The 265082-nt window shown below is 41.3% G+C and overlaps 9 protein-coding genes and 1 long non-coding RNA gene across 17 annotated transcripts; 4 read left to right on the top strand and 6 right to left on the bottom strand.

Annotated features, from left to right (window-relative positions):
• Positions 1-34561: 34561 nt before the first annotated feature.
• LOC119899724 lies at positions 34562-56152 on the bottom strand. The gene is made up of 4 exons (XR_005443898.1): positions 55991-56152; positions 51575-51745; positions 41495-41597; positions 34562-35783 (listed from the first exon to the last, which is right to left on the bottom strand). It is a non-coding gene; the product is annotated as an uncharacterized LOC119899724 (long non-coding RNA).
• A 1436-nt stretch (positions 56153-57588) lies between these two features.
• Positions 57589-71919, bottom strand: card14 (caspase recruitment domain family, member 14). The gene is made up of 20 exons (XM_038714404.1): positions 71125-71919; positions 70029-70166; positions 69612-69937; positions 68653-68811; positions 68376-68495; positions 67923-68048; positions 66574-66723; positions 66357-66479; positions 65769-65869; positions 65351-65406; positions 65109-65157; positions 63417-63633; positions 63206-63332; positions 61777-62017; positions 61555-61618; positions 61342-61462; positions 61045-61206; positions 60420-60538; positions 59067-59182; positions 57589-58223 (listed from the first exon to the last, which is right to left on the bottom strand). Exons 1-20 carry the CDS (start codon positions 71336-71338, stop codon positions 58016-58018), a joined length of 2937 nt encoding a protein of 978 aa, XP_038570332.1. The 5' UTR covers positions 71339-71919; the 3' UTR covers positions 57589-58015.
• A 7594-nt stretch (positions 71920-79513) lies between these two features.
• On the bottom strand, positions 79514-89418 carry ccdc40 (coiled-coil domain containing 40). Of its 2 annotated transcripts, none has more exons than XM_038714401.1 (19): positions 88813-89418; positions 88325-88422; positions 87896-88001; positions 87255-87388; positions 86883-86966; positions 86238-86457; positions 85356-85513; positions 85124-85246; positions 84643-84764; positions 84106-84349; positions 83803-83985; positions 83111-83356; positions 82796-83009; positions 82408-82577; positions 82224-82315; positions 81899-82019; positions 80717-80905; positions 80469-80642; positions 79514-79928 (listed from the first exon to the last, which is right to left on the bottom strand). In XM_038714401.1, exons 1-19 carry the CDS (start codon positions 88898-88900, stop codon positions 79677-79679), a joined length of 3018 nt encoding a protein of 1005 aa, XP_038570329.1. In that variant the 5' UTR covers positions 88901-89418; the 3' UTR covers positions 79514-79676. The 2 variants fall into 2 exon arrangements, with proteins under 2 accessions (XP_038570329.1, XP_038570330.1); XM_038714402.1 differs by having other exon boundaries at positions 80469-80627; positions 88813-89417.
• Positions 89419-89686: 268 nt separating this feature from the next.
• LOC119899719 (testis-expressed protein 2-like) lies at positions 89687-121842 on the bottom strand. 3 transcript variants are annotated; one of them, XM_038714400.1, is made up of 13 exons: positions 121645-121842; positions 121029-121120; positions 102539-104105; positions 101843-102043; positions 101151-101475; positions 100758-100975; positions 100332-100496; positions 99584-99683; positions 94709-94835; positions 93839-93946; positions 93315-93524; positions 92312-92432; positions 89687-91823 (listed from the first exon to the last, which is right to left on the bottom strand). In XM_038714400.1, the coding sequence occupies exons 3-13, from the start codon at positions 104090-104092 to the stop codon at positions 91674-91676; spliced, it is 3279 nt and encodes a 1092-aa protein (XP_038570328.1). In that variant the 5' UTR covers positions 104093-104105; positions 121029-121120; positions 121645-121842; the 3' UTR covers positions 89687-91673. The 3 variants fall into 3 exon arrangements, with proteins under 3 accessions (XP_038570328.1, XP_038570326.1, XP_038570327.1); XM_038714398.1 differs by having other exon boundaries at positions 93839-93952; positions 121645-121840; XM_038714399.1 differs by having other exon boundaries at positions 91674-91823; positions 93839-93952; positions 121029-121117; positions 121645-121841.
• Positions 121843-122501: 659 nt separating this feature from the next.
• LOC119899722 (myeloid-associated differentiation marker homolog) lies at positions 122502-124274 on the bottom strand. Its single transcript, XM_038714403.1, has one exon. It carries the CDS (start codon positions 123973-123975, stop codon positions 123070-123072), a length of 906 nt encoding a protein of 301 aa, XP_038570331.1. The 5' UTR covers positions 123976-124274; the 3' UTR covers positions 122502-123069.
• A 9198-nt stretch (positions 124275-133472) lies between these two features.
• On the top strand, positions 133473-135587 carry LOC119899718 (perforin-1-like). Its single transcript, XM_038714397.1, has 2 exons — positions 133473-134009; positions 134197-135587. Exons 1-2 carry the CDS (start codon positions 133474-133476, stop codon positions 135389-135391), a joined length of 1731 nt encoding a protein of 576 aa, XP_038570325.1. The 5' UTR covers position 133473; the 3' UTR covers positions 135392-135587.
• An 11871-nt stretch (positions 135588-147458) lies between these two features.
• LOC119899717 (perforin-1-like) lies at positions 147459-157172 on the top strand. 2 transcript variants are annotated; one of them, XM_038714396.1, is made up of 3 exons: positions 147459-147614; positions 155046-155581; positions 155770-157172. In XM_038714396.1, the coding sequence occupies exons 2-3, from the start codon at positions 155046-155048 to the stop codon at positions 156962-156964; spliced, it is 1731 nt and encodes a 576-aa protein (XP_038570324.1). In that variant the 5' UTR covers positions 147459-147614; the 3' UTR covers positions 156965-157172. The 2 variants fall into 2 exon arrangements, with proteins under 2 accessions (XP_038570324.1, XP_038570323.1); XM_038714395.1 differs by lacking the exon at positions 147459-147614 and adding an exon at positions 154693-154899.
• An 11055-nt stretch (positions 157173-168227) lies between these two features.
• LOC119899716 (perforin-1-like) lies at positions 168228-170615 on the top strand. Its single transcript, XM_038714394.1, has 3 exons — positions 168228-168325; positions 168468-169003; positions 169205-170615. Exons 1-3 carry the CDS (start codon positions 168323-168325, stop codon positions 170397-170399), a joined length of 1734 nt encoding a protein of 577 aa, XP_038570322.1. The 5' UTR covers positions 168228-168322; the 3' UTR covers positions 170400-170615.
• Positions 170616-182204: 11589 nt separating this feature from the next.
• Positions 182205-184542, top strand: LOC119899714 (perforin-1-like). The gene is made up of 3 exons (XM_038714393.1): positions 182205-182217; positions 182403-182938; positions 183140-184542. Exons 2-3 carry the CDS (start codon positions 182403-182405, stop codon positions 184296-184298), a joined length of 1695 nt encoding a protein of 564 aa, XP_038570321.1. The 5' UTR covers positions 182205-182217; the 3' UTR covers positions 184299-184542.
• Positions 184543-245239: 60697 nt separating this feature from the next.
• On the bottom strand, positions 245240-262886 carry LOC119899713 (axin-2-like). 4 transcript variants are annotated; one of them, XM_038714391.1, is made up of 11 exons: positions 262772-262886; positions 260212-261149; positions 257584-257724; positions 254712-254814; positions 251812-251952; positions 250817-251238; positions 250535-250684; positions 250204-250437; positions 249938-250042; positions 249205-249330; positions 245240-246645 (listed from the first exon to the last, which is right to left on the bottom strand). In XM_038714391.1, the coding sequence occupies exons 2-11, from the start codon at positions 261036-261038 to the stop codon at positions 246519-246521; spliced, it is 2376 nt and encodes a 791-aa protein (XP_038570319.1). In that variant the 5' UTR covers positions 261039-261149; positions 262772-262886; the 3' UTR covers positions 245240-246518. The 4 variants fall into 4 exon arrangements, with proteins under 4 accessions (XP_038570319.1, XP_038570317.1, XP_038570318.1 ...); XM_038714389.1 differs by having other exon boundaries at positions 262605-262852; XM_038714390.1 differs by lacking the exon at positions 262772-262886 and adding an exon at positions 262046-262267.
• Positions 262887-265082: the final 2196 nt, after the last annotated feature.

The following is a 265082-nucleotide window of genomic DNA, read 5'->3' as shown; positions in this document are numbered from 1 at the left end:
GACAGCTGGAAGCCAGAGCTACTGTGCAGGCTGATGAGACCCCGGCCTGGAGATAACGGCAGAGTGAGGAGGTGGTGGAAGAGAAGGAGGAGGACTAGCTCCCTCCGCCCTCAGGACATAGCCGCATCCCACTGAATCCATCCAAGGTGACAGCGAGAGAAGTGGTGGTGTTTGGTGGGCCTTGGGCATGGAAGAGGGCTGGGGCTGGGGCTGGGGCTGGGGCTGGGGGTGGGGGGGGTGTTTGAGGAAGCTGGAAGCTGCAGGATGAAAAAAGAGAGAAAGAGAAGAGTGAGAGTAGATTTTCTCACTTATTGGCTTGTGTTTATTGTGTGTGCGTGTGTGATCATGTGGTGTAAATGTTAAGAGCGGCCTGCAGCCATGCTGACAGTGCACTGCAGGGGGTGATTAGGGCTGTGCCATCCATCTCGCAGGGGGGACTACAGCAGCAGTGGTGGTGGAGGGAGAGAAAGGGGCCTGTTTGGAAGACATGATGGAAAGAGGGGGGATTACTAGCCAACGCTGATTAGCTGGCAGCTTAACGACATGCTGTGTTTTCCATCTCATCGTCAGCACATGACCTGGGGCTGATTGGGGGAAATGAAATGGTATTTTTGATTATTTGTGGAGAGGAAGGGAAAGTGGAGTAGGGCTGGTAGCTGGGACATGAATATTCAATTCAGGCAATTACAAGATGTCCTACTTGGAGTACGATAAGTGATGTGACATTTTACTGCCATAAAAGCAGTCACTTTTGGGTCATTTTACATACAACATATTTAATGATTGGTTTTTGGAGTATAACTAATATACTTGTCCTCATAATGTATTTATTTTTGTATGTCTATATTTTTTTTTACTATGTAAGGCAACCTCAGGAGTCCAATATTTAAACAATTACAATAAAAGAATCCTGATTTCTTTTGGGTCTATTCATTGAGTTGACGTTTTAATAAAAATGCATGGGAAGACCACCTTGTATTCTTCGTGTAAGTTGAATATTTTGAAATGTCTACTTTTTAATGTTTAATCTTATTATTCATGATTTAGTGTATGACTGTTTTTTGTTGTCTAGTGTCTTGTAAGCGTGTCTTGCAGGGTGGGCACCATGTGGTGATCAATCAATCAGATACTCACAATATGTTATTTATTATGTTTTTCTTATTATCATTATTTTTTTTTAAATCAACGTCAGTATTAATGGAGTAGGAGAGAGCCGCACTGCATGAACTTATTGCACAATCCCAATCCACTTTTCTATTATTCTTTATGAATATGAGTCAGAGCATTCAAATGGGCTGTTTTTATAATATGAGCGTTCTGTAATACATTTTTTTTGTAAGCCAGTGCTTTTCTCGTGGAGATGAATGTGATTGTGGCGTGGCGGTGACTGAGTGTCGTGCTTAGGAGGATGAATGGCAGCGGCGGCTCTGCGTTTTCTGGCTCATTGCTTCGAAATGACTCTCCCAGTGTCATTGTCAACGAGTGCTGGGAGAGGGAGGATCTTTATCTTTTTTTTTTCTCTCCTGCTCTCTCTCTCTGTAGAGCGGCAGCTCTGTCTTTTCTCTCTCACCTCACCCTCGCTCTCTGCTTTCTTTCCATGCCTCTTTCTCTCTGTGTTCTCAGAGCAGGGAGCTCCCACGTCACCGCTTCCCTGGAGCTGCTGGAGTGGGGGATGGGAGAGAGGGAGGAGGGAGGAAGGGAGGTAGGGAAGGAAGGAGGAGGGAAGGGAGGGTGAACAGATAGTCAGCCGGGCTTGTGGGGAGGCGAAGGAATTCTGCAGGTTGCCAGAATGAGCCAGTCGATAGTGTATTGAGCTACTTAGATGCCGTATGAACAACCCCTTTCTCTGCCCTTCACCTGCAAGACAGAGGAGGAGGACAGGAGAGTGTGGGTGTGTGTGTTGTGTATTTGTAATGTTTACTAGGCCTCACCTCCCTTAGTTACTGTTGCTATGGCTGTCAAGCTTTTCTTTCTTTCTTCAACATAAGCAGCTTACTATGATAAAAGTGGAAGATTTACCACTTGAAATTCATAGTAACTTTTGAAACAACGTGCTCTTGATTTCAGACAGAGGTAGAAAAAAGGCAAACTTATGATTTGTTCATTTTGACAGCTGAAATGACAACTTTCCCTGGAAGATTTGGTCAGCTGTAACCAGCTAGCTAATTATGGTTAACTCCATGACTTGGTAGCAAGCTGAATTTCTTTCTGATATATTACCCTGTTTTGATGCTGTTGAAAAAAACGTTGTGGAAGCAAATCTATGCTTCATTGTTAGTATTTTCATACAATATGGTTTACTTTTTCAAAAGAAAAGGGCAATACACACCTGTGGCGTACGATGCACGTCAAAACCCCAGCACACATTGTTATTTATGTAAGCCCACACACTGACTGCATCTTGATGTGTGTCATCCTGGGTTGACGCATGTCAATGAATCAGGATATACCACTGTCCTGTTTCCCATCGGCAGACACGCATCAACACCTGGCACACATGAAATGATGCGCCATTACACCAGAAGTGTGTGTTGCACTTAACCCCACAAAATAATGACATTGTGTCCCTTGGTATTGGAAGCAACAATAGGTTGCTTCTGTCATTAGTAAGCTAGTTAGCAATGCATGCTAACAAAAAGCGGTTTGTGCACAGATAAACACATAGCTGACTGCATTTCCTTACACTTTTGCTCTGTCTTTTTGTTTCTGGAAAGGCTCCCAAATACGCCAAACTTAAATCGCTATAGCTCCATACTCCACTTTATCGTGTTGAAAGGCCCAAAGCTTGACAGACCCCTGTGCCACTAAGCTATGATTGGACAATTGCTGTTAGGGAGGGGTTTAACACACAGTAGCTCTCAGACAATCTGATGATTTGGTCAAAAGTCACACACACACACACACACATTAAAACACACAAACACCAATCTAAGTGTATTACCCGCCCAGCAGCAGCAGACAGGAACCAGAGCACATGAGGGCTGCAGTAAGTTGGATTAATGTTCAGTGGAAACTTCACATCTATGCGTCATAAGGACAGCCCACTTCTGTTTTTATTGTATAGTCTCTCTTTTTATGTGTGTGTGAGCCCATGTGTTCCTGCATTGTTCCTGTGGGAATATCCTTGTCTTTGGTGTGTTATGGAGTGCAATCATAGACTGTATTAAAGAAGTGGACTTTGTCACGTCATCCACTGGCTTGTGGACTGTTGTTTTGAAGCCTCCAGTCATTTTGGCAGTCACCATCATGGGTTTTTTTGGAACCAGAAGTGACCATATTTGGCTGAGAGAGTGGAGCTAGCTAGGGCCCTCGGTAATTTATATTAACGGTGACATTAATTGCAATACTAATTTATGCTAGCGAAAAACAGGCTCAAAATTAAATGTACTTACCAGAAAAAATAAACCGCAGACTCCTTAGAGATTCTTTTAGTACAGCCAAACGCTGAACAAGACATTTTTAAGTGAAGTTTTTAGGTCGCCTGGTAGCCACGCCCTAAACCATACCCTGCTATATCGTCTATTTTCATCTAAATGGGATCATCATGCTATGTTAAAGAAGACTTGAAGCAACTGAGACCATGAGGTCATTAGCACCGTGTTTACTGAGGTAATTCATAGTTTTCAAGTGACATCACATTCCAATTTCTTGAGTTGAGAGGTGATCCAAATTAAATTTAATGGCTTTTGCGGCGTCTTTACGAGGGAGTCAAGCGTGAGCCGCTATCTTGGTCTGTTGTTTTGCCCTCCAGGTCAACGTGCATGTCACGTGATTGAAAACTATGAATAATTTAGGTGAGAAGTAGGGCCATTTTGTAATTTTGACTTTTTTTTTGCAACTAGTGGAGTCCCCCCCTGCTGGCTATGACAAAGATTGCGGGCTTAAGGTACATCAGCACTTCACTTTTTAGACTGAGGTTTCTGCCTGAGTGCAATGAGTGCATGATCGTAATATGCATGCAGTTGTGTCTGTGGCTGTGTATGAGAGAGAGAGAGAGAGAGAGAGAGAGAGAGAGAGAGAGAGAGACTATATGCTAACTTGTCCAATGTCATGCAAATTACGAGCTCCAGGCCTGTGTTGAGGGAACAAGGCCATTGATTGGAGTGCCATGCACTGTTGCTGCGCGCCACTCAATGATGTCCTGTGGGGGAGCAAATTTGCTTATTGTGATTGAATTTAAATTTTTTTTTTAGGGTGCTACGTGGTGTGGGGAAACAAGACTGAAGATAGAGAACAAAGTCTGAAATGACACAAGGAATCTGAATGAAAGACTAAAAATGGCTGCCACGCTGAGAGGGATTTTGAGAGCCATTTTACGGAGAAGGGTTATTGTTTTCAGGAAATGGAGAAAAGAGAACATACTTATTACGATCTACTCAAATTGATTGGTTAGATTTTTACCCCCATAAATAGCAAATTTGAAGGCTAATTCTGGAGATGTTATTTTATTTCTTACTGCAAATAAATTCCATTGAAAGAGAAAAAAAATGAATACATTATCTTTTTCCTCTGTGCCCTAGAGCTCCACTGTTATCCAAAAATGATTAAAACATCAGTGAGCTACACCGTTGCACTGCATGACATGTTCCTTGATTAGAATGAGCATGGTCACAGTAGTTTGATTTGAGTTTATCCAACACAAAGCGTCCTTCTGTAAATACTCAGTAATATTGTAATATTCCCCATCAAATGCACTATTTACTCCAGTTTGAGTATTGTTTGCTGAAAACTTCAGTGCCCAGCTGTTAAAGGAAATTACAGAGCCTTTTTAGAAAATGAATATCTGTGAACCATTTATTAAAATCTTCACTATGAAAGAATAGTCCGGGTTGGGAAATCCTAATACACTTGGTTTTGGTCTTTTCTATAGACTTTGTAGACAATATAAATAAAATAATACCAGTTAAATACTTTAACATATAGTTGTTGAGTTTGCTAATCAGTAAAAATATCTAGCAATGTTTTAATAGTATGTCATGATCCTGATCAAAAACAAATACAAAGCACTTGCACCCAATGCATTGATCAAAATGCAACATTACAACCTGTTTAAATTTCTGTGATGGTTATCTGAGCTACAGCAACATAAAATATCACAGACCTAACAAATATCAAATTGATTCTAAAACACCGATAGACAGAGAAGTGCAATGAATGGATATTTCAAAGAGGAAATAAAGGACAAAGCCGCGCAGTATTAGTTCCCGCTCTCAGTGCCCTTTCAGCGCTGCTGCCTTTCTGCTGCTGGTATTAATCACCGTTCTTCACAGCTCTGCTCTCATCCCACTATTCTCACCCACTGTATTCAACTTGACCTTTTCCTTCTCTTGGCTGCTTCCACTCAGAACCCAGGAGCCTTTTGATATGTGGGAACATTTTCTCTGACCAGACATCTTGCACCCTGGTTACACACTGGTGGAGAGGATGGGGGGTGGGTGAGAGTTAAAGTGTAACAGAGACAAAAAGAGAGGGAGTGAGAAGGTACACAAGGGAGAAGAAGAAAGAGATGGACTGAGAGTAAAAGTAAATTCATTTGTTTAAAGATAAATCATTGCCAGAGATGTTGGCTTGAAAACTGGTCTTTATATAAACACCTATTGTTTATGCATGTATGTACTGTATATGTTTCAGTCTCAAAATAAAAGATAAAGATAATTAAATAATAAATTAAACTCATATTCATCTAGTACAATGTTTATGCAAACATCTACAAATTCCCTTTACTCAAGGGTTTCTGTCTTTCATCATATAATATTGAAAGTATTGCTCTCATGATTAGCCTGGAGAAACAGAGATACACAGATAAGAGAAGGATGGATACCCAGAAAGAGAGAGAGAGATCACCAGAGAGAATATAAAGCATTAGATCTTTTTAAATACACATTAGTGTGAGAGATGGTTAGAAAAATTAGATTTGATTCAGTGGGAGATTTTCAAAATACGCTTGAATTTCATTCCGAGCAAAAGAGCTGCAGAGAGATAACCTGAGAGGAAGAGAGGTGGAGGAGAAGGAAACAGGATTGAAGCATTAACGGCAAATTAGCAGGAGTGGACCTGAGAGAAATTAGATTTTATTCAGACGCTGAGGGGGGAAAAATTGGAATCATCCTTCAGATCTGTGGAAAGTATTGTTTATGGAAGAGCGAGAGATGGAAAAAAAAAGGAGGGGGGGGGGGGTCGTAAAAATGAGAAGGAATTTTGTAAAGGGAGACGGAGTAAAGCTGTTCTGCTTTGGCACTGACTGTTGACTGAGCATTCCTCTCCATCCAACACTCTGCTCACCTCTCCAGCCCTCCTCCCTGTCCCCTCAGTGTGTTAAAGACCCCATAAATAACTCACAGTCTCATCCAGGCACACAAAAGACAACAGGACACTCTCCTGCTGCTGTTTCATTTCAATGCTCTCCAGTCCGTGCTGCTGTATGGAGTTCGTTAGAGGCTGAAAAACATCATTAAAAACCAATAGCTTCCTTTTGACGTGCACTCCATCCTCCGCCCCCTATATTGTTGTATGTTAATCACGTTAAACAACACAGTGTTTGGCTACAGCACGTTCCCCATAGGCTCAGAACAGGTGGCCATTAACGAGGGTCAGGCTCATTGGGGGATCAAAAGCTTGTTAAGTGCAAGTTTAGTGTGTATATGTCATTGAGGGACATAAAACGGCACGGGGTGGAGAAAATGAGTAATAAACATCTGAGTAAAGACACAAGTGCACAAAAGACTAATATGGAAATACACAAACAGATGCATGCATGCGTACGCAATGACACACACACACACACACACACACACATATGACTGAAAGCTCTGCCTGTACAAAAGCCATGGCAGAGCGGAGAGTTGCTGAGGGGCCAGAGAGGGAGGGCTGTCTGCAGATTCATAACTTAGAGGCCTTGTGCAAGTCCACACAGCCCAGAAAGAGAGAGAGAGACAAGACGCCAATCTGGCAGCACATATTCACTGGACACACACGCACACACACACATATATAGGTTATACGCAACGGACACAGATAAACGTGCACATTCTTGTGAGAGCACACACGGAAATGAGCTTTCAGAGGCAGCCATAAATATGGACAGACACATTTGCGTCCGCGCACATACACACACACACACACATAGGGAGAGAGAATGGTCTGGGACCAGGAGGTCTTGGCTGTGTCTGCTCCACGTGTCTGAGCTGTCCTTGGGTTTCCGGCCCTCTCAGAGAGCCTGCTGATTTATGACACAGATCACTGTGCGTGTGTGAATGTGTGTGTTTCAGGTTGTTTGAGGGAGAGAAAGTGAGAATATACTGTATGATGCAAAAGGAGTGATACAGTATATACTTATATATATATATATATATATATATATATGGAGAGACAAAGTGTTGATTATCTCCATCTTTGACGTTTAGACCAACCAGTCTTATTAAAGGAGAATTCCACTTTTTTTGACTGTATCACATGATCTTCCTCATCAGATGGATCAACTTTTAAGCCAACATGCATTAGAAGTCATTAAAGTGCTCAGGGAAAAAACGGAAATTTGAACATCTACCATTTCATACTCAACCTGCTGATGACGATCATGTGATGTCGTTTTTGTCTGCTGCTGCTGTTTACAAGGTCAGAACAAACTTTCAGTCTTAACTTACATCTTATTTAAACAGTTTTGGCCATGATTTCTATCAGTTATGATTACACTGTACACAACAAAGTAATTGCTGAAATTTAGGAACACAGCGACACAGATCGATAGTCTTTATTGTCCACAGGGGAAATTTGTCTTCACAGTCTGTACAGGGCCTCACAAGCGTAAATACATACACCTACTTCATAGAGCATACACAACACACATAACAGTCACCGCTGGGGAGCTTCATTTAAGGATCCTACGGCAAAAGGCACAAAACAGCTGCTGTTGCGGACCCGTTTCCAGGCCAATGACCTGCATCCTGATGGAAGTGTTGTTAAGACGGGGTTGAGGCATCGCTACAATAAAGACTGACAGGTCAAGAAATCTAAAAAGGATCTATCTAAAAAAAACTTTATAAGGAGGTAAAACCAAAAGGAAGCACAACCAAAATGTCTGTAATTCGGGTAAATCATTTAACCATTTGTCTTTAACCTTCTCTGGACTTCTTTCAAGCGATTCCCAGATCTCAGAAATTAACTTGATTAGAACAATGTTTTTATTCCAAGTTGGAATAAATAAGACAAAGATAAGATCTCATTGTAATAAAACGGTATAATCCTAAAAGAGACTGTGTCACAGAACACCTTTCATGTGCTGAGAAACAGCTGACATTTATCATCTCCCAGGCCTGTGCTTTCCTATTATGACGAGTCAAAATGTCTGTTGTGGAAAAGGCCTATCTTTAATATGTTACAAAGAAACGGTTTAAGGCAGCTTGTAACCTAAATTCAGCAGTGAGAATTATTATCATACAAGTGAATTATTCTGCCAGAAAGTGCCCTATTTTAAAATAACACTCTTTCTGTTTCTGCTGTCAGCTGGGAATTCATGTTTCATACATTAAATAAAAACAATTCATACAAAATAGCCCTATACTCTGCATTACAGAAAAACACATTCTGGCAAATATTCTACTTTGAACCAGCTTTGGTGTGATTTTTTTAGTGCACTGACTCTATCCCAAATGACCTGCACGCCTAGCAGGTTTGGTCGTACTTTACATGCATTTTTAATTTGTGAGCCTTCTCTTTGATATCCTGCTATTTCTCATGTGCAGCATGTGTCAGTGGAAATCTTTCTCCAATTTGCATACAGTATCATTAAAATATTTTTTTCTGCTTTGCATACAGAATCATTAAAATGAACAACTATTTGCATAAGAGTGTAATGTGTGCTGTGTACATGAAAATAAGATGTGTGTTTGTAAATTTGCACGAAATTATGTGTGTGTGTGTGTGTGTGTGTGTGCGCAGAACCATATGTTTGTTAGTATTTTTCCACAAGGGGTTTGCGTCTACATTCATATGTCTCTCTCTCTCTCTCTCTCTCTCTCACACACACACACACAAACACACACACACACAAACACAGAGGCCCGCAGAGGGAGAAATGGTGGGAGACGAGAGAGCAGTGAAGCGTGAATTATGGATTTTGAAGGATTTCCCATTGCTGCTGGAGTGTGGATATACTGAGAGAGAGAGAGAGAGAGAGAGAGAGAGAGAGAGAGAGACAGAAAAAGAGAGAGAGACAGAAAGAGCGGTTAAGCCAGATAATGAGGGAAGAAAATGAGAAAAGAAAGAGAAAGACAGAGAGACAGTGGGAAAGTGGAAAGAAAGCAAATGTCCAGAGAGGTTGAAAAAACCTGGAAGGGAAAAAAAGCGATCCTGTATATTTAGGGAGCTCTGGGGGTAGGTAAGAGCGAGTGGAGAGGTGAGGGGAGGCATGCCTGACCAGTTCCAACACCTCTTTTTCCACAACTTGGACCTTCTCTAGCGCCGCCTCTCTCTGTATGTTTCCCTCAGGCCGCTGTGTGAAACGAAGCAGAGTCAGGTGGTGAATGCTTAACCATGTGTGGCAGCGGATCAAAACATTTTTTCTGGTGAAAGTGCTTTAACACAGGCAGTAAAACTCTGGATAGTTGATAACCTCCACGCATGTCTGCTACACACACACACACACACACACACACACACATCTGAGGTGTTACAGGTTACAGATAAGATTTAGTGCTCTGTGTGAACTGCCAATCTAAACACATTCCACTATTCTCTGTTGTTCTCATCTCCGTCATTTATTATTTTCAACTTTTCTGCAACAGCACCTCCCAACCCTTGGCAACACTTGCACCCCCCACCCCACCCACACACACAAGCGCAGGTCTCTCCTTACGCTCAAGGCCTGGCAATACATCAGGGTGTGACTGCTGCGCGATCCCAGCAGGTTATCCCCTCGACACACACAGAGCCGATGAGGATTCTTTATGTCCTTAACAGCTGTCTGCGGGGCTTCTGCATATTTTAGTAATGGTCCCTGCTGCAGGCCACAGCCAGGTAAATTCAATATTTAGGTTTTTTTTCTTTGTATGAGTTTCCAGCAAAAAGTGAAATGACAGATTAGGACAAAAGGCGGATGAGGGCTAACCCATCGATCATATTTTCATACGTGAAGCAACAAAAAACTGCACAAAATCCTCATCGTTCATCAGCACCTGTGCTATAAGCATTTCTTGTAAAACCATGTGAACAGGAACTGGAATGCAGTTTACTGGCACAACTTTGCCCATAGTTTATTTTTTATTTTATTTGTTTTACAATTACTAAGTCACATTTCTTCAAAACTCTTCACGCAGTCGGCACAGCAGCAGTCACTGTGGACTAAACTGTGGAACACCTTATATTGCTTTTACACAAAATGCATTCAGGGAGTGCATTTTTCAAAATTCATGAACTGTTTTCTCCTTCAGACTCAACCACCACCAAAACACTATGTATTTACACACACCATTTTGCACATGTGCACATACTAGTGTCGCCTAACATCACTAAAAACAAATAAAAAAATAAAAATACACTAACTTCTAACTGGGACACTGAGTCCCTTTTGTCATTCCTTGATGACTCTCTGAAAGACTTGTGCCAGGTGGGGAAATTTGAAGCTTCACCATCCCTTTCCAGTCACAGAGTGGTTTACAGCCCATCCCAAGATGGTATCACTTTTCCTTCCACCTTACTCTGCATTCCTCAACCTGATATGAGGAAATCTTTTCCTCATGGAGGTTCATAACCAGCAGCCACATGATCAGATGTCGCTCTATGACATAACGAATGCTGGATGTCTGGACATATCTGCAGGTCACTGCCAGCAATAGATCAGACAGGCAAAAAAATTCTTTCCCAGGTGTATTACAAGAGAGGACATGATCTGGATGAGAACCCCTGTCTGTCCCTGTCTGTAGCGATCCGTTACAAGCACGTATAGTGAATATGCTCACAGTTTTATTCAATTTCTAACAAGCGTTTACCTGAACTTAAGATTCTTTATCAAAACTCTTAGCACACCTACCTCACACAATTAGCCAAATTGTACATTTTCTCCTCAAAACCACATTTTGTTCTTTAACACCAACATTTCAAAATGCAAAAAACAAATTCTCTACATATACAAACCCTGTCAAAACACAGCAAACCTGACTCAAAATCAAATCATTCTAACAAAACAGAAGCACGTTTTCTTTCCAAGAGGAACAGATCAATCAATCATAGCTCAACGACTTTCTAAACACAAACAGTTGATGGCATTACAAAAACTGCATTACTTTTCATGTTTCAGCTCTACTTGCTGCATACAGTAGACAGCATGAAATCTATTGTTTTTTGTCATTCAGTTTCCTTTTACTGTAAACCACCCTACAGTTTTGGCTTGAGGGGTCGGATGTGTGCAGTTTTGGCCACAAGTGTCATCTTTACTTTATAGAATGTAGTTCAGGCAAAAAATGTAAGTGACAGAATTACAGAAGTAAAATCTTTATTAGCAACATGAAATTGCCGCCAGTGACCAACAAATAATCCAGCCTATATGGCTTTTGGTTAAAAATGTGTAAAAATACTGTCAAATACGTTTATGTTCCTTTTGGGCCACTTCGCTCCTCCAACGAACGCCGCCTGGCTCTGCCATCCCTACACACAAAGCAAGCTCAGTCCTGGCTGTTCTCATCAGTGACACCACGGTGGCGGAACAAGCTACCACCTATCATCAGAGCACGGGCGTCCCTCTCTAACTTCAAGAAGCTCTTGAAAACTCATTTCCTCCGAGAACACTTCATCTTATAAAATTACTAACCCCTTACCTTTGCATTTCCTGTGCTCTTCTTCTTATATCTCTTTACAATTCTCTTGTATTGATTACACTATTTGTTAACTCTTACTTCTTTCTCTATGTATTTACCCTATTGATGCTGTACGTTCTAAAAGCTCTTACTAGTATTTATTGTCACTTGTAGATCTCTAACTGTATTGATGCTTTACTATATGTTGTTCCTCAAATTTAAGATTGCTTTGGATACAAGCGTCTGCTAAATGAGTAAATGTACAGTAAATGTAAATACACAATTAGATTCAAAACAAAAAAAAATGCACAGAAGGGAAAGAATCAAAAATGATCTTCAGCATTTGGCCACATGTTCTCATCCACATCACATCTGATGTCATCTCTCGCTATGCACCTAGATAGGAACACTTACCCCGGTTCAGCTACTCCTACATGGCCCGCTTCCTCTCCTTGGCCCAACTATTCTTAATGTATTTTGTGAGATTAACTAGCTGCATCTTGCGTGTGACTGGTGACTAATGGTTTTTGTGAACATTTTGGGCAATAAGCTTATTTGCAGTACAGAGCTGGAAAACAAAATGGCGCACAAACGTTATAGGCAAGTAATCCTTACGCAATGTTTCTCAGCAGTGTAGTATTATTGTTGGAATGTGGCTCGACTCTCTCCACACAGTTTGCCATTGCCTAGAAACCTGTAAGTAGACAGGAAATTGTAAGAGAGAGCTTGTAAAAATATATTCCTACAGCCTCCAGTGAGTGGCACAGCATATATGTCACCATCAGAGCAAGTGTTGTGTCATTTTGGCCAATAGCACTTTATTACACGCTGAGGCAGACAGAAACACATAATGTTTGTTCTGTTAACAAAGCTGAACGGACAAAATGTGTCACCGTCTTCCACTACTTATCCAATGTCACTAAGTACACAGTCACATGCAGACACACACCCACTGAACATTTATACTGTTTGTCCCATTTAATGACCACTTAAGGGAAGATGTGACTAAGCTGTCCCTGATCTTGGGACACCTTGTCCTTGTCCTCTCAAAGCCTTTTACCTCCAAAGAGAAAACTAATATTGACTTTGATCGGCGTTCATTAATAAACAAAAACAACAAACTAAAAATCAGACACAGAGAACATTCACACAAACACCTCCAGTTATGAAACTGATGCTAATAAGTTTTTTAATCATTTTCACTGCTGCTTGCTGCATCATCATTGATTGAATATATTATATTTATTAATATAATATATATATATATATATATATATATTTGTAATTCTTATATTTTGATTTTGGGAAGATAATGTGTGTACAGTATGTTTAAAAAGTAACATACTACAATGAATGCCATTTTTTTCTTGATATTATAGCTGATGAAATAGCTATGGTCATTTTCTCTTTGAATGGAGCGAGTACCAGTCCCTGAGTTACAGAGTGAACATGTTACATCAAGAGAATGTTCTTCATTAGCGTTTACAGTGAACACTTTTGAATTAGTAAGCAAGTAAGTAAGCAATCCACTTTAACTCACAGGAGTTTCTGTCGTGTGGGACGTGTTTCTGCCATGGAACTTAGTTAAAAGTGTCTCTTGACTTTGATGCAGAAACTGTCAAAGTCAAGAAGACAAAATCACTCTAAAACCCAAAAGAACTAATTGGCAATGTATATTTCTCTTACAATACAGTGATTTTTTACCTCAAATATATGAGACAAAAATATTTGGCAAGCAACTTCATCTAAAAAACATGAATCCTAGCTTTGACAGGGAGCTTAGATGACAAAATATGTTTGGAAAAATATAAATATTATAACATGTACAGAAAAAAGGAATAATTAGACCAGAACGTCTAACCAGATGTCAATTAGATCCTGACTGACAGATCATGTGGTAGAATCAAAGATGTGTAAAAGCACAGTGTTGGACATTTACATTTTTTTCCCCCAGTTGCTAACAAGCATTGGTCAAAATTGAAGTCACTTTTTCAAAAATCTTCATGCATTTCCCACATGAATCTTGGCCAAACAGTTCATCTCACCTCAAAAACTCACTCAAACCGCCAAAGCACTTCATACATGTCTCAAAATAAAAACATTCATTCAATCAAACACTGGCAACAATTCTGACTCAGAAAGCATCCACTGTTTAAATGATTTTTCACATAAATCAGTATTTCATTATAGAATAAGAATAACATATTTTCACTTTATTGACTTTACTCAATTATATGTAACAAGAATAAATCAGAAATGCAGGACATTTGCTTTAATATACTTTTCTATATCAATGTACAGAGACGTAAACATAGATTTCAGACTGGTTGCTTTAGAAATGCTGGACATTTGCCATCATCCTGATTTGAATGTATTTTTAGTTTTAGTTTTGGACAGTGTGTTAGCATTTGAAAAATGTGCTGAAGATATATAGTATTTTGTAGGTGGTGGAGTAGTTCATGATTTTGGAGAAAGTGGTCATTGAATGCATTTTGTGTGAAAGCAATGAAAAAACGATTCACAGTTTGGTCCAAATACACGTCTGTTTTGCTGACTGTGTGAACAGTTCTGCCAATTTGACTTCAGTTTTGACCGATGCCTTTAATGAAAAAAACACTGCAAGTTAAAAAGTGAGATGTGACAGAGAAAATCTAAGTCATACTATGGGTTAAAAACTACATTAAAAACCTTTAACAGAAAAATACATGGAAACAGTTGTGGAAAGGCGTACAGACGGTGTACACTCCACCACCTGTGCTGCTTTTTGTCACACACCAAACATCAAAGAGAGAGTATTCCTAGTCTCATGAGTCCTTGAAGTGAACAGAGATTGTATCTGTGTGTATGTGCTTGTGTGTGTGTGTGCGCGCGCATTGTGAGTAGCAGGTAGAACGATCAGTAGAGCGAGCAGAGAGTAAGCACAGGTCTGGATCAAACTGGCCTGAGGCAACGCTAAACCACATTGAGCAGCGTCATCGACTGCAGCCTTCATGCTGGATGAGTCCGCAGCTCGACTGAGGCTCTCCAGAGAAGAGTGTGTGGTTTGTGTTTGTGCCTGTGTGTCTGTAGTGGAGAATAATAATTATAGCCCCTTAGATACACTTCAAACTCAGCCAGACGTGACATCTCTAAACCGCAGAGAAAAGTGTGTACACGTGTGCGTCTGTGTGTGTGTGTGTGTATGTATATGATGGGGGAAGTGGAAAGAAGGGTGAGTGGCGTTCAATGTCTCTCTGTCAGAGTCCCTGGGAGAAACAGACTGTACTCACAGCTGGGGAAAACATCGGACAGGTGTGTGTGTTTGTGCGTGTGCGTGCGTGTGTGTGATTCACATGCGTCCTCCCTCCTTCCTCCCACCTTTGTTTACTTCTCTCCCTGGACCAACACATCATCTGACGAGCTGGAGCAACATGACTCTGCTGGTTGGAGTCCACAGCGTGTCAACGCTGACTGTTATATAAACCTTATGTGCAGCAGGGTCCTTATCTCAGTCTGCTGTGATAAAGGTTTTATCACAAAGCACGCCTCATTCTGATGTTGTGAACAAATCAGCTGATGGTATGTTGTTGGTTGGAGATGAAGGTGAACAATATGGCGGGGATCTGGAGACATGAAGAAGGGGCCAGTGGTGGGAAGTAACTAAGTACATTTACTCCAGTAATGTACAATTTAGAGGAACTTGTATTTTACTTGTATTTCCGTTTTATGCTAAGTTGTAGATACAAATTACTTTTCAGATTCATGTTATAAAATACAATGCATTGCTAAAGATTAAACCAGGGTTTACATATTCACAATCACAATATAATAATATATCAGTCACAGGGCACTTTTTACTACATAGCTTTAACTCTTGATATTTTAATTACATTTTGCTGATAATACTTACGTACTTTTATTTAAGTACATATTTAAATGCGGGACTTTTACCTGTAGTGAAGTACACTGCTCAAAAAAATAAAGGGAACACTGAAATAACACATCCTAGATCTGAATGAATGAAATAATCTCATTAAATACTCCTTTCTTTACATAATTTTGTGTGATTTTGTTGTCAGCACATTCAACTATCAATGGAAATCAAATTTATCAACCCATGGAGGTCTGGATTTGGAGTCACACTCAAAATCAGTGGAAAACTACACTACAGGCCGATCCAACTTTGATGTAATGTCCTTAAAACAAGTCAAAATGAGGCTCAGTAGTGTGTGTGGCCTCCACGTGCCTGTATGACCTCCCTACAACGCCTGGGCATGCTCCTGATGAGGTGGCGGATGGTCTCCTGAGGGATCTCCTCCCAGACCTGGACTAAAGCATCCGCCAACTCCTTGACAGTCTGTGGTGCAACGTGGCGTTGGTGGATGGAGCGAGACATGATGTCCCAGATGTGCTCAATTGGATTCAGGTCTGGGGAACGGGCGGGCCGGTCCATAGCATCAATGCCTTCCTCTTGCAGGAACAGCTGACACACTCCAGCCACATGAGGTCTAGCATTGTCTTGCATTAGGAGGAACCCAGGGCCAACCGCACCAGCATATGGTCTCACAAGGGGTCTGAGGATCTCATCTCGGTACCTAATGGCCCCAAAGAAATGCCAGCCCACACCATTACTGACCCACAGCCAAACTGGTCATGCTGGAGGATGTTGCAGGCAGCAGAACGTTCTCCACGGCGTCTCCAGACTCTGTCACGTCTGTCACATGTGCTCAGTGTGAACCTGCTTTCATCTGTGAAGAGCACAGGGCGCCAGTGGCGAATTTGCCAATCTGGGTGTTCTCTGGCAAATGCCAAACGTCCTGCACAGTGTTGGGCTGTAAGCACAACCCCCATCTGTGGACGTCGGGCCCTCATACCACCCTCATGGAGTCTGTTTCTGACTGTTTGAGCAGACACATGCACATTTGTGGCCTGCTGGAGGTCATTTTGCAGGGCTCTGGCAGTGCTCCTCCTGCTCCTCCTTGCACAAAGGCGGAGGTAGCGGTCCTGCTGCTGGGTTGTTGCCCTCCTACGGCCTCCTCCACGTCACCTGATGTACTGGCCTGTCTCCTGGTAGCGCCTCCATGCTCTGGACACTACGCTGACAGACACAGCAAACCTTCTTGCCACAGCTCGCATTGATGTGCCATCCTGGATGAGCTGCACTACCTGAGCCACTTGTGTGGGTTGTAGACTCCGTCTCATGCTACCACTAGAGTGAAAGCACCGCCAGCATTCAAAAGTGACCAAAACATCAGCCAGGAAGCATAGGAACTGAGAAGTGGTCTGTGGTCACCACCTGCAGAACCACTCCTTTATCGGGGGTATCTTGCTATTTGCCTATAATTTCCACCTGTTGTCTATTCCATTTGCACAACAGCATGTGAAATTGATTGTCAATCAGTGTTGCTTCCTAAGTGGACAGTTTGATTTCACAGGAGTGTGATTGACTTGGAGTTACATTGTGTTGTTTAAGTGTTCCCTTTATTTTTTTGAGCAGTGTATTTTTGTGTGTGTTGTCTTGTTATTTTTACTTAAAAAAAGGAACTGAATACTTCTACCAACACGGCATAGCGTTTTTGATTGAACATGTCAAAATAAACCCTAACCTGATACGTCGGTGATCATGGTAGGGAAGTTTTCTTTAATTGTGTTTTTCACATGGCTACCTTAATGTCAACCTGCATTCACCCTTACCATAAATAAATATTCATCATTTTTATTTCATGCACAAGTGAATTCATGTATTACATTTAGAAAGTAATTTCACATAAAAAATATTCCCATTTATGAGTGTTGGGTTTAGGAAATTTCACATGTGATAAATTCCCATGATTTAGCCACATGTGATTTTTTTAGATATTTCATGTGTGAAATGTATGACATTCCTTGTAAAAAAAACCCCCACAAACATACACACACACATGCGAAAAAATTATTTTACATTTGGTAAATGTGTTTTCTCATATTTCACAAGTAAAATGTAATTTTTCACACCAAAACATGAATGTCATATGTACTTTTTTGTAAAAGGTGAATTCTGATATTGTAAAACTTACAACAACATAACTAGAAAGGAGCACAGGAGGATGTAAACTCACATGTGTGTTCCTAAGTTCTTAGTAGCCTAACTATTAGCTAGTTTCAAAAAAGTGATTTACTGAATACAGTTGCACCAATAAAATACTAACTAAAAGACTTTAGTAATGTTTAAATTGGTTGCTAGGAAATATCTGTAGCACTGTCAAATCATAAGTTATAACTGGAAGTTACTGTAGCATCATGAACTGTAATATATCCTTCTTTTTTTTTCAGAGGACCAATGATATATTAAACTTAACAGCCCATCCTTTGTAAATATGGGCATGGCTTTGTTTGCATTCATGTTGGAATACGTGTGTTAAAAGAGAGGGAGTATCCATTACGTCACCAGCTGTATTTGATCGTTTAATCTTTAATTATTAGCATAGTGGTTTGTAATTTGATATATATATATACTGTATGTTGTGTTCTGGTCAAGTGTAATGTTAAGTCTTAACTGTTTATATCATTATTAGAATTTAAGTGCCAGGTGCAATACTCTTTAAAATATTACCTCTTTTATTCCTCAGTCTAAAGGGATCATATGTTAGCATGCTAACATTAGCTAATTCAGTCAACCGACAGTATTTTACAGTTACACCTGGCAGATATGTGTAAATATGTAGTAACAACTACTCTCAGTTTTTGGTGCAACCAGTTTTAATGTAGTAATCAGTAAACACTTACATGGTATAACTAAGCTAGTCTTTGAACTTGAACTGATATTACGCATGCTAGCTCACAGTCACAATGTGATCAGTTAATACTATCAGCAACACCTCTGTTTTTTCTTTGACAAATCAAAATCTCTGCTGCGACAAAGGCCAATCAGACCGTGAGCAACATTAGCATTTATTTGCCTCCGCTTCGCTCTCCACTGCCTCCTGAGAAAAGTCTGGCTCTATAGTAGCTAAATGCTCCATTGTGTTAACCAGCTAGTTGCTAACATCTGCCTGCCGTTTGGTGCTGTGCAGGCAGCGTCCGTTTATCAAAGCTTTTTTTGCTGAAAACAAAAACTGTCAGCTGTGGCTGGAAATCAGGCTGATTAGAGTGGAGACTGAGGGTTACCAAAACCAGCCAAAAGAGGCCAATAAGGTCTTCAGAGATGCACAATAGGGCAATAATTATCTGTTTGTTCATCGCTTTGAACAACTTCCATTGTAAATAAGAAAATACAGATTAGTGCAGCTTTAATTTTAGTTAGTTAATCACCAGGATGACCTTTCTTTCTTTCACATGAATGCAACCGACTTTTGGACTTTACGTAAACACACAACTGTGCTCCGTGACAGTGAGACATCTGGTTGAAGGACAGTCCTCCTACTCACTGTTGCACTGCACAAACAACACACTGTGCATGATCAGTGGTAAATCAGACACAAACGCAGGAACACACCCTCCATATTGCGGTCGGCGCTCTCTCTCACACACTGTTTTCTGAAACAACACTGATGTGTGAGGGGAGTCGATTCCGCTTTCCTTTCATTCCCTAAATCACCTTTCTTTCTCTTCTCCTTCTATCCCTCCATCGTTGACAGTGATGACTCAGAGGAGCGGTGAGTCACTGCATCCTCCAGGTCTCACAAACACGCTCACACACACACACACACAACCTTTAACACCCTTCTTTCCTTTTACTGGAAGCAGGTTCTCCTTTTCAGTCAGAGAAATATTTTTGTTTTCCTTCCTGGTTCCTTTCACTCTCCTGGACCCCTCTCTGGGGTGCTATGTCTGTTTGTGTATGTCTGTGTGTGCGTGGATGTCTGTGTGTGTGTGTATGTGTTAATTAAAGTTGGGAGGAGAGCTTTGGTGGAGCCTGCCAAAGGCTGCTACATAAAGTAAACAGGCAGACGCACAGTCACATGCAGACAGCGCACGCGCAAACACACACACACACACACACACACACACCTTCTTCCATTTTTGAACCCACTCTAAGTACTGCAGGAGTTTGATTTATTGCGGTGGGACAGTTCAGATGAGTCATGTAAATGTAAAATACTTACAGTTTCTTTTATTTATGAAAACCTTACAGCTCTAGTTACATCCTTCTAACCGTAAAACACACTTCTTTAGCCTTTGTAGGATTAAAGTATAACAACACAACTCTTCCACGTCCTGGTCTGTCCCTTCTTTGTCCTCTCTATCTCATTTTTAAGAGTCAAATTTGATAGAAAAAAGTGTAATAAACTCTTAACATTTTCTGTCTGAGCTTGCGGGCTAAAGGTGTAAACCCCAATTCTGTTATTCCATCACAGTTGAGTGACTGTCTTGCAAACGACACGGTAAACCACTGCAGCAGCTGTTCCGCTGCAATTATCTTCCCTTTTTTGAGAGATGACTTTTCAGAAATCTGAACTTTAGCCTTAAGATTTTCCACCATGGTTTCTCCATCCTGAAACTATCTGCTGAATCTGGCTTCATGAAGCAAGAGAAAAAAAACATGAAATAGCTAAAACGGTCCAGTTGTCAGAGTTAAATCACTTCAACCATGAACACCAGACAATGAGCCAACACTCCCTGGAGAAGTCATCGGTTTGACCACAAACCACAAAAATGTTGGGGTGATCATAATGTGTAAACCATTTTAATCAAATATACCACACCAAACACCCATATATCACAGACCTTCTAAGGCCTCCTAACCTCAAAATAAATCCTACAGAAAGCAGTTCTGCGGTGTGATCACAATTTTGAACACAACACAAAAACCTCTTACTGCAAGTCTTGGTAATTTGCATATTTTTACTCTGGGGCTCACATGCTCGCTGAGTAAAAGCAAGCTTCAAGGTCTTGGCAGAAACCTCAGTGAAAGTAATGATACAATTTCAAGAATGCGTTGCCATAAATCAGTAATTAAATCTGTTTTTTTCCTAATTCCTAAAAGGATATTGAAGATAGATGGTTCTCATCCTACACTAGAAATCCCCCCTCTCAAGTATCTCCCCTCTGCTCTCACTCTCTTCTTTCCATCTCGCCCTGCAGGCTATCAAATGTTTGTTTCAAACTGGCGCTTCGTGTACTTGGACTACAGGTCCAAAAGAGCGTGATTATGCATTCAACCCCTGTAAAGAGTGGGATACGGTGTGTGTGTGTGGGTTTGTGTGTGCACGGCGAGCCACTCTGGTTTCAGTGAGAAAAAGAAGGAGAGGGCGAGAGAAGAGGGCTTTAAAATGCAAATCCCTCCTCCTGCTTTATCTGCCTGCTCTCATATCGTCCATAGCAACACGGATATGGGCCGTAATGAGGAGGACACCCAGGTTAACAGCACTGAGCTGTCTCACTGGGTGTAGTTGACACGTCCTTCATGTGCACGCGCGCACGCACACACACACACACACACACACACACACACACACACACACACACACAGCGTCTTATCAGAGAGAAATCAAGGAGGTGTATGTGTAAGCTTTAAAGCCATAAACAGACGGCAGCAGGAGAGGGTGATTCAGTTGATAAGCCTTGTTGGACTGTTGGCAGGCGGAGACTTTACACTCACTTACACACACACAAAAACACACACACACACACACACAAACACAAACACACAACCTCTCTCTTTTATTTGACACTGCTGGGCTGATTTCGATTTATGAGCGTATTAGCGCCATTACCCGAACACGTGTCAAGGCACTGCTTTAGTAAGGAGGAGGAGGAGGCTCATGTTTGACTGCACTCTCTCACACACACACACAGACGCACACACACCAAAGCAGTTGGGGAGAGTGAATGAGAAAGAGGGTGAATTGTGTTTTTATTGGGATCGGCTGAGGGTCAACTGTAACAAGGCCAATAATAAGCTAGACGAGAGGTTTATTTTCATATTTTAAACAGATATTTGTGTGTGTGCTGAGCACAAACACAGTTGGACCTACAGGGTCTAAAGAGGAATGTACTGTATATGTCTCAATTACTGTAAGAGAGAAACAGGCCCAGGATTAAATTTCACTAGTGTTTTGTTGTATTTTCAGTCAACATCATTTAAAGTGCCCAAAATATAAAGAAGGACCATCTTTGTTTAAGAGAGGACTTATTTACATACTGTTTGTTTTTGCAACATCTTTGCTGTGAAGTGGGTTTTTGCAGTACTGTTTTCGCTCTGCGTATCGTCGCTGTCAGCGAAGTGCATCAGTTTATTTAGCACACACACTGCACAGTGAAATATAGCTGCTGTTGTGCAGTCACAAGCAAAGATCAGTCATGCCTTTAAAACATCAGCCAAGACTAAACATCAGAAAAAATGACATAAATAAACATAAATATAACAAAGATGACAAGGCATAAAATAGGCCCATATCACAAATACATCAGTAGACAATGATGAACTGAGCAAAATTTTATTATTTTTAAATATTGTGTGGGTGCTATTGTTTTGGCAGTAACCTTAAACTTTCTAGATACGACAGTGTATTTCATATGTTGCTTTGAATGACAAGCCTGATCAGCTAAATTATCTTAATGGTATCAACAGCTCCAGTGTTGCTGCTTGTAGTTGTATATTTGTTAAAGATCCTCTCATCTTTTAAGACACATGAAATACTCTGCTTTGAAATAATCATTTGTCTGATATAGTTATTCCACAACAACAGCTTAAATTGCCTTGTTAAAAAAAAAAACAACCTTCAACAGAATCTTGAAATCTATGAAAATATTTCTCATGTCAAAAGTGTGGGACGCACGATGTTGCCTATTTCAATGAAAGATCCATTCTCAGTGCTTGTGTGCTGGAAGTTTAGGGTTTCCTGTGTAAATTGCATATTGAACAACAAAAGGCTTTGCGGTGTGATGTCACAAAATCCTGTTCCCATGTACACTTGTTAAAGGGAGATTTAAGGTGAGCATGGAGCAGATAAATGTGAAAACATTTTTCTTGTATAAAACATTCAACTGAATTAACAATAAGCTAAATATAACTTTGAGTGGGGGCCTTCACATTTTTTAAAAGCTGGTATGTTTTCTCTTTACTGTATTTTTTGATGCTAATGTTGTCTTTTTTTGGCTGTCCAGGTTGTATTTATCTACTAAAACTGCTGCTGGTGAAAAGAAAGTGTGTTATTTCCTGTGTGCCAGAGAAGTTTTCCTGGAAACCCCAAATATATATGCAAATATTTAGCTTTCATTCTGCATATATTCATGGATATTTGAATTTACTACTAAATAAATCCATTATTTGGATTATTTATAAATTTCAACGTGGCAGATGAAAACAAATATACTTAACACTTCAATACCATGATTACTTTTTGCAGCTTTCAGCACAAACAAGCCTCTCTGATGTTGCTGCCTCCACTCAGACATTGACACATCAAACTTCCAGAGGATGACAGGCGCACACTAGATACACACCGCACACTCGGACGCGTACATGCTAAAACAACACTGTGGCAGCGACCACCATGCTGGTAATAATGAGGGTGCAGAGTGGCGCCTCGGGCCGTCCCTCCAGCCTTGAGGGGGGACGAGGTCTGGCTGTGGCTCCCTTGGTGCGTGGGGATGCATCACTGGAATCATTTAATTCATACCGTAAACGTGACAGGGTTAATGAGTGGCAAAGAGTGCCTGGGGACCGAGGGGGGCTTGGTGGGGGGTAGGATGTGTGGGCGTATATGTTTGGATGGATGGGTTGGTAGTGTGTTTGTGTGTGTGTGGGTTAGTGGTTATAATGTTTGCATGTGTGTTTGCAGCAGGAATGGTGCGAGCATGATAGGCTGAGGCCAGGGTGCTGTACCCTGCAGTTACAACTAATGCTCTTTAATTCTGGATGCACTGGCTTAGAGAGAAACTTCTGGAAAATGGCCGAATGGCAGCATCAGTGGTATGTTTGGGAGTGTGTGTGAGTGTGTGTGTGTGTGTGTGTGTGTGTGTGTGTGTGTGTGGAGAGAGGCAGACAGGGAGAAAGAAAGAGACAGAGGTGGTTCAGGAGTATCAGGTTTAGGGGGAGACAGATGGCGAAGGCTGGGTGTAGGTTTTGTTTTGTTTTTTTGGTCATCATTGGTTTAAATTACCAGTCCAGACACACGCAGACACACACACACACACACAGACACACACACATTCACTTTTTACATTTATTCAAAACACCCAAACAGACTGCAGGCACAGACAAAATATAAAAAACAGCACAAGACACAGAGAGCGGTCGTTCAGAAATCTCTGAACACAGACCGCTTGAATTTTGCGATCAGACACCGGCAGAGAGGAGAGAGTGGGAAAGAGAAAGGAGTGAAAGAGAGGTTAGGACAGAGGACAAAAGCGTGGCGCTCTGCGGAGGAGAGAAAAATGAGTGGGGACTAAATTGGCTGGGTGGAGTGATGGAAGACGGAGCGGAGAGGAGAGCAGAGCAGAGCGAGAGGCAATGGTGATGGATGAGTAAATGGTGGGCGCCTGATGGGGGGGGGGGAGGGGGGTGATGGGGCAGAGGAAGGGAGGAGGTGATAGGATTCGTGGGTCGGAAGCACCAGAAAAAAAACCACCTCCCCGCCCCACTTCTCCATTAACACACTGTGCAGCCTGGTAACACCAGCACTTATTGTCTATGAGGCGTGCAGTTTACACTCGCCTTTGCCCCAGACAATTAAATCTGGGATCAACACACAGGACTGCTTTCACCGTGTAGGTGCACATGATGCTCTTCCTCACCTAAAGGAGGTGTCTGTCTCTGTCAAAATGGCAGAAAAATGTGGCTTTGTTTAGTGTTTGCAGCTTCCACTATAAGTACAATTCTTCAATAAAAGAACAAAAGACATGATATTTAAGAGTCAAAATAACATTTTGTGGCACAAATATAAAACATAAACTGGACGCATCTCATTAATCTGTATCCTGATTCAGTTTTATCTCCAGGCACCAAAAAGGAACTCCGTCATGTGTACGTTTTCAAGCTGGGGTCACAAAAACAGCTTGTTGGCTCCATGAAAGCTGTGGTGACACTGAGGCCTCCAGTAGAAAAACAAAGGCCTCCCCCCCCTCACCCTGTCTCTCTCCATCCCTCTCTCCCCAGGGACGCTATCAGGACATGGAAAGGTCAGGGGTCTGGTAGCACCGCTGTAACCACAGACACACACACACTAACACACACACTAACACACACACACACACACACACACCAACACTGAATGTCACACACACACCTACCTGCTCACACAAAACACCTGCAGACAAAAACAATCTTCTCTGCCATTTCACGTCTTGACTGATCAATTAAAAAGCCCTCCTCTTCATTTTTGCAGTGTGTGGTAATTGAGGAGGTTCATTAATAAGGCAGTCTGACCCTTTAAGGTATCTCCAGTGATTGGTTTGTTTCCCTCTCTTTCAGTAATGGAAAAACGTAATAATTAAATAATTAAAAATAAATTATTATTGACCTCTCCCTTGCTTATTAGAAATAGAACAGAAATGTGTTTTATTTTGTCAGAAAATTGGATAAAGGTATATTGCATTTCAAATTACCATTTTCCTTTGGAACAGAGTCAGGATTAAAAAGCTTTTTATTTGGGCAGCAGGATGAATATTTTCTATGAATAACTTCTCAATAAAAGCCCGTCTCTTGCACGCCCCTGTCAAACACAGCTTTAAAAGTGGACAAATTGCGATGGACTGGAACAGTGTGTAAAACCTGCATCTCACATCTCAGCAGCTGCAGTTCCTCTGCCTGTTTTCTAAAAACAGTGTGTGAAGTGGAGCTCAGATGATGCAGTCTAAGAAGTGCTGTTTGGTTTTTACTGTTGTCAATTTATGACTTCCATAAAATACAATTCATTAACATGTCGGCCTTTTGCATTCATCTAATATTTGTATAGTTCTGTTGTGTAAACAGCATTACTTTGGTTGTTTCAGCGTAGTCTCACATTGGAGCTTTTTGTCGCATGTATATGGAAAATAATAATAAAATCTATTTATGCAGTTTGTGTGTGTGAGATAAATGTGGATAAAAAATCTCCTGTTGGCTCAAGAGAAACAGCCCCCACCCCCTCCGTCCCCCTGTGTGATACAGTATCTACTTAAATAACACATCTCATTAAGCCTGCTGACTAATGAGGTGATTAGCCCCAGCTACCAATAACTAGCGTTAGCCTAGCGTAGCGTTAGCGGCTCTCTCCGAGGGTTTAAACGCAGTGATTCAGATGGAACGGCTAATATGGCTGGTGGTTCGGGCTTTTAATTGCCTGAAAGCTATTAGAACTAATGTGCAGATATGTGAGGGACAAATTACTTTAATTAGCCTCTGTTAATGTGTTTGCTCGCAGAAATATTAGCACATAACGTCAGCAGGAGGAAACGCAGAGTAGCTAAGAAAGGCTGGGTGCCCTGCTTTGGATTAGGGTTGGAGAGCCTCAGTGTGTGTGTGAGTGTGTGTGTGTGTTGGCGGCTCTTCGGGAAGGGCAGGGGGGCCTCAGCAGCAGTGAAGTGTGCCACAGCTATTTATAGGCCCAGTTGATTGCAGATTTATTCTCCTGGGAGGGTGTAACTCGCAATAGTGTGTGTGTGCGTGCGCTTGTGTGTGTGTAGTGGGGAGGTGCAGGTTATGAAGAAGACCCACGGTGGGAGGAACAGCTGTCTGTCAGGAGGAATCCGTCGGTTAATTTCCTTTGGGGAAGAGGCAGAATTGAAGGCTGAGACGAGACGTCTCCGGCTAAGAAAGCTGATCGTTTGTCTTCTTTTGGTCGAATAAAATCAAAACTCTTTTGGGTTTCAAAAGAGTTTAATTTTCATTTGCTTCTCGACAAGAATGTCAAACAAATGACCTTCTTTTTAGATTGATTGAGGCAATTTTAAGCCATTATCAGGTGTTTTGAATCAGTTTCAAAGATCCAAGATATGTTAAACACCTCCTATAAACCACTTTGGGAACCTTGCATTTAATTAAAGCTCTTTCTTCAACTGAAATAGTGTCTTTATAAAAAATAAAAAGGCATGTGCATGAAAAGGAGAGGAGAGGGTTAAATAGGCTCATTTGTACTGAGCTCTTGCAAGCATTAATTTAGGTTCAGTTCAGTATTTACAAGGTGTGCTACCATTTTGTACATTGTGTTCCTACACAGATTTGTGCTCGTCTTTGCTGTGGTCAGGGTACGTGTGTACGTCGAGGAGGAAGAATAAAGCAGCAGAGTAAACAAGGAGGTGCACGAGGCTGGATATGGCTTTTGACAGGGGGATGGGAAATACTGCGGCTGGTGCTGTGAATTAGATGAATTCCTGACTGCTGGCATTTTTGGCGTAGACAGCGATGGCTAGGGCAGGAGGGGAGGGGAGAAGTAAAGCTGATGTTGACACGGTAAATAAAAGCAGCATATACACAGACGTGCACGGGCTTCCTTGTTGGTGACACGTTCATGGTGGCGTGAATTTACTCTATGATTGTGTGTTTTTGTGAGTCTCTGTCCTCTCACTTGTCTTGACAGCTGTATGTCGCTCTGCTTCTTATTTATCCCTCTGAGGATTTCAGAAGGTGAAAGCCGATCTAAAAGAGACAAAGAGCCAATAACAGCCTCAAAATTGTTTGGCTGCTTTCAGAGCGGCTCAATGAAAATAAAAAGAAAGAAGTGTTTCAGGCTTAACCCCGTCTCTTCCTGTGCGGACCGAGTGGCAGACAGACGGTGCCAACAAATGTGAACAATGCCAGTGAGCTCAGCGCCAGTTTAAATGAGCCATTCAGAGGACGGAGGCAGTTAAAATTAAAGGTCTGTGCCTTATTCACAATGCGCATTTTGTTGTGTTTTACCAGATTGATTAAGATTTTCTTTCTTTTCATCTATAAAATGTATCGGTTTAGCTTTTGATGCATGACTGCTTATGAAATGTAAACAAACGCTGTAAGTATATTTTGACGCTGATAAAGGTTTGTTTAAATATCTGCTAAAAATTTTACTTTAGACTGGGAAAGCTCTAAAAACTTAACTTTTGGGCTACTAAACAAACAGAGAGATGAGATGAGATCTTGAATGAAGTTTTAAGTTGCAACAGTAATGACCACTTACTGGTCTGTAAAAACACACATCATTGTGGCTTGTGGGAGGACAAAAAGAGCACTGTTTACAGTGACAATGGAATGACTAACAAACAGGGTTACACACACACACACACACACACACACACACACTCTCTACACCCCTGAGGCTGTCCCAGAGGACAAGACCTGTGCCTGGGTGCAGGATCATGTGTGGTGAGGCCCGCCTGGCATGGATGCTGGTGATGGATAGCGTGACGCTGGCGAGGCTGGCAGAGGCTCCTCAGAGTGGAGCGATATGCCAGCCGACCCGCTGCCAACAAAGGCAGCGTTACAAATACCTCACATTAGGGGAATTATGTCTTTATGCGCCATCCAAACGGGCACAGGGGCGAGACAATGGTGTGAGGGAGATGATGTTTCCGTTACAATTAGCTGCACGTTAATCTGTTTTTCCTCATCTTTTTCTTCTCTCTTTCTTTCTTTGTGCCTCACAGGCCTCAGCGCACAAAAACAACAGTACGGGACAGCGTAACTGCAAAAAACAAGACCAAGGCAATAATCTCAAGAACAAAAAAAGGCTCTGTAAAATTACACAAATCGGTTTTACAGAATGACTTAAGGGGAGAGATGAGCAGATACTGAACTGTTTGTCTGTACTCAGAGTATCTGTAATGTCCCCTCAGTATTACAAATGTCTGGAGATGTTATCTTTTCAAATGTCTGAAAATCGCTCTTTAAAAAAAATACAAGGATGTACTGTAATTACACAGAATGTACACATGCACACAGGATATTCCCAAACAGACTAGTGTAGGTGAAGGTTTCTCACCCCTCACTTGAGTGCAAAAAAGACCTGCTGCCCTTTAAAATGCAATTTCCTGAAACAAGACACATGGATCAAAATGGGCCGAGTTTTTTCCCTCCTCTGCCTGCCTATTACTGCTCGTAGAGCTCTGTGAAAGCCCTGGCCAGGCTTTCCGCAGGCACTTTGGCAAGCTTGAGCATCCAGTCTATTTTTCTCGGATAAGGGGGGGGGACTGGAGGAGAAGGTGGTGGTGTTTTTGTCTGCCCATGTAGGAGGGAAGGAGGAGGGGGAGAGAAAGGAAAGGAGGGGTGGATACAGAGAAAGAAGGAAGTATGTTAGAGGCAAAAGAAGAAGACGATGCAGCGGGGGGGTGGGGGGGTGGGTGACAGTAAGAGAAAGAGGCGTAAACAGCTAATCAATCAATCAGCAAAGAAAAGAGACAGGGATAAAGACAGCAGAGCAGAGATGGAGATGCACAGATACTGACAGATGGGGACAGGGAGGGCGGGCCTCTTCTTCCTCTCTCTGCACAGCTGGCTGTGGTTGGCAGGACGCCGGCTTTCTGTAAGCACCGTAGTCCTCTCCCCTCTCCCTCTGGATATCCTATCTGTCTGGAACTTGGTGGGGGATCTAGGTGGTGATGGGACATGAGCTCAAACATCCTCTGTTTGGTCAGACTACTGCCCCCCCCCTTTTCCCTGCAATTTGAACTCCCACTAGAGTCTAAGTGTGGTTATGTTTTTTGTTTTTTGAGTCTGGGGGTCTCAGTGGAGGGAAGGCAAGGGCCACTGATAAGAAATGAAGTCCCACTGCAGCTCAGGTGCTCCCCACTGCCAGACAAACACACCTCAGGCACATGCGCTTTTTTTTTTATTACCAGAGTCACTTCTTCTATATAAATCATAATTTATATGATCTCTTCAAAATAATGTGATTTACTCTTTGTTCCATGGGGTTTGAAAGGTCTCTTTTCAGTCAAGAACACATGACCTTTAACATGGCTGCATCCTCTCTTGCTGCTCTCAGAGAACACAGTGACTGAAAGCCCAGTGGACTTTTGTAGCCTGAAGAGTTTCTATTTTTGCAAGCTAAATTAGAAGGCCAAAAATGACATGAGGGGCTACATAACTGTCCCATTTTTTCAAATGATAATGTTTCTTCTTTGTCCTTAACAATTTCATAATGATCTTACAGTTCTCTGACACAAAACACAATTTAGCCGCCTTGAGTCAGAACGTACCTGACATTTCACAACAAGACGATCTTCTCCACATTTACTGCACACGATGAGTGAAACAATTCTGTTCCTGAGGAGGCCAAACGCTTCTCTTTGATAAAGCCTGTGAGACAATTCTGTCCAGACAGGCTCTAAGTATAAAGTGCAACTGACACCTCACATGGTGCCACGTCTCAGTGACTCAGCAGGAGATGCATTGTGCTCCAAGTTTGATTTATTTAAATGAAAGTGTTGAGATAAACTTGTGAGAGAACATGCCTATAAAGGTTTGCCAAAAGGTGCTGCAGACAAATTCATAAAATAATTTAAAAATGTTGATGTCGGATTGGATGATTCTGCCAACACCTTAACACACAGCCCACCTCCTTACAGCCTACACTTTATTCTCAGACAAATATTTTACCTGTGATAGGATTTGTTTTGGTAAAATGAGATCATAATAGGATTTCCCTAAAATACTATATATATTTAAATATTTATTTCAAGGAAGATGTTGCAATTCAATAAAAATTATGTCTGTTATTGACAAAAGGTCCTGAACATTGACTCAAGTATTTTAAGAATAGATATCTGTAATTTAAGAGAAGTGTGCAGAAGGACAGCATTTGATAATGTCTGTCCAATACTCCAATTCAATCATAATCATTTGATAGAAGCCATTCAATGTGAATGTTTCACATGATTTATAATTGCGTTACATCTGCAATAAAAATGGTTTAAAATAGGCAAATAATGTGGGCATGTTCACATCTACTTAGACCAAACAAAAGAAATGCCTCAAAAAATCCTTAGGTCCTCTTTAAATATTAAGTCAGAAAAATTGTAAGGCTTAGATGAAAATTGCAATATCAATACAAAGGCCACTTGGGGAAAAGCAATTTATTAAGCTTTTGAGCCTTGAGTGGAGTTCAATGTAAAGTCAACCTGAGCTCTAAAGCACGGTGCACTAATCCCTACTGGAAATGTCCAGTGAAGTCGTGAACCTGTGTCAGGTTGTGGAAAAATGAATGGCCCAAAGTTGCAAGCGCCTGACTCTGTCAGGAGGAGCTATTCTCCTGAATATCAAACTGACAAAGATACTGGAAATTAATTCAGTTAATACATACTGAAGGGTAGAACCACCTTAACCCACTTTGCCCAAAGAGCTCATTTAGTCTCAGTCTGGGGTTGGAGATTGTCATTTAGTGCTTCATAATGTGGGAGCTGTGAAGCCTTTTGAGACTCAAACTGTGAATACAGGCTACTGAAATAAAACATGACTTTATCCCAAGTCCCAAGGACTTATACAGAAGCACTAATCTAATTGTAACTCACTTTTCTGTCTTTAGGCAGTGTTTTAGTCTGACGAGGCTTCCAGACTGGAGGTCAGGGTTTACCCGGCTCTTTATGTGCCACTGTATCACTGCACCAGAGCAGATTTACAACAGGTGGAGCAGCTTGTCTGGGCTTGGCACTGCGCCTGGTGAGGTTGACGGGCACATGTGACAAAGCAGAGTGCGGCTGCCTCTTGGTCACGTTTCCTACACCATGTTTCAGTTTGAGTGAGTTAAAACAAACATTTAGCAGAGCTTCTTCATGTCTGCTCATTACTTCTTGGATGGTGTCACCCTGATAATATGCCTCTACATGAAAATGTGCCATCATATTGCCCTGTGGCTGTTATAACCTTTTTCTAATTCAGTCATTTACATGTATGCGGGTGCAGAGGCCACGCTTATTTCTGTTTATTTTTCACATTTCCCCTCCAGGAGACATTTAATGTGTCTCATCTCCTAAAAGGGAAAAATAGGACGTGATTGCTGGCTGCATTTTAGGAGCAGCTCTCATCTGTCATGCAGTGAAAGGACAAAGGGAAGCCGCTCGCTATCTGTCCCGTTGTGCTTCACACTGCTGCTATGATGGCATTTACATGTCAGCCAAATAAAACAGGCTATTTACATTTGAGCGCTGCTGACATAATGTCATGTGCCGTCTCTTTATAGGCACAGTTGGCAGGCACAGTGATTTATTGACTGAGCGGCAGCGCTTCTTTATTTCATGTTGTATTATCCAAACAATTATTTTTAACAGCCGAAGTTATTTATTTTTGCATATGAATCTCCAAATGCAGCTGAATGTTTTCATCACCAAAAATGTATATTTTATACAGGTATGCAGCTTTTTATGAGGACTGGAAACCTCCCACCACTGCTATTCTTTCAGGTAAGTTTAGCACTGTCACTCTAGTTATTAACAGGACATTAAAAAGCTGCAGTTTCCTGGCATAAGTTGGCTACTTTATAATCATTAACAGCCACCTTCAAGTTTGTCAGAAATCAACAGGACGCCCACCTACTGCACCGGGAATGACCAACAGACAAGCACGCAGAGCCAGTATGGATGCCTGCTAACACGTTACATTCAGATAAATGGTTTTTTTCACATCTCAACGCAATTTAGATTTCAACTTTCAAACATAAATTTTAATATATGCACCAATTGTATTAACACATCACACTGATACATGGCCATGACAGGAACAGCAACAGCAAAAGAAAAAAAAAAGATATGAAATATTCAGAGTAATGATATGCTGCGAAAGAACGGGCACACTTTCAAAAGGATTAGCTGCCGGCTTCAAAGATGACCCACTCAGTAAATACAGGCCTTGTATGGCAGTCCCTCGTGAGTGTGTTTGAATATGTGTGTACGTTATATCTATAGGGGAGACGTGCACGTCTTAGGCGTGGGATGCAAAGTGAGCAAGAAAAATACATGAGAGAGATAAAGAAAGATGATGAGGGGTCCAAGATGGGATGGAGAGAAGGGAAGAGAGAAAAGGAGAGGGAGGGATGGTGGCTTTTCTTTTGTCTTGAGCTGCAGCCTGTTTCATTAGCGCACCAGCCAGTTCCCCTCCTCCTCCTCGCTGGCTCCCCAGCCCCAGACGGAGAGCCCGGTTACTGTCCTAATGGCAGCTCTGTATTCATTATCACCTCCGCATACGCCTCCACCCCCCCACTCTGCCCGGGATGGGGGGCTGCCGTAATTGATAATTAAAGAGCAATAACACAGCGGTCAATCCAATCTCACCACAGGAGCGCCTGAGACCCCCACCTCACAGACACACACACAACACAAGGAAAAGGTTGCACTGATCATTGCGGTTAACACACAGATGACCTGTATACACTCATTCAAAGACACACACACAAAGCACAACAAGATGTGTCATCTCTTGGCACAACCACTATCAAACACAAGAAAATGCGTGTGCACAAGTTTCCGTGTAAATGCAAATAAACACACGCCCACACACACCCCTGGAAGCCATATCCATAGCCACGATCACACACCCAGACACAAACACACACGCACACACACATAAGAGGAGAAACAAGCAGGGGGGAGCACTGAAGAGCAGAGCCTTAGGAGAAAAAACAAAACAAAGAGACACACATGGCCCAGGCAGATCAATACACAGACATGGAAGCAAGGCCACAGCACTATTGATTATGAATGGGGACTATTCTTTTCCATGGGCAGTGCCAGCGCCTGTGTAGAGCTTATTAACATCTCGTTAGTCAGCATATTTCATGAGCCACAAATACCTAATAACAATTGCAGCTAATTAAAGCGTGGCTCACATTCATTCAGGACAAAACAAAACCATAAAACTGGATTTTTGCCAAAGGTAATGATAGCACACACGCAACACCGCTGTGATCAAACACAGTGTATGTGTACATGTGGTTTTGGGTGTGAGCGCGTGTGTCAGTGTGTGTGTGTGTGTTTGTTTGATCAAGCCGTCATATAAGAACCCCATTCTGTCACACACACACACACACACACACACTGACAGAGAGACAACAGGGATGAGAGACAGACAGAATTCATTAAACATGGTGAGATCTCGGTCTCTCTCTCAGTCTCTCCTCTTGAAACTCGCTTAGTGCGGCGATGAAGATTCAATCTGCCGCTTGATGTGGTACGTGGGATGTAATTACAGAAGGAAAGAACGAGGCAGAGCTTCAACTGATTAGAGAGAGAGAGAGAGAGAGAGAGAACTAATGATTATGCATGTACTGTATGTGTCTGTGTGGGAGAGACACAGGTGACATTTCCTCTGCACTATGAACACAATGCAGTTTCTGTCTAATGAAAAATACACACACATAAAAACATCTTTTAGATCAGCTTGTATGTTTTGGTTTTGTGCTTTTTTATAAGATTGAATGTAAATCCATCCTTTACAGCAGGTCAGCTAAAGGTTCTTTGTGTTCCTGCTTAAATTATAGAGTTGTTCTCCTTTAGTTCTAGTTAATGGGAATGCACAACTTCCACAACATATTTGCAAAAATTAAGACTCAAAATGTATTTTTTCTTTCTTATTGTGATTTAGTATTTTGGATATTTCTTCTAAGAACCAGTACCCTATTAATCTCCGCACATCCAATGCCACAACAGAGGAGGAGATGAGATATGGAGGGATGAGCTTCTGAGCACATGGTCATCAGAGTAAGAGGAAAAATTATAAACACACAATAAAAGGCCACTCGAAAATGTGCAGTTTCACTGTATTGGAGGGGTCCAGGAACCAGTCAGTATCTGTTGTGACCACCATTTGTCTCACGCAGTGCAACACATCTCCTTGGCATTGAGTTGATCAGCTTGTTGATTGTGGCCTGTGGAACGTTTCTTTTTTTTTTTCTGTTTCTGTATCTTGTGAAGCACTTTGTAACTTTGTTTTACAAGGTGCTATATGAACAAAATCTTACACACAATACAGTTTCAAAAACATTACAGTAGTTACTGCACCTTATTAAACTCTTTATGTATAACCATGAGCTCCAGATGTCATCCCTCAACGTCTCACCATATTAATCCTCCTTTTCTGGATTGAAACATTAATAATCCTCTTATGTTGAGGAAAAAGGCCACAATTACCTTTTGCTACTCTTTAAACCTTAATCAAATCAGTAATGATTGAGGCCTAAAACATGTAGCCGACATGGGTCGTGTGCAGGCACGTCCATGTGGTTCACATTTTGGAAATGTGCACATGTGCACACAGCTGCATGGTGAGACAACATGTCAGAAAACCCCTCTGCGCAAGATGTTACAAAGCACGTTTTAGCCATGCCACAATGGTTACACGCGTTCACACCTGCCCAGTACGACCAGTGTTTCATCAAACACCTCTGCTGGAACACCTGCAGGTCGGAGGACCAAACTGTACCAGGGCCTGCAGCTGAATCTTCCATATGTTTGAGGCAGAAATGGGCAGAGGAAGTGAAAGAGGTCGACAAATCAAATCATGTGTGGAGACATGAGATTTCACGGTGACTGACAGGTGAGAGTTTGAATGCCTGACTGACAGCCATTTCAGCCAATCAAACGGTCAGTGGAAACATCGGCAGACAGAGATGAATATTTCAGACAGATTCAAAATCATCTTTCCAATCATATCCCCCCTTCGCCATCTTGTTTCTTTTTCAAAATTAGCTCATTTAAATGCGAATGACTGGGCTAGGTGCTATTTTAATAAAGACACAGAGAAGGAAGAAGAGCAAATAAACAGGAGAAGAGAGGGAAAGACTGTGCAAGTGAGGGTGTATGAGCAAACGCATATGGCAGTGCATGTGTGAGTACTCGTGTGGGAGACCCATATGCTGCAAAATGGCAGCCCAGAGGGGGTGAGAGACTGATAAAGATGGCTGGACTGGAAAGAGAGGGGAAGACAGAAGAGTGTGTGCATGAGAGAGATAGTTTTGAGACTAGATCGTGTGTAGCAGAGCTGTCAGAGTGCTGTGTGTCACACAGGGCAGATGAAACCTGACATACTCTGGCTATCGCCCACTCCTCCCTCCATCAGTCTTGCTCTGCGGCGGAGAGCGTCCCTCTCAGCTCTTTTCTGGAGAGTGGTATTGACTGCGTCGGTTCGATGTTGGCTATTTCCATTTTCTCCTGCGGGGAAAGAGGAGACAAAGCAATAGAAACGGGATTTCACTCTCACCACGGCCGAGGTTGAAACCAGAAACTCATCAGTCACCGTGACACTCTCTATCTTTTCACTTTCCGCACTTGTCCCTCGCTCTTCCACTCTGCGTGCGGGAGACAGAGCTTTTTTTATACACACTTGAAACAGCCTTCAACACACACACACACAGACACACACACTTTAGTTCATTCCCAAGAGGATCCCAGATTGGAAGAGGGCATTAACAAAGACAGGTACAGCAGTCCATCTTTACCTCACACACTCGCACATACACAACATACAAAACACACCCAGATAAGGACATGAACAGTACAGACTCACACATGTACTGGATGCACACATTTAAACACATTTACATATATACTTTTACACACAGACATGTATACTGAAGGACAAGCACATAGAGGTTTACATAGGAAGAACACACACACACACACACACACACACACACACACACACACGCGCGCGCGCAGAGACGCACACACACTCTGAGCTCAGCTGTGTGGAATGAGGCCACTTTTAAGTGCTTAAAAAACGTCCTCCCTCCACCTCCACCCCTATCCGCTCCCTGCGGGACATCTGCTATGCCAACAAACACCACACACACACACGTACACATACTCCTCACTTTCAGTCCTCATACACATGCATGCATGAATCTAAACACGCATCAGCAAGAACCACATCACTTTGCGTGACCACGGCGCTGAAATGACTTTGTTCTGATACTATAGCATTGGACAGTAAAACACACACACACACACACAAACAAAAATCCAACTTCATTTTCAGCCTTCACTACATGATAGCCAACAAGGAACAAATGAAGGGAATAAGGTGTTTATCAGGATGTTTAGGATGCTAGGAGGTCTTCAGTAAGCAGTTGAAGATGTGGACTACAGCCAAACGAGGTGAGAAAAATGAGACCCAGGATGCTGTTTTTCCACTTATGTTGCCCAACAAGAAGTTATGTTGTCATTTCCCTCTAGTTGTATCTTTCCATTTATATTTTGATTAAAGTTGTCCAGGTTTTTATGAATCTGAGATTTCTGCCTCCATCCTCCATGTCATGTTTCCTAAAATCCTAAGACCACGCTATCAACACTGTTCATATGGGAGCATTTATTCAGTAAAGAGTAGTTCCAGAAACAACTGCTGACAATGCACGAGTGTTTTGAATTATTCAAAGGAGTGAACAAAACAAACAAAATTCCATTCACCTCAGATATACCAGACTGATAAAACCAAAACTATTGACATGGCCAGATACTACTAGAGGCAAATGAAAATATATATTTTTTGTAATTTGGGTGGGAAGGCAGAAGGGCTTATTGTGGACTGATTTTGTATTATTATTTAAATACTCTCAGCTTTGAGCTGAGCGTAGCAATTATTTCTAGTTTTTTATACATGATGCATAATGGGTATAAATCAGTATATAAGTTCAGAAGCTCAGCTGTCATGTCTTAAACTCTTTTACTGTACGTGTCAACTGATTCAGTTTAAAAACAATGTTGTGCTCAATGCCTTTCTTTTCAAAGCAAAATTACAAAATTACACTTATTTTTGTCCAACAACTGGGTTCCATCAGGACACGTGGCCGCTGATGCAAACACTGACTGTTGCTGGACTCCAACATGTGACCTTCAGAGTACAGGATGTCACTGACCACCTGACCACTCTTCAGTACTGCAGCTTTCAGGACCTTACTTGGTTTTAAATCACACAACACTGCCCTGGTTTTGATCTCTGCTATTTGCACGGTGATCAACCCTCACGCCCCCGTACACACATTCCTTCCTAACAAGCAACGGAGGTCGGTACGACATCCTCTAATTCTGGCCCGCAGGCACCCGCCGTGCTCGGCCCCAAATCTAATTTTGCCCCTGGCTTTTTTGGGGGCCACGTCTGTCAGAGAGCAGGCAGCTAGTCGCCTCTATTTCTCAGGTAATCTCTCCTGTATTGACTTAATGGGTTCAGGCTCTGTAATAGAGGTCATTTAGTGCGATGGTTTAGTGCTGTGGAAGATTATGGGCGAGAGTGGGGCTTACCGATCCTAATGTTACATTTTAGCTGCAATTTGGGGATATTTACGCTTTTCCTTCAATCCCCGATCCCCCATGGTCATCCCCTCCCAAAACCCTCTGGAGTAGCACTCAAACAGTCCCTGGAGACCACAGATTTACAGGATCATCTTCCTGTGTGTGTGTGTGTATGTGTGAGAGAAGAGAGGTTTGTGAATGGCTGAGGGGTATAGATTGATTTGGTTTTGTTAGGCAGAGAGGATTTGCACCGCAGTGAAGCTTTAGCTCTTTTAAAGGCTCTCTCTCTCTTGATTTCTCTCCCACTCTCTCTTTTCAATAGGGATGGGGAAGTAATTAACAGCTACTTAAATTCTCCTGATGGATTTTGTGGACAGAGGAGAGAGGAGAAGGGGCAGTGTGGTGAAAGATGTGCACTGTCCTGAAGTTAATGCCATTTGCGGAGAGTAATTTTGTGCTACAGAATCTTTTTTTATAGATTGGTTAAGAAAAAAAATCTATTTCCTGATGAAGCATTATTCAGTAATGAAGCATAATAATACAAGAAGCTGATAATGCATTATGAAAACCTCTTTGCATTTATGCCAGCTGCCATTGATTGCATCAAAATTTCAACTCCCCCTCCTGTCCAAGAGTGGTTCAGCATAGAGCCTTGTCTCAAACACATGCTTTTAATACTAATCAATCCCCTCCTAGCATATTCTATAAGTCAAACTCTATTTCCTATTGTTTATTCTCTAACCTGCTACTCAATACAGGCCTAACTGCTGACTCTCTTCCTGCTGTTACAAAGTACAATCAATTCCCAACACATTTTAATGATTCACACCACCAGCGTGAATCAATTTCCTGTTGACATGACCCCACTTGTCTTCATTACTGTCGGCCACTTTTTTTTTAACAAGTAAGGTCAATCACAAGTGTATTTAACTCCTCCGATCAAACAGAAATCTTCAGATGGAAATGGCAGCACTTCCTGTCAACGTGGTTGAGCTTCCTCTCTGGTCCCCCTGTGCTAACGGCTGTGTCATGTGTGTCAGGGCTGCCGGATCAGATGTCCCTTGTCTTGCGCGGATATCAAACCAGACAATACCTCCTGCTGTAGGCAGAGACAACGCCACCTACCCAGAAAGCATTCATTTCCCTTCTCGTGCTAATCCTTCATCCCAGGAGAGATGAGAGGGAGGCTAATGAATATAGAGGAGGAAATGTGAGTCTGCAAGGAGCTGTGTGCACCACACCATCAAACGCACGCCATCTTTATATACACATACACATTGTTTGGATAGATGCATGGATGCATCAACACATCCATACGTATACACTCTCTAAAACACACACACACACACACACACATACACACACATCATTTCATTCCATTCAACTGTTATTCAGCAGGGTAAATATTCAGTTCAATGTAATGAGAAACGTTGAATGCTCAGATCCGCACACACAGTTTATTTACTGTGCAAAACTTATCCAAGATAGGATCAGCAGTTAGATAAGTCTCATTATGAAAGACTGTGATTATGGAACTAACACGGCCTACTTTCCACACAGGTGTGTGTGTGTCTGTGTGTGTGTGTGTAAGTTGCATAACTGTGCCAATGAAATATTCACTGTCCATCAACCTTAGCTAACCTCGTGCTGTTATGCAGGCAGTAGCTCAAACACCAAGATACTTGATTTTGAGTTTGCTACAAAACGTTGCACATTACAAAATTTCAGAAGTACCGCAAACTCCCTCATAACATTATGATTACAAACTTTACCTTTTTTTTTGGTAAAACAAGAGCTTACTGAATTTACTAAATACACTTAAAACAAGCTTGACAGGCTTGCATGTCTTTGCAATGCAAGGATGAATCCAAAATCAGTAATGCCTTTTTTAGATACAAAAGCTAAATAACAAAATGCCGACATATGCAGCTAACATCACATATGTACATTTATTATATATTTATCTTGAGAAAATAAGTGCAGATATGTATAAATCTATGAGTGAGCCAGGCCTATTTTAACCATTAATGAAAATGAATTACTTTACATTATAATGGTATTTTTCTTTCTGTGAATCAAATTAAATTAACTATAGATATTATTAACATTAACTGTTGATTCACTGATCTTCAGCTCTATTCTGTGTTGCTGCTGTGACCCAGTTCCAAATATTACCCCAGAGTGAGACACAAATTGTTTCCTTCTCTCTGAGTCTATCTTTAAAACAGCACACTGTATTTATTTATTTTTTACCCCTTACCAGAAAAAAGCTTGTCTCTGTGATATCATGGTATTAGCTGTAATGTGAGGTGGCAGAAAAAGAAAAGCGTCTTGATTCTGTAAAAGTGAGGGCTGACACCTCTATAGCTACCTGTCCAGCCACAAGCCTGTAATTTACCTCCATCAGGTGTCTGATAGCTCCATGCATATAACCCTCCATTACTGGAGCTTGGAAGGGGACCGATCGAACACATGCCGGAGCTGTGGCCCTCCTTATCACGCACACACACATATAAATATCACTTCTTCAACTGGTAATCACAAAAATGCTCTCAAAATAGAAGTGATAACTTCTACTCAAAGCCAATATATTGATCCAGTGAAGTGTAAAAGGCCTTGGTAATGCTTTTAGGCGCTAACAGAAGAGGTGTGTGTGTGTGTGTGTGTGTGCGTGCGTGCGTGGGATGGTGGTGGATAGGGGGGTTCTACCAGGGCCATCTCAAGCTGAGGGACAGATGCCTCCCGACTGCCCTTCCCCTGGGTCGATAGCCCTCGCTCTAGGTTTTAATTAGCTAATCAGTGGAACATGGGCTTTTAAGCGTGGTGGGAGAACACGGCTAAAACCTGGTGTCAATACCTATTAAAATGGCTGCCTCAGCTGTGCCTGCGCAGGCAAGGCCACTGACTCACAGCCATTGTCTTTTCTGGCATCAAACCAGCTTAATGCTGTCACAAAACTTACCAAACAGGTGGAAGGGCTTTGTGAGTTAAACAGCAGAGAATGGACACAAAACGTGCATGTCACAAACTTGTGTTAGAACAGTTATTATTATTATTATTATTAACACGCATAAGAAAAACATTATTTTATAGTATTTTTTATGTTTTTAAGATTCTGTAGCTGTTGATATTCATTTGCATCAGGTTGACACAGTTTTGTTGACATTCATGAAGTTAACAACCTGATTGGCTTACAACAACGTTACACGCTAAAATTAGCAACACAACTACACGCGGCTGTTTGTTGGCTTAGAAAACAACAGAAAATAAGCCCACGCCCTGTGAATCCTGGTTGAGTCACCCCATGACTGGCCACTTGCTGTAAATAATGTACCAGAGGGATTAAGAAGGAGTGACACGCCGCCAAGAGACGAGTCGAGTATTCAGCAGTCACTATAAACTGCTTTGCTTCTGTGAGTGTGTGTTTGTCAGAGGTATGGGTGGGGATGAGTGTGTGTGTTAATGAGTTGGGATGACATGTTTGCTTTGTGTCCATACACCTACGCGTGTGTGTTGTCAGTGCATGTGAAGGCCCACGTCAGAAACTTTAATTTATGAGGTATGTCAGCAGACCCACTGTGCATGTATTTGTATATGCAAGTGTGTGCACGTGTGCTGGCGACATTCATGTTTACCTTGAGCTCGAGCCTGGAGGCGGTGACAACATACCGCTGGTTTTCCACCTGTGGTCACCAGTCAACTTCCAGGACAGCAGAGCGGCCTCCGGATGAAAACACGCTTGACAGGAGGGGGGAGAAAGAGACAGAGAAGTTATTAGTAGAGCCTGTGAAGCAGGAACTGTTCATTGCAGTTGATGCAACTACAATATAAAATTGAAAGGAAAGGGTCAACAAGATCCAGAGCTGAACAGCCAGGCTTTGTTACCTGTTTGACACTTCCTGTTTCCTCTATGTTTCCACATAACCGCTGACTATCTCTGGGACAACTCCCACGTAGCCACCAGTGGCCTGTAATTAGGACTTAAGTTGGATTTAGCTCTGCTGTGATGATATGGCGCAGAGTTAGAAAAACACAACTGATGCAACCCAGGGCAACTGTTTAGTCTGTCCGTGTTCAGACACCATCTGCATCCTGAGCTACGGCTGAAACCAACTGCACTTCTAGACACTTATTGTATGCACTCCTGCATATGTGTGTACACACACACGCACACACACAAGCACTTAACTGCTGCGTCTACTGGAGAAAGTGACAAATAGCATATGATAACGTCCTATTGGCAGCCATCAGGATATCACTGTGAATGGTCAGTGAAATAACATTCACACTGAGTCTTTTCATTAAGTGCACTGATGAGCTGAGGTGAGCCCATTTTATTCCTCATTGATTTCCATTTTACCCTTTTATAGCCACCACAAAAGAAGAGATGTAGATAAAAAAAGAGGCAACCAAGGTAAGAGTTTTTTCAAGGAGTTGAGACAATGGAGATGTGAATCATTAACATTGTTGTACACTTTTTATCGCCAGGTTTTGACATTTGATAGTAAGCTTATTCTCACACATACTGTATAATTATGTAAACAAGCTGACTTGCTGTTTGCAGTCAAACGTTTCCTCATAACAGGGTGTTACTACATGATGAAGGCCATCAGTCCTTCAGCTGCTGAAGAGTGTACCCTGTATCTCATCGTTGCTGTCCAAAACACAAAGTACAGACGCAGCTACTATGGTAATCCAAGTTTTATTACAAGCTTTCAAACACACAAGGTGCTCTCACTGTGAGACTTGACTAAAAAACGTAAACCTTTGGATCTTGTCAGCTGTCACAAAACACTATGGTGTGCTGTTCTGGACTGACTGGCTTGAGCTTTGTTTCAGATATTGCAATCTGGCTCCACTGAAATAGAAGAAAGGCTGTCTGTAGTAATCTGGGATAAGAGGGACTTCATCTACCAAGGTGTAAACCAGCACTAGGCATATTTCAAGGTTGGCTGGTTAGCAGAAATATTTTAAGGCGTATTTTGAAGGTCTTGTCTTTGCAGGCTAATTACAATGTTCTTGTTGGATTAAATCCTTTTCCCCAAAGCAGCAACAGCTTAAGCAGGAGGTTTTGCTAAAAGGCTCACACTGCCTTTGTGGCCTGAGAAGAAATGTTTCTCATTTGACTAATCCACTTTCTTGTCATGAAGACGACCGACCTTCAAATGTTATCATTTTAGTCACTTTCGGTGACTTAAAAACTTCAGAGTCTACATGGACATTTTGCCAAAACTTCCTGCAGCTCTCACTTATCAATAATAGCATCAAATGTTTACAGTAATGCCGCGAATGATGTGAATGTAAAAGACAAAGACCCTTTAACTGAAGTTTTTTTAAATAGCTGCACACACACATCCAGATCCAAGCATGCACACAAAACCACACTAGATAAAAAATAAATGACTTATAATCAATAATCTGAACTCATTCTGTATTCTATGTGTGAAAAACTACTACAGTCACTGTACAACATTTTACACATGAAGTAAAATATTGAAAACAAATACCACCTTAAAAACTGAATTCAATTCAGCTTCTGTCACTATAGTAACACTATATTCTGCAGGCGTGCACACTGTTTGCTGTGCCACATCATCCACCTGCCACAGTGCATGAGATCACCAGCACATTACCACTTTACAAATCCACAGCTGCTTTTATGAGGTGCGACTGCTTGGCCCTGAGAACTCGGGGGAATTCAATATTTTTTCAAAGGTATAATACACACTGGTATCGAGCAATAAAAGAGAGAACAACAAAAGTGTCCATTTTCAATAGAAAGGCAGGAAGAATATGAGGGAATTGGTCAGAGAGGGAGGCGAGAGAATGAGTGTGTGTGTGTGTGTGTGTGTGTGTGTGTGGAATCGTTCAGTTCTTTAATATGATGACACCAGGCTGGCTGAGGCCATTATCAGCCTTGTAGACCGCTCTGAACACAGACAGAAAGACAGAAAGAGAGAGCACCCCCACTTTAATAAAAGGGGCCCTTTGCAGTTGTCTGATTAGAAATATCATTTCCTGATGCCCGTCGTTTTCCCTCCATTAAATTGGTCGGCGCTGAGCAGGGATAGACTGTTTATAATAAGCTGCGGGAAAGGAGGACTGTAAAATAACTGAGGTGATGGACAAGGGTGCCTGCTGCCTCGCGCAGGCTAACATACACACACATGCACACACATCTACACACCGCTGTGCACTTGCTAAACCTGGTGAGATGCGGGCTGTTTAATCTAAGTCGTCTGCCTCTGCTTTGATTTGCTTCCATGAGTTTAATCTCCTTCCACTTCAGCATGTCCCTCAGTGAAAACACAGGCATAAATAAACCAGCACTTTTCAGCGGGACGACATATACACACAGTTGGCCACACACACACACACACACACACACACACACACCAGGTGACCTACATAACAAACCTGATCACCATCATTAATATGAATTCCAGTGTCACATAAAGCAGTTTATTTTTATTTCTGTATGATGATACTGATTGTTACTATCAATTATTTTCATCATAATTATTCTTGAGGCTTATTATCATGTCATTTTTCACACGTGTATGTTAGCATCACCGCTACAGGAAATAGATAATGATTATTATTATTAAATGGTTGATCTGTATGCGTGTGTGCCCGTGTTTCTTTGCCTGATTACATTATCATCACGAGGAGAAATGGTCTTTTTGGAATGAAACAGAATCTCCTTCCCAGCTGAGTGAGGGAGATGGCCTGATAAGTGGGGAGGTAATAAATAGCCTGATCCTGCCGAGAACAGCATGCGGACAGCCGCGCACACACACACACACACACACACACAGTCTCTCTCTGTTCAGCCCCGGTGGCCAAAAAGGCATCTGCTGCTCATGCTGATGTCATCTGGAGATAATAACCAGGCCCAGCGTGGCATCGGGCCACAGCCAGCGTCTCGGACCCCCTCCACACTGCATGGGCTTACTAAGATCTGGCAACCCGCATCTGGGGAAACTGAGGACCTGGCAACCCATAGTAATCGGGTGTGGGTAGGGATGCTGGAGACATGCAAAGCATAGCCGCTGGGCTGGGGGGCACCAGCAGTGAACAGTTAACAAGTTACTCTGGGTGTGTTCAGAGTCTGGCAGCCTACAACTGGAGCAGATACAGTTTTCTCCCCTGCTACGAGCCAGACAGCCTCAGTAACTGTACAGCTGAGGGATCAGCACCGCCTGCAGCTGAGGGGAATATTTACAAACAACAGCGACTCTAAACCAATGACAAAGCCAACATGTAACCTAAGTGTTCCAACAAACACAACATGGATTGTTGCTTTTGGGTGCAGAATGTCATTGTTGTGTGAGGCGACTGTGTATGTAGTGTGCTTTGCTATTCTCAGTTTTCACATTTTTATTTTAAATTACCAAATGCTTTATAGGCATGCTGCAGTAATTTCATACACTGCCAAAGATGACAAGATCAATCGCTGTGGAATATAAAAACATTAACAGGTCACAACACAAACAGAATATTCCACCTTATAAAGCCTAAAAGGCTGTCTAAAAATATATTTGGCCACTTAAAATGAATTTAGGCCTACCTCTCATGGTGATACTATGGTTACAATGTGTAGATGTGTGTATATATTTCTGTCTGTGAATGTGTCTGTGTGTGTCTTCCCATGAAGAAGACAGCATCAGCCATTTCAGCAAATGGCCATAAACAACATGTGTTTAAGTTCAAGTGACAAAGCCCTCTAGCGGCCATACTAATTATGACTCTTGTCCGCCAGGAGGAAGTCAAGTGTTGTTATTGGGCTGAAATTACAGTCAAACATCCAACAAAGCCCTGGATGAGCCTGCTGTTCATTTTCCCTTTACCAGCAGTCAATGTTGGTTTCTGTTGTGACTGCTGTCCCTAACCTAAATCAAGATAACACAAAAGTAATGACGAAGGTCCCCTAACAAAAAATGTATTTTAATCCAAACCATGATCTTTCTCTGAATCTAACAGATCAATAAATATTTTGGAGAGGATCAATGAAGACACAACCTCTCTGGTCTTGGTCTGAGGTTGGCTGATGTGTTAGCTCTTCATTAACATGGCACCATGAAGAAAAGCACCACACAGAAAACTGGGTCAGGATGACATCTCTTTTGACAAACAGAGAATCTGTATAACAAAGTCTGGCGCTGGGAGATCTTAGAAGGTAACTCTCAGTTCTTCAGTTCTTAACAGTAAGGTAATGCTCACATATGTAATGCTCTCACACTAAGCAAGTCTTTTTCTGGGCCTAAACCAACACACAGCGTCAGAAACTGTGTTGTTCCAGAGGACGTGGACAAACAACTTAGTTTGTCCTTTAATTTGGAGGACTTGCTGGGGTTTCTGTATATGTAGGGGCATGAACACGTATGACCAATAGTTTAATTTATGTATTGCATGTTTTTTCCACGTGACACAAATGTGCAGGCTTAGCAAATAACAAAAGAAAGAAAGAGAATAACAAAAGAAAGAATATATATCTTTTTTTCAAATGGAAATGTCTTGTACATCATTTGGGAACTGTTGGGCTTCTGTAAATAACATCACAGAGTACGGTCTAGACCTGCTCTTTTATGAAAAGCGCTGTGAGATAACTGTTGTTGTGATTTGGCGCTATATAAATAAAAATTGAATACCAATTTCCCTAAAATCCCGCTTTGGATCTCCACTAGAACTTAAAATTCTTGGATGGGTCTAGCATGGGTTTGTAATGCCTGAGGTTTAAGGCTTTGTGCAATACAACAATATAAATCAGACTTTAATATTATAGCTCAACCAGAATTTCTCTCCACACTTTGACTTTCATATTCCCACTGCACACAAAAACACGTGGACCTTCACAGAGAGATGTGCATATAGGCACACACACAACAGACACAGAGTGTGTGTGTTATGTTCATAATGCACATAATGTACAGGATCTACAGTCAAGTCAAACTGACATTACGTTACCACAAGGTCGGCCACTCTCGCCATAATTCACCTTGCCAGAGTCCTCTGTGGGTTAGTAAATCTATCTGTGTACATGATCACATCGAGGTAAGAGCACAGTATCTGTTCACCACCCTGGTGTGCTGAAAGGGGCTGAAACAAGAGAACAGAACCGAGGAATTGAGTTACTTTGGACAGGATGGCTCTCTTTCCTGCCGCCCACCTAAACTGCGGTCCATTATAGGAGCTCTTAAAGGAGCTAACAGGCGTCAATCTGCCCATTTGGACAGCAGCGAGTGGGTGGACTATTAAAAGGCTGCCTGGATGGCCTCTCCTATTGTCTTTCTCTGTTTCTCTTCTAGTGACACACTCAACCTTTCCCCTGCGCCTTTGTTTACCTCTCTGGTTTCTTCTTTTCATTGTTACTTCTCATTTGCGTCAATCTTAATTACCTGCCTCTTTATTTCTTATATGTTTCAAGCTGCACTCTTTAATTCTACCTCCATCTTGCACCGCCCATCCCTTTCTGTCTTTACCGCTCTTTGCCTTCATCTGCTTCTCTCTCTGTCTGCTTCAATCTGTGTCTCATCTCCTCTCAGACCTGCTTGTCTGCTGTCTGTGAGCATCAAACCCTCTGTGCTGCCTGTGTCTGTGGAGGAGTAGGAAGCCTCGAAGAAGAAGAAATCAAATTGTCTGCTAGCAACTAATTCCCCCCGACATCCACTTCAGCCTGCCTGTCTTCACCCACATCCTGGAGGGAGGAGAGGTGAGGAGGAGGAGGGGATGGATGGAAGCTGTGGAGGCAGTAAATGAAGGAGCGCTGGTGAATGTGTGTATGTGTGGGGGGCAGTTGGCTGGAGGCAGATTCTGACTCCCTGTGCTTCTTGTCAGATCGACCGTGGATCAACCTGAGGCTCAGACCTCACCTCAGCATGAATTTCCAACACATGTGTACACATGCACACACCTGCGCACACACACATAGCCTCTATACATCACCCTTGCAAACACTGCTACACTTCTTCATGACTACGTCTGGACAGGCTTACAAACAAGCACTCAAAGTAAAACCTACTGGATCCTTCTTTTATAACTGCAGAAGGAAACATCTGCTTAAAAAAGTAACTTGATGTTTTTTGGGGAGAACTGTTGCAAGGATTTGCAACATCATAGGAGGTTCCTAGTTAAAGGAGCTGTATGTGACATTGGCTTCTGCTAAATGTCTCAGTAGAGCAACAAGACTCCAATGAGAAAACATTTTACCTCTCAGATCACTGTAAAACACACTTCATTCAAACTAGACAGAAACAAAATAATCCATCATTGTAAGTCTGACTTTGTCAAAATAAACCCATAATTCCCTGAAATATTTTCTTTACACCTCAGCCAGCAGCCATAAAATGAGCAGCAATGTTCACTAAGTGTCTGACAACATCATATAGAGAAACAAAATACAACTCCCCAAAAACGTCTTTGTTAGTCTGTCCACTGTTCCAACAATCGGCAACTCTGGTTGAAATAAATCGTTAATTCAGGAATTCAGGAACCGCATTAGGTGAGAAAAGCTCGAGAGAGATTGAGATGAGAATTGAGAAGGAGATTGACGTCATTCTCTGCTCAGGATGCCATTACTCCACTATATCTCAACACAGCTCAATAGTTGTTTGCTACTACATTAATATTCAGAATGTCATACACAGAACATTTAATGATACACTATGTGTACTTCTGATACTGTAAATTACTGTACTGTAAAATACTGTAAATTTCAACATCAGCATTAGGATGAAGTATACAGCCTCCCTTTGTCTATGGATCTCAATAACCCTCTACCCTCTGCTGTTTTAGTCAATGCTAAGTCTTCGTCTGAAGGGTTCAGTTCAGGTTAATTCTGTATCAGACTCCTCTATACGTTCATGAGAGGGTTCACGTGACAGCTGATCCCTGCATTGAGACAAAACCCATGGAATGAAGTAATAACAGGAGTCCTCCGGTCTCGTCATTATCTGTGGTTTACTGGGAGTAAATGGCATCATTATCAGAGGGTATTGATTGTCTTCTGGCTGGGTGACAGCAGGTCAGCTAATAGATGGTGGTTATTCCAGCCGAGGCTACGTTTATAGACTGGGGAGAGCTTAAGACCAACACATTAGTGCTTCAGTGGAGATGAGCAGTAAACTACAAGATGTGATAATTGAATACAACATTGACATAATGTCTCATATTTATATAAATACTTTGTGAAGAAATGGAAAGATCTCTGCCCGCATTACAGTGCTCAGTACAATTCAGCTATTTCTGTACCAGCCACTGCCTGCATGTGCACACAAAGACACACCTGTCCTCATGCAGAGGTCTACACACACACACACACACACACACACACACACTACATTTAAACATGGGCCTTCTTTACCATGTAACATGCTGCTCTAACACAACTCACTTTCCTGTGGTTGCTGCTGCGTGTTGCTGAAGTGGTAAACAGCATGAAGACAAAAGATCTTCCGTCTAAATAAATTACATAAAAGACCAAAAACTTAATGTCCAGAATGTCCTTAATGTCTCCTTGAGACCTGTGTAAACATGACACGTTTTGATTTTATTCCATCAAAAGCAGCCTTGAAAACATATTCTAAACCGTGCACACATTAATTTTCAGATTTCATGATTTTGCAGCAGTTTTTCACTGTGACAGCGTTTGTTAGCTACCCTCATCACATTTTTTCGTAAACCTTCTTCCCTCTCTCTTTACCTGAATCCCTCTTTTCCCCATGGCGGTCTATCTCACTGAGTAGGACTGTCCTGCCAAGTGGTCGGACCATCCCCACAGTGACTCTGACCCTGGCATTGTGTATCTCTGACACTCTGTGACCTCTGGGCACAATGGCTCCACTCACAGCCTTCCAGCCTTCCCTCAACCCTCACTGTCAGCCAGAGAAAAGATGGGGAGCACAGATCGAGTGATGGAGGAGGGAGGGTGAGAGGAGGGGAAAGAGGGAGTGAAAGTATGTGTGCGTGAGTGAACATGATGATAAATGAACGAGGTGTGGAGACTGCAGTTCTATTGCTTCTATTTTAAAATGCACATCACATGAACACAAACATCCACAAAGTTAAATAAAAATACTTATTTATATCACATACCAAACATCATGGATGCACCTTTATATCAGATGGAAAGTTCTAGCTATCTTTGTGCACAATTTTATGAACATTTCCCTTTATCCATCTTGATATGTCTATGGCTATTTTTAGAACGGATCACGACTGAGATTTAAAATAAATCTCAGTTCATCTGAACGAGAATGTGTGCAGACAGGTTTGTAGATAATGATCTGTGGTGTTGCCGATGCCAAACATGCTGTACCTGCCTGTTCTAATTCTCTGTAATTTTCTCTTTTATTTTATTGACCTTTCATTTTAAAACCCACATCTGATTTATGAGATTTGTGTTGCGGGGGTTCTAAAGCTGCAATTCTCAGTGTTTTTCAATTAATAGCCATTATTCATATGTGTGTCAGAGTATTATACAGCAAGCAAACCAATACATTTACTACTTTTCTGTTACGAAGGAAAACCAATGGGCTTGTCGTGGCAGGTCCAAGGTGAAGATGCCAATGAAATCCATTCAAACCAGACACACCGGTAACCAGTACACCAGAAGAATGCATTTCTCTGCCTTTGTTGTATTTTACAAGATTTATAGGATGGCTCATTCCTGACTGTTGGATGAATATTATGGCCATGGATGCTTTAACACTGGACCACAGCAGTTTGTTATACCAGTAAACTCAAACACTTCTATCACTGTATCAACTCCGTGTTTCAACTTAAGTATCTAAGTCATAATCGATTGTGTATATTTCCCGTTGAGGATTCACACACAACGATGAGGTTACGGGCAAAATGTCCTTAAGTCCCTAGATAAACTATTTTACATGTGACACAATTCAACTGACAGGTAATGACTGGAAATAAACAGTCACACACATCTAAATTACAGTGGTCCCTAAGAATAAGACACATCCAAAAAGCACAAGAATTTAGAGAATTGAGGATGAGGAGATACTTAAAGTATCCAAACAAGCATCTTATAAACTACAGGCAATGGCGGTATTGTAGTAGCTAATGTGGTAATAAGGAGTGGTAATAGCTAAATCATGTTTAATAATGCTGCCTTGCAATTGTACGCTAGCCAAATAGCATCAACTCAAACAGCAATTAAAAGCAGCCATTACTTTACGCACGGCTGGACGAGTTGTCTTTAAAGTTTCAAGTTTCTGAGAGCAGTTTTTGTGCTTTCACTCGTGCATATGTTCATGCTTTCGCTATTAGTTTAGTCCTTAGAGGCCACCATACTAAAGACATATACATGTTATACATACACGTGACTGGTTTTAATACACTAACTGTAGACTTATACACAGTGGCGATGACACTTCCACCTGGCTCCTGTATTTTCACACCTGCAGTCATGTTGTTGGTGTTCATTATTTGTCACTGTAAAATTATATTTGACATTTACCTTTCCGTGACCCTGTAGCGGTTGACGATGGATGGATGGATGGAAGGAAGGACATTTACCTTTCTAATCATACACAAGGGTGAACATGCAACAAAATGAGAACTTGTGCAAAACACTGACCTGTGTTGTTCAGTTACGTGCATACTATCAGGGTTCAAAAAGAAACTCCTGATGACAGACACTGGATTAGCTGTTGGTAATGCAGTCGTGTACTAAGAAACTGTTGACTGAGCGGAGTTACCATGAGGGTTTAATCCATGCTGGTACACAGAGGCAGGGCTGCCCTCAAGGTGCGCTCTGAGTGTGAGTGAGAGACGGACAGATGATTGCCTGGAGAGACTCACACATGGGTTTGCAGCCACTCCTATGTGACGTGTTTCACACCATGCCAGGTCATCAGAGGGTCAGCAGCCTGCAAAGGGAGAGAGAGAGAGAGAGAGAGAGAGAGAGAGAGAGAGAGAGAGAGAGAGAGAGAGAGAGAGAGAGTGAGTGAGTGTGTGTGTGTGTGTGAAAACCACACATTTCAATTGTTTCAGTGTGTGTGTGTGTCCATATATAAATGTTTTCACCCAAAACAGCCTCTAATAATAACTTATAAAATGACCATAACTATCAGTTGCAGTCTGGCCTTTTTTCAGTGACAGGTGTCAATAAAATGTCCTTTTAACCCGTTTTATCTTGTGTTGAGTGAACACCACACATACACACACACATATATAAATACACACACACACTTACAACTTAAACACACACTTCCTCAGTGCTATTGTCTTGATTTTATTCAATTCAATTCAATTTTATTTATATAGCGCTAAATCACAACAACTGTTATCTCACAGCGCTTTTCATAAAAGAGCAGGTCTAGACTGTACTCTATGAGGCTTTTATGAATTGTAACTTTTTCTTTTTCATCTCATTATAACTTGAAGCGTAGGCAATATTGTCTTTGTTACACTTTTGCACTGATTCATAATGTTTTACAGTGACAATAGATCATATTAATTTGTGTCACTCGTAGTGACAAAACCGAGGGTTATTACCAACTCTGCAGGCCCCCTCAGTTCTAGTTTTTAAAATTTCTTTTAAATACTTGTTTTTTCGGTTTTGTTTTTCCAGCTCATGACTCATCAGTCTTCAACAATGTTGTAAAAATCAATGTGCACTAAATTATTATAAATTATTGTAAAATCCAAAGCATCTTTGTTTAAATAAAGCTCGTCACTACTGTGAAAATGTTGCAAATCTTGATCTCAGGGCCTTCAGAGTGTGCAGCTTCGTCCTGACATACACGTACTTGCAGGTTATGGAAGTTACAATGTTCTGATTTTATTAAAAATGTTTTAGAGAATTGTTTGAGAGATTGCAACTGATGTTACTGCCAGTAAAAACGCTTCCCCCCTCCCAAAAATATAACATATAACTCATATTTATAAGCAATGTTTTGCAGAGCAGAGCCCTATTCTTTTCAATTAATGTGACAGTTTTACTCTCACATCAAGGAGAGAGGAGTTTGGCAGTGAAAGGTGTTTCTGACCGTAGTATGAAATCATTCACAACACGGCTCCTGGCCATAAATCTCACACAGACAGACACGCACATAAAAAAACACACACACACACACACACACACACACACACACACACACACATATGTGGAAAAAGACAAGACAGATAGGTGCACACAAATAATAAGCCTTCTGCTCTGATATCCAACCTCCATCAATTAAACATCAAATTTCTCCCCACTTTTGCAGCCAAACACATTCTTCATTCTTTTAATCCCAAAAGCTGAAACTCAACCCAGTTAAAATGCCAGCGGAAGAAGACAGTGAGAGGCAGGGGAATCAAAGCATGTTATCCGGCCCCACATACTGTGCAGTGTGCGTGTGTGTGTGTGTGTGTGTGTGTGTGTTTGAAAGAGTCAGAAACACAGTAGATATAGAAAGTACAATAAAGAGAATGGGAGCTAGAGTAGATGTGCATGTAATTATTTTTATTCTTTAACCCCCCCTCCTCTCTCTCTCTTCTCTCACTCTCTCTCTCTCTCTCGCTGTCTCTCCATGTCACTGTCCATAATGCACTCTGACAACACACAAATCACTGGAGTGGTTTCCCAGCAACAGAAGGGAGGGTTTGGGGCTTTGGACCCTGATGGAGCCAAAAACGTCTTCCAGGAGAGGAAATTGATTGCCAGTGGAAGTCTTAAAAAACATCCCTCAGATCCAGTCAATAATCACCACCAGATAAAAAAAGGGGGACAAGGGCTGAAGGGGGTGGGAGCATTGATTTTCCCTGTTTTCTGCTGCCCGGTACACGCATGCAGTAAAATCAAGAGCTGGGGAAAAGCCAACCGAAACAGCATGACAGTCTGATGAGAGACAGTGGCGCTCCGGGCTAGTGGTCAGAAATCAAAGTGTCTCCACTCTTCCCTCCAACCATGTTTCCTTCTTCCAACCACTCCCTCCAACCCACATTCATTTCTCTCTGCCTCCCCCGTGCGGCCGCTAATGCTCATGGCAGCTGTTTAAATTATAAATGATTTCTCAATCATTAAATGTGAACTGTAGCTGATTAGAAGGATTCTATGTTTTTTTAAGATCCAAGGACTCATTACCACTTCATCTGCAGATTAGTAATGATCCCTTATGATGTAAAACAAAAGAAACCTTTAGGTTGCCAGGTTGCGAAGACAATGTTTCATTAAAGAAAATAATAAAGGAAGAATATAAACAATTAAAAACAATTATATGCCTCATAATCTGGCAACCTAACCTCTTTGAATGTATGCACTGTAACAGGTTTTTACTGAAATGCATCTGCACAGTATTAGTGATTTTTAACATTTAATAGGTTATTCATGACAATTTGTCAACTTTCAAGTGGTGCTCCATCAATCAATCAATCAATCAACTTTTATTTCAGACACATAGGTCGATATCAGTAAAATAAATGTGCAAGATCATAACTTCTTCATAGCAACACATTCCACCATAATTAAAAGACATTTATTCCACTGTTTCCAAAAACGCGAGGAATACCTTGTATCTTTTTTTGTAGATTCAGCTAAAGCTAAAATTATAAAAAATTTTGAATTAATCAGCCAACACATAAAATTTCGCAATACAGCATGAAGCCTGGGAAAATCACTTGTCACAAACACATGACTTGCACTTGTCCATCTTGGGAACATAAGCAGGATTCTAAATGCATCATTAAATGCCCCCTGCAGCTTTTTCATTTTCACTTTAGTATAACTGCACCACAGGGCTGTATAGAGTGGAGTACAATAAGCTTTAAAAAGAGCTATTTTAAAAACATCAGAACACATCTGAAATTGCCGTGCCAGCATATTGGCTTGTGCAAACAGTTTGCAACACTGCATATCATCATCATCACATAAATCATCCCTGATTATATCACCCAAATATCTTACTTTATTCACCACATTTAACAATTAGTCTGCCAAATAAAAAGTAGGAAAAGTTTGTTACTGATCCTCCTTAGTTTTGGAAATAATATTAACACTTTCTTAGGGTTAAATTTGATGTCATGCTGCACACCATGATTTGAGCAGCCTCTGAGCAGTTGCTGCATGCCAGCACTATAAGGAGACAGGATGACCAGATCATCAGCACACATCAAATGGTTAATAAGACTATTCCCCACAATACAACCAGTCTTACATTCTTTTAACTTGTTAGAAAGGTCATCCATCTACAAATGAAATAGAACGGGTGACAACATTCCACCTTGCCCTAAGTGTTAAAGGGTTAGAGTCCCCTTAGGGTTAGTCCCTAAGTAACTAAAGGGGGGATAGAGTGGGAGATGGGGAATCAAAGGAGTAAAATAAGCAAAGAGACCTGCCTGTTTTTATTTTCTATTTAAATTTTAAACTTTTTTATATTTCCCTGTTGCTTTTATGTTTTATGTAAAGCATTTGAATTACGTTGTTGTTGAAATGTGCTATACAAATAAACTTGCCTTGTCGATGTTTTACCTGCCACTCTCCCAGTTTGGGGGTCACAGCCCCCAGTGCTCTGATTACCACTGGCACCACTGTTGCTCTTACTTTCCACATCTTTTCTAGCATATATATATATATATATGCACACACATATTATATATATAATATGTATATATAATATTGTATTTATATTTAAATAGTATAGTAAATAGTAAGTTTAGGCATACCTATAATGAATAAAAATAGAAATGCCCAATAGGACTTGAAATTTCTTCCCTTGCTGTAAATCCAACGACTTAGGCCGAATAGATGTTTAGCCTTAGCTTTGAGGTATTGTGAACATTTTTCAGCGCGTATAAAGAGCGCAAGGATCGAATAACTTGTGAAAATCTGTAAAATCTATGAAAAAGTGCTGTTAATATTCAAACTTTCCAGCACTACAAGAATGTGAATACATAAAATTGACTGGACATTCAACCAAAGTCCTTATTCAACACTGATCTTATAAGCTACATGTTAAGTTTGTTAAGTGATGTTGGCTGAAACTCAGTGTGAGCCTGTAGCAGCTCGCAGCGCAGAGGAGGAGGAGGAGGAACCATCCCTACCACAAATTTATTCTAAAGTTATACTAAAAACTTTAGGCCAGTTTAAAGAACAAACACAGTCCAATTTAGCAAGCAGCTACCTAACTTACCTGTTATCTCCAACGCTTTCTCTGTCCATGACGCTCGAGCTGCAGCTCCAGCCAGGTGACCCCCACCAACTCCCAGCATTTAAAGTTCATAATATTGTTACCAAATAAACCAACCTTAAGGTTTAGACATATTGCTAGCTAATACGTACATTAACTGAATTCCTAATATTCAGTTTCTATCTTGCTCTCCCTTGTGGTGACGCAGCTGATAACACGAGGCCTGTCACCTCCATTGCGCACGCGCCGGCGCCGACTCTCCTCTTTTACGCCTGAACTCGCATTGTGTACTGCCAACAGTTGAGGCTTTGATGAGAAGAGTCGAGACGAATCACATTAGCACATTAATACATAAAAGAAAATTATAAAATAAAGGGTAAATTTTTCTGAAGTGTTGATGCCTAAATTGTCCTCCAATTCTGGAATCTCCCATTAGGGCCAACAATTAACTTTTTTCAAATCTCAGTTTGGCACAACAGGTGAACATCACACACATTTTCTCATGCTCAGATAAGAATCTTGTCTTATAGCTACTGTATCTTAAATTAAAAGCAACAATTCCAAAAGGCTCTAAGCACTCTAAATGTGCTGACTTTATGTAAAGAGAAATGTGCACGTTGCCCAACATCTATGCGCTTTTATATCACTGTTGAGTTGAGAGCCTCATTTGGCTCCGACAGCACGTCCTGTTCTTCTCTTGACCTCAGATTAAGCTGTCTCTCTGTCTGTCCTCCCTCTGGATCTCTTGGACTGGACTGTGGAGTCTCTGCAGGTGAGGCAGTTTGGATCCTCTGGACCTAGGCAGTGATTACAAAGGTTGCGTTTTCTGCTGAACCTCTTGTGTTTTTGGCATGACCTCATCTTGGAGTGTTTGAGCTCTGAGTGCTGCAGTTCTGCTCCAGTCTTTTCTTCTTTTCTCTGTGTGGAGAGGGCAGTGCTGGCCTCCTCCTGCTCTGCCTCCTACATATCCAGCAACAGGTAGATGCCGAGTTGTTTCCATCAAACAGCACGATTACCCGCCTAATATGCACCTGGTCCATAAGCTTTTACAGTGACAGTCAGAATAATGTGCCAGTTCTGTCACAGAATTTCATGATACAGTATTTTTACAAGAATATTTCATTAGTCAGATGCTCAGCAGTGCAGGCATGGTTTCATTTATTCTTTGGGAGAAGGCACTGTGTCATCCACAGCAGTTTGTGCTGTGAATCCTCAGATTGCTATCAGCCGGTTCTTTGACTTTGAACAGATCCAGATGGGCGGCATAATTTTAAAAGAAAAGCATATGTGTAGCTTTTTTAAACTTACAGATACGCATTTGCCAAATTTGTCCTAAAAGTATGATATATGGAAATTGAAAGGCATATTAAGTCTTTCTTTTGATTATGCATCTGAAACTCTCACTTTGCACATTAAGTGTTGTCTCTCCTTATTAAAAACTTCACCTGAGATATTTTAACAATACTTTGACAGCTTCAGCCAGAGTGAAACACTTCTGAAAGCACACAAACATGGATAAAAGAAGCTTTAAAATCATAACGCAACACCAAAATGATGCTTCAGGAGAATTATGAGCTTCAAACTTGAATGAGCATAAACCATTAAATACTGCTACATTTTTATTAATGTGGACAGTGAGATACATTGGAACCAGAAATTATTAAGCAAATTAAAGAATCTGCCTACGAACTCCGCTGCAACTCGGAGGGATGTCATGAATAGTTGTTGAAAAGACAACAGATAAATCATAAAATAAAGATTGTTTAACGATGCACCATAAAAAAGAAGAGGACAACCAGAGAGGGAAGCCTCAATGTAGAACACGTTTCTGGTTACAGTAAATAGTGATACAGCTTCGTATGCTAATAAAGTATATAGCACAATATGTGAGTGCTTCGGTCACCCAGTTACTCAAAAGTATCATAGATACGTACTCATGTTTACAAAAGTATTTCTTGTAAAGCTTGTTTATACTCCTTTAATATGTAACATTTTATCATATTAACAAAAAGCCCTTCATCCTCTTCTTCAAAACAGGTCAGGCTCCACCCAGACGATCTTCTTCTGCTCCCCCCAGATGATGGTGCGCAGGTTGGTCATCAGGGAGGTGGGGTCACACCAGGAGTCTGCAGCCACGCTGTGATACAGACACGGCAGCTTGTCCAGCAGGGGCTCCTCGCTCCTCGAACACGCCAGCAGCTGCTCCTCCCACCGGCTGGGGAGCTGCAGCTTTGACCTGGAAGTGCGGGAGGAAGGGCGGATATAAACTACAAGATCCTTTTTTTGTTCATTTGTTGGTTGTGGATTTTTGCCCAAATGTAGCCAACGTGACATCCTGTCAGTGTATTTGTTTACAGCTACAGTTGAGTTTGACGTAACAAAATTATTCAGTTCTCTAAATCATCAACACAGAAGGTTTATAGGTCAGTCCCTCAGAATCAGAAGGAACAGGTTTGGCTCTGGACACAGTTTGAACTGTCGGCAATAGTACAAGGAAATACCGTCTCAGAAGAGACTAAGATACCATTTATTTCTAGTGACAGCAGCATCAACAGACTAGAACACGGTGCAGCCATAGGAAGATATCCTTTTTCTTTTCAATGGTAAAACACAACCCCATGGTTCTCATGCTTTTGTTTATTCAACCTGTGACAAAAGGCTGCTCACAAGAGGTTCAAGCCTGTTTGTTGAGGGCGTTGAACGTCATTCAGGGAACCGTGGATTACATTACTCAACTTATCACTAGCTGATGATATGTAATAAGTGCATTCAAATGTGGATTATTCCTTTAAAGTGGAGCATTTAAAGTAAATCATTTTGATGATGTGACACTGAAGAGAAAAGCGACTACTGTATGGTCTTCTAGCTTCTATAATTTTAAATACTATTTTTTTTTTTATTTCACTTGTATTAGTATTTAGTCACAGTGGAATATTCTCCCTGGGTTACAGCAACAGTCAAACAACACATAAATTGTGGAAGGACTGCATTGTTCTCCCGTAAATGTGATGTCAGCGTGATGAGCAACGAGGTGAGCTCTGTCAGCATTTGCATGACGGACGGAAGGAGGAGAGTTTACCTCAGTTTGCGTGCACTCCGTGCAGACTGGCTGATGAAGATGATAATTGGGAAGATCTCGGCTCGGTGCAGCCGACGCACGCAGTCCAGCCCCAGCGGCAGCACGCAGTGGATCCCCTGTCGGACAAAAAGGAGAACACATGGAATATGGGTGGAAAAAAGAGGGGTTTTAAATGAGCAAGTTTAAAAATGTAACACACTTCAATAATAAAACATAAACTACTGAATTTCTTTTAAAGTCTCTTTTAAAGCAAAGGAGGTCATGATACACAGGATTAATGAGCTCCAGCAATCAGATGTCTCTAGCATAAACAGCAGAATACGAACATAACGAACCCGTCAGATGTGTGTAGAGGTTTGTGTGGTTATTTTGTAGCAGCTTGGTGTCATTTGCATGTGATTTAATGAAGGTAAACGTGGAGGACGGTCATGTGTAATGGAACTGCGCTCTGGGCGGCATTTCCAAAATTGGAGGCTGCAGATTTATCAGCCCACGTGTCCTGCTGCCTTCAGATGGCTGCAGGGATTTAATGAAATGAAGGAGGAAACGTTTCTTCAGTATAAAGCAACAGATACTGTAAAAATTTATAAATAAATGCAGACTGATTTATAGGTGTTCCTGCACAAACTACATTAAATATTATTTTTTTGATGCTGATTTAAACACATCCTCTGGCTGGAGAGTGCTTAATTAAATTAGTTTATTTACATTTGAAGTATTATTGTGCTATTGCTGCACATTTGGTCCAGGCTCCAGCTGACAAAATCATTAGGTTGGTAGCAGACTGATGCTGCACCAGAAACAAACGTGGTTCCTCTGAGTTCACCAAATTTCCACCAAAATAACAACAACTTGTTTTGCCCCCCCCCCCACTGCCCCCCTAGCGCTCTGCACTGAGCACCAAAACATAACCCAGGCAGGCAACTTTCAAAGCGCTGGTTGCGCTGGTTGTTGCATTGCCCCAAGTCATTGGATTACCAAAGTCTGAATGCCTGCCACACAAACCATGGAGCATGAGGTAAAGTCTGTGTCATCAAAGCCTTTAGAACGCATTCACTGGGGAGCATGAATGTCTGTGCAAACCTTCATGGCAAACCATCTAGTGGTTGTCGAGTCTGGACAAAAGTGGTAAACCAACCAACCATCCACCACTGCCATCCCTCCAGCTCCACTACTAGTGCGGCTAAAAATATATACATAAACATTTTGTTTAAAAAGATTTCATTAAGCTAACCTAACTGTATTTCCTTTCCACCCTATTTTAATGAGCCCCATTCTCTGCTTTTTTTAATCAACCGTCCTCCACTCAAAGTTTCCAAATACAAGATCTGTATTCGCGTTGAAAGTTCTGACCTTCGTCATGACCTTCTCGACACTCTGCAGGGTGTAGTAACAGTCTCGTCCCTGCTCACAGTCCTCCAGGATCTCAGACTTCTGCAGCCGGGCCGCATACTCAGTGGAGCTCAGCACCTCTGTAGGGCAGAAGGGTGGGAAGGGAGAATAAGAGAGAGAAGACCTGAGATCATGAAAGCATCATCATCAATCTATTTCAAACTCTACATGAAGAAATGGCATCTTTATCTTTAGCAGTGGCATTTTCTTTGATTCATCTGGTATATTATCTGAAACATTCATTATTTATTTTTCTCCTGCATGTCACGTCTTTGTGTTCTGTTGAATAGTGTAATGATCCAATTTTCCCACAAAGATCATTAAACTTTTATTTTACCTTTTCATTGCAGGGAACACTGGCAAACATTTGTTGTCTTTATAGCCTCTATCATTTTTATTACTATTTATTCACAACGCTTATTTCCTTCCTGGTTTTCAGCAGCATACAAACGTTATTTGTCAAGTCAAACAGACTTATCTGTCAGCACAGGAAAGTGTGTCCCTTCTCTGTATCTAAAAACGAGTGTTTATGAAATATAAACGCAGTGTCTTTCATTACAGCATATAACGACACAGTATTCCATACCAGGCTCACAGAGCTGGAAACCCCGCCAGCCTGCCAGCTTGTTGTCCAGGACGCGTCCCAGAATGGTGGGCAGCAGCAGGACAGGCCTGCAGGTGGGCGGGTAGTGGGGTGTGACCAGGGTGTACGGCATGAGGGATAGACAACATTTGGGTGCAGATGTATCTACAACGGAGACAATATATACCAGGAGAAAGATAAATGTCTTCATTGAAAAAAATATTGAAAATGTTCATCAAACAGTAAAGTCAATAAGCAATAAAGCCGGAGACTGTTCTGCTGCAGACTGATGAACAGTACCTGAGTCTGTGCTCTTGTTCTGTTCATCCTCCACGCTGACCCACAGTGGGTTCCTGCCCTGGCGTCCGGTGCTGACAATCCTCACTGCCTTCTCCTCATTCTGGGCCATCACACGCCAAGCCTGGTGAGGGAGAGGAATATTCCCAGGAGTGAGTTGGCAGAGTAAAATTTTGCATGGGGTCACTGGGTGGTTTTACTTAAGATAGTTCTCACCTTTAGCGACTTCTTTGTTTGAAAGCTCATGTCTTCAATTGCTTGAATCAGAAGTCGCTGTGCCCTGCGCCATCAGAAAACCATTAAAATTCTACAGTTTCAAGCACTGTGAGAGGTGATTTCAGGGTTTTCTGACGATTCTGACTCCCCCGTTATGTTGACTGACAAGAAACTGAATTGAAGTGCAGACCACATTTCTATATTCCTCATCTGTGTACCAACCTGTAATAGTTGGGTAGGGTTCCGCTCTGGAGGTCCAGTAGCTGACAGGGGTGAACTTGGCTGGCGTGCCATGAGTCGTCAGTGCCAGTGGGTCGTGTGTTAGTCACATGAAGGATGTCGTTGCAGAACACGGCCAGGGTTCCGTTGGGGCCAGCAGGGAGGGACATGTTGACGCGTACGTAGAAGGAGTCTCCGGATGATGTCTCACTGCTCTGCAGCTGCTGCAGCAGCATCTCATAGTCTGAAGGCAGAGGAGGACACTTTAATTAAAGCCACTGTATTATTGTATCCTATACATTATTAACATATAATGTAACCTCTAAAGTCTCCACTTGCTGTACATATTAGCTCCACTGTCAATTTCAGATTTATAAATGTACCATGCTGTAATTTACTGCCAAAGAGTTAAAGCAAAGCACCTCTTATGTTCCTACAGTAGACTGGTAAATGTCATTAAACACAACAAAACGGGGCAAGAAAGTCTTTGGCAAATACAAAGGTAATTGTCCTTGCTCATAGTGTAAAAATGTCTTGGGGATCCTTCTTTTTATACCTTGCAATCAGTCATCAAATAAAATAAATCACATGATGTCATGTTGTTCTAGCATGATCTCTCATTCACTTACAGTTCACACACAATGCCCAATACCTAGCCCCAGCACACTCAACAACAGAATAATCCATACCTACATGTACAATGTGACACGAGCGTTTAATGGACTATAAAGGAGCTGCTGCACTAGATTGTCTATTCTATAACATTATGTTCTCGCTATGTTTATTAACTGCAGTCCATATGCAAAATAACTTATTTTCAAACGTGCAGAGGCGCTTTTTGCCTTTCTGCACCAGGCTGTGTCTTTATGGGATGCCATTCGATACATAAAAACTGTTCTTGTTTGTTTCATGAAGCAACTGTACTTTGCCTCCATCTGACTGGTCTTGTGTACTTTGAAGAATGTTGCAGCTCAGCTGAATTCTTTGAATGACTGACCCTCATGAAGACAGCAGGTTGATCAACAGTCAAGTCACGGTTAGATGAGTTATCTCATGTGGCAGCTGGCCATCCCTTTAATCTCAAGGGAAACAATCTGCTTCCTAAAGGCCTCATATCAGCTGAAACCATAAACTTCCCATTTAATGCCATAATACAGTCACTGCGATTCGGCATAACACAGTTCTGCCTTATGACTTTGCTCTTAAATGTGTTTTTGTTTGTCAGTGTGTGTGCAAATTAAAATTTTCTTTCTGAAAATTAAAATGGAAAAGTGTTATTTGCTTTGTTTCCCCAATTACAGCATGAAGCATTTTGGTTTCATCAAGTTGGAGGTACCGTCTTTACTAAAACGTTTAGAAAAGATTCATGATGAGACGTGCCATCTTGGTTACATGGAGAAAAAGTGTAAAATGTACATGCTCTGGGACATACCAGCTTGTCTGGGCCGAAGGGAGAGGTGACAGAGGCCTGTGACCTGGCCAAGAGCCCACATAGCTTCCTCTAAAGTCGAATCCTCCAGCACCATCCTCAGAGCCTTCTGGTTCTGCTCATACTTCACCTGCAGAACAATAGTATTATGAAAAACAACTTCACAGTAGGCAGAATGATTAAAATTAGTGTTCAGAAACACACTTTAACCCACCTCCACTATCTGTGCCCCAGGGCTGATGCCAACAGTGTGGGCAGCGCTCCCTTCGGTCACCTGGTGCACAAACACTCCAGTCTTATTGCCTCCTATCACTGCCAGCTGGCTGAGCAGCGCGTCCCCCTGGAGGGAGATGCTGAGAACACGGCCGTTGACACGAATTGCTCTCGGACGAGAACGCATCAGGAAGGGAGGAGCCGAAGTTCTTGACAGGCTGGTGAGAGAGTAATGAGGAAAGGAGGAGAAGATAGAAAGCTTCATTGAACATTTTGCTTATTATAAGTATCATAGTTGTCTTTTATGTAAAGAATTTTTTTTGCTGAGGACAGAAAATCCTTTATAGATAGATAGATAGAACAGTCTAGGAATTGTAGCCTCTTTGGTCATTAGCAAGGTTAGTTTGTGTTTAGTGCTAATAAACATGTCAGCATGCCAACATGGTAAACTAAGACGGTGACAATATTGTAGATGCTAAACACCCGCATGTTAACATAGCATTTAGCTCAAATCACTACTATACAGCCTCACAGAGATACTAAACATAAAGGACAATTACAAGTAAACTTATATAAATTTATATTTAATATTTAGCTGTAAATACTTTATAGTCAAGGATTTTCTGAAGTCTATGACCAACAGACATCTGTGGGCACTTGGCATCTTGGCATTTTATCCAGGATAAAACTGCAGCCATGTTTCCGTTTGCCTTGATTTAGTGAAAACATGTTCAGTTCTTCAGAGTGACTGACGTCAGGCGGCTGACTTGGTTTGGTAATAAGACTCTGCCCTTTCTGTCTTTTCTACATAATCTGTAGGCTAACTATACAAAGATCTATATGAAATTGTACACCCTCTATAAAGCCTTCTGTGGCTTCAGAAGGAGCTGCAACAAATCTGATAAATTGCCTTAAGTGCCGTCACACAGCCATTAACATAACACACCTGAATCTCCCACTGAACTGTGGGCGGTCGAGTCGCATTGTGGGTTAAAAAGTACAATATCTCTGATTCTGCTGCATCAATTTTGGTACTCTTTTTGTTATAGGAGTGCAAAGCTGAATTGGTGGAGCAATCTTTTAAACGTGAGAGTCAGCACTTTAACCTCTGTCATTGTTTCATTTCAAATCCCGTGTGCTGAATTAGACTCAAAGAAGGTCACTATACCTCCCGTTTTTATTATTACATTTAGAAGTTAGTACATGGGCACCCACCAGTGCTCAAGGTTCCTATACATTTTTCATTTCCAAAATCCTGACTTTTCCAGACCGTATTTGACATCAGAGTACAATTATTTACTCTTTACTTTAGTTTATTATGTAAATATTTTTAAAATCCAACTGTTTTTTTTTTGACTATGTGTGCTAATATGTTGTCAAATAAATAGATCATACAAATCAATTTTAATAATACACATAATATTTTCCCTTTGAATAAATTATGTTATATGATTGTTCCCCCCTATATTTTTAAAGTAAATAATTAATAAAATAATTTTCATAGTGTCTGTGCAGAACGCAGCCATAAACGTATGGTTTTCTTACACTAAAAAGATAGTCGGTTTACTTTTCTGATAACTACATCGCTGCACAACTCATTTATGTTTATTCAGGTAGATTGCCATCTGTTTTACACAATGCTTAGTAATATGAAACTCCTAATTTAAAAATGTTAGTCCAGTGGACGCCTCACCCATCACTGCTGGAGGAAGGTTTTGGTGTCAGCTTGTCTTCACTTCCCACTAAACAAAAGAGAGGCTGTTTAATGACTTGGCATCCAGGTTAATGTGTCACTCTTCTGCCCTGGCAGGAGTTCGACATTGAACAATGGCTAATTTATGTCCTGCAAAACAACAACAAACCACCACCCCATCCACACAGAAACACAAACAAAGAGGCACTCACTTAAAAGTTTCATATGTTTACTATACATACCACTGGGGAGAAACACAAAGTCATCCAATAGAGAATCAGCCAGTGCTGTTTCCAGGCTACAAAAGAAAAAAAGACAAGATTTAACACGTTGAACATGGGAATACAAACTTTCCCTTGAGCAGTCAGTCTGAATGTCAGTCTGAACATAACTCATAAAGTCTCTTCACAGTGTGCTCTCACTAGGTTTCGTCTTGCTCCTCAACATTCATGTGTTCTATAATTTGCTCTTGATCACACTTCTACAAATCAATAACCCACCTGAAACAGGATGCCATCGTGTTATCAGAAAGGAATGCAGAAGTCAATATCCACTTCAAGTCATCCATTCCGGTCAGTGCCTTGTCAGTTGGAACTAATGTATTGTACTTGATAAGAAGAATGCAACACACCTCCCACACACACACACACACAAACACACCTGATGTCTGCATATAGAGATTCCTTCCTCTTACGGAGAGACTCTGCACTGGGGGGCTCTGCGGTTCGGGATCGGACACTACTTGCCGCAGCATCTTCACACTGTACACATACATACAGATAGATACAAGTGGTATACAAGTACACACAAATGTAAATTCATTACTGCATAAAGAATACTGTATCTACTGTAGGACTGGGAATTATTTGACATTTACTAGTGCCAATACACTGTCTGAGCTTCAGTACTGATACCAAAATGAACTTTATCAGTACTTAGTATACAAACTCTCTTTTTCATTTTACAACTTCTTTATATAGTACTGTTTAATGTTGTTTTAAAGGATAAGGCTGGCCATGTTCTATATTTTTCTTAACGTCAACAAATACCACAGACAGACCAAAATGTGTTTGACTGTCATTTAATAGTTTGCGACTTCCCTACTCTTGTCTGTGGCACTCAGACCCAGGTCTATTAGTTCCTGCTGCAAATGTGAATCTTTAAAAAAAATTAAAAAGTTACATGTTTGAACAAGCCTAATTAATTTCACACACACACACACACACACACACACACACACACAAATACCTCTGAACTGCTGGGACTCAGTGACATGGGATTGACTGCATCCATGCGGCAAAGTCTACGTCTAGTTGGGATTGAACATTGTTCATAACTGGATGTTGGACTCTCCCAGTCCACCTCTCTCTCCTTTGGCAAAAACACAGAGCACTGAATTAACATTATTATTTCTGTATGTGTTGTTCTTACGTGTGCGCTGAAATGTGCCTGTGTGAGACATTACATCACAACTCTGCCGTTGTTCTCTGGGGCTACGTTTGGCCTGCAGGCTGAAGACTTTCTCCTGGAGCTCCACCAGCTGACACCTCAGGGTGTCCTTCTCGGCCAGGATGCGGGCGATCATGGCCTGGGCCTCGTCTCTCGAGAGGTATGCCTAGAAGCACGGGAACGCATTTTCTCAGCACAATACTTAATTTACGCAGAAGCGACTGCGCGCGGCCACGCCTCGTTTCTCATTCATGCAGGCAGACACTGTCAGGCCGAGTTCATGCTGTATGCAGAAACCCCCACGCCATGACAACTGAAATGGCGTCACTCAAAACGTGCGCATGTCTCAATCAGGGATCGCTTGAATGAAAAAGTATGCCGCTACACTGCCACCAAGCCGTGTGGTATGCAAGATGTTGTCAATGTGGTGTGTGTGGCAGACAGCTTTCTATCTTTTGACATATTATTGTAAGCACAAAAAGTCAGGAACAACACATAGCAACAATGTCTGAGTCATATGCCCCTCGTTATTTATAATGATAGAAATCCTCACGTGTACCAGCACACATGTAATGATAGATTTAAATTTTGAAGTAAAACTGCTGCACATATCTTGAAAGAAAAAGTAGTGGTGTTGTGTTTGAAGCTACAATCTTGAGCTTGATTCTTTAATCCATATCTATCTTAATTCTTTAATCCGACTTGATGAATAAAGCTGACCATCTGGAAATTCAAGTGCTGGTTGATGTGTCACACATCATACAGCAAGCATGATCCACTAATTACAACCGGGAACTGTCAAGTATTATCACATGTATTGTGCTGTTGGTTGCTGCACAGCTCCAGTGGAGCAGCTGGCGGCTCCGCACCCCTGCTTGTGGCCACCTGACAGTTGTTTAGGGTGTGGGTGGGTTGTTCATTTTATTTGTGTTGGAGGAAAAGCCGCAGAGTCATTCCTGCGTGGCGTCAACAGGTGAAATGTAACAACACACGATGTTTACGGAAGTGTAAAAGCTATGTAATATACTTTAATACTGCTCAATGCCAATAAACAGAGAGCTTCCAGTAGAGGAGAGTTCAACAAATGTACCTTACCAAAGAGAGATAAATAACTACACCCCCAAAACACACACAACAGGGAGTGACAGACAGGAAGAGCCAGGTTGATATTTAATACTCTCCTCAACAGCACTGCTGACTGCTCGACATTTCAACAGGAAAAACAAACAACATGATGTGGTGGAAGATCGGTTCCACACAAGCAATAAAAACAGAATCTAAAACAGAAAATGCTGCCTGGAAAACTGAATTAATGTTTACCCAAGATGGGAAAGTTTGCGTGACAGTATCCCCCTCCCCCCTTACTTGGTCTCTCTCCGCCTGCAGCTCTCTCGACTGGTTCTGGATCACAGTGTTCTTCTGCTGGTGCATGTTACAGTCCAGGGTGAGCTGCTGCACCTGGAGGCTCAGGAGCTCCTTCTGATCCAAAAGCTGAATGCAAATACACACCGATTACACCAATGCTTTACGGACACACAGCACATGTACAGGATTTGATGAACAAGTCAATGAGCAGCTAAGCCACACAGAGACTGCGTTCTCTAATACACTCATGTTGTAAGGTGTCTTTATATTATTCACACTTCACTAAGTACTGAACAGACTGCCCAGAAAGTAGCTTTAATTTGAATTTCTCTGGCCAAAGGCTTTTGCAAATGGAACTCTGAAGCAGTGGGATAATCAAAATGCCACTTTCCATCATAGTGCAGCAAAACATCTGCATCTGCATGCCATTTCCTGATCCATACAAACACATACCCCTTGTTTCTCTGTGAGCAGTTTTTCATTCTCCTCTCTGTAACACCTGAGCTGTTCCGCAAGCTCCACCTGGCTGTCTATGGCCTCGGCCAGATCCTGAGCCAGGATGTCTTGACGAGCCTGACAGAGACACAACAGTGACAGCAGATGAGATCCAAACATAAAGAGACACAAGCGGCTTCTGACTCTTTCACTGTCTAAAGATTGTGAGCGAGGGCTCTCACTATTCCACATAAATCAGCTAATAACAAAGAATGATTAAGTGTTTTTTTCTCACTGGGTCCAGCTTTTCCGCCTTCACCAGCTGGCAGCGCAGACTCCTGACTTCCTCCTGCAGTTGTGGAGTCTCAGCAGAGGAAGCACACCTGAGCGAGTGCTGCTTCTGGATCTTATTCTCCGTTTGCACCTTCTGCAGCTCAGTCTGCAGTTGATACACCTGCCACCACACAAGAACAACAACACTTATAATCAGTTATTTGATTGATAAATACATTTTTGTTTCACCAAAAGTCCCACAGTCCCCAAAGGTATTCCATTTACAATCATATAAAAAAGGAAAGCAGCATATCCTGACATTTGAAAATCTGGAGCTTGTTAATATTTGGCATTTTTAATTGATAGTTACTGTTGATTCACTTCCTGTCAGTCAAATAATTGATTAATGAAATCATTGTTTCAGCAGTACATTTTAATACAGTGTTAAAATGTTAAAAATGCATCTGTGAATAAAACCAAAATGACTCAAAGCAAAACATCAGCTACCAAGTTTGGGATCGCCTTCATGGCACTCATCACATCATTAGCAGGGTACTACAGTGATTTAATATTGCACTTCCAAAAAGATGATGCAGCTCAGGAGCATCTTTGTTAGATGACGGATAAAAATCTTTCAAACTCCACACCCACGGTTTGTACTGTAACACTGGGATTTCTGATGAAGACGCGTAGTTTCCAAGGTCAGGCAAAGATCACTCTAGTATCACTTTTTCAGGCAAGGCTCATTCAGAGCAGTGCAGAGGCACAAAAGACCTTGAACAACTGATTTCACAGGCTGTATTCACAGTAGCATAATCTTCTAAAGTTACATCAAGCTACAATGGCCAGATTTCAGTTCTTTAAGCCTGACCTTCTGAGGACTTTCCCCTGAGATCACAGCTTTGTTTATCAGTGAAGAGGAAATCACTGTATTACTGAGTTTGCTAAGGTAAAAAACACACTTTAGTCAGCATCACTGACCTGCAGGTTGAGGTCATGGAGGCGCATGTTCACAGCTGATTTCTCCTCCATGGCTGCAGTGTAGCGCATATACAAGTCACACTTCTCATCCTTCAGCTTGGTGACTTCATGTTGCAAAGAGCACAACTGTCTCCTTATGCGTTCATTTTCAGACTGAAGGCATCTGGACTTCTCCTCCTGCTCCATTATCTGCCCAATCTCCGACTCCAGGGAGGCACAGCGTGCACTCATTCTGCCAGCCTCACAGCGCGCCTCCTGGAGCTCCTTCTGCATACCCGTTACTGCTCTGACCAGATACTCTGTCAGCTCCGAGTACTTTATCAGGCCTGCAAGGAGAGCAATGCAAGGCAGAAATACAGCAACTGAAAAACAAAACAAATATTCCCTTGAAGTGCTGGAAGACCTAAAACCACTGACCGCTGAATCTTGAAGGCTCAGTGCTGGGTTTGCGTCCAGTGACTTGGGTGTACAAGGTCGGGTAGTGGATCATTAGGCTCTCCAGCAAGGCCACAGCGCCATTCCTCCCCTGGGTCCTCAGCAGATCCAGCATATAGCCTGGGAACGTAAGAGAACACTGTAAACCCTAACCCTACGACCCTAACTCCGAACCATGATATTTTGACAGTAACTGCATTAGTGATCTAACCAACAACTCCCAGTGTTTTCTTTAAAACTAAAAGCTCTTTGGAGAGAAAGCAAACTGCAAATAACTATCAACAATTAGAAGTACTGGTTAATAAGGAGGCCAATACCAGTGGTGGACAGTAATTAAGTACATTTACTCAAGTACTGTACTAAAGTACAAATTTGAGGTACTTGTACTTTACTTGAGTATTTTCTTTTCATGCCACTTTCTACTTTTACTCCACTATATCTCAGAGGGAGATATTGTACTTTTTACTTCACAATATTTATCTGACAGTTTTAGTTTCTACTTTACAAATTAAGATATATTTTTTTTGCACACAAAACATATAAAGACTTAAATTGTGACTAAAATATGTTTCATTATAAATTAACAAGTACAGCTGACACTATTTTTAGATTGATACTAAAATGAACGGTCAACAACTTCCTTCCTTTAAGACATATAATAACATATTTATATAAAAACATTTCATGGTTCCAACTTCACAAGTGTGAAGATTTGCTGCTTTTCCTTTGAATCATTAAAAAAAATGTTTGAAATATTTTTGAGCTTGGTACTTTTTTATTTTTATTTTCAATTTGAAGACTTCCAGTGGAATAATATTTAGCAAGGGTATCTGCACTTCTACTCAAGTAGCCTACAGCATTGCTGCAGAACGCGCCGCTCAGCCTGAGCGGTCTGATTGGTTAACATGGGTACATGACTCGCGGTACAGTCTGTGTAAACAAATCTGGCGCAGTAAAAGAGCACACTGAATCCACCGGTCGTCTACAAACTGAGAAAGACCACGGCAGGAACTCCATAACCCCCACAATGGACAGGCTTTAAAATCCAAGAAGCACCAAGTGAAGTCAGAAATCTCACTGGTTCTCATGCTGCGGTTGGTCAGGTTATGGCAGGAGAGGATCTCATCCTCGTCCATCTCAGAGAGCACCCTGGCCTGCCTTAGGTACGGGATCAAGATGCACGGCCGCACTCCCAGGGAGATTCTGTGTCGGTTGTCATTAATCAGTTCCCACAGTTCCTCCTCGTCCATCTCTCCCAGGTCTGGGACCTCGGGAACACACTCCCCCGCCATCCTGAGTGTGCGTTGGTTTGAAAGAGTTGCCTGAGACAGCTGGATCAAACACACACACACCCCTGGCTGCAAAGACACTTTCCGTCACCGACTCTGTAAGCAGACAGAGCAGTGGAACTGGAAGAAGCAGAAAAAGCACAGTTAAGGGGTCAGGCTCTTACCACGCCCTGTGGGTGTTTTTGTCAAAGCATGCGTGTGTTTTATATGTGGGCGTGTAGCAAAACCTGTACGACAAGAGCTTTGTGATGCTTCGCAATAAGGGAGCTGAAACAGACTCCTGGCACCATTGGTCAAGTGTCAACACGTATGTGTCTTACATTCACTCTTAGCTTCATAACGTGTGTTTGCCTTCAGCAGCTAAATCAATATCTAATCACACCATAAATCTCTGCCTGCCTCGTGTTATTAGAATGAAGCCATGATTTGTTTGTTGAATTGAGTCAGGCAGCAGTCTGTGGCGTAAATGAACAAAGACTGTCGCTAACACAGAAGCATTCGCCTTAATAATTCCTATTACATTAAAGCAAACACTCACACCACGCTGCTGACAGGGGCAACACTGAGCTATGAAGGGCAAAGTCCTCTGTTAAAGAAATAAATAAGTGTTTCTCACACTGTTACCTAACTTGCCACCAATGACTGCGTGTGAACTGTTTACTGTACTGTGAAGGGTTTACGCAAACACATGGAAGCTATCAATGGAACCTACTGTAAATGATATACCGGTGGGTGGAGGAAGTCTAGTGAACTCAGCACCTACGGGAAATATGTAAATTTGAAGAAATAGATTGAAAGAATACAATTTAACTAATTTTAAAGAAATACATTTTTACAAGACCAAAGTAAGATTTTGGAATAAGGTGTGTGCTATATGCTATGTGCCAGTAAATTGACTGTGTGACTCAGAAAATTATATTGCAGTTGTGCAATGGACAACATTAATGGACAAGCTTACTGCACCTTGACAAAAGACATTTCAAAGTCATAAAACTTGTTGCACCAAATATTTTTTAACAACTAAGGAGCTTAACGAAATATGATCCTCCTGCCATGGCATCACAACTGTAAATTTTAAAACTGCTGCTGTCTGAAGTATACAGTGTAACCTGACCAGCCTCTGTCAACAGCACAGAGCTTATCTCCCTGGTATTTCATACAGTTAGGACAACCTAACACTACTAGGGATTTCCCCCATAGCATATGTATGATAATATACAAGGAACATAGAAGGGTAATAAAAAATGAACTGAACAGAACAACAGAAGTCCTATCCTGAAAATGTGTTGATGTCACATTCCCATATTGGATAGCCGCAGAACAAGTCTGCAATTAGAAATCGGTATAGAAAGATTACTCCACGGAAGAAATACTATACTTCTTATGCAACATGTTTCAGGAAGACCAAAGCAAGCAGGAAAACATTCACACAGGGAAACAGTAACCAGACGCTTGATTTTAAGATGAGCACTGACATTATTTGTGAGCACAAAGAACAATTTAACACCAACAGTAAAAGCGCAACAAGTAGTAGCATTTTATATACGGACAAATCTTTTCTGCAAAAAGTGGAGAATGTTGTGATTGTGTTAGCTCCTTAAAGTGGGACTATGCAAATGTTTGCTGAGCAGCAGCCACTCTAGCCAAAATTAGCCATGGCAAAAATAACGTACTATAACACAAGTAGAGAAGAATCATGAAGTCAGGGAACTGACTGAGTAATGTCAGAAAAAAAACGCAGTATTACAGTAATTTTCAATTGCTAACCTGCACTGGCTTTAAAATGCCTTAGTTTAAAACAGGAAAAGTGTTTGTATTTTAGCAGAATTAGATCAGGGTTGGTACATGAATTATAGGTTGTGGTCATTTTGTCTCAGGTACCAGTTTTACTGTGTAAACAACTGAGAAAACTGTACTGCAGCACTGAAATTTGAGGTACTTTTTTTTCACAAGTAAATTACTGAATGCAGTGATGTAGAAAAAATAAAGGATATAGAAGGACATTTCTTCATTTCTGATGTATTCTTGTTACTCAGGCGCTTTGGTACATTTCTAGAATCATCCTTAACATTTGCAAAACTATTTGTATTGGTAAAATGGCTAAGGTTTGGATGAAAATGATTGAAAATGAGTGATCAATTTCAACAGTACAGAGTTATACATTACAAGGGATTGGACAGGATTCACATCCAAATGCAGATTATGATAACGTGATGTTTTGGGGGGTGAGACTACTCAACAGAGAACCAATACAACAATACATTCTGATCAACATGACGTAAGCAATTGATCATGTGGGAAACAGCAGATAATTGTACATAATCATTTGCATAAATGTGGCAAATCATTTGCAATTTCTCAGAGAAATTGCTTTTACATTACATGATTACTAGATGATGTGGAGGTTGAACAAGTAGAATTTAAAATTTAAAAAAAAAAAGTACTTTATTTATAGATTTTCAGAAAATCAAGGTCAGTTACAACCCAAACAATTAAATCGGATTCTATCCATGTATAAGGTATCTGAGAGCTCTGTGAGCCAAGCTTCAAAACTTGGATCTTTGTTCCAGACTCTAAGAATAGTTTTCTTAGCAATAACCATCCCATACTGAATTGAGAGAGCCTTCCAGTGGCTAAGAGTCTCGAGCTGGTGAGACCAGCCAAGAATGCCTGTCTCTGGGTCCGGAGGGAGATCATATCCATAAATCTCAGAGTAGAAGTGGAAAACCTCGTGCTAAAATCTCTGAAGTTTGTTGCAAAACCAGAACATATGTGCCAGTGTACCAGCGGACTCTCCCAACACTCTCTCAGATGTTGTGTACTTGGAGCGGTTTGAGCTGCACAACACAATTGCAAACATGGACACCAGCTTTTTGGTCTCAGGTTCCTTTGCTAAAAGAGAGTAGACTTAGAATTTAAATTCTGATCTGAGAAATGTACCAAAGTGCCTGAGAACAACTGTATTATAAATGAAATACTGATTTCTATGAAAAAAGTCACATTTCAAGGATAAAAGTTCATCAAATTTACATAATGCTTCCTGTTGTTAGTGTTTTTTAGGTCAGTGTGTTATGAGTGACAGTGACCATTGCATCTTAGCAATTGAAAAACATGTAAAGTAGTAAAGGATACTAAAAGAACGTACCCACCCCAGCCACAGCCTGTTCACTTTGCTGCTGCCTGGCAAGATACGGAAGTATCCTCTGTTGTACCACCAGACTTAAGAGCAGCTTCTTCCCTCAGGCTGCGTGACTCCTTAAATCATCCAATATCACTCCAATATGTAAAATAGTTTTATTTCTCTATATAATTTTTGTAAATATCATATGCTTTTTATAAGTGGCATAAAGGGAACTTCAAGCTTCATCTCATTATACAACCCTGTTGTAAAATGACCTTGTAAAGTTTGCTTAATTAGCAAACATTAGCCACCATGAGCTTCTGGTCAGACCAGACCAAATAAGCCCATAGCAGCAAAACCACATGACTGTACTGAATTATGTAAGGACTTGTTTTAATGCTTATGAATTCAACTTTTAATTTGTAAGAGGCATTTTTGTATATTTCATTCAAAAGTTACATACTTTCACTTTCAAGTCACATATGTAGGCCATACTAAGTCGCATGCATGCACTGCTGAAGTGGACAAGATGCTGAATCCCAATTTGCTCCTGCGCCCCTCAGTGTGTGAGTGTGTGTGAATGGGGTGAATGTGACTTGTATCGTAAAGTGCTTTGAGTCGTCTGAACTGGACTAGAAATGAGCTATACAAGTACATTCCATTTGCCATTTACCATCCCTTAAGTATCATAATCAATGAACCTTCTAGTGATGGGATTAATCCAATCAACTGACCCTGCTCTTGGCCAGAGCTAGTCTGAAGCCAAGAAACAGTTTATGTGACTTGAAGGTGGTTTGGCATAGTTACTTCACTAAACAGGTCACAAGTCTTCTGAAAAGATGACGCAGAGACACCGCAAGATGGGACAGCACAGGCTAACAACTCAAAATAGCCGGTATTTACATTCACAAAATACATTCTATTTTCACATTAGCATACGTTACAGTTTTTTTCAGTTGCTAACCCGCACTGGTCAAAACTTAAGTCACATTGTCAAAACTCTTCAAACAGTCAGCGAAACAGAAGTGTACGTAGACCAAAATGTTAATCGTTTTTCATTGCTTTCACACAAAATGCATTCAATGATCTCTTTCTCCAAAATCCATGAACTCTTTTCTCATTAATACTTCCCCATCTGCAAAACTCTATATATTTGCAGAACACACTTTGTCCAAAACTGTTAAAATCACATTCAAAACAGAATGATTGCAATTGTCCTGCATTTTTGCAGTAACTGGACAGATGTTTATACAAAATTTTAGCAGAACATTTATGTACATTTTATGTTTACGTCTATGTGCATAGTGAAATATGTGTAGTGTTCTGAATGTGGTTTGTGAGTGAGTGAGTGAATGTGGTGAGTGTAAAGCAGGAAATTTGCTTATATTTTTACAATTGGTTCAAGGGGTTGGTGCATCAGTTATAGGGTGTGGTCATTTTGTCTCACGTACCTGTTTTACTGTGAAAACAACTGAGAAAAACTGTATTGCAGCACTGATATATCAGTAACTTTTGCAGTGATGTAGAAAAAATAAAGGATATTGAAGGAAATTTCTCCATTTCTGATTTATTATATATTATATATATATATATATATATTAAATATACTATAGTGCAGTCAATAAATTGAAAATATGTTATTCTTACAGTTTTTCTCAGTCGCTTTGGTACATTTCTACAATCATCCTTAACATTTGCAAAACTATTTGTATTAGTAAACTATGGCTAAGGTTTGGATGAAAATGATTGAAATGCACATGGCTGCCCTTTTTCTGTATGGCATAGAACAATTTCAACAGTACAGAGTAAAACATTGCGAGAGATTGGACAGGATTCACAGCTACACTTTTATGGTCTGTACTGTAATTTGTTGACAGAGCATGTCATTGTGATGCAGAAAAAAATCAAGGCTGTTTTATATACCAGTGTAATACATTGTGATCAACATGACGTAAGCAACTGATAATGTAGGAAACAGCAGACAATTGTACATAATAATTTGCATAAATCTGTCAAAGCATTTGCATTTTGTAATTTCGATAAATTTGAGTAAATGTCATAAATGTGGCAAATCATTTGCAATTTCTCAGAGAAATTGCTTTTACATATGATGTGCACAAGTGACTAGATGATGTGGAGGCTGAAGAAGTAGAATTTCAAATCTGATCTGAGAAATGTACCAACGTGACTGAGAACAACTGTATTCTATATGAAATACTGATTTATATGAAAAAATCAGTCTCATTTCGAAGACAAAAGTTCATTATATTTACGTAATGCTCCCCGTTGTTAGTGTTTTGTAGGTCAGTGTGTTATGAGTGAGAATTGTTGCAACATAATAAAAATGCATCTTTACTTTCTCTATAGACAAGAACAACATAAAAAAGGTGCCTGTTATCTGTTATAAAATATAATATATAAAACTATAGGAGACCAAAGGTGCTGTTAACCTGGAAGTGCAAGACATTTTTGCTGCTGTGTTGTTGTTCTCTACAGAGACATTACAATATCTATGAACTTAAAAGTGCTGTAAGTCAGGCAGAAGTATTCCCCCATGACGTGTCATAGTTTAGATTTAGGTTAGATATGGAAGCAAGGAGTGTGAGAAGGAGTCTGAGTAAGAGGAGACACTGAGTTCTGAGTTCTCTGCATTAGGTGCTTGTTTCACATCGCTCCAGGGCTTGTGCACGGATACTGCCAGTCCTACTGCCAGTCTTCAGGTGTGCCATGGAAAGTCCAAGATGGTGCTCACGGAGAGCATGCTATTTGAGGAGCCAGTTTGACAGCATTGCTTGGTGACCAACCTTGCAGGAGAGTCCTATTTGAAAATGTAAAAATCACTGGATGTTACTGTCGTGTGCAGCAGATGTGCTGGTCTCTTTTGAAAAGACTTGTCATTGTCAACAAGGACATGTATGATCAGTTTATCTCAATAGCAGAGTGTGAAGACACATCAGCACACAATGTGCAGGTGTTGTGTTTTATGATAGACTACTACACGTGCGGAGCAAAACTTTGCTGAGGCTCAGTGACCACAAGACGTCCGCTCTAGCTTCTGTGGCTCAAAAGTGAAACTCCATCACTTGATGACATAATCATGTCATCAGCAAGGATGGGAAGGAAGTAACACAGAATATCTCAAACACAAATACCCCTTCTGAACATATTATGAGCTACTGTATAACCACGTGAGCCTTGCTAATTCAATACAGGCTGCACCAATTCCCTTACAGCACACAATGTTACTTCTAGGTCCATCAAATGTTTTCGCAGGTGAGAAAATAAATAGCATCAACACATTGTGTAGCTGTTTCCCAATTTCATACAATATACTTAAAATAATTGTATACTATTTGAACTAATTGTCACAGTACTTACTCATAGTTCTGTTTTTGTGCTCACAGGAAATGAACCAATATCTGCACTGACAGATGTAAACCAGTGTTAAACTTCACAAGAGAAAACAAAAGGTATGTCCGAAGATTTCATACTTTTTTGTTTTGTATGATTTTGCTGGGGCTTTCTCACCACTAATCACCTTTATTCCCATTCCAATATATTCCTGTACACCCTCCTACTAATTTATTCCCTAAATTGAAAGTATTAAAAACTAACTTTATTTGGAGTAATAAACAAAAGACTTACTTTACTGTACTTGCCATATGAGAGGGGTGAACTCCAAGTCCCAAACTTTCTCTGGTATTATCGGGCAGCCCAGATCAGAGCTACCATGAACTAGTTCTCAGATGACCATAAACTGCCTTGGGTCACAAAAATGCAACTACATCCCATTACCCCTAAAGCTCTATCTGTATTCTGATACAATGAAACACCTGTTAAAAGATACTCATTACCCATTTTTCCAGAATACTATTAGGGTCTGGTACAAAATACAAGCACATGTGAATACAGGTGTCAGGTATATCAGATTTTACACCATTATGGAGAGACAGCAGATTTTCTCCAGAGATTACTCTGGTTTTAGATTCTGGGCAGAGCGGGGGAAAGGGCAGAACAATTTTGATATTATGCGTAGATACATAACTGCCTCCCTGTTACATCACTTTGATAATAATATGCTAGCAAAGGGCACATTATTCTACTGCCTTTGAAGTAGTGTAAGAATTCTGGGACAAGGTCACACAAACAATAGCTGAGATAATCTCTCTTAAATTGTCTGTCTGTCCTTGGACATTAATCCATGGACTATCCCCACCTGAGTTAAGATTGTCAGGTGCATGCTCACTTCAGACTAAGCGCTGTGTTGCAATCGCCTGGAAGAGAGCCAAGGCACCTACAGTGGAACAAGAGTCTTACTGCCCACTGTCAAAACTAACGTGTAATAATTAAGTTGACTTACAGAATTGTGTTTTTTATGTATGTATGTAGAAGTGTATGTGGTGTATTAGTGTTGAAAAAATCCAATAAATACAACCCCACCCCCAAATTATACTTTATTTGACCATAAGGAAATATAAACGGGTTTGTATATTTTGTATAAAGAGGAATTTCAACAAGAGTGCATTTTCAGGAGTTGTGTTGAGTGTTTTGTGTGCATAAATTATTCTTGATAAAGAGCTTTACCTAAAATCAAGAAGACTGTATAACATAGAAGAGAAGAAAATAAGCAATTGCTAGTTGTGGCTACAGTGTACTCTTATTAGAAAAAGGTGCCGTTTCCTCAACAGTCAACAGAAATAACCAGAACTGTTAGCATAATGACTCAGCCTACATGCTTCGGGGATTTTTGCAGAAGTGAAACCTCAGGGACCTCAACCCTGTCAATTGTGTTTAAAATCCCAAACTGAGGCAGTAATTAAGGGAATTAAGCTTCTATGAAATAGGATCACATTGACCTGGCACATCATTTAAACAGCTCACATGTGCTGCTGTCTTCCTAACCAAACATTGCTGAAATGTATCATTGCTGCTTTGATTGTTGGGAGAATTTAACTAACAACCCTTTATGTACTTTACTAACCTTTCATCACCTAAATGGTACTGAACCACAAATCAAGTAGTTTCCATACTGGATTGAACACACTATTAAGGATTTCTTAATGTTTCATAAGCTTTTATTAGATTACATTGTTTCACAATAAGCATTTGATTCACAGCATAAAAGAATGCACTTATCTAATCTTTCCCTCTTATCTTCAACTCATTTTTACTCCTCTGTGCTCCGCCTCCTGTACCCACTGACATGTCTCTATCCTCCCCTCAGCACATCTCCGGCTCCAGGGCCTGTGAGCGTGCTGCCAGTGCTAGCGACAGCCTGCGGAGAGCCCCCTGGTGCTGGGGGAACTCCTCACACACGCGGTGCAGTATGGTGCTGGCAGTGTGCACACGCTCCATCTGGCTCTGCAAAGCGGCTCCGATGGATTTGCTTGTGGACAAGGCTTGGTAGCTGCCCCCACATACCCCCTGCAGCTTCTTGGTCCGGCTCTGTAGAGACACTAGGTGCGCTAGGTTCTAGAGGGGGAGAAGTATGAAAAAATATGGATATGTTTTGTGCTATCACTTGATGTCACTTGTTTACAACAATAAACAATGAGCATAGAAAAACAATGAGTAGTTATTTATGGTATTCTTGGTATGTGGGAGTTATTTCCATGATTGTTGCTCACGTCAGAAAATCCTCAGCATGTCTATGTGATCCACAAAAATGCTTGAATAAATAGTCTCACCACACCTTCGTTACAGTTAATCAGCAGTTACTGGAAGAAGACTGAGATTGCATATTTCAGTTCTGAATGGTGACTTGATCGACACATCCTGGCTATTGTTAATTTCTTAGGAAGCTTAAACAATAAAAAGGGTGTAATCGTACTAGATTTCAAGTCATTAAAAAGTCAGTCACAAACACAACATAGGTACCAACCAGTAAAGTAAGATAAGTATACAAATACACACTTGCACCACAACAGTTCAAAGCAGATTTACAGTATATTTAAATGGTAGCATGTAGTAACGTGCTGTAATGCAGTATCCTACACTGTATGTGCTCCTTACCCTGTCTTTGGTGTCCTGGAGATTTACAAAGTCAGGGTCAAGGACGTGGCTGGTGCCGCAGAGTTCTATCACCTGCTGCTTCTTCTGCGCAAGCCTGTTGCTCAGACTCACCTGGCTCTTCTGCAGCTCCCTGATCACCTGTTCACACTCTGCCACATGCTGAAGACACACATACTGCACGTAGGGTAATTGTGCAACACTTGTCAGGCATATACTGTATGTACATATGGAAAATCCATGTCACCTACCTTGTGTGTGTCCTGGATCTTGCGCTGCAGGCCCTGTGTGATGCGGTTCAGCTCGCCCTTTGTAGCCTGTTTGTGGGAGCCGTGGACCATGGCCTCCCTGCGTAAGACGATGGTCTCCCTCCTTGCCACTGTTGCTTCACTCTCCCTTAGCAGCCGCTCCTGTTGTTTCATTAGCTGGTTGAGTCGCACCTGCACACGTGCACACACACACACACGTTAAGAAAACATAAAGAAAAGCACAAAGCCTTATTGATTTTATCAGCCATTCACTTCTGCCCACTCTAAAATGCACCAATGCTGTTGGTTTGGATGCTGTTTTATCATAAAACCTTTTTGTATCTTAGATGATGAAGTTCCAAACAACTGTGTCTGAAAAAGATGAACATCTACAGAGCTCATAAAAAGCAGTATATTGAGATATCTCATTTGTATGCTTTGATTCTACAGTCAGCATTACGTAAGATTGTAAAAAGGAAAATAATAATTATATGACTTTGTTTTTTTTTTGGAAGTAGTAACATTGACATCCTTATAACTCCTTATTATGACCCCAACAAGAGGAGACTGATTTTCATCTAATGCAGGTCATTAGTATGTGAGGCAATCACTCTTGCTACTTGATCTGTTTGTGCTGTGCTCCTACTGATGTTGCAACTAACTAGCATAAATACTATGATGTAAAAAAAACTTTTGAGGGAGTGTGAGAGTCTTTTTTGGGCGGGGTAGATGAAAGGTGTAAAGTGGGTGTTGTACTTTCCAAATGTCTGACCTAGAGCCTTTTTTGCCCAAAGCAGACTCACATCTGTTTGTGAGTCTGCAACATCATTGTAAATCTAAAAATGTTTCACAGTGCAAAAAAGGTTGGGAACCACTTTTATATGTCAGGATTTATTGTACTTTCATTCCTTGATTAGAAGATTTTCACTACAGCACAAATAACTGCAATTTAACAGTAAAGTAAAGTATGCTTAACATGTTGAAATTCAGAAACATTTTTACACATTAACAACGGCTCTCCCAGTCTTGAAAGAAACTAGTGTCAGACATTTGTTATGGGTACATTTCTGTATTCACAAAGTGCTCTTATAGGTTTATTGTCTTAATGTACGTACAGCAGGATGGCAACTCAATATTACTATTTATTTTCTCCAAGAATAATCATATTGTGTGCAATGTTTTTACCTCCATACGGTGTATCTCAGCCTTCATAATCTGGATGTCTCCCTGACCCACCTCCGAGTCCACAGCCAAACGAGTCTCTTTTACGAGCTGGGTCTTCTTCTCCCACAGCATAATCTGGCGCCTGTTGGCCACACACACAAAACGTACGCAAAAACCAGTAACTAGTATGTGATGTACGTGCTGTTAATATGGTGAGAAAAATGTACTAGTTATTGGAAAAAGATGTCTTGATATTTTTAATTAGTATATTTAAATATCTCACATAACCTGGAGGTGACAAAGCAGTGATCTAACTTATCTACTAATCCTAAAATGAATGACTGACTCAGCCTCCACCAGACTGTTGAGGAGTCTCTCTTTTTCCTCCTGGGTCTTCTCCTGTTTGATCTGCATCTCGATAGACTCCCGCTCTGCCTCCTAAACACATTATTCCACGTTTAATAATCATTTTCTATTAAAGCTGCCGCAAAGAACGACATTTAAAAATGAATTAAACAGTCGTGCCGTGCCTTGAGTCGGTGAAGGAAGTCTGTCTCCATCAGTGCGTTCTGTTGCTCTAGCACCAGGCTGAGCTGTCCGTTCTTGCTCAGCAGGGTGTTAAGCTTCTGCAGGTCTCCTCTCAGTATCTTCGCATTCTTCTCCAGCTCCAGCTCCTCACGGTGCTCTACTTCAATCTGACCTGGTGGGGTTGGAGTTGGTTTAATAGTTGCTGGTGTACAAGTGCACAGGGGAGGTTACAGCATGTATGAATATTAGTATAAGAGTTACATTCTGCAAACTGTCCAGTGGCTAATGATTACTAGTAGCCTACTTATGACTTACTGACACCTGACTGATTTGGATGTGTATACCTATTTGTGCATGTGTGTGCTTCTTCTTTATAACTATATTACGTACTCTCCAAGCGTATTTTCTTCTGTTGAATGCCAGTGTACTCTGTCTGCAGTTTGAGCATGTTCTTGCTGTTGGCTTCTATCTCCTGGGTCAGTCCTAGCAGAGTCCCCTGTCGCTGCATCCAGAGCTGCTGGTCACTCTTGATATTTGATGCCAGCTCCTCAGTCTCAGCCATTAGTTCCTCTACCTTAATATGCAGGGGACTGAGGTCCTCATGCTGGGAATGGAGGCACACACATCACAAAGGTATCATGTGACTTTTTTATCTGATACGTTTCTAGTGAACTAATATTCCACATAAACAAAAGAATCTCTCACCCCAGTGCTGGCTGCGATTTGAAAGATCTTTTTGTTATAGTTGGCGATGGTGGCCTGCTTCTGACTGATTAATAAAACAAAGGACGAAATCTTAGTCTGGTTGGCTGTCAGTAACTTGTTGTACTTTGCAATCTCCTCATCTAGAGCCTCCTGGGTGACAGCCAGGCTGTCCAGATGTTGGCCGACTTTGCTGCTCTCCAGTCCAACCACCAATACATCGTTCTCCAGCTGCCACAATTGAGAGATCTAAAGGAGAGGAGCAGGTGACGTGCAGAACAAAAAACGTTATATCTTTGTCTTTATCCTTTGCATATTGTTCATTTACTGTTTGTTTTTTTAATGTTCTATCTTCAGCACATTATACTTTTTTTGCATTTTTACATCAACTTCAACCAAAATGTACGGTGCTTTCCATGGTCTTCTCAATAATAGTGCGTTACTCGTCACAAGGAGTAGTCCGCAGCCTGTGAAACACTTCGATAATGTAATGTTGGAGTCTTCTTTAACTAAAACATGCCCAGATAACAAGACTACTTACTGTGTGTGTATATTGAAGGACTCAGGTGAACAGGTGTTTGCTGGCTGTCAGCCAGTTGTGAACCTGCACTCTCTGACAGAACAATACCTTCTTACAAAGCTTTCCCCCTGCCTGAAACATTCTGAATGCTTTTCCTATCTTTTTAAATCTCTACCTTCTCCTTTTTGAGTGTGGCTATCTTGCTGGTGAGACGCTGGGAGTACTTGGCAGCTTTGTTGTGGATGAGTTTCTGCTGCATGTGGGTCATGATCTTGTCCTCCAACTCCAGACGCACAGCACTCTGTTTCTCCAACTCCCTCCTCTGATCATTCACTTCAGCCTGGTGGGTGCTGGTTTCCTAGAACAATGAAGGAAAATGAGTGGAGTAGTTACAGAGGGAAAGAGAAGGTAGGAAGACAACTCTCTGAACAAATTAGGTGCACAGCTGTCAAAACCGAAGCCTTTGTCTTCTAGCTACCTTAGAGAGCCTAGCGAGGGTGCGCTCCGTTTCCCTCAGAGTGCGGAGGCAGGTGCTGTAGTGGGCCTGCAGAGCCTCTTGCTGGGCCTGCTTCTGACTGATCAGCTTTTTGGAGGTGGCACAGTCCATCTGGGACCAGTTCAGCTGCATAGTTAGTGTCTCATTCTGCTCCTGCTCTTCAGTGATGGATTTCTTGTAGCCTTCAATCTCTTTGTCAAGCAAGATCACCTGGTGCTCGACATTGCTGAAGGAAACAAGGACAGCAGTAAAGAATGAGTTATCTTTCCGTTTAAATAGCAGGTTATTGTTGTGTTTCCTTCAAATATTGTGTGGTATTTTCTACATATTTTCCACACACATCTGCATATTTTGAAATACGTGAACACCTGAATTTTGTCATACTGACTGAAAAGCAGAGGAATCACTGCAGAGAGACACCATCCTCCAAGATGCTGTTTATGAATCATCCTAACATTGTTAGTTACATGTATGTTTGGGATGCATTTGCAGAATTAAAGTGGATGTCCTCATTCTCACCGCACGGCCTCTTGCATCGCGCTGAAGGCCTCATCTCGTCTCCTCATGCCCACCAAGCTACTGTTCCACTGGTGCATCAGCTGCCGACGTGCCATCACTAGAGACTCCATTTCCATCTCAGCCTGCACACACACACACAAACATGAGCGGATAAGTGTCAGGACTGACGTCGTACTTCATCAATAGATAGAATGTGAGAATATTCGTTGCGTATTAGAGGCTTACATTTGGTTCAACACATGACAATGAATGCATTAAACTTATAAGCTTGGATCCATCAAATCAAGTCTGTCTGTCACAATAGAAACAACTTTACAGCTAGTACCCCTGCCCCCAAATGGCCGTAAAATATTTTAATGCAGATTTATTCTTTACAAATTCCTCTCAATTGACTGCAAACAGTTTTAGTATCAATAGTTGCAGTAATTTATAGTATTTTTACAATTTACTTCAGGTATATACTGTCTTAAGTCATAGTTACCTCAGAGAGAGCCTCTTTGGCGGTCTGCGTCTCCTCTGCTTGAGCACTGGCTTGCGCCTCATACATCGCTATCTGCTGCGTCAGACCCTCCATGTCCTTTGTTAGGCGCTCCACATACAAATCCTGATGACACAGGACTATTTTCACTCAATAACAGTAAATGAATCAATGCTATACTGTCAAACCTTTGAGAGATCTGAGATTTGTAATGTGCCAACTTCAGCCAGTCTACCTGCTTCAGCTTCTGGTCTTCAGCCTGGCTCTTTTCAGCTCCCGCTTTACGTCTGGCATTCTTAATGGCTTTGACATTAGAGCGCAGATCTTCACTGACTCCTTGTATAAAGACGACATGCAGCATCAGGTTGTCCAGCTCTGCCTGTAGCTGGGACGCTGTGGAAAAGATACACAGGAGTCAACATTAACACAATTCCTCAAATCTCTGCTTGTAAACATGGACTGACACAGATGCTGTCTTGCTGTTGCTGAAACAGTACTGTGGACCGAACTACAGGCTGCTTTTAATGCAAAACCTACTGTGCAATAACAAGGATGAAGTTTCAAATCAGTTTACATTCAGGTTTAACTGCTGAATCTTTTGCACAGACATTTAAACCTGAAAAAAATGATTAAATTAATCAAGTGTTACATTACAATTTAAACTGAGGTCTAACAATGCAGCACCAAAATCTAGACACCCACGTGTTTCAGTCCACATGACTTCTACAAAAGACAATCAATTTCTGTAGTTGTATCACTTTTCAGAGATTGGGTTATCAGCATAAGCTAACAACTGAAGTTACAAAAGAATCAAATTCCTAACAAATTATACTACGGTCCTGGGTGTGCCTACACTTCTTTGACTGGACTTAGACTGGAATCATGTGCCTGACTAACTCAGCTGTGTATTTTAATCAAGATAATAATTACAACATAATTCAGAATTTGCAGAATTTATAGGCCAAACCTAACTAAACATGTTGTCAAACATGAGAACCATCATGGATGAAATCAGTAACCTTAAATTTCTTAAAGTAAATGGTGCAACATAGTTAGAATGAAATATAATCCCGGATCAGCACCAAGGCAAGACCACCAAATGGCAAGTCAGTCTCACCATTGGCTTTGGCTTTGCTGTTCTGGCTGGTAATACTGGACCACTTGTTCCTCATTGCTGCCAGCTGATCCTGTGCCTGCTGATGTTTGGCTTCAGCCTGTGTCTTGGTGTGATGACGGTCCTCCAGCCTGGTCTGGAGCCTGGCCAGCTGCTCCTGAATCCTGAACATCTCAACACCTATCTCCAGTATGTGGTCGGCATCTTGCTTCTCCGTTGCCAGCTGAGGCAGTGTGTGAGAGAGCACAGACAAGAATCGGGAAACAAATCAAAAGTCTCTGTTTGACTCTGGTTTCCTTTTGTCACACACACATTCTCTGTCGCAGTTATTTTGTTCCAGAAATGTATTGACTTAATCTTTTTTTATTGTTATCAGTTAAATGATTGGGATTGTATATGCTGTATCTGGGATAAATCGATATATATATATATAGATCAATATAAAAGTGCAAATTTAATTTCTATACAGGTCAACAGCACCATCTTTTGGACATATTAAGACCCTAGATCTAAATTCGGGGACATTTTAACCTGTGTGTATGTGAACTACATATTTGCTTCTACATGTGTATATCTGTGTATGTGAGTACTGATGGAGCAAAGATAAAGGTAAAAGAACAGAAAAAAGCTGACAGAAATGTAGCCGACCTTTTCCTTCAGCCCCAGGTTGATCCTCTCCAGCTGCTTGCTGAGCTGGCTGCTCAGAGCTGCTTGTTGCCTTTTGACCAGAGGCTGCCAACAGATCAAACATGGCATCAATGACATGACAGCAGGCTAGATATCTAGCATAATGTTTATGAACTTACTGTACTACAACTAAGCTTTTGGAGGGCTGTGCTGATACTTGAGCACACTGTATATTTATTAGAAAGCTGTGTTGCCAGTGCACTAAATACGCTAATATACTGCACACGCAGAGATGAGACATTAATACTATTATTCTCTTTGAGGAACAGTATGCCAAAATCTATTAATTTAATAAACACTAATTGTATAAATATTGTAGGAGAAGCTACTGACATGTTCAGAGTCGAGAACAATGAATTCCTCATCCTCCTCGTCCTCTGGCAGTGGGTCCTGATCCTCCATGCCTTCTGATCTGTTAAGATTTGTGAAGTGAGGTATCAGTGGCATCTGAGCAACATTTGGTTCCACTGAAACACAGAAAATAAAGACATGATCAACAAATTGAAATGTGAAACATATTCCTTGTGACTTTGTAGTATTTTTGTCTGTCTTTGACTGTGTCTTCTAAGTACATATATTTGTATTGTTTTTCTCTATAAACTCTACCCAGGTTATTCTCTTTCTTTGATAGAAATATTGTTAGAAACACTTAAGTTGAAGTTAATAATGGTGATGTTATTTTACAGCACAGTATCTTGTCCTTGGACAATAAAGTTTCCCTTAATTTAGTTTAAATCTAAATTAATTAAAGGAGGTAATGGACCTTTGAACTAGGGGATCCTAAGCACACCAGCCTAAATTAGATGCTTTACCCTACTTACTGTGTGTAATTTGCACAAATTGCTGTGTTACACTTGCCAATTTAATTTTCCTCAGGAAAATAAAGGATATTCTATTGAACCGCTATGCTGTGTCATACTGTGTTGCTTTGTGCTGGATTGTAAATCCCAAACAGGGTTAGTGTATTGACTGACCTGAATTTGTGTCTGCAGGAGAATATTCATCCACACCACTGTGGTCAGGGTGAAGCTGGGGGGTCGGGTCATCGGGCTGGGGCCCTGACTGATCCTGTGAGCCGTACTGAGACACAGACAGAATGCATGTATGAAAGTGCTTGACACTGATTATGATTTAGACAGTGCGCAGTGTTAGACACACAATAAATGTCCACATTTTAGACTTTTACAGGAGTGGCAATTGTATACAACAGAACAACAGACTTAAAGTCCCCTCTCAACTTTTATTATCTGCACCCAATAACAAAGAGAAGTGCAACATCACAGCACATGGACAAAAGATGACTTAAATATCGTCATGTTTCCACAAGGAGTTAAATAATGCAATAAAAAGTAGAAATATTAAACACTAAAGCTAAAACCCCTGCTTGACTCTTAATATGGTACCTCTACAGCAGGTGGGACGGTCGCTCCACAGTCCTCTGCCTGCAGCTTGCTGTCATCTTTGTTGGAGCCTCCCTCAACTCCGGCGCTCTCCATTGGACCTGTGACGACGAACAAGTGGTCTGAAGAGAGTCCGCATAGCTTTTCAACAGGTGGTCTTCTCTTCGCCAGTAAATATAATTATTGTCCGTAACAAATAGACACACCCTTTTCTTCTATTAGCATATGCTATTTTAGTTTGTCTTTTATTCAACACTGTGGCAAACTAACGTTAGCTTTCCGTATAACGTTATGGTCGGTACAGAAAACACAAAATCCTCAAAGCCAACCTGGACCAGGGTCAGTTAAGCGACTAGCAGAGCTCAGACAGTGAGGCTGAGGAAAACATTAACCCACAGCTACAATAGTGGACACCGACATTAATAAATAAACAGATAAAAGAATAAAAGTTTCCTTTAATTTTGACAACAATTAGCCAGAGCTATACTTACTCAACACCGCAGCACTGTCACGGACCAGCGCAATAACGTTGCTAGGCAACCGTAAACTTCCGTTAGAGGAGGTCGTCATAATCGTCATCACAGACCGCTGACGTGTTCAAGGCAGCTTGACCGTGTAATGCTGCGTTCGTGGCAACTCGGAACTGGGAAATTTCCGACATCCAACTAGAAAAAAACTACCCTGGAACGCCACCTGAAGTCGGATTTCCTACTTGTGAACTCGGGGAGAAAAATATATGTACCCCGATTTCACCAATAGCAGCTGAATTACGTCACAAAACAATGTCAGCGCCCATGGAAGCACACATTGTAAATGGTAAACCATAAACTCAAAAGCAACAAAAAGTATATTTGCATGTATTTAAATTAAAATAATACATACGGTCAAATAGTTAAACCTTTTCTGCATGTACACTGATGTCGAAATATGTTAGGCCTATTAGGTAGCTGGCTACAGTATAGACTCTCATAAAGTCATCTTCTTTGCATAAAAGTTATTGTTAAAAATGCCAAAACATTAGGAAGTATAACCTACAACACTGACTTGAGGGTTACCAACTGATGTAAAATCAAAGTCTTATTAACTTTATTGCAACTGAATGGAATGTTAAATCAAATGTAACGTTGTGATGGTAACATTACTACAAGTGCAACACTACACTACATTATGGCACATTTGGTATATAGTTACTTTGTCTACATAATACTTAATTTGTAATGTTATTTATATCTGATGCACTTTTAAAGTTTAAACTACACTATATGAATGCATTAGTAAAGCAATAAATACAAAGCAAGCAACTACAATTCACAATACAACATTTGAAGCAAAAAGACAAAAAAAAAAAAAAAAAAAAAAAAAAAAGGCTTTCATTGACAGATTTATTTTGCTCTATAAATAAGGCAGATAAACATAATCACTGAATTTGGCCTTAAAATGACATAATTTAAAAAAAGTCATTAATAATTCACAGGTACAAATCATGGCATATCTTCATATATCCTCAAAAATCTTTCCATTCTGTTTATTCCAAAGAAGTAGACAAAAATATCACCATAGCCCCACCTCATATAGTCATTCAGAAACAAACATTTAACAAAAAGTCACCAAAGGCATGAAGGGAAAGACAATCATACAGGGATAAATGTCATTTTGTGTTGCAGTGCTTTAGTATCAGAAGAGAACAAAACATGAAAACAAGGTCAGAATTCCTGTAAACAATGTTAATGCAGGTATTGTAGCGCAGCTGTAAATATTTCCTCACAGTGCTTTATCAATACAGGAGGTGTACCTTTGAGCAGAGAGATCTGGCACTACAGGCCTAATCAAAAGGACTTGGGTTAAGATATGACACAGTTAAAAAGGTATTTTCAGAAAGGAAACCTGTAGATAAGGCTATACATTCTTGGCAATAGATGCTCTACTATAAAGTATGTACCTTAAATTCATCCAATTGTTGTACATACAGTATGGCAGGTAGAGTCTTTTTAAAGCACTGTCACGTATTAAAGTTGGTCATTTAAATTCACTTCCAACAATATCATCATCGACATCAACATTAACACAATCATGTATAAATGATGTATAGAGAAATACACCACCTGGTACTTCATAAACACAACGATTGAATGACACATCTGGAAAAAGATATGCAAGATAGTGTTTATAATAAGAAAACAAAAAAAACTTTCACTTGTATTTGTGCAATAACTTGCATACCACAGTCAAAATGTGACTGGATGAAAACTGTTGTCATACAATAACAATAAGAACAAAAACTATCCATACATACATTCAATAGATGTGTTAGAGGCCTCATACTTCTCATCAGACACACACTTTTACATAATATCTATACAAGATCATACTATAGCCTATGTAGCGTTTCTATCATTGCACTTACTGTGTTTGTGTATTTGTCATTAGTATGGAATTTACATAGTGAATGACACATTTCATAGATAATGTACGTTTGCTCTTGAGCATTATTTCCACACAGACATGGATAAGGGCACCATTGACATAAAAAAGGGGGTCTTGGCAAATGAAGGGAGGTGTTCGGGGTGTGTTCACAGCACAAATGAATACTGTTAACTGTTAACACCTGACCAAAACTGCTGACATAAGACCACTTAAAGGTTTAATGTTTCATACGGTAAATAATCCTCACCATCAAGTATCTGAGCTTTTTCAATACACTTTTTTTTAACCTTTATTCATTCTCAACAATGGAAGTGACAACTCTCCATCACACTCTTATCATTATGACACACCTCTAATTTTACTATACTATCATAATGTCAATCTCCACTACTGTATTTCTATAATAAAAGGGCTATGGTGCTCTACATCACTCTCTGGCCTTAGCAGAAACTTATCTGCAGGCTCTAAGGTATCTGGTGAATGCTTCCATGTCAAAGTGTTCATAGGACTTTATATATCCCCATATATTCCCCTTATTAGCTTAAACCAATCCCACTTCTGAGTCAAACAAGACTTCACATATCAGTCCCTGTTAAAAGGGTCCTTACCGTTACATAAATCCTTCACATATCAAACCCTATTAAAAAAGGTCCTTACTGTTATATAAATCCTTCAAAGTCAAATCAGATTTTTCTCTGGTAAGATAAATACTACTGAACAGAGCAGCAAACAACAGTTTGCCTTTAGTGTTTTCCTTGATCAGCTCTACCTTGCTCCTTTAAAATTCATATGGTCTCCTCTATGGCAAGTGAAAAACTCACTCACTATGGGAATGTATTTGTATTGCAGTATCGTCTGACCTATCGACATTGGCTTCAGTTACCCTTTTTTAAACTTCATAAGCTCTACGAAATACTGTAAACAATCTTCATGGCTGGCTGGTGCTGTCCCTCTCCGGCTGAGAAGGCTCTGGTTCCAATGTGGGATCAACTAAGGGTCCGCCGGCTGTGCGAGGATCCATGGCAGAATGCATGATAGTCAGCCATACATCGTCCATGTTTGGCATTACAAAGATTTTCTAAAAAAATAAAAATAAAGAGAGAATGATATGATGATAGTGAGTAAACTATCAATTTTTGGTTTTCTTGACACATGTAATGTCTTGGAATTTGCACATTATAGGTAGTGTGCAACTGTTTATAAGTTGGATAATATCATTCCGGGATCATATGAATGTTGTAAATATGTTAGATTAGCTTAGATATCTGGAAGTCTTGACATCGTTTGCTTGTAAAACCGGGGATTTAGGAGCTGAATATAATTAATCCTTTGAATGTATGACGGCTTGTTCATAGCAGCATTTATAACAGCACAACTTCGAACCAAATGCAACTAATATCAGTGGAATTGCAGCAGTGGAGCACGTTAAATTTTGGTGAACTTCATAATTTTATCAATTAAAAAAAAAACGAAAAAAAAAACAAGCAAACAACAACACTTTTTTGGTGTCACCTGGCACTGTGTCTCTGAATTACATAAAACTAAAAAAATCTAAATATAATGTACCTGAAATTCCTGGTCCAGTTTTTTCTCTATCCAGTCTGTAACATGAGCCAGAGTGACTTCTCTCCCGCCCAGTTTAGGTCGTGCCTTCAGTTCCAGGTGAGGCGGCGTCCTAAAGCCATACCTGCCACAGAAAAGAAAAAAGAATTAATGACTTAGAGTCCACAAATGAACACAAAGTAGCAACACAGAGTATGGCTGCCACCAGCAGAGGGCAGTGATGTACTGAACAAAGTGCTACAGAAATGTCTTGTCAATAAAACAAGCACTTGCAGGGTAGGAGGAACTTCCGTTGTTCTGAATACAGATATCCTCATTGTGTATGTGTCATATGAATTATCCAACACTTAGATATAAAACGATGTGTCTGGTAACTAGGTAACTGTTGTCACGAGAGAGGAAATTGGCTAATTAAGAGTCATCTGAAAACCACTGCTAACAGAGCTGTCTGTGTCTTCCATCAGTGGGAAAGTGATACCACTGAGGATGATGTGATTATAATTTTACTGTCGGACATGGAAATTCACTTTGATCAACAAAACAAAAATGACATGTTTCCCAGAGAATGATAGTGTAACTGTGGCTTGTTTCACTAGTTTGCTCACCACTTGAATCTGCTCCCTTTCCCTTCAGTTCTCCCTACATGCACACACCTTCGCCTCTGGTCTCTCACTGCAAACACACTGGCTTGCCCCGCCTCTTCGTGTTTCTGCGTGTGGCAGCACATCTGCTGAGGCTTGTTAATAACGTAGCCTATCGAAACGATCAAAACCAACGTGGACATCTGCACTGGTGTGTTCACTGATGCTTTACCTGGTGTTTGCTTGTAAGATATCTATCATGTAATGTACTACCAGATAACATCTCTCTCCGTGAAAAAAAAATAGGTCAACAATAGATACTAAAATTTCTAAAATGGGTCACCAAATATACCTCTGCGGCCCGCCCAAGTAAAGACTATACGTTGGAAACATTTGACATAGCAGAAAAATAACACTTCACATACCATATCCTGTCAGTGGGTGGAGGGGGTATGTTGACAGCCAACGTTCCTTGCAGTTCCTGCACCTCCACTGTGAGCAGAAGGGGTGTGTTAGACACTTCCTCCATCTTCTTTTTGATGAACTCAGTTTCTGTGGCCTTCTGGAAGTATTTGGATTTGGTGATCTTGTCCACAAAGCGCATGATCTTGCTGGATTTGTGGCCTCCAACCAAACTGCATTCAATGACAGGAGGGTTAGGGTTAAAGTCGCATACTTAATTTAGCGTAGCCATACTTCCACAAAATCTCATTATATCTTAACTGTAATTTTATTTTATCCGACAAAAATGGATCTTGTGGTCTTCTGTTTTTAGTCTTTACTTTATTTTCACTGTGAAGCCTTCTCTACCAGAGGGTCTGTTCCAGTGTTAATAACAAGAATATATTTTATAATAATGACATACATATTTGTAAAACTTTTTCCATAATCCTGTGATTATTGAAATGGATGAAGTTAGCACCGAGAATGTATATTAGCTCAGTCTCACCCTTCTGCTCCAGTAGGGTCATTTGAGAGCTCTGAGGAGTCTTCCTCATCTGATGAGCCTGCGCTGGACGACTCTTCATCACTGTCAGCCAGGCAGTATGTCCGTGGTCTGTATCTGGAAACATAAACACAAATGGATTACACAAATGGATTACACACACACACACACACACACACACACACACACACACACACAGAACTGTACCAACGAAACAATGCAAGGGCTAGATATGGTCATGCCATTGAATGCTCACAAGTACACGATTAACATCTGAAAACATCATTGTTTAAAGAAAGATTTCAGTAAACCCAAAAAAAACTGCGGCTCAGTGTTTCTCCTGCAGTGTTCCCATCGTTTCAGATGTAATTTGATGTGAAACTGAATCTTAACTTGTTTGTGAGGACTGGTAAAATTTGCTCACTTCCCATTTGATGCCAACCAATCTAGCCCAGAGAGGTACATCCTGTACACACACACACACACACACACACACACACACACACACACACACACACACTCTGTATTCTACAGATGCACCAAACCAACTCTTCATTGCTGAGAATGGATTTTTGGAGTGAACTACCAGAAACACTGATGAAGGCACTGAACACCAGAAGAGATCACTGTTGAAAGTCAAGCACTCACCAAGAGCAGAAACAGCCGCATAAAGGTAGAATCCAGAGGGCAGAGTAACAGAACAAGATATAAAAGACAGCAAGATAAAAACACTGAGTGAGAGCCACACAGACTGTGGTAGACATCTGACAGAGACACGTATACTTTTTAGTGTCACGTAGAGAAAAGGGCATCTAAGAGAAACATCTTGTGGCTTTCTAAAATGTGTGTAATATGAGGGTTTGACCGTCTTACCCATCTTTGCCAAATTCTCCCAAGCGAACGCTCTCTCCTTCTTTGCCCAGGCGAATGAGGTTCATCTTAGTTTCCAGGGTCATCAGAAAAGAACCACTGTAGGAAATCTCCAGGTCAAACCACAGACCTGAGGGGAACACAGAGGTTAGGAGAAATGTTGATCTGACAGAAAATTAAAGAAGTGAAACTGTGATGTGTAAGATTTGAGGATATGAGCCAAATATGCTATACAACAGGTATTCTACCACCATGTCACTATATCCACATGCAAGCGCAGCCATGATTCATTGGTTTGTATAAGGTAATAAGTATCGGTTGACAAATCTCGATTTTCATACCTGAAATAACAAATTGTCCAACCATCAAACCAACCAAATCAAGATACAATCAAGATGGTTAAGGCCTCTCCTTTGTTTCCCCACTTCTCAGACTCTTCCTACTCTGTCCTTCTCTTGCCCTTTCTGTAGCACAACTCTTTCCCCCAAGCATCACAGAAGTGGGGACCCTGACAGATTGTATTTTCTTGATCCCTCTGCTTAGAAGAGAAAGACACTCAGTGAAAGAGTTTACAAAGGGAGAGGGAAAAGAGAAGTGGAGAGATCACATGGTCCTTTGAACGGAGGAGAAACAGTTGGGGGGCACGCAATCTTCCCCCTAGCCCCACTTTGATATCAGCTGGGGGGGGGGCTTCCTCTAGTCCTTTGCTCTACCAAACCTGCTGTAATCTGGATTATACACACTATTCAAAAGCCTCCATCGAAAGTCAGGCATGCACGGAACAAGCTACGTGCACTGTTTTGCATTCTTCTCTCTCTTTACAACACATTGGTCACATGTTCTTGTGTACAAAGAGCCACATCTAACCATGAACTTAAGTGGTTTCTCTTTACACCACTGGGAGGCAGCAAAGGACGGCAGATGACGCAGCAAAAATGAATAAAGGATGAAAGCCATTAAGGGACTCTAAACTAAAACACATTGCACTTTGCCGCCTGCAGCTAGGTCATGTGCATGCATGCCATGGGAAAGTGCATAAAGTGTGTACAAATACACGGTGTGCCATTTAGTGCACATGTACATGTATTCCTTATAATTAGGTTAAGATAGATTTCCTGACGGCTGCATACATGGCACAGGCACATGAATAGAAAAAGAAATAAAGTTGTTGAGATCGGATCAACAAATGCAGTACAGGAAGACAAAAACCACAAAGGACAAACCGCATTGAGACTGAGTACCCACTCCTCACTGCTCAGCTGAGGCCTGAACACCAGCTGGTTGTGCTAAATGATGTGATAATGCAATAAGTCTGGTGTGCCAGAGAGAAAAACAATCAGAGTGAGAGAGTCTGAGAGAAACAAAGTCGGGGAGAAATGAAAGCAACAAAAGGCTACAAAGTCAGAGAAGGTTTGAGAAAGCACAAAGTAAAAATAGATAGTTAGGCAGTCAGACAGAGATACAGGGTGAACAGGCTGGGGCAGCTGAACCCAGTGGCTTTGCTATATCCGCCTGTCCTTGGGGGACTGGTGGATAATAAGACTGTGTCTGGCTCGGCTGGACTTTATGCTGGTCATTGAGGTTTGTTAGTTTGGGGAGAGGAGAGACGAACCTCAGTGCAAGCTGCTGGACCAGAGCTTTCTTAGTTAGGGTGAAGTAGCATGGCGAGTGTGTGTCGCACATACTGCAAAGAAAAGCCTTCACACGCAGGGTGACTGCTTGCATTCATGGAAACCCATGAGCATGAAGCCAAATGCATGCAAAAACAAAAATGCTCACATACACACAGCAGGAGAGGTTCAATCGATCCACTGCACTCAGCATGCTTGTTCCAGGAAGGAGCGGAGTGAGTCAATACAAAAGGCCGAACTTGAGATGCTCAGAGCAGCCTCTGTAGCACCAGTGGAAATGTCAAAGGAAAACTAATCTGACCGTTTCCAACTTAAGTTTTCTTTAACTTTAAGGTATAGGCTATTGATCATGGATGGACACCACAGAAAAGGGGAATGACACATTCACAGCTGTAGAAACAGAAACATGTACATGGCTCAGTAAAGCCTTCATTTATCTTTAGCAAATTGCTTGGAGCATGAACAGTTTGCGAATGCAAGTGCAATTAATGACCTATCCACAACATCAGTGTCCTAAGTACAATGATTGCGTTTAGAGCGGCTGTTTAGGTGTGTTTTGCCTGGAACTGTTCTAATAAACGCCGCTGCCCTCTCAGCTGGAGATGCAATCAATTCTTGCTCTGATTACAGGGTTATGTGAACGCGGCAGTGATAAAAATGAGGCAGTGACTCATAGCACAGGAGTGAGGAAAAGAGATGCTGAGACTAAAGACTGAGAAAGGACACAAACATGTAGATGAAATGAAAGGGAACGCAAGAGGAAGAGAAAACTAGAAAGTTTACAGAGAAAGAGAGGAAATGACAGATCTTCCAGGGTTGAGAAAAGCAATGTAATACAAAGATATGGGACAGCTCAATGCTGATGCATGTCTTAACGATCATAGGAGGATTCCTCTACAAATGCCACACACGGCTCCTTCTGACCAAAACTAGAACACAGATAGCTCAAAACTGCAGCGCTACTTCAGCCAACATAGTTGCTGCTGCAACAGGGAAAACTACAGTCCGTCACATAAATAAGCCTCCATTTATCCGATCCAGAGATAACCTGCTAAAGTGCTTAGGGCTTGACTGTAGTGTACCTAGCTAGGTGCTCACTGACAAATCAAATTCTAATATTATTATTATTATTCTGTGAACAAAGCTTTTGATTATGAAGTATTTTTCAGGATTTACAGTACATAACACCTTTGGAAAAGGAGATTGCTTCGTATTAATTGAGCACAAATGCCTTTTTGTAACACTTGCAACTGTCCAGTAAACAACAGTACAACACCCTACTGAAGTCTGAGCAGTGTTACTGTTGGCCACACAGTCTGACAGCAGCTGTAGAGGAAAGGAAAAGACTGTACTTTATTAAAGAAGCTGAGAGCCTATATGTGGCATACCACTACCTGACAAGCTGAGTGGGTGTAAGTATATGTTACGCTCGAGTGTGACGCACAGTAAACCTCAATCTGCCTGTCCTTACTGAATGAAGCAGCTGTTGTTGGTATTTGCTATGGTTTTACTATTGCTCAATTATTGGGGCTGATAAATCTAATGTTTTGGCCACCTAATGGATTTCCATTTCAAGTATTATAATTGTTTGGAAAGTTACCCAACGTCGATGCTGATTCACATGTAGGTACATGAAAGTCTTACTATAAGTAATGAATCAGAACAGGATGATGACGTGACCCTTACTGCTGCGTTATACTATCACCAGCATTCTAACTGTACTGTGAGCATGTCATTCTGGATGGTGTTGTTTTCAGTGGAGAGTTGGGACTTTTGTCAGCAGTGCTGCGGTTTGCTGGAAGGAGAGCACGTCAGAGTCATCCAGACACAGTCTCAGTACTGTGATCACATTAGTCACAGCAGGAAGAGGAAAAGGGGACGGTCATGGGACAAAGTACTTATACATGCAGTGGATTGCAAAAGCACTTTCCACATTTGACAATACTTCTTGAACTACATGATTATTATTATTATTTGGATTTTTGTAAAGATGTTCTAATGTTTGTTATATTTTTAACTGAGTAATATAGGCCACTGAAACTAAACGGTTGGTTTGCATTGGAGACCTACAGAGCCAATTATAGACAACGGTCTAATACATACTGAAATTACACACAAACTTATTCATCACAGGAACATCATGTATACTTGTTAAATTTTATCCATTTGAAGACTGTCTAGCTAGTTCAAATGAATTCAACTCTTTCTTCACCTCTGTTTACAGAGATTGAAACTGTGAAATGTGGAGTGACTTGTGATTTTAAGAAGCTTAGTCTTGTTTACTCCATGTATATTGTAAGTTCCAGTCAAGTTGAAGTTAGAAACTCTCCTGTTTGTGTGACATAGCTCATGAGTTGAAATTCATTCATATGCAAGGACATAACAAATGCCACTCTTCATTTGCGTTCACCCTCCAAATAGCACAAGATGGATTGGTACAACAGCATATAAAGAGAACCAAAAAAAACCCCAACCTGCAACAACTGACCACATTTCTATGTGAATTTGCATTCAGTTACCAAATACTGATATTGTGAATACTGCTTAAGATTATTTAGGCGGTAGTAATGATGAAGTAGCCCTTCTTGGACCATTTTCCTCTTTGTGCATATTATATTCTTTATTATTTTAATGTCTTTTCTGTTTCACCTGTCTCCAAAAATCAAACAACGCCTCTGTTGTTCGCTCATGTTGTAAATGGCTGCTCCTATGCAAACAAGAGGGAAACATGTTTTTTCTGGCCTAGAGTTGTAAGTTCTCACAGAAGCTCACAAAATGTCTGTGGAATTGAATTTATTTTGTGTGTCTGAGTGTACAATTCATTATTCAGTGTGTGAAAAATGTTCTAGCAGCTTTTTTTTCCAGTATGCGAGTGTATTTGATGGCATACATGCACTTTAGCTAATGCACTGACTCAGGGGGGCAGGGTGCAAGCTTACCTTAGGAAACAGAAGACACTGTAACAATTTCATACAGTAAACTCCTTAGCAAACGTATCATGATAGACAACTAGCTATTATTGCTACCCGTTTGTCTTTGTTTTCTCTAATGTGGGCACAGCTAACTGATGGGCAGGCAATCGGTGCTGTGCTTTCAAACATAAGCAAAACTCAAATGTGCTTCTGTGGTAAGTAAATGCTGCACAATGAATGGAGACTTCCCGGAATATAGCACACAGCTTTACCAGCCACACATGCCAGTATCACTTTACAGAAACCTCTGAGTTTGAAACTGATTTCTCTCTTGCCTCGGTAGTCAATGGAAGGTTTCGATGCCCCAAGGATTCTGGGAGTGGCCGAGCCCATGTCCAGCTCTGTTAGGGTTAGCTCATTCATGAAGTAAGGCAACTGAAAAAGACAAAAGCATACAACTGGGCTGAGTACACTGTGCATGAATAATTCATTGGGAAGGAAAAAACCTGCAGTTCATAACTGTACATCTTTCAAAGAATATATAGGATGCCAGCTCGAAAAATGTAAACATGACATACATACATGCATAGATGAATCATGAAATAAATACATGCGCGTAAACACACACACACGATGTACTCTGCCCCCCATCACACCTTATAATCAACGGTCTCTACGTGTCAGTGAGGGAGACTACAATATTACATGCAGCTATTGAAACAGGACTTTGTGTACAGTCACACACACCAAAACATGTGATATGATGAAGCAAAATACCACTGCCTGGGGCACTGGTTCAAAAAGTAGGATAAAGGGACAGAAGTGAAAGATGAGGCGTTTCTGTCGCTCTCCTGCTTCTAAACTCAGAGTGAAGCTGCTGGGTCATTTAAAGAGTTGCAGAAAGAAACAAACTGATATTTGGGGAGCTTATCTGTGTGTGTATGCCTGGACACATGTTGTTTTCAGCAGGAAGGTGAGCATGATACCCTTTTTTTCCTTCATCCCCCACTCTTCTCTTATCTGCCTATTAAAATTTCAACCATGTATTGAGTGCAAAGTTGTCAGGGGTCTTGCTCTACTTACCCTTATCTTGCTGAGCTTCATCTGAATCTTCTTTGAGACCAGTTCAGCCCAATAGGGCTCGCTCAGGAAGTCCCAGAAGACGCGGCCAAGGGCCGCATTCACCCAGGCAACATTATCCTCCTCCTCCCCACTGGGCTGCACCTGAGCTGAAGAGGTGCTCTGAAGCTAAAGACATAGCAGGCAAGTTACAACATTAGGAGAAAAGAATATGAATCTCTTATCTCTGTATGGGATTCAAAACAGTTAATCCCTACAATCAATCATATTGTACCCCTCTAAACAAGGATAAGCCTCAATATCAGCTACTTGTAATTACACAGCTTCTAACACAGTAAGTTTATATTGAAAATGAAGTTTATCAGTTATAAAGGAAATTAAAAGGAAAAGGTGTTTATATAGTGTAACTGGAAGATGAGTCTGCACTACCTTCTTATCAGCCCCAGGGCTGCTCTCTGGACTCTGGAGGGCAGGGCTGGCAGCTGCAGGGCTGATTGCCACCTGTTTTGGCAATATGGAGGCCATGTATACACTGTAGTCATATGACGACTTGGTTTTGGCAATGCCTGCAGTTGTTGAGGAGACTGGCCTGGGCTGAGATGCCAGCGCCTCATCCAGACTGCTGCGGCGACTGTGAGAGCTCAGAGCTGTGGGCCACAACAAACATCCGAAAAAGGTGGAGAATTAAATGCTGCACTCACAGATTTTTGCATCTCTCTGGCTATATAATATAATGGTATATCCTTTTAAAAAAACAATTCAGACAATTTGTCTTGATAACAAAGACAGAACTGTGGAAGGAGACAAATCAGTTTTGCTCACCACTCCCTGCAACATTTGAAGCTTTCTTCATGTCTGCCTTGGGCTTAGAAGCTGATAGAAACCGCTGGAACCACTCCTCCTTCTCCCTCCCAGTCCTTCCAAACAGATAGAGGGTCAAGTCTCTACCTGACGAAGATGACCACCCTCGCTCCTGTGCTCCTCCTGTCCCCTCTCCTCTGTCCCTTGTGTTGTGGCTCTCACTGGCCTCCCACCGGTCTCCCTCAACCTTCGACATGAAGTCATCCTGTTTGCCAAGTTCAATGCAGATGGGGTATTTTTTGTTCCATACACGCTTCCTGGCCAGGCTCTGAGGCATTAGATATACCTGGGGGAGGATTATGGCAGATTAAGACAGACTTACGTCACACAAAGTTGGGCTTTAACACATTTCCACCACATTTTATGCCTTTTAAAGACTATTTCAAGGCATACAGCACAATTTCTGTGTTATAGTATTTATCAGTATTCATGTTAAAATGAGATATTTAGTGAAATAAGCATATTCTAATGAACCAGCCTTAGACTAAACTTACATAGACTTAAATATCTTTACATTTACTTGTGTTATCCTTTACAAGATTTACTAGTTCAAAAAGGTAACTACAGTTGACCGTTAACCAAGTTACAGGAAGATTAGAGAAACAGGAACATCATGTATACTCAGAGATTTTTTCAATATACTAAGAACCTACTTTGCTGTTGGTGATGTCATAGATCTTCTGACTGATGTACGTGACATCGGGTTTTGGTTCATTGTGTGTGGCACGGCGGGCGATGTTGTGGTTGGGTTTAGACAGACGAATGATGGAGCCCTCCAACCGGACATACACAGAGTGTGTCAGCATGGCATGGTATGTCTCGGGGTCATAGTTCGATATCTCATTCATCCAGCCCTGGAGGGAAGACATTGGGAGGACACTGTAATAACTGCTCACAGTTCGTTGTCATCCATAAAACAATGTTTCTATAATGACAGAAAAGGTTCCCTGTTATCTCTTCTCTTGTAACAACCGTCTTTTCAACTTAATAGTTTATGGTGATTTGCTTTTGGTGGTATACGTCTGAAGTTCCTTTGGCTCAATTCAGCCCAGAATCCACATGTAGTTTATTTACTGCTTTGTCACTTCAATGCCAAAACTGTCACAGAAATATGTATCTTAAACTGCACGTTTGCCTTTATTTACAGCAGACCAATCGATACAGCTGTACATACAGCTTCATAATTTAAACAGAACATCACAAATCTGTGTTATGTTTCTTTAACGTACACATTTGGCGTTGGATAGTGTTGGAGAGTTTAGCACTGGTAATTAGAATTTACTCCTAAATTTCAGATAGTTGTGAAAGTAAGCATAAATAAATTATTAAGGTTGGAAATATTCACTGACCTTATAAATTTCTGGTTCTTTAATGTCCAACTTGGTGAGACTCCAAAGCTTCCCATGATGTCTGGACTGTCTGCCAGAAGGTTTTGGTCCGGTCAGCCACACAGCACCAATGGCTAAAAGGAATCCCAGCCCAATCCCAAGCAGCACTCCTCCTACATAACTGGGCAGAGGTAATACAAAATACCCATAGACCAGTACAGTGAGGATGATAAGAGTATAGTGTGGAACACTGGGTTCTGGCTCAATACTTTCAGATTCATCTTCACTGCATGGTTCAGTACTACCACTTAGTGGCACTTTAGTTTGACTACCTGTTCCAGTATCATCAGTTCTATCCCCACCATCACCTTCTGTTTCAGTACAAGTCTCAAAGTCCTCACTGTACAGGATGCAATAGTCATCATCGTCTTGTTTAGCAAGAGCGGACATAGAGCATTTGTCCAATGACATGGAAAGTAAAGATGATTTGTTGGGGCTCTTAGTGTCAACAGGGTGGTGAACAGGTGATCCAACTGAACCAGAAGCCACGAGGTTTGGGATCTCAGCCTCCCAGTCACCTCCTTCTTCCTCCTTGATGCAGTAATTGTTGTTGCTCTCCAGGTGACCATTGATTGAAGTAAGGTTGGTGAGTTCAGTGGCACTGGCAGAGAGGGGCTTGGGCCGGTAAATGCTGCTGCTAACTAAGCTGCCACTCTTTTCATCAATGATCTTACTCAGTATTTGGAGCGGTTCTGAGATGGCCTCAGAAAGACGCCGCTTAGTGTCTTCAATTCTTGCCTCGACTTCTGAGACTTTGAAGAAGCTGCGGTTATCTGGTGAGGTTAAAGGAGAGGAAGGGGCAGTTTTAGAATCTCCTGCTGAAGACACGGTAGCAGAGGGCATCCGGGATTGTGTGAATTGCTTGAAGAGTTGCAGGTTTAAGCGGGATTCTGGAAGACGGTAGGGTGTGGAGGATGAGGAGGAGGAGGAGGAGGATGAGTCCTGGGATGTATCTGAAGATAAAGATTTTACAAGATTCTTCATCAGATGCCTATGCCTTACTGTAGGGGCAGCAACAGAATGGATCCCTTCACGAGACTCCATGTAAGAGGAAAGCGACTTTGTCAAGTTAAGGAAGGGTTTGTCACTGGAGGGAAAGCTGAAAGATTTTGTAGGAGAGGAATTGGAAGTTGCACCTTTTTGCTCAGCAATACGTGATGATGAAGTTTGCGTGGGAGAATTGTTAGTGTGACGTTTAAAAACTGGAGAAAGTCTGCTTGATTCAGGAATGACAACCTCGGCTGCGGAGTCCAGCGGCACCCCTTCGAACATCTCCTCACTTGCCTCTAAGGCTGTCACAATATTTGAGTCATCCTGAGCAGCTGAGGTAGCGGAGACAGTTGTCCTGTAAAGATCTTCTTCCTCCTCCTCTTCCTCTGTCCCAAGAGCTGAGAAGTGGATGGTGATGGTCTCCTTTGATTGCGATCGCTGTACATGGAGCTTGGGGGACAGGGCAGGTGGTGGTTTTTCTGTGGAGTGTGCGCTCTCTGCATGGCTAGGATGCCGGCTAGTCATTGCAGTACTCCCACTGGAAAAAAAGGAACAGAGATGACACTAAATTGATCAAAACAATAATGGAAATATTTGTTAGCTGTAGCCCGAAACTAAATCCAGACTTTTTGTTGAATTGTTTTTGAAGGTGCTGTAAATTTTTGTAAGAAGGTAGGAAATGATTTGGTAGTTTTCCTCAAGTTAAAAAATTAGGAAGGCAAAACTGGGTTTAACAGCTTATTGCAAGGCAACTAGCCAGCAATTTATGGTTAGTTTTGAACTGTGAGTTAGCAAGTGAACCAAGGTTATTTAGCTACACAAAAAATAAGTTCTTGGCTGTTGTCTTTAAGAAAGTAATTTCTTCACATCACTTTGTCATGGAATCAGCTATTCCTTAAACTGTTTCTTTTCTCATGTAAATTAGTGAAAACAGCTGCTAAATTTGGGGTCAGTGTATTTCGTTAATGTATAGATTAAAATTGTGGGACACCATTGCTACTGCTGCTCATACTGTTTGCTGAGCAGACAATAAATAAACAACATTTACCTCTGATGCAGGAGTAAAACTCTCTAAATCTATCAGAGAGCGCAAGAGCAAAAGGGCACACACAAACAAAGGTGGTAGCGTTCCCAGGTGGGAAGAATTAGAAAATTAGTTAGAAAATCCCAAATTATAAAAAGGAAAAGATGATATGCTACATCAAATTCATAAAAGACAACCTTTGATGACAATATATTACTCAGTCACTAACCTTCTATCTAGGAAGGCCTACAATGGTATACGTTACTATGCTATCTCCAGACGAAAGTGTGTATTTGCGTCTGTGTGGGTGCTGCTGACAAATGCAGTGTTGTATCTCTCAAGCAGTTAGTTGCATCATACTTCAGTTTTTTAGCAATCAGGCATCTTAAATCACCCCCCACCCCCACCCCCACCCACTCACCACCTGCTTACATTTTCACAAATACCTACCACAAACTGCTCTCACATCAAGCAAAAATCAAGGAGCCCAATGTGGAGCAATGGAAAACAAAAATACTAGAATATATTAGGAATATAAACACTGCAGCTTCCTTTTGAAAACAAACCTCATACTTGACATTTGGACAAGACTTAACAGCAGTATGTAAAAAACTGAGTATATTGGACTTAGTGAGGGACACACAATTTATTGCGAGCTCTATTGTTAGCATTTTACATTGTGAAAAGTCAAATGACACAAAACAAACCTGTCTCGTCACTGCCTCCTATTTTAAACATTTGCCACAATCCTTCAACAGTCTTGACAGGGGTTTATATCTCAATTATAGTGTGTTACATGTATTAAAAGTGTATTACAATACAGCCTCCGAGGGCACACGTCCAAAGAAAACAGACACTAGCCAAAGTCCAGATTACCAACTGAGGTTAGAATGATGTAACATTGCACAATGATGGAAATTGTAGGGTGTCACAAGATGCCTGAAGTGCTCTGGGTCATCAACTGACAGCAGATCCAGGTATACTTATATGAGACTATGGGAAAATACAAGTAAGGCAAGTTTACTAAAGTTGATACTACAAATTAAAAGAAAAGCCTTGGGTTAAATATACAAGGATGTAAGTGCACCATTTGTAGTCCGGTATTGTCTATGCAAAAGTAAGAATGTGTGTGATCATGGATCAGCCTTTAGACTTCCAGATCCCCATATTTATATGCAAGACATCTATAGCAATGAATTTAGTCGGCTACTTAGCTGCCCAGTGTAAAGCAGAACAATGTGCTTATGATGGAAAGGAATTCACTCTTAAGCTGTACTTTTTCTTGGCTAAAATACTTCCCCACTCTTATTCAACCCTTGGTATGTGGCATTTTATAAAAGCCTAAAGACATATTGATGTAAGCAACACACACAATCAATGTTTGATGTGTTCATAGCTGTATACAGGTTAACTTTTCTGTATTGTAAATTTTGCCAGGACATAACTGGCAACAGACTGTGATCAAACTGTTGCCTCTATTTGCATCTATGTGCCATCCTCTGGTGGTAGAAATATGATAATGTCTTGTTGACATTTGGCAATGGCACCCTTGTGCCTTGTCCGGACAACAGAGGTGGCATGAGGTCATGCTGGCTCACTCATATACAGACTCAACTTGGCCACTCATTGTCACATGGGTCACGAGTGAGCTTGTTACCCAGCCAGGCAGTCTGCCAGCCACCTCTGTCCCTAGCTAGGCAGCCTTCAGTCAGCAGCAACACAATGAGGCCATTCTAGTGGAGCGACAGTTGGACATGGATTTCATTTTAACATACAAAACTCAAAACGACACATTAGGATTAGCGATAAAGTGGGGGAGTATGTATGTATGTATGTATGTGCTTGTGTGTGTGGTCTTTAAGCTGACTCTATCTCCCAATTAACATGATGGAAACAGAGCAAACTAACCGAGCAAAAGCCTGGGCATGTACATCTGCGTGTTCATGCATTTCGCTGTCCATCCAAGTGTGAATAATGTACACATTGATAATTAAGTCCCCGTTTGTCTTGCGTCCCCAGAGCCTTTCCCTGAGCCAATGAACAGGCTAAGCAGACAGTGCAGAATGACATCTTGCCATTGATGCTGATGAAGCTAATTACAGAAGCAAGCCAGGCACATTAACTCTCATGTTTTGCACTCATTGGAGATGTTCACAGCTCACTGCTTCTGTATCCAGCAATGCACAACCCACAGACCTATTATACACTGAAGATGTCCATGGACATGAACCGAGTAGCTATACATGGTATATACTTTGTGTTTAGCTATTGAATTTATTGTTCAAATAAACTGGAGAAGGACTAGTTGATGAGGTAAGATAGTTATTAAAAACTATTGTGCTTATTTCACTGTCCGTTAAGCGTTTGAAGACATTGTCCATTACACTGTCACAGGAAGTTATTTTGATACAGTGATGTCCAATACAAGTAGCCTAAAATAGATCCATCCAATGTCTGAAGGGATAAGTTACATCTCTAATCTTAATCTTGCATTCATGGATCAAATGTTTCTGGTTTAAAAGCCGTGTCAAACATGGCAAGTTGTAAAATCCAGGTGCAAATTCTATCCTGTCCATTAGATATATGGAGAAAAGAAGATGACAGGGTTTTCTATAAACCATGCATTAAAGGCTCTGTCTCATTTGTATATACACACACACAATAATAGGCATTTCAGAGCGTCACAACTTAACATAGCCTGTATAAATTCTTAAAAAGTTTCAACGTGGCATTCAGTGTTACCCACCAAAATGCATTGTGTGCATCCTTGAGGTCTAATAAACATGTTGAATGCAATTCCTTTTGCAGAGCGTATTTAAGTATTTTAAATGCAGTATTGTTTCCATTCATACTTGCTAGAAGTCTTCAAGTTCCACATTATTAATACAGAGTACAAATAAAATGAATGCAGCATCCTTATTAGTTACATTCAGGTGCGGATTGGCCACCTAGCAATTCTGGCATATGCCAGAGGGGCCGGACTATTTGTTTCGGGTTGGGCCGGTCAGATTGATATTAATATCACTGTTTCCCACAAGACTCAGAAGGTGGATATTTCACAAGCATGGACCAGGTAAAGCATCAGTGAACACTTTGGTGCAGGTGCAACTGGGTACAATGTTGTTTTCGGCTTCAATTGGCTTCCTCATTAACGAGCCTACGGTATCGCGGGTTAAAATCACGAGTGCTGCGTCATTTCGGCCACTTCATAAAACAGCCCACTGCTGATGGAGAAGGTCAAGAGGGCCGACAAATGCAGGGAAAGAGAGAAAGAAAGAGGTAGGGCAAGCTGCTGTGTTTGCAGCAGAGGTGTATGTTCCGTGCTTGTGTGGAAATATTAGAAGTGAAGGCAAGGAGAGCAGAATTAATTAGGTTAGCAATTAATGTTTTTCTGGTTAAAATATGTTCTGAAAAAATAGCTTGGAAATAAATGAAAATGCTTTGTTTATTTGCACAATAAGAAAACATGTAATGATATATATAGAAGAAACAAATGTGCATTGTCCAAGAAAATGACTTAAACAAACTAAAAGCTTCTGATTTTACTGCATTATATCCCATTTTATTGTTATATTTTGAATTGTCACCTGCTGAATTCTGTGCTGCCATTCATATAAATAAAAGACATTTACTCCATAAATTGGTGCAGAAAATGTCTCCAGAATGCAGAAAATTAAGTGTTTAATGCTTCTGGCGGAGGACCCCCAGACCCCCCACTCATACATTTTATCATCGAATACTTATTCAAAATAGTGTTAAAATATCTTCGTCTTGTTCTCATGACAAAAGTCTTTCATCAAACCCCTATTTTCAGACCTTATGTCACCAGCTCTTTTCAACACAAAGTGACGCACTTTCTGAGTGAATGTGTGTTCGTGGGGATACGTGGTAAGGTGGGCTGGCGTGGCTACAGTGCCAGGGCTGAATTTTTGTCCCAGTCCGCCCCTGGTTACAGTGTTTATACAACAATGCCAATGAAAAACAGCAAAACTTCAATTGTCGAGTGTAGACTAGGGATTGTGTTTTCCAGGCTTTGAAAAATCAATATGGATGAACCAATTATTCCCACGACTTCCTGACTGTGATGCTGCAACTGATGAGTTGCTTTGACAGCAGACTGACTGAGTTCCGACCCCTTGTTCTCAGAAAGTTCAAAGAACATGATCCCTGACCTCTGTTGTCCAGTTAAAACACATTTCATGAACACAGAAGTCTGTTACTTATTAGTCTAAGACAGCAGTGTCAACTGTCTTGTTTTTAAAAAAAAACAAGGAGAAGTAGCTAAAGTAAATGACAAAACCACAATTAAACAAACACTAAGTACAGTATTAGGAAAGATGCATTCTCATTTTGCTTTTTAGAGGTGTAATTTTGCTATTCATCCTAACATCTCCAAAAACAAATGCTAAAAGCACAGATTTATTTCAAAATGTTTCCAGCAAGTAAAACATCCACAATCATCATATATGATACTTAGTCCTGGTCTAGTATTTTCTCTAGTCCACCAAAAAAAAGGCTCAGTCATTATTCAATGTATTTGAGAAAAAATGTTAAGAGTTTTGCTATCTGTGATTTAATGCTAATTTATTCTTTAAAAAAGGTAAATGTCACATAGTTCAACAATGCTGGGAGAAATCCTTTATGGTGGACATCTCTCGACAGTGCCTCAGTAGACAATGTAGCCACGAGACCAGTACCTTATTAGTGAGCAGTGCCCATCTTGTTGACTAGATGACCTCTTGCTTCTGGATCTCTACTGTTCTCTCCACTGAATTAAAGTTCACAACCCCTCTCTTGTGATTTCACAATGCCATAATAGGAAATGCAGGAAGTTTCTAAGTGAAGCAGAAAAAGCTAAATGTAGTCAGATGAGGAAAGTGGGTGCATCAAAAGAAGAAACAGGAATTTACAACATACATAAATGGAATATTTAACCATAATTGGTTGGTATTACATAAGAAGTGCTTACAAGGCAAGATCCTTTTTTTAACATCTACTATTTTTTGGAATGAGTGTTAGCAAGGTATCACTCACTTTGGGTTTCTTAAATGCACAGTTCTACGGGTAAAATGACTAAGTGTCTCACAGTGGGACCGTCTCCTGCATGACCTAATCGGAAGCTCCAAATCCCACTTTGTCAGCCAGTCTGGAAATAAGTATGTAACTCTGAGGAAGGAAAGAAACCCTCCCTCATACCATGCTGTGTGTCATTCAGACTTCACTTTTTTTCTTGCAAAATATTAGGAAAACCATTGTTATGCTAGGTCTCTGCATTTATTTTGTGTCAACAACTGGACATACTGACTCCAGTATCACACAGGATAATCCTAAGCAATACAAGTCCCCTTAACCACTGACTGAGCAAAAGGAGGGCCTATAACACTGAACCTACACAGAACCTGGCAAATGTAATGGTGATAAAGCCTCTGGTAAAAGTTGCGCACAGCACTGCAGCTATAGTACCTTTAGGCGTCAGTATGCTTCAAACGAATGGCTTGTAAGATTGTCAAACAGCATCTGAAACCCCCTCCCCCTTTCTAGGATTTGAACTTCTCTCTTGAGCTCTTTTCGGTCTTCATGCCACAACCTCTACTGTTCTGTGTTTACAACCAAGTACAACAGCATGAAGGCTTTTGAGACATGACTGTCCAAAAGCGTGCGCTGTTATACCCACGTGAAAGACTTGTATTCTCCCCTTTATATGACGCAAGGCTTTCTGCCCCGTAGCCCCACAATGTGGACCATTTGAACAGCTATAAACATAATTTTGACACGGTCACATTTTGTACGATCTACTCCCTAGCTGTTGAAAAAGGCCACGGCCACAGCAATTAGCCTGCAAAACACACACACACACACATCTTTATTGTCCAAAACTAGACAATATGTGGATGTGTGTACCATGGGTGTGTGTACACAATGAGGCTTAAGCTAATAATGCTGACTAACTAGATTTAGCAGTTATAGCCCCTGGTCATCTCGGCTCAAACTGACCTAAACTTGCCACAGCCTGGCTGACAGTGAGCTTAAGCTTTTAGGGAGGGGCAGGAGGCACCGATGAAAGGAAAGTGGCACGTTGGATTTGTAATACAAGACAACATTTTGTACTTAATTACATTTAGAAAAAGTAATTTTCAAGTCCAAATCGGCTCTTCAACAGTCCAGTGGGAAAGAAGCTGCTTCATATAAGCTTCTTCATCTGATGTTTAGTCAAACTCACTTACCCACATTAGTGTTCCTCTATCCTAAATGAATGAGGACCTAAAAAAAATAAATAAATCAGTGGAATTGACTGACAGTGTTTCCGGTGTTTGCAGTTCAGTAAGCACACTGTAAGGACTTTTTGCAAGTCATCCTGCCTGCTGCCTTCTGCCATTACAACACCACATGCCAGCCCTCTCAGAGCATCTCAAATGTCATACACCACTCTTTGAGATAACATCAGTTGTATTAAGATGCTTGATAGAGTGACAGAGATTAGACTACAAGAGAGAAAGACCGTAAAAAAACACTTGTAAGCATGTCTCACACGTTCCCCACTGGAAGACATAATGAAATCCCAGACCACTATACCTTATCTAGGTTGCCTAGGGAGGGATTAGAAGAAGTCCCACTTTGAATCCTGCTTTTTATTTGCAGTAGTAATGGCTTTCCCTGTGCGTACACTGACAGTTTAGCAAATGACTTGCAAAGTGTCTCACAGGCCAGTGCTCACATTATTTGCTTCTGTCAACACTGCAGCCACAGTAGCTAACAGTTAAAGGCCCAGAAGGCAATGACAAATTACAACTAACCACGAGCTGCACAAGGATTATATGCCCCATTGTTTGGGAGTTTGGTTAAAAAGTCAATGTTGAGGTGCGAGAAAGCTTAACATGACTAAAGATATTTCTGTCTAATGGCTTTTTGCACTTGTTACAGCTTTGTCTCATTATGCAAACACTTCAAGGCCCATTATTTGCTTTCACTGGATGATAAATATGAAAGAGAGGGCAATAATCTTTATCAGTTATGTAGATGCAATTCTGGTATGTAACGTGCCTTAGTGTTCCTCTTTCTTTCACTCTCTCTTTGTTTCTATAACCGTAGACATATATGCAGGGTAGGTCATTAAGCAAAGTTGTATGGTAGCATTCGCTATAACTGCACTAGTTGAGACAAAAGTGTGTGTGTGTGTGTGTGTGTGTGTGTGTGTGTGTGTGTGACTAAGAGGCTGTGCTAAACTGATAAATGCATGAGTCCTTTCAGATTCTTGGTTTTGGAGACAAACAACAGCAGTCTAACAAAATCGAAACTCTTCTCAAGAATGCGGACAAACTGGTGAAACAGGTGGGGAAGGAAATCTTAGGTGGTGAGATCATTGTGGGTATTAACTATCTCCAAACCATCCTCTGCCAACTAGCGCACACTTTTCCACTGAAACAAGATAGCCAGCATAGTGTATTGGCAAAATACGATAATGTTGTTGCTTTTGGAAGGTCAGTGTAGCACTCTAATCCTGCGCAGCCACAGTCGACACACAAACTATCAATACTGTATTTTACTCTGGCCTCACTCATTACTACTTTAAAAACCTCAGGGTTCCTTTTGTGCTGCTGCGTCTTACAGTACAAAAGTGTGAATGAGTCTCATGACACTTTCTGTCCCATGATAGTGCTATGTTAGACACAAATCAGCTTTTTCTAGCTGTGACTATGGGTAAAGAAACAAACAGTGGCAATGACGGACAATAGAAATCTCTCCAGAAACACACATACAGCAAGGTCTGAATAAGAAATGTTTGAAAGTAACAGTGGCTGTCCAAAAGATATGCTTTGTTTAAAAAATGTGCACATACGAGTGAATGTCTGTTGCTTTGAGTGGTGTTTTCAGAATTGTTTCCTGATTTTTTTAATAGAATATAATTTTTATGCATAAATTGTTCCTGCAATTATAAAAATACTGACCGAGAGGCACAGACCTACTAAACTTTAACCCTGCCCCTGTTTGGCTGTAATGTCTGTCGAACATCTTTATGTCCAGCTTTCTCAGCATTTAAAGTCACTGGTATTTGAGACTAAGAGATATTGTTATCATGATAAAAAAAAATGTCATAATTCAATATCGATAATTTTCATTATAAATGTTAAATCACTTCTTTTAAGTTTAAAGGGAGATTTTTGCTCCTAAAAACCAGATGGTTAATTGTGGTTTTAAACTATTTTAATGAGGTAGAACATTCAAAACAGTTATGATAAAATATTTCCAACAAATATGCATCAGTATTAGAAACATTAAGTGCTGATTTGCTCAGGATTCAAATGAATGAAATCAAAAATTTATTTAACATATGTTGAGAACAAATTTTTAATCACAATAATTATCATTATTGTTTTGTTGCCCAGCCCTAGTTAAAGGCGGTGTATGGGATTCTGGAGAAATCCAACAACATGGAAACTACCATGAAACAGACCAAACGAGAAGACTGCAACAAATGTCAATAAAAAGTCAGAAAAGTGAAAAATGCCATGGTGAGGTCTTCAAATTCCTTGTTTTTTTCTGGCCATCTGTCCAAAACCCATATATATTCATATTACTATCATATCATTTTTGATAATACTTCTCACATAAAAGCAGCAAATTCTTACATTTGCGAAGCTGAAACTAGAGAATATTCTGCGTTTAGCTTGAAAAGTGACTTAAACAATGAATCGATTATAAAAATAGAAACTGATTAGTCAACTAATTTTTAACTTGTTTAACTTGTTCAAGTTTTTCCGCCCTGTTGCTAACAGTCAAACATTCTGATGACAAAGCCGTATGACAGATCTGAAAGAGTTAACACGCTCGCAAATGGCCATCAGGATCCTTGGATTGCTCAATTGTTGCCTGCAATAGCTCAGCTGTTGTGCATCACAACAGTGAGAACACACTGGGTTGTGGAGAGCATGTGACAGAGCGTCCATCGAGGCTAAGAAGTAAAAAAGAACTCTGTATTAGGAAACACAGAGGGAGAAAGAGAGGGAAAGAGCCCGGAAAAGTAGGCTTTCATAGCACAGGGATTCTGGTTTTACACAACCACAACTACCCCGACCATACACTACCAATTGCTTTTAATTACAAAGAACACAGAAGCCTAGTGTTTCAGAAAGCAGTTAATACTCTGTACGGTCAAGCCTATTTTAAACCATGTCGGTTCACTGACCCTGATGTTGTTCATGTTGAATAATGCACGTCTTACTTAACTGCTTGACCTCGTCAACAAGCCCTCATGATTTCTGAATTAACTCCTTGGCTGCAGAGGTGACAAAACGGTGACAAAACGGTGACATCAAGCGCAGCGATCTGCCCGTCTGCTCCGGTTACAGACACAGAGTCTTAACATTGGCTCCCACAGGAGATCGTTTTTGAAACTAAAGCACTAAAACATGATTTTCAGCACCTTAACAAGTTTTCAAAGCAGATTCCAAAGACATTTTGTTGTTCTTTTTAAGTTTTGTTTTTAGTTTGTATTCTTTAATGAGAACAAATTTCTTCAATTGCTATTTTAACTATTAGACTCACTTCAAAAACCTTGCAGCAGCTAGTCACATGTTCAATTCTTAAAAACAAGTCAGTTACTAAAAAAAACAAAAACACACAGATTATAGGAACAAGGGAGAGTGACGATGTTCTGTTATTGAGCGCCAGAGGTCAACCATGCATCTACACGTGTTTTGGAGTGAGGCTATCAAAACAAACCAGAGCTCTTTTCATAAGGCCTTGGCCTAGTGCTTGGATTAGTTAGGGTTTATATTTCTGAGAAAACTAATGGGAAATGGACGAGTTAAAACAGACAGCTGCAACACTTTATCTTATTGGTACTTAGCACAAGTTTCAATCATTAAAAAACAAAGAAGCAAAAACAACAGGCATATAGGTACCAAAAGAGTCATCCAAAAACAAGTCACAGTGAAACTAAACCTTCTAGCCAACACATGAACATGGGAATGGAGCTGTAATTCAAGCCACAGTCTGCATACAGGCCTCTGGGTCAGCCATAAGCCAAGTAAGCCACATCTGGTCAAACCCAGGAGAGGACTGGATCAGCTTCTTGCTTTGTTTCTACAAAGGCTCCTGTTTCCCCAGTTTTCTGTATGCCAGAAGTCAACATACTACATTCATCAATTTGAATAATTCCTGAATGAAAAACAGTGACGTAAACCTCCGCACTTTGTGATTGCCTCAAAGCAGAATGACCTTTTGTCTGTAGAATTGGCGCTGTGGATTCTTCCGGTTTCTGATTAAATTCACCCCACCTGTAACTGGCTGCCTAATCTGTCTGGAGTAATAACATTTCCGTACGACAACAGGCAGGCTTTGAGGCACACCTGAGACATCAAACACAGAGTATGAGAAAACATATTGTAGGGCGGTATATTTTATCATTAGTTCATGTATAAAACTAATGATTTTACATTACTGGAAGAATTAATTTACAATATCTGATGTCATTTTTTAAAAAATTGGCAAATGTTAAAAAGAATGTGTTCCTCTAACCATCAGAATTTCTCAAAATATTTTTAAAATAAAAGAAATTCTCACTTCGCAATAATTGTGCACTCTTGGACAACAATAAATGAAATAGACTTAACTACGGGTGTGAAATGCAGTAATCATACAATTATTGTTATCGGTTTTGGACAAAGTGAAAGGCACTGGGAAAAGCAATTCCCAACCAGACTTTCAACAGAGAGATATTGGTCCATATTGACATGATAGCATCACGCAGTTGCTGTAGATTTGTCAGCTGCACATCCAAACATACACAACACATGCAAATCTCCTGTTCCCCCGCATCCCAAAGGTGCTGTATTGGATTGAGATCTGGTGACTGTGGAGGCCGTTAGAGTACAGTGAACTCATTGTCATGTTCAAGAAACCAGTTTGAGTTGATTTGAGCTCTGCGATATGGTGCATTATCCTGCTGGAAGAAGCCATCAGAAGATGGGTACACTGTGGTCGTAAAAGGACGGACATGGTCAGCAACAATACTCAAGTAGGCTGTTGCATTTAAACGATGCTCAATTGGTACTAAGGGGCCCAAAGAGTGCCAATAATATATCCCCCACACCGTTGCACCACCAGCAGCAGCCTGAACCATTGACACAAGGCAGGATGGATCCATGCTTTCATGTTGTTTACGCCATGGTCTCACCCTACCGTCTGAATGTCGCAGCTGAAATCAAGACTCATCAGACCAGGCCACGTTTTTCTAATCTTCTATTGTCCAATTTTGGTGAGCCTGTGTGAACAGTAGCTTCAGTTTCCTGTTCTTTGCTGACTGGAGTGGCACCCGGTGTGATCTTCTGCTGCTGTAGACCATCTGCTTCGAGGTTCGACGTGTTGTGCGTTCGGGGATGGTATTGTGCATACGTTTGTTGTAACGAGTGGTTATTTGAGTTTCTGTTGCCTTTCTGTCATCTTGAACCTGCCCATTCCCCTCTGACGTCAACAAGGCATTTTCGTCCACACAACTGCCCCTCACTGGATATTTTCTCTTTTTTGGACCATTCTCTGTAAACCCTGGAGATGGTTGTGTGAGAAAATCCCAGTAGATCAGCAGTTCCTGAAATACTCAGACCAGCCCGTCTGGCACCAACAACCATGCCACGTCCAAAGTCACTTAAATCCCCTTTCTTCCCCATTCTGATGCTCGGTTTGAACTTCAGCAAGTTGTCTTGACCATGTCTACGTGCCTAAATGCATGAGTTGCAGCCATGGACTGGCTGAATAGCTATTTGTGTTAACAAGCGACTGAACATGTGTTAAGCGGCTGGTGAGTGCACATAGCTCATGAAAAGACCGCTGCACTATTCCACAAGGCTTAAATTAAAAAAAGAGTAAATGAATTCATTGATGCTCAAATCTAATTTCTAATCTATCCACTTTTCGAAACATTTGCGCTCACATTAAATGTTGCCTGTGAACGTACTGTCGCTTTGTGAATAATGTCTCAGTTTCAAGAGAGAAACTCTCAAGTAATATTTATAGAAAGGCTATTTTTATACATCTTCCCACCTCCCACCTCGTCTCGGTCTCTTTCCTCTGGTAACAAGTGATTATTATGACAGTAGAGAGATGAATGGTACTGTTGGCGCACAGTGGAGACAAAACCTGAAACAGGCCTGTGAAAGTGACGGGCTGGCTGGTTGGCAGGCTGACACATTTTCTTGACGCCTCAGTAATAGTCATTATTTCAGTGGCTGGACAGGTGAGGGCGCAGCACCTGCATGAATTAGGAAGAGGCTCAGGAGAAGCAATGCATAACAAAACACGTCCAAGTATTTTCAACTTTGAATGGCAGATCTTGCTTTCCATTATAATAGACAGGGACAACTGATTATGTCAACACTGACTCAGAAGTAGAGTTGTTTACAAGTAAAACAAGCATCTTGGTTTGCATATGTCAAACAGTCCCACACACTACCAGTATATTATGGACATCACACTTGTCTATATAGATCTACAAAGAGTTCTACAGAAATTACCAGAGGTCACAAAAATGATGACATTAGACTCGACTTGACAAAATCAAAGAAGACTTGCGACTCGACTTTGACTTGAACAGCAATGACTCGTGACTTCACTTGGACTTGAGCCTTTCGACTCGAGCTGACTTGACACTCCCCATGCCCGAATATAAATTATGATATCAACATAGCGCTGTGCTCAATTAGACTGGAGCATGTGGCTTCCTCCAGCAAGAGGGAACAATCACAACAATCACCGACAGCGCACCCGGCCGTTCCGCGATCTCCTGTTCCTGGCCCTGTACGCCCCAGCGACCGACTCCCTCTCCGGTACCTACAATGGGTTGTGTAGTAGGCCTATTACCAGCGCGCTGCGAACGGTTCGTGATCGTTCCCTCTGGCTGGAGGAATTTTACGCATAGGCTTATCCATGCACAACAGCTGGGGGCCTGACGCAGCGCCACGCAACTTTCTAAATTCCTCCACCTCACGGAGAAAAGAAAGGTCAGGTCGAAACAGTGTAGAGAGACTGCTGCAGCTGTTGCGTGAAGCTGCTTCCACCAAGTTCATTAAGATAAAACGATAATAGCGCCGGTGCTGTTTCAAAACCACACTCGTTTTGTTTTATAAATCCAGCGCACCCCTTTCCTTCACAGCTGAGGCTCTCGTTCCTCCCTAAGAGGCGTGTTCAGTGTTGCTTTACCTGATCGGTTCTTGTAAAATATCCACTGTGTCTGCGTCTTCTAACGTCTTAGCGATTTATAGTTTTCTCACCGCTGGTGTTTGTCACTGCATCTCGCGACAAAACACCAGGGTTTTATTTCAGCGTTCTGTAACGTAACTTCGTCAACTCGAATAATTCACCTGTCACCTGCTCTGCTCCCATCCCCTGTTGTCGTCCTCTTGCACACTAGATGCTGCTTAAAGTTAATAATGTTGGATTATTGTTTCTTATTTCATGGGCTATTTGGGATTTTTCAGTAATGCATATATAGTAGTCTAGTTTTTAAAAAGAAAGTATTACATTTCAATAGTTAATGTTTCCAAAGGCAATGAGTAATCCTGTTAAATAATTGTGATCTCAATATTGACCAAAATAATTAGCAGCCCTGCATGAACATTTAATTTATTTCATGAAATTTGTTGTGTGAAACTACGCCTCTGCCTTCTTTCTGTACAGGCTAATGCTTCATTCAATACATTGTTTTATTTTTAACTTGAAAAAACTTTCGAAATGGTTTTTAAATTTGGTGAAGAGCACATTATGACTTGTTTAGGACTCGAAACTCAAAGTTTAAGACTTGGACTTGACTCGGACTTGCCACTCATGATCGGTCTGGACTTGGGACTCGACTTGGGACTTGAGTGGTAAGACTTTAGACTTGACTCAGACTTGTAAAACGATGACTTGGTCCCACCTCTGGAAATTACCACAGACACACCTCGATGTCGAATTCTGGAAAGTTCTCATGTCCAACAAAGCCCTGGACATTGCTCCGATAAAAACTAAGTTACCTCCACAAGCACATATTTATGTGACAATAGGCTAGGCTTACTGCCTTTGCACTGCGCTGAGCCAGAGTTTATGGACATTCACCCGTCTAGTCTTTGCATCACTTAAAAAATAAAGATGAATTCTTTTAATCAAACAGCTCTGTATCCATGTAGACTAATATATAATACTGTCTTCATCTCAACTGGTCAATTATTTGACTCAGCCTTAACCAGGTTTTATAAAAATAGGTTAGACCTGCTGAGAACTTGGAAGACCACAAAGTGAGTCAAAGCTATGAACAGGTGTACAGTCAACAGGGGTGTAGACCAATTCCTGCGCAGAGTATGATAAGGCGGCACATGTTCCTTGCCTCAGTGTGAAAGATGAATATGACCCACTGGTGAAAAGGTCACCACACCTGCTGCTCAAACTCTAAACCTCCTTTTCACTTTCTGTAGCAAACAGACACCTGCGTATGTGTGTGTGTGTGTGTGTGTGTGTGTGTGGCCACAGTCTGATACAGCTTATGCCTCCCATGCCATAGAAAGCAGTTTTTGTGCTAAACCGATTATAGAAAAAAAACTATATTCATATCACAGGGGCTGCAATTTTTAAAAAAAAAGTTAAATGTGTCACAGCACACCATTATAAATGAAGCTTTATGGTGCTGCAGAGATGCCCAAATTAAACTACAAAGGCAATGTGCTTGTTTAGTAAAAATCCCAGCAAAAATCACATCATAATCATTATAATATTTTTCCAGTGTAAATGAAATGACCATTCCCACTAAAATCTTGACTCGTATAGCAAATTTCTGTCAAAATAATGCTAATGTTAATAATAATAATATTTTTCGCATTTGGTTCAGCCCAATATTTAAAAAATCATATTAAAAATAATACCGATATATCGTGAACAATGTGACCCCTAAGATCTACTATAAGTCTAGTAGGAGGCACAATCAGTCCTGGAAGAGCCAAGTCACCCCCTGAACAGCGGCTTCGTTTTGTTGCCGTCTGGCCACAGATTCAGTCTGCCTAAATGCAGGACAAAGAAACAAAAACGGTTTTGTCCCTGCTGCTATAGGCTTTTTTAATTATTCCATGTAAGATGTGGACTTCTGTGTAGTATGTATTTATTTTTGTTTCTTACTGATGTTGGCTGTTGTTTTGTATAACCTGTGTGTTATTTATGTTACATGCTGCTGCACAACGAATGGCCCCCCCTGGGAATAATAAAGACTCCCTGAACAAAGTATAAGCAAAAAAATTACAGAAGACTCTTTAATAAGATTTACAGAGAAAATACTGAAAAACAGTGCAGCAAGATACCAGAGATCTGCTAATGATCATACGATAAATTATTACGAGGATAAGGAGAAAGACAAAGGGAATTTTAGAACTCCAATAGCACCACAAAGTATGGTTTTGTGTGTAGGACTCGGCCAGGGCCTGAAGGCATAGGGGTGCAGAAGAACCCTTCAGTAGATTTTGTGATCAATAATTCATCATTACATGACTTTGACCCCAAGACATAAAAGCCATAGGTTCAAAACAATCAGCCCAATATTCATGTGAGCAGCAGTTAAAACCGTGAAAAAACATGTTTTTAATGTGATGTTGAAATTCCCTTTGGAGACAATGAACTCCAAATAGTTTGTATCTTTGATGTTTTTCTATATAAGAGCAACAGCTACACGCCAGAAATGAAAACACAGAGAGGATATACTGAGTGAGACTATTGTCAGAAGTAAACTGGTTAAATAGGAGATCGTAATGCACAGAAAACTTGCATATCAAGTTACTTAACATTTTAAGCATACCTTAAGGTAATTGTGCGAAGAAAAAAAAACCTGTATTACACCTTGCTACTATTGACTTTTACAGTCCCATACTTCAGGGCTGTAGTGTAAATGTAGGCCCACACAGGGGGAAGCCTTGGCCTAACTTTGTAAACAGTTTGAATACAAAACAAGCGTCTCCTCCCACTCAAGGCCTTGAGGTTTGAGGCGTTTCTAAAAGCTGCTGGACAGTCAGTCATCTAGAGACCAGTTTTTGTCAAGAGCTAATCGGCCTAATACATTTTCAAATAGTTTTTGCACAAGCACCACTGCAGGCGATTGACAAAGATGGCAAGCTTACCCTTTGCAGTTATGAGACAAACACAGTATTTTGTAATTCCCCACATGTCTCTCAGTGTTCTTTCAGGTCAGAAATATCACTTGATATGGACTTAGTGTTTGATATTCCCCCTAAAGTTTCCTTTGATACCTGAAAACATTTATGTAAACAGATTTTTGTGCATTCCTGCTCTTATCTTCATTCTCCTGAGCTATGTCAGTCCTTCTCTCCATTATCTCTCTTCTCCATCTACACTTTACCCTCACTAAGGTCATTTGTAGCTCAGGAAACAGATCAATAATGAGTTCAGATTTACTGGCAAAGTGCTTACCTTGTATCCTCAGTGCCATTCAATCCAGCTTGGGACTTGCATCTGCCTACTGCAGAGTCAAGTTTCACATGTCCATGGTGCTCAGGGGGCTTCTGAGAAACAGCAAGAGAAATGCAACATCATTACAGATGCCAAAAACATAAAGACTGACAATATTAAGTGAGTGTATTTGCTTCTAGGTGATAAAGTAGTTAGATTGGTTGTCTTTGTGTACAATGGTTGTGGACTGCGACCTAACCATATAACTAGCAAACAATAAAAGCGTTTCCAGTGGCACTTAACATGGGCGTTATTGGAAGGAGTTTTATCGGCTAATGAACATGCTAACGTGGTCTAAATACAGTCAAGCCTTAATAGCAAACCTTACAACGGCCAACTTAGTACAATCAGCCTGTCCTGTGATGCAGGTAAGATAAAAAAAAAAACAACACTTTCCCTGCCTTTATTAGCTTAAATATTAACGTTACCTCTAACGTATACAGAAAAAGTAACAAAAAAGAAACGCTAATACAAATTGAATCACGAATTTGTTTTAAAGTCCTTGCTGGCCGAGGTCATCTCACCAAACTGCCAGAATGTTTCAGAAACAGACAAGTCAAAGATAGCTTAAACTTACCGTGTCGAAAGGACTTCATTTTTGTCTACATACACGGAACAAAATTTTACTTTCCAAAACGAGTCCAGAGGCTTTTCTCAACACGGTATCGTACAGTAACGTGTGTGTTATCAGTCCCACGAACCAAGCGCTATAAACGACTCGTTTTCTGGTTCAGCCTGTTGACAACTGACGGATTGGACTCAGTTCCTTAAAGGGAAAAACGTAGCAAGGCCAGAGTAATCGAGCTCGAGCAGCGGGATGACTGGCTTGCTGCCTAGTCGAGGGTTGACGATCTATTTTTCGATAGAGCTTCTAAGAGGGTCTGTGTAAACAGTGTAAAATGTAAATAAGTTGAGTAAATGTTGCCCAATGTTGCTTTTTGGCTTATCAATAAAGGGAAATAAGATTATTACGAACCCGTTAATAGGAACAGTAAGAAATCTACAGGACCTCATAATTATGTGAGGTTATGAGTCCATGCTAAATATAGCTTGACTTGACAAAAAGAAAACGTCCAACAAAAACTATGAGATGTTTTTTTTTTTTTTTTGTTAGGTGTGAAAATGCAAACCAATGTAATGGGTAACCTGACAGTGTGATTGGAAACCACAGCTTCTATAATAGTACTCAACTATCTATATTAAAACTTGTGAATTAATTGATTAAACATCTTCCCAATAACAATGTTGAGGCTAATGCATTTCTGCTATAAGAGAACATTTAATAAAGTCTACACTTAAATCCTGTGATTTACATAGGCATACATGCTTATAGAGTGTTGCCACCTAGTGTTAGTGCATTGAAACGGTTCGCATTAAATTGAGGCTGACACAAGCTTGATGCATATGATCTGAAAGAAAACATTAGGCTTGAAATGCTGAGAATTTTAGTGATAAGACAGAAACATTTTTATTAGTAGTTTGTACCTTTGTTGTCATTTAGTAGGCCCTATATTCTAAATTGTATGTCCACAGTCAACAGTTTTTAAATGTTAAGCTTTATAAGTGGGAACTACTGTTCATCTACCGCTACAGTAATTACACCATATTATTATTTCCTTAAAGGGTGCTGTGTGCTTATGAGTCTGCGCACCTGTAACAAATACCAGGTTTAGTGACTGCGCAGTGGTGATCAGCAGAAAAGGCCTACAAGTCACATAACACTTTCAAATGTCAGTAAAACCAAAACTGAAATCGCGATCATAGTGATCAATTTCATTGATTTGTTTGGCTTTTTTTGGTTTAATTTGTAAACAACTTCGAAAGGTCTTATAAGTTAGCAATCCATAGGTCTGGAGAGATAATTTGATTACACTGCAATAATTAACAGCAAAAACATCCATCTAGTTTAAGGTTTATACACTTGACAAAGACATGATTTTCTCCTAAACTCTTCAGGACACTATATTATGAACTTCACATGCAATACGTGTAATGTGTTATTTCATGCATGACTCCTGTCACACAACAGTTTGATGGAGAAGGCAAGGTCCACCGTATAAGCTAACAGTGTAATACTGGCAACCACTGTTTCCATGATAACCAGCTCTGCACTTTTGTCAGGGTTTTGTCCGGGGTCCTTTAGCTGCAGTATCTTGGTAAAACAAATCACCGTGGCCACCATGTAGAGCAACACCCCAATCAGACTGAAGGCAGCCAAAAATCTGTCAAAAGGTAGAAGACATCGCCCAGCAAAGTCACCTAATATTACTACCAGTGTGACTAGAGACATGAAGACACAGACACCGTATGACACGCCAGAGGCCCACAGTTGCCAACTATGTACTCCACTAGGAAAGCCATAGACCAATGCCACGACCAGGGGTATCATCTGACAGCCTCCCCAGAGCTGGAGTGTCTTGAGGAGACCAGGCATGCTGCCCATGTAGCCTCTTTGCTCGTGGGCTCGGGTGCAAAGAACATAGGACTCTGAGGAGTAGGCGAGGAAGGTGAGAAAGGAGGCCACAGCAGCTGCCACAGGGCGTGGCAATACCCTTTGATTATCCATGATGATCCAAGGGAAAACCACAGAGGCACTGAGACACATCAGCGCACCTAAGGCTGCCACTGTTATAGTAAGGTTCTTCCAGGATATTGGGATGAGGCTGTGAAATTGGATGACGCTGAGAATATGGATAAGGAGTGTAAGGGTGAAAAAGAAGCACCAGGTAAACATGCAGAAGATCCTGAATGTGTTGTGGTGATGGAGGTCAGATGAACTTTTGTTTAACTTTGAAGGTTCCAGAGAGGCCACAAGACTGAAGGTAGTACAACCGGTTAAGACTTCCCATGTCCGCACCAAAAAAAGGGGACTGATGAAGTCTCTGGCCTCTAGTACAATCACAGGCATTGTCACAGTGTTGAATCTGAGAGATGGTATCCGTAGGTGTGTCAGACAGTACCTTAGTCTCAGTTCCTCTATATTTATTTAAAAAATCTTGTAATTCAAAAGCTTTGTCAACCAGCTTGTATTGTTCCTAAAATATCCACTTAATGTTGAGTTCGAAGAATATTCCAGTACAGTCCACGGAAATAGTCACCTCAAACAAATCTTCTCTTGAACCATCAGGTTTCACAAAAAAAGCACATGCCTTCTCTCTGTTCTGTTCCCTGTGCTTCCTCCCGTTTACATGCAAAGTAAAGCTTCAAAAAGCATCTCTTAGTATATATTTTGTAGCACTGTCGCTGTCAAAATAGGCCTCGCCCACTTCCTTTTTGAGGCTGCAGCAGTGCTTTCAGTGTCACTAGAGGTAGGTGCAAATGACCACAATAAAAAGCGTATGCAAACACAGCTATGTTCCTCCCACCTTCGATTCTCATGAAATCCTGTTCCTTTTTTTCAGAATAATAAACTACTGTGGGTACAGGATACTTACTTTACAGTACGGGCAGCAACCTTCAAACCCTCTTGTTGACCACTTTGACCTCACAGTTAAAACATGGTCACAAAAAGTTCACTGAAAAGTTGCTTGAATGGTATTTGAAGCTGTCTGTGCAGTGTTTGTGTCAATCGGTTGATGTGTTGAGTGCTGTAGATCATCTGAGTGAAGTGTTGCTCAGGTTGTGGGTGTGGATCTTCTCTACCCTCAGGGGAGAAGAAACTGATATTGTTAAGAGCATCTCCCTTCTCATTTGACAGCACTTGGAAATGTGTCTGATTTGCTTGGATGGAAAATAGTGTGTAGAGATCTGTGCGGGCACCAGCAACAAGCTGGAGATATTGTGTTGTCTGAATGTATATGCATTCTTTCACATGTGTGTGGATGCTTTTTCCTTCTTGTATGCATGCGCTTACACTCTCGAAAGGTTTTGTGTGCATGGGTCAATTCATATGTTTTGTGAATGCATGCATGTTTTCATAGGGCAGAGGCAAGTATCTTCCTCTTGTGTGTACACAAGCACAAAGAGTTCTCTGAAGATCCCAACCAATCACTTTGCCTCTGTGTATCGGCACACCTGCTCTCTGTGTTATAAATAGACGGTGGATACATCAATTCCCTTGTGTCACACAGCTGAAGCTCAAAAACATCTGCTTTGACAGAAGGGAGAGGACACACTCCACAAAGACAGACGATAGCTGATAAACGGTGTCACTAGAGAATCATGGCTCCAATGTGTGTTTTGGGGGGTTGTATCAATTTGCCAACTGCTTATTAAAAGCTAAGACATAACCATTCAAATCACCATGTATATGGCTTAGTTGCGCAGACTAAATAAATAAATATTAATAATGATTTAGAAATTCCTGCACAGAATGACACAGAAGGTTTCTGACACATAGTATATCTAAGCTTGAAGATTTGCTGGAATGTATGTATTTATACCATAGACTGTATATAAAAAGATTTATACGCTGTCATGAATATCTCACTTTTCTAGTCATTCCTGTGTGAATCTACTGCCCCTCTGTGGTGACCCTAGGAATTGCACCTTTTCAGAGGTCCTAAATGGAGAAGAGATGGACAGCTGCCTGTAATACTGGATGAGCAGCAGCAGAGGGGGAGCGTCTTCATGTAATGAACACAGATGAAGTGGAAGGGAACCCCGTCTGTCCTCACTACAAGTACCTCTTTATTTGCAGAATGCAATACCTTCCACTGCTGACAAAACCATTATGTACATCATACACATCAACACATCATTGCTGCCTGTTTGCAATTGCACTGTGATAAGCTTTAATTTTGAATCCACGGCAGTAACTGTCGAAGACTGATTGTGAAGACTGTTTTAAGGGGGAAATGATAAAGAATATTTCCTGAAATGAAATTTGTTTTTCAAATTCATCTTTGATTGCAGTAAATTATATAGTATATTATAATAATTACATTAATTCATTTGGCAGGTGTCTGAAATGACTCACAGCAAGTGCATTCAGACTATAGAGGAAAGAGAGGAGTTAAATCAGGAGTTAATCAAATCCATCAGAAGTGCAACCTCCTACATAAACTAGAAGTAAAGATGTACTAAAAGATGTACTAGTGCTTGGCGTTTTTAAATGAACACATTTGCTTATTGTACTTCAAATACCTAGTTATTCTCCACATCATGTTTTATCTAATAAATTTAATAAAAACAACAGCAACATAAACAATAATAGCAATAATTAATATTGGTGACTTCTAAAAACAACTTATTGTTACTTTATTTATGTAGCACTAAAATAAGTTACAAAGGGCTTCACAAAATACATAAAACCAAAAGATGAACAATGCGATTAAAAAACAAAAACATTCAAGAATAAAATAAGTAGCAATTTAACAGTACTATGTAGCCTTTGGAACAAAAGTGATTTTAACACGTGAAGCTTTGCAGTCATTTATTTACAGTTGTCCTTGTATCATTTCTCTTATTGGTGTGTGCGGCCTAAGGGCACCTGATTGGAAAAGTAAGATTCATTAAAAGGTTTGTCTAATAAAAACTCCTGACTCCTGTCACACACAAAAGTGGAGTTATTAACATGCAGTTGAAAGCAAGCTACACAAATAAGGCTTTTAGGCTTAACAACAACAACAGTATTTTTTAAAAATACATTTTGGAGTGGTGCTTAACAACAAAACAAATAAATGAATAAATAATAAAACATCTACTGGAAATTGAAGCTTCCTCATTCCAGTCAAAGAGGTTGACCAAGAGTGAAACATGTCAGATGAGCAAAACTGAGAAACGACCAAACGTGTGACATTGTGTTTCACAACAGGGTAGCAAATCGAAGTGTCCTTTGGCAAGAAGCTGAACCCCTGAATGGTGTGTGAATGTTACATCCCTTCTGATGAGCAGCCTCTGGCATCAGTGTATGAATGTGTGTGTGAAGCTCTTTACGTGGTCGGGAGACTAGAAAGTCCATTTGTCATTTACTTTGTTGTTTTTTAAAATTGGATGCATCTGCAAACCTGCAGCACTAACAAAAAGCACCATGTGACACAGGAAGTCTTGTATGCATCTATTGAGATGACTGTCATGTGCATGTTAGAGGTTTCGGGTTAGAGGTGAAGAGAAAGTGTTCTCGGAAGAGATGAGTTTTCAAAAGCATCTTGAAGTTAAAGAGGGACGCCCCTGCTCTGATGGCGTGTGGTCGCTCCTTCCACCATTGTGGTGTCACAGATGAGAACAGCCGGGACTGGGATTGCTTTGTGTGTAGGGAGGGCAGAGCCAGTCAGCGTTCGCTGGAGGAGCGCTGTGGCCAAGACAGAACGTAAACTTGTAGTATGGAGTTTAGGTAGATGGGTGCAGACCCAGCACTCACTCTGTATACAAACATTAGTGACTTGAATTTCATTCGGGAGGCCACATATAGCCACTGGAGGTCACCGAGTAAAGGAGTGACATTAGTCCTTTTGGACTGATAAAAACCAGGCGTGCTGCTGCGTTCTGAACCATTTTTAGGGGTTTCACCGCACAAGTAACTTAATGACTTATTCTATTATTTAAATGCCAACATGGCCTATTCAATATGCAAATTGAAGCTTCCTCATTTAAATAAATAAGCTCGACCACATGAGACACAGTGAGAAATGTGTCAGATGAGCAAAACTGAAACAAGACCAATGTGTGACATTTGGTTTATGTGGTATAGGAACAGAGCATGCACTGTTTCAATGATTGAGTACCACTCAAACAGGAAATATAAAGGATTATGTACAAATTTTCGTAGTTTATCAATGCGCACATTATTTACTATATAAATTTAGAGATAGTTTAGTACAGTGGAATGCATCTGCAACTTGCAGCACTAACAGAGAGCACAGTTCTACTGTGTGACAACACAGGAAGTTTCTATGCATCTCTGGAGGTGACTGTCCCTGCCCTTTAGTCATGATTGCTATTTCTACTGCACGTTTACATGCTTAGAGTGCTATCATCTATTTTGATGTTTATTCAGTCACCGTGTATTAGGACCTATAAAAATGATTCTGTCCCCTTGGACTTCATGTTTTGTTGTTTTGCACTGAATCACACTGGATTAAATTATATTTATTTTGTCCTAAAAATGAATCTAAATTAAGTACAAATATAAAACAACACTAGTATAATGACGCAATGGATAAGACACCTGTCTTTGGTGTGAGAGACCTGGGTTCAATCCCCCACTGTGACCCATCCACCATTGTGTCCCTGAGCAAGACACTTATCCCCTAGTTGCTCCAGAGGCGTGCAACCTCTGACATGTATAGCAATTGTAAGTCGCTTTGGATAAAAGCGTCAGCTAAATGAATAAATGTAAATGTAATAAATGTTCATTGGTGCTGCCAGTTGTTTTTAGAAGTCACCAAATAATTTGAGTGAACATCACCTGTGTGTAATTGATGCGAAAAGTGAACTTTAAGGTCCAACTTCTGGCTAGTCAAGTTCCTAATTTACAGGCAAAATCTCCTCACAATGAAGAAGTGAAGTTTTGAATATTTGAAGGAAGCATTTAGTTGTAGCAGAGAGGGCGTTGTTGGATTAGGCTGGTCATAAGGGCCAATATATCCCATGGGAACATGAATATCTATACCACAATTCATTTAAATCCATCTAATGATATATTTTACTCTTAACTAACAAAGTCAATCTGCTTATGAGACAAGATGAAAGGTCAGGGGAGCCTAGACTACATCCTCTGTGGTGCTTTTGTTTGTCAAAACTTGTTTACCAAGGTTTATGGTAATCCACCAAATAGCTGACAAAACATCTCACACAAGAGGTACTCTTTCTTTTCTGCCTTTTCCATTTCAGGTTCTCTGGGCACTATGTAACACTCAACTGTTGCCTTTCTCGGCTAACTGCAAACTCGGGTGCCTTTCATGCAGGTGATGCTCTGGTTGGTATTACAGCCAAATCATTTCAGCAGCTGTTTGCACTCAGTCACAATTATAGCAGCCGAATTGTTGTGATGCGTGGATCAGCTCTGACATGATCTGAATCCGCATGTAGGCCTACAGAAAAATCCTCCACCTGCCCCACCCAAATAATTATTTTCTCAGATTTAGAAACCCGCACCTGCATGGACATTTTTGCTCCAAATAAAATAAAAAATAAAATATCAGAAGGGTGCCGCAAGAGAAAGTTTTTGACTTGACGGGAATCTATTCTACCCGGCCGATGCAACACTAGCACATGCTGTGATAGTAATCAAGTGGATCCACCTCATGCTGTGAGTCACAGCCAGTTTGTGACCGAGTGGCAATGTAGTTGGTAGAGTCTTGCAAAATAAAAATGTAAAAACCGAGGTGTAAACTTGCTCTATGTACTTCCTTACACAGAGAAGGCAGACTGTCAGAACTGGCAGAAAACGACGGTAGTAATCCTCATCAGCAACGAGGATGAGTCGGCGTACAAGAAAGAGCATCTGACAACCTGGTGTAAATCCCACAACCTCACCCTCAACACAGACAAGAGATGATTATCGACTTCAGGAGGGCCAAAACAACACTAGACACTGGATTTAGACAGATTTTCTAAGTTTTGAGTCTGCAATGGTTATTGTTTTTATATTTGTTTATGTATTGATTGCACTGAAAGTCTTTAAACTTGCAAAACATTATTTTGTGTATATGACTGGAATGAATCTGAATCTGGTATTTGGGACTGCGAGCTGCACTTTATCGGAAGTGCTGAGATTAACATTTTTGTGGATCTGTGGTGAGTTTGAACAGAACTGTTTTCAGTTAGTTTCGGTTTCCACCTCCTTGTCTCATCCAGTTCTGTGTCCGTCAGATAGTCTGAAAGGGATACTCCCATATCAGCAGAGCAATAATGCAGGCTAATGGACAGAGTATAGGACAGGTAGTAAAAATATTATGAATTCTCATTAAATGATGACGTCTTGTAATATTAGGCAACAACTTTTTCCTTGACATATCAGAGAACACAGATATGTGGAATAGATTTTGAATGTGCAGAAAGCTTTGAACATGTGCAGTATACCTGCTAAAACAGAGGAGCTATTAAAGTCCAGGGTAGTCAATCTAAAATCTTGCTTAGGGCTCCAACACTGTCAGGGTTGCAACAGTGTATTTCAGCTGCCTCCACATGGTCCTAAAGCCTTTATTGGAGTTGATCTTGTTATTAGAATGTTTTTATTGATAGGCTATACCTGACCTCTGTGACCAGCTATGAGGTCACAGAGGTCCTGACCTCTGGATCTAGCTGTGACAAGAATGTTTATTTATACTTGGTATAAACACAAAGGCCTGTCATTAGATGGCAACATCCAGAGAACATATTCAGATAGAGATAACATGTTAATGTCAGGTATAAATGAGGTATCCAATTGTGTTTGCCAGCCTATGTACCTGGCACTCAGTGTGACCTCAGCAGAAATCTGAGTTCATACAGTAGAGGCCTGTGTTTTTCATTAATTTCACATATAGTTAAATGAATAGGCTGTTGGTTTAGAGTTTAGCCTCGCGGAGTCTGATCAGTTAAACTGGTAAAACTGTTTTACCTCATTATTGCAACATTGTTTGATCCTTTACATTGTCCAAGAAGAAGAAGACATAATTTATTTTAAAAAAAGAAATTCAATGTTTTTTCACTCTGTTGTTAACATACTAACATAATGTTAGTAATACACACAGGAAATACACACACGCACAAACGCATGGAGAGATGTTACAGCCAAGTCCTTCCAGACTGCCACCTCTACAAGCGAGTCACCATATGTGCACTAACTCATGATTGGAACACAGTAAATGTCATCAAATATCAAGGGGAGAGAATGTAGTCCCACTAGTTAGCACTTTTGCAGTGGGAAGTTAATCTACCACAGGGTCCTAAGAATGAAAGGGTGGACAATAAAGGCAGAAGAGCGCATGGGTTGCGTCAGAGTCTAGAGTTTGATCAGGGCTTCAAAGAAGCAGTAGTTCCCTTCAATGCCCTGTAAAATTGTCTTAAACTGGATACAAACTCGAACAGGGAGCCATGTATGGGGAACAGAGAAGTGGAGAGTTGTGATAAAACTTGTAGAGCTTGAATATCAGACAGGTAGCAGCATTTCAGAGTAGCTGCAGAAGTCTAGTGGCAATTGCAGGGGCTCCAATGAGGAGGGAGTTGCAGTAGTCCAGGTTGGAGACAACAAATTCTTGGATGAGCACCTGAATTTCCCTTGTGAGGGAGGGGTTAATCCTCCTGCTGTTGTAATGGAGGAATCTGCAGGAGCACGCTACTAATGTGATCTTGACTGAGAATGACAGTTTGTGTCTACGGTCACATCCAGGTTCTTTGCTGTCTGAGTTGGTCACTGTTGACAATAATGTTAAAAAGGGGAGCTGTGATATCTCAATGGGAAAGTAAATGCCAGGGTTGTTAAAATTGTTATTATGGATTATGGAACAGTAAACAGCTCTTTACTCTTGCAAGGATGCTGGAAGTATCATTATAGTTTATGCATTTGTCTACATGTGCTTTATGGAGCTGAAGATGGCTTATGACCATGCCCCTCTCTGTGAACTGTGGGTGGTACTGTAGCCTTCACACAGCCTAAAGTCCAATTCAGCATTTCCACGTCTTGAGGCCATGGTACAGTGTTTTGTACTGTGAATTTCTCATTTTGGGTTGGAGTGAGTCACTGTGTCAAGTGTATGAGATTGAGTACAAACTTTTGAGTTTGAGTAGTGGTGCAGGCTTTCAAAATTCCAATCAGAGATGCTCACAAGTCACTGAGCTAGAGTCCAAGTCAAGTCTCAAGTCTTTGAGCTAGAGTCCAAGTCAAGTCTCAAGTCTTTGAGCTAGAGTCCAAGTCAAGTCTCAAGTCTTTGAGCTAGAGTCCAAGTCAAGTCTCAAGTTGCTCGTGGTTATAATGAACGTTGCATCCCCTGCTGCGTTCAATCCAGGCTGCTTATAAAACTGCGTAGCTATAAGGGTTTCTGTAAGTGTAACCTGTTTTTCACTTACAGAGCACAACCACGTAATGTGCAATGCAATTAATGACAGCTTATTGACTACTGTAAGTCAACCCCCCCCCAGACTCTCAAACCCAGTACCGTTAACTAAATAAAACAGTAACATTACAAGATTAACAATAAACCTGTAGCCTGTTTGCAGCCAACATTATTAATTAACGTGATGGCAGCCAGCAGGACGTAAATGATTACGTTAATCGACTACCATAAGTATGGCAAGTAAACAAACGCTCATTCATCTTTTCATAACGAAGGACAGTCGGAGTAAAGCTGCCTTAGGTTGTAGCTAAAGCAAGAAGCAAGCTAACGTTAGATGGCCAATGCTGAGCTAAACATGTTTACTCATCACAGGTTACTAACCTATTTTGTGTTCAGTGCTTCTTTGTTTGGGCCTTGTTGAATGAAGTTTTAAGTGGCAACCTCTGGAGCTGAAAAATTAAGTAGGCTACTTGTGGAAATGCCAAAATATGTTCAGTTCAAGGCAAGGCAATTTTATTTATGTAGCATATTTTATTCACCACCCACCTTTCAATAGACATTGCCAACCCTTACATTTCAAGTAGGTGCATGGTAGTTGGACCATCTCCCCCACCCCAACACACAATGACAATAATTTATCATAAGCCTGACAAAACAAAAACCTTTTAATTTATTTTTGAATGTACACAGTTATAAAAGATCTCAGGTCATCATGCATCTAGGGAGGAGGATTTTATCTCGCCTTACTCACCTTTAGACAGGGCACAAGAAATTTCAATTTGACAACTTCTAGGTTTAAAATTTAGATTCGGCACTTACATTACATTTATTTGGGACATTTTTTGTAGCTCCATAACATCTTTGTAAAAAACATTTGCAGCTCGTTGTTCGTAGTTATACATTTGAGCTGGACATCTTGGACATCTGACGTTCATACAGTAATCACAGCACTAATTTTTTACATTTTTACGTTTATAATTCAGATGTTATCATTTTAAGTTTACTACTTTCCTTCTATAGCTACATATGCTTAATACATTTTTAATGCTGTTACATGTTAAGGTGTTACAAAAAAACACCAGTTTCCCCATGCAGCCATTTTAGTTTCATCTTATGGTTCATCTTAATAGGGTGTAACGTCCACATTTTTGCAGCAGTTATAACACATTTGCTAAATGCAGATGGTGAAAAATAATGTGTGACAATTACACAGGCAATCAAGACTCCACCTCCACATCAGTACTATAACATAGGTCAGATATTATAAGCTACTGAACAGAGCTTGCTGTCAGCACTCACGGTAAGAAGTCTTATTTATCTGAAAATAATAGTTTGATTTGAATAATCTTTCACATGTAATTCTTTCTATTCATTAGTTAGATTAGTTCCATCTAATATATATTGAAACTTTACATTCAGAGTTTGAATTGTTTAGATGATTGCATCCATGACATTTTATCTGCTTTTATTGTTTAACCCTCACACAGATGGCAAAGCTGTGGCATCTCATGCTCCTGTTCTGGGCATGGAGTCCTCTGTGTCTGCCATCCAGTGTAAGCTTCATTGGTACACCAAAGGAGTGTAAAAAGGCTCACTTTGTCCCTGGTTACAATCTTGGTGGAGAAGGCTTCGACATTGTCACGATGGAGCGGAAAGGTGCCTATGTCATCGACACTGAAACATGGAAGCTTGCCAATGACACTTGCAGGCTATACAGAAACAACTACAGGAATGGAGAGACCCAGAAGGTCCCAGTTGCTGTAGTGGACTGGAGAACCCTCCCCAAGTGCAGTTTGAAGGTCTCCAGTACAGTCTACGACTCTGCTGAAAGTCTTGTCAGTGATTCCACATCATCGGTGTCCAATAACTGGACACTTGGCCTTGACATACCTGTAGATCCAAATGTCACAGTTGGTGGTGGCTTAGGAGGATCCCACTCCAGAGAATCTACCTTTAGCATGCAAAAGTCCAAACAAGATCGCTACACCTTCTTAAGCCATTCTGTCCACTGTAGTTTCTACCGGTGAGTATGTGAATGTACTTTGTGTATTTGGCTCTGAATGTATTATGAAATGTTTTGTTTTACAGTCTTCTGGAAGTTGGCCATAATTACAGCAATTCTGCTTAAACAAACAACATAAACAGTGAGATGTGAATAAAATGGGGCTGGATAGACTCTTACTAATTTATATACTTCCTGTGCTTCACAGCTACAGACTGGCAACAAGACCTCCACTGAGTCATGAGTTTGAATCAGCCGTGAACGACCTTCCTCCGTATTCACATAAAACAGAGACACTATATCGCAATCTGATTGACACATATGGTACACATTACATCATACAAGTGTCTCTGGGAGGGGAGATAAAGGCCATCACTTCCGTCAGGACTTGCCAGGCAACCATGAATGGACTGTCAGCAACAGAAGTCAGTGACTGTTTGTCAGTTGAGGCCTCAGCTAGCTTTGAAAGGAGTGCCAGCATTAATGCCACATTAGCACACTGTCAGGCAGAGAAGAAGAAGTTAGGCTCTAACCAAAGTTTCAGTAGCAGTTTCAATGAGCGTATCACAGAGGTCACTGGTGGAAACATTGATGGAGCTGATATCCTATTTCAAGGCCAATCAAACCCCTCTGTCTATAACAGCTGGCTTAACTCACTGAAAGACATCCCTGATGTGGTCCGATACAATTTAAAGCCCCTGCACACCATACTGCCAAGTGGTCATCCTGCCAGCGCTGGACTGAAGAAAGAGGTGGAGACGTACATCAAGAAAAATGCAGTGTTGAAGAAATGCTCAGAAAGCTGTAAGATTGGGCACAGGTCCAACAAAAGGGACCCATGTGCTTGTGTTTGCAACAGAAATCAGAATATTGCGTCCAACTGCTGTCCTTCTGGGAAAGGTCTTGCAACATTAAAGGTCTTCAACCTCTATGCACGAGGTCTGTATGGTGATACCTGGAGTCAGACAGATGCTTCAGTTCAGGTGACATACGGTGTTCAGAATAAGCGCACTGACATCATCAGTAACAATGACAATCCTAAATGGTCAGACACATTTGAATTTGGACCCATAACCATCAACATGAAAGATAAACTTAAGTTCAGTATTTATGATGAGGATAGTTACTGGAACAGTGATCTGCTTGGTGAGTGTTCATTTAATCTGCGTAGTGGGAAGGTGAGTAACACTTGTATGTTAGACCATGGTACCTTCTACTTCTCCTACATAGTAGAGTGCGCAGAAGGTCTTAGTGGTAACCGATGTCAAGAGTACACACCCTCTCCCATGAGTCCCTCTCTGACCAAACTCTTCTACACCCGAAATGGGGTCCTTCTTGGAGAGATGGGGAAGAAGAAAGCTAAATCAGTCAGTCAGGTTGAGGCCAGATCGGGTCATGAGTGAATAAGGATTTGATTTTATGATGATTTTGCATGTAGTTAATTGCATATTTTGTCCCTTTGTTTGCAAAAATAAGTATATATGTTCTTAATTTCTTAAATTTAACCCAAATATGTGTACTTATGTTTGATAATGCACCTTTTCATCTGCTTCTTTCTTGTTAGTTATAAATAAACGACAATAAAGCCTCAACAAAGACAAAACAGGTGTCTGTCTAATTTTATATATCCAAAAATACTGTCTAATTTTGTGGTTTACATGAAACATTAAAATGTATATTTATACATCCAACTGTCTAAACCTTTGAAGATAGTGTACATAAGTTTGTCAAATGTACGAACCAATTAAAATAATTTAGTTAAATATCAACCTTTATACTATATACCTCCAAATCAAGAGCTATTGATGTGAATTTTACAACTTTCTAGATTTCACTGATAGCTCCTGCAAGTGGGGTCATGGAAAAATGAATTTTCCTCCCACCAGTTATAAAAGTTGTAAAGGAAGGGACTAAAACAAAGCCCAGTTAGCAGTGAATTGCAATGAAAAAATGTATTCTAACCAGCACATTGACATTGTTGTATCTGAAGGAAATGCATTTCACAACATCAAGAGCCAGAAAATGCTTTGCAAGTGTGAGGAACAGAAACCTACAAAAAAGGAAGAGACACATATTTGAATAAAAGAGGGTGGGTAAATAGTAAGTGTGATACACAATAAAACAATGAGCCCAGGGGCCCATGTGCACTTGGGGTCCAAGCGAGGAGAATTAAAAAAAATGTTCTTTTCCTTTCTTATTGTTTACATTTCAGACATTAATACCATGTATAACCAATAAAAAATGTTACCGATTTATATAATTGGTCAGGCGTACCCCAAAGGAGGGGGTGAAAGGTTTGTGTTATTTGGGCAGTTTTGGCCATCTATGCATGACTATTAAAATGACAATATTAACCTTGTCCAGAGACTAACCTCAACCTGAACCAGGCTGGTAGGACCTCAGCAGCCATAAACTAAACAAACTCTGACTGCTTCCCCACCCACACCCCCACACTCCCAAGACCAAAAAGGCAGGGTAACCATGGTAACGAACTTCCTCTATCAGTTACCTCAAAATATCAAAGACCCTATCACTCATCACACCCAGTTGTGAAACTGGTGAGAAAAGCCAGATGCCAGAGAAGGACATAGCCCCAAATTCCTTTTTGTGGACAAATGAATATTGTCCCCTTATAAACTTATTACCTTGTTTGAATTAAATGATCTTTGTTAAGTTACTTAGTGGCACGACACTTCTATTTGAGTAGTTCTATTACCATGTTCTTATTAAAAACTGTGTTGAAAAGAAGAATCCCTGAATAAGTTAATTTTGCAGTGTTTTAATCTTCATCAGTGCTCACTGTCCTTTCTGCAATTAATTTGTTGCAACTAATGCTTTGTTGTGAGATGTAGTGAGGTGCCAACCCATTCAGTGACTTAAAAACGACCTGTAGCCCAGGTCAACAGAAAGGATATCACTGGCCTGACTGGGTCCAAACACAATGACCTCAGTTTTATCTTCATTTAGATTTAAAAAGTTAGAAGCCATCCAGGCCTTAATATCTTTCAAACACTCTAGTAGAGGTACGAGGGAGGTGTAAAAGCACTAGTATGGCAGAATTACCAGAGTCAGTGGTTAATAAGAGGTCATTAAAAACTCTTAAAAGTGCAGTTTCAGTGCTGTGAAATGCCTTAAAACCAGATTGAAAAATCTCAAAAATATCATGTACATCTAAAAAAGACTGCAGCTGTAGAAGTACAGTCATATCTAAAATTTTTGCAATAAAAGGAAGCTTCGAGATAGGTCTGTAGTTGGATAAAACCAAGGAATCCAGAAAACCAGATTTCTTTTTTTAATCAGGGGTTCAGCTTCTTATTTGAAATATGCTGGAACGACACCTGCTGCCAGAGTACTATTGATGATTTTTTGGACATTTTGGGCCAATTGTCACCCAGGCTTCCTTAAAGAGGTGAGGGGACACAGTGTCAGTGGGACAATATGAGGATTTTAGTTGGGTCACTATTTGAGGTCAGAGAGTGACACAAGCTCAAACTAGTTGAGGACAGTTGAGCAAGTGCTAACTATGGAAGGGTCAAAAGCAGGGGGTGAGATATGGGCTCTGATAGTGGCAACCTTACCTAAAAAGAAGTTAAGAAATCTTTCACAGACTTCAAACAAAGCTTCCAGGCTGGAGGATTGTGGAGAGTTTAATAAATAATCAATAGTTTTAAATGGATACAGTGTCCCCCCCCCCCCCCCCCCCCCAGAGGACAAAATAAGTATTACATGTCATTGTTTTAATGCCTCTCCTTGTGATTTTTAATGTATCATTCTGTATTTTATTGTTCGTAATCTGATGCCATGTTCGTGTAACTGCTTTATATTCTATAAGTAAGAATGTTTAACAACCAATATTATCCAGGAAGTGTTAAGTTAAGTTTCTTTCATCTGCTATGATCCTGAAAATGTTGTTCGAACGAACCATTGTAATCATTACAACAGTTAATTAATAGTTTTCCTTCCTTTTTCCAAATGCTTAAAACTAAGAAAAGTATTACCGTTTATGACATTTAAGGCTTCATTGTGGAAGGGTATTTGATTAAAAACGTGCAAATAGGCATATTAAAGTTAAGACACAGACCCGACACCCGAACACCATCCGGCTGAGAAACAACAAGCAGTAAGACAAACAAACTGCATTTTGTGGTCAAGTGATCTTATCCTTTATCGTTAATACTTTAGCCTTTAATCCCTAATCATTTTAGCCTAAAACTCCTAGCCAAATTGAACTGAGTTATTATCATAACTTGCGTTTTAGTTCTCTTGCCCCATTAGAATAAATCCTTCCCACAGTAAACCAACTAAATTCACATTGAACTTATTGCCATTGATTGCATTCTGGTTGTTTAATCATTATTGTTGTATGTCTTTGATATTTAACCTCACTGTGTATTAGGGTGCCACTCAAAATTAAAGTTTCTAATGTGTTAATAATGTGACAAAAACTAAGCTGACGAAATTTGAATGTTTTCTAATAATGTTTACTGGTAGTTCAACACTGACAAAGTTTTACAATATTTAACATTTTCTGATTTTATCATGTAATATTAACTTTAATATCACAAGTTAGAATAATGTAAAACTCCTCAAAAAAGACACATAGCTGCTAACAGTTGTGTTGAAGTGGCATAAGTGGGCGGCTTTGACTCAGGGTAGAACGGTCGTCCCCTTAAAGGAAGGCTGGGAACCCGAAATTGCTCCTGGTGTGGGAGCAGGATCAGGGTGTGAATTAGTTAATTTCTGTTTCTGATGAGCAGTTGGGTCTCTGCTCATAGGTGGGTGAATGTGATGTAGTGTATAGCACTTTGAAAAGACTAGAAAGGTGCTACATACAGCCCATTTATCATATGTGACAGTTCATTCGGAATTGGGGGCGAAACCGGAAAACCCCAGCCTCTAATGATCTTGTACTGAGTGCCTGTTCTTGTGCCGCCATGATTAGTGCTTCTGTGCTGTCCTTTAGTCCAGCCTTTTCCAGCCACTGGTAGGATTTCTTGATATCAGCCATTTCGTCTATTTGTCTGTGGTACATGCTGTGCAGCAGCTTGTCCCTCCATGAAGGTTCTTCGTCTACCTTTTCCTCACCCTCGGGTTTCTGCTGCCTGAGGTATCACTAAGCCCTTCATCTTTGGTGGCCATCTTCCTGATGTACTCCTGGATCTTTGTCGGACAGTGGTCTTGACACTCACAAGCCCTCGGCCTCCCTCGCTCCGCTTGGTGTACAGTCTCGGGGTGCTGGATTTGGGGTGAAACCCTCCATGCATTGTGAGGAGCTTTCTTGTCTTGATGTCAGTGGCCTCTATCTCCTCCTTTGGTGAGTTTATTATACCAGCGGTGTATGTATACATATCTATATGTGTTGATGCAGGGTATATACACTCACCTAAAGGATTATTAGGAACACCATACTAATACTGTGTTTGACCCCCTTTAGCCGTCAGAACTGCCTTAATTCTACGTGGCATTGATTCAACAAGGTGCTGAAAGCATTCTTTAGAAATGTTGGCCCATATTGATAGGATAGCATCTGGCAGTTGATGGAGATTTGTGGGATGCACATCCAGGGCACGAAGCTCCCGTTCCACCACATCCCAAAGATGCTCTATTGGGTTGAGATCTGGTGACTGTGGGGGCCATTTTAGTACAGTGAACTCACTGTCATGTTCAAGAAACCAATTTGAAATGATTCGAGCTTTGTGACATCGTGCATTATCCTGCTGGAAGTAGCCATCAGAGGATGGGTACATGGTGGCCATAAAGGGATGGACATGGTCAGAAACAATGCTCAGGTAGGCCGTGGCATTTAAACGATGCCCAATTGGCACTAAGGGGCCTAAAGTGTGCCAAGAAAACATCCCCCACACCATTACACCACCACCACCAGCCTGCACAGTGGTAACAAGGCATGATGGATCCATGTTCTCATTCTGTTTACGCCAAATTCTGACTCTACCATCTGAATGTCTCAACAGAAATCGAGACTCATCAGACCAGGCAACATTTTTCCAGTCTTCAACTGTCCAATTTTGGTGAGCTCTTGCAAATTGTAGCCTTTTTCCTATTTGTAGTGGAGATGAGTGGTACCCGTTGGGGTCTTCTGCTGTTGTAGCCCATCCGCCTCAAGGTTGTGCATGTTGTGGCTTCACAAATGCTTTGCTGCATACCTCGGTTGTAACGAGTGGTTATTTGAGTCAAAGTTGCTCTTCTATCAGCTTGAATCAGTCGGCCCATTCTCCTCTGACCTCTAGCATCAACAAGGCATTTTCGCCCACAGGACTGCCGCATACTGATGTTTTTCCCTTTTCACACCATTCTTTGTAAACCCTAGAAATGGTTGTGCGTGAAAATCCCAGTAACTGAGAAGATTGTGAAATACTCAGACCGGCCCGTCTGGCACCAACAACCATGCCACGCTCAAAATTGCTTAAATCACCTTTCTTTCCCATTCTGACATTCAGTTTGGAGTTCAGGAGATTGTCTTGACCAGGACCACACCCCTAAATGCATTGAAGCAACTGCCATGTGATTGGTTTATTAGATAATTGCATTAATGAGAAATTGAACAGGTGTTCCTAATAATCCTTTAGGTGAGTGTACAGGAATCCTAAAAAAAATTACCTATGAACCACAGTGTAATTTAGTTTTTGTTGGTTTAAACTAGATAATGTGAGCTTGCCTGCAATGATATGTGTGATAACTTTCATCGACCACGTGATCAATACAACAAAATTCAAATCGGCCAGGAGGGAACAAAGATGAAGAGAATAAACTGAGTGATGAATAACGTTAGTAGTGTAGACAGTGTAGCACAAGCACAACCTGGAGGAGGTACTAGTCTAAATGACTGTATTAGTATAATATTATACCATTAAATTAAAAGTATATGGTTAATTTAATAGTAAGCTGTAAGTTTGATATTAATATTCATTATGTTACTATATTCAATATGTCATAATAGTATATAACTTACAGCTGTTTCAGTTTGGGGTTGTCTTTTATTTATTACTTTGTGCAAGAAAATGCTCTAGGCTACATGATGTCTCCAACCTTGATTTTGGGCAGGCTACTAACTTGTCAATATCATACCCATTTATGCAGAACATTGAGTTCAACATTTATGAACTTTGTTGCAGAACATTAAACTTTTTTTAAAATCCCACCCCATCCAGGCTGTGATTGATCTGTTCACAGAAAGTGACAATGACTAGAGTATCGGCTTTATGAAAAGTTGAATGTGTTTCAATAAAAGGCACCAATTTAGCTAAATAGCCAGCTAACGTTAGCCATACCCAGACTATCCTTGAACTTTCCCTGTTGTCTTCTGTCTTACTGATTCAGCTGCTGGTGGCGCATCTCGCTCTTGTTTTTCAGGAGCTAGGCTGTTCAAGTGGCCATAGAGCAACTGGCCAACCGGGTTAATGCCGTTACTCCTGATCGCCACTCCGACTATGTTTTGGACGATTAGCATTGAGGGTCCCGCGGGGTGGGAGATTACGGTTGGTTGTACTTGTAAATCATTTCCCAGCCCATAAGGATACATTTTTTAAGCGTTAAAGAGTCACAGGGTAGATCCCTGCGCCTAACGTTACAGAGACAAATCACACTGTCGCACTGCCTGTCTAGCATTTTTGGCTATGCATGATAAATAAATACGTACACCTACACCTTTAGCAAACATTTGGACAAACAGGATTTTCGCATTGAAAAAATATTTTCAAAATTTAATACCAAGTTAAATGGACTTTTTAATGGCCTTAATTTTCGCAAAATTGATTTATTACCTTTTAAGACTTTTTAAGACCCCACGGACACCCTGTGATGGCTCGGATCTTGTTTTTTCCATTCAGCAGACTTTTCAGAACCTGCCTTACTCTCTGTACGTAATTGGTTGTAGTGGACGTCCTTGCTGCATCCTCATGGTTTCCATTAACCTGCGGCACCCCAAGATATTTGTAGCTGTCATGAACACCTGCAATGTGGCCTTTTGGTAGTTCAGTCCCCTCGGTTCTGATCATCTTCCCTCTTTTTGATACACTTGTCCAGTCTGAACGACATTCCAATGTCATTACTGTGGATCCTGGTAGTGTGGATCAGTGGCATACAGCTTGATGTCATCCATGTAGAGGAGGTAACTGGTGGTTGTTCCACTTGTGCAATTGGCTTTGAGTTGGCTTCCGGACTTGTTTTCCACATCCCCATTGAGTTCTTGATGAAGGCTATTAGTGTCCTGTTGATCTTGTACATTTCCAAGCATTCCAGTATCCATATAATCGAACCCACGATCACCTGTACCAAAGGCAGTGGCATTAACCATTGAGCTATCCAGGACCTCTATACATATATATGCATCTATCTATCTATCTATCTATATAGATATTTAACGGCAGCAGGCCACATGATCTGCAACTTAACATCATAATGCGCAAAAAAAACCAACACAACGGTAGATTTACATATCAGCCTAATATCGGTTCACATATAGGATTATCGCTGTATTAAGAGATGCACAGATTTCAGTTTTCCAGTTACTGATTTTTTAAAAGGTCTGACATGCCAATTCTAATTTTAACCGATTCCAATTTTATTTATTTCTAAGAACTATAATTGACAGCATACACAAACTATTTATTGGAAAAATCTGTTTTTATTAGGATCCCCACCAGCACCAGTATAGATGTAACTGGGGTCCATTCAATTGTATGGTCATAATGAAACATTGATTATAAAATAACATTAGCATTTTCACTGGAAGAAGCTGAAAATAAATTGCACACCATTTTAATTCTTCTTAATTCTCCAACTTATTTTGTGTTAAATCACAAACCACAGTAATCTGCTCACCTTGCTTGTCCCATCAGACAAAGAAGCACACACCTACACCTGTCTGTCTGTGTTGTCAGCAGTTTTATTTAATAGAACTTGCGTTTTTTACCCGCAATTCCGTTTTCACAGCAGATGATGAGCCGCATGTGAAGGACACTTGTTGTTAATTACCGATAGAGACCACTGATGTAGAATGACATCGTCACCAACAGCTGTGTTCACCGTTGCTTCACCTGCTTTACAATATCCACCGCTTCTCTTTCTGTGTGTTCCCAAGTGAAAAAGTACTTAAGTAACACTTTTTGGATGCACGTATCACATTTTAATTGAACTATACTAGGTGTATATTAAATGTATTTTGGAACAACTTAGAGTATGTTAAGTGTCATTTTAGAAATGCTGTCAAAAAAAGTCAACTTTAAGATAATTGCAATATATTTTAATATACTTAGTTAAAATGGACCTACTTTAAGTACCTTTACTGTAATTTAAATGTACCATTTGTGCTATACTTGAAGAACAGTTTAAATATATTTTAAACTTCACATAAATGTGTTCCCTAAACATTTTTATTAGCATTTCAGCTTATTAGTAATTTATTACTAGTATACTCCAAGAGCCATTATTAATATCTTCGGAAGCTGCTTTATGAAACCATTCAGTATGATAATAATGCATTATTAATGAAAAAAAAAAGGTGTAAATGAGGCATCCAATTGTGCTTTACCAGCCTATGTACTTGGCACAAATCATCATCGTACATCGTACAGTAGAGGCCCTGTTTTTCAATTATTTCACAAAGAGAACAGCTGAAACAGGGAGTACTGGTTTATTATTTGGCCTCATGGAGTCTGATAAGTTGTACTGCTTTTTTGTTGTAACTGTCAAATGTGGCTAAATCTACTGAAGCTTCCGATGGATGGACCGCAGCCTCGTCAGACAGAGTGGCGTAGCGGTTTGACAGCTCTAGGTGAGGTTTTGATACTGTAAGCTCCGGGCAGCTCCTGCCGCCGTGCACCACTTCGGCCCATGAAGGTTGGGACGGAGAGATCACCCTGTCGGGAGTACTGGTAAAAGTTGTGGCCTTGGGTCTGGCACCCATTAGGGCCTGCTTTTCTCCCAGCGCTGCTGAAGAGATGGTACTCAGCTCTACATTATCCACTGCAGTGCAGCTGCTCATCAGCATCAAGTCAGACTCATGTTCAGCCAGTGGATTTCCCTCACAGGTATCCGGCCCGATACCTGCTCCAGTACCGTTCGATGTTAGCCATGAAAGGGTGGAGGCAGAGTCGCAAATCGCGGCCTGGGAGGGCGATGACAGAGCAGAAGAGCTTTGAATATGTGAGATGTACTTGAGCTGGGCCAATGTGACTGACGAGAAGCCATCGATCAACTTGACCTTTTCCTGGATCTCATTCTTCAGGCGGTGGATGTTTTCTTCCAGACGTGAGTAGTCCAGAGTGCAGTTTTCGCAGGCCGCCATGTGTTGTTACAGTGTGGCTAGCTTCACTCCTGAAACACTTGTCTGCGGTTCACTGTCTTTCAAGCTGCTTGTTTAAGTATGCTGTTTTGTCTGTCAATCCTAACAACCACATACTGTGGTTTACACAGTGTGTCTTGGATGTTTGAGCTCCACCAGTGAGCAGGTGGGACAGAAGGCACAAATAGAGGTCTGGGTCTAAAATTCAACCATGGCTTGAAGGTAAGAAGCAGTAGTTTGCGTCAATGCCCTGTAAACTTGTCTTAAACTGGATACAGGGAGCCATGCATGGTGAACGGAGGGGCTGCAATGAGGAGGGAGTTGCAGTAGTCCAGGTGAGAGACAACAAATTCTTGGATGAGCACCTGGGTTTCCCTTGTGAGGGAGGGGTTAATCCTCCTGCTGTTGTAATGGAGGAATATGCAGGAGTATGCTTCTAATCTGCTCTTGGCTGAGAATGACAGTTTGTGTCTACGGTTTTAATTTGGAGGGCAATGAAGAACTTGGACATTTATTCTTCTTTATCCAAAGCGACTTACAATTGTCAGAGGTCACACGCCTCTGGAGGGGTTAAGTGTCTTGCTCAGGGACACAATGGTGGATTTTATGAAAAAACAGCTTTTTTCGTGGGATATAGGGACTCCTGGAAAATATATTAATATTAAATAAAATATGCACTTATATGAAGGGGTGTGTCTTATTTGCCTAGTGTAGTTGTACGATTCAGCATTGGGTTGGCGTGCATAGGTCACATGACATGGAAGCTTTTGAAAAAAATTATGATTTTTCCTTAAGATTATTATAACAATAGTAATGTATTGATGGTCCCTAAACAAATCCCCGGTGGTTAAGAGCAAACCTTTGGAGGTGAGCTACCTGGCCTTATACTACCAACAATGGGTGAAACTTAGTAAGAAGATGCCACTGGATCCTGAGTGAATGTGATGCTACTACTTCAGAATCAGAATCAGCTTTATTGCCAGGTATGTGTATACATGCAAGGAATTTGACTCTTGATTGTACACAATGTTCACAATCTGCCTACTTATACAATAATACAATAAGACAATAATAATCAAACACAGGCTACAGTATAAAGAACACATACAAACACTATGAACAAAACAGACAGAATGAGACTATAGTGCAATAGTGCAATGAACAAAGTGCAACAATGTGCAAAGGATGGAGGAAAAAATTATTATTACCATTATTGATATTATGTACAGTACATGTCGGAGGTGGATGTGATATACAGGTGCACATACACATACAAGCATACATGTACATAGTGTGATGAGTGCAAAGTGCTCTGTAGCGCCTACCATAGGGGAGGTGCTGGAACAGGTTGTGTCCGGGGTGAGATGGATCTACAGTGATGTTTACTGCCCGTTTCCTGACAATGATTTTTTCTGCAGTCCTGACTGTCCGTTGTAGTCTGTTCTTGTCCTTTTTGGTGGCAGATCAAAACCAGACAGTGATGGACGTGCAGAGAACAGACTGGATGGTGCTGTGTTGAAGTGGATCAGCAGCTCTTAGTCAGGTTGAGCTTCCTGAGCTGGCACAGGAAGTACATCCTCGGCTGGCCCTTCTTGATGATGGTGTCAGTGTTGAGCTCGCACTTCAGGTCCTGGGATATAGTGGATCCCAGAAACCTGAAGAATTCCACAGCAGACACAGGGCTGATGAGGAGGGTGATGGGTGGCAGAGTGGGGGGGCTCCTCCTAAGTCCACGGTCATCTCCACAGTTTTGAGCGTGTTAAGCTCAAGGTTGTTTTAACCGCACCAGAGAGTCAGCTGATCAATCTCCCGTCTGTAGACTGACTCATCACCGTCCCGGATGAGGCCGATGACCGTTGTGTCGTCAGCAAACTTCACAAGTTTGATGGATGGGTCTCCTGAGGTGCAGTCGTTGGTGTAGAGTGAGAATAGCAGGGGGGAGAGCACACACCCCTGGGGGGCGCCAGTGCTGATCGTCCAGGTGCTGGATGTGATGTTCCCCTGCTCACCTGCTGACTACTGTTAGTCAGGAAGTTTGTGATCCACTGACAGGTGGAGGTTGGCACAGTGAGCTGGGTGAGTTTGGTGCTGAAGTCCACGAACAGGATCCTTGCATATGTCCCTGGACAGCCGAGTTGCAGGGTGTAATGCAGTCCGAAATTGACTGCGTCATCCACTGACCTGTTAGCCCCATAGGCAAACTGCAGGGGGTCCAGCAAGGGGCCTGTAATGTCCTTCAGGTGGGCCAACACCAGTCTTTTAAAGAACTTCATGACTACAGATGTCAGGGCGACAGGCCTGTAATCATTTAGTCCAGAGATGGAGGGTTTTTTGGGGACCGGGATGATTGTGGAGCATTTGAAGTAGAAGAGAACTTCACACAGCTCCAGTGATCTGTTGAAGATCTGTGTGAAGATGGGGGCCAGCTGGTCAGCTTAGATTTTCAGGCAGGATGGAGACACACTGTCGGGGCCAGGAGCCTTCCTCATCTTCTGCCTCTGGAAGAGCTGACAAATAAATTTAACAATTTATTACTACGATTAAAATAATACAAGTTTAAAATGGCCTCACTAAGAGCAATGTGATACCACAGGTTAAACAGAGGGCTATATAAGAGAGACATAAATAGTAGGCAGTTACTCGGCCGGTTTCTCAGTCCCACGATCCAGTGGCTCTGCGTGTCGCGCTACCCTCCTACGGCTCGCTCCGTCCTCTCTGCAGTCTCCACCGCTCGTCCCTAGAACAAAGGGAAGGACTCGCAGTGTCCGCACCTGTTGCTCATTGTCTCTATCACGTCAGCAGAGGTGTGCGGCATTCACAGACTGTCTTGTCAGTTAGTAAAACTTAAAATCACACACGCATTAAAACACACCACTCCACATGTCATAAAAAACAGCCCACAAACACACTAAAAAAAGCACAGCACACAAATGACTCACTAAAAAATCACAGCACACAAATGACAACTGACAAAACACTGCAATGCTAAAATCACAAGGCAATTTTCTGGCCCTGTCACAGTGGCAGTCGGGGAAAGTGACTGTTATGAATATGGTGTTGGAGCAGGGGAGAGGTGGGACTGTGGGTTTCTCAAACCTACAATAAAAACCATTCAGCTCGTCAGCCAGTCATTAGTCATAGTCCCAGCAGAGTTGGGGGATGGTCTACTGTAGTTAGTGAGTGTCCGCAGGCCTTTCCACATTGGAGCAGGATCGCTGGCTGTGAAGCTGTTTCCTAGCTTCCATTTACTTCATGTTTACATAAAAAACGGACAAAACTGGACATTGACTGGAGAAAAGTAAGCGGGGAACTTGAACTACCTGGTAAGTTCTGAAAATATGTGTCTGCTTCTGGATTCTAGGTTCTTGTACTTTGCCATGAAACAAGTTAGCATTAGCCCTGATCGATCTGAACTCCATTCAGAAAACACACATTTTAAATTGTTTTGTCCTGCTGTCTTGCTGACAGACCCGACAAAGCATAAATTCATATGTTAAACAAATCAGCATCATCATGTAGTTATTTCGGCATCATTTTGATCTGTTTATTGCAATTTAACCACAGCCAAATGTTTATTTTAATGCCTCTCACTGTGACTTGTGGGAAGTACTGTAGCCTGCTGTAACAGGCCATGGTACAGTGATTTGCACTTTGAATTTCTCCTTTTGTGTTGGAGTTAGTCACTGTGCCTTCAAGTACTTGGTGTCTTGTTAATCAGTCAAGCTTGATGAGTTGCATTGGTATTGATGCAGGCATATGAGAAGCTTAGGCCAAGGTGAGTTTATGTGTATATGTGCGAGGTTAAGTATGTGTATATGCGCAAACCGAGTGTGTATATATGTGCAAACTGAGTATATATACAGTATATGTGCGATGTGAGAATGCATGTATGTTTTAAAACAGGGTGTGGTCCATTGAAAAGTGATTAATGCGCTTGCCTTTGGCGTGGGAGACCTGGGATTGATTCCCACTCACTGCATCTGTCATTGCAGCACATCTGGGGATTATGGGGACATAAATACCTTCTTTAAATTTTTTGGGGGATAAAAGTGACTGTCAAATCACTAAATGTACATGGAAGAGGAACATTTTTGTCCATTTGAGTAGTAGGTGATTATTAATTATCAATCAGTTATCAGTTATCAATGTTGTTCAGACTTTCTTTCTGTAAGTTTCACGTTGCTGTGCTGCTTCAGCAGACGCTTCAATAAATTATATGTAGAATTGTTCGCAGTTTAAAGCTTTTTACTGGTTGCACAAAGTTTACAACAGACGACAATGTTCTTTGCATCTTAGACTGTGACACAATAAAGGCAGTAGCTACAGCTGTGGAAAGAACACCTCTCTCCCTCGTTCTCCATTCTTCCTTTAGTTTTTGGCTATCAGCGGACATGAACAACAAAGTGCAGTACTGCTGACCTGCTGCACAGTCATTCGAATTCACGGCAAAGATGGTGTGTTCAGTAAAGAGTAACACAGCGTTACTTGGATTAGTAACTGTAATAATATTACTGTGAAGTAATTAGTTACACTACTAGTTACTGGGAAAAGTAATAATATTACAGTAACGCCTTACTGCCCAACACTGATTGACAGAAATGAAATATAAGATCCATAACCATGTTTTCAGTGGTATGAAAAGACCTTACATTATAAACCATTATGTTTTTCTTACCTTAGAATAAGCCATTTACATCTCCATAACCGCAGGACGTTGCCACGTTGCATCAGCATGTTTCTACAGTAGCTGAAAATGGACAAACAGTGCTACAGAGTGCGTTTCGTCACTACGTTCTTGTTGTTCTACTTCTGGTAGAATTCAGGCAGTGCAGACACTGTTCAACATGTTTTTCAGTTAGCTTAGTCAGTAAGGTGCAGGACTTGTAACCCAACGGTTGAGTGTTTGATCCCACCTGGGATAACTTTTTTCTCTCTCTTCAACAAATGGATTCAGCACTGAATCTCAGATGCATTTCTCAGATCATGGCATGTGATGCACTGTTTTTGTTTCATGTTTGATCTGCATCCATCAGCCTACGGACACTTTTGCTTTCTTTCAGAGGTGTGTCAAGCAGGCTACAGACTCTTTTAATGTTTTTAAGAATTTTTCAAAGTAAAAGCTCAGTTGAACTCAAAATACTGAATTACATTAAACAAGCTTCTAGCGCTTTTATTTTATTGGCAAAACCACTAACGAGGAAGTGATTATGTGAGTAACTGTTGCTGCCATGACTGTAATCTATTTCAGCACCACTGAATATAATAAAGTATTTATTTATTTATATTTTTTGCGGCGATCAAAGCACCATAATCTAGCTATGGGCCAGATGTTATTCTTGGCTGGCAGTTTTGGAGGGTCCATAATCAGAGAGAATTAATGTTTCCCTTGTCAATGTTTGTATAAACTTTATCTAATGTGTGGTTTATAATGGACTTGGTGCAGAAACAGTGACAGTGTTATCTGTCAGTGGCCAAGTCACAATAACAAATGGTTCTACTGAATAATTAAGTAAATATAATTTCTTAATACATATACAAACCACATTTCTTGATTGGCCACTCTGCTGTCTCTGAAGAGACACCTTTTGTGCTGTGTCAGCCACCGTGGCTGTCCTACGCTCTTTGATAGGTTAGGGGGCAGTGGTAGATTGGACAGATGGTTGCAATTCACAACCTTCACCACTAGATGCCACTAAATCTTACACACTGAACCATTAAGTTATACTGTGACCCACATTCCAACAGTAAGAACCACATCGTACTTACACCAGCTTAAATGCAATTCTATTCTGTAGCACTTCATAATAACTACACACTATAAAGCATTAGTTAAGTATTAGTAAATACGGAATTCATTATTTATAACGCATTGTTCATACATTAATACACATTAGTAAGTCATTCATAAAGACAATTATAAATGTTTTATTCTCTATTAGTACATTTTAATTCATTGGCATGAATATTTCTTTGGCATTAAAGGAACCGCTCTAAGCTGGTTTAAGTCCTATTTATCAGATCGATTTCAGTTTGTACATGTTAACGATGAGTCCTCCATGCATGCCAAAGTTAGTCATGGAGTTCCTCAAGGATCTGTCCTCGGACCAATCCTCTTCACTTTATATATGCTTCCTTTAGGCAATATTATCAGGAAACATTCCATAAGCTTTCATTGTTATGCAGATGATACTCAGTTATATCTATCGATCAAGCCAGATGAAACTCATCAGTTAGCTAAACTTCAAATGTGCCTTCAGGATGTTAAAACCTGGATGACCTGTAATTTTCTCATGTTAAACTCAGATAAAACTGAAGTTATTGCTCTGGGGCCTAAGCACCTCCGTGACGCATTATCTAAAGATATAGTTTCCCTTGATGGCATCGCCCTGGCCTCCAGCACCACTGTGAGGAATCTTGGAGTTATCTTTGATCAGGACATGTCGTTTAAGTCTCACATTAAGCAAATTTCAAGGACAGCCTTTTTTCACCTACGTAATATTGTGAAAATCAGGAACATCCTGTCTAAAAATGATGCAGAAAAACTAGTCCATGCATTTGTTACTTCTAGGCTGGATTACTGCAATTCCTTATTATCAGGCTGCTCGAAAAAGTCCATTAAGACTCTTCAGCTGATCCAGAATGCTGCAGCACGTGTTCTGACAGGAACCAGGAAAAGAGATCACATTTCTCCTGTTTTAGCTTCTTTGCATTGGCTTCCAGTAAAATCCAGAATAGAATTTAAAATCATTCTTCTTACCTACAAAGTTCTTAATGGTCAGGCACCATCTTATCTTAAAGAGCTCATAGTACCTTACTACCCAACCAGAGCACTGCGCTCCCAGAATGCAGGGTTACTTGTGGTTCCTAGAGTCTCCAAAAGTAGACTAGGAGCCAGAGCTATCAAGCTCCTCTCCTGTGGAACCAGGTTCCAGTTTGGGTTCAGGAGGCAGACACCATCTCCACATTTGAGAGTAGGCTTAAGACTTTCCTCTTTGATAAAGCTTATAGTTAGGGCTGGCTCAGGTTAGTCCTCAACCATCCCTTAGTTATGCTGCTATAGGCCTAGACTGCCGGGGGATTTCCCATGATGCACTGAGCTCCTCTCTCCTCTACTTTCTCTCCCTCTGTATGCATCCTCATCCCATTATTGCATGTTACTAACACAACTTCTCCCCTTTCTGGTAGTCTTGTGCTTTCTCGTCCCTCTTCTCTCTCCTCCTATCACTCCCTGCAGGTTTTCTGGCTCTGGAGCTGTGGAGTCTGGATCTGTGGCTGCGGGTCACCTGCTGCCCCCGTGTTCCTGCTCGACACCCTCTGCTGCAACGACTATTGTTACTAGTCCTATTGTTATTATTGTTATTATAATCATTAACATTACGATTGTTATCATTAACACTACTATAAATATCTGTACCATTTTTCATTTAGTCTATAGCAACATCACGTTTACTGTTTGTACCTCTGTGTGTAGGCTGCCTCCCTGCCCTCTCTCTCTCTCTCTCTCGCTCTCTCTCCTTCACCCCAACCGGTCGAGGCAGATGGCCGCCCACCCTGAGCCATGGTTCTGCTCGAGGTTTCTGCCTCTTAAAAGGAAGTTTTTCCTTGCCTCTGTCGTCTAGTGCTTGCTCTTGGTGGGAACTGTTGGGCTTCTGTAAATATCATCACAGAGTACGGTCTAGACCTGCTCTTTTATGAAAAGCGCTGTGAGATAACTGTTGTTGTGATTTGGCGCTATATAAATAAAATTTAATTGAATTGAGTAGCAATAAAATGTTTCTTCTAAATTAACATTAATGTAATAAAGTGAAATATAAAACCAAAGCTATTTGCCACTGTCAGGGCATTACCTTTTATAGTTTGTTAAAACAAGTTAGAGTCCAGAGCCACGATCATAACATCATAACAAGCAACACATAACAGCTGCTCAGGGAGCAGCATAAACAGTGTATGTTCAGTAGCAAATGTCCCTGTTACAGTGATGTGAAGTGCTTGCCCACCGCCAAAGAGCACAAATCATTGGAAGAGAGACTGATCCTCACTGTTTGTTTCCAGAAGCTATTATTGTTTACTAAATAGTTATGAGGACATCAACAGGAGGGAATTTGCATGGCAGAGCATCCCCGCAAAACTAGGTGTGGGCCTATCAGGTAAAGTTATGTAGCCTATAATTTTAATTTAAGGTAAATAGGCTACAGCTGTGTAGCGCACAAAAGCTGTTGCCATGGTTACTATCCATAGAGCACCCGCCATTTACTTGCAGAGCGCTGTCTCCCTGTCTTATCACCGGAGCAAAGAGCAACCCCGCGGGGCCAAGCGTCCACGTTGTGATTTTAAGAACATTCCTAAGACCGACATCTTCCCCAATACTAATCAGCTTGCAGTGTGTAGCTATCCACTTCGCTATGGTATTTGTTCGCTTGTCTTGCTTTTGTTTATCTACTTTCCCCACGCTGCATCCAGCGTAGTCTGCCGAAGCCTCCCTCCACTGCCTGTTTGGGTGGATGATTTGTGACTGTATGTTAATTCATCGCAAGTGAGCAAAATAATTGTCAGCGTTAATTAATTAATGCGTTATGGCAAAAATAACGTGTTAACGTGCCCAGCCCTAATTATCATTAAATGGTGACGTTAGTCTCGTAATATTGGGGCGGTTTTTCTCGACATGTCAGAGAACACAGATATTTAGATATGTGGGAGAGATTCTGAATGTGCAGAAAGTTTTGAACATGAGCAGAAAACCTGCTGAAACACAGGAACTATTTAAGTCCAGGAGTTTCTAACTGAATTAAAATGAATTCATTTCACATTGAGGTGAAAAGGTGCCACATGCACATTTAAAGAGGTTACTTCTCCAAATAGAGACTCAAAAGAGGAGGGATGACAAAATCATGTGTGCTGACTCAGCAAGGATTTTATTAAATTTTAAAAGTTGATCTACAGGAGAAAACAAAGGTATTTAAAATAGTTACAGAATGCCTGAGAGCCTTACTGTATTATTCTATAGATTTTTCATATTTTGAATTGTCACCTGCTGCCTGAATATTATGTTTCCCTTTATAGAGATAGACCATTCCACCATAAACTGATGCAGCAATTTTCACCAGAATGCAGGAAACAAAGCCTGTAATGCTTAAAATCTTCTGGGGGAGGCCCTCCTCTTCTTTTGTGACCCCTAAATGATTATTGACCATGATTATTGACTTTTCATCCATACATGCCGGGTGGAGTGTCCCCACTGCAGAACCTGAGAGTGTACATTCCCCACTGTGACCCATCTACCAATGTGTCCCTGAGCAAGACACTTATCCCCTAGTTGCCCCAGAGGCGTGCAACCTCTGACAATATAGCAATTGTAAGTCGCTTTGGATAAAAGCGTCAGCTAAAAGAATAAATGTAAATGTACATCAGCTAGTACAAAAAGGCTGTTATCAGGGCAAGTACTGGGACACAGGTGATTAATTAGGGAGTCCTTCTGCTCCATTTCTCAGGTTAAGGTAAGACTGACTATGCAGGGTTGGGGCAAAATCTCCTTTGGCTGGGAAGGATGATCCTCTCCAACACAGTCAGGGCATTGACATGTTGTCCTTCACAAGAGGAAAATATAAACACAGAAGAAAAAGGACATTGCTGACGACATAGTTCCATGGATTAAAGTGCAAACGAGTGCTAGTATGTTTATTGCACGTTGCCTTATTGCACACAGCTCTATTTCACATTGTTCAACAGCTTCATGGAGGCTGGCTCAAATGATGATTTTTGTGATTGGATTTGCATTTTGGTACACAGGGTCTTCTTCCTGATGGCAGGGTTACGTGTTCAGGGAAGAGGGGATGTTGAGAGTCTGATTTCATGTTCCTAGCATGTTTCACAACTGCCTGGTCATACAGGCTCTGTATAGACTCATAGTCATTAATCATATCAATAATCATTTTATATCAATGAGCAGTCTCTGTGGCTTGAACTTGGGATTTAGGCAAGGCGTGGCAATTTAATTTATATAGCATGTTCCATTCACCACCCACCTTTTAAAAGACAGTGACAAACCGCTACATTTAAATTTTTATAACAGATCTCAGGTATCAGGCATCTAGGGACGAGGATTTTATCTCATGTTGCGTGTTACCTACCTTCAGACAGGGCACAAGAAATTTCAATTTGACAACTTCTAGGTTTAAAATTTAGATTTGGTACTTTTACTATCTCCATAACATCCCAGTAAAAAACATGTGCTTTTGAAAAAATAGTTTGCCGCTCATTTCATAATTGTTTGTAGCTACAAATTTGAGCCGGACATCTTCACAATTCATAAAGTAATCACAGCACTAATATTTTAAGATTTTAATAATTTAGATGTGATGATTTTCAGTTTTCTACTTTCCTTCTCTAGCTAGGTATGCTTAATACATTTTTATATTCACTTGCTGTTACACGTTAAGATGTTACTATAAATGTTCATTCATCTTAATAGGGTGTGAAATGCAAATGTCACATTTGCTAAATGCAGATGGTGAAAAATGTGTGGCAATTGAGACTCCACCTCCACATCAGTACTATAATATAGGTCAGATATTATAAGCTACTGAACAGAGCTTGCTGTCAACATTCATGGTAAGACACCTGAGTTATTATATAATAGTTTGATTTGAGTAATCTTTCACATCAAAGTATTTTCAATTTTACATTCAGAGTTTGAATTGTTTAATTGATTGCAACCATGACATTTTGTCTTGTCTTGTTGTTTAACCCTCACACAGATGGCAAAGCTGTGGCATCTCATGCTCCTGTTCTGGGCATGGAGTCCTCTGTGTCTGCCATCCAGTGTAAGCTTCATTGGTACACCAAAGGAGTGTAAAAAGGCTCACTTTGTCCCTGGTTACAATCTGGGTGGAGAAGGCTTCGACATTGTCACGATGGAGCGGAAAGGTGCCTATGTCATCGACACTGAAACATGGAAGCTTGCCAATGACACTTGCAGGCTATACAGAAACAACTACAGGAATGGAGAGAGCCAGAAGGTCCCAGTTGCTGTAGTGGACTGGAGAACCCTCCCCAAGTGCAGTTTGAAGGTCTCCAGTACAGTCTACGACTCTGCTGAAAGTCTTGTCAGTGATTCCACATCATCGGTGTCCAATAACTGGACACTTGGCCTTGACATACCTGTAGATCCAAATGTCACAGTTGGTGGTGGCTTAGGTGGATCCCACTCCAGAGAATCTACCTTTAGCATGCAAAAGTCCAAACAAGATCGCTACACCTTCTTAAGCCATTCTGTCCACTGTAGTTTCTACCGGTGAGTATGTGAATGTACTTTGTGTATTTGGCTCTGAATGTATTATGAAATGTTTTGTTTTACAGTCTTCTGGAAGTTGGCCATAATTACAGCAATTCTGCTTAAACAAACAACATAAACAGTGAGATGTGAATAAAATGGGGCAGTGATAGACTCTTACTAATTTATATACTTCCTGTGCTTCACAGCTACAGACTGGCAACAAGACCTCCACTGAGTCATGAGTTTGAATCAGCCGTGAACGACCTTCCTCCGTATTCACATAAAACAGAGACACTATATCGCAATCTGATTGACACATATGGTACACATTACATCATACAAGTGTCTCTGGGAGGGGAGATAAAGGCCATCACTTCCGTCAGGACTTGCCAGGCAACCATGAATGGACTGTCAGCAACAGAAGTCAGTGACTGTTTGTCAGTTGAGGCCTCAGCTAGCTTTGAAAGGAGTGCCAGCATTAATGCCACATTAGCACACTGTCAGGCAGAGAAGAAGAAGTTAGGCTCTAACCAAAGTTTCAGTAGCAGTTTCAATGAGCGTATCACAGAGGTCACTGGTGGAAATATTGATGGAGCTGATATCCTATTTCAAGGCCAATCAAACCCCTCTGTCTATAACAGCTGGCTTAACTCACTGAAAGACATCCCTGATGTGGTCAGATACAATTTAAAGCCCCTGCACACCATACTGCCAAGTGGTCATCCTGCCAGCGCTGGACTGAAGAAAGAGGTGGAGACGTACATCAAGAAAAATGCAGTGTTGAAGAAATGCTCAGAAAGCTGTAAGATTGGGCACAGGTCCAACAAAAGGGACATGTGTGCTTGTGTTTGCAACAGAAATCAGAATATCGCAGCCAACTGCTGTCCTGCTGGGAAAGGTCTTGCATCATTAAAGGTCTTCAACCTCTATGCACGAGGTCTGTATGGTGATACCTGGAGTCAGACAGATGCTTCAGTTCAGGTGACATACGGTGTTCAGAATAAGCGCACTGACATCATCAGTAACAATGACAATCCTAAATGGTCAGACACATTTGAATTTGGACCCATAACCATCAACATGAGAGACAAACTTATGTTCAGTATTTATGATGAGGATACTTACTGGAACAGTGATCTGCTCGGTGAGTGTTCATTTAATCTGCGTAGTGGGAAGGTGAGTAACACTTGTATGTTAGACCATGGTACCTTCTACTTCTCCTACATAGTAGAGTGCGCAGAAGGTCTTAGTGGTAACCGATGTCAAGAGTACACACCCTCTCCCATGAGTCCCTCTCTGACCAAACTCTTCTACACTCGAAATGGGGTCCTTTTTGGAGAGATGAGGAAGAAGAAAGCTAAATCAGTCAGGTTGAGGTCAGATCAGGTGATGAGTGAATAAGGATTTGATTTTATGATGATCTTGCACGTAGTTAATTGCATATTTTGTCCCTTTGTTTGACTTTTTTTTGCAAAAATAAGTATATATGTTCTCAATTTCTTAAATTTAACCCAAATATGTGTTTGTGAGTACTTATGTTTGATAATCCACCTTTTCATCTGCTTCTTTCTTGTTAGTTACAAAATATGCCAATAAAGCATCAACAGACAAAACAGGTGTCTGTCTGATTCTATATACCCAAAAATACTGTCTAATTTTGTAGTTTACATGAAACATGTATATTTATACAATCACCTGTCTAAACCTTTGAAGATAGTGTACATAAGTTTGTCAAATGTATGAACCATTTAAAATAATTTAGTTAAATATCAACTTTTATCCTATATACCTCCAAAACTAGAGCTATTGATGTGAATTTTACAACTTTCTAGATTTCACTGATAGCTCCTGCAAGTGGGGTTGTTTTTTTTTAAACAAGACAAATATATTAACAACAACAACATTTTTACTTTTCTACAAAATAATCAGTTCACACTAAACTGTGGCATTTGGCTGCAGGCATAAATAAAATAAATGTTATTTAAATACAAGATGCCAAATGAGTAAAGATAACCTTCAGCTTCACACAGCCAAGCAACAGAATACTGAATTGCCTGAATACATTAATGTATTGATCAAATACTTTATTATTGCTATTACATTTACCATACACATGCGCACAGACACAGACACACACACACACACACACACACACACACACACACACATAATCACTGATGGTGACATGGACTCACATTTGAGGGAGGGCTGTCTGTATTATGTAAAGATCTATCAGCATACAACAAACTAATAGAATGGAGAGTTATCAGATGAGGACCATCAAAACTATGAAGTTACTCTTTAAGGCACTTTTTCATGGAGTGGTCAATTTTGAGACTTTGGTCTATTTTGCTTCCATGTCTTCTTTTACTCTAATGGAAATAAAACTTCAATAATACACCTTTAGATGGTGTCTGTTTTAAGCCTAATACCCTCGGTCTATTTGCATCTGTAGATTTATTCTATATTACCCAAAACAAGATAATCTGCATATTTACAAAGCACATTTCAGAGGAAAATTGTTCCGCTTTTTCCTTGGTTTTCTGTTCCCTGCCTGCCTCCCTGTGTTTTCTCCCCTGTGTGTGCTCTCTCCCTCCGCACCTGCACCTCATCAGCCACCTCGTCAGCCTGCAACACCTGCCAGTAGTCAACCTCATCCCTGCCTGTAGTTCAGCCCTGGTTCTCCACACCATTCTGGCTTGATCGTTGTTGCTCCATACGCGGTTCACTCACCCTCGTCCTCCGTTTTGTCGGCTGGGCTCACCCACCGGTCCTCTCCTCTCCGGGCTCCCACCACGGCGTCCTCCCTGTTCTCCCTTGCCTCCTCTCTTCCTCGGCCCCAGCGTCCCCCAGCTCTCTGGTCCCAGTCTCCCCGTCATCCACCTCTCCGTCCACTCCATCCCTCACCCCCCTCATCCTTCAATAAACCTCCTTCTCTGCATTTGGGTCCTCTCTGTCCCCACACCACCGTAACAGAAAACTGTTGATGTAAGTCATTAACTGGGGAAGTTCTGTGGCGATATGCTTTAGTTTCTTTATCCCATTTACCTTTAGTGTCTTGTCAAATGTGTGGAAACTGGCTTAAATTAGTGAATGCCTAATTTGCATATCAATGTGGCGATTGTGATGTTATAGGACACAAATGTTACTGTGTTCACCTGTAGTGTCTCATCAGTATATTAGGTTGTAAGGCCATGAGATATTGCCTTAGCTAAACTTCAGCTAACTTATTACATTAGCTCAGCTCATGAGTCATGCGTTAGCAAGACATAGGCCTATATTGTCTTTTGTTTAATTAGTGGTAAACTCGAGGCACTGGTAGTTTAGTCTTTTGTTCATCACCACTCACCACAAGCCAAGAAAAACACTGCTGGGAGAGAAGCTGGAGGTGCTGCTGTCTGTCTGTGTGCTGCGCTCTGGTTGCGCAGTGAGATGCGAGCGAGCGAGAGTCTTGTCTTCCGACCTGATGGCCTATTTAGATTTTTTTTCCCCCAATAAATATATTTGTTTGACAGGGAATCTGTTGAAAATAGGAATAAATATACTGTATAGGCCTATCCATTAAATAAAAAAGCATCCCAGAAAAAAGGGCACTTTCTCTTGAAGAGAAAGGGCAGGTGCTGAAGCCCTTTTGATGTCTGTGTGCACGTGCCTGGTCTGCTCTGACTTTATTTGTCAGCAGTTTTATTTAAAAGAACTCCTGTTTCTTACTTTTCACCCGCGATTCCGTTTTCACAGCAGCAGATGAGCCGCGTGTGGAGGAGGCTTGTTGTTAATTACCGATAGAGACCACCGTGGTATTAATGACATCATCACCAACAGCTGTGTTCACTGTGTCTTTACCTGCTCCCTGCTTTACAATATCCACCGTGACTCTTTCTGTGTGTTTCTCTGCAGATGTGAGCGTTGCGTCCTCTTCACTCTCCTGAATAACTTCCACACACCTAAGACATGTTTCAGCCTGTGTGTGTGGCTGTGACATGAGGTTACTGTCTGTGCACGCATGTCAAACACGGTGCCCTGGACTCATAGACAAATAATCGGTTATCATAACTTTTGTCATGATTCATTTATTAATGACCCACCATCATCTGTATTAAAGACAAAAGAATCAGTTCATCCAATGTTTATAAGCCTACTTAACATTACTGGGGCTCCACAACTACTGAAGGATTTGAACTGGTTTTCTCCCACTGGACTCCCACCGGCAAGAGAGGGGGGACTCAAAATGTTTCTAAACTTAAAAAGCACTTTAATTGCCCAGTTTGCGTTTGTATTGTTTTACTATTTACACTATTATTTTAAATGTATTTCATATTATTTGATGGTTTTTTAGGGGGGGGGCACCCCTCAGATAGGGATGTGTTTACCTTTTGCCAGTGATTTACAGTAAGCAGGGGAATTTATTTATATTTTTGCTGCTGGTCCAGAAAAGCATTGTAGTTTGAATTCCCGGGGTGGAAAGTCAAGCGGGTGACACAGGTTCAAGTTTTAACCAATGTTTTATTATCAGGCAGCAAAAATGGAAAGCGATGGCCACTGGAGATGGTTAGGCAAAAATAAGGGACTTAATAATTACAACAAAAGGGGCGTCTGTGAAATGACAAAGAATACCAGATAGTAGCCTACACAAAAATCACACCTGCCTTATGAAATGGCTCACTGTCTGGCTCACTGGAGTCCAACCGGGACCAAGACCGTATCACCTGCACCTTGAAACAGCAGGAGAACGCCGGCAGGCGGCACACAGACAAATTTACATTTTTTCATTTAGCTGATGCTTTTATCCAAAGCGACTTACAATTGCTATACATGTCTTGCTCAGGGACACAAGGGTGGATGTGTCAAAGTGGGGGATTGAAACCGGGTCTCTCACACCAAAGGCAGGTGTCTTATCCATTGTGCCATCACCTGTGGGATGGCATCCTATACCGTCTGCCTGATGGTAACAGCTCATACTCGCCAAATTGGGGATGTGATACATACGACGTAATGTTCAACGTGACACACACACACCAGCTGTCTCTTGATTTAAGTTCCAATGTTTCAACATTACTCAGACTGTAAAGACAGACAAGACAAGCGGTACGAAAATCTTAGAGCTGTGTTTTTTACTGCCGTTGTTGCTGGAGTCTGTGCTGCGTTGGCTGCAGTGGTCTGTGTGACTGTGGGACTAGAAGTCCCTGTGAGCGGGCGGCCTCGCACGCTACTCCTGTGGGTTGGTGCGAGTTTCCCACGCTTGCGGAGCTCAACACCAAAAACATGAGGTGATACGAAAAAAAGTACCAGGTAGCAGGTCCAGGTACAACCTTTCCCTAATGGAAAACAAAAGAGGCGAGTAGAGTCGAGGCGAGTTGAGCTAGTACCATGCGGTGGAAAAGGGGCTTAAATTGGAATTGAGTGGGTGAGCAATCATTTCACACATCATGTCTATGAAGATTCTCAGTCATCCAGGTCATAGTTATCCAACGAAGGTTAAAATCAAGGGCAACTGGACTTGGTTGAAGATACTGGAAGACGTTTCGTCCCTCATCCAAAGGACTTCTTCAGTTCTGACTGACTGGCAGGGAAACTCAGCTATTTAACCTCAGTGGGGTCGTTGGCCCGGGTCATCGATACCGCTGGTTCGTTAGTGTTCCTGGTTGCTGTGACGACAGTCGTTAGGACTACCGGTGGCCAAGGCTGAACGACCATCGTTGGTATCTTCGCCTGAGGCCAATAGGTTATGTTTGTTGAGTTTCCTGGGAAGTGATAAAAGGACAGCATTGTAAGTGGGGGATAAGTGGTGGATAACTGGATCCAGATGAAACCTTGGTATCTTCTTTGTTCACCTGCATCCCCACCATAGAGGTAGTAGAAACCGTTAGGAAACGGCTAACACAAGACAACACCCTGGACAACAGAACTAGCCTCAGCCCTGACCAAATCTGTAAATTACTCGACCTCTGTCTAAATACCACCTACTTCCAGTACAATGGACATTTCACATATCACTCAATGTACAATGTGCCAATGTATTTAGAGATAGTTCAGTAGAGTTTAACAGTGGAATGCATGTGTTACTTGCAACACTAACAGAGAACACAGTTCTACTTTGTGACTGTAGCTGACGCTAAATCCAGCATAAACCCGTTTCCATGACAACACCGGAAGTCGCTCGTTCGCGACCTTTACGATGATAAAGTCGTTTCGTAATGCAATTATAATATGTGTTTACTGGTTTAATGTAATTCTGAGTAAAAGTGTGAATTGTGAGTGTGAGCTGTGTTTACATTGTTAAATTTATGAAGAAGAGAAAGGTTTATCGCTAGTCACATGACTGTTACCCGGAAGTATTGAGAGTAGCGCCAGAGAGAAGAGAGAGTGGCGGGTGAGGACAGCAAACTTTTAAGCTCCCGTCTGTTATTCTACAGCTGGTCTACAAGGCGAACACGGTAATAATTATTAAGTTAATTATTAAGCACTGTTTAATGTTGTTTACAGGAAAATGTGAGACACATTGTATCGGTCTTTATAAGAAATAAGAGACAGAGTATATAAACGTTGTTTTGGGGTGCTTTGTGCTTGAAACGGTTTTGTTTATCCTCTAGTTTTCACGGTGTTCCATGATACTTCAGGGAAGAATAAATGTGAACGTGGACATCAGTAAGAGGCGTGGACTCTTTTTATGACCAGTGTAGCTAAAGTGAAAACGTGCCTAACTCCATCATCCACAGGTCTTCAGTGTGCGGCTCTGCTTCACATCCTGTGGTGAACTTCAGGTCTTCAGTGTGCGGCTCTGCTTCACATCCTGTGGTGAACTTCAGGTCTTCAGTGTGCGGCTCTGCTTCACATCCTGTGGTGAACTTCAGGTCTTCAGTGTGCGGCTCTGCTCACATCCTGTGGTGAACTTCAGGTCTTCAGTGTGCGGCTCTGCTCAACATCCTGTGGTGAACTTCAGGTCTTCAGTGTGCGGCTCTGCTTCACATCCTGTGGTGAACTTCAGGTCTTCTGTGTGCAATTCTGCTTAATTTCCTGTCGGAGACTACAGGCTTCAGTGTGCAGTTTTGCCACTTCTCCAGCAGTCTACTTCAGCCTACAGCATCCATTTCAGGTCAGACTGTGCGTACTGAAATTGAAAATAAGTCCTCTGGCAAAAGATGGACAGTTCCACAACAACGGCGTAAAGAAACTGTTTGCTATGAAATAAAAGTCTATAGTTGCTAAGGACTGTGAGAAAGACATAGAGTAAAGGTTAACTGTTAACTAATAGTAACATCCTGTTTTCCACTTTCTATACACCTTTCTATAAGGTCAATGACCGCAAGTGCTGGTACAACTTGAGTGTCAAATTCCAAATTGACAACAATATTAGTCATAAGATAAAGGTGTAACGAAATTATTTTCATTGTCTATCACAGTAATTCATGTGCTTGCAAATGACCTTGTCTCTTCCTTCAAGTGTCAGCATATGCCAGGAAGATTACAAAATGTCAGTTCGTAGTGAATCGTCGTCTCAGTATGGCGAGGTATCTAAACAGATTGGTTCCCTGTCAGATGTGCAGGATGTTTTAGACTCTAATTCAATTGCAGCAGAGAAAGAGAAAATAACAGCTCATCATGCTAAAAATGAGAAATCTAAAACAATGCTTAAGGAGCCTATTTCAGCTGCAGCACAGTTAGATGATGAACCAAGAAAATCCTCCCGTGACAGACGTCCAACACGTAAAATGATAGAGCTGAAAGAGCAAGAATCAATCCAAAGAGAACGGAAATTCAATTCAGTGTATGAGAAATGGAAAACACAAGTTAAGAATGCTCGTACAAGACTGAAGCAGGCTTGCTCCGAGAGCGACTTGTATGACATGATGGATGTAATTGAGAAGCTTGAGTCTGAATTAAAGGAGTTATACGACAACATACGGTTAAAAACTGCACCAAGCCAAGAAATTCGAAGAAAGATTGATGCAAGTGTAGCCGTGACAGCTGATTTGTTGGGACTAATGAGAGTTCGCCTCATTGAAGGAGAAGAAGAGTTTGATGGTGAGGCGGAAAAGGCAAGGTTACGCATGCTGCTTGACAGTGAATATGCTAGGTCCATATATGGGTCCACTGTTTCCAAAGCCACCGCACTCAGCCACAGCTCCAACCGTCCTTCAGAGTCACCAAGTATTTCAGCTAAGGGAGCTGAGACAGCTTCACAGCTGGCTGCAAAGAAAGCTGAAGTCGAAAGGGAAGCTGCTATCGAAGCACAACGTCTGCAACTGAAAAGGCTAGAAAATCAAAGAGACATTGAGGTGATCGAAGCAAGGCTCAGAGTATTTACTGAGGAAGAGTCAAAAGAAAAGAGTGAGAGATGCAGTTCCCCGTGCAGTGAAGGAAATGTTCCCAGTCTACTCACTCCCCTTGCAGGATGCCTGGAACGGCAAGTTACACAGAATGAAGCATCTTTAGTCCAGACATTACAGGAGTCAATGGCCCTCACTCGACTTCCATTACCAGAACCTTCTGTATTCTCCGGTGACCCGTTGAAGTTTACAGAATGGAGCACGAGCTTCAAAGCCCTTATAGAGAGACGATGTTCTAATCCTGCAGATAGGTTGTTTTACCAACAAAGGTACGTAAGTGGGGAAGCAAGGTCTGCTCTGGAAGGCAGCTTCTACAGAAAAGATGAAGAGGCATATCAGCAAGCATGGGAGAAGCTGAATGCAAGATATGGTCACTCCTTTGTGGTGCAGCGCGCCTTCCGAGAGAAGCTTAATAAGTGGCCAAAGATTGGTGCTAAAGAGTATGTTAAGCTAAGAGAGTTTAGTGATTTTCTGCAAACATGTAGTGATGCTATGCCTCACATCAAGGGTCTACAGGTTCTGAAAGACTGCGAAGAGAATCAGAAGATGCTAGCCAAACTCCCTGATTGGATAACGTCCAGGTGGAATCGTTTTGTCACAGAACAGCTGGATAAAGACAAAGACTATCCAAGCTTCAGAGAGTTTGCTTCATTCATCTCAAAGGAAGCACGCATAGCATGTAATCCAGAAAAAATCCAGAAAAATGCCAGTCAAAAATTGTATAAATTGATTTGCATTTTAGTGAGTGAAATAAGTATTTGACCCCCTCTCAATCAGAAAGATCTCTGCCTCCCAGGTATCTTTTATATAGGTAACGAGCTGAGATTAGGAGCACACTCTTAAAGGGAGTGCTCCTAATCACGTTTGTTACTTTTAAAAGACACCTGTCCACAGAAGCAAGCAATCAAACAGATTGCTTGCTCTCCACCATGGCCAAGACCAAAGAGCTGTCCAAGGATGTCAGGGACAAGAGGTGGAAACATTATTATGCTTTGGGTGTGTTTTTATGCTAAGGGGACAGGACAACTTCACTGCATCAAAGGGACGATGGACGGGGCCATGTACCATCAAATCTTGGGGGAGATCCTCCTTCGCTCAGCCAGGGCATTGAAAATGTGTCATGGATGGGTAATCCAGCAGGACAGTGACCCAAAACACATGGCCAAGCAACAAAGGAATGGCTCAAGAAGAAGCACATTAAGGTCTTGGAGTGGCCAAGCCAGTCTCCAGATCTTAATCCCATAGAAAATCTGTGGAGGGAGCTGAAGTTTCGAGTTGCCAGATGTCGTCCTCGAAACCTTAATGACTTAAGAGAAGATCTACAAAAAGGAGTGGCACAACATCCCTCCTGAGATGTTTGCAAACCTGGTGGCCAACTACAAGAAACATCTGACCACTGTGATTGCCAACAATGGTTTTTCCGTACTAAGTCATGTTTTGCAGAGGGGTCAAATACTTATTTCACTAGAATGCAAATCAATTTATACAATTTTTGACAGGCATTTATCTGGATTTTTTTTGTTGTTATTCTGTCTCTCACTGTTTAAATAAACCTACCACTAAAAGAGTGATAATTTCTTTGTCAGTGGGCAAACGTACAAAATCAGCAGGGGATTAAATTATTTTTTCCCCCACTGTAAGGAGACCTAACGATATTAAAGAGGTGGTATTATGCATTTTGGCTTTTCCCCCTCTCCTTTATTGAGTTAAATACCTTTTTTGTGCATGTAATAGGTTTGCAAAGTTAACAAGCCCAAAGTCCAGCCCAAAGGGATTTCCCATCTCTCACAGAAAACTCTGCTCTGAACTGCCTGAAAACCATGTTTATGTGACGACACAGGGATGAAAGCTAAATGCAGCTCATAATGCTGGCCAAGCGGCTAGTCTGACAGGGCCTCAAAAGCACCGGTACAAAAACATTTTTTTTTATGAAATTTGAAATGTTGATCTACAGGAGAAAACAAAGGCTATTTAAAGGCCTTACTGTATTATGTTACGCCCGGCCTTGGGGAAACCTGAGCACAACATGATGACTCCTCTCTTTTACCCACTCCCCAGAAATCATCAAAGTGCCACGAAATATTCAGTCTGTCAATACATGGATTTATTTACAGCTGGTATAGAAAACCCAGACATCAGGGAGAGCTAGGCCAAAATAACAAACAAAACCACCTTTTCCCATCCCGAATACTTCATAACCCTAACAAAGTAAATACAAAAAGAAAAAAAAACAACACATACTTAGCCTGACTCCCTGTCCAGAAAACAGGAGAAAACATATTCAAAATAAATGGCAGCGCTCCCCTACTGTTTCCCCTATTTACACCATTATTCTCCAGCACATAGGTAAACTACAACAGAGGGTACATCACGCCATGAGGTCTCCCCCAGAACCCCCCATCTGGCTGGGGTGGTAGGGGAAAAGGGAGGAGAGGGCGCGCGGCCTCCACACAGGTCTCTTTATACAGCAAATCCTCCAGCCCACTCTGCTGTCCACCACCTGGAACACAACCAAACAAAACAGCTCCTCCCTAGGGCTGGGAGGGTAACAGCAGGCAGAAATACATATCACTGAGACTCACACCCAAATCTATATGACTCCAGGTCATAACAATTATTCTATTAATGTTTCATATTTTGAATTGTCACCTGCCGCCTGACTATTGTGTTTCCCTTTATATAGATAGACCATTCCACCATAAATTGATGCAAAAATTTTCACCTGAATGCAGGAAACAACGCCTGTAATGCTTAAAATCTTCTGGGGGAGGCCCTCCTCTTCTTTTGTGACCCCCATACCCTTGAAACTAAACCATTACGGTTGCATTTCAGGAAATTTACCTTATCAATTCACTATAATGCAATAAACCAGTGTCTGGCTTGAGACGTGGTTTATAGAGGGACCAGATACCAGGTTAGGTTTGGTCTCCCAATTTAGGCTTCGATGTGGATGTTGACAAGTATGCTGAATCACACTTACTGATTATTGATCATGATTATTGACTTTTCATCCATACATGCCGGGTGAAGTGTCCCCACTGCAGAACCTGAGAGTGTACATCAGCTAGTACAAAAAGGCTGTTATCAGGGCAAGTACTGGGACACAGGTGATTAATAAGGGAGTCCTTTAAATTCTGCTCCACTTCTCAGGTTAAGGTAAGACTGACTATGCAGGGTTGGGGCAAAATCTCCTTTGGCTGGGAAGGATGATCCTCTCCAACACAGTCAGGGCATTGACATGTTGTCCTTCACAAGAGGAAAATATAAACACAGAAGAAAAAGGACATTGCTGACAACATAGTTCCATAGATTAAAGTGCAAACGAGTGCTAGTGTGATTATTGCACATTGCTGCATTGAACTGACGTTTGTATAAAGTGCATATGCTAAGGTGCTAGTATGTTTATTGCATGTTGCCCTATTGCACCAAGTTCACAAGTAAAGTGCTAAAGTGCTCACATATTTTTTGCACACAGCTCTATTTCACATTGTTCAATGGCTTAATGGAGGCTGGCTCAAATGATGATTTTTGCAATTGGATTTACATTTTGGTACACGGAGTCTATTTGTGTTCAGGGAAGAGGGGATGTTGAGAGTGATTTCATGTTCCTAGCATGTTTCACAACTGCCTGGTCATACAGGCTCTGTATAGACTCATAGTCATTAATCATATCAATAATCATTTTATATCAATGAGCAGTCTCTGTGGCTTGAACTTGGGATTTAGGCAAGGCGTGGCAATTTAATTTATATAGCATGTTCCATTCACCACCCACCTTTTAAAAGACAGTGACAAACCGCTACATTTAAATTTTTATAACAGATCTCAGGTATCATGCATCTAGGGACGAGGATTTTATCTCATGTTGCGTTACCCACCTTCAGACAGGGCACAAGAAATTTCAATTTGACAACTTCTAGGTTTAAAATTTTGATTGGGCACTTACATTACATTTATTTGGGACATTTTTTTTTTAATCTCCACAATATCTCTGTAAAAACAATGTGCTTTTGTAAAAACTGTTCATAATTGTTTGTAGCTGCACATTTGAGCTGGACCTCTTCACAATCCACAGTTCATACAGTAATCACTGCACTAATATTTTACATTTATAATTTAGTTTTATACTTTCCTTCTCTAGCTACGTATTCTTAATACATTTTTATATTCACTTGCTGTTACACGTTAAGATGTTACCACAAAACACCAGGGTCCCCATGTGGTCATTTAAGTTAGATCTTATCGTTCATCTTAATAGTGTGTGACATGCAAATGTCACATTTTTACAGCAGTTATAACACATTTGCTAAATGCAGATGGTGAAAAATAATGTGTGACAATTACATACCCAATTGAGACTCCACCTCCACATCAGTACTATAATATAGGTCAGATATTATAAGCTACTGAACAGAGCTTGCTGTCAACATTCATGGTAAGACACCCGAGTTATTTATCTGAAAATAATAGTTTGATTTGAGTAATGAAGTAGTATTTTAAATTTTACATTCAGAGTTTGAATTGTTTAATTGATTGCAACCATGACATTTTGTCTTGTTGTTTTAACCCTCACACAGATGGCAAAGCTGTGGCATCTCATGCTCCTGTTCTGGGCATGGAGTCCTCTGTGTCTGCCATCCAGTGTAAGCTTCATTGGTACACCAAAGGAGTGTAAAAAGGCTCACTTTGTCCCTGGTTACAATCTGGGTGGAGAAGGCTTTGACATTGTCACGATGGAGCGGAAAGGTGCCTATGTCATCGACACTGAAACATGGAAGCTTGCCAATGACACTTGCAGGCTATACAGAAACAACTACAGGAATGGAGAGAGCCAGAAGGTCCCAGTTGCTGTAGTGGACTGGAGAACCCTCCCCAAGTGCAGTTTGAAGGTATCCAGTACAGTCTACGACTCTGCTGAAAGTCTTGTCAATGATTCTACATCTTCGGTGTCCAATGACTGGAAAATTGGCCTCGAGATACCTGTAGATCCTAGTGTCACGGTTGGTGGTGGCTTAGGAGGATCCCACTCCAGAGAATCTACCTTTGGCATGCAAAAGTCCAAACAAGACCGCTACACCTTCTTAAGCCATTCTGTCCACTGTAGTTTCTACCGGTGAGTATGTGAATGTACTTTGTGTCATTAACTCTGAATGTATTTGTTCAGTTCACTGAGAAATATTTCGTTTTACAGTCTTCTGGAAGTTGGCCATAATTACAGCAATTCTGCTTAAACAAACAACATGAACAGTGAGATGTGAATAAAATGGGGCTGGGATAGACTCTAACTAATTTATATACTTCCTGTGCTTCACAGCTACAGACTGGCAACAAGACCTCCACTGAGTCATGAGTTTGAATCAGCCGTGAACGACCTTCCTCCGTATTCACGTGAAACAGAGACATTATATCGCAATCTGATTGACACATATGGTACACATTACATCATACAAGTGTCTCTGGGAGGGGAGATAAAGGCCTTCACTTCCATCAGGACTTGCCAGGCAACCATGAATGGACTGTCAGCAACAGAAGTCAGTGACTGTTTGTCAGTTGAGGCCTCAGCTAGCTTTGCAAGTAGTGCCAGCATTAAGGCCATGTACAAACACTGTCAGGCAAAGAAGAAGAAGTTAGACTCTAACCAAAGTTTCAGTAGCAGTTTCAATGAGCGTATCACAGAGGTCACTGGTGGAAATATTGATGGAGCTGATATCCTATTTCAAGGCCAATCAAACCCCTCTGTCTATAACAGCTGGCTTAACTCACTGAAAGACATCCCTGATGTGGTCCGATACAATTTAAAGCCCCTGCACACCATACTGCCAAGTGGTCATCCTGCCAGCGCTGGACTGAAGAAAGAGGTGGAGACGTACATCAAGAAAAATGCAGTGTTGAAGAAATGCTCAGAAAGCTGTAAGATTGGGCACAGGTCCAACAAAAGGGACGTGTGTGCTTGTGTTTGCAACAGAAATCAGAATATCGCGTCCAACTGCTGTCCTTCTGGGAAAGGTCTTGCATCATTAAAGGTCTTCAACCTCTATGCACGAGGTCTGTATGGTGATAAGTGGACTCAGACAGATGGTTCAGTTCAGGTGACATACGGTGTTCAGAATAAGCGCACTAACATCATCAGTAACAATGACAATCCTAAATGGTCAGACACATTTGAATTTGGACCCATAACCATCAACATGAGAGACAAACTTATGTTCAGTATTTATGATGAGGATACTTACTGGAACAGTGATCTGCTTGGCAAATGTTCATTTAATCTGCGTAGTGGGAAGGTGAGTGACACTTGTATGTTATACCATGGTACCTTCTACTTCTCCTACATAGTAGAGTGCGCAGAAGGTCTTAGTGGTAACCAATGCCAAGAGTACACACCCTCTCCCATGAGTCCCTCTCTGACCAAACTCTTCTACACCCGAAATGGGGTCCTTTTTGGAGAGATGAGCAAGAAGAAAGCTAAATCAGTCAGTCAGGTTGAGGTCAGATCGGGTGATGAGTGAATAAGGATTTGATTTTATGATGATCTTGCATGTAGTTAATTGCATATTTTGTCCCTTTGTTTGACTTTTGTTTGCAAAAATAAGTATATACGTTCTAAATTTCTTAAATTTAACCCAAATATGTGTTTGTGAGTACTTATGTTTGATAATCCACCTTTTCAGCTGGTTCTTTCTTGTTAGTTACAAAGTATGCCAATAAAGCATCAACAGACAAAACAGGTGTCTGTCTGATTCTATATACCCCAAAACACTGTCTCATTTAGTGGTTTACATGAAACATTAAAATGTATATTTACACATCCAACTGTCTAAACCTTTGAAGATAGTGCACATAAGTTTGTCAAATGTACGAAACAATTAAAATAATTTAGTTAAATATCAACTTTTATCCTATATACCTCCAAATCAAGAGCTATTGATGTGAATTTTACAACTTTCTAGATTTCACTGATAGCTCCTAAAGACAAAATTTTTGAAAAACTATAAAAACACAGCAGCAGTGCCACTATTTCACATCAAGTGAATGAAGGCAACACAATAAATAATACATTAAATAAATTAGCTAAGTAACATTTGTAAATTGTAAAACAGAATCCAATGAAAAAGCTTATTTTAGCAAAATAAAATTACACAACAGTAAATCACTGATACTGAAGTAATTTATTTCCCACAAAATCCCCACAGGACAGTGAAATGTAGACATTAAGAGCTTTACTAACGTTAAGCATCAGATTTTTTTTCCCCACTAGCTTGTTTGAACACACAGTTACTGTACTCTTTACCTCAGTTCTTTCTTTCTGGTACATTTACAAAAGTAGCTGACCAACAGCATTTACACGTTGTATTAAGACATTTAGATGCATATCATTCAGCTGCACTGTCTCTGGATTCACTGTCCTCTCTGTCTAATCTTTCACCCGTGAACAGGGCTGTGGCATCTTCCTCTTCCCGGTCTTAGCGTCTGTGGTCCTGATACTAGTAGGCTACTAGTACTAGTAACGAGTCGGTTACGTTTACTTACATTTCAGCAAAGACCTTTGACTCTTTTGTCTCTGAACTTTTCAGCTCTACCCTTAATGTTTTTAAACTCTGGCCGGGGCTACGGGCTGCATAGACGTTGATATGGAATAGACTAAAAGGTCTGGAGGGAAGCGGGGGGTAGCCAGTGTTGCTCAACCTTCTGCAAACTTTTTCATTATTAATCCGTGAATTGAATTGTCCCAGTATGTCCCAGAAATGAAAATTAGCGTCCATAGGTTTATGAATGCGGTTCAAATGCTGGGACCTGCACACACACTGCAGCACATGCTTTACTGTGAGCATGTGCAAAAGTGTCCTTATAATCGATTTGTTTAACAAGGGAGAAAAAAAGTATCCGCCGTAGGTTGTGATCGATAATACAATCTTCCTAATCGACTGAGCTAAATGTGCACATGAGCATTCAAGGATTTGAAATAATGTAACAATGACAATCCTAACTGGTCAGACACATTTGAATTTGGACCCATAACCATCAACATGAGAGACAAACTTGTGTTCAGTATTTATGATGAGGATACTTACTGGAACAGTGATCTGCTTGGCAAATGTTCATTTAATCTGCGTAATGGGAAGGTGAGTGACACTTGTATGTTATAACATGGTACCTTCTTCTCCTCCTACATAGTAGAGTGCGCAGAAGGTCTTAGTGGTAACCAATGCCAAGAGTACACACCCTCTCCCATGAGTCCCTCTCTGACCAAACTCTTCTACACCCGAAATGGGGTCCTTTTTTGGAGAGATGAGGAAGAAGAAAGCTAAATCAGTCAGTCAGGTTGAGGTCAGATCGGGTGATGAGTGAATAAGGATTTGATTTTATGATGATCTTGCATGTAGTTAATTGCATATTTTGTCCCTTTGTTTGACTTTTGTTTGCAAAAATAAGTATATACGTTCTAAATTTCTTAAATTTAACCCAAATATGTGTTTGTGAGTACTTATGTTTGATAATCCACTTTTTTCAGCTGCTTCTTTCTTGTTAGTTACAAAGTATGCCAATAAAGCATCAACAGACAAAACAGGTGTCTGTCTGATTCTATATACCCCAAAACACTGTCTCATTTAGTGGTTTACATGAAACATTAAAATGTATATTTACACATCCAACTGTCTAAACCTTTGAAGATAGTGCACATAAGTTTGTCAAATGTACGAAACAATTAAAATAATTTAGTTAACTTTAGTTAATTAGTTAACTTTTATCCTATATACCTCCAAATCAAGAGCTATTGATGTGAATTTTACAACTTTCTAGATTTCACTGATAGCTCCTGCAAGTGGGGTCATGAATAAATTAATTTTCCTCCCACCAGTTATAAAAGTTGTAAAGAAAGGGACTAAAAACGAGCTCAGTTAGCAGTGAATTGCAATGAAAAAATGTATTCTAACCAGCACATTGACATTGTTGTATCTGAAGGAAATGCATTTGACAACATCAAGAGTCAGAAAATGCTTTGCAAGTGTGAGGAACAGAAACCTGCAAAAAAAGGAAGAGACACATATTTGAATAAAAGAGGGTGTGAAAAAGAAAGATGGAATAAAGATTAAATATTGTTTTGGGCCTTGCCTCACCACCATCCTGCAAAGTCAGCTGCGAGTCACATTAAACCATCCCAATGGCGCCTAATGATAATTGTAAAGTTAAAGCATCAAAATGTCTTTCTTCCCCAAAACTAATAAAATCCTCTGTATGGAACAAATAACAAGTAAGAAGCTGTGCAGTGCTATCAGGGAATGTTAACTGTAAACATGTCATATTGCACAAATTTATAAAATACCAACATACATACACATATACATATACAGACGCATGTGCACGTAAAATAGGAAACAACCTGTGTCATTAATTGCAATTAAATTGTGTGTTGTATAATAACAAAAGACTGTGTCATGTCATCACTTGAAACGTGGTTGTGAATAGCATTTGTTGAAATTACCAATTACTTCTACTTTACTTTACTAATTTCATCACATTATTTTTCAAAAACCTCAGTACAGTAGGAGTAATTAGTTACATTACTTGTTATACATAATTGTGTTTCTTTTCTCTAAGTTCTGCCACAATTGTTGTATTGCCACAACTCTGCAATTAAAGTGGACTCTCATGAAGTTGTTAGATCTGGTTGAACATCTCCAAACATAGAACCTAACCTAAGAGAGCGGCACTGATCATCAAACTGGATACAAATAGAATAATATATAAGTTAACAAATAAAGACAAAATTTTTGAAAAACTATAAAAACACAGCAGCAGTGCCACTATTTCATATCAAGTGAGTGAAGGCAACACAATAAATAATACATTAAATAAATTAGCTAAGTAACATTTGTAAATTGTAAAACAGAATCCAATGAAAAAGCTTATTTTAGCAAAATAAAATTACACAACAGTAAATCACTGATACTGAAGTAATTTATTTCCCACAAAATCCCCACAGGACAGTGAAATGTAGACATTAAGAGCTTTACTAACGTTAAGCATCAGCTTTTTTCCCCCCACTAGCTTGTTTGAACACACAGTTACTGTACTCTTTACCTCAGTTCTTTCTTTCTGGTACATTTACAAAAGTAGCTGACCAACAGCATTTGCATTTAACTGATAGATTCTGATAACACGTTGTAGTAACACATTTAGATGCATATCATTCAGCTGCACTGTCTCTGGCTTCACTGTCCTCTCTGTCTAATCTTTCACCCGTGAACAGGGCTGTGGCATCTTCCTCTTCCCAGTCTTAGCGTCTGTGGTCCTGGTACTAGTAGGCTACTAGTACTAGTAACGAGTCGGTTACGTTTACTTACATTTCAGCAAAGACCTTTGACTCTTTTGTCTCTGAACTTTTCAGCTCTACCCTTAACGTTTTTAAACTCTGGCTACAGGCTGCATAGACACTGATATGGAATAGACCAAAAGGTCTGGAGGGAAGCGGGGGGTGGCCAGTGTTGCTCAACCTTCTGCAAACTTTTTCATTGTTAGTCCGTGAATTGTCCCAGTATTCCAGATGGCCAGACCGCCATTGTCCTGTGATGAAGTCCAGAGAGAATTGAGACAAAGGGCGACGGGGTATGGGCAGATGCTGTAGGAGACCAACTGGGGTTAATGTTCTGGGAACATACAGGACATGTGGCTACAAACTCTTGGGTGTCCTACTAAAAACACTGTCAAAGAAGGAAGAGAGTCCTGGCCACCCCAAGATGCCAAGCAGGGAGGAGTGTCCCCACACAAGTACTGGGACATGGGTGTTTAATAAGGGAGTCCTTTATCTTCTGCACCAACTCCTAGGCTACAACACAGACTACAGGGTCGGGCAGAATCACCTTTGGCTGTGAAGGATGGTCCTCTGCTTGGTAGATGTGTGTGAGGCGGAAGCAAGGTGGTGTTGATTACCACCTTCAGTGGAAGGTGCTCATGGGGCACCCCAGTGAGGTCAGTACTCTGTGAACCTACCAGGTTATACCAAAATGAGAGTTAAGTGCTATTTATTAGTTCTGTATTATTTGCTAAGTTACTTAGGCTACGTTCACACTGCTAGGAGCTAGGGTTCACCTCCTTTGTGTTGTTGCTGTCTCCACGTGTTTATGTCATGTGACTTAGGCCACATGATTTATGTAATGTAGGTCCGGTCGGGAAACGGAGTTCGAAATTGCCGTTTTGGGGGGCATGGAAAAACACCATCAGTAGGGGAAATATTTCAGGCTCATATAAGTCGTATTTGGAGGTTGGTTAAAATGACCTATGTTGGTTGGCAATAGGCGGCCCGCAGGCCAGAACTGGCACTCTAGCAATAATATCTGTCCCACGGCCAGATTGCTTTGATAGCAGAAAAATTTAAAAATAAATAAATTGATCGTGGCTGTTGCTGAAATAGATCAGTCATGACAGATACATTATTCACACAATGACTTCCTCTTAAGTGATTGTGCCTCCAAAATAAAAGCGCACGTTTTTTTTTCAGCGATGCTTTATGTCGAGTTTGTTGAGAGCTTTTACTTTGAAGAGTTCTGAAGGACATTCAAAAGGAAAGAGACTCTGGCTTGCTTGCACACCTCTGAAAAAGTCGTCAGTAAACATGTGATTGGATTCCCCTGAATTTCCTCAGGGAAATTAAAATGAGCGTCCATAGGTTTATGAATGCGGATCAAATGCTGGGACCTGCACACACACTGCAGCACATGCTTTACTGTGAGCATGTGCAAAAGTGTCCTTATAATCGATTTGTTTAACAAGGGAGAAAAAAAGTATCCGCCGTAGGTTGTGATCGATAATACAATCATCCCAATCGACTGAGCTAAATGTGCACATGAGCATTCAAGGATTTGAAATAATTTGACTATGTTCTGGTCCGCCATGTAACGGATTGTAAACATTTTGAACCGGTGCCAGATTTATTTGCCAATTTCTGCTCTAGAGTGATGTCAAAGTCTCATCAATTTTGATCTGACTGTCCAGACTGAGGTCACATTTTAAAAAATCCGACCTGTATCAGATTTGGACCACATGAAAGTGGCTTGAATCCATACAGGAAGAGATCAGATTCCATGTAACTTGGGCTGTACATACTGTTCAGGAAAAAAGTCAGAACAGAGTTACATTTGAGAAAAAAACAACAGGTTCAAGTCACTTTGGCCTTGGAATAGAGCATGTTTTGGAGCTGTTTCAGAAAATAATTCTGTAAATTCTGTAAAAACAGACAAGATAGTCAAGCTTGGACTGTTTGTTAGCATATTACCACCCTTGCTAGCCAAGAGGAGAGGAGACATGTGTGTTTGCACTGAGTTCATGAATGAGTATGGACAATGACAAATGTAATGATGTGAACATGTGTTATAAAACCTTAACAAACCATTAGCATTATTAATTTCTGTTAGTGTAATTCGGAGACTGCCACACTTGTTGACTCAGCAGAGGTACTCAGTACTTGCTACTGCATGCCAGAGGGGCCTGTTTTGCACATGACAGAACCCCAGGATGAGCTACTTCGCAGCACAGCTCACCGCTGGACAAAGGGTTTGAAAAGACTGTTACCGCAGCTTTCTGAGTTTTCCAAGGAACACAAGAGTGATGGTACAGACAAAATTGTTCTTAAAAGTCATACTCCTTAAATACATTTGTTATGGTAGACACATCCCCATTTAGAAGTTTCATTGCATGCCCTCACCATCTCACCTCCCATGCAAAGGTATTATTAGATGTGAAAAGGGCAAACCTGTAACCAAATTGGAATTGAGTGGGTGGGCTACAGTCATTTCACATATTATTCAATGTACAAATTTAGAGATAGATTAGTACTATTTCACAGTAGAATGCATCTGCAACTTGCAGCTCTAACAGAGCACAGTTCTACTGTGTGACAAGTTTGTGTGCATTTCTGGAGATAACTGTCACTTAGTCTAATATCTATTGCTATTTCTGCTGAATGTTTAAATGCTTTAAACGATTTCATCCAAAATGATGTTCAATCAGCACTTATTTATAGTACCTATGAACATTATTCATTATACATTATTAGCAGGTGACAATATGGACGGATTTGGGGATGGAAGTACATCTGGAGTTGGCTGACTGACAACAGGGCCGTTGGAATCCTAGAACACTGTACAGCAAAGAGCATAATTACTGCTCAGGTTAAGAGAACTGTTGAACTAGTTCCTGTAACATCTTTTTACACACGGTGAAAAACATTAAACTGTGACCTCAAGCCAGAGGTGCCATCTAAATGAGATTTTATAGCTACAGTTCACACAACATTTGATTTGATTGATTTTTGATGATTAGATGTGTAAAATAATATGTACTTAAACAAGAAGTGTTTCACAGTTAGAGGCTGGAGTGATCTGTATGCACCCACTTTTTCCAGTGTAGAAAAAAAACTGAACTGATGAAGGCCAACCAAATTAGTGCACGCGCGAGCACTACAGGTTTTAAAATTTCACATGATTGATTACATCAAAGACCACGCATTTCTCTGTCTGTGATTTGGCAAAGGTCTGTTTTTAAATTGTACAGTTCCTGTGCGGCTGGTCAATTCCGTTCTGCAGTCTAGTGCAAGAAGCATGCTAAGATGACCATTGTGTGGCTAAAAGTGTTTAGCTCACAATGAGAACATACATAAAGCTAGTCTGTCTCCAATTGCAATTTGAATAGACAGAGTAACTTACAGGGGAATGTGATCACAATAGGAGTAAATCTCTCTTTCCCAATAAGCCTTTTCATTTATTCCAGAACCAATCACCATAGAGAAGGTGATGATGATTTTATAGACAAGGGATCCTATTACTAAAAAAGGATGAACAGAGATTAAATCTCTCTTTCATGATTCATGGTAAACTAACAGTGTACTTGACCGACTTGAACTGACAAAGCTGAGCTGACAGAGCCTTACTGACTGAAATGGCTCTCTATAGTCTGCCTGTACTCAGGGACTACAAAGACATGAGCTATGTTCTTACTTAGGTTGCTGACCAAAGGTCGATCACTCGACCTGTTTTGACACTACATCTCGGAAGTAAACCAGATGCCTGGTGCTTATTGTTGTGTTGCTTGCTGTGTCTGTTCCTTTTATATTAAACTGGATGTTCCTTTGTGTGCTATTACTGTATTGATGATAAAATGTGATGCACGATAACAGACTGACCCCATTTCCACAGGAAAAAAATGCTGCCTGCCCATTCCTTGTTCGCGATGTTATTGTTTAAATGCTTAGGCACCCTCTGTGGTAAGTAGCATGTTTGTCCCCCGAAGGAGACATCCATGGCACCCATCCAGTCACCCAGGCATGTATGCCCAATGAGGAACAACACTGATGTTCTTCTGGCAGCCATGATGATTTTGCTGCCATTGCAATAGCATTAACTCTGTTGTGGTTCTTGGATCACAAGCATGACACACAAAAGCCACCACAACAGAAAACCACAGTGAACTACACACAGTGATTGACATCGAATAGCAAAGGCAAGAGAAGCTTCCAAAGAGGCTGGACTGCTTGGCTAATGTGTAATGACTCCTGTTGTACGTTTGTGCCCAACAATACAGCTCCAGACGGTTCGGTGACCTGAGCGCTGGAAGGACTGCATTCCCTCCCAGAAGAACTTGCAGAGAACTCTGAAGTGGACACTAATATGTTTGACTGGTTTAATTCTGTCTGTCTTTGGTAAATGGAAGGCCTTAGTGATGCCCATCCTAGCAGGCCTAATGATTGCTGTAGCACTGTTAGCTCTTTGTGGATGTTGCATTATTCGATGTGCCAGAGGTTTGATTGCAAGACGTATTGACAAATCTGTATCTACTCAAATGATCACACTCTGCTGCAGCAGCAGAACTGTGATGACAGGAAGGCCCCAGACTTGTTTTCCCGGTTAAATTGGTATAGATTAAATCAGGGGTTCTTAATCTTTCAGGCAGTCCGACCCCTTTTTGACCCCCCAGGACACCTAGTTCCCTTTCTCCCTAAGACAGCTGCATAATACCCTTAGAGTATAAAGTCATCTGTTTCTTCACTAGCGCTTTGTCTTACATTATACAGACTGGTTGTACTCTGGATGTTTGCAAAGAATAAAACCCTTAAAGACGTCTGGATTTAATTCCTTATTTCAGAAGACTCACTAAAGGCCACATTTCCATTACAGAAGGAATCTGACCCAACTGATCCACAGGGTTGGGTCAGATACTGAAGGCTCTGGATACTGTCTTTATTGACACACATCTTCGTCGTTGGGTGGAGGTCGAAAATTGTGCCCGTTGCCTGGCAAATGGCAGTGTTGGCTTGTGGGTGGTAATGCAACCTGCTAACTGCCAATAGCCAGAGTCAGGTGTAAGTCATAGTGCCTTTGTAAGGATGCTAAAAATGCTGTAATCTTGAATACATTGAATTAGGTATCAGTTAAAAGATACTTAAAATGTCCATAAAAAGGATAGGTTAAAATGCTGTAATTCATTGCACTGTTAACTGTTACACGGTTAAAAATTAATTAATTAATTAATTTCTGTGTAAAACAGGAGTAAGTTAAAATACACTATGATCTGCAGACCAGATCTGACCTTGCTCTGATCTTTACCTGTTTAAAATGCTGTCTTATTTACCTTCAAAAAAACATTTTGGGGAAATGCACCCTAAGTCACATTTTGCAGTGTTTGCTCATTTATACAAGTGTAAATTTCTTTGTCTCTGTGAAACCATGCAGCGTAGTGTGACCTCCATCTCCTGGTTAATACTCTCTATCCGACCACGGACTTGGGATGGAAGCCTGAAGAAATGCTGATTGTGGCTGTGCAACCGAAACACTTAATTCAACATTACATTTACATTAATTCATTTGGCAAACGCTTTTATCCAAAGCGACTTACATTTGAGGAACAACATACAAGCATCAGCAAAACATCAATACAGCATGAGATCTAAAACTGACGATGCATACTAGTAAGAGCAGCAAAAAATACTAACAAGAGCTAATAGCACTTATGGCATCAATTGGGTAAATACCTGGAGAAAGAAGTAAGAGTTAACAAAAAAGTGCAATCAATACAAGAGAATTGTAAGAGGATAGAAGAAGAAGAAGAGCACAGGAAGTGTATGTTAGAGGTTAGGGGTTAGAGGTGTTAAGAGAAAGTGTTCTCGATAGAGATGAGTTTTCAAGAGCTTCTTGAAGTTAGAGAGGGATACCCCTGCTCTGATGGCATGCAGTAGCTCGTTCCATCATCATGGTGTCACAGCTGAGAATAACATTGCTAGTGTGTAGGGTTGGCAGAGCCAGGCGGCCTTTGTTGGAGGAGCGCAGTGGCCAAGAAGGAATGTAAGCTTGTATTATGGAGTTCAGGCTGCAGACCCAGTAGTTACTTTGTATGCAAGCATTAGTGACTTGAATGTGATTCGGGAGGCCATGGGTAGCCAGTGGAGGTCAATGAGTAATGGAGTGACATGAGTCCTTTTGGGCTGACCAAGGGCGACTAGGTGTGGGCTGCGTTCGGAACCATTTGTAGTGGTTACACCACAGAAGCTGGAAGACTCACTAGGAGGGCATTGCAATAGTTGAGGCAAGAGATAACCATGACCTGTACCCGAAGCTGGTTGGCATACTGAGTAAGTAATACTCTGATTTTTTTTATGTTGTATAGAGTAAAGTGGCACGACCAAGAGACAGCAACTACATGGTCTGAAAAGGACCACTACTGTTGCAGTGGACCACTCCCGTGGCAGTGGGTGGAAGATAATTGTCCATACCAAAAAACATTGTAGGAACGCCCCAAGAGGTTGGATTCGAACAACAGGAGTGCTTTGCCTGAGATGCCCATTGCTGAGAGTGCAGATAGCAGGATCCTGTGATTCACAGTGTCAAAGGCAGCTGTTAGGTCAAGCAGGATAAGAACCGAGGACTGGACTGCAGCTTTAGCTGACCTCAGGGCTTCTGTCACAGACAAAATAGCCGTTTCAGTAGAGTGGCCTCTCTTAAAACCAGATCTGGATATAGAAGGTCATTCCGTGAGAGGAATTCTGAGTCCTGTGTGAGGACTGCCTGTTCAATAGCGTTGGGTAGAAATGGTAGAAGTGAAAGTGGCCGATAATTCTCAACTTGAGGGAGGGCTTTTTGAGCAAGTGTAACCTGAGCCCTTTTGAAAGTGGTTGGGAAGGTTCCTGAAGCCAGGGAAGTATTTATCACGAGTGATTGCCGGGACCACAGTAGGAGATATGGCTTGGAGGAGCTTGATAAGAATCCAGTGGGCAAATATAATTTTGTTAAATATCAGTTTTAAAATACAATGTCACGGCAGTACACATTATGTATTATCGGTATGAGATAAGGGTAAGTGTTGAACAGGGTAAAAAAGGGTAAGCTTCAATAGTATTGTAATCACCATAGGTTAATCATTTTATATCAATGAGCAGTCTCTGTTGCTTTAACAAAGCAAGGCAATTGTATTTATATTGTGTATTTCATTACATGGTAACTAAATGTGTGGTTCCTTGCCTTAAAGTACATATAGCGACAATTGACACGGTGATGTATTACATAAAATATAAGAACAAACAACACTGGCAACAACCCATGCGCCAAAAGACATTGACAAAATGCTAGATTTCTAGTAGTACACACCCCACACAATGACTTATTATAAGCCTGACAAAACAAAAACCTTTCAAGTTACTTTTGAATGTACACAGTTGTAACAGATCTCAGGTCATCATACATCTAGGGAAGAAGATTAAATCTCACAACGAGCCTTAGCCACCACTAGACAGGGCAAAAGAAATTTACATTTGACAATTTTTAGGTTTAAAATTTAGATTTGGCACTTACCATACAATATTTGGGAATTTTTGTATCTTCCTAACATCTCTGTTAAAACAGTGTGCTTACTAAAAATTGTTTGCAGATTACTGTTTATTTTTTGTAGCTACACATTTGAGCTGGACAATCCAGTTCATACAGTACAGCGCTAGTATTTTACATATTTAAATTTATAATTCAGATGTGATAATTTTAAGTGTTCTACTTTCCTTCTCTAGCAACATTATGCTTAATACATTTTTCACTTGCTGTAACACATTAATTAGTTACCACAAAACTGCAGCTTCCCCATGTAGCCATTTAAGTTTCATTTATCTTTCAACTTAATAGCATGTGACATGCACATTTTTACAGCACGTATTACACATTTGCTAAATGCAGCTGGTTAAAAATAACAGAAGAGAATTACATAGGCAATGAGACTCCACCTCCACATCAGTACTATAACATAGGCCAGATATTATAAGCTACTGAACAGAGCTTGCTGTCAACAGTCACGGTAAGATGCCTGAGATATTTATCTGAAACTTATAGTTTGACTTGAGTAATCATTCACTTGAAATTCTTTCCATTCATTAGTTAGATTAGTTCCATCTAATTTATATTGAAATTTTACATTCAGAGTTGTTTAATAGATTGCATCCTTGACATTTTACGTTCTGTTCTTATTTAACCCTCACGCAGATGGCAAAGCTGTGGCATCTCATGCTCCTGTTCTGGGCATGGAGTCCTCTGTGTCTGCCATCCAGTGTAAGCTTCATTGGTACACCGCAGGAGTGTGAAAAGGCTCACTTTGTCCCTGGTTACAATCTGGGTGGAGAAGGCTTCGACATTGTCACGATGGAGCGGAAAGGTGCCTATGTCATCGACACTGAAACATGGAAGCTTGCCAATGACACTTGCAGGCTATACAGAAACAACTACAGGAATGGAGAGAGCCAGAAGGTCCCAGTTGCTGTAGTGGACTGGAGAACCCTCCCCAAGTGCAGTTTAAAGGTCTCCAGTACAGTCTACGACTCTGCTGAAAGTCTGGTCAATGATTCCACATCATCGGTGTCCAATGACTGGAAAATTGGCCTCGACATACCTGTAGATCCTAGTGTCACGGTTGGGGTTGGCTTTGGAGGATCCCACTCCAGAGAATCTACCTTTGGCATGGAAAAGTCCAAACAAGACCGCTACACCTTCTTAAGCCATTCCATCCACTGTAGTGTCTACCGGTGAGTATGTGAATGTACTTTGTGTCATTAACTCTGAATGTATTTGTTCAGTTCACTGAGAAATATTTCGTTTTACAGTCTTCTGGAAGTTGTCAATAATTGAAGCAATTCTGCCTAAACAAACAACATAAACAGTGAGATGTGAATAAAATGGGGCTGGGATAGACTCTAACTAATTTATATACTTCCTGTGCTTCACAGCTACAGACTGGCAACAACACCTCCACTGAGTCATGAGTTTGAATCAGCCGTGAACAACCTTCCTCCGTATTCACGTAAAACAGAGACATTATATCGCAATCTGATTGACACATATGGTACACATTACATCATACAAGTGTCTCTGGGAGGGGAGATAAAGGCCATCACTTCCATCAGGACTTGCCAGGCAACCATGAATGGACTGTCAGCAACAGAAGTCAGTGACTGTTTGTCAGTTGAGGCCTCAGCTAGCTTTGCAAGTAGTGCCAGCATTAAGGCCATGTACAAACACTGTCAGGCAAAGAAGAAGAAGTTAGACTCTAACCAAAGTTTCAGTAGCAGTTTCAATGAACGTATCACAGAGGTCACTGGTGGAAATATTGATGGAGCTGATATCCTATTTCAAGGCCAATCAAACCCCTCTGTCTATAACAGCTGGCTTAACTCACTGAAAGACATCCCTGATGTGGTCCGATACAATTTAAAGCCCCTGCACACCATACTGCCAAGTGGTCATCCTACCAGCGCCGGACTGAAGAAAGAGGTGGAGACGTACATCAAGAAAAATGCAGTGTTAAAGAAATGCTCAGAAAGCTGTAAGATTGGGCACAGGTCCAACAAAAGGGACCCATGTGCTTGTGTTTGCAACAGAAATCAGAATATCGCGTCCAACTGCTGTCCTTCTGGGAAAGGTCTTGCAACATTAAAGGTCTTCAACCTCTATGCACAAGGTCTGTATGGTGATAAGTGGACTCAGACAGATGGTTCAGTTCAGGTGACATACGGTGTTCAGAATAAGCGCACTGACATCATCAGTAACAATGACAATCCTAAATGGTCAGACACATTTGAATTTGGACCCATAACCATCAACATGAGAGACAAACTTATGTTCAGTATTTATGATGAGGATACTTACTGGAACAGTAATCTGCTTGGTGAGTGTTCATTTAATCTGCGTAGTGGGAAGGTGAGTGACACTTGTATGTTAGACCATGGTACCTTCTTCTTCTCCTACATAGTAGAGTGCGCAGAAGGTCTTAGTGGTAACCAATGTCAAGAGTACACACCCTCTCCCATGAGTCCCTCTCTGACCAAACTCTTCTACACCCGAAATGGGGTCCTTTTTGGAGAGATGGGGAAGAAGAAAGCTAAATAAGTCAGTCAGGTTGAGGTCAGATCGGGTGATGAGTGAATAAGGATTTGGTTTTCTGATGATCTTGCACGTAAATAACTGCATATTTTGTCTCTTTGTTTGACTTTTGTTTGCAAAAATAAGTGTATGTGTTCTCAGTTTCTCAAATTAAATACAATGTGTGTTTGTGAAAACTTGTGTTTGATAGTCCACCTTTTCATGTGCTTCTTTCTTGTTAGTTACAAAATAAGCCAATAAAGCATCAACAAAGACAAAACAGGTGTCTGTCTGATTCATTGAAACATTGAAATGTATTGGGTTTTTTTGTGATTTTTACTAGTAAGGGTGGTGGGGTGGGGGTGGGGGTGGGGGGCTACAGACATATCCAAGAACACGGACATCTATTATAGCAGTGGTATAATGGAATACCTTACATCACAAGAGCATAACAGTTATATTACAGTGAAGTAATTCTGAGTAGCCCCTCAGCTATTGATTCTTTTCCAAAAAATAAGATTAGTTTTTCCAGGCTTCTACAGTTGCTGGCCGAGCCTTGTTGAGTCGTGCAGTAGTATGTTCCAGATTGACAATGTTAACAAGGCTGTGGACCTGGACCTGGATTTCATACATATATCGGGGGAAACCAGTGGTTAATAATTGATTTCTTTGCATAGGTGAACCCAGTGAATACCATTTTAAACTGAATTTGCTTCAAAGTAATGTCCGAGCCATCATTAAGGAGGCAAAAAGCAATATATCCGATAAAGAGTTTACATGGTACCAAAACTGACAGATAACAGGACAGGTCCAGAACATGTGCAGAAACGTTCCAGGTGCAGTACTGTGGCATATGTAGTCTCACTCACAAAGCGCCCCTTAATAAATCCTGTTTGATCCTCATTGACTAACGCATGTATGACTTTTTCTAGGCATAGAGAAAGCGCTTTAACATATATCTTAAGATCGCTTGTAATAAGGGATATTGGCCTAAAACAGGAGAACTCCAGGGGATCCCTTCCCTTTTTTAAAAGAAAAGTGAGAAGTTCTGTTTTTTGGTCCCTATGAAAAGTCCCAATTGCAAATTGAAAAGAATTAAGCATAAGTGTACCGACCACATCCCACAGTTCCAGATATAGCTCAGGTGGAAGGTCATTTTTTTTATTTAGACATTTCAGAGCTTTATGCTGTTCCTTCAGCTCTAATGGGGCCTCCAGGCCATCTTGGTCTGTCTGAGATACAGGGTAGCTCCAAACTATCAAGAAAACTAGCACAATTGGTATCATTGAAGTCAATCTCAGATTTATATACATTTTTAAAGAATGCAGCGAATGTGTCTTGATGGCCCTGGGATTTGTCATGGTTTTGTTATCTGCGATCCTTATAGCTGCGATATGTGACTTTGTTTCACAATATTTCAGCATTGATGTGCGGGCCATCCCCAAGACTGACTGGCCTTTCCTGGGGATTGACCTGCAGCTGGAGGGGCCTGGTTCCTGGGGGTCCTGATCCCTGGATCCTTTGTCATGGTTTTGTTATCTGCTATCCTTATAGCTGCGATATGTGACTTTGTTTCACAATATTTCAGCATAAGCGCTAGCAGGTGGCTCGGACATTCTGATTCAAAGTAGTATTTCTGTCGTGTTCTATGCAAGATAAATTCCACATTTGATAGAGCTTGTGCATTGTAGTCTTCTTTAAAGATGCCAGCAAAGCAGAACAATCGTCAGAGTAGCCACAGTTTTGTAAGTTCTGTGATGCTTGTGTCACCGGCGTGACGTGTGTGTGTGAGAGAGATTTGGAGCAGTGTAGGGTCACGCCCCCCTCGTTAGTGGCTACCGGTGTGGGTGTGGGAAGTCTGTTGCCAGGTGTTCCTTTATAAGGAGACGGGAGAAACACAGGAACACAGGAAGGAGATGCACTTGTGTGGTTTGGGGTTTGAATTAGTTGTTTATTTGCATGCACATTTTTTTGTTAAAGTTGTTATATAATTTAATTACGTCAAGCCGAACTATTGTGGAGGAAGGTATTGTGCGGAATTCTGTGACTGCCGTGAGCATCCTGTCATCTAGGTTACTGCTGGTCACTGCCGAGAGGAGGAACGAGCATCGAGAGCAGCGGAAGAGAGGTGGCGGGCCGATGGACTGATAAACGGGGATTTTTTAAGAATAACTACTGAGGACCAGATGGATTAAGGCTTGCCCAGTGACTTTTATTACAAGTTTTATTATAAATGACTGAACTCTTTATCATTTTAAGTCTCTTAATTGTGTTTTTGTTGTTCATTGTTTTTTTTAATTGAATAAATACATCGGCATTGGTTTTATAAACAGTACTGCTCTGAGCCTGGTTTTGTTGTTTTGGTGCAGCCTGTTCCCCAGCAGAACCTTACCTAAATTTAGTTTTATTTCTCAATTTTATCATAACAGATGACCCGCTAGAAGAGAGGTGGCGTCACACTAGCGGTGGGTTTCTGTGATCGAGATACGAGATACCGAGTTGTCGGCACTTTACAGACAAAGTCATCCCTGCATTGTATGCAGATACCAGAGCCAAAGTGGAGGGTGCGCTCCGGTCTGCTAAACGAGTTGCACTAACCTGTGATGGTTGGACGTCAAGGGCCACCGAGTCCTTCGTAACTATTACTGCCCACTTCATAGACGACAACTGGGATGCCCAAAGCTACGTCCTTCAGACTCGGGCTATGAATGACAGTCATACTGGCGCTCACATGGCAGAGGTGCTTAAGAAGGCTGTAGACGAGTGGAAGCTCACAGAGAAAGAGCCAGCAGTGGTGACTGACAACGCAGCGAATATGTCCGTAGCTGTTGAGATTGCTGGATATCCGCACGTTCGCTGTTTCGCTCCCTCACCTCTACCACTGTCAGATGAGCCGTTGGGTTGGTGGAAATCTGAGGCATGCAAGTACCCACACCTTGCCAAGCTAGCCCAGAGGTACCTGTGTGTGCCAGGGACTAGCGTGCCATCAGAGAGAATCTTTTCTACCACCGGTGACATAATCTCTGCTCAGAGGTGTGCTCTTACATCTGAGCATGCTGATCAGTTAGTGTTCCTCAAGAAGAATATGCCTTGATGTGTCCACTGTTTACAGTAACTTACTACTGACGTTTCAGTGTTATGGTTTACACATGTTAATGTTCATGTTGTTTTTTAATGTTCATGCACTTTTATCTGTCTAGATGTACAGTGTTTACATTTAAGACCAGGAGGCAGTGAGTTATTATGCAAATGCATATTTCTTTGCACAATGTTGGAAATGTTGGCATTAATAAATGCATAAAATTTCCTTATTTCCTTATTCCTTCTTTTTCTTTTCAGTCACATATATCGTGATATATCGTTGATGAAATGTCTTCCAATATATTGAATATCGTAGATATCGCGAATCGTGATATTATCATATCGTGGACCACATATCGCCACAGAATTGAATCGTGAGGTACCTGTATCGTCCCACCCCTAGTCAGTACCTATTGGTAGTTGGTTTGAACTAAGGTCCCGCCTCTGACTGGGCAGATAGCCAATCATAGTTTATGATGAGTTAGAGCAATGGTCACACCTCTGACCAGCAAGCACCCCACAGTACTGAAATCTATGAATTTCTACAAATATACTGTTAACAGTTTTAGTCTGTTTTGGGCTTTTCTGTCAGTTTCCTGTTTTATTTTGAAGTGGTCTGTGTCTGCTGTTTGTATCATGTTTGTTTCCTGTCTGTACTACTTTCCTAATGTTTCTCACCACTGATAATTACCGTGTGTGTGTGTGTGTGTGTGTGTGTGTGTGTGCGTGTGGTGTGCTTCAGTATTTCTGGTCCTCATTTCTGTTCATTCCTTGACCATCATTGTTTGTCATATGTCAGCTATGTTACTGTGTTTTCTCTGCTGTTGGATACTGGATCATTCTGCCTGTTTGAATTTATGGTTCCACATTTGGATGGATGATGTGTTGTTTTGGATTCTTGCCTGCCATAACCTCATGTAAGCCTGGGATTTCTGCTGTTCTTTAAATCAGCTCTCTATACTGTATCACTTCATGCTAGTGTCTTGCATTTGGGCCGAGAACTCTGTCTTACTGTCACAGCAGCCGGTAATTCCTGACATATACTGTTTAGAAAACTCACTATTCAGCTGCAACTTCTTATTAGGCATAAAAAAACTGTGTTTATCTTGATGGTTAAAGGAGGCTGGCAGTCTATTAGTACTTGGCTTGGAATCCATCACATCTCCTCATGTCAATTGCATGTGTAAAAAAATAAATAAATAGAACAAATGAAATGCCTATCCAACTGGAAGAGTCATCAGTCTATCATTGGGCTTACAATTACATTAAAACACATTCATGTCTACAAGTGAAAAATGTTCCAGTTCATCTAACTTTCATGTATTTGTTCTTTAGGAAGAAACCACACTAGGGAATGAAGCAATCCAATGAGGCTGAATAGTTTAGGCCTGCATGTCTATAATTTCTACTAAAAAGCTTCTCACAAACCATGTTTAATTTGATACTACATATGCATAAATAAATGGACTGCACTTGTGTATGGCACATCTATATATACACTACAAATTCACACATATATTTATATACTGATAGAGGTTAACATACAAGGTTGCTCTCAGCATACACGCACCCTCACAGACCACATCTGATGACATACCAACCTTCAAATTAGTGGGTGACCTGTTGTACCTCTAAAACACAGCCGCCCCCAAATAAACATGATTCAGTCTAATAGATAGTAACCATGGCAACGGCTTCTGTGCACTACACAGCTGTAGCTTATTTAACTTAAGTTAAAATTATAGGCTACATAACTTTACCTGACAGGCCTTCATTTAGTTTTGTGGAGATGCTCTGCCATGCAAATTCTCCTCCTGTAGATGTCCTATTTAGTAAACAGTAATAAATTCAGTCTCTCTTCCAGTGATTTGTACTGCGCATCGCGACCACTTCACCTCACTTTAACAGGGACACTTGCTACTGAACATAGACTGTTGATGCTGCTGCCTGAAAAAAGAAAAATGTTACTGCTGATACATACTCAGAAAAAAACAAGATAACAGATTCATATATGTTTACCTGCTGCTCAGAAGATGCCTGCTATGATGTTATGATCGTGGCTCTGGACTCTAACTTGTTTTACAAGCTATAAAAGTTAATGCCCTGGCAGCAGCAAATAGCTTTGGTTTTATATTTTCAGATTTACAAGAAATATTTTATTGCTACTGTGTAAAGGGAATACTGCTGGTGAAAAGCACCTTATTTGTTAAGTGTTTGCTGTGCACGTTATTGCACTTTTGTGTACATAGCAGCACATTTAAATTAAAAGTGCACACTTTAGAATTCATTATTCAATTTTGCGCATAACTATGCGATTAAAAATAAAAAATTTAAATATATATATATATATATATTAGTGTGTGTGTGTATGTATATATATATCCCCCCGACCCCCTGTTTAAATCATGTAGACATTGGGGTTTAACAAGCAGCCAACCTATGGTTTGTAAAATCCTGATGATTTGCAGACCTATATTGGCTAGATGGCCAGCTGAGAGGCAAAAAGGCCTTCAGATAAGTGTTTTGGAAAATTACACATTTACATAATTTGTTCTGCTGGTTGTGACTCACATAAAATATTTTCCTCTTTTACTTTTTTAGCATACATCCCAACATAATATTTAGATTTCTAAAATGAAAAGACTTCCTGAAAACAACATTATTTTCATTCAGTCACATACAGTATTAGTCTTTCTTATCATTCATTCTTTTAACATCAAATGGTAATTTATCTAGCACTGTCGCTGTCAAAATAGGCCTCGCCCACTTCCTTTTTGAGGTTGCAGCAGTGCTTTCAGTGTCACTAGAGGTAGGTGCAAATAACCAAAATCAAAAACAACCTTCGAATCTCCAGCAACATTGTTCTGTAAACTACTGTGGGTACAGGATACTTAAATGTAAATGCTCCGTACTTGTATAGCGCCTTTCTAGTCTTTTCGACCACTCAAAGCGCTTTTACACTACATCTGCATTCACCAGTCACACACATTCACACACTGAGCCTAAGTGCTCAAATGGAAACTAACAGTCACACTCATTCATACACTGGCGGAATAGCCGCAGTATCTCAGTATCTTGCCCAAGGACACTTCGACACGCAACTAGGGGGAGCCAGGGATTGAACCGCCGACCTTCCGATTAACGGCCAACCCGCTCTACCTCCTGAGCCACAGCCGCCCCACTTACTTTACAGTACGGGCAACAAGCTGCAAACCCTCTTGTTGACCACTTTGACCTCATAGTTAAAATATGGTCACAAAAAGTTCTCTGAAAAGTTGCTTGAAGCTGTCTGTGCAGTGTTTGTGTCAGGACAATCGGTCGATGTGTTAAGTGCTGTAGATCATCTGAGTGAAGTGTCTGCTCTACCCTCAGGGGAGAAGAAGCTGATATTGTTAAGAGAATTTTGTCTCCCTTTTCATTTGACAGCACTTGGAAATGTGTCTGATTTGCTTGGATGGAAATTAGTGTTTAGATATCTGTGTAGGCACCAGCAGCAAGCTGGATATATGGTGTTGTCTGAATGTATATACATTTATGCGCATGTGTGTGGAAGCATTTTCCTTCTTGTATGCAGACAGGTGTGCATGCGTGCACCTACAATGTGTACGTTTGTGTGCATGCATGTTTTCATAGGGCAGATGCAGGTATATTAATCTTGTGAGTATGTATTTATACAAGCCCAAAGAGTCCTCTGAAGATCCCAACCAATCACTTTGCCTCTGTATATCGGCAAAAACCTGCTCCCTGTGGTATAAATAGACAGTGGATACATTTTTTCCCTTGTGTCACACAGCTCAAGCTCAAAAACTTATGCTTTGACAGAAGGGAGAAGACACACAACGCAATGTGGGCATTGGGTGTTTGTATTCATTTGCCAGAAGCTTGAAAAAGTTAAGATGTAACCTGTTCATGTTTAAGGTTAAGGCTCAATTTTGCAGTTAACAGATTATTGATCTCATGCTGAAATATAATGCTTTCCCCAGGTAGAAACTAAGGATAATACACTTTCTTTGAAAATGTATTTAACTTCAAGAAGAATGAATTATTAATAATGATGTAGTCCTTCTTTTGCAGATAAACATTAAATGTTTCTACCTCAGTCTGAAGATTTGCTTTTGCTTTTGAAGATTTGTTCAGCTGTTCTGGTCATTTCTAGTCATTTCTGCATGGAACCATTGCCCCTCTGTGGTAACACTTTGAATTACAATTTTTGAGAAGTCCCAGAAGATCTGACTAGAGATGTAAGGCTGTAGTATTGGATGGGCAGCAGCAGAGGATGTACATCTTCATATTATCAACACTGATGCAAGGAAACCCCATCTGTATTTAATGTATACCTCTTTACATGCAGAATACCATTCACCCCTTTGAACCTGACAAAACTCTTCTTAATGTAAATCGCCAGCACACATACAATATAACTTATGTGTGCTACTACTTTTGTGTAATTTGTCCAGTGGTTGAAGCAGTACACTTAAGTACACTTTACTTAAAATTAGTAAAACCACAGTGTAAAAATACTCCATTACAAAGAAAAGTCCCACCGAAGTGTTATAACTAAATGTACTTTAAAAGTACTCATTATGCAGAAGCCTTTTGTATGCAACAACATCAGGCAAAGGGACTGCCGATGAAAACTAGCCTGTGGCTTACTGGGCTACATTTACAATTGTTTGAATGGTGATCAATGTACATTGTACCTTCTCAAAATAAAACAATAAATGATGTAAAACCCTGATCTATAAAGCAACTTTCAACTACAGCCGGTAAATAAATGTAGTGAATTAAAAAGCACAATATTTACCTCTGAAATTTAGTGAAGTAGAAGTAGAAAGCAGCATAAAATCAAAAGTGCTTTATAATTGTACTTAAATACAGTATGTCCATAAATGTGTTTATTTGCTTTTCACCACAAAATAGTATCTAGTTTGTACTTATACTATGTTAGGTAGAGCAAATCTGATATAAGTTATATTAACAAATCTTCACTGTCACTTACAAATCCAAGAATCATCTTAAAATTTGCACGACAAATAAAAACACTTTTTTATTTGCAATTCATCACTGATAACTATAAAGTCCTCATGGTGACATTTACACACAGCAGACCTGTTTATATAGACTACACTAACAGTGCAGTGGAGTATTATATAGAACTACATATTTACAAACACAAACTAAGATTACAGCATTAAACTGCTGCCTGCATTTTTGTTTACCGTAATACAAAGTATTACCATGTAAACTCGATGGTCTCATTATTGTGTGTTGCCTCATGTAGCCTAGTAAGAAAATGTGGGTTTTGTTGAAACGGTTTATCCACAAAAATGCTGTGTGTTGAATTGAAGTCACAAACAAAGCTTAAGGTGTTAATAACAATCGTAAAATGTTTTTTAATGATGTGGGAGTGAAGCTTAATTCTAATCAGTCTATTGAAAAATTACCACAAAATAAAGTCCTTCTTATGTTGTTGAGAATTGTTTTGATGGAGTATCATTTGAACAGTAAAAGGAGGGATTGGGTTTTCTGATGGGATGCAACAGCTATCATTAATCCAGTAAATGTATAGATAACAAACTTTGCTTGTTGCGATTAACTTTTCCACTTCACTTGCAGCCCTGATGGAGCAGAGTTCCACTATATGACAAAGGACATCTTGTGTGCATCTCTGGAGATCTAATTTTAATTTGAATTGCTATAAGTACTATCATCAAGTGTGACAGTTTGTTAAACCACTGGGTATTTACTGTAAAGTCCTTTCTCAGATTCTTTTCAGGCAGGGACATACCACAGATGACGCTATTAACAGCATTTCACATCTGGTCAGTAAACACATTGAGGACCCCAAGGCCTACGCACACATTTTGTTTGTTGCAGCCTGACATGCTCATCCAGAAACTGAAAGACATGAATGTTAACACTTTTCTCAACTGGTATTTTATTTTTTAAACAAACCGTACTCAACAGGTCAGAGCGAATAATGCTCTCATGAAGAAGGTGTTTGACCCAAAGGCCATAGGTGATGCCAGGCCTGTAGTGATTGCAGTGCACTGCCACTGGAAGACAGAGTTAATATTCTTACTATATACAGTAGGTACATGTATATGAAAGCATGTGGCGTGTTGTATGAGAGTATGTGTTGAGAGATGTTGAATGGACAGAGTCCAAAACAAATTTCCCTTTGGGGACAGAAAAGTATATCTTACCTTATCTCATGTTAAAGGACCTTCTCGTGTTTCATTGTTATACACTGAATCCCAGTGGATGTAATTAGATTTAAGTTTTGAATGCACAAAAAAGAAAATATATATTTGGAAAGAACTAGGGTAAAGATACCACAAAAGTAGCTCATAATTGAAATGTAAAGAAAGCCATAAATCTGTCCAGAGAAGGCCCCAAACTGTGTCTGTGTGTGTGGAGCACTAATGAGGGACACCACTAAGACCTTGAAGTAGTTACAGAGAAGGTGTCTGATGAGACCGTAGCTTTGCTTTCTTAGAGGGCTTGTTAGGGTAGAGTCTTAAATGAATACAGCAAAATACAAAGAAATTCTGCGGGAAAACCTTTCAAACTGCACGATAACTGCAAGATTTATTTTTCAGCAAGAAAATGACCCCAAACATCTATGTTAAATTATGTCGGAATGGCTTCATTATTGATAATTATTCGCGGTCTCCTGCAATGTGAGGGAGTTTAAACAGTTTTCCTGAGGAGAATGGGGGAAATTGCTGTGGCCAGATACAAATATTCACATCATAGACAACTGTGACTTCTGTTACTTAAACTAAAAATTTGCTGAAAGGAAATGAATATCTGTGTAATCAGTTATTTTGTTTGGTATCCGCAATTAATATGAATTAATTTGTAGAGATTTGTTTATTCGTTGAAATTAGTATTTCCTCTTGATTAGTGCCCCAAACATCTAATTACATTCACAAAAATCCAATGAAGAAATAGTCCAGGTGGCGTGGATACTTTTTATACACACTCAGATCAGGCCCACCTGTGAAAACATGTCATGTCAAGGTGTGGATATGTACAGTCAAGCTTACTTGCTCTCATCAGCCTTTTGGAACTTGGACGCAGGACCAGCTACCACGTCAACTGCACATTTGCTTTCTGCAACCTGTGAACGTCCACAGACAAACACACTGTATTAACATTGATCTTATTCTATCAACAGATGGTCTGCTGTGCAACATATTTGTAGAGACACAGTATCACAGTTCAATCTAACTGTCAACCCCGTGATCATTATCAGGGTGCCTGTGAACTTGTGAGGATGTGGGGAGTGTTGCTGGTGTGATCTCTCACTCTATATGCGTATATGTGTATAGCTGAAGCCGCAGCTTCTCACTAGGTCTACACATGCATCCATCTATTTTTGTCTAAGGAGAAGCAGAGATATTCTTATTTTTAATTCTTAGTATGGGTCAAGCTTCCAAAAAAATACAGCCTTATAGTATCTTCTGTTTGACCCTCAATTACAGGTAAATGCCCATGTCTTTCAAACTCTATCCCCCAGTTTATCATACAGGCTTTATGTCAACTAGACTAAGAGTCTCGTGATGCTGGCAGCTCTGTGAGATTGTACTTAGGCATGCTATCATGCTCACTGTGACAATGGTAAAATGTAGAGGTCAAACAGGTTTAATGCTTACTATGTTGTAAAAAAAGAAGCTTCATCGTGTATGGTGTTATGGTGTACGATATAAGTCAGATTTTGAAAGCTACTGACTAGAGCTTGCTTTCAGTAGTAAGGTAAGGCAAGACAACTGAGTCTTCTCTTCTCTGCTGTTTGCGTTGAGGTGTCAAAGGTGTGTAAAAGTGGATCAGCAGGTCCTTAGGCAGGTTGAGCTTCCTGAGCTGGCGCAGGAAGCACATCCTCTGCTGGGCCTTCGTGTCAGTGTTGGGCTCCCACTTCAGGTCCTGGGAAATAGTGGATCCCAGAAACCTGAAGGATTCCACAGCAGACACAGGGCTGTTGAGTATGGTGATGGGGGGCAGAGTGGGGGGGCTCCTCCTGAAGTCCACAATCATCTCCACAGTTTTGAGCGTGTTAAGCTCTAGGTTGTTCTGGCCGCAACAGAGAGCCAGCTGATCAACCTCCCATCTGTAGGCCGACTCATCACCTTCCCGGATGATGCCGATGACCGTTGTGTCGTCAGCAAACTTCAGGAGTTTGACAGATGGGTCTCTTGAGGTGCAGTAAGGTTCACTGTAGTTTATACTGGAGAGTATGTGGACAGATATTTGTCTTCTTGTCATTAACTCAGATTAGGTCCTGAGTACGAAAGTGCCAGGAACCTTTATTTTTTGTAAGATTATTATCATCATGTCTTTCTACTCAAACATTTGCACACACGGCAAGACTGGTGAAAATCACCAAACTTATTAAATGCTAAATGCCTGCAAAAACATTTAGCAGTGAGTTTAGCTAATTAAAAGTTAGAGTGTTGCTAGATGTCTTTTTCCCAAAAGTGTTATAAAGTAAATAACATTTACGTCATTTTATTTGTCTCTGTCATTGTGACAGTCAATTTACAAAGCTAATCGTTTAAAAGACAGTAACCTCTGTACTGCTGACTTCGAACAAGACAACACAGGGTTTCATCAGTCTATGGGTCTCATGCGCTGGGGTTGGTAGAGGGACATTTATTGTATTTATTGTGTGTGCGTGTTTGTGCATGTATGTGTGTGTGTGTGTGCGCGCGCATATAATCAAACTGGTCATCAAAGCTTTGTCATTGTATCCAGTAGCAGCATGCATCAAGCACGCACACACCATGCTGTTGTGGGGTTGACAGGCAAAAAATTCATGGGTAGTGTGCAGCATAAAAATTCCAATTCCACACACTCAAGTGGATGGTTAAAAAAAGCCATTATTGAATATGGCACTCGCTACAGCTCCATATTCCTTGTTGAGCCTTTTGAGCGATCCAATCAAATTTGAAGCATTTGATTTAAATCCCTCTAATGTCACATTACAGAGGAGTAAGGCTTCTGACTTCTGTTTCACTGTGACCTTAAACATCATTAACAGTTAAACCACCATTTGAAATCAGTGCTCACAGTATATTGTGTATAGATAGATACTGTAAACAGATGGATAGATCTTGATGCACAATAAAGGAAAGCAAAATGAACCTCATCAAACTATTGAGATCCACCCCTTTATCCTCACTTTCCTTTAGCCTGCTGTCAAACAATGACCCCTTTACCAGCTCCCATTATTCAGACTCACCCGCTCTTCCAAAACAGGTCATCTTAGTTCTTCAACTTGACAATCTCCTACTGGCCTGGCTTATCCACAGCCCATTCCTTTCTCCTTGCCTTGCTCCTAGAAGAAAAGAGACAGAGATGAGGGGATTTGCCTCACGCTAGGTAGCTGTTTTATGTGAAGCATATGAGAAAAGAGAGAAGAAAGGAGAGGTTTTTTTTTTTGGTGAGGCTTGGCAAAGAGAGCAAGGAGCCCACTTGAGGAGCGGTGGGTCTTAGAGCTGGATGATTTGTTTGCAGAAGCCTTCTCCAGCCAAAAGGAGGATTAGCTGCACACGGGTTCCCATGGAACCAAGGCAAGGTGGAGAGGGCTTTTAGAGGTTATCACACCACTGCATACATGCATGCATGTAGTTACAAAACATAGACATAATCAGCAACACACATACAAGAATATGCACCTGTCCTCAACATACAGAAACAACACGACTACATTAGGTGGGTCCAGCTTTGGCTGGTTTGCACAACCAAGGTGACTGAGTGCTTTTTTCGTTCCTTTTTTTTTTTTGATCTGATAGTTCTGGTGACAAAAGTCATTTTCATTACAAGAAATACTGTGAACTACACTGGTGAATTTCAGCATTTGTTTGCATTGCAGACTGGGTTCATCCTGCCTGTGAGGTCTGTTTGTCTCTGCTGTTTTTGTTTTCTGTGAGTCACTGCTTCAGACATGCCAGATTTTTACATTCAAGACCTGTTCATTATAGAGAAAATCTGCTGTCTATGCCGTAATTCTTAGAAACAGATAAAAACAACTTGTTTTGGGGCTTCCTGGTGGCCTAGTGGTTTAGACACACGTCATATAACTGCAATGTATGTGAACTTAGATGCATGCCATACTAATACATCAGTCCTGCAACAAATGTTCATGATGTTCAGTTTTTTGTTTTTGTTGTTTTAGAGAGGTGTTGATTTAACAGGTCATTTTGGATGATGTAGTTGTGGTGCTGCTGTGTCGCATTATACAGAGCGTTTCTCATTTTTCTTGTCAACCCTGTTAATCAGTGACGGTCGGCTATATAACAGAAACACCTCTGTTTAATAAAAGGCATTATGGGGAGTGTCACATTAACAACCTCTGCTGAATGGGACATGCCTACAAGCAAGTCCTTTACAGCTATACATATCCCCAACTGGTTCACAGTAATAGGATGAAGACGCTGATGGGTCATAAGCTGCGGCTGCTGCCATCTGCTGGAACGGCCAGAGAATTGTATTTTGGTGAGTGAGTCCCAAGTTAGAGCTTTCACCATGAATTTGCTTTTGCTTTGAATCTGCAACTGTAATTTAAATGTAAAGAAGTGCACTCACTATGTGATGTACTTTTTTATACTTTAAATGTGATTATAGGAACAAGCATGTGTTATTGAACCACGTTTGTTTCCTAAAGATACGAGACAACAATTTGAGAAAACCTCCTCAAATGTGTGTAAACAAGATATTCAGATATATCACTGGCCTTACAAAAGACCAGACTTCATATCAGTTGCACATACAGGAGCACTATCATTCCAATGATTCTTTTATCTGATTACAGTAAATTCTCTCACTGGTTTCATCAACCTCTTCGTCATAGCAGCAGCTAATATGTGAGTGGCCTGTATTAAACTGCTGTGAAGACAAAGATGGGAAACCCTCATATTCTGAAATACTGTCAATGTGGGTATATGACTGTATTAGTGTAGCTTGCGTGTCCTATGCTGGTGGACCCCCATGGTGATATCGCCATCGAAGCAGCTGCCATGACTACTGACCCTCCCATCATTTACCCACCCAGTTGCTTTGGCTGTCTATGGCAACCTGGGAAATCTTTGGTCCCTTTCATCTCCCGGTACAAACCTAGTGGAGGATTGAACAACTGGTAGCACCACTGTCAACACCTCCCTGTACATACCACAGACAGCTCAGCTTAGCCTTGTGGCAAACATAGCAAAGATTAGCATGCCAGCAGTTCTCTTCCCAAACATCGCTGACAGCATTAGCACATGCTAAGTCAAGGGCGTACGTGAGAGCCAGCTGTCAAGTGGAGGGAATTCCTAGTGCTTCACTCAAGGTCACTCCCACCATTCAAAGCAATGGCCCTCTGTCATGGCTCCCACGCTAGGTGTTAACTTGGTATTGCTAACAGTTTAGCTCGGATGTCCTGGCATGTTGGAAAGAGGGTCTTAGCTGGTGCTTTACATTCACACAGCAGGGTTACACTGCTGTAATCGTCACCTGTCACACATCACAGTTAGTCTTATGAGAAGGTCACAGTGAAGGCAACTGGGAGAGAGGAATATCCAAACTCTACAGTGCCTATTATTTAAAGAAAAGTGCCAAAAAATGTGAAAAGAACACAAATATCCTAAGATTTAAACTCAGATTGCCTCAAGGTTGTGCTGATAATGGCAGTATGAACAGAGTTCATACAGTAGAGTTTTAAGTTCTTGGTCAGGGAAATACCATTTTACATGAAATAAGATTTAAAATGAAAACTTAAAACATGAATCTGGCAATATATCTATAGATTATTCCATTGAGCTCTATTGTTGTCCCGTCACATCATTGCATTGTAACATGCGCATGTCATTTATTGAGTCAATCGCACATTCATTGAGCACTAGAGTAGTGACTAGAGCACCAAATGTGAATTAATCCACAGCAAACAGAAGTCCCTGACAAATGCACTACTACGACCACCATACCTAATTTCTGAAAAAAAGAGAAACAGTGGCCAGCTGTAGGAAAGTACTGAACCTTTTTTAAAAGCTGAAACCAGACATGGTTTTAAAGATTTACGTGTTCCGTGGGAACAAATGGGCTTGAGGCCACAGACAGAGTAGGGAAGGTGAAAAGTATTGAATTTGTTGACAAGAAGAAAAGTATAAAATATCACAAGCTTTATCCTTTAAATCTCACCCCTTCTGTAGATTCAGTCACTGTTCAAACCCACAGATCTTTACCTAAAATTGGTGGAGATTGCAAAAACAATTTGAACAAACTGATCTTTTGTGAATCTAATTTTAGGGGAAATGTGTATAAAATCATGCCGTCATTTTGATTGGGAATACTTACCCTAACCTTAATCATACCATAGTTGCCATGTGCCGTGTGTGATATTACATTCTTTGAAAGAGGTGGTTTATTATCTGGAATTGATTGATTCACTCACTTAAAAAAATGTAATATTTCCCCTTTATATCTGTATTAGCTTCTACCATAAATTCAATCCTATCTGAAGGTATATAAATGGTCCAGTTCTGCATTTGCACAGGTGACATTTATCACTCTGCAACACCAATCTTGTGCAGTAAGTCTTGAATAGAGTGGGCTGGCTTTAGACAAATTCAACAATTCATGCTGATTTTAATTACAGCCAACAGATGAGCATTAAAGGCACAAAACACACAGGGCTACGTTTCAGACAAGTCGTCCTCTCTGTTTTCCTCCTTTGTCACTCTTTCTAGTACTCCCACCATTGGTTGCCCCCTCCTTCACTTTAATCCAGTGGCGGAATTTCACTCGACAAGTGATCAAAGAACAGTCGCACGATGCCAGGTGCGGCTGCAGCTTCAACCGTTGACAACCACCTAGCAATCCCCCCCCCCCCCAATTCCTTTTCTCTTCTCAGAAAAAAAAGAGAAACCCTAAACAAAGCTGGGCGAACTGCTGTGTGTGTGAAAAACAGTTTCTTTCCCCACCTCCATTATTTTTTGAGACTTTATTCTTTTTTTTTTCCCAGAAGGGGAAGTAGGAATGTTTTTTCCTTCTTTTTGACACTGATCTGCGTTACCTAGTCTCCCGTCCCCCTCAGCGCACTGTGTGGTGGCCGGTTTGAGGAGTTCTGTGACAGTAAATTACGGCACTCTTGAGACAGACGACCAGCAGGAGTTGTGGAACAGAGAGAGTGTGCACGGCAGGGATTAGGCTTTATTAAGACTCAGCCACCACGGATGGGCACAACAACGCAGCGTGCGGGTGTGTGTGAGTGAATAAGTGAAGGATATGGCACAAAGTATCTTTCTCAACCTATAGGTGGTCCCTCAGTGAAGTAAGATACACATCAGCTCTAATAGGTATCTTATGTCTAAAAGTGTCGCTGTACTTGTTTAGAGAATGTCACCACACTATACAATATGCTGTATATCAGCACTGGTTGTACAAACACAATATATGCTGCTGGTGATGTCTTGGCGCTGTGTATGTAAGAGACCAGGCATTAATCAGGCTGAGATGATGGATTGATTTTGAACATTTTTTATTGTTTGTGACTGATTTCTAAATGTGTTTTTTTATGTTCATTTTCTTGAAGTTACACATGTTCTAAGTCGTTCATACAATGTGTCTTATTTGCTTTGGTTCTCAATAGAACAGAATAAAACTTACTTTATCCGTAATTGAAAATGTCACCTAAAACAGACAACTCGGCGCACATCATATCACATCATATCGTTCACTTTAGAACATTCTAACAACAGAATACACACAAGTAGACCTTTTCTGACAGAACAAAGAAAATAAGGGGTGAGAAAAAGTTGGGGTATTACTGTATTTCAGCTGGAGTTTACTAGGCTTGTTACACTTGGAATAATGTTGTGCTCATGTCATATGAGATTAATAGTAGGGATGGGAAAAATGCCTGTGTTGTTGACTTCTTTCAAGTGTTCATCAAAATATTTGTATGATAACAGAGTTGGTTATGTGAGGATTAAAATACTTGGTATTGACAATATAACACCATATTCTTTATATTTGGGTGTGATTACACTGAATGACTTTGGTTGATGTGAGGCATCCACATTTGTTTTGTTATCAGCATTTATTAAGTGCCAAGTCAGATATATTGGAGCTTTCTGAATTTCCCTGTCATAATTAAGACTTGGATGTTGACGTGACCAGCTATTTACAAGTTGCAAACTCTGAATTATGGTAATTCTGACATGACATGAACATAAGAAAGTTGTAGGCTTTCTGAGTTGCCCTGTAGCCTATGTAAACAATGTGTGTGTGTGTGAGAGCTAACTTTGCATTTATTTTCATATTAAACTTGTGTTTTGTTCATGTGGGTTGGGGGGGTGGGGGTGGTCACTGACAGGTGGGAAGCAAGTCAAGAGCGGTCGGCCTCCAGCTGTCCTGAACCCCCTCCCAAAGAAACTCTTTAACACTCCCACGTCGTCAAGCACACAACCCCCCCCCCCCCCCCCCCCCCCCCTACTCTCATACCTTAACTATTCTCTCTTGTCTAACCACTGCTGTGTCTAAGCTTTGCACCAGTCCAGTCCAACACTCATATACACACAAATCCCTGGCTTGGAGAGAGTTGAGTATGTAGAGATCACTTTATATTGCTGGGTCAAAAGAATAACTAAAATAGAAATGTGTTTATTTTCAATTAGGAAGTCTTCCACAGCCACTATTCCATTTTCCCATGAGCTATCAGTGATTGTAGTGGCTGCATTTATCCCAGCAGCTGATAAACATCCAGACGACAGGAAGACATGTCTGTTTCTGAAGTTTTCATACTTTCTATTTGTGTCAAATATGTGCCGACCAGTCAGGAGGACTTTTCTGAGGCCGATGATGGTCCTACACAATTCGGTTGCATATTTTGCAGTGACCCACAGTGGCATACGTCGACCGTGCAGGCAGGAATATTTACATCACTGCTGACTTATTTTACCATCGCTGTTGTAAGGGCTCGCGAGTTGTAAACATTGATATCTTCCCCATTGGTACTGTACCTTCCATTTGTGTGAATGAAACTGTGTTTCATCCATGAGCACAACACTATCCCTAGACAAGCACACTGATTCTGCACAACCCTGCATTATAACCAACTGTCCAGTGTTAACATTTTAAAAGTTCTTTCTTTCTACAATATACATGACAACTATGGTATGATTAAGGATTGTGGTCATAGCATAGAAACTAGGATTTAGGTATGGTTAAGGCTAGGAAATCATAGTGCTAGTGATCATGGTTACGGTAAAAAAGAACAAGTTAAAAAATATAAACAAAAAACAAAAAACCCACAGGTTACCGCAGCGTCCTGCAGGAGTGGTTGTTGTCTCTGCTTTAACATGAGCCTCTTTCTTAACATTTGATTCCTCCGTCACTTCTCTCCTCTCTGCTGCACTTGAGGATGACTGGCAGGAAAACTCCAGTGACAGCCTCGTGTTGTTTACTGATGCCTGTAGCACACATTGGACACCCGGCACAGACAGAAGAAGTAGTCGGAGCACTTCATACTTAGTCAGTGCCACTGCTATCTGAGGGTCACCACTGTTGCAGTGTCAAGCAAAGCTAAATAAATTTGCTCATTTTGGACACTGTAGCTCAGTTAAATAGCAATATTTCAATTAACCGCAACTTAAAACAGTTTTCATCACTAACAGGATTTATATGAATCACACAGGTACAATATTTTTCATTCAAAATGGTGAATTTTGCTAAAAGGCGACAACCTCCATGCCCTTAACTTTTGCCTTGCTACATAAAATGCACATTTCTTCCTTCATTGGCACTGAATGTTAGTGGGGTACATGACCCTCAATTGTCATCAATTGAACATAAGACAATTAAATGGAGACCATCTAAGCTGTTTGACCCAGGAAAAGCTGCATGTGGGTTGAAAGAAACACCAAAACATATTTTCAAATGGTGTTTGACCCAGGACTTCAGAGCAGTTAAAGAGGACATGTGCCACAAATTAAAGGAAAGGTTCAAAAAACCAGTTTAAAGTGAAATGCTACATACAAGACAGCGATTGTTGTCCTCATGAGAAATCACTTGTTTTCCCCACATTGAAGAATTGGTTGTGAGAGTAAATCTGACAGAAAATTACCTTACTAAAAGAATATAACTCCAACACGTTGAGCGACTGAAACAGTGATGATCACATTAAAGAAAATCAAGCAAAATTATTCAACCAATTCCTTTCAAGTTGATATGAAAATGGATTGTTGTGAAAAAGAAAAAAGGGGGCCAAAGATGTCTTTTCTGGCTGTTAAATTGGATGTGCATATGACAAATTTCAAAGGCTGTCAAAATAAAAAAAAGGGGAGGGGGGGGTGAGAAGAAAGGGTTGGAAAAAATACATTTACATCATAAATGCACAGGTTCCCTTTCAATGGGCCTCTTCAAAACTCTGTCAGGCTTTTAATGGCAGGCAAGTTCAAAGTGGCACTAGACTCCCACTGCTTCCAGAGAGATAGAAGTAGAACAGTGTGTGTGTGTGTGTGTGTGTGTGTGTTTCCGCATCCGAATGTGGTCACACACACAGTAGCATGTGAACTAATACCTCTCCCCTTCTGTCCCAGATCGTCACTCCAAACCCCCTCTTGCTACTTGTGCTATTGTGTGTCTGTGTTTGTGTCAATGTACGTGTGTGTCTGACTGAAGGGTGTATCCAGAGAAGTGATAGCAGGCACTTCTTTGTCACTCTTATTGTTCCCTTCCTCTACCTCTGTGATCACCCTTCTTATCCACTCTGTACCGCTTTCTCCGGTTCCATCCACTTTTCTTTCTTTACGTGATTTCTCCGCTTCTAGCTTTCTTCCGCTTCTCTCTCCCCTTATTCCTCCCAGTTTGTCCAGGACTGTTAGCGAGGGATTGCTCGAAATGGGGTCTTGGGGAACGTTGCAAACATTCTGAAAGCGCTCCGGATCCCAGTACCAGCCAGCACCAGCACAACCAGCCATGCCCCACGGTGATATCCCTGCATCAAAGCCACAAATCTTCCCCTTTTTCTTTGCCTCCCTCCCCTTTCTCTGTCTCTTTTTCCACGGTGGCACTTCCAGCGGCTCGAATGTTTAAACTTCATATATCAGCCTCATTACGGTGCCTCAAAGCCTTCCATCGATTCTAAAGGCGCTCATTTGAATTTTTAATCACACGTACGTACGAGTGCTGCGCTCAGCAACTATCCGACGCAAGCGGGCACACACACACCCTCGCGCTCTCATCTCCGCTCCTTCAGCTCTTTCAAAGTGCTCTGCCTCTGAAGTTTTGGAGTTCAAACTTCCACTTAGAAAAAGTCTCAGCTAATATTGCTCCGATGAGTTTGAATTTGGTGTGATAGGCGCGGGCACACAGTTCAGACTCCATTGTGAGCACAGTGGCATTGCTTGTGGGCGGCAGATTGCCTGACTCGAGTTAACAGTAGCATTTGATTGCCTAGCCTAGGTGTTACTTTAGCCTTACTGTTCTCTTTGATGTCAAATATGTAGTTTGAGCGTAGAAAATATTATAATATATAAAATATACACTTATACATCACTCAATCCCCTTGGTGGATGTACTGTAGCTATGTAGGGCCTATTCACGCTCAGTGTGCATACAAAGTCCTGGCTAAGCTACAGAGAGACTTTGTCACTCAAGCAATAACAGGTAGAGGGAGAAAGAATCCTTTAGATCTTCCTGCAAGAAGTACACCTTTGAATCTGAATTTCCTTGCAGAAAAAAGTGCTTTGAAAATCTAATGCATAAACATTATCTTCTTTCCCCCACCCTTCTACTTCTTGCTCCCTCCATTCCCTCCCTTCACCTAAAGCGCACAAGCTTCTGAGCGACTTTGGAAGAACTTCCCTTTTTAGAGTCCTCAGTAACTTAAATAAGAGGCGGCCGGGGATTTGGATATTGTTATGTCTCATCAAAGGCAGAGATCCTCAGCTATCCTCCCTTGCCTGTTCTCTTGCTGCCTGTCAACGCCCAGTCTTCAAGAAAGATGCTTCTTCTCAAGACTGATGTACTGTAATTTGATATACCCCCCCCCGCTCCATCTCCCCTACTCTGGGGTTTTTTGAAAAATCTTTGTTAGGGCACAAGCTAGCTCAGGGGAGTGCAGGCGAAGATGATAGCACTGGTTCAGTCAGTTAGTTGTTCTATTTTACGGCGTAATGAAACACAGTAACCAATGTAAAAGGTTGCCCTTGGTTACTTTACCTGCAGCCTGTTCGCGTGAAAAAACATCAACTTGTATTTATTAAACAACAACACAGGAACACCATTGTTTTCCAAAGGTGGAATGTTTGACTTTCTTTGCACGATTTCAAGGGTTCAAGACCAATTTTTTCCCAAAATCATTGAATTCTGTGCTTGTAGAATTGGGTGTAACACCCTCAGCCAGCAGGAAGGAGAAAGCAGGCAGAGAGGGGACTACTGTGGCCACATGGATGGATTATAGCATGCTATTTGAAAATGCTGCACTCAAATCTTCGACCCTGTCAAAAGGTATTTCTTTGCAATCAACAGCCACTCGCTGCTTTCTCCGCTTTTTACCTTCACACAGCGGGCAGCGCACAGTTAAGTGTGTGCCTACCTGCTGTTGTCAGTGTTGGCTTTACTGCCTCTTGCAGTCCAGAGCGTCATCAGAGAGCCCAAGTTCAATTGATCATAATAAAAAGTCTCATGGTAGCGCAAAATCAAACAGGGATTCCATTTATTGCAACCCATGCAGGGACTCCATCTCATTGGCTTATAGGCACTGAGTTTGATTCAGTGAATGCTACCCATATGTTGCCTCCACCCCACTCCCCCCCTCACATGCCCTCTTTCTCCTTTCCACAAAATCGCTTGTACCCCCCCACCCCCCGCCTCTCCCTTTGCACCTGCTGCTGTGAACAGCAGGATCCCAGTGTGAGTTTCTGTTCATCCCTCGCTTTTCTCCCTGCTCTCACCACTCACCATCCCTCCATCCCTTTCTTTCATGTGTGCTCTGCTGTCAAGCCCAGCTGGATCAGGCCTGCCAGTCTAGTCACATGCAGTCTTTGTTGGTGTGGAAACAAGCAGTGCTAAACTACTGATGTTAAACCGGAAAAACTTGTGCATTTACGAGGCTTATGTCTATGTAAGACAGCATGTATGTTTAAATGATGTTGAAAGACTGCATGCAACTTGGTTTCATAGTTACATTTGGTAACTGTGCTGCAGTCACAGTAATATTTTTGCAGAGAAGAAATATGTTCGTATTTCACCTCTGTCTTCCTGGAAAGTAGCACACAGGTCAGAAATATGTTAATATATATTAACCTTGATTCTGATCTTAAATTTTCAGAGCCTGGGTCCACCCTGAGGCTATGTCCACACTACTTTCTCTGTCCACACCAGCATTCTAACTATGTATCAGAGCAGATCTCCGTCTATAGTAAAACAATCAAAAACACATGACAAGTGGTCATTCATGTACACTCGGCATGCGTGGGCCAGTAAACAGGAAGCAGATTGTCTACTCCGCAATTGCAGAAGACAGTCCTAGAAACAAACAAAGAAATGAAATGGTAAACCACACCAGAGATTTTTTTAGCATGGACTGACAACGAGGTGGAACTGTTACTGAAAGTAACACGGGAGTACAAAGCGGCTGTGGCGGCAGTAAACAGACTGGGAGTTGTCGCAAAGTAAATTTGATGATATGCACAGTATAAGTGTTTTTTGCACATTACAAAATGTCCCGTTTGTACTAAAAGTTTTAAAACGGTTTTAGGTCTTCGGATTGGCTGTTTAGTCTGGACGGGAGGAGAAATCATAGCAAAAGTGCTGCGTTTAAAAATGAAAATGTAGTAGTTAGGATGTAGCCTGAGGTTTCTACACCCTAAAAGGGAGTTTTTCGTGCCTGTGTCACCAGGTGCTTGCTCATGGTGAGAATTGTTAGGTCTCATTTAACATTATTATGTAGAGTATGTTCCAGACCTGATCTATGAAAGGCGTGATAAGATAATGCCTGTTATGAATTGGTGCTATATAAATAAAACTGAACTGAATTGAAATAAGAAAGAACAAATTCATTCATGTTAAATCATAGCATTTTTGTACTAAACCAGACCATAGCTGCTTAAGAACCAATGTGTTCTCCATGGAATGGTTGGAGCAAAACATCGACAGAACCATCTACATTTATTCTGAAAAATGATCACACTCAAATTGATAACTTCACCATTACAGTTGGTAGCCCATTTTGTGCGTGTGCACCCTATGTATGTCTTTGTGCAAAGCAGACAGATTATATAAAATAAACCCTGTTAGAAAGCAAGTCCTGGACATTAAAATGTCTCAGAAAGCCATGCAGTTGTGACTACAGAGCCTGTTTCAGCTCAAAAAGTTTCAAAACAGTTTGAGGAACAGTGGGACAGAGAGGCTGAGGGGACTGGTTATATTATGCTTTGTGGAGGACTTCACAGTGCTCAAGACTCCCAGAATGATGAAGTAGGTTTTTTCAGCAGCCTAATAAGGCCATAATTCATCATTTTATTGTCAGTTGTAAAGTAAAGTAACATGATGGTGGTTTTAATTGATCAGTTGTATGCATATGCTGCAAAGTGCTGTCTGTAGAAAAGGAATATACTGTTGGTTTGGACGTGTGAACCTGCTCGGTAGATTGAAGTTCAGCCACATTCTGTCAATCCAAATGATCCCCTTACAGTTACCTAGTTTGTCAGATTTGCAACACACCACTAATAATTTTATTATTTGTTTGAACCATTCATTTCGTAAATCCCACATGGAGTTGGATCAGATCACAAGCAAATCAACTAAATTAGACTCATTAGGTTGCTGAAGGCAGCACCCTGAAGTGACAATGGTTCAAAAAAATTTTTTAATTATTATTCATAAAAACCGGAAAAGTAGTGAGAAAACTCTAGTTCAGAAAAATCACACTAGAAATAGATGCTAACACATGGCCATCTGTATAGCATAGGACATCTTTAATGTGTCCAATGTTGCACTTGATAGCCTAACTTTGCAGCAAATACACTTAGGTCATGGCACCATTTGATTTAATTTCATGAAAATGAGCTTGAACATCAAAGTGGATTTGTTTTCAACAAAGTGTTTGTTTTTTTAAATTATTTTTATTAAAAAGAAGTGTGAACAGATAAACTTTCACAAGAAACAGGACAACACAATTCTCACTCCCAACTTGTCACATATGGACGCTTGGTCAGGACCAATTTGGGGTCGCTTATATGCAACGTCAGTTTAGAGTACTTGTTAACATTGCGCATCGCCGCAATGTTTGAAAACTGCACTTTGTTACCAACAACATTGTGAAATGTTGCAAGTTGGTTAGGTTTAGGCACCAAAAGTACTTGGTTAGATTTAGGAAGAGATCAGACAAGGGAGCCGGGGGGCACCGGGGGGCACCAAGGACCAAGGAGGAGAGGAGGCACGGGAAAACTGACCGGGGGGGGGTTGGTGGCAGGGGGATGAGCCCAGCTGACTCAACAGAAGAAAGAGGTGAGTGAACCTGGGGGAAAGGCAGACAGATGGGGTTAGACACAGGGAAAACAAAGTACAGGGAAACAGAAATGACACTGGATACTCAAGAGCTTGAGTGATGAAGTGACACCGGGTAAGGAGCAACGACAATCAAGCAGCAGTTGTGTGGAGAACCGGGGTTGAAGTACTGGCAGAGATGGAATTGATTGCTGGCAGGTGTGGCAGGCAGAGGAGGAGGCTGACGTGGTGCAGGTGCGTCAGCTGAGAGCAGAGAGAGGAGGAGACGGGCAGGCCAAAACACAAGGGAAAAACAGAATCACAAGAAAAAAAGGAGAAATAAACAGGACACTCACCGTCAGCCGGGCTGCCACCACAACGCTACGGTACTTATGTCAGTTAACTTACATAAGTTAAACAACGTTACTTATGTTACTTACATAACTTACGTAACCTAAATAAAAACATTCAATGCTGACTTTTTGTTTAACAGAGAAAATGAACACTGGTCTCCTGGTGGAAAGTCCGATTTCTGGCACACCGTCCACCCCAACCACCTCCTTACTCTGACTTTTCTGTTAAATATCCTACACTTTTGCCACAGAGCTTCCCCCCAGTGCATTGATCTATGATGCTAAGGAGTTCCCCAGTGTGTTACAAACTGACACCAACGTGTCTTGATCATGCCTCCATATGTGACGTGAGTTAGACTGTGGGCATCAACGTGAGCCGCATTTTATATTTGCTTACGTTTGTTTTTGGAAAATGAAGTTTGATGAATTAATTAATAACATGTTTTGTTGTGTAACACTGGACATATTGACAACTATCACTGAATCACTTTGACACTGAAGAAGTCTTAAAAACCGGAGGATTCTCAGGCAATTTCCTGTCCCTGTAAACGCATACAGTGAGTTACACTGTGTGCTATAAATTGAAAATGATTTTGGATTCCCTATTGAACATGAAAAGAACAAATGATTCAGCGATTTAACATGTGGTTGACACTTCCAGGTCAAACTGACCATCATTAATTATTACAAGAGCGAGAATCCCTCTTACTCCCTCGAATGTAATCACATAGTTCTTCTTGTGTGCTTAAATCATCAGATGTGTCTTACTGTTTGCTAAGGTATGCCCCCACAAAGAGGCTATGTGTAGTTTTCAGTGGCTTCTAGTGGTGAGGTTTCAGATTGCAACCACCATCTTTCCAAGCGTGTGCTCGTGAGTGTGCTTGAAAAAAATGAGGAAGCCAAAACAAAGAGACAGCATCTCCAGCCTACGTAAACAAATACATTTCGCGAAAGATCCAACCCGATTTCTTCACAGCACACAGGCCGTCAAAGGCAAGCTGGCAAATGGTTCATTTTTATGTGAGGTTCATAAAAAAGGCAATAAAAGGTGATTAATTTCATTTAAAAGAACTATATATAGCCCCTTTATTAAATCACTGAAGTTTAAAAAAAAAAGCATGTCAAGCCCATTATCAAGATTGGATGAATTACTCATATATTACTTAACTTATTTAACTTTAACTTATAATGTTTTTTGGACAGTTAAGTGCATGTTGGAAGTAATAATACTAACAACAACAACAATAATAATTGTTTTGTTCTATTATTTATCAATCAAAGCGTGACCCCAGTCTCATTTAAAGGGTTAACCCTGGATCTCCTCTGACCGTAGAACCACCCATTAGTTGTGGTGTTATGAAATGTAACTAATATTTGACATGTGTAGTCTCTCCTTCCTGTAGTAGGTGACTCAGTGGTCCATCTCACAGACCTGTCAAAAAACGCTGAGAGAAAAGATTATGTCAAGTGACAAAAGAGACAAACTAGGGAGTGTTTTCATTATAAGCCATATATTTTGCATTGGTTGTGTAAATTACCTTGACAAAGACCTAATACTAAATACTAGCAAAGATTTGCTAAGCTGTGGATGTTCAGAAAGAAGTTTACCATGTTGGATGCATATTGCATGTCTCCATCTTCATTTCAACTTGCAAAGTTGAGCTTTAAACATTAGTCCATTAAAAGGGAGGGTGCTAGAATTCTACTAATGAACGGTGTACACTTTGGTTTCTGTTTTGGCCTGTTTTTGGGTCATGTCACTGTGTGTGAATGTGAATGTGCACAGGGGCTTTCTTTGGCAGTGACAGCTGGGCCTCACAGACTTCAGTCTTGTCCACCCTCTATTCATTGCTTTTCTCCAAAAGTCATACACTCCTTGTCTTTTATATCCTAATTAATCTCTGCTTGTTCAGCAGTCAGAACTGCAGTGCATCAATTTAAGAATCAACAACCAATTTCAATTTAAAAGTGTAAGTCGCTTACAATCCCTCACTGTACGGGAAAACTGAAGGAAGGGTCTAACTATTAACTATTTAAATTCCTGTCCTTGTGATCCGCGGTCGTCGCGTGGTCCTAATCCACTGCACACCTCCTGTGTCTTATCTCCCCTTTTCCCTCCTCTGTCCTTTGGCCACATACACTTAACTATTAACTATAGTTAACTATTAATTCATTGCTTAAGTTGAGTTGGAGACAATAGCAAACCACGCTAAATCATAATATTTTGTCTAAGAATTTTGTTGTCGATTAGGTCAAGACTGTGTTTTTATTGTTGTACTGTATATTTTGTTTGTGTGATAGATAGATAGATAGATGATGATCTCTGACATTTATTCAGTTTACACAGCCAGAAGAACATCAAAGACCACTCCACGGATCACAGACTAGCTGGTCCGGACCACAAGCTTCTGCTATGGTATCAACCGTGGTCAGTGGACAGACCACTGAATTGGCTACAATTCGCTCTTCCGAAATCTTGAGTACCACACTAATTTGCCTCCACAAGTTTTCTGTTCCAATCATGGTAACAATGGTTGGTAAAATCATATAGCTTTGGGTATCCAGCCACCACAAGTTGGTACCCCCACTATTGTCATCCGATTGGATAATGGTGAAAAAACAGTACTGATAGTGGGTGTGTTTCTGCTCTGCTCTGCAAAATAATAAAATAAGACCTAAGTTGTAATTAAGTGTAGTTTTACTTTTCTGACCGCGTAAGCTAAGGATTGGTTTTGAGATGACTGGTTATTACAGAATGCAAAAGAAGTCTGATTGCCAGTGCACACAATGGCACAGCATAGTAATATTGAGCTGGTGTAACTTCAGCCAGGCAAAAAAAATGAACAAGTTGTAAAAACCTTGCACTTTAAAATGTATTGTTTTAGCCTCCATTATCTGCCTTCTACTTTGCCCTTTGTCCTGTCCCAGCACTGCCATGGCAACTTCTCCACATTCAGCCACAGAGTGGCAGCCCTTCATACGTCTAAACAAGTGGTGGAAAATAATTAAGTAAATTTACTCAAGTACTGTACTTTGAGTATTTCCACTTTATGCTACTTGATACTTCTAATCCATTACATTTCAGAAGAAAATATTGTATTTTTTACCCCACAACATTGTATTTTCTAGTTATGCAAGTGCCCCAGAATGACATACAGTATGTTCAAGTGACAAAGCACTTTGTTTTTCTGCAGAACGAATAGTTGCTTTAAGGACACTTTGCAACTAATACTAATTTTAAATGTTTTACTTGTAATTGAGTATTTTTACATTAGTATATTGGTACTTTAACTTAAGCAAAAGATCTTTATATTTCTTCCACCACTGCTGTAAACCAAGCTCGGAGCTTTTGCCTGACATGGGTCAACTGCTCCCTCATTAACACACGGGTCTTTTTTATGCCCCCACCTCATTCAGGAGCAACATGCCCACTGATAACAAACAAATCCATGGAAACACACACCTGCACGCAAACTATCCTTCTTCAAACTCCAACTTCATTCTAATTCCTTGCAAAACATCTGCCACTTTCTTGATGCTTCATTTGCATGCGTAGAAAAAAGAGAAAAACATCAAAGATGAACACTTCAACAATCAGCTATCACTCAATTAGCGCTCAACAATTTCTCTCTCATGCACTCCAGAAGGAACGAGTGGAGGGTGTTGAAGGGGAGCGGCAAAGTCTTTGAAAAATCATACTTTTCCCTTTATCACTTCATCTCATAGCAAAACAATTTCTTCCTATTATCCTCACAGCAGGGGGTCCACTGTCCTGTAAAGGTGTACCGTAATGCTTTATAGGCAGAGAGGAGAAGGCTCTTTTATTCTTTGCACCTTGTACCCCTGCTATATTAAACAGAATCAAAGACGACATTTACATACCATTTGCGTTTCATGTTTGAGGAGTTGAGACGGAAACAGCGTTGATCCTGTGTGAAAGTAGGGTTGCTTTGACTTTCTGAACTTTTGCAGAAAGAGAGACAGGAGAGAGGAATGATTGAAGGATGGAGAGAGAGGGAGGAAGATGAGGAGCAAAATTGCTCTCAAAGTTTTTCAATGCAATTTTCTTTTGTCATCTTGTCACCATTTCTCCTCCTTCTTATCCAACTTTACAGTGAACATGTCATGAATTAATGACAAGAGCCTTTGAATAAGATCCCCCCCTTTTTTCTGTAATCATTGTCTGTAATCCAACAGCGCCAAACATTCTTCAAGTCTGGAGGAGTTCAGTATATACCTGACATACTACAAGATACATTAGTATTCATCCGTGCCTGACTAATGTATGATGATCTTAAAGAGAATCCACAAACTGAGATCAACATGCAGAATTGATCACTTTTTGTTTGTTTCAGTTGATAAACATCTCTCTCACACCTGTGCATCAACTCTGTCTGGTGTGAAACATGTTCATTGTCATTACTACTTCATTTAAATAACTCCGTAACTGTTTTGGCTGCTGATGAAGCACTATCTAGGATTCCATATAATCAAATACAGCTACATATACAGGGGATGTCAGTGTCTCGACACAGATCATGAGTCGTCTCTTATGATACGATCAGGCTCACTCCCGTGTTGCTTCCCAGCAGCCTTGGTTGTTATTTTAAAGCCTGTCATTTATGAGCTGGTACTCTACATTCTCCATACGGAGTGCACCGTTATGTTTACATCCCTCCAGCTGTTTGTGGATGGACGTTCAACATCAGACGGTTGCACAAGAGTTCCCTTCAGTCCCACATATACCTTATATAAATACAACGTTTGAATAGGCGGTGCCGCAAAGTCTCTCCTTTAAGCTTTCACTCGATAGATGAGGTGGTGAGATTCATCTACACTGTTGCACACATGTGTTTCATATGATTTAAATCATGTGGCCGGTTCAATCCCCAGACTGGCAGAATAAAATCTGGGTGTGGAAAGTGAACCAAGCAGTGCTTGCCCTCCCTCATTTATCACCACTGAGGTGCCCTTGAGCAAGGTCCATAACCCCAACTGCTCCATTGGAGCTGCTTAGTCGCCAGCAGACCAGGCTGTGGTTGTACTGAGCAGCTTCCAGGTGTGAATGTGTAACAGTGTGAATGTGATCAGGGCCTTTCTGCAAAAGAGACGCTTTCTCTCAATGAAGCTCCCCTGAATAAATAAAGGTTAAAAAGAAGAGGGAATAATGTAGGCATATACTGTAGACATACTGTGCAGATTCAAAGCAGTAAGCAGTTATAGAGATTGTATATGACACCACTATTTCAAGCTTTCCAAATAATATTTAAAAAAATGTAAGTTAACTTGGCTACACTGTAACTAAACACCAATGCCACCTTATTAGGTACACCAATATAAAGCAATAGTACACAACAGCTCTGCCACATTTTCTTCCTTTATGAAGCTCATAATGACCAGTTTTTGTTAAAACCTTCAAAGAGGTGTTAATGCAACTACGTCTTTATGACTAAGGTCATAGTTGTTGTTGCTGTTTTACAGGACTATATTGAAATGTGTTACTAATCTTTCCCTGTGTGTTTGTGTATCAGTGTGCAAAACATTAGAGACATCTTTCAATATAATGAAAGCCAGTTCAACACCAGCGAACTACAACATCAATGATAAACACATAGTTACTTTAAACCCGCTCTGACAGCATCAGTCAAAACTGAACATTATTATCTTTATAAAGGTAGAATATGTGGCTGAGCTATTGGATTGTATCGGATTTTACAGGTGTAACTACTAAAAAGGTCACTGGCTGTATAACTGTGTTGTAGAAATTTCGACAAAGAAAAACCCTGTATCAGCAAACAAACAAAAGCATACATCATGTATTTGATGAGTTAGCCAAAGCAACACATGTTTATAGATTTCACAATGCATTTTTACCATGAATAAAAAGACAGACTGGAAACAGGCTTGCAATGTGTAGCTGGTCGATCACAGTGAACAACACTTAGTTTAGTTTTGTCAAGATATTTTATCATGTTGTGGTAATACTTTTGGAAGCATAAATATTTCCAAGCTTGACCAAAATGAATGGTGCAATGATGAACTGACATATATGGCCGAAAAACAATAACAACAGTATCTAAAACACATGTCAAGTCTTTCTAGTCAAATTTATTGTAATTCAGTCAGGACAACTTCATCAAAGAAACTGATATTTGTGCCACTGTAGTTATGTTTGGCAGTGTGGCTCTCTTCTGGGATCTCACTGCGCTTCCACATGCAAACAATGAGCCGGGTAGAGCACCTCCCCACCCTTCCACATGCCTAAGTGGAGAGCCACAAGGCATGGAGAGCATACCTCTCTGCCCTACCACGTGCTGACATAGAAAAACAAAGTGACAGGGAGAGCACCTCCCTGCCCATCCATGTGCATACATTGAAAGCCCAAGGCAGACTGCCGCAGTAAAGACCCCCAAAACAAGCACACTGGCAAACCTACCTAGCCTCCAATGTGCTTATATGGAAGTACCAGCAGGAGGACCCAGCTGAACACTCAAGGCAGTTAGACTAAATGACATGTATGCATATTTGCCAGTTTGTTCATTTGTGAAGAGTGTAAAGGCATGACTTTGAAACACCATTTTGTCTGCCTTGCCACACAGCTCCAAGAGCTTCCTTAATAATTTAAATGCATCGTCTACAGAAAAAGGGAGAAGGGTGCCAATGAATGACTAATTATTAATTAACTATTACTATGAGCTTTGTCATTTGAATATGGATAAATCAAAAATAGGCCTACTTCCCAGCATATTACGTGCTAAACTGTCACTGTTGTCACCCAGAGACCGACGTGTGGTTCCTGTTTGAAATTGATTTAGCTTTTAATAAAGTTTTGTAAGTTGTGTGAATAACATATTAGAATTATCTACGTTAGCATTAGCTACATTAGCTTAGTAGCGTTAGCTAGCTAGTCAACTATTTTAATGTAAAGGTGATTAATGTGACTTTAAATTATTGCAAATAAATGATACTTTGGCAAGCAAGTCAGGCCAGCTTGGAGCCCCTAAAGCAGTTGTGATGCTTTCCCAGAGCCTCTCCCAGCTCAGGGAGAGAGCAGAAGATATGAATGGAACCCCCGGAGGAGACTGGAACTGCACTTCCCAGTGCCATTGATGGCATCATTCTCTTGTGCAGACCCCTCAGGCCAGAGGGGTTGAGAGGGACAGAGAAATTGAAGGAACTGCAGGTGGTGTTCGATACAGATCTTTTCCTTGAACCGTGCAAAGGCTCTTCTTGAGAGGTCCCAACTGGAGCCGCAATATTGTTTTGAAATTAGTCTTCCAGGAGCCTGGGCACTGCCATTCACTAATGCTGAGTATTTGGATTTTGCTTTCCACATGGCTTCTCTGCTTCATATTGCTGATGCTGTGAGCAACAGCACCATACAGTCGATGTGACATGGATCTTCATCATGGAGGGACTAACGAGCAGCGGGGTAAGTTGAATAGTGTACACAGATAGTCCGGCCATTGTCATGTCAAGTGCTTATGAAGCAGCAAGGGCAGGCAGGCGGACAGGCAGGCAGGCTATAGCAGCTTAAATAAGGCGCCTCATATGGAATTTGCCAATGAATGCTAAGAGAGGAACCAGCTGAGCTGTCAGCTGATGTGGCTGACTTTAAAATGGCTGCTATCAGCTAATGAGCTGGGATTGTGAGCTGAGCTTGACTTCATTGCCTGACTGAACTAACGCTATGCTTGATTTAACCTTTCTCACAGAAGATATTTTGACTTGCCACAGCAGGAAAAGTTTTTGTGTAACCAATAGCAAAGTGAAACTAAGTGGAATGCAGTCATTAATGTTATAAATAACACCTGTGATTTTGCTATGACAAGTCAAAGTGTCTGTATAGGTTTACCGTGGAATAAAATGGACTGAAACCAACAGTGGCCTAGATAATATCAAAAATGGTTTAAAACACATGAATGTTTGCACCAAATGTTCTGGTTTCCTCCTACGCCAAAGTTGTTCGTGTTAGATAACATTCCTGACATTGCCCTTTAAAGCACTCCCAGTCGCTGTACTGTGGCTTCCTACTGCCAAGTAGCTGAGATAGGTCAGCTGTTGAGGAAAATTTTCACAGATGGAGAATCAAATTCTAACTTTTTTAAGTTAAAATATAAGTTAACAAAACACATTTCCCCTAAATTTGGACAGGCTCTGACACTTCAGTTCTTGTCGCTGACTATAGAAACCAAAATGTTCAATGTTAAATAAAAAAAGACATGTAATTATGAAATTAAAGTAGACTGAAAAAGGGCATTCCCTAAAGACTCAGTCTCTATAAACCATCAAAGAAAAGAGTGATAAAATAACATTTATAATAATAAGTTCAGTTTTAATCATCTCTTATCATTCGTAAATTATTTTAAATTTGTTGTTTCATTTACATAATATTTATTTTAGGTATGATTTGTTTAATATTGGACACTTTGGAGCCGGGGAGACAGTTGATAAGTTACAGACCACATCTTCATATATTAATACAGTCTTACTGCTCTCATCAGCCTTGTCTCCAGCCAGAGCAGGAACACATGGGTGAACTGGAGTATTTAGCAGCTAAAGATATTTATATCAGGAGCTGGTAAAAAAAACAGTTAAAGGATTGAATATTGGACTAACATTTGTCAAGATGTCAGAAAACTAATGTCCATGTTCTATGTGTAAAGAAGTCACGTAACACATCAGTTAAATAATAACATGTCAATATTATGTTCAGAGCTTGTTATGTTGCCCCCAAATGGGTAAAAAACTAATAATTACAGGTTTAAAGCAGAAGTGGAAGTTAAGCTTGACTTTGTGCTGATGCCTGCACCCTTATCTGACCAACATTGGATGTTTTGGTTCACATTGAGAGTTTGTGTCAGCACCACATTGAGCTACATGCTTCTTGAAGATAATAAATGGAGACAAAATGTTCTTCATGTGAAGTTGCACCTGCTGTGCATCCACAGTAACCTCAACTCCTCCAGCTTAATCTTAACATTGTTTTTTTATTCAACATTCAGCTCACTTTGAGACTGTAACCCCCCCCCCCCCTTCCACTTTCTTCAGTACCCCCACTCTGGTATTTAGCTCCTCTGTCCCTCCCTCCACGTTCCTCTCTCCTACCATCCCTCCCTCCCTCCACGTTTCTGCACTTTTTTTATCTCTCCCTTCACTCCCCAACTTTCTCCATCCCTCCGTTTCCCCCTCAGGTTTAATGAAGTCTGCTCTTGTGTAATCTTCCTGCAATCAGGCCCTCTCACCTCCCCTCTCTGACTCAGGTGTGTGCTCAAACAGAGAACCATTGTTCTCTGGATCCTCTGCTGAAGCCTGCCTGGCACAAGCACACACCTGCAACCAACAATGATACCTTTATTCACCTTATATACACGAACACACACACACACACACACACACACACACACGTGAACTTTCACAAGACGCGCCAACAGGCGGAGGAACAAGCTCTCCGGCAGCATCGGAATACAGAGCGTTTGAAATCACCTCTCGTTATCAGTGAAAAAATGAACAAGCAGCCCGGTGAGGGAAGAAAAGAAGGGAGTGAGGGGAGGAAAATGGCACGGAATACATGGCCAGGTTGTTATTTGTACAAGCTGGTGTCATATTTGATTACATTGGACAGAGGATCCGCTGGGTTGGTGCACAGGGGAGAAGGGAGGAGGGGTGCTCTCTGTTACAATGTGCTATTACACCGCTGGCGACGTACAGTTGGATTTAGTGTGTATCAGTGGCAGAGACATAACTCTGTTTGCATTCCCTCATAGTTCGGTTTCACATGCTCTCAGGCGATGCGTCTCAAAAATCAAAGGTGATCTTAGCTGCACAAAAGTAAGACGGAGATTTCTAATACACCTGCTGCAGTTTATGTTTAGGGAAACGGCCAACTAATCCTCTTTTTACTGTATCTATACCACTGAAACCTGAAGTCACTGTGTTCCTTAGGGCAGGAAAGGAGGAAGGGACGGTGACAACAGGGGCAGAAAGGAAAGAAAAGATGGGACAGAATGAGGGAAAAAGCAAAAAAAAGTCAAGGAGGCATAGGAGCGAAGACAAGATAAAGGGAAAAATAAGGGGTAACAGAACAAGAGAAAGGAGAGCAAAGGAAGGGGTTCTGTCTCTTGTAGCTGAGGTGTCATATCGGCATCACCTGTTAACGGGTGCAGGCCTGCAGGCAGGCTTTTCAAGGTCTCAGATATCAGTGTATGCATGTGTGAGAGAAAGACGCAGTCAGCTCTCGTTGTGATAGGATTTCACCTTACCGTGTACAGTAAACACACCATCTTGCTGGAGGATGACGCGCAGACACCAGGTCGACTTTCTCCACCCATCCCTTGGGTTAGGTGGTGAGTGTGTAAGGTGTATTTTTCATTTTACAGCTGCACTGATTTGCACATATTTACCGTAATGGACTCAAAGGGGGTGTGCAAGACAAAGGAAGAAAATGTCCCATAACACTGTTACCGTGTGTACAGTGCGTGGCACAGTGTAACTACAGTACACAGTAGTTGCTATTGTTTTCAGTATGAGGGAGTGACTGGGGTTGAATTAGAATCTGCTTTTGGCTTCAAACCAAAAGAAGTTCACAACCTCAGCTTTCCAGTTCCAGTTCTTTGCCTGAACTCCAATTTGTAGTGGGAACACTGTAAAGTTGTGAAGTATTTTGAGAATAATCTAAGTGGGTTATATGCCTCTCTGACGTTGGAACATGGGGAAAAGGGGTGGGATATGAGTGAAGAGGAGGGGTATGGGAGGGGGGCATAGGAGGCCTTTTGTAATTCTACATGTGACAGGAGTGAAGCGAGGGATGGAAATAGAACAATGGAAGAGATGCTGAGCTTCTGAGGAGGCCCTCAAAGACTTCCAACTCAGAGGCTGATAAAAGCCCTTCTACTTCATATCCCAGCACCCCCTCTTCTGTCTCTCAGACACACACATATACACGCACACCCATACACGCAGCTCTCTGAAGAGAATATCTTCAAGCTTTGTGCGCGTGCAGCTCAGCGACAGATCGCCAGGGTGTGACAACGATGACGGTTTCAAGCTGAGGAGACGTCTTGAACAGAGTCACGGCAGTGTCACATCCTGATCGTGGCGTGATGAAAGTAGAGTAAACATGGTAAACATGCCAGGAAATTTTGGTCAAAACTCTGAAAGTGAGCGATACAATAGGAGGATGCGAGTGTCTGAAAAGTGAAACTGTCTCTATCCACAGTAGGGTTGACAGTGGACTAACGGCACACTGTCTCTGAGGCACAGTTTGTGGGTGAATGGTATTGTGGAATGTAATATAAGGTGTAGCAAAAACAGCTACTTTGTGTTGATTATTTACTGTAGGCTGGCCAACAAGTCCTCCAAACTAAATGACAACACAGGCTGTTTTAACCAACCCCCAAATACAACTCATATAGCGTATCCTACAATAGTGCCCTTCACCGGTGGCATTTGTCCATGCCTCCCAATTTCTAACTCTGTTTCTCGACCGGATCTACTTTAACATAAATCACGTGACCAACGTCACATGACATAAACACGTGGAGACCGCAGCAACACAAAGGAGGTGAACCCTAGGTGCTAGAAGATCAGCTGTGATGCCGATGCGCGTGCAGCTGTTGGGTTCACCGGTCATGTATTGTCGTTTTTCTGTTGAGGACAGGCTCAGGCTGGTTTAAGATATTTAGTCTGAGAAAACCCGTTTGAAGCGAGGGCAGGCTGTAAGATTTGCGCTTGGCACTTCTCCCGCTGTCCTTGGTCCTGATCAAAGGCTGCAGGTTTGCAATTGCGTGGAGTCGTTGCGTGTCTGTACACCCGTGTGCACACAAACGTGGTCTTTGGAACGAGAAAATATTTGCACCAGGGCCAATCACAATTATGTTACTCAAGATACAATGTGATAAGATATGGGCAGAATTTTAGTTTAAAACATTTACTAACATGATCAACAGAATGTGAAGACAAAAAAGTTCTGACGTTATGTCAAAGACTACTATGAATTGATTGCAAATATATCTACTGAAGTTAGCATGCTAACTAGGTAGCCCTGTCCCGTCCCTCTGTTGTAATACCACTTCCCACTACCAATTCCCCCTCTGTAGTTTCAGCTGGAAGATGTGTGCAGGCGGCAAGGTCGCTATGTCACACAAGCTCTCTTAGCTTTTTTAGTCAAAAAATTTACAAACTCACTAAATGTCAAGAAAGGAAATTTTCTATTCTCCTTATCAAACTGAAAAATACAAGCGTACACCTTCTGAATTCAAGTTTCTCTTTTTTACCAATCAAATTGCCTTGTTAACTTATTATAAAACACACTTCATTCAAACTCGACAGAAACAAAATAAAAACCACCCAAAACATCTTCCCACTCTTTCAACAATCACCAACTCTGGTTTGGTCAGAATAAATTAGATGTTAGATGAATTAATAAGTTAGATGTAAAAATATTATGGCTCTACTCACTGTTGCATTCTCTCTGATGTCAAAGCTCCCTCTAGCTCCTCTTGTTTGTCTTCTCTGTTGCTTTTGACGTCCAGTGACAATGTTACTGTCGTTGCTGTGTTTAACCTATAGGTCTAGCCATGGTGTATCTGGTTAACAGTGGCCTGTACTACAAAGGGAGTTCAACCTACTCGGGTTATCAGGCAAACTCAGGGTTGTCAAACAGTACTACGACAGTGGATAAGATGTTGGTTAGTTGAGTCCGTGTTAACCCAGTGTTAACTTAATTGGAGTTGGTGCGCGTTCGCATAAAAGGAGTGTGTTTGGCCGAGTTTTTTCGCAACGGCGCATGCTCTGTATTTCTCCAGAGGAATGCACATTGGTAGTGTCAGGAAATTATGAATGTAAAGACGAGTTAATGGCTAAATTTAATATCGTGGCAGACGACAAAGCCAGGGAGGCTGGTTGGCATCGCATTGAGTAAATTTGTAGCCTAATTATCTTCAGTGTTCTTATTGTAATTCAAATCTCTATTATGTATTTCATGGGCTCTTCTTTTATGTGTAATATGATTAAGATGTAAAGGTTCAACTGCACATAAGGTCCATCGTAATAGAAAAAAAGGAGCCAGCGGAGAGTGTTACTAATCCGAGAGAAAATGTAATTTCCAAGATTAATCTACAAGTAAAAAACTTGAATATTCTCCGACATTATAGTCACACATGTAGCCTATGAGAGAAACTTCACTTTGCAAAGGTGCAACATCACACATGTCTGCCGTGTAGTATGCATGCATTGGAAATTTATATTAAACTTTGCAATCGGATTTAGCAGTGAGGAAATACTTGTGAGTTTAGCCCACAATCATTATCATGCACCTTAGAGACTTTGCCTTGGATTGGGCGTATTCAGAAGAAAACACCAGAGTGATTATCAATTTTTTATGACAATAATTTCAGGTAATTTTTCTACTTGTAAATTTCACACTTTCATCTAGGATTTTTTTTTCTCGGTTATTACCCCTCACCCTGGCTCCCTATTGTTTGGACACGTAAAATAGTCTATCTACTCCTGAAGTTCCCTGGATAAGCCAGTTACCCCGCTTCTCAGTACAGGCCACAGGTCCGTGCTGGACAGTTTAAAGATGTGATGATGCTAACCGCTTCGCCATCCTAAAATGTCCAGTAAACAAATTTCACAGAGGCTCCCTTTTCCCCTAAAATGTCTGATTGTGTGATAGTGTGATGTGCTACTTGTTAGTGTGTTTCATAAGTGTATTCAGTGCCTGCACTTCATGCTGTTGCTGAAGAACTTTCTTTCTTCATATCTTTCTTGGTTCCCTCCTTCTGAACCATGTTGAGAGAGGGAAGCTAATTAGAGTTGCGCAGCCTTGGAAGTTGAGGAGTAGGGGGGATAGTTAGCTGGCGGACTCATGGCGGCTCCCTGTGACATGATTGATTTGGACTGTCACGGCGCTCAGCTGGGTGTCATTGCGTGGCGACAAATAAAGGATTACATCGTCTCACGGTAACACCCCCCGCCAACGCTGCAACCATTGTTCGTCCCACATCAAAGCACAAAGGAGAGACATTAGCATTTTTAATCAGAGGCGAGGCTGGGTACTGCGCCCAGCACTGGATTTTTTTACTTTAATCTCTGGGCGCCCCCACTACTCCCTTTAAAATTATCTCACTCAAAACATTGGGTGCACACACACGGACCATCACTGCATACATATTTAGACAAACACACACATTCACTCATAAAAAGGGCCGTGCCAGGGGTTAAAGTGTGACCCGGTGGTGGAAAATTAACAAGACCCATCTGCAGTAAGACTTCAATTAGCACTTGAGAGTTTGCCCTCATTTCGCTGGACAAAAGTCTTTGCGTTTTCTAACATCTTTTTTTCAGCCCAGCAAACGAGGGCCAGCAGAAGGGCCAGAATGCAATTGTCCTCCTCTGCCTTGTGTATGGCCTCCGTTGAAACATGCAGATGGATAATTAGGGCTATATTCCTGGTGAGAGGACAAAGATGATGCTAATTCCATTCATAAAAGGGGTCTTCCGCTAATTACACACAGAGTTGTTCTCTCTACTGAGTGAACAATTGCACAGCTGAGTGGTTAAGGTTAAAGGGAACAGCGTTCATGTTTGGAATCAAACGAGATTAGCTGTGATTGGTGTGTCCCTTCAGCACTCTCAGGAATAATTTCCCTAATAAAGTACCTGAACTACCTCTTTTTTTGGAGTCAGCCTGAAAGGGCAAAATATGAAGGAAAACAATGATGACAATTTTTTCCAAACCTAGATTTAAGCAAAATAGCATGAAGTGAAGGATTTTATTTTAAATTTGGTGCAAATGAAATGGCTCACAGCCTCTCTTTTGTGACTCATTAATCAGAAATTGGAAGAATAAAAGAGAGCAAAAAAGAGATTGGAGAGAAGAGAAATGTTCTGAGAAAGTATAAACAACCTTTCTCTTTTTTAAACTAGGTTTTACAGGTTTAACCTACAAATCGTGTACATTCTATATTAATGCCCACCAGTTTCCAGAACGGATCATGGGTAACCATTTCCTACCATCTAGAGGGGCATCAATCCATTAATTTCCCCACTCTGTGAAATGTACTTGCAAAGACAGCTTGTTTGATATAAGTAATATGTCCCATGGTATTATGTGGTAATATGACTATACTATACTAATTCTATTTCAAAACTCTTCTTGGTGATGCATACAAGGACACACTGACATCCAAGAATTGCTAGTCTGCTGGTGCAAGCATTGATGAGTGATGTCACAAAATCAAAGACAAACCATAAAGAAACATGGAAGTTGTCAGGTGTATTGCAGTTTACAGGTTGCTGTTTGGCTGCTGACACTCAATTCTTGTCTTCAAAGGCACTGATAAGAACAATTTTCAAAACAGTCCCAGTTTGCAACTGCATATAACTAAATTATTGCATTCAATTAGTAGAAGATTATGTAGATAATTTGGTATGATAGCTGCTAAAAAAAAAACACGTGGTTCATTGGTAAACTGTGATTGATTACCTATATCAAGCAAGTTTCAAGTCTGTCAGTTGATTTTAGTATCTTGGAAAAAGGAACAGAAACCAGCAAGGAACTGTTAGTTGGAAAATCCTCATCACTTGTGTAAAATTTTTGTGATTTGCTGTGCACGGAGTAAAATATGCAAATAAATGACATTTAAGATTAACCAGCAAGCTAATACTTACTCTACACATACATTTGGTGGGCTATTCACATTCACAAGACACCCAACAGCTTAGCTTGTGTCTACGCAGTTTTACATACTGCTTTACTTATTGATGTGTTACTACCTCATGACCTACAGTGTCAACCTTCCTTTGGGAACATCATTCTTGAAAAATCACCACTTTCACAACACTTGCAAGAGAGGCAAAAATGAAGATCCTAAAACAATAAAAGCAAAGGAGTTTAGTGGGGCGGCTGGAAGAAACAGGCCTAATCTGCATGATCATCACTATGGCACGCGCTAGTGATCAAATACGGAGGGGGCTAAATAATAGATCACAATGGGGCTGTCACTGCCTTTTGTTTTGATGTGTGCACTGTGATGAGGCAGAGAGTGTGCCTTGCAGTTTAACTTACAGACTGCTGCTCATCTACAGTATTGTGGCACATTTGCCCTCTCACCCACCGCACATGACTCGATTTGGGAAGAGAAAGGAGCGGGATAAGAGAGAGCTGTCACACCGAGAGACGACATGATCGCTCCTAAAATTAGATAGTGATAACATTTTCTGGAGAGAGACTGAATGAAAGTGAACAAACTGAGGCAAAGGTTGTCTCACCCCACCGCAACTGGTAAGACGACTTTGAAACAGTGACTGTGATGCGCGGAAATGAAAGAGACAAAAATACAGGAGGGAGCAAACGGGTGCTGATTACAATGTTGAGGAAGAAAGAGAGAAGAGGGGAGGGGAGAAAACAAACTCGAGTCATCATTGCTAATCGTGTTATCATACTTTGATGTGTCAGTGGCGTACACAATGTATTTCTATCATTTATGACTTTTAGTGAAAACATGATGGCAGAGGATTACATTTGTCAGCATGTGTGTGTGTGTGTGTGTGTGTGAGGGGGGGATTGAAAAAGATATGCTAATTTAGCCAAGGAGCAAAAGAACAACATCAAATATGTACCAATGAACAGCCAAGGGACTTTCAAGTCGTAATATCCTTTAGAAGTGTTTTATCTTCGCACCACAACCTGCATATACAGCACAAACAGGAAAAGAGCCAGTTGTAGCTTCAAAGCGCTGCTGGTCCATGAGTTTAATTCCAGATCAGGCTTAATAAAGGTTATCAGCTGGACCACTAATGAAACAAAGGCGAGTGCACATATGCAAACGGTGTTAGCATGTTTCGCACCACCCCCTCTTTCTCTTCTCTTCTCCTTTTCCTCTCTCCTTCTTTCATGGTAGACGTTTGATTTATTTTTTTGTTGCCGGCGTTTTAAGTTCTGCATCAAAGTGACTGGAAACAATACGCGACCCGCCTGACTCTGACTCTCTTCTTGCTCTCCCGCAGTCAGCGTTTGGAATCATAGCAGGGTGGTGCTTGTTTGATAGCTTGATAGTCATTTGTTTTGATCTGCAACTCCTTTGTCTCTGTTTGGGTCTGAAACAATAAGAGATTAGAACCCTAGACTAAGGGTGCAAGCGCCGAGAAAGAACAAATGCTTTCTTTGTTGTTTTGCTTTCAAGTTTGCTTCTTTTTCGCCACAAATCTTGCAATCTTTTTTTGCCTCCGAGTGACTTGCTTTGCTCTTAAAGCCCCCCAAAAAGCCTCTCTCAGAGGGGTGTTATGAGCTCGAGCAACAGTGATTTTGAGCTGTTGCATACTCAAAAGGTTGCTTTGCTAACTTTCTAGCACACATTGACAACAGGCAAAATTGGTTCCTATGGTTCAATGATGGTATCCCAATTATGAAACCATGAACACAGGGAGAGGGGATGCATGTTGTGAGCGTCACAGTGAGGAGAGTGGTAGTCGAATGGGGAACATATTAAAGATCTTTTTCTCCATCTCTGTCACTGTCAAACATCAAGGCAAGAGACAAAGAAGAACAGGAAGAGAGAAAGTGCAGTCTACCGGTAGAGGCCTTGACTGAAGATGAAAGCTTTCCATGAATCAAAGAAGCCCCATCACTCATTATACCTTGGTGGGATGCCTCAATCCGCCTTCGCCACAGTCACAGTGCAGGATGTCACACTAGAGGTGGACAGAGGATTCAAGTTGAAGGTCAAAAATTATTGCAGTCCTTTCTTGGACTGACAGTGGTCAAACACTGAGGTGGACGTCTCAAATAATTTGTTTTTCTAGGTTGAAATACCAAGAATTCCAGCCTCACTGAGATGGGAATGGTCAAAAAGTGACTAAAAATGACTGCATCTGAGACTGGTGGCTGGAGCGAGGCTGCAGCAGCACCTTCCTCTCATATGAAAGAATTCAGACACAGATATCTCTGTCTCTTTACTCACAGAGCCCACAGATAAGACTGTACAGAAAGACAGAGAGCTACAGTGAAGGGAGCAGGAGTTATGGCAGGGTTGGCAGGGAGGTCAGCGATTTTAATAAGCAGGGCATACAATCTGATAAGGATGTGACTCAACATTGACACGCTTTGTCTCTCCGGCAATGTGATGCTCGTCCCGGACAGTCACCTACCCAGCCTCATTTCCTCCCATCATGCCGTCTCCCCCTTTCCTACCAACCCCCCCTTGTTCCCTCCCATTCCTCTGTTGTTTCGTTTTATCTCTGAAAAATAATGAAAGCAAGCACTTGCAACCGCGTCTCCATTGATGTTCGAATACACAACCAGCAGATTCAAAAACACATTCGGGGATCAAAGTAAAAAGAGGAGGGAGGGGGTCTTCTTCTTTCCAATGAAATTATGAGCGCAGAGGAGTCTAGGGTGCAGAGCTCATTTGCTAAGACTGTGAGGCAAATAGTCGTTAAAGAATGGCCTATAAGTAGGCATTAAATGGAAATGCCTGCGATTCTGTGGATTAGCATAAGAACCTTTTCTTGCCAGGCCAGCTAATAATATTCATTTAAAATAAATACATGAGAAACGAATCTGTTTGAAAAGCGGGGCGATTGCACATATTTACTGAAGGGGCCGTCGAAATGAAAGAATGGAGATTCACGGAGTGCTCGGAGGGATGTGGACTTGCGAATCGTCAGTTCTTTGAAGTTGCAGAGACTAGAAAATTAAAGTCTTTACAAAAAATTAGAGGAGGAGAAAGGTTTTATGATTCAGTTGGCTTGCGAGGGAACACAAAGCTGAAGATGTCAAGTGCTTATAGCAACATTAAATGAATGTATTGATCTCAGTTGTCATTATCGTGCCACACAGCAGATGGTAACCTTTGATCTTTCACCTATGGCAGCAATGACTCAAACTATGAGGAACTTAACTATACTGCCGTGAATTTTGCCCTTGATTCAGCATAGAACGGTTACAAGAGGCATGGAAGTTTTATTTTGTTAGCAAAATATTAAATCTTGAAAAAGTGAGTTCTCAGTAATCCAAACACGTCAGGCCTCTGTTGCTCATAGGTTCTCTGTTGCGCGTAAGTTCGTAGGCCAAGCCAATTAAAATGACCCCCCTAAAAACAAACACACCCGCACACACACACACACACACTTCTGCAGGGCCTTGTTTATATACCCTGTGTCAGCAAATGTGTCAATGTGTGTCCTGTGTGCGCTGGCTTCTAATGATGCTGGCCCATCATGACGGCCCAGTCAGACACTGACAGCCAAGCGCTAAAGTGGAGGAACTCCAGCCGTTTCTATAGCTACTGTGGAGTTCAAAGGCGGCCATCTTTTTCTGAGCATAACAAGAGAAGAAAGAGGCCATCACAGAGCAAGAGACCAAAGACGACCTCCAGGGTTACACGTCAAACCTAGCCCCCTCGACCCACAGACCCTTGCAGCCCCCCTTACCCCATGGTGTGAAGGCATGGTCCGAGGATCTGTGGCTGGACTGTCAGAAGCCTCAGACGAGGTCAACAGAGCCAGGTAAAGATTCTCATATCAGTATTATATTAGCCTACTTTCTTAAAGTCAAGACTTTGAAGTGACACCAAAGTCTGTTGCAAGTATCTCTCATCTTATGTCCTTTTTTCTAAAACACTGCAGTGTCGACATTTCAAGCATCTTTCAGCGTTTAATGTTTGAGCCTTTGATTTTTTTTAAGACACTAATTTTAACATCTTCAAGGGAGAAGTGAAGTCTCTGCATTTGGGTTCTTTTGTCTGCTGTCTTCTGCCCTTTCTCTCTTTATGATATGAAAAGATCTTAAAAGGAGAACTTGTTAAAAGGCGGATCTCCATCAAAAGTAATGCAGAATGTGCTTTTTGGTGACATTTTTTGCTGCTTGGCCATTTTAACATGATGCCTGTCGTCCTAGGGCTACTTCTTCAGCTCTAAAAAAAACATTTTACAAAGCACACAGACAAAGAATTTCAAGAAGCAAACAAACTTAAATTGGGAAATCTTTGATATATGATCATACAAAGTTGAACGCCAACCAACGCAGACCAAGGCCAAAAAACATTCACATCGCAATTGTTGTGAAATGTTGGGTATTCAGCACTGAATACACACATCTGGTAAAGAAATCATGTCAGTATCTGTTGCAGACATGGATGTACAGATGGTTATTGACAAGGGAGAGGGATAGAGGAGTGAATGTTGAAAGAGGGAACAGCACATCAATCTCTCATAGTGAAGTTTCCATCACTCTATCCAATTGCAATGTGAAAAGTGGATGCTTAAAGGACAAGTTCAGATTTTTTCAGGTTTGTCTTATTACAATAGATATATGTCACGTGCATGTTGAGCATGCACGTGACATACTGGTCGATGAGATACTGGTTGATGTAATCATTTCTCCTGTCCATATGGGCTGTGAAAAGATCCTTCATAATGCATCTACAATGTAAAGCTGTGTCAAGACTAGGGCCACAATTAATTATTTTCATAGTCAAATTATTTATTTGATTAGTTGACTAGTCACAATTATTTTTGTCACCCCCTAACCCTAATCCAAATTAAACCTAACTAGCTAACGTTACCATTAAGTGAACAAGGTTTACTATTCAGAATGAACACCAGAATCAACGGCAGGGGAAAAATAGGGAAAGACACAAGACAGCGTAGGATACTCCTATAAATCACTGATTTATTATTGCACTTAACGTGTTTGCTAACACAACTAAAAGAGCGTTCTCTTAGCCAGCATCATCCATGAGACCTCAAAACCAAGAATGCAAAGAACTATGGAGAAGATAACTATTGCTCCAAGATAACAGCCAGGCTTTATCACCCAAAACAATAAGCTCACAATTTGATGTATTGCCAAGTAGGTTTTAACTTTAAAACGTTTAACTTTTTAACAAAGATTTTTGCTTTGGAACTATATAAAATAAAAGCACATTAAAAGTAACTACTATAACCACAACTGTACACTAACAATGTAATGTCTATTTAGAATAATTTCATAATACTTCTGTAGTTTATTTTTCCAAAGTGCTTGTAAGTTTGATAAGTGGAGAATGTTCTGTAGGCTACATCACCAGCAGAAGTTTCTTGATTTACTTTAAAATGTTACACAATTACTCAGATTCTAACGACGGAATAACAGCGGTACGAATATTGAAACTATCTTACAGTTGTGGCCTTTCATCTGTTGCTGCTACAGTGGTCTGTAACTGAGACCAGAGGGCTCTGTGGGTGTGACTGGCCAGCCGGCTGGCACCACTAACCTGGCGGTTGTGGAGCTTCTCAACCCCGAAAACGTTTAAGCACATTTTGGATTCGCCATCAACTTTTGTAAAACAGCCAATGTTCAAGTTCTACACAGTTGATTTTATGCCTCAAAACCTCTCAAAAGAGTATTTAGTGATGAAATAGCGTACACTACTTGTAAAAACAAAAACCTTTCTGCTGCTAGCCTCTGTCGCCGTTGCTTTCTGCTCCTCACGTGAATGCTTGTTCTTCATGAGTAGTCTTAAGCTGATGATACATGGCGGTAACATTTTGAGCAATATTGCTGGGCAATCTTGCTAGTGGCAAGTCTGATTGCGTTTTGAATGGACAGCAGTGGATGGGGCGGGTTGCAGAGTGGTGGGGGAAGGGGATTAATAGATGCAAATTTGCTCTACACTGCATAAATTGAGCCAAAGATGCGTCTGAACAAGGTGAAAATATTCCAACTTGAGAAACAAATTTGTGCTGATTGGGGGCTTTATCAATCTACCACATAAACGTACAGAAACTTGAGGAAAATGAAGTCAGACCAGAGAAATATGGTGAGTTTGGAGATCAGTAAAGCTGACACAAACAGACAGAAACTCAAACTCAGAGTCACTGTGTATGTTGTTAGCTAGCTACAGCTAACATGTACAGTTAATGACAAGAAAGGACTACATAAACTGTCCAGAGGTCAAATTTGACGCAAATAAGATGCTTTTCTAAACCGCTGCGCAGAGTTTTGGCATCTGATAAGCCCTCAAACCTGTGCATCTTATAACTCTGTGTATCTTGCAGAGTTATGACCTTATCAGGGGTGGCTTATTCATTAGGGCGACAGAGCGACGCACAGCCAAGTCGGGAAAGGCAGGGGATTTTTCTCACCCTTTCTACCACACTGTTAGTTAGCTGTGACTGTTTTGTGACAGTCGCTGTCCAATCAACGTCAAATCGTGTTCCGGGGAGTCCCGCCTCTTTTGGTGCGATTTCAGTCTGGTTGTCATTTGCCCAGATCTCTCTCATAGACTTTCATGTAAAGGCAGTTTTTTTCCGAGCTGCGGCCGCTGCAATGCAATCTCTACGGGTTCCGGGAGGACTTGCACTAACGTGTTTAGCAGCAAAGCTACGCTTCTGCCACCTGAAAACGGCTCTGTGGCCCTCCAGCTTGTTGCTCTCACTACAGTCAGCTACTGTAGAGAACGTACGTTCAGGCTGAAAATTCGACCGTGGTGCTGTGTCGGGAGATGCAGCGACTTTACCAGTGGTGAGTAAGACACAGTATAGCTACTTTAATTTGTAAAGCTATGAGGAGTCTGCTAGCCACTAGGCTAATTTATGCTCCGTAAAATGCCATAGGCTAAGCTAATAATCTTGATTTGAATGTTATGCTTATGTTAAATGTGATTGTTAATAAGCCATAGTTTTATGTGTGGTGGTGGAGTCAATTTAGCTGCACGTAACCAGTGACAATTATTTGATCTGTTGTTTTTTTCTTTTATTGCCAGAAACCAGATTGTAGCTGCCTTTACATCCAAAGGTCTAAAGAGCTGTTGATCTTAACTGTGGACTGTTCATTCATTGTAGACATTGACAATGAACTTCAGGATGTAGCTGTTCACAAATACTGTACAGTATGTAGCCTAAGGAACAATCCTTGTCTTATAGCAGACTAAGACCATTGAACTGGTCACCTTAGCCATCATCGCAACAATTGCCCCCCCCGAGAGATTTGGCTGGAGCCGCCACTGGGCCTTATCAATACAAAAATGACTGTGTTTTCATTAACAGTGTTTCCTTGCTGAGGGATACTCCTTGGTAGTCTGTTGTAGGTTTGTTAAAGACAACATATGAGAAGATGAAGATATTTTTTATTTAACCTTTATTTAACCAGATGATCTCATTGAGATTTAAAAGCTCTTTTCCAAGAGAGACCTGGCCAAAATAGCAGCATATTGACAAAACACACTTACAAATATGAACACGAGCACACGCCCAACAACAAAGAACAATTAACAAGACCCGAACGATACATAAACAAATGACTTTAGACCACTAGTTTAAAGGATTTAGTTTTTTTAAAAGCAGTGACAACAATTTATAGCGTCTACTTTCCAAGTTTACTTTCATGTGGTGTTTAAATTCACCAAACGAGATCAGATTTTGCAACTGCAAATCAATCTGCAATGTGTTCCAGGTGGATGGGGCAGCTTCGCCAGCTTAGTACGGACTGTAGGTACAGATAACAAATACAAGTTACAGGAGCGCAAATAGGAACTGACGTTGCGTGATATATAAGATATATATGGTGTCCATTTCTAACAATGTATTTGCATTAGAAAAGGATCATTTCAAGGCCAGTATGGAAAGAGGGACTGATTACTGAAACCAATAACTCTTTCAAGATACATACATCACATTGAGTGTTGTATTAAGACCGACATGAAAAAATCTCAACATTTCCTTTAAATCTTGTTTGCCTTCCTCTCTTGGCCCAACCTCCACACTGTAACAGGTGTGGTGCAGTTCTAATGTCAATTGTGTCCCTTTTGCATCTTCCCTTCCCCTCTCTGCTCCTTTTCTCTCTCTTTTCCAGCCAAGGATACCAGTTTGTATCTATGTATGGAATCATCAAACAAAAGTGAGCTTCACATCACATCAGGTAAAGAAGGCATGCCCGGGCACTTCTAACAGCCTCCCAAAGATGCCTGTTTTAAGTCCTCACAAGAAGGCTGCCTCTCATTGAAGTTCAAATGGATAGCTCTTGGGCACAAGCTTTCCAGGGGGGGGAGGGAGGGAAGCTTGCTCACCTCTCTTCCAAACTCACACATCCTACCAGGGAGCTATGTGAGGGGGGAAAAATGAAAAGTGCAGCTTATGGGCAAAGCAACTGATTCCTTCTTTTCTGTCTCAAGTAGCCCCCCATCCCCTTTTATCACCCAGCCACCCCTCACCGCCCCCATCCCCTCGAGCTGCTATTGCAATGTCAACAAAATTGGGGCTGGGAATGTGGCCCGTTTGATGAAAATCAGCTTGCTCAATGGGATCCTCACATGAAAAGAACAGCGCCTCAGCACAGATTTCCGTATCTATCATTATGAGCCCCATCTATAGTGAAAATGAACTAATTGTCTAGTTATTGGTGCCTTGTTATCCACAGTATGCCCCAGCTGAATGGTCTTTCGCCATGAGGACCTGCCATTGAATAAAGACAATTAAACTACAAAGGGCTCGATTACAACTCTGCCACTTTGATGAGGGAACAATAATTCCACCAATACCAATCCTTATGATTTCCTCAGGGTTAAACATTTGGGGGGAAACAGTGTTAAGCTGTATCAAATTAAGTCAGAAGGGGGAATTTCATTTAATAGCTTGGAACTCCCGATCTCAGACTAAATATCTTTTCCCATGAGCCTTTGCCTGCTGCGCTCCTCCTCCTTCCCTGCAGTGAGGCCTAATTTTCCTGTTTTCACCGAGAAGATTTCACGGTTCATGAGATCAAAAGCTTGCATAAGCTCTGCGTTTGTTTACAGCCTACACCCAAGCAAATAAAGAAACACTGTCTATCTTTCTGTTTCGCTTTCCTGGCTTTTGCTCGTCCGCCATCACACATGACCTCCCACCTCTGTTCACTGCACACGCAGTTTTTTTCCCTTCAAACACAGACACAACACAAACTGATGGATGACAGGATAAAGAAACCCATTCCTTTCTCTAACTTGGTCCATATTCGGGAAGCAATTCCAAAGAGTTTACAGCTAAAGCTAACACTAAACTTGGATCCTCTGAAACTCTCTGCCTGTGAGCGCAGTGATGACTTCTTCTCTGTCTCCACGTGGTGCATTTTGACACAGCCCAAATGAGGTCCTTTGACATTTGAAATGGAAGTGTGACAAGAAGGACAAAAACAACCACCAAATCAACACATGAATAAATAATCTGTTTGCATTTTCAGTGTCCCATTTTGACAAACCACAGGCCATCCTTTCTGAAAGATGTCTGTGACTCATTTAGTTCTGAACTGTTTTGAATGAACACGTCTCTTTGATGTTTGGCTTTGAGGTTTGACGTGCCTTTATAGTTCTATTGTTTAATAATTTCCCCCTGATTGAACAATAAAAATCAAATATCATGCAAGGAAACATCTTGATTAAGCCGCTTGGATATTATACATTGCAATAGTTAATTCAAATCTGAAACTTTCTGCACATTATCTCCCTCTGCCCTCTGATTTTGTTGTTGAAGGTTGTGCAGAGGCCTCCAAAATGATGGAATTTTACTAACAACGTGTTCATGAGAGCAGGAGCAGGTGGCTACTTTCTAGAACCAGCTGCTGGGGATTTATGACTCAAGAACTTCTCAAGAACCTACTAAGTTGTAAATTGTGGTTGCTTCCTATGGTCATTTTTTTAAAGCCTAAATCTGGTTGTTAAGTGTAAAAATCACATTTGCATTTCATTTGTCGCCAAGCCAATGTATCACCGCAAAATGTTTACTTCAAAATTCACACAACATAATGGAAATGAAATTGGTCTTTGACATGAATTTGAACACATTTATTTGCTTTAACAAAGCAATACTGATTTATTGTATTGATTGATTGTATTGATTTTATTTTAGTATTGGTAAGATCACATTACATATTGTCAGTGGGAAGTTCAAGATCCAGTAACGTCGTTACCACATCTGTTAGCACAAGATATGTATCTGTCATCACTATGATGGTATTTTCTCCTAGCCACTATGTATTCCTATTTGTTTAGCATGATCAGATGCCCCAAACCAAATACACATACAAAAACTCCAGTCTTTCACATTTCATAAAAGGGATTTGCTAGCATTGCTTACACACAGAAGCAAATTGTGGTAGCATCATTGCATTTGTTTCAATTTGTGCAATGTGTCAAAATGAGTCAAAATGAGCAACAAGAAATGTTCTCATATTGCAAATTTGGTGAAATGGGCCCAAATATGTTTCCGACAATTTCACTCTAACGTGTCGAAACGATTATATATTTCAAGGTTTTTCGAATTGTTATACAAATCATTATAGAAATACTGTAATTATACACCTTCTGTACAATGTATTGCTAAACAGCAGTGACCCATTGATCCTACACCAGTCACATTATTTGATATCTGACAGTCCAGAAACAGTGAACGTGCCACATATATTAATGATGTGTTCATTTTAAAAGCTTTTTGCGTGCATCCAAAACATATACCAGGACAAGCCAGTAAAATTATTTGGAATTAAGATTTTGGCCTTGTCATTTGTTCAGCAGTCACACAGGGTGAACTTAATTGAAGGGGTTAGAGATATCTATTTCATACAATTATGCAAAACAGCTACAAAAGAGGTTACAATCAGAGGTTTAATTTGGTTTAAGGGTCTTGACCCTTAAATTATTAACTAAAGAACTGCAGATGTAGTAGAGTAATAGTAGTAGTTAATAACACAACCTTCAAACTGTTGTTGCATCACAAAATAACACCTGGAACTACTGATTTATGAGATTAACAGTGTAAGAGTCCAGGCCAACAGGTCCAATAAATTCACACAAAACCTTTACCTCCCACAATCTGTGGAAATTACGAGAATCTCGGACAATAATACTACCACAGTGTATGTAATGTCTGGTCTTGAGTAGATTACAAGCCAAAGGTGTGCAAAGGAGAATGGAATGCCCCCCCATCCCCCAACTCCCACTCCCACCCCTACAAGGCAATTGGACAACCAAGGTTGATGTGGGTAGGGGCTGGCACACCTCAGAGACAGAAGAGGAAGAAGGGGGAGCAAAGTACCTGGTTCTGGTTCTCATGAAGGCTTTATAATGGCGAGGCCAGTGCCAGCAGTTGAGCTGCCCAAGGCGTACAGAGTGAAAGAGTTACAGCAGGGGAGTGTGCACCATTGAACCTCGGCAGGAGAGAGAAACAGAGAATGTGAAAGAGGGAAAGTTTGAATTAGAATAAGATTTTCACTTTACAAAACCTTCGATCAAAGTGAGTGAATGTCCTTCGAAAACCAAAACTACAACTTTTCTGCTTCAAACGAGCAGTTTTTATGTACAGTATATCTGAGTACATGAAAGTATTGTGTACATATTTATGTAAATATTTTATTTCTAGGAAAAGCCTAACTACTGCTTGGGAAGAGTCAAATTTGGAGATGATTACAAAAATGTATTTCCCTCTCCTCATCGCAGAAAACAAACAGTCCCAACTCTGAATTTAACTCAACAAACAAGGACCATATGCTTGTCTTTCCACTCCCGTCATTCCCTTCCACCACTCTCTTTTCCATGAGAAACATGTAAATACAAAGACCCAGAAACACATGTGGTTAGTCATAAAGCTGCAAATGTAACCCCCCTCCCTGGTTTTTCTTATTCTCTCTGTTCCGCCCCCAGCCTCAACCTCCTCACCCGTGCAACAAACCCGCAAGAAGGAGGGAGAGAGGGAGAGAAGCAGGAAAACAACAAAAAAACAAGAACAAAGAATGTTGGAGGGGATCACAGCATTGGGAAACTGACTTAATTGCCTGTGTGTGAAAAGCAAATGAGAAGAGGGACAAGCTGGCGACAGGGAGCCAGTAGAAAAAAAGTCCGACAGAGCTGCTGTGGGCTCCTGCAGACTGCAAAGCCATTTATTCACAATGGTGGCCTCTTGTCGTGCCAGGGGGGCCATGTTGGCCCATCAGTAAGTGGCATGTGAGATGAAGAACACAAACAACAAAAGACAGGGCAACGAAAGAATTGTGTGGTTGTCCATTAGCTTGTCTGGAGATGGAGAGATTCCGTCGGGGGCTGCCATTTTGCGCCCGCAACTTTCTACCCTCTCATCCAACTTAGTCCCTTCCCATCATCAAGGCCGATTAGCCTAATCGTTTGTGCTTCAGGGGTAGTTATCTTCTTGGGTGTTAGATGAAAATGGCTTGCAGCTGGGCTGTGTACAGCTCAATCTCTAACAGGTGCTGGGCTCTGTGGGTAAAGAGTAAACAATGGTGGCTAAGCCCCGAGCTTTGCCAGGCAGAGCATCTGCGATGGGAAACAGTCAGGCTTCAGGGCTCACCCACCCACAACCCAGGTGGTTTACAGAGGTTCATTTAGGGATGTATAAAGTCTTGGTGTGGTTTACCTTGTTTTGAATGGTGAAAATCTACGAAAAAACAAAAGGAAGGTGTAGATTTTAGCCACCAAATGATGATGTGGTTTTCATCTCAGTTGCAAGGCATACGACAGGAGTTAGAAGATGGTAGCGTTGTGATATCTGCAGAGAGGGATTTCTCATTCATCATTATTGTTCTTCTGTTCCCCTTTGCCTCTCCTTTTCATAGGACTTAGACGTCACATGATCGTGTCACATGATGGAGGCTAGTTTTTATCCTTGTGGTGTCTGGGAGGCCTCCAAACCCAGAGTGGCCTCACCACATTTCCCACAGCCGTCTGGGGAATGGACTGCAGACCTGAAGGTATGTGTGAGGCACAACACTGAAGCACTAAGGCTGTCTTAGGATAAAAGCACAGAGAAATTCCCCCAGTTCCTAAAAAAGTGCTCAGTTCAATATTGTCTGTGGCAGCCACACCCAACCAAGACAGCATGTATGGATGACAATGTCTGGTGTTGCTGCAGTTTCTTTGTGGTTCATGTTGGGGTCTTGGAACATAAATTGCTTTTCAAATCAGGTGGAGATGTAATTTGCAACATATGTATACTGTTTACATAAAAATGTTGCTTTATCAATGCTCAATGCGTACTGTGCTACTTATCGTTACATTGTGGTCATCTTAAACCGCTAAACATGAATAGGGTAATTTGCAGCACTAGAACTTGTAGGTGTACATATATGCACAGCAACAACAATACTTAAACAATTTCATTGAATTATCACTGAAGTGATAATATGACAATAATAAAACTAAATCACAGATTGGATAGCCAGCTCCATGTTGTATCTGCACCCAACAACAGAAAACAGCAAATATGTACAGTAACAAATCTCGTTACTAAACACAATCTGACTACGTCTTCTTTTTGATGGCTTCTTCTTGCAGACTCCTGAATAAGAAGTGTGTTCTACATTAATACCAGTCTTTTCAAGTTAGCTTTTGCACTACAGTGACAGCAAAGTAATATTTTTTAAAAGGAACTGCTTGTAACCTAAATGGCTATCAAAATGGCAGAAGCAGCCTTTATCTGTAGTGGATTTTAGTTTTCCCACGTGTCTATGCCACCAACTTATGACTGGACTTCGAGAGCTTTAGCTGGTTTATTGGTCTCATCTGTCCCAGATATAACTTTATGACAGGAGTATGTTTAGCTTCAAAGCATTTTCTGACCCCAAACTCCAAACCAGTTCTGTGTTTGCATACCAAGCTGCCCGCAACGTAATGTGGGCCAACGTGTTAACAAGACTCAAGGTTGCCATATCTTAACACATTAACATACTTTGTGTGTGTACAAAGGCCCTAAGGGAGTTTGGTTCAAGCATTCATGTGAAAAACCACAACGCCTTAATCATTTTATTTTTAGAAATGCCGCTCCCAATATTCAGGATCGTACAAGAAAAGACAAGACCAATGGATTCAAAATACACCACACACCATCTAAACTGAGGCCACAGGCGAAGCCTTTCGAGGGACTACATTCCGTTGGGCCACTGAGGAATGGGGACAAAATTGCGTGCCACGACAAACTTGTGTTATCGGATCATTTGGACGTTCTAAAGTTCTAAACAATGGCGGTCTGAGCGGTGGTCGGCATAGACCAACTTTGGGCCACATGGCATAACTCTATCTCTGTCCCTCTTCTTGAGATCTGAGACAGATACCGTCCTGCGGTGTTTACTGACGAAAGAACACGGCTAAATGGAGCTGTGGTTCACCGATCTGTAAATATGGCCCTTGCCAGCCAAATTGTTCCCCTTGTTGACAGTGGTTTGGGCCCAAAGCTCTATCTTGCCCAAAGAACACAGGCTTCCCTTGGGGGTGGTTTGAGACCCGACAGGGGGTAGTTAGACAAAATAGATAATGCCTATCCACTGCTGACACAGAGTTGGCAGAGGTAGAGAGAAAGGGAAAGATGGATGCTCCCAAAAATAAATTTAAACAAAAGTTGTCCAGAAAGAGTAATCTTAAATCAGAGCAGAGAGGGCCAGAAGGCTACTATATGTTTTTTCTCCTTTGAGTTTGTATGGGTAGTCGTGTTGTTCGTCATTACCGTAGGCATAGAGTTACTATCCATGAGATAATCAGTGTTATCCACAATTTCTCAAGAAATCTGCTAAATAATTTAAATAGACAAGTTTATTCTTGACCTCGACAAAAAAGAAAATCAGAATTCACTTCCTAGATCTATTGTGAGCTTTCTGGAAACCATCTTTAAATAGACAGGCGTTACGATTCCATACTTAGGTCAGGTGATGACAACTGAAGCACTTCCATCTGCTGCTGAAGAGTCTCAGAGTAGGGTTCAAAGCGCCAAAAAATCCTGCTAGGTAGACTTACAGTATTTTTGTCAAATTGCTCTTAATTTTTTGTCTACTGGTTGGAACAGCATTTAATTTTCTTAGATCAGAAGGTGATTTTTTTTTTTTAACACAACAGCCCTCTCAAAACAGGGAGATTTCCTTAAGCCCTACATTATGGAAACAAGCAGTTCCCCATAACAAGTTGATAGAAAATGGACTTTTATTAACAGTGAAGGCAACAACCTTTATTTGTCGGTTTTTAACCTCATATCATGTGCACATAATCTTACAATGCCAGATTTGTTTTCAGGTAAAGTCAGAGTTATGTACTTGCTCAACAGGCATGCATGCTAGTCAAGGTTATGTTGAATCTAGATGTTCCCTTCAGATAACAGATACCCCGACAACACCCTCACACCCACATACACATCACCCTCGCAACAGAATGACAGAGTAACAAGATAGTTCAGGGAAGCTGGAAAGATAAGTAAACTTGACAGAGAAGGGGAGAGTGGGTGAGTGAGACAGACAACCAGACTGGAGCAGAGAGAGAAAGATCTCCAGCAGTGCCAGCCGAAAGAGGATCAAGGTGGTTTTGGATGAGTTTCAGAGGTAAGCTGCAGTTAAAGCCCCTAGCTTGGACCGTTCACACGCAAATGCCAAGCCCCACCGCACACATCATGAAACACGAGACAACATTCAGGTGTTTGGTGACAAGACTGAGGACAGCATCCACTGTTTGGGGATCGTTTCAAATGCAAATCATATGCAGTATCCTTCCATCCTGTGAAGGAAATACTCACATGTTGCACTTAACGTCTTTCCATCTAGTTGATACTAAAACTACGAATAACTCATGTGCATGTTAACAGATGATTTCTAATGGGTTGCTTGAGGTGACAAAATGTTCCTATATTAAAGTATTTGTTATACATATCAAGAGACATGATATTGTTTGCGCTGGTTATGCTTAAAGGTTAAGAATTTTATTTATTTATTTAAGTCCTGAATTTTATGTGAATGAATAATGGATTAAAAAATCCATTTGAAGACTGGATTTGGATACATTCACTAACACTATACTAGAAGCATTTTCTGTCACCATTGCAAGAAGATCTACTGTAAACTGCAGTGAAAATGTTGTCTTGCAACAGGAAATATATTAACCTTAAATATCAAATATTTTTTGATAAAAATGTATATAAACAGGTGAGACTTAAAGCTGCTGTAATCAATATTTTTGTACAATCATTTGACTTGTGTAATGTGAAAAGTGTTGCTCGTAATGATGAACCCAAAGATAACTCTAGGCAGCATTTTACCGTATTTCAGCTAATTGTTTTGCTTCACTGTCACTACTCTCAACACACTCGTTCCAAGCAGCAACAGGCAGCTGTTTTCAGTGGGAACAGTGACAGGGGGGTCACACAATACACAAGCTGACAACGTCTCTGTCACATGACGGCTGGTCTCCAAACAGAGAGAGTTGGACGTTAGTAAAAAAATGTTTTTTAGTGAAAAAGTAGCTGTCTGCTCTCATTGGCTGAATGTGGATGTTGAGTCTGCTGACGGCTCCAGATATTCAGATAGTCTGGCGTCGCATTTGTTTGTGAGTAGATTGGCGAACACCGATGGATTGCTGATTTGTTTGCGGCAGTTGGCGAGCTCAGCAACTTGGAAATCCGGCTTAAAACAGTTTACAGCTTTTTGCGTTGCATCCAAGTTGTCAAAAAAAAAATGTGTGTTTCAGGTTTATGTACTATGTAATAAAGCTATTTTAATAACACATCAGAATTGAATCACTTCATTCAGTCATTTTAGTGCTATCCAAGTTTGTATAATTTAACAAAGCAGTATCAGATTCCTGGACTTTGTTTATCCTTTGAATTACTGATTGCATTAGGAGGTAGTGTAACCTCAATGATATTTGGAACAAAAGAATACTCAGATTTCCTGCATGTAGAGCGTCGCACAATGAGTACATGCTAATAGGTGTAAGGATGACAACTTGGTGTATTGTTCTTTGATGTCCTTGTGACTTCAGATGAGTTAACAGACATTGATTTGAATCCTCAGTTCCTCTAACCTAAATATTTAACATGGCGACAGCCTCCTAATCACTGCCAGCCTGAAATCAGGCCGTTTGACCTGTCTCCTCTCTGTTACTCACCCTTCAGTCATTACAGGAAATGAAAGTGAACAATCCAACTAGCTCCTCTCACTCTCACTTTTCTCTCTGTTCAAGCCCTCTCTCTGGCACCGGGTGCCAATGTTTATGCATTTACTGAGATTGCTGGCGGGATTGTCAGAGAAAAAGGAGGGTTTATTTTTTTTTCCTTTCTCTCTTTCTTTTTTTTTCCTGTGCAATCTCTTGCCTTCAGAAACCATTAATGCCCATTCAACATCAACATCAAGGCACAGCTTTGATGTCTATTCTGGCAACAGACCTCTTTCTTTCTCTGTTGCCTGCTGCTCTCTCTCTGTCTCTCCCCTTCCCTCTATCTCCCTTTATCCCTTCCTCTTCCTTCCTTTCGCTCGCTCTTTACGGTTACTGTACAATCAAATAATTAAACGGATTGTCGACAAAATGATTTTACCTGGCAATTAAATATGCAAAGCGAGTCGGCAAGCGTTGTATGAGAAGGCGATTAAAAAGGGGCCCACTGCAAATCTACAAAGGCTTCCCCAGCACAATAGGCAGCAGCCCCTGCCTGCCTCGCACACTAGCTTAGCCTGGGGAGTGACTGGTGCCTCTTTATACCAGTCTCACACAGCCATGTTTACAATAGCCCCAACCATGCTATGCCAATTACCACAATGCAAGGAGAAATGAATGCCAGTGTTTGGAGAAAAAAGATGGGGATGAAGGTAGTGGCGTATGAGACATATGGGGTGTACAGGGTGGCAGGAAAGAAAAGCATATGCTGCCAATGAAATCAAAGTTACACCACAGAAACAGTCACCATTGATGAAAAGACACAGTGAGCGAACAATGTGCTTCAAATTTAAGTAATTGAAGAATTGAAGAAGAAATTGAAGTTTAAGGAGTCAAAAGTAAAGTTTCAGTGAAAGCAGGACCTTCAGAACCTGTGTGTAACTTGCATTGCACTTCAACAATGCACCTATTGGGACTGGAATGCCACAGAAAGGCTGAGAGAAGACACCAGGGAGGGGGAGTCTGAGGTCCTGATGTGCAAGAGAGGGAATGCGACAGTCAATGTCCATCTATCAACGCTTCGGTGGCGAAAATGCAAGCAATTTTCCTGGATAGGTTTCCCTTCAAAGCCGGTGCCCCAAGAGGCTGTAAAAATAGAGTTGGGGAGAGGCAGGGAGGGTGGGGGTATAAGGGTGGAGGGTTACACCTGCCCCGTTCCAGACAGTTCAACAGAAACTAGCTGGTTCAGCCTGATTAAACACTCCTCATTGTAAAGTTGAAGCCATGGAGGAATTGATTTTAGGGTTTGGAGAGTATGTAATGGATTGATTGTGTGTTGAAGTTTCAGTGCACTGTGCCTTTGATAAAAAAGAGTCTCGGAAATTAATCTGATTTTTCTGAAAAATACAAACTGTTCCGATATTTTAAGGAAAAAGAGAGTGTGTAGATGCTTTAAGAAAGACAAAAACCTACAGTATCTCATAGATGTGACAAGCATTGGCGGCTTGTCTGCTTTTCTCCCTTTTATTTTGCCATATTGCCAGGAACAGCTACCAGGGGAGAAAGAAATGAGAAAATCATTTTGTGGGAAGTGAAAGCTTGTCATTAATGACTGTTGTTCTTTTCTTGTATCTTTGTTACTTGGCTACCACTGTTTTTTGCCAATTGCAAGTATCGTTTTATGTCAACAATTTGAATTGAGCTGTACAAGTGAGTGAGTCTGCACAGACAGCACCCGCTCCCCGCCAATTAATTATTTTCTTATATTAAACCATTTTTCCCCCCACTGCTAAAATAAAACCAGATAATTGAACCAAACATGGTTGGGCCCTCTGACAGGGGATGCAGGGTGCTTCATTAATGTTTGTGTTGACTGTCGGAGAGTAGCGCTGGTCCTCATTGCTCTTTAATAAGACCAATTAGCCCATGCCCCCATTTCCATGCTTAATGTACCTCATTTAAGTGCTGAATACAGAACGTGCACATTTAACCACTGAGGGGCCATAACACATCAAGAGGTTACAGGCTTTAGTGATTCCTGTTTACCAAATGAATTAACAGGTTGCATTCATGAATTTAAAGTTCAATTATTTTTTTTCAACAATGAGAAATGTTTTACAGGTCCAGCTGTTCAATTCACTTCTCCAACTTCAACCTACAATATGTGTTCACAGCGCTACGCTGTCTCTTTAATGGAGACGACTGTAACAACATTTTATGTTCATTACTGAGAGAGACATGAAGGTTATACAGAAGGCAGGTAACTGTCAAGAATAATTCCTGCGAGTATTTTAACCACAGGTTTCATATACTTGTCCTACTTAGCAAATTCTTTCATTTTCAGTGTATTTTCTTTAGTTTTAACATTATATTTACTTACATCGCTTTTTCAGCATTCCTGAAATATTAGCAGGCCCCAAGCCTGATTTTTTCAAAGATTATTTTTCGGGCTTTATGAAAACAACCTTTCTAAAATACAAGTGGCCAAAACACTCTAGTCCACTCTTGTCACCTCTTAATCAGGAACAAAATGCGGGAATGTTTGCTGTGAAATATGAACTGGTTGTCATATAAAAAGTTACCATGCTCACATTAGTGGTGCAGTGAAAGTACGTGAACATGGACATTGTGGATTATTGTGGACAATCATGAAATAAGCAATTCCAGGCACAACAGCTTTCATTTGAAAAATATAAAACTTTAATAAAGGCTACATCTCTCAATAATTACAATAATTATAGGTCCATGTAAATCTTTAAATGAAACTCTTTATATAATGTATAATTTACAGTTTAGATAGAATGAAACAAAACAAAACAAAAGGCCGTGGTGTAAAAACAAAACATGATTACAGGATATTATTAAAAGCATAAAAATATCTTTTCAACATAAAACCCTTCTGAAAACCAAGGGATATATATTAAAACCCTGAAACAGGGTAGCACATGGTATGGCATCCATGTAGGCACAGGTGCTGTACTCATTAAACACCAGCGATAGTGTGTGTGTGTGTGTGTGTGTGTGTGTGTGTGTGTGTGTGTGTATACTTTATGTGTGCATCACATGTGTCAGTATCCATACTTCAGAATGCATAATTACAATGTATACAGGAGCTCTGCTATATACGATGTTACTGTAACAACATTCAAAGGATATCGGAGCCATAATTCTTCAAAGTTCACTTTTTTTCTTTTTTGACAAGCTAGCTTCCCCGAGAAGTCGTTCTCAGTGACCCAAACCGGTTCTTGTTAGCACAAGTTATTTTGGTGTGTGGGCTGTAAACACTGCCATTATTAGATGGTACAACTTGTGCTTCAGGTCTCCTCTCTGTATGTATGTGTACCCCATCCCCCCACCCCACCCCCGTGCAATGCCTGGTTTACAAACAAAGGCACAACAAAAAAAGATTGAGCTCTGTTGCCGGACTGAGAGAAAAGAAGAGGAAGGGGGAGAACGAGGGAGAGGAAATACTAGTGTGACAAACTATCAGCAGCATATAAGACTGGGATTGACCATTAGGATAGTGGAGGGCGCCTCGGACAAGACCACTGCTAAGGTTGTTAGTATGGGTCAGACGGGGCTACAAGGCTATGGGAGGTGCTAGGCTAGTGTCACGTTCTTTGTGTAAAGTCAAAACAAACAAAAATAAACATGAAACAATCTCACCACAGTATTCTCCCAACATTCAAAGCAGCTTGCCCATTGGCTGGAAATAGGGAGGGGGAGGGACACAGGTTTAAGAAGAATTAGGAAGGGAGAACAGGGAAAGGAGTGGGTTGTTTTTTCAATAAATACTTAGTAAAAACTTTCAACTCATGACAAAAAGCATCTCTATATATAATACATGTATATATACATATACTGTATGCATGTATGTATATGCACATGTACAGACGTTTTTGTAACAATGTTGGGGTGGAACGTTAAGAGCAGGTTGGTGGCACTGTGTCTTCAGCGCCTGCTAGTCCGTTGCACGCAGCCAGGAAGCCGGTGTGAACGCACCATCAGTCTCTCATTACATCACAACAAAACAGTCATCTACATCTTCAGTGGTTATATTCAAGAAGAGGCGGGGTCTCCCCCCCACTGGCCTCCAATCATCATCATCATCATCATCATCATCATCATCATCATCATCATCATCATCATCCTTGTATTGGTCTTTTAAAGTCTCTAATGTCATTCCCTTGTGTTTCTAAGGCTGATTGGTTGATAAAGTCAGGGAGGGGCGGCACCTCCTCTGGGTTCCGCGTACTTCATTGGCTCGTCTTCCTTCAATCACTCCTCTTGTGCTGGATATATTAACTCTGTTTAGCTTAATATTAAGAAATATAAAAAAACAAAACAATAAAAACAGTCCAGAGTGTTTTCTGTTAATTACAAAGAGTCTCTTGCTCAAGTTTTTTAGGGACAGTTTAGCTTTTGGTTGGGCAGGGAAGGGCATCGGTTGGTTGGCAACAAAATGGTTTTTAGTCCATCCTCTCCACCTTGCCCAGGACCTTGCCCTCATACATGGGCAACACAGTGGCGTCCTCCCACACCTCCTCAAACACGGCACCACACTCAAACTCATCACTGGCTTTCTTGAAGTAGTACCTGAGGAGGACAAACAAAGCGACAGTCTGTGATTAGAAAATGCTGAGCGTAGGTGTACGTGAATAAAACAAAAAGACTGAACTCAAACGAAAACTGACAGAGTGGCAGCAGGAGTGCATCTGATACATTTCATCGTGTTTTAAACCGCTTTGAGGCACCTACACGACTACTTCCATATACAGGCTCGCGCACAACTCCCTTTAGTCCAAATCAAACACAAACACACACACTCTGAGAGCCAGAAATGGATCCTGCTCAAAACAACTTAGTCATAGCCTTCAATGCCATCCCTGCACACTTCAAAGGCAGAGCCTGACTCCACATCACACTGCTGCACAAACAGAGCTGAACCCTCCGTTTAAACACTCCCTGTGATAATTCAAGCTGCTAGAAACAGCCCGCTTTTGTGTGTGTGTGTGTGTGTGTGTGTGTGTGTTCATCCATGTGTGCTTGTCTCCTCGTCCACTTGTTCATCTTGACTGCTGGCCATTCTACAGATGCCTATCTGTCCTGCAAGGTCTTATTAAAGTTGAAGGGTTAATTAGAGGCTGTCTTAAGGCACCCACTCCTCTCTCTCTTCAGCAGCGCCCCCCTCCGTCTCGGTGTCTCCGTGGCTTCTAATTGTGCTGGCTGTCAAATGAAGGGCCTTTCTGTCACACAGGTTGACATTTCAGGTGCCTGAGAGTCTGCCTGTGACTGCAAGAGCACACTCCACTTGCCCATAAACACGCACATGCCCTATGTTTCTTTCTTACTTGCTGTCAGAGACACCCACAACATACACACACACTTCGGGAAGCTTTCCGATCACCAGCGGAGAACAGAGGATTTGGGGGGGGGGGCAGGTCTACCCTGCTCGGTGAGTGGGTGTGATAGGTCGGATGCAAGCCGAGCCTGAGGGGCTTTACCCTGGGAGGGGGGAGGGTGGTGACCGCTCAGACGGTCTCCTGGAGGTCACAGGTCGCCTAGCTAGCCCACTCTTCTTCTTCTCTCAAGCAGAGATAACTCCCAGGGTTAGCTTGGTCCCAGTGACTGTGAAGTCTCCTGGAGCTCCTAATGATTTCTCCTCTCTACTTTAAACCCAGCAAAAGATCAGCGGGAGGGGATTTAATGATAAGCTTTGTAATGGAAAAATGCCTCATTTTGCCCATGTGAGCCTGCGTTCAGAATACCAAAAAGAAGGAAAAGGGTGGGGGGGAGCGCTGTGTTTTATGAGCAATTGCTCAGTTTACAGTCATTCAAACAACACATGTAAGAAGGGGCGTAAAAAACATACACATACAGTTTTACTTTCCATGTTGATTGTAATTACACGCAAACGAAGGAGGACATTATGTTACCACAGCTGCAAGACGTTCTACTCAAGTGTGCAGGGATGTGACGGGGGGGGGGGGGGCTTTGTTTAATGATATGGCATTTCAGCAGAGTTTCCTTCTGTTTTCTGAGCTTTCCTGAGCAGGATTTAGCCTTTTCATCATCATTAGTAGAAACCAAATAAATGCATTACCCTTCTAAATTTAATTGGCTGGATTTATTTTTTTTTTTCAGAAGAAAATGCTATATTTTCACTCACAAATAGTTCAAAGTCGTCACTTTGTTTCAGAGAGACAGAAGGAGTCTTTCCATTGGAACATGTTTTATGTGGCAGGATTTTTCTCTCTTCGCAACATCTGGCACCAATATCGTCTGGCAGAGCCACGGCGTACTGTTCTCCACTGTACCGCTGCCATGTCCAAATTAACCAACTCCACACATTCTGCTGCCATTGAAGCCAGACGCTTCATCCCCACCTCCCCCTTCTCTTTCGCTCGCTGAAGAGTTATGGGATAGCAGGGGTGCAGTGACTTGTTTGCAGGCCTTCTTCTCTCTTGCCTAACAAGCAGATGTGGCAGTAACCTAATGTTGATGTCATGGGCATGCAGACCTCTTTTTTTGCGGCATAAAACCTACGCAGTACAATTACTTGAAAAAGCAAGCCTGGACATCCTGATTTAAATGTCTTCAAATTGATCAGCCATTATATTTTTAAAATACTTCATACATTATTTAAGAATTCCCCCTCTTCATCTGACTTTGACAGGAGGTATTCTTGCTGTGTTAACTGCTATCAGTCATCAACAGAAGAAGGTGCTTGCGGCACTTGATTTGAATGCCTGACGCAATAGCGTGGAGGAGGAATTTGAAGTCCCCGCAATGGTCTTTGTGCGCAACATAAAATGTCCCAGGCTTCAAAGCCATATTTATTAAGGCTGCCTTACCATGGAAATCAGTACCAGATGTGAGAAAAAATTCGCTCCAGAACCCCCTCCTCTCCCCTCTCTCTGTAAGCCCTGAATACAGTGGATCAGCCCAGTTTCTTTTCAACTATCTGGCTCTAGTGTTTCACACTCCCACACAGCAGGCAAGCATATACAAGTACAACAACAAATGCAAATACATCCACAGATAACTAACCCTGCTACAGCACCAACCCCATCCAAACAGGTGTGAATAAACACCAATAAGAGTATTTGCAAGTGTACTGTGATCTGTGTGCTGTTGTCAGTGGTTCATATTTACCGGTAGTTGCCTTTCTTGCTAAGCTGTTCCTTGAAGTGTCCCAGGGTGAGGCAGTGGGTCTTCATCATGCTGCGATAAGGAATCTCCTCACCGCAGAAGAAGTAGGTGACCACCAGCTCCTTTGACCTGAAAATGCAAAATAAAACTGGTTTTAAACAGCTGCACTTGTAGGAGAAGGGGTGAGATTGTTGAATGTAGACAAAGAATCTTTGGGGTATTGTATATTAAGTATGCCAACAGCTGGCTCACAGAGGGTCAACCAATTAAAACTAAAAGAGGCCTCACAGTCAGGTGGCTGTAGCTTAACATCAAACACCCAACCCATTCAACAACAAATGCATGAAGGGGGCAGATAAATTTGAGTTACCAGGGGCTACTTAACACATCTTTGTTGGGTTCCAGTGGTGAGTGTGTGAGACGGGTGGGTAGTTAGGATTCCGTATTAAAGCATGTTTAATCTTAAATGATTAAAAAGCGAGAGAAGAGGAGTTCAAAGACATAGCTATGCTGACTCACAACATCTCTCTTTGAAGGCAAGAGTGAAAAATCTGTGAGGAAGAGGGTGAAAATGCAGGCTTGGAGAGAAGGGAATGCTTGAAAAAGTGTTGAAGTGTATGAGAAATGAAATGTGGAAAGCAACTGAGAAAGAAATTAAGAAAAACTGAGCTATAGAAACAAAGACAGGATTGTGTCATGGATTCAGACAGAGAACAGTAAAAGAAGAGATCCGTACTCGTCTGCTTGGAGTCCAGGGCTGGCTAGAGGGCTGCCTCCCGTGGGGAAGGTAGCTGCTGGATGGCTCCTGTCTCTCTGAAGGCTGCTGGCTGCTGTTGAATGCCTGTCAAAATCACAGAGATCAATAATTAATTAATACTCACACCAATATGAAGAGAAAGCACTGGACACCATTTACAGTGTATTGTGATGTGGTCAATCAAATGTGGAAGATTGGTAATATGGGTTATTTGCAGTTTTGCTTATGTATCCATGTTTGCCTACCTCTGTTTCGGCGGTTTGGAAACCTCTTCTAGTCTGCGGCAGGCCTCCTCTAGCTGTGCCAGGGTATTGGGCGGGGGCATGGGTGGCATGGCCGGGTCCTGGATGAATGGGTGGCCTGGGTGGTGGCCACGGAGGTGAGCCCCACTGCCAATGCCGCCTCCACCCCAAGATGAATGAGTCCGGCTGGGAAGAGTCTTGGCGTCAAGTGGGTTGGACTTCTTTAGGCCTTGAGTGCTGTTAGGATATATAATATATAACATGAGCTGGGAACTCCAGACGCAAGAGGTCGGTGAGACTGCGGATGTTGTTGCGATTCGTGACAGAAACTTACCTGTGTGGCTTGTGCTTGCCCTGCCTCTCACTCTCTAGAATCCACTGCCAAACATTCTGAGAGCGGTCGGTGGCATCTAGGGGAAGACGTGGTGAAGACACGCCCTCATCAGTGGCCTTGACTGGCCGTCTGGACAAAGTGCTGCAGCGACTGGAGGAAGGAGAATGGGCAAGTTATGACCAGGATGGAGCACTGGGAAATTTGAAGGAATCAGAATACTAAGGGCTAATGTATAACACTGACTGATGACTGGTTTTAACACAGCTCAGAAGTTACACTTACGCAGGGGTAAAGTCAGAATAATTGGCGCCTCCTGGAGGGCAGAGGCACTGCACGCGCTGAGCCGCCTCGGCCTCGATCTGCTCCTTGGTCTTGGGTCCAGCATGGTGATGGTGGATGTAATGGTGGTGGATGTGCTTTGTGGACTGCCTGCCTGTCATCAGAACCTTGGCGGCCCCAGGATAAGCACCAAAGAAGGGCCCGTGGCCACAGGACACCAATTCACCTGTCCGATCTGGGGAGCTTGAGCGCGGTGAGTGCCGAACCACACCTGGTGACTGGCAGCCAGGTGTCTTCAGGACACGGGATAGGTGCTCGTCCAGGATAGCTTGGGGGTCTTCCTCGCATTGGCTGCCAGACGGGAGTAGAGGGTGATGGAGGGAAGTGCTGTTGGCGAGGTCGCCACTTTCCTCCCTTTCCTCCTCCTGGACAGACAAAGAAAAACAACATACGGCAATTGAAAAAACATTCACACAGTCACGTGGAAAGGCAGCGAGCAGAGGAATTCATGTCTCAACTTACACCAACTTATATCTATCATCCTCTGTAGTCAGTGAGAGCAAACGCCTGGATAACTTGATTTGAGTTTCCTTTTTGCCACACTGTTATCTTCGCTAACAGGCTTTGGGTGCACTTCATCTATAATGCAGAGTGTGCCTGTGCTTCACAAAGAGACTGGCACTACACATATTCAGCAAACGTGCCACTGGAGAGTAGCTAAGTGCTAACTATTTGAAGAAACTTCAAGTGTGCCTAGAAACATAAGTCTGAAAGTTCCTCCATATTGGAAGTAGTGGCGGACAAAGAGGAAAAGTAGTAGCTAAACCAAGACATACTTTCAAATCCCTTGGTCTTTTCCCTGTTCTTCGACATGCTAAAACTGGCATAAAGGCTTTTGTATAGCAATACCGAGTTAATGTGATACAAGTTAGAATTTCAAGTGGCGGTCATGCAAGATGTTGGTGGAATAGTAGGAACAGGTTTGTGTGCGTCTGTACCTCCTGGATCTGCTGCAGCCTCTCCTCCAATGAGCTCATTGTATCCTGCTCTCGTTTCAGCTTCTCCAGCCGGGCGATGAGTTGGGCAGCAAAGGCTGAGGGCTCAACAGGGGTCATCTCCTTAGGTAGCCGGTGTGTCCTCTGCAGGATAAACAACACAGGGGGAAGGACACTTCAATGTGTGTGCAAGTGTAACTGTGTAGTGTTTCGGATGGATGCAATATGTTGCATTAATCCACTGCCCTTGCCCTAATCCTATCTTGTTCCAAAAAGCCTGCTACTATTCCAAAAGGCCTAATCCAGATGCCCTTGCCCTCGAGCTAACCTGAACCTTCTCCGCCGCCCATCCCTCCTCAGATCTTCTCATGCCCAGTGCCCTTGGCAGTGCCAGGCTGCTGGGCGAGGGGGAGAGAAGGGGGTAGCGATGGCGGGGTAGCAGTTGGTCTCGCTCGGAGGGGAGGCCCCCTGCCTGCACCCTCTGTAGCCCGACCAAGCCATCAGCTAGGCAGCCTCTGAAGTCAGCACACTTCAAAGGGCCCTTGTCAAACATCAAACGCACACTAGGGGTGGGAGGGACACGCAGCTTTAAATCTCCGAATAAAAGCCAGATATCGACAGAGAAGAGAGTGAGGAGAGGAGAGGGGAAGAAAAAAGGGAGAGGGGGACAAAATTAACAGCATGAAAAAGGAGGAAGAGGATTGAGATGTGCGTTAGTGAAGTGGCAATGGTGGCAGAGAGAGAGCAAGACAGAGAAGGAGGGAAAAGAGGGAGGGAGAGGATAGAGGAGTCAAATACTGGGAAGATCTGAGGGGAAGTAGTAATTTATTTCCCGGCTGCATGCAGGGCAGCTCAGAGGTACTCTAGTCACATTATCCTCCTTTTTCTTTAACTATATGCGCCGGCTTCTCTCTCTCCCTTTCTTACTTTTTTGTTATTTGGCACACTGGCTTTCTTGATTTTGACTCTTTTTTTGTTGTTCCTCTCATCTCTTTGTAGACACGATGAAGGGAGGAAGAAGAAAGGAAAGCAGAGCTGCTGGCAAAGGAGCGCCAGCCCTGCACGGGGCCCCCGCTGCCTGGGGCTGGTGCATCATGGGAGACAGAGCCATCTCCAAATCAGGAGGGAGACATTAAAGGAGTGCAAGTGGGAAAGGAAAAGAGAGAGATTGAGAGAGAGAAAAGACAGAGGAAGAGAGAAAAAAGGGGGAACAGAACACTGTCAAATGCATGCATGCACAAACACACTCACTCACACACACAACTCTTCCACATACACATACCTGTGTTTGGATATGAAGACAAAAGAATTTCACATCTATTATTTCTTTTCTTGCCTCAAACAGACTCACCTCCTAACCTGTGTCAATCTGTTCTGACCCACTTCCTTCAACCTTCCTACAACAACTTCAGCAGGTCAACAAAATCTTGAATCCAAAGCACATACATGTATGACCCAAATACTAATGGGAACTGATATTAGGGTGGGAGTAGTGGAAAGGGGAATTGAATAGCGATGTGCCTCCTATTCATCTACTGGGATGTAAACTGTAGTTTTGGTAACCACTTCAAAGAGTAACCTTAATTTTGAATTTAATCATTACCTTTAACACTGTTGGGATGTCTATTATCCATGCTATAATCACAGCTATCATTGATGCATAACACATATTAAGCTGTGACGATTTGAGACATTCTACAGTTACTGAGATAGAATATAAAGATGACAACACAAGCTCAGTCAGGACAACTTTCATCAAAGACTGATATTGTTTATCAGGATACAGCCTCTGCTCCTCTCACGAACACACGTGGGCTCACACGCACAAACAGTGGCAAACGCAGAGATAGGTCGAGGACACGATGAAGTGAAGGTAACTCTAAGCTACTGCCGTATGTGCAACAAACCTAACTTTGTTGATACATCCATTAACGAGCATAACATGTAGACGGGGTTAATTGATCCTCTCTGTCCACGTCACTCATCCTCTATGTTATTAAAAGCACACTGAGCTAACGCTAGCTTGGCAAAGCTAGATGTACAACGAGCTAAATGAAAGCTGTCTGTAGCTGAGATTGCCATGTACCTTCAAACTGCACATGGTTGTGGAGTAGAGTGAAACACGCAGGGACAGAGGGAAGGAGGACAGAAGATAGCTGCCTTAAACTGCGTCTGTGTCGCTCTATCCGCACACAGCGACATGACGCCCAGAGCGCGACAGTGTGGCGGCGCATGTTAGCAAGTTTTATTCTATTCGGCCAAATTCATTCCTCAATGTGCTTCTGATAATGAGATATGCCCGATCGGCCAATACTTAGTGGATCGATATTTATTGTGCATCCCTATCAGATACAGCCTGAAAGGTGGAGCTGGGGTGGCGGTGGGTTATGAGCTTTGTGTAGGAAGCAGTGAGGACAGGGAGGTAGGCTACAGCAGCTTAAATAGGCGCCTTGTCTGGAATTTGCCAATAAATGTTAAGAGAGGAATCAGATGAGCTGTGGGCTGATGTGCTGCTGACGTTGGCTGCTATCACCTGATATGCTGGAATGAGTGGAGCTTGACTTCGTTGCCTGCCTGAACTAACGCTATTCTTGATTTTATATTTACAGCCCTACAGAAGCTACTGGGTTGGGGGAAGAAGGGGGGCTTGAAACAGCCGAAGAAGAAGTGAAGTGGTATGCAAATCCTGCCTTTTATTTACCCCGACTTTTATATGAAAACGAGCGAGGGAATGAAATATAGTATTCTGTCACAACATGAGCTCTGAAAAAATAAAATAAAGAGCAACTCCTCGAGGGAATCAGGACCCAGCTGTCTGTCAGCGTGTAAAAGTTTGAGTTTAGCAGATTACAAAAAAAGGAAACACTGAGAAAGGAAGTAGAACTTAAGGAAGTAGGACTTACAGGAAAGTGGGGTAGTGTTATCTGGCCATTGATCTTGACACTGCGATGCATCTCTCGCTGGAGCTGCTTCTTGGTGCCCAGCTTGTATGGAGGGATTCCATCTCTGCAAAAATAAAGACATTACTTGTTTACATTTGGTAAAAAGGAGAGTCAGAGACCACTTAAATGGCCCTTAATTCCAATTGATTTGATCTGTTATAACCAACTATCCAGTGGGTGTGATTTTGACAATTTACTGCTTCTCATCACGAAGGTTACAATACCTCCTCACAACTGTTGGTGCGTTAGCGCCATTAGCCAATCTTTGTGAAGAAAGAGCCCTTAGGAGGCAGTTCATCATTGAAGTGATCGACACAACACCACCCAGTAACCACCCACAAGGCACATTACAGCTAAATCAAAAGGCCGGAGAGCCCTTGAAGCCAAGGCAACAAAAACACACATAACAAAACACACCAGGACAATGGGAGAGATATGCTAAACATCTCACTGTGGGCTTCAAAAGAAGAGCCCCACTGATAAGATTACATCAGTCCATGTCAACTTTTACAGTGGTTGTTTAAAAAGCAGAAGAATTAGCGCTAACCTCAGTAGCTGGTCGGACTTGGAAACTTCAACAGGCTAAAGCAGGCTAGCAAATTCTCCTTAAGTGCTGCTGGCTTTGTAGCTCTGATATATTAATATGAAAATAGAGATTTAGCTAGAAATACCAGTAGTCTCTGGACAATTAAGCATTTATTCTGGGAATCGTATTCTCCATTTTTCATTCTGTGTCTGCTAGCTTTTCCAGTCAGCTGCCACTTAAGCTGGGCCAATTATCTTGGCCGTTTTGGCTGCTCAGAAGTGTCTGACCTAGCCCAAACGCTACTTTTTCTGCTGCCTCTTTGAAATCTCACACTCATGCACATATGCACCCGCTGCCATCTTCGTTTGGCAAGCGCTGTGCTGTGAGCCTCTGATCTCAGCAACATCAAAAGGCTGGTTTGTAAGATAAGGTAATGTTTGAAGTTGGTGCAGCAGCATTCCCCAGCGTCCAAGTAAATCCATAAATAAGATATAAGCAAAAAGAGAAAAAAATCCCCCCACCCTTTCTTCCACCCCTTCCCAAATCCTCTTCTTCTTGTTCTTTATCTGCGAAATGAGATTCAAATTTGCAGTGTGCCTTTTAACCACTGTAAAAGGACACACTAATCAAATTGTCTCCTCGAATGAGAGAGAAGGAAGCTGAGTTTTTTTTATTAAAATCAGTTAGGGGTGGAGAGAGAGGAGCGCTGCGGACATGGACAGGAGAGATCGCTGTGTCAAAGACCTTGGTGAGAACTATTTAAAGAATATGACTTTGACACATGACGCTGTTCAACAATTAATTTTTTTTTCTTTATTCTTCTGAACAAGTTCTGTAAGTCACATTTCAGAGTGACATTGTCAAGAAAAATCTGACAATTGAGCCAAGCTGACAATTTCACCCGTGTTGCAGCAAGCATCTTGTAAGTGGGGTCTACTACCAAAATCAATGCTTCACAAACTGTACCCTTGAGACTACAAGCCATCATCCCTCAAGGCACAGGAAGAAACACAGGAAACTCTTCAAAAGTAAAACTCAACAGCCCAGAGCAACTTGTGCGCTAAAAAGAACCCCGAACTTAGTGGCAAAACATCTTTCCCACATAAAGCTCGCCAACTTCCCTATCACTATGTTTTTATTAATCCAAACTGTTCCCACCCTGGAGAACCATGTGACGGCTGGGCGCTTTGTCCAGGTTGGGGAAGAGAAAACAGTGGTGGACTCTTTCATGGTTTCATGGGCCCTTACTTTATGGGGATCTCCTATTCAGTTGTGCAAGTCATTTTCAAAGCAGCCAGCCACCCTCTTATCCCCCTAAGCTCCCCTCACCTAACAATAGGCTGAAAGCGATTCAGTTAAGCCCTTTATGCTCCATGCACTTTATTTTCTCACTCCCCTGCACTTCGAGCCTATCCACTCCTGCTATTGGCTCTGGAGGGTGGAGGAAAGGAGCTGTGGATGGTTGGGTGGGTGGAGGTGATTTTTTTAGGGGGTGCCCTAGTCTGGCCAGGGGGAGTTCCTCATGCCTCGTCCCAAGGTCTAGAAATGAGTAACCCCTGTGAAAGCCTCACAGACACATGATCTCAGCACGCCGCAGAGGCCAGTGGCAGGAAACCGACCCACCATGTGAGTAAGCCTCCTTTCATTTGGTGCCAACATTTTTCAATGAGTTTGTCTTGAGGCCCGAATGGCCATTTCCCTCCCCCTCTCCTCCAGCTCTTCAAAGGGAAAAAGCGATTAGATAATATGAAAAAAACAAGTCTGTTGTGGCAGAAGGGTGGGTGGGATGGATACATTTCAACTTTGAGGAAAATGAGGCAACGCCCCCACCCACATCAAGACGTCCTCATTCCCCCCCCTTCTCTCCAGCCTGTAACGCATCAGAATAAACTTCAAAAGGTCTTCAGACATAATGACTTTCCCAGAGTTATCTCCCTGGAGGCCACAGTAACAACTACACATTAATAGAATTACCTGGAGTCAATCATAGAGGATAATTAAAATGCATTACGGACCATTATTTCGCAACAGTGCAGTCCCCTGGCCCCAAGAAAAGCTGAGTCTGTTGAACTACAAGGCTAAATATTTTTCTTCACACCCCGAGACTTTTTCCTGGAAAGGTGTTGACTGAACTCTGGACCAGGCACATGTAGATACTAGGGAAACAATAAATCCACAGAGCTGTGGCCAGGGTCAATTAAATGGAAATGAGCGTTTTGAAGTTGCAACATTATCTCAAGAGCAAGCTGCGCTGAAATAAAAATGACAGACCAACTTTTGATTTCAGCAAGAACTGAAGACACTTACACGCTACTGTCCGTCATGGACATAGAATCATCTGTCATGGCATCACTGGAGATCTCACTGTCGTTGGCACTGGTGGCAGGGGCAAAAATGTAGCCGGAGTTGACAAAGTAGGGGCTGGCAGGGTCTCCTCGACGGTGGGACCTGCGAAAGACCCAGGAAAACATTTGCTAAGTTCTAATGGGATGTCTTTCGAGATTGTGGTGTGAAGTGAAGACAGTGGAGAATGCGACACAGTTGGGTAAAGTTTATTTGCTCCGTGTTTCCTGTTGTTTATTTTATCGGATTTTAAAAGCAAACGTGACAGCTTGGAGTTTGTTTTATGACATTCTCTGCAGATTTCTGTGATTAGAGTCACTTTGGGTTCCGAAGAATGTGACAAAACAGTATTAGAGATGAAGGAATGAGTTCTCTTTTTCTTTTACTCTCTTTTTCCTGTCCTTCCTCCCTAGTATACAGGGGTTGTGTTTGATGGGTGATGGCTGGAGTGGGTGACGTGAGCTGTGTGAATGAACAACAGCATTTCCCATCTTTTTCTCTCTTTTACTATCCCTCCACCCTTATGTTTGGGCCAGGCCCATACTCCTCTACTTTTTCACTCAGAAACTGCACTCTCTCTTTCCTTGGAGTGTTTTCCCCTCTTTGCTCTCCCACTTCTATCTCTCCCTCTCTCTATCACCCAGTCTGGGGCCCCTCCTTTACCCACTCTCCCCTGCTTTCTTTCTAAAGTCTTTCTCTGTCTTTCTACTCTCTCCTGCTGTGTTGCATTCCTGTTTCAGTAGTGAAGGGGGTGGACAAGGAAGAGGGAGGGATGAAGAGGAAGGGGGAACTTGAGCTTTAAAGAGGGAGGGAGAGGGAGAGATGGAAAGGGGGAAGGAGGGCCCCTTTCTTTATGAGAATGCCTTCTGCCGGGAGTGCTGAGAGGAGAACCCCAGCATGACTAAAGCCGTAGGCCCCAAGCACAAACCTGACCTTTGGAAGGTCCGCGCAAAGAGTCAGGTATTTAGCACAGCTGGGCTCTCTGCACCCCCTCTCTTTCTCCATCTCTTTTCTTTCTTTCATGATCCCCACTTCCTGTCTTTTCCCCTTCCCCTCCTCTTGTCTTTCCCTGTCTCTCTCCAAAGCATGCTTAGTCTCTGTCAGGCAGATTTTTTTTTCAAATAGGGGAGATAAAAGTGCTGGATAGAAAAGAAAGAGGAAGGAAAACACTGAGACACACACACAATCCATGGCAAAGTGGGATTGGTGGTTGAAGCTGCGGAACTGAGCTGAGGATGTTTTGTTGTTGTGTTTTTCTATCACTTTGGAGTTTGAGTATTGGAGGTTTCTCAAAACAGGGGGGGGGAGGAATCCGTGCAGTGGCAAAATTAGTTCCACATGTTTGAGATGGAAATTGGTTGACCTAAAGAGATGGTGAGGGGCAAGGGGAAGAGGGGAGAGTGCGGGTGACGGAAGAGAGAAAGAGGGGGCTATTTCCCTCCCGCTTTTCTTTTTAGTGAAAAACAAGAATGCAGGGGATCACACCAGGAAACCAGGAGTTGCCCACATGTCAACAAACCGTGTGCCTATTGGTTCATAACTCAACATGGCCACTTTCAAGGAAACGAGTAACTGCACTGTGATGTTATCTGACATGTGCTAACATGAAGGATAAAATCCTCAAGGGAGTGTTTAAGATGAGTTATTAGACTTGATCAATTAATTATTACACTGTTAAATTTTAAGCCGGAGACAATTTCTAGTCTCATTTACATTTAGTTAACTTGACAGGGAAAGCATGGATCATCTATAAATTGCACCTTTCCCTGCCAAACCCAAGTATCAAGATATTGTCAAACCTCGAAGTAACAATTTCATCCAGATGTGAGGACAAAGTAGCTGAGTGAAAAACTTTTTAAATTCCCTTTGATGCAGACTCATGCATAAAATCCAGTTTTTGAAAATGTTCCTGGCTTGAAAAGATTTCAGCTGTTGGACAATGTGTGGGATGAGCTCTTAAGATAAAAGCTCAAATGTTTTCCACTAAGAGTTCTGCTTTCATCTCTGACCAAGAGAACAATATCCCCATTTGGCACATGATTGACTGCACACATTCTTTTAACTCTGTATTAGCATTTGTTTGGGTTAGGGAGATTTTGTCAATACAATAACTATATGGCTTAGTGAGTAGAAAAAAAGAGAAATACAGCATAACTTTACAACAGCACTGTTTCATGCAGCTGTAACAGTCATAAGGCTTGGTGTCTGAATTTGTGCCTGAACCGGAGGAAGGGTTTCAAAGCACAGGAAACTTGAGCAAGCCAGCAGAGGGCTGCCTGCAAGACACCATTTACTTAAAAGGAAGGCTCAGATCCATTGATGTTTTGTACCCACCCCACCCCTCCAACCCCTTGACTAACTGCAAGGCAGGAGGGCACAAATATACAGACATGTTCCTCTGAGACCCTTTGATCAAGTGCCTTTATCTCTCTCTTAGGCATTTGTGAAATAACTGCCAACTGCTACATATTCACTGTGGTTTAACTAATGAAGGAATGATGATCACGGGGAGAACAAGCAATACTAAAAACATCAACACGCACTAAGATGTAATAACACAAACATGCATGCTCTGGGTGAGAGCGCTCTTACCTGCAACTATTCTCCAGCACTTCAGCTGCTGTCCGGATGGTAGCAGTAGCCCTCAGGGTTTTCGCAGACAGTCCAACCACAGACCCTAACGTTTTTGCCTTCATGTCATTACAACTCCACTCCTCTTCCTCCATGAGAGGTGGAAGGTATCCGCACATCAGCTTGAGGCTGCCGAGACCGCCGTGGTTCATGTAGGACGCGTTCTCGCAACCGGTGCGCACGTATTCGAGGTATATGTCAGAGGTCAAAAACATCTGGTATGCATTCTCTTCCATGTTGGACTGAATTTCCGTCTGTGCCTGGTCAAACATGGCAGAGTCTATTTGTTGTTTCTTAATACTATCCCGTATGAAGGTCTTGGTGGCGGGTTTCAGCTGCTTGGCGACAATGCTGTTGTTCTCGATGTACCGCTTAAAAATAACTTTGGCAACTCGCAACGTTTTGGTATCCTTTAAGTCCATTTGCCTGAAGCCGTTGCAGGCGAACCAAAAGTCCAAAGTGTCCACGCAATTCTCACGCTCCAAAAAGGTCCTGAAGAGGTGAGCGCCGTCTTGGTCGCCCAGGAGAAAATGCAGAGACTTTGTCCACCGGACTAGGGGCGAGTCCGGGGACGCGCTGCCCTCTGGCTCCCCGAGACCATCCTCGTTCCTCCGCGGTGTGGAGCCGGGAGGCGCGGCGACGGTATCTTTAACCTTGCTCAGGGCTCTCATTTTGGCAGATCTGCTGGCGTTGTAGCATGACGCCTCTCCCTCCTCCCCCGGTACCGGAGGACGAGGAGCATCTTCTCGGAAGCTACTGCTGATGTGCTCCGTAAGCGCCCTGCTCATGGCTCCAGCTCCGGTTGCCGCGTGAGAGTGCCGTCGTGCCTCCACTGAGCTCCTGCCTAATCCTCCTCACTCTCTAAAAGCAGCGGGGGAGCTTCTCAGCTCCTCTTCACTCTGAAACACAAAGTATTGATCTAATCAAAGCCAGATCCTGCTGAACTTCAAAGAAAGACATCAAGTAAACAGTCCCTTTCAAAAAGCCTCACCGGGTTCACAGAGAAAGTAAATATGAAAGGCTTTGTTTCGTTCCATTTATCTATTTATAATCTAAATGAGAGATCAACTGCAACCTACATTCCCAACGTGCCTTCATCTGTCACATCAAAAACATTTTACAAGAATAATCATCTCACAAAGCCTCACTCTTAACCAAAACCGCATTTTCACAACTGTGGCTTACACGTGTTTTCCTAACGAGTCCATGTCACAGGCTTCAACTCCAATTAATTCCCAATCTGTTTCGGACGAGCATACCCTACCCCTGTCTGCATCACACACACAGACTCGTTCCCACTCGGAGCTCACACTTGTCCTCACCGTCCCAGAAATGTACAGATGAGTGGAAATGCATCTAATCTGCACCACAATGACCTTAAACGTTGTAATGTAGCCTACGAGGGGTAAAAAGCCCCGCGGGAAAAGGCAGTCGCTCATGCGTAAATGTAAGCGATCAATCGCCTTAATGTCTGCCCAAGAAGGCTATTACAGCACATTATTAGAGCCACAGCCCCGGCAACGTGTCTGAACTACCAACACGCCAGAAAGACTTGATATATTTGGAGTAAAACCTCATTCAAAAGCTGAGTGTTTTTATTCGGAGCCTCAGCGCCAAATCTAACTTATTACCTTAAACGATACGCAGATAAAACCACATTTAAACTGTGTGGTTGGCTGTTACAATCGATACACAATTATTCATACGGTCTTAACAGGCTGTGTAAATCCACAGCATAATGTAACCGATTCTAAAATCCAATGTAAGACTGAACAAATGTACTAAAACAACATACCATCGCAGAGTAGATCCGCTCGGATCGTTAAAAGTTGATGAATTACTCCCTTTAGAGTGGAGTCTAATACAGTCCAAAACTCTCCAAACAGTAATCCAGCAGAAAAGGCGACGACGGACTATTTAAAGCCTGTGCCGTGCCACATGTGTTATACCTCGCTGCAAAACAATTGCTGTAGTTTGCTGTACCCTGTCCCATTCAACAACTGACCTCAGAGTAGGCAGGCTCAGTCCCTATGTAGATCACTGGGGGTGTCAAAATCTGGAGGAGGTAAAAGAGGAGGTGGAGGGGGGGCTCTGATTGAAGAATACATCCCACTTTTTTCCCAGCTAGAAGACGTTACCACCCGACAAATATTCGGTTTTTATCTGGGCTACACGCGCGCGCGCGCGCACACACACACACACACACACACACACATAAGCTTCTTATCTATCTCACCGTATTTCTCGCCCACAAACAAGAAACATAGCCCGCATTTCTAAACTTCAAAGCTCAGCAGCAGCACATCAAAGCGGCCAAGAGAGGGGGCCTGTGGAACAGCTTTCCTACAACTTACCATCCATGTACCCGAGTAGCCTGCCTTTTTTTGAAAACGTGAAAGTAAAGTAGTCCAACAACAGTGTCTATATCTGCCCCGGCGACGTTCCCTGTCCTGTAATGTAAATTCTCATTGGATAGTTTTAATGCAGCCGCAAATAAACGAGAAAAGCGTTTTTGCCTCACTTTTCTGCCCAGGTACTGTTTCAAGGAGTCATAGCAGGCGGCAGAAATCCTCCGGGCTGTGTCTAAACCGACTGGGCTGAAGGTTTAACTGCGGACTTCAAAGTAAAGAACCGCTGGCATGGTCCCGGAAGGTACATAAAAACACAGCGTCTCAGCGTTTCTCCAACCAATGACATAAAACAAAATAAAATGAACTAGAATAAAGATAAAACAATAGAAGCAGCTGCAAATGTCCTCATATCTTCAGTTCAATACGTTCGTGTTGGCAAACTAGTGCGTTTAGACGCTCATTAACGTTTAATAAACTTTTCTAGACCTGGAAAGGATTTACATGTTTTCCAGGACCTTATCAAAGAGAGACAATCTAGAGCCAAGTCCCCGAGGCTTTGGAGCGTCAGAAGTAAGTGATCTACCGCGCCAATAGCATTACTGTTACAGTCCGTCTGTTACTACACAAAGTTTCTACAGAAACACAAAGCAAACAAAAGCGACACTTTTGTTGCCTTTGGCCTCAAGTGAGTTTACTCTGTTCACCTAACTGAGGAGAAGCCATTTAGGGTTTACATTTCAATCTTTTTCCAGTTAATGGTGGTGTTGTACAGCCAGATATAGCTTCATTATTTCTATATTGGTTATTGTATAGGAAGTTAGGTGCATTGTCCTCATGTAATTATAGTAATATCCCTTATAATTACAGAGTCACTAGAGTAAGGGGATTGAGGGGAGTTCTGTGGTTCATAAATATGTATATATATATATATATATATATATATATATATATATATATATTCCACAATGATTTAAAACAAGTTATAACCTTGATTTGATAATCCTATAGAGTGTAACTGTCAAATAATTTACATATTAGTCACAGGCTTTTAACCACAAAGATGTCAACCTAACACACTTGCCAGTTCCACATTCAAGGAAAATGGCACAGCATGACATTTTGATTGAAATTGGACAGAGAGCAAAGGCAAGAGCTGTTCTCTAGTCTTTTAATTCACATGACTTCCCTAATGTCATTGTGACAGAATCTTAAAGAGTGGGTTAGACAGTGATCCAATCCCATGGTACTTCAAAGGCTATATTGTCCCTTTGATGTTGGAAATCAACTTTAAAGGAGAATATAATTATATAAGTCAGATGATTCAAATTCACAAAACTCTCATGATGGTACAGGACAAGGAAACTAATGAAATCCAACTTCTCTGAGGTCCCCAAGTGGTGATTAATTCATGTTGAGTTATACATAGATAAATAAGCATGCTGTGTAGCAGTTCCCATGTGGATGTCAGTATCTTTGTCCATTTGTCCAAATCTTTACATTCGGCCACATGGTTTAGGCTGACATGTAATGTCATCCAGTCTGGATCCAGCATGGATTGGCACTGTTGATTGCTGAGTAAGAATATTCAGGGACCATAGAACCATATTATTTTCAATTTAGATGCACAATATTTTCTCACTGCATCCTGCAGCCACACTGGATACATATTTCCAACTTGTACATTTTACTTCTGACATATGCTTTGGAGTAATTTTAACATAACCCAGCTTTCTTACAAATGTGCGCAATAGCAAGCGTTTCTTGATTTCTTGGTAAAGCAGAGTAGTCCAGTTGATTACATTGACATCCTGCCAGCCACTTCCTGCGTGCTGTGAGCTTGTCTGATGATTGAGTCCAGCTTATTTCAAATGTAATCTTTTAAGACATTTTTACTGCAAGGTGTTATCACAAAGCTGCGTGATAGCAGACAGTACAGTCTCTTTCTCTGCCTGTCTGTCTCTGTTTGTGTGCATGTGTGTGTGACAGTGTGAATATGAAGAGGTCATTCATAGCCACTGTTTATACTGGAGGGCTCTGTAAAACAAACATTGCTGCCACAAATCCAAACAGTCCAGCACCCAAAATGCACAAAAAGCTTCCAACACTCCGCGATGGGAAGTGCCCGCTGTCTGCGAGATGGAACACGAAATAACAAAATGTGTCAGCAGGGTTGGCACCGTGACGATCAAGGGGCAGTTCAGCGAGGCCCAAATTAAAGCCATGAAATGTGTAGCTATAGTGTTATCGACGCGCAAAGTTCTTTAAAGCCTGCTTTGAAATAAGAGTGGAGATATAGAGGGGTTATAAAATGTAATTTTTGAAGTGCAGGACAATCTTGAAAGTGGGATACTTCACATTGGGGATAAGATGAAATCTTCACTCAAATTAAATTAGGCTGCACATGTCACTGCAAAAGAAAAAAAGTCCACAGACAGTTTAATTTTTGCTGACAGACAAGAAGCTTCATCCATGCTTTGCTCA

This window comes from Micropterus salmoides, unplaced genomic scaffold (assembly GCF_014851395.1).
Source record: "Micropterus salmoides isolate LMB-PRFRI ecotype aquatic unplaced genomic scaffold, ASM1485139v1 Ms_hic_scaffold_12, whole genome shotgun sequence".
In the NCBI taxonomy this organism is placed as follows: domain Eukaryota; kingdom Metazoa; phylum Chordata; class Actinopteri; order Centrarchiformes; family Centrarchidae; genus Micropterus; species Micropterus salmoides.
This window is presented reverse-complemented; position numbering and strand designations above follow the sequence as displayed.

What these genes read in the sequence shown, in the direction of transcription:
- LOC119899717 (XM_038714395.1), top strand. An exon ending in GTCCACTGTAGTTTCTACCG is followed by an intron (nt 155,582 to 155,769) that starts GTGAGTATGTGA and finishes TGTGCTTCACAG; the next exon opens with CTACAGACTGGCAACAAGAC.
- LOC119899722 (XM_038714403.1), bottom strand. Translation starts at nt 123,975, where the DNA reads ATGCCTGTGATTGTACTAGAGGCCAGAGACTTCATCAGTCCCCTTTTT.
- LOC119899713 (XM_038714391.1), bottom strand. Translation starts at nt 261,038, where the DNA reads ATGAGCAGGGCGCTTACGGAGCACATCAGCAGTAGCTTCCGAGAAGAT. An exon ending in GGCTGCAGCAGATCCAGGAG is followed by an intron (nt 251,239 to 251,811) that starts GTACAGACGCAC and finishes TTGTCTGTCCAG; the next exon opens with GAGGAGGAAAGGGAGGAAAG. An exon ending in TCCAAACCGCCGAAACAGAG is followed by an intron (nt 250,043 to 250,203) that starts GTAGGCAAACAT and finishes TGATTTTGACAG; the next exon opens with GCATTCAACAGCAGCCAGCA.
- LOC119899716 (XM_038714394.1), top strand. An exon ending in GTCCACTGTAGTTTCTACCG is followed by an intron (nt 169,004 to 169,204) that starts GTGAGTATGTGA and finishes TGTGCTTCACAG; the next exon opens with CTACAGACTGGCAACAAGAC.
- LOC119899718 (XM_038714397.1), top strand. Translation starts at nt 133,474, where the DNA reads ATGGCAAAGCTGTGGCATCTCATGCTCCTGTTCTGGGCATGGAGTCCT. An exon ending in GTCCACTGTAGTTTCTACCG is followed by an intron (nt 134,010 to 134,196) that starts GTGAGTATGTGA and finishes TGTGCTTCACAG; the next exon opens with CTACAGACTGGCAACAAGAC.
- LOC119899719 (XM_038714399.1), bottom strand. Translation starts at nt 104,092, where the DNA reads ATGACTAGCCGGCATCCTAGCCATGCAGAGAGCGCACACTCCACAGAA. An exon ending in GCCCTGGGGCTGATAAGAAG is followed by an intron (nt 100,497 to 100,757) that starts GTAGTGCAGACT and finishes CTATGTCTTTAG; the next exon opens with CTTCAGAGCACCTCTTCAGC. An exon ending in ACCTTCCATTGACTACCGAG is followed by an intron (nt 94,836 to 99,583) that starts GCAAGAGAGAAA and finishes TGTTCCCCTCAG; the next exon opens with GTCTGTGGTTTGACCTGGAG.
- card14 (XM_038714404.1), bottom strand. Translation starts at nt 71,338, where the DNA reads ATGGCGGGGGAGTGTGTTCCCGAGGTCCCAGACCTGGGAGAGATGGAC. An exon ending in CTGGGGCACAGATAGTGGAG is followed by an intron (nt 63,333 to 63,416) that starts GTGGGTTAAAGT and finishes ATTGTTCTGCAG; the next exon opens with GTGAAGTATGAGCAGAACCA. An exon ending in TCGAGAAGGTCATGACGAAG is followed by an intron (nt 59,183 to 60,419) that starts GTCAGAACTTTC and finishes TTTGTCCGACAG; the next exon opens with GGGATCCACTGCGTGCTGCC.
- ccdc40 (XM_038714401.1), bottom strand. Translation starts at nt 88,900, where the DNA reads ATGACGATTATGACGACCTCCTCTAACGGAAGTTTACGGTTGCCTAGC. An exon ending in ACTTCCTTCACCGACTCAAG is followed by an intron (nt 82,316 to 82,407) that starts GCACGGCACGAC and finishes TAATGTGTTTAG; the next exon opens with GAGGCAGAGCGGGAGTCTAT. An exon ending in AGATCCAGGACACACACAAG is followed by an intron (nt 80,643 to 80,716) that starts GTAGGTGACATG and finishes CCCTACGTGCAG; the next exon opens with TATGTGTGTCTTCAGCATGT.
- LOC119899714 (XM_038714393.1), top strand. Translation starts at nt 182,403, where the DNA reads ATGGCAAAGCTGTGGCATCTCATGCTCCTGTTCTGGGCATGGAGTCCT. An exon ending in ATCCACTGTAGTGTCTACCG is followed by an intron (nt 182,939 to 183,139) that starts GTGAGTATGTGA and finishes TGTGCTTCACAG; the next exon opens with CTACAGACTGGCAACAACAC.